Below are 288358 nucleotides of genomic sequence, written 5' to 3' on the forward strand. Positions count from 1 at the left end.
TTGAGTAGCTCCCATTTTTGTATGACAAATATAGTGTAAAGAAGTCTCTGGGGGCTTTCGAATTGAATTATCACATCACTGATACCTTCTTATTAAAGACATCTTAGATTAAGATGAAATACTATTTGATGCTGAAAGGTAGGCTGATCAACTAATTATCACACAAGTTTCCAAAGACAGTCCCAGGAAACAAATAGGGGGACCGCTTTGGAAAGATGAATACAATTATCAAACAATGAAGATTATGTCCCACTTAGGGCCTTGAGTGTTGACATTGAACAGTTGAATGTGTGCCAGAGAAATGATGTAAATTTTCTCAGACTGCCAGTTTCCTCATAGCTTACTAGGGTGCCAGTCATGGGTACAAATCCATACTGATTTCCCTATCCACATAACAAGGTAATATTGACTGTTCTACAGTTGAAAACATGGGAAAACTAATAACACATGTGGAAAGTACTCAGACTCTCTGTCCCATCTGAAAGCCAGTACCCCAATCTCCATTTGTGCCAGGCAATGTTCCTCCTCTTAAAAGCTGGTCTTCAGAAGCTCAGTTATGCTCCCAGCTTTTCAAGGTTTTCATTCAAATATAGAAAACTTCTGTTTCATTTATTACCTTTTCAAATTAATAGTAAGAATAAAAGAAACACAAATTGATCATCATTGCTCCTGTATAGGCAACAAGTTAACGCATCAGTAAGAGTCTGCATGGCCATGGTCCTGACAATGGAGTCAGTGAGATCAAGTTATTAGAAGCCAGAATCTAAGGTCAGAGTTGGTGAGAATAGAATCCTAAGTGGCATTTATTTATACAGAGACTGGGACATGAAGGAGAGAGACATCACTATAGAATAGCTACATGAGTGCTGACCGAGAATTGAAAGAGCAGTGAGGTAGGAACATCCTTGGGAGTGCAACAGAGAAGCCCTGTTCTGGGAAGGAAGCAAGGGTGAGAAGGTACAGAAGTAATAACCATGGAGACGTAGGAATGGGAGAGTTCAGGCTGCTAAGGAGACACTGGCTACATTGCTCCCAAGTGCTTCCAATTCCTAAGAATATTCTGGGTACAACACAGCAAAGGATTTGAAACGTGTAGAGGCAAAGATGAACTTTTGAGAGTTTCTAACATCCAAGGAGTGAGGTACTGTGAATTTGCTGGTTTATCTTTGTCTCCCACACAGCTTGGGTGAGATGCTACTGCAATCTCATCATCTCATCCAGGTCCTTTGGTGGCTAGCTTCCAAAGATACAAGCAGTCCATCCAGATTAGCCTGCTTCTACACACAAAGCTGAAAGAATGGAGGACTTTTTAACAATACTCTACCCTACATGCATCTGATGTCAATGTGCATCTTCAGAGAGAGAGAGAGAGATAGGGGGGGGAGGGAGAGGGAGAGGGAAGAAGGAGGAAGAGGAGGAGGAGGAAGAGGAAGAGGAGGAGGAAGAGGAGGAGGAGGAAGAGGAGGGAGACCACATTGCCTTGTACCAAATTCAAAGTGAAAGTGCTAGAGAACCAGGTGGGGTTGACTTTCCCCTTACATCATCCTGTAATCAGGTAATTTTTGAGTCAATGTGAGATCCTGTGCTAAATTCTAGTCTCACCAGAGTAAAACAAAATGAAACACAACATCATTTAGTTGGCCTTGGTGGTGCAGTTCTGTCATGCAGGCTCCCAGGAAGCTGAGGCAGGGAGGGAGACAGCAAGATACAAACCCTCCTGAAAGCAAGACCTTTCTCACAAAAACAGCTGAGCATTAAGGTGAAAGTGGGCGGGATTACCTAGCATGCACACACCCTAGGTTTAGCCCTAACTAGAGCAATTCCTAGAACAAGAAAAGTAAGCAATATGAGGGGTCTTCTAAGGAAATATCCTAAATATTCAACTCATAAGAAAAAAACCACACTTCATAAAGAGAACTTTAGAAAATCAACAGAGGCAAACACCAGAAGGAACTGAGTGTTAGTTAGCTTAGGGTTTCAAAAGCTGTCAATACAGAACAGTTGTTCTTGAAAAAGTTACATATAACATTTGACAAAGAGATTGTACACACACACACACACACACACACACACACACACACTCACCCCAAACACACATAAACACATACACCACACACACACACATACTACACCTACACACTAAGCACACACTCTATATACACACACAAATACACACTCTACACACACAAACATTCACCATACATATACACACACAAACACAGACACACCATGCACACACTCTACACACACAAACACACACACACAAATATACATAATATAAACACACAAACACACACACACAAGCATACACACACTCTACACACACACACACACATACATTCTACCCATCCCCAAAACACTACATACACAAACATGCACTCTATACATACAAACACATACTATACATATACACACACAAACACCCACACACTATACACACACTATACACACACTATACACATACACTACAAACACACAGACACATGCTACATACACACTACATACTACACACACACACACATACACACACATAGAAAAGAAAGAAAGATTCTTCACAGAATGTGCTCAGTTATACAAAGCACTAAAGGCAGTGCCTCTGAACTTGAGGATACATCAATAACAGTGAAAAGAATAAAAATACTGGATAAATGGCCACAGGCTCAGGGATTTGGGGCATACTGAGAGCTGAAATATGTGTTATCCAGGGAAGGAGAAGGCAGTGGCACTGAAAGTGTCCTTAAAGAAACAGTGTTTGAAAACTTCCAAAATTAGGTAACATGTAGATGTATGGCATCTATGGGATGAGGTCGCTCTACAGAAATTTCAAAAACACTACCACACAATCTGACCTCTTTGGGGTCAAGATCTTAAAGGGCCAGCATTTCCTACTAGTGCCACAGGTTGGGAAGCAAGCTTTTATCATTTTGGATTTTGGGGAACATTCAAGATTTAATACAGCATTCTACCCCTAGAACTCCCAAAGCTAATGCCATAGTGTGGATGCTATCTCTAAGAGTCTCCAAAGTTAGTGTTGATTAAATGTTCAAGTCCAAAGTTTATCTTCAAGGCACAAGGCAAAGCCTTAGCTCTAAACTCTTATTAATATTAAAAAAGAAATTAGACTTAGAATTAAAATTAAAAAAGAAATAAGAAATTACTTATCACCTTGTACAAAACTCAACTCCATATAGATCAAAACCAGATAAACTGAAGATGATCCAAGAGAAAGCAGGCAACAGCCTTGAACTCATTGGCACAGGAAAAGACTTTCTGAACAGAACGCCATTATCACAGGCACCAGCAGAAACAACAGAAAGACTTACGGAAACTGAAGAACTCTCTGCTTAGTGATCTCTGAGTTTGGAAAGAAGTAAAGGAAGGGATTAAAGACCTTCTAAAATTCAAAGAAAATAAAGGCATAGCATATCCAAAACATGAAGCAATCCCACTAAAGCCAAGGACAAGACAAGGCTGCCGCTGTCTCCCTATCTGTTCAATATATTACTTGATGTTCTAAGTCCAGCAATAAGACAACTAAAGGAGATCAAGGGAGTACAAATTGGAAAGGAAGGAGTTAATGTATAGCTATTTGTGGATGATATGGTAGCAATAGAAGCGACGCCAAAATGTCTGCCAGAGAGGTCCTGCAGCTGATAAACACCTTCAGCCAAAGTGACTGGATATAAAATTAAAAAAAAAAAAACAAAAAAACAAAAAACCAGCAGTCCTACTTTATCCAAATGATAAACAGGCAGAGAAAAAATTAGGGAAATAACACCCTTTTCTGTAGCCACAAATAAAATAAAATAAATTAGTGTAACTCTAACCAGCAAGTGAATGACCTTTATGACAAGAATTTCAAGTTGCTGAATAAAGAAACTGAGGGAAGAAGGTATCAGAAGATAAAAAGATATCCCATGCTCATGGAACTGTAGGATTAACATAGTGAAAATGATCACCTTACCAAAAGCAAGTTATAGATTTAATGCAATTCCCATCAGAATTTTGACACAATTCTTTACAGACACAATTCTCAGCTTCATATGGCAAAGCAAAAAAAAAAAAAAAAAAAAAAAAAAAAAAAAAAAAAAAAAAAACAAAAAAAACAAAAAAAACCACACCCAGGAGAGCTAAAACAATCCTACAATCCTGAATTATAAAGAACTTCTGGAGGTATCGCCATCCCTGACCTCAGGCTACACTGCAGAGCAATAGGAATGAAAACTCCATGGTATTTGTATAGGAACACAAAGGTTGATCAGGGGGATTGAATCGAAGACCCTGAAATAAACCTCCATACCTTTGGACATTTGATCTTTGACAAAGAAGCCAAAACCGTACAATGGAAAAGAGAAGGCATCTTCAACAAATGGTGCTTGTTTAACTGGATGCCTGCATTTAGTAGAGTACAAATAGATCCATATCTGTCACCATTCACAAAACTCAAGTAAAGAGATCAAAGACCTTAATGTAAAACCAGGTACTCTAGAGCTAATATAACGGAAAGGGGCAAATAGCCATGAACTCATTGATACAGGAGACAATTTCCTGAGCAGAACACCAATGGCTCAGGCTCTAAGACCAACAATTGAGAAATGGGACCTCATGAAACTGAAAAGCTTCTGTAAAGCAAAGGACACTGCCAATAAGACAAGCTCACATGTTGGGAAAGAATCTTCATCAGCCCACACCTGACAGATGACTAATACCTAAAATACATAAGGAAGTTAAGAAGTCAGACAGCAACTACACAAATAACCCTATCAAAAAGTGTGCTGCACAGTGAAACAGGAATTCTCAACAGAGGGATCTCAAATGGCCATGAAGTACTTAAATAAATGTCCAAAGTCCTTTGTCAACAGGGAAATAGAAATTAAAATGAATCTGAGATTCTATCTTATATTTGTCAGAATGGCTATGATTAAAAACAAAACAAAAGCAAACAAAAACAAACAAATTAAAAAAACCCTCAAGAGATAGTACATGCTGCCCGGGATGTGGAGCAAGGTGAACATTCCTCCATTGCTGGTGAGAGTGCAAACTTGTACAATCATTTTGAAAATCAATTTTGTGGTTTTTCAGAAAACTTGAAGTAGTTCTACTTCAAGGCCCAGCTATACCACTCCTGGGCATTTACCCAAAAGATGCCCCACTATACCCCAGGGGCACTTAACTAACCATGTTCATAGCAGCTTTATGCATAATAGACAGAAACTGGAAACAACCTAGATGTCCCTCAACTGAAGAATGGATAAGGAAATCGTGGTCCATCCGCACACAATGTAATACTATTCAGCCATTAAAAACAAAGACATCATGAAGGTTTCAGGCAAATGGACAGACTTGAGAATATCATCCTGAATGAGGTAACCCAGTCCCAAAAGACATTCATGGTATGCGTTCACCTTTAAGGAGATATTAGCCAATACAGGATGCCCATGCTACACTCTACAGACTCGAAGAAGCTGAACAAGAAGGAAGGCACAAGCGAGGAGGCTTGAGTCTCACTTAGAAGAGGGAATAAAATAGTCATAAGAGGCAGATGGAGGGAGGGAACTGGGTGGGAGAAGGGATGAGGAGGAAAATGTGGAGGTTCAGATCAGGTGTGGAAAGGAACAGGAGAGACGGCCAGATAGCCCTGAGAGTGAAAGGAAATCTGCAGTTTAGGAGGTAGGGAGGTGGGGATGTGGGGGGGAATCTCCAGGATGAGACAGAGACCTGGGATAAGGGAGGTGCCCAAGAATCAATAGGGGTGACCTTAGCTGTGACTCACAGCACTAGGGATATGGAACCTGAAGAAGCCACCTCCTTTATCCAAGCAGGAACCCCAGCAGAGCAATAGGGACAACAATGCACCCACAACATTTTCAGCTCAAACTTTATCCTGTGTACAAGAAATACAGGGGTGGGGCATGGAGCAGAGACTTAGGGAATGTCTAACCAACAATCAGCCCAACTTGAGACCCATCCCATGGACAAGCAACAATCCTTGAAACTATTAATGACACTGTTATGCTTGGAGACGGGAGTCTAGCATGACTGATTCTGAGAGCCTCCAGGGATGAGCTGAGTCAGGCAGATACCACAGCTAAACCGTGGATGGAGCTTGGGGATTCTCTTAGTCAGGGTTTCTATTCCTGCACAAACATCATGACCAAGAAGCAAGTTGGGGAGGAATGGGTTTACTCAGCTTACATTTCCACATTTGCTTCCACCAAAGGAAGTCAGGACTAGAACTCAAGCAGGTCAGGAAGCAGGAGCTGATGCAGAGGACATGGAGGGAAGTTACTTACTGGCTTGCTCAGCTTGCTTTCTTATGGAACCCAGGACCACCAGCCCAGGGATATCAGCCACCATTTGGTTGCTGGGAATTGAACTCAGGACCTCTGGACATCTTTCCACCCATGTGTAATTCTATTTAGATTTTACATATTTATAGAGTGCCATTAAGAATGCCCAGAAGACACAGCTAATAAGAGCTGGAACAAAAAGCTACCATTTAAAACCCGGAACTTGAGCCCTAGCTCCCCAAACCCAGGCTCCACATTGCTCTCCAGCCCGACTCTTTAGAGCTGGTTCCTACCGCTGGCCCTTTGCTTGCTCGTTTCTGTTGACCTGTTCTTATTATTTTCTATCTGGAACACGTTTCCTCCTGGCTCGTTAGCATTTCATTTTCTCTCACGAATGATCTAGTTCAGGTTTCTTCTCATACATATTCTTATATATGCAGCCAGGAACATTAAAGGGTCCCACATTTATTTCTCTCTACTCAGATGAACAAGGGCTTTTGGAAGCTGACGGGAAACAAATGTTTCATGTACATTTTTGTGATAGAACGCCTTTAAACTCACTTCAACACAAGTCCTCAAAACATTTGGGATCTTGCAGAACATGTCAGGGAGCCAATTTTGGCTCCTATGCACCGATCCAGAAAGCCCTCTGGAACTTTCCAAGTGAATAAAGAAATGTACTTACCCCTACTTGTTGACAGCCATCCACTCAAGCCCCTTTGCTTCTATGGGACCCTGGCAGGCCATTCTGGTATGTCTGTGCCACAGGTTATGAGAATTACTTGATGCTCTGTTCTCAAGTTACACTAACAGGTGAAGTGCTATTCACAGCTTGCGTGCTGTTGACATGTGAATTCTTCAGATCACAACTCATCGAGGAAAATAAATAGGACAAGCCAATCTGTCTTGGTAGTATTAAGTTTAGTGGGTTTAGAATACTTACATATAATTTTATCGCACATGCGTTTTTATTGGCCAGGGTCCTGAATATGAGCTCAGGAGAGGGACCATTTCCATCACCTGCCTGCAAGCTGTAGAGATTTCACAAATGATCAACATGTTATGCCATCTTCCCCGCCCCCTAAAATTCCTATATCTGAAGGAACTAGAAACATAGTATTTTTTTTTAAGCTATCAGGTGTACTTCTCTTTTAAAAGGATAGTTTGAAAACACCAGACAATAGTGAACCAAAGAACTCTGCAGAAGGATGCCAAGCAAGGGTTCCCAGAGCACATCCACAGCAGAGTGTTGCATCCTGCACATGCGCGTCTCCATCTGTTACCCTCCAGCCCACAGCCATGGACATCCACATGGAAGGTCCCCCTTCTTCAAATGCTCTGAGGGCTTTTTCATTTACCTATGGCTGTAAATTCCTACTAGGCACCACTGAGTATCCTTAAGGCAAGAAGAGAGTCTGTGGAAAAGACATGAACTGAATCCCATTTTTCTTCTAACAGCTTTCGACCATCTCCTCAGCTCTGAGAATGAATGGGGAGAGACACAAATGAGTCTCTTCAGCAGCTGTTTCCTGTGAGAACAATTCCACCCTGGAACTTCCTGCTGAGATCACGCGCTGTTGTCCCATCATGAGCTGTAGCCCTTTTCTCGTAACCTAACTTCTTTCACGAAATGACTGTCTTCAATGGACCTTTAGAAATGACTTAATTCTGCCACTGGCCGCTTTAAATAAGACGAACACTGGCGGTGGATCCCTCACGCCTGTTAGGTCATCCACACACAAATCATATTTTAAATAGAGACAAAGGCGAATACAGAGTGTATTCATACCAGAGAAGAATAGAGAATGCAAAGAAAATATTGTATAAAGGAGACTACAGACTCTCAAGAGGCAAGAGGAGGCCCTGGGTATCAAAATGATACAAAAAAAAAAAAGGCTGCCTTACAGTAGCATTACACAAAATTCCTGTGTCGTTTTGCTTACAATAATAAAATAAACCTTTGATTATTATAGCCAAATCATTTATAAATCTCTCATAGTGAGAGAGAAGTAGGTGATGATGAATATATCATTAGTTAAAGGAAAGTTCATTTGCAATTACCCATAAATGCTTACATATGTGATTACTGGTCAATTCACTTTGGATTCTCCTGGTTGGGCTTAGAGGCTGACGGTTCAAGGCCATTCCCACTTAAATACATATTCTTCATATAGATTTTTTTTTCTGTTTAGAAGATGCCGTTCACTGATGAGGTGAGAAACAAAATGGGTGTCCTTTCCTCTCCTGGAAAGAGTACCCAGCATCATCAGAGGTTGGTCTTGGATGTGGAGAACAAGGCACAGTCACAGTGAGATTTTCCCTCTAGACCTATCAAAAGTTTTATGGTGATTTCCTGTAATTCATACTTCTGTTCCTAATAAGGTATCTACTACCCCCCTGTCTTAGTCAGGGTTTCTATTCCTGCACAAATACCATGACCAAGAGCAAGTTGTGGAGGAAAGGGTTTATTCAGTTTACACTTCCACACTGCTGTTCATCACCAAAGGAAGTCAGGACTGGAACTCACACAGGGCAGGTACCTAGAGGCAGGAGCTGATGCAGAGGCCATGGAGGAGTGCTGCTTACTGACTTGCTTCCCCTGCCTTGTTTAGCCTGCTTTCTTATAGAACCCAGGACCACCAGACTAGGGATGGCACCACCCACAATGGGCTGGGACTTCCTCCTTTGATCACCATTTGAGAAAATACCTTACAGCTGGATCTCATGGAGGTGTTTCCTCAAGGGAGGCTCCTTTCTCAGTGATAACTCCAGCTTGTGTCAAGTTGACACACAAAATGAGCCAGTGCACCTCCTATGCAAGAGAGACAGTTAAATGGAAGGAATTCTCTCTGGAACATTCTTTCAAAACCCTCCTCAGAAGCCTGTGTAGCTCTATCCTCCTTGCTCTCTTGCTCACTAAATTATTGTGGGAGACGTGGGTAGTGAGTGTTACTGGACTCAACATTGCATGGAGATGGGAGGGTGAGCCTGGGGTAACACGCCAGCCCTCTCGGGTTGCAGAAGCTATTGTTTCAGAGGAAGCGAACTTTGCGAACTCTTTGTTAAGTGGCTTGGCCGACAAGAATTGCAGAGTGGTCTTGGTGATGGACTAAAGAGCTGCTAAAAACCCACAAAAATCAATATGACATTATTTTAAACTACAATTACCTGTTTGAAAATAGGAAATGTGGGCTGGAGAGATGGCTCAGTGGTTAAGAGCACCGACTGCTCTTCCAGAGGTCCTGAGTTCAATTCCCAGCAACCACATGGTGGCTCACAACCATCCGTAATGGGATCTGATGTCCCCTTCTGGTGTGTCTGAAGACAGCTACAGTGTACTCATATACAAAATAAATAAATAAATCTTTAAAAAAAAAAAGAAAATAGGAAATGTATAATAAAATAAAATATAATGAAAATGTTTGTGCCAATGTGACACTTAGCAAGCCTCATCTTTAATTATTCTGAGGTGCTTCTCAGGGATTTAATATACATTTGTTTTCCTAACGATATCTTAAGCCTTACAGTCTGTCTGAGGAAAAAAGTGTGTAACTATGCAGACTGTGTCACAAAACACAGCAAAGACACCAAGACATGCCCCCCCCAGCCTGAAAAGAGTCAGAGCTGATGTTTGCCTTTCATAAAGAAACTTGAAGATATGTTTTTTGCATTTTATCAAAATATCTTGGTTTTAAACAAATATAATTGAACCTATTATCATTACAAACAATGACGCCTGAACCCAAATCACCGTCTCTAAAACAGACTAGGAATATACAGATTTTTACAGTAATTACAGTAAGTTTAGCATGATTAAAAGCATTTACCAGAGGAAAAAAATATGATAAAAATGGTAAGATAAATTGTAAGGAATTACTAACTGTTCTGATAGAAAATTCTGCATTTCTTTGTAGCAAAACCTTTCACAAGCACACTGAGGTGGCAAACTGAGCATCAGACGGTACCCATGACAGACATAAAGAAAGGTTAACACTCTGGCCAGTCAATTAAATAATCACTAATCCCTTCAGAAGTAGGGATATGGACCATTAATTCTATTCACTCTTTACTTGATCTAAATGCTATCATTTGGTCTAATGTATGCTCCTCATCTCGTCGACTTTCAAAGGCCCCTTTCTCTCCATCCAGTATGTGCTGCAGCTGCGGTCCGTCCTTCTTCCCGACTCTCAACTATCAAAGCACCAGGGGGCTTTTCCTTAGACAAGAAACCAAGTGGGAAGGATGGCCTGGGAATCTGTGTGAATACTTATTTGATTCTGTCTCCTGTCGGAGCATTTTATTTTATTTTTTATGTCACACTTTAAAAGTGGTTCTTGTAGGCTTTCTCTTCACAAAATTCTCGTTTTTCTTTCTTTTTTTTTTTAAAAATAAAGGTCCTTTCAATATACACTATCAGAATTGCAAATGTGGATTAATGGAAAGTCACTCTGTCCCTTTTGAGCACCCATAACTCACCAAAGGGCTCCCTTTGGTCTGCACAGCAAGGTGAGCTGTAGAACTGTATGGCTTCCCTCCCCAGTGCTCTTCAACTTACATCTCGGGGATTTCTCTGTTCATCTGGATCGTTTGGTCCTCAATAGTTTAGCAAGTGCTTACGGATAAGAAGAAACATATTCATCTTGTCAGATTGTGGAGCACGCCGTCCTCTGAAAGGAAGCAGCCTTGACCCATCTGAAGATCCCCTGGCTTCCATTCCGCGGTGGCTTCCTCTGGGTAGCATGGTTTCTGCACATCTCATTTTTAATTTTACATTCTTTCTTTTGTTAGCCAAGCATCTCCTTCTAGCCCTTTCCCTCTCATCTTCCAAGAAGACAACTCACTTACAATTCTGTCTGTAAAGTCAATGAAAATTGCATACTTGAGACAATGGTTGGGAGCACAGAGCAACACAAGAAATCACCCAAGAGTATATGAGTGTATATTGATATTTGTGTGTTTGTTCCTTCCTTCAGCTAAGTGTTTTGCAAAAGCCCACTTGATGCAATAGCTTCGAAAGTGAACTGTAGATAGAGCTTGTGCATACTCAATTCCTTAAAGTGGTCTGATATTTCTTTTCTTCTTCTTCTTTTTTTTTTGTAAATGAAAGAATGTAGAAAGACTACCCTTTCCCAGAGAACAATGAGACCTTCTTATAAAGTCTGACATACTCTGTAGTAGCTTGCCTGCATACAGTGAGAGGCTGAGTAGGTGAGCTTTGGAAAGTGAGACAGCTATCCTGCATTATTCTTGTTAGAACAAGTTTCTTCCGTTTAGAGCCTGGGTTTAGCCACGCCTTCTTAGGATGTACACCTGGCAGATGGCTAATGCTGAACCCGGCACAGGATATGTGACTGTAGCCTGTACCTAGAGTTTTGGAATTTCAAGTCTAGCTTATGTATTTAGAGTGCAGGATCCTAGAGCCATCCACTGATGATTTAAACTGCTTCTACTATTTTTTTGATACATTCCCTCGGGGAAAGTGTTTTTCTTCTCCTCATCACTGTAATGGAAATGATAATAGATAGCATTTGCTATGTGTATGGATTAACCAGGGTCCGGGAGAGACTAGTGAAGCAATGCCAATAGAACTTGGGTCATGACAGAGACCTTCATTGCTGTCATTCTTATTGTCTAGTTTGTGCTTCCACTTGACTTTTAAAGAAAATTATTAATTTTTTTGTGTGTGAGCATTTTGGCTGCATGTGTAAATGTGCTCTCTCTCTCTCTCTCTCTCTCTCTCTCTCTCTCTCTGTGTCTGTCTGTGTGTGTGTGTGTGTGTGTGAGAGAGAGAGAGAGAGAGAGAGAGAGAGAGAGAGAGAGCCACAGAGGCAAGAAGGGCTCTGAATCTGGAGTCATGTATGGTTGTGAGCCACCAGTGGGTGCTAGGAATGAACCCTAATCCTCTTCAACAGTGGCAGGTGCTAGTAACCATTCAGCCAGATTCCATAGGCACTAGTTTGACTCCTAAATGTTTAAATAAAGGCACTGGTGTCAAATGTTTAGTCCCCACTCAGTGCCTTATTAAGAAGTAGGGAGTTTGAGGCTGGAGAAATGGCTCCGTGATTAGGAACATTTGCTTCTCCTCCAGAAGAACAGAGTTCAGTTCTCCGACATCCACATTGGGAAGCTCACACCTATAGCTCCAGAGAGTCCGATATCCTCTTTGGGTCTCCTGATAGACTCACTCACATGTGGCATACATTTATACATTTGCACATGTATATTTACATGTACAAATACATATGAATGAAAGTCACAATAAAACCTTAAAATTAGGCAGGTGAGAAGTGGGTTCTGGTGGAGGTTAGATAGCTGGAGCATTCCCTTGTAGGTGACATGGAGACTCCCTGACATTCTCCCAACTATATCTTCCTGATCACTATGTAATGAGGAACCTTCTCTGCCATATTTTTTCTTGTATACCTAGGACAGACACAGGTGTTCTTGAAGACAATGATTATTAATACTATCTCTGGTATCTTTTCTCTGAAGGTGTTTCTCTTTGGCATGGCAAAGTTTCTTGATATGCCCCATTTTGGGATATAACTGACTTTGTCCAAACTGTCTTTCAAAATGCTTGTGCTGGATTATAATGCCCCCAGCCACATTTGAACTTTTCTATCTCAACAACTTCACCAACATTGACATCGTCAAACATACTTTTTTCCCCTATGTGTGAATTTCAGTGTTCTTTTGTATTTCAGTATAAATCTATTTCACTTTTATCCTCCTCTTCTTTTAACCAATGTTGGATTCCTCTTCACTCAGTGATCAATACTTTCACATTTCCTTCTTATGCAGAATTTATAAGAGCACACATGTATCTAGAACTAAAAGGAGCTAATGGCCAAACTCATTTTCTTCTTCATAGTAATGACTTAGTTATCTTGGGTATTAAGAGTCATTGAACTCAGAACATAAAGGCCAAAGAAAGTTTGTAATATGCTGCCAGTACAAATAAAAGAGGTTTAATGAAAGCACTAGCACCACAGTGATTGGAGAAGCAGCACCACACTTGGGTCATTTTTATACGTTCTGTGACAAGTAGTCATCTTAAGAAAAGTAGATTTTGGTAACGCTGATGGGTTGTAAGTCTCTCATAACTTCTTCTCCGTAAGGATATTAAAGAACATGTGGGAAACTCTTATAGTCTTTATTACAGCCTGTTTACTTCATTGTCTACTCCTAGTTTGTCAAGATTCTATTCAAGCAGAACCCATTAAATTCTAGAGTAGGGTTTGTGATCATTTTCACAAACCTCCATCTTCAAAAAATATTTACGTTATGGTTTATAACAGTAGCAAAATTGGAGTTATGAAGGAGCAATGAAAGTGATTTTATGGTTGGGATCACTGCAACATGACGAACTGTATTAAAGTGTTGTTGCATTAAGAAGGTTGAGAACCACTGTTCTGGAGTTTAAAGGTCCATTAGTATTTCATGGAACATATATCAAGAGGATAGTTCTGAAGCTACTTCTATATCAGATATGCGAGGTTATGAAAATGTGAACGATTCTCCTCGAGGGCTGTGTATGTACTTGGAATGACTCAGGTGTACAAGGTTAGTCCTTGGAAACCCTTTGTGACACTGTTTTGAACACTCCTCTCAGTAACGAATCTTAAAGATGGGTCCACAAGAGGGATCCAGGGAGAAAGACCAACTGCTCTTCCTCCTGTCCTGGGGCTGCTGGCTGGCCACATGCTCTACTCAGCTTACCAGTTCACATGACGTCTACCTTTCATCATAGAAACCTTCTTAGAGCAGCTGGAGAGGCTGACATTTCCTAGAGAGAAAAAAAAGTGAAGCTTCCTTAGGAGACACTCGGTCTCTGCTACCAAAATCACATAAAGCTTGTTGACTTTTTCAGGGAATAAAAACGCTCTAAATTTGAACATTAAATTACTGTTATCGTTTTCAAAATAAATGACTTTGAGAAACTGTGTACTTTCAAAATACCATCTAGCCACTGTCAAAACCCCAAACACATCTTTTTGGTGCTTTGGTTGTTTTCTCTCCAGACACTTGGCATGTTTTGAAGACAGGACTGTTTTGGAAAGAATTTAAAATTGACATCACCATGCCTTGTGAAGGAGGTGAGAACTGAAAAGGAAGAGATTAATTCCAAGGAACAAGAATGTTTAGACCAGGGAAGTAAAGTCAGTCAAGAAAGAAATTCTCATTCTATGCTTTCCCCCAAAAGGAAAAACAATGTAAAACACGAATTTGGATTTAGGTGTGTGTGTGTGTGTGTGTGTGTGTGTGTGTGTGTGTGTGTGTGTGTGTACATATGAGCATGTGTCATGGAACTAGAAATACACAAGTGGGTCAATGTGGCTGTTTAGTGTCTTTTAAGCCATCCTGATCCTTTGGTGTTCATGGTATATGCCCTTCTCTCTCCTAGTTTTGTGGGCTCACCTACAAAATTCTTCCAATTTGCCCAAAAGACATTGGAAGACTTTCCCATGGCCTAACCTAGGTTCTTCCATGCCTTGCCTCTTCTGCTCTTTTCCCTATAGATACCTTCTTGTTTATTGGTGTATGCTTAGGCATAACCACCTGCTGGGGCTCCATGTCTCTTTCCCCTCCCAATACAACTACAGCGCTCACTGGGGTGCTGCCTTAAATTCTCTCCCATTTGTGATACCAAAGGTCTTCATGGCTAAAGCTTTGCAACTTATTAAGGACCTGAGTTATAGAGCCAGTTTCTTGGGACCAAAGCACACTTCCGGATCTTGCAAACCCTTTCACCTCCCAAAGATGGCTTGAAGTCTCTGTTCTTCATCCTCTGGGCAAAATGCTGGTAAAATTACCTCATAGATTTGATATGACTTTGGCCGAGTTCATTAATGGATCATATACAAGCGCCAGTCAGCTAGGACCAGTCTTTGTAGGTCAAGTTTTCCTAGGATCCAGCATCTTTTCCCCTTCAGATGCTGTTCATGGCTGGTAGCTCACCAAACTCACTAAGGTAGCGGAGCCGGCACTGCCTGGAGCCTAGTGTGTTTCCTGACTGCATTTTATGGAAATGTCTACTGAATCCCGACTTACGAGGTCTGGTACACATTATGAGCTCAAGAATAGCTGATGCATTGTAATAAAAAGGAGTACACGATCTTTTAAAACCTCAAACTCTCTCATACTTGCCTGTTCTGGCTGCGTCTGTCACTTGTGGTGGTGTGGGACTTCTGGCTTTCTCATTACTTCCTTCCCCAGCCCACTAGTTCCTTACAGCCTCATTTCTACTTCTCTGTCAGACATCTTGTTCCAGGGAACAACCTGCCCACACACATGCACACTGCTTTTCTTAACCACTGCTGCTTTGCCTCCCTCCCGTAGCCTGTCAAGTCTCCCCTACACATGTCCCTGTGCTCACTGCTTTGATGATTTCTATGGCGGACACTGCCAAACCTTTGCCTACAGTCTGATAGTTCTATGGCCTTGAGGCTTGTCTTTCTGGAACAGCTTTTGGAAAACTTCACCAGAAGTTTCAAATGCCAACGCTAAGCCCAAATCATTCCCCGGACCACTCAATCGTAGACGTCATCCAGTTTTCTGTTTTACCAGAGGAGTTATCTGTAAAGTGAGTCTTAAGATAAAAATAAAAATTGCATCAGCACTGCAGAATTCCAATTCATCTCTTGTTGAACATCTCAGTCAACAAGGCCTTGAAAACAATTTCTCCCCCTTGCTGCAGGCACTCTCGAATACAGAGGTTCCTGCTGTCTTTTCTGATACCCTGCTCCCGCTCACCTAATGCACCCAAATGATGGTGGTTAATTATGTTCTGTAATCAATTTACTATATATAGTCTTACCAACAGAACTTTGATTCTTTTTGTGACTGCAAAATAACAGTTTATCACAAAACACAAATGAGTGCTTATATATATGTGACACATCGTGATTCACTGAGACATTTTTAATTCTTTTAGCTTTATACAGAAGTCTATTATCAACTCATTGAGGGGAGGGAGGGAGGAGGAGGAGGAGGAGGAGGAGGAGAGAGAGAGAGAGAGAGAGAGAGAGAGAGAGAGAGAGAGAGAGAGAGAGAGAGAGAGACTGAGTTAGCTCAGCTACTTGGCCACTTGGCCAACATTCATTTTCATGGAGGGGGATTTCAAAGATTAACAGAGTAGTTCTCAACCTTCCTAATAAATGACCCTTTACTGTTGTGGTGACCCTGCCAACCATACAACCAAAAAATTATTTTGTTGCTACTTTATAACTGTAATTTTGCTACTGTTATGAATTGGAATGTAAATATCTGATATACAGGATACATGATATGTAACCCAAGGGTTGAGAACCACTGGAGTAAGGGAATATAGAGCACCAGAGAATATATGCTTCATCTCTGGTTAGCCTCCTAACGACAAGGACAGAAGAGGAGCTAGGGGGTCTCTTTCCAAGTTCTGTCTTAGAAAGAAGGTGGACATAAGAGGATCTCATGGAGGCTTGTAGAAATACGCACAAAGTTCTAGAAGCAGTGGCAGCCATCTTGATCCTCAGAGAACTGGAATGGTAATCACCATTTTGACATTATTTCTAGCCACATTATAGAATCTATAGTCTTCAGAATATTAAGGATACTGTTCCAAGAATTACTGTTAATGGGGGAAGTATAAAGTATTAGAACATTTGGTCATGACCGTCAAAGGATTTGAGGTTCACATGAGAATCTCTCCTCTCTCAACACATGAGTGCACACACACAGGTGCACACACAAGTGTACAAACACAATGCAATAAAAATGTGTTGTTTGACATAGAACTGTAGTTGGTTGCCTTTTTCCCTTACTACAGGAATTATATTATCCAATATAACAAGATGCACTGTGGCGACAGCCATAACTGGTGTGGCAAATCACTCTTCAACAGATAGAGACCCAGACGAGGGCAGGGGGACGAAGCTATGCATACAATATGGTAGCTTATAATTAGTACTGTCAGGGTTCAAACACATATTAAAACTTTCTGACCTGGAACCTGAGTCATTAGCCATCATCCTATAGACTTGTGCTTGGAAATGCCACATTTTCAACTTCTGAGACTAGCACAGGTGTGCCCTATTAAACTTTTCTTGGTTTATTTACACTAGAGTAAGCCTGTCTCACCCCAGACTCTTTGGATCTACCTCTGTGTGCCTGTCTTTCTACTTTCAAAACACTTGTATCCATTGGCTTTTGGCAACACTTCCAAATCCATAAATATCTCCCTCTTTCTGCATTCTAATTCTACTCACACTTAAACCTTTCTTCTTTCCTTAATTATCATGTGAACCTCATCTTACAGGATTTCTTAAAAATACAATTAAAATGGCATATACAGGTTTAGGCCAAGTTGGCCTAGATCCTAGAATCCACTCTGAGCAAAACCTCCAGGAATTCATGTTCACAGAAAGGTCTGCACTCTGGGATTCCCTCCCACTTGCTTTGACCTGATATTTTGCTTATTCTGCTATGAGATTCCTCAGAGGAGGAAACAGTAGCTTGCCTCATTAAGACTCATCATTTACAAGATGTTGAAAAATGTTGGCATTTATCCTGTTAACATAATAAATGTGAGAAAAATGACCATTTGGCAGAGATAGTCCTGTGCAAAATTCAAGCATGGTGGTGAGGAGGGCTTGTTATGTCTAAGCTGCATCGACCAGTGCTACATAGTATAATAAATATGTTTTGAAAAATAATTATTTTTTCATCGCAAATACAATTATACAATCTCTCTCTCTCTTTCATGGTAGTTGGCAGACAGAATATAATTTAATGATGGATCAAAACCAGAACTCAAAAAAATATCTATATAAATTATGTTTAGATATTTACTCAAATAAAATGTTAGAATTTTTGACCTTTTGGAAGGAAACTATTATTTCTGCTTGAGTTTTGTACATTTGATTATTTTTTAATTGCAAATGTAATCAGTTGATAATAATACAACTGTAATGTTCAACTTTATATACACCCAGTATTAAAACCAAATAAACAAAGAGAATAAGAATGTACAGTAGGAATTATAAAACTTTGGCTTATTCTTGAATGGATAGAATTGAATGTCTATTTCACATATGTGAAATTCAACTTGTTTAAGAAATTTGAACTTGACACTGAACTTCTACAAAGGTACACACACACACACACACACACACACACACACACACTTAGCCATGTACCGCCATGCACAGACTCCTATACACAGTTATACAAACACACATATACATATCCATATATAAACACATGAACATATATACATGTATATATACACAAATATGCACACAGAAATACATCTCCAGCAAATTGTATGTATATGCACATAAACACACAAGCACACACACACACACACACACACACACACACTTTGGGAATTTATATGGGGGTTGCCTGGCATTCATAATTTGATCCTAGCATTCTGAGTATATAAAAAAACTTCTGAGAACTTCAGTATCAGAGATCATTCTGTGAGAGTTCAAGACAGAAACAAGGCCTCCATATGACCACAATTGAACAAGACAAAGGAAGGATCATTGTCAAGATCACACAATGGCCAACTTCTCTTGGCCTGCCTATAAGAAGGACTATTGCTGTGTGTTCAATTACTAGTATCTTTGGTTTCCCTGCTGTCTTTTTCCTGGTGAGGAATATTATTAGAGTCTGCATTCACAGCATCAGTCACCCTTACCAGTAAGTCTCAATCCAGGATAAAAGCCCATCTCCTTAAGCTGACCAAATGCACACTGAATGCCTGCTTGGAACGCTGACCTCCTAGGATGATCCTGGTTCCTCCTCAGCTAAGCATCTACTTTCTTGACTGCTGTTCTTCTCTGGTGACCTTGGGCCTGAGGTGTTTTGACAATAAATAGAAAACAAAGCATCGCCTTACTTAAGAACAGGCTGACCATCATGGGATGCACATGGAGGTTAAATGTATATAATTCACAACCTTTCCTTCCCATCTGTACCTACAAAATGTGAGTCTTATGATGTGCTTGGGAGGAACACTTACTTTGACACAAAGCAAACTATGATGAAAGAAGTTAAGTGACCCTATGGTTAACATTTAAGATTAACAAATTCATGGTTGTTATTTTATTTTTTATTTTTCTGGCTGTTTCCCCCAAGCTTCATCTCAGTACACGATATTTGATTAGGCTCTTTTCAGCTATTTAAAAAGCAATGAAGAATGTTATTTATTTCTCTATATCTCCAATAGCCTGAAGGCTCTGGGAAGGCAATGGCCCTGAACTATGTGTTTTCATGCAGTTATTCCTCAGTGGACCTCTAAGGAACTCACTAACTAATTGACCTCATCTAGGGCATGAATCATGGAGGACATCTGTTGTTACTGGCAGGGCAAATGGAATTCTAGGGCATTTGACAATTTGTATTATATTCAAGTTCAAGAGCTCAATGGTAGCAGTGAGTTTCTGTCTCAGTACCAAGGCAGAAACGATTCAGAGCTGAGAGTTACACCATTTAACGTGGACCCATCTTCTAGTACACTCTTCACAGGCACCCCAAGGCCACCTCAAAGTTGAGATGCTCTGGAGCGATCTGAGATATTATAGCACTGCTGCCATTTTTTTTATTTTAAAAAGTGTTGAATATTTTGGTTTTAGTGAAGGATGTTTCAGAAAATCATCATGAGGAAAAGATTGACACAAAACATAATATTAACTTGCCAGTAACAAAAAAATAAACCAATTTGCAGAATTTCTAGTTTTTCTTTTAAATATTAGAACAAAAGCAAACAAACAACAAAATAAAACAGAACGACATCGAAAAACAACCTGAAGTCAAGGACTCCCAGTGTCCAGGGCACTTTACAGATTTTCTAATACATCACCATTTAAATGATGCTACCATTGTTTACAATAGACACAGCTTTTGTTAATGATACTTTTATTTGCCATCAACACTTGTAATTTGTTCTCAAATATAACTGATGATGAAATAAATTAGAAGCAATTAAATAATGCTTACTGGTATTATCAGTTGTACCCAACAGGGATTTAGAATAAATAGGAGGGTTGCTTAGATCTCAGTTCTATTTGATGATCAAATGTGCTTTTTATGGTACCTCCAGCTGCCCATAGAACTGATTCAACAAACACCTTTGTTAGATTATTATTTTGACTAGTAAACTCATTATCCACTCACTTTTAAATACATTTCACAAATACTTGAGAACTCTTGATCAGTACCAGGTAATTTGCTAGGTATCATTGGTCAAACAAACCCTGTCCTTGAGGATTAAATGTTGTAAATCACAGGAAGTAGATGTGTGATTTCAATCTCTTAAGGTGACAGCATGTGGACATTTTCTGTTGGAGAATGATGAGCTCAGAATCCAATCACTCCTGTGCCCACTACCTTCTCACAACCCCATTCACTTTCATCCAAGTCATAGTATATTGCTATTAAATGGACCTCCTGACATATAATAACACATTGTGTTCTCAGAATATGGTACTTGGACTCTACAAATTTATTCTTTATCATTTGAAGGAGATGCTACAGGAAAGACATCTTCAACCTGGGTAGTCACAGAGCTGCTGGCCTTCTGTAGGCCACTTGCAGTTGGAACAAAATGAACCTCCCCAGTGCACTGTAGCCATTTGTTCCTCTGGGAATGAATTTAATAGGTTCTGTGTCTATTGTGAGGGGACTTTCAGGGTTCATAGTCTGCTTGGGAAATTTTGTAGTTAACCAAAGCCAATATCTGCCTGACTATCAATCCATCTTCCCTAGAAATACATCTTAGGAACAGACTTGTCAAATGCTCCCTGAGATATGTCTGCAGGAATCTGTGCTCTGAGTATTTGGTGGGAATTTTCTGAAAATGTGTCTACTCATGTGAGGTCATGTGAGTGATTATAGCTTAGAGTCATCCACTCAAGAGGAAATGTGACAGAAATTTTGGGGAAGACTTGGGTTCTACTCACTTTCTAATTACTTTTCAATGATGAGGAAATGAGCACTTGAGACAGTTCTTATCTGAGTTAATATTCTCAGTCACATTTTTGGGGAAAATAGAAAACAAACCCCAAGTTACGTTCTCTCATTTTTGACTTATTCAGGAGCAGTTTTGTTAGGAATGAACATTTTTCAGAAACAGAGCTTGAGTCTTGTCATTGAAGTTTAACCTAGAGAGTGACTGGGTAGAATGATCCATTCCCATCTCTGAAGGTGAACCTGTAAACATGATCCTGCTCTCAGCTGAATCTTTCCGCTGTAAATTTATCTGGGGAGGTATCAGGGTTTTATTTCAGAAGACAATCCTTAAATACACCTGAGCACGCAATACAGAATGAGATAGTCTACTCATGGGATGAGAAGATGAACGCAGTCTTCCAGCTTGGAAATCTAGAGGTCTTAGATTTGTGCTGGAGATATAATCACGTTTTAGAGATAAGGTGCTTATGGGAATTGATATGTGAATATTTGAAAACTGGAAGCTTTGCAGAATAAGGTCACCTTATTTGTATTCTCAGGTACAAATTCATACTTTTCTGTCATGCTTTTGTTTGTTTTTGGGAAATTGCCAACTTAAAATGAAAGACTAGCTATTGATTAGATCAGGCAGTTCCAGCACCAGGAAACCTTCTATGTGGCTTAAGAAAGTTCATTCTGAGTTTAGTCATAGAGAGCAAGGTGCCACCCTGCAATCAAGTATAGAAAGACACTTACAACAGCTCCTCACACTGTCTTAGCCTGAAATAGTAAGGCCCTGGGATTTAAGGTGAAGTAAACTCAGCCTGTGAGATGAGAGGATTTTGGTAAGAAAGACTCACATTGTTAGGAACAACAGCTCATTTGCAAACTTTTGGTTACTGAAAAAATAAACCCGGGACAATAAAGTGTTCAGATTTCTACCAATGGGCACATTTGTAGCCTCCTTCAGTAACCTAAGTTTGAACAAGGATAAAATATGGTACCTTAGAATGCTCTCCATTAAATTTTGAGAAAATTTGGTTAAGTAATTAGCTTTGGACGTTATATGAATTTGTTTGCTTTTTCTTAGAGATAAGGAGAAGTCAGTACACCCTAGCAACATCAAAGATAGAGTGACCATTAGTATGGGTTTTCTAGCATCTCGGAGTCCAGACACAGGACAACTGGACACAGAGAGGAACAAGAGTAGAGGGGAGATGTCATCATCAAGACATCAAAAAACCTTTCTTTTTCATCTTCCACCCTGTTACACAACATCCCATCACTATAGAGTCTCCCAGGATGTATTTGGGAAGTAGTAGGACAGTACTGTCACCAGAACCATGCTTTTGGTTAAAAAGGAACCATATAAACCATGGAGCATCACCAGCTGTTCGACATCTATGGGTCAGGTTAAGCGGAGGTATATATTGGGTTATTTACTGAGAAGTTAGACTCAATGTCTTTCACACAATGGCTGCATGACGAAGACAGCCTTACTTTCCCAAACCTTTGCCCCTGCTTCCAATTTACATGCCCTTATAGTGACTGCCTCATGGGAGGCCACTGGTATCTTTTCTTCACAGAGTAAATTTTGGTCTAGTCACCAAAGATCTGCACCTACTACCATTATAATTTCTAGAGAATAATTATCCAAGAAACCTCAGTCAATGAAAGGGGATGGAAAAGTCCACTTCCCCTCCTCTGTCTCTTTAGAAACACCAAGAACCCCTCTTGGGTCAGTTCACAATATTAAATATATTCTGATCTGAAAATGAATTGTCTAGAATTCAACATCCTATTAGTGACAAATGAACAAAGTCAACTGTTACTGTCTGCTTGAAGTAGGTACAACTGAAGCGACTCACAAAGGAGCAAGTTGTTAAGTTATAGGAAACACCGTTGATAAGGTTATTTCTGAAAATCCTTGTTATTGCAGAAGCGCTTCAGCTAATTATGATCAGAAAAATAGCCGCTTCTTACCTCTTAAGACACAGTATCCCCTTCAAAGCAGGTTTGGCTAGGGTAGGATGTTCTACTTGACAGTGCTCTCTGAGTTGTCCCCCTGGCCCGCAGAAGACACCTACTAAGGCTTTTCCAAATTCTTAACCCATTTCTAGGAGGTTACCTCAAACATCATTGGAGATGCTTAAGCTTTAAGGACTAATCATTATTGACATATAGACAGTCCTGTGAAGAATGCCATTTTAAGCTGTTATCTGTAAATTGGATAGAAATCGAATTCTAAGTCAGAAGATGAAGATGACAACTTTGAAGACTTTAGCCTCTTGTGGGAAGGATGTGCTACAGTTCTAAGGACTCAACCCTTCTTATGTCAGGTCAGTAGTCTGGGATAGTGCACATTCTGTCCTGGGGCCGATTTCTGGTCTCCAGAATCTATGTTTCTTCTCATCTCTTGCCTCTACTACCTGGACAGATGGGATTGGAAGCTTTTGAAAAAGAAAAACTGTTTTAAGGTTGGTCAGGTAAGCATTTCTGCCTTTTGTGACATGGATAAATGTGGGAGATACTATGCTACATGAAATGGACCAGGCACGGCAAAAATTCTGCATGATTACATATATATTTGCTTTTATTTATATATGAAATATAAAAATGGTGGAACCCATAGCTATAGAGATAAAATGGTTGCCAGGGGTGGGGAGTTAAAAAACTGGGAAGATAAGATCAAATAAAACAAACTTTTGGTTATGTAGGGCATCAGAGGAGAAAAGGATTACATGGGTGGCCGAAGTGTGGTCTAAAAATACGGTGATGTGTTTTGAAAGTTTGCTAAACTATTAACCATGGATATGTTAAACCCTTACTAAATAATATCATAAACCATGTAAAGCTTAAATTTATACCACTGGAAAAAGATATTACTTAAAGCTTAGAATCTAGGATTATATTTAGACATTATAGAATGTGGGAGAGTCCTTGTAACTTGTACCTCCACATTCGTTGGCTGTTTGACAGCACTTTCACCCTTTGACCCTTTTCCTTCTGTCTGTCTCTACTCCCCCACTTGGTAGTCTGGTCTGCTCCACCACTCCTCTGACTTTCTATTATCAACATGGCACTTTTCCATTTTCCCAAATATGACATAGTAATCAGAAATTAATGAGATGAGTGCTTGGTTTGTATAGGTTTCGACACTAGTTGGATTAATACATTTTCAGAAAGAAGTGTGTATCCAACACTGTGATAGTTTCCCATACATTCAAAAACATGGACTCAACTAGTTTGAAGGTTAGAGAGGCTAAAAGATGTGGGCTTGCTCACAAGAATTTATTGTTAATATGGGAAAGACTTCAATGTATAGTGAATTCAGTAAAATTATTTTGTTCTTTTTCACAAAGCCATGAGAATCAGCAGAGGGATGGGAGCTCTTTGTTAAGCCTGACAGTTCACACATCTACATATTTATCACATGCACATCTGGGTGGAGAGCAGGTCAGGTAGAGGAGGTGTGGGCAGGACAAAAGTGGGGGAAGGTAGTGCTGGGCATTGTCTACTTCAGAGTGTAAGATCCAGGTACAGAGCTACATTCACCCAGGACAGAGGAAGACAGTATTCTTAATGCTGTATGTGGGTCTTAACCTTCCTAATGCTGTAACTTGGTAATATAGTTAGTTCTCCATGTTGTGGTGATCCCCAAACATAAAGTTATTTTAACTTTTACCCCACAACTGTATGAATTTTTACCCCATACTGATATGGATCATGATGTAAATTTCCGTGTTTGCCAATGGTCTTAGGTGACTCCTGCAAAACGTCATTCAATCCCAAAATTGTCATAACCCACAGGTTGAGAACCTCTGCTATAGACAATGTCAGGAGGTTCTGAATATATGGAACAGAAAGGAAACATGATAAGTATCCTATATTTGGAAAGAGGAAGAACTGAAGATACTTAGACCTAATAGAAGGCAATGTCAACAGTCAAAGTAAAGGGGTTGAATATCTTGATTTATAAAAACTAATATGGGAAATATCTCCCAAGGTTTATGACTAGTGAGCAAGAAGTGGTCTCATGCAGGAATGGCAATAGATTAAAGACGGTATCACAAATAAGTGTGAGAACAATGGAGTGTAGGGTGCCAAGGTTGGACTCAACTTTATCTGAGAAACAGATGAAGAAAACACATTAAGGAATAGTCGCCCCTTCTCAAAATATGGCCTAAAATATGTACCAGTTAGGAAGGCAGGTGAACTGTAGCATCCACTGACCTTTTATGTCATATCCTACCCTGCCTCAGTATCCACACTCAGTTGTGGTGATATCAGCGCACACTCAATCTACTGAAATATGGAATGTGAAAAATAAAGAGAAAGCCAATCAAAACCATCCACAGGATCCTTGTCGATAATGGAGAAGGATCATTAAGAATCCCAATGGCTGAATAGAAACAAGAGTTCCTTGCCACTTACAATGCCAGGTAAGCGTGTCCTCCACGGCGATGGACAATATGACACATTGTGAGGATCTTAGCTCGTTACCAGGCGCATCCGTTTTTATTTCGGATCTGACAAAATTTTCATTCAATGCTTGCTAAAGGTATGTGCTGACTTCAAAATTCAGAGAAATGTGAATGTGTCTATGCAACACGACTGTAAATATGTCAAATAATTCACACATTGAAACATCATGGGCTCTCTGCTGGGTAGACTTTTGCCAAGTTGATTCAAGCTAAGGTCACGTGAGAAGAGCGAATCTCAATTCAGAAAACGACTCCGTAAGATCGGCACATAGGCAAGCCTGTGGGGTATTTTCTTGATTGATGGTGAAGGTGGCAAGTCCATCCCTGTATGTTGGTGTCATTATGCAGGTGAAGGCAGGTACAGGATAGAACATGGTCTGTCATTGGTCGAGAAGGAAGGATGGGCAGGAACAAAGTCTTAGAAGCAAGAAAGAGGGGCGGGAGGAGGGGAAGCAACTGGGAGAACATGTCGGTGGGTGTCAAGATTCTTCTCTGCGCATAGTTACAGGTTGTTATGACTAGTTTTAAGGGAGGGGTGTGTACAGGATTTTGTGTTGTCTAGATGGATAAATTAGATCTTATCAATTGGATCAGAGGTTATTGTGTGGTGTGTTCATTCATGTGGCAACTTAATTGAGTTCAACAGAGTGTGTGGGGGTGGGATGCACTGGGCCCACCACAGAATTAGGATGTGTATGGCTGGCACAGTGGAAACCCACCAAGGGAGTTGTGAGTAAGAGCAGGGTGGTGTAACAGGGTGCTACCCTGGAATGGCTCGAGGACCGCCTGGGTCAGAGGGAGCCCAGGAGAGAGGGCGCATAGTGGTGTACGTAGGAACTGGTCACAACTACTGTCCACCCTTTCTATTTTTACTGCAATACATCCCATTTTGCGTGGTGCCGCCTCTGGGCAGGTAATTCTGGGTTGCATAGAAAGCAGGAGAGCAAGCAACGTGGAGCAAGCCAGTAAGGATCTCTCCTTCATGACTTCTGTCTCAGCGCCTGGCTCCAGGTTCCTGCCCTTTTTGAGTTCCTGTCTTGACTTCCCTCAGTGCTCCACTGTGATCAGGATGTGTAAGCCATAATCCCTTTCCTTTTCCGGTTGCTTTTGGTCACAGTGTTTATCACAGCCCTAGAAAGCAAGCTGAGATTTTGACCTTCCAACTAACAGTATATTTTTTCCCAACTCGGCTTTGAATTCTTGTATCAAAATCGTTGGAGTGTGTGTGTGAGGGACACTAAGATCATTGGAGGAGACCAACATCTGTACTGGGTTCAATGCCTTAGCGAAACGCATGTCCTGTACAAAAATCTTCACTGTAAATGAAAACGTTATGATCACCAAGCACCTGTCTTCAAACTGCCATGCTCAATTCAGTCCTAAGTATATTATCTGTGTTTTAAAAAATTATTTGTGTTTTATGTGTATGAGTGTTTTGCCTGCTTATGTATAAGTGTGCAAGTTACATGCAGTACCCATAGAGGATAGATGGAGGCACTGGATATTCTGAGATTGTGTTGCCTGTGCCCTGAACTGCTCGATGCCTGACCCTACCTGCTCCTGGCTGAGAGGTGAGGTGGTACAGAGTCAACAACACAGACTCTGTGAGCAGGTAAGAAACATCATCTGAGCACTGTTGCAAGCTCCTTTAATGCCCTCCACCCATGCCTCATTTGTCTCAAGAAAACATCTCCTCTAAACAGCAGTTCCCAATTGGCTGGCATTGTTTATACCAGCAATCCTTGGTCTCTCAAGCAGTCCTCAGTTAGGTCCTCCTGCAGGAGATGCTTTTGTGACTGTGCAGCCCCTGGTGTTTACATAGAGGTGGCCCCACCATTCCTGCTATGGAGTTAGGGGGTGGTTGTGAGTTGCCCCTCAGATGCTAGGAGCTGAACCTAGGTTCTCTGTAAGAGCAGTTGGTGCTTTTAACCATTGGGCCAACTCTCTTACTCCTATATACCTTTTAAATGCATGACTTTTTATAGTGAGGATAGAAAACATTTACCTTAGTGGGTAGCAAACACTAAGTGGAATAAAATTTATTGAGATAGACACAGTGTCCTTGCCTAAAATCAGACTCCATGTCTGGATTGCCATCTCTTACAGTGTTTGTTTGTTTGTTTGTTTGTTTTTAACTTTACAATGGGGGATAGGAACCATCTTTTCTTAATTGTGGGTGGGACAAATGACAAGGGACAGGCTCAGTTGGGACAGCCTGACAGAATTTCAGTCAAGGAAGATGGCTCTCTTGGAGAGCATGAAGGCCAAACAAACTAATGAGTCAATGCTCCAGGTCGCCCATTCTTGGGAGGCCCAGTCAGGGTCCAATGAACAGCAGTCAGGTCAGGGAACCATGCCTTGGGGCAGCTTGCAAACTCCTGTTGAGGTCTTTGGAGGCTTGCTTCTCCTAGGAAAATACTTACAGGGACAGATAACATTCTTCTTCATTATAGATTTCTTCTCCTAAACCTAAATCATATGATCTCATAAACCAGTAAGGTATTGGAGACTATGAAAGCTATGAGCATTCTGTCTGTGGCCATCAGTTCCTTTCTAGTACGCCCATTTTATTTTTAACAGAGAAAATTGTATTCTGCTCATTTAATGTCCTAACAGAAAGGCAGTTTCCAATATCCGCCTTCCTTCAGAGTGGCCTAGAAATGCCTTGATCTGTCACCAACCAGTGAAAGTTAATGCACAGTTTAAGTGGAATAAATCTTAAAGCTTTTAGAAGGTCTTGGAGTCATGCCCTTTCTCACTCCCTTCCCCCCATTTATATCTCTGGATTAATCAGAATTTCTGGTGAAGTTCTTTTGAAGTTATTAATTTTATTTGAGACATTGGGACAGACTCAGTGCACAGAGAAGTTTAAATGCAGACGTTTTTCCTACCCCATCAGCCAATATGATCCTGTAAATAAAGAAGCCTGCAAAAATAGCACCGAATTCAGGAAGTAGATATTGAATTTTTGTTCCAAAATGAACCTCTATGATGCATATCTTAATGAGCAGGAGATAGACATTTCTTTTTATTAAACAATTTATTGTTTCAATTAAACAAACTTGGTTTTGTTCAGTGGCATCCTTCAAGTATGGGGCAACTTTTGTCTTCTGCATCCTGCTATTTCCTGTTACTTCTTTGCAGATGGTTTGTGAGCAAACAGAAAGGTGGCTCAGATGTTCTCATCGCTCTGTTTTAATACAGGGCTGGTATCTGATCCTTTGCTCGAGTGACAAGGCTCTTGTCGTCTTTGCTTCTGTTTAACATCCTGAGACCATCCGCTGTAGCTCTCACATGTTGTTCCCTGGATCATTGCTGAACAGGGAACATGGTAGAATAGCAATGAGCTTAGGGCCAACAAGAAAAGTGATTTACTTTCTAGGGCACAGCTATAGTGTATTTCTGGATCTCAGTTAAGGGTCACTTTGAACCCATCAACAAAAAGCCATAGGTAGGCTTGATGACATACTCCTTTAATCCCAACACTTAGGGCACAGAGGTAGATGGATCTGAGTTGGTTTGAAACCAATTTGGTCTAGATAACAAGTTCTGGAGCAGCCAGGGCACCATAGTAAGACCCTCTCTTGAAAAACAAACCCCAAACAAACAAATCCAAATATAACATTCCAGTACTTATTAACTATATGCTAATGTATCTGTACAGATTAGAAATTATGAAACTGGAACCCATGAGTTAGGTGTTTATAAAACTTTGTTTTGTATCGCAGAAGCATACATGTTCCTGATGACGTGATGTCTGTAAAGCACGGTAGAGTCAAGTGCGTGGAGCCTCACAGCAGCCTATGCACTGTGTGCATCATGCTGCAGAAACGGAGGGAATCTGAGCTTAGGTCTGTGAGAAGGTAAACATGGGACAGCCCAGGTCAGCCAGTCAGTGTGTAAAGGAAACACACATCGAGGGTGGGTTAGCCAATATGAGGAAGGTGATTGAAGGTGGGGACTCAGGGTGTTTACTGTGGAAAATCCCAACAGAGAGAAGGGCAGAAAGCAAGTAAACCAGCTTCGCACCCCACCAGGAGATGCTTTGCACAGCCCCCAAGGTAATGGGTCTCCCAGGAAATCATTCCTTCATCAGGGATTTTTCTTTTCCTCTGCAACTTTCACTGACCCCAGAGACTGACCAAAGGATGTGCCCAATGGAGAACAACACAAAGCCAAGCATCTCCAGCAAATATGTCTGTGGGATGCTCCCACCTCCTCATTCCTAGGAGACAGCAGCAGCTATTCCTCATGTAGTGAGCTGCACATAAGCCATTACAGCTCCGTGCAGTCCCCCACTTTAGCAAGGTATACCAACCTTGAGCTCCAGAGACAGCCTTAACCGTTTGCTGTTGAGAACAGTGGAAGGGCACTGGAAGGGCTCTCAGCATCCCAGGTCTTCACTGAGCAATTCTTAATATTTCCTGGACTTCTTTTTCCCTATATAAGAGTGCAGGGTTAAACCGGAACACTTGAAAGTCACGTCAACAATTATTTATTATTCTATAGTTTTCTCAAACCAGAGACATTTGTGTAATAAGTATATCCCCACAATAATGTGTAATTTATGAAAGATAAAATACAATTTTAAAGTAGCCAAATAACTTAAGATGTTTCCCCTTCCAGGCCTGGTAGCCGAGGGCAGTAATTTTATCTCCTCGTGAGGCTCAGGCCTGTCCGAGCAGTAGAGTGAGTTCAAGATCACTTAAATAGGCACCTTATCTAGACCCCAAGTCATTACAAAAGAGGGGAGGACTAGGGATAGATTCCTGTGGCAGAGTACCCACTTGGCACAAATATAGCGTTGGCGTCAATCTTTAACATGAGATACAGTAAAACAATAAAACCGGAATTAATTTCTCCCCTACTTTACCCACCATCTGAACTGTGACATCTACAAAGTCCATGGTCATGAAGGTAGCCGAGCTGGCATCTTTGTCTTGCGCTTTGGTTTTGGTCCTAAGGGATAGCCATGTCCCAGTGGCTGACAATCCATACGGATCAAGAAGTGCACTTCAGGCTCCATTAAGAGCAGAACTGAGACCTTGAATTTGAAGCTCAAGACTGCACAAAAGCCTTGAAATGGGAATTTAACATTCTTAGAAAAATTGGACGCTTACTGGCCTGACCTTAAAATATATCCTCTGATTTCCATTATCCTTCAGAGAAAAATGAGTGGTAAGTCTACTCCTCACAACTTGCTCTTCTGCTCCAGCCTACAGACAACGGTTTCAGTTAATTAGCCAAATCAACCGAAAACTTAATTACACGTGTTCGTACTCAAAAGGGAGTTTGAATAATCACCATGCAGGGGTGAAGGAATGTCCACAAGAAAAGGGCAAGTGTATGACTGCCTAAAGACTGTGGAAACAGATCATTCGATATAAAAGAAAACACCATTTTTTTCTTCTCCGTGTTTCTTTCACACCAACAGTTAAGCAAAGCTTATAGGCTGAAAGAAGAGTTGAAAGATGCCCCACCTTTATGTTACTTAAACTTCAACTAGAAGCTTGATTTTTTAAACTTCAAATGTTAAATTTTATACCAAAATAGTCATTGGTTATTTTTCTCTCAATGTTCCCACATGTCTGTCATTATAGCACATGGTCTTTATAGTCAATAGTTAATAGCTAAAGACTTCTGACATGCTCAGTGTAATTTTCAACTTGATGGATTCTAGATTCATGGACTTGCCTTTTCGGAGCTTATCTTTATATGGGAGCATCCACAGCAATGGTGGGTGTGGTCACAATCTGAATGGGGATCCTAGACTCTCTAAAATGGAGAAAGTGAATCAGCAGAAAGATTTCTCTCATCAGTCTCTCTTCCCTGACTGTAGACAAACTATGATGTGGATGTTGCCTTGAGTTCCTGCCAAGAAGAACTGTACCTTCGACTGTGAACTACAATAATCCCTCACTGCATTAAATTGCTTTTGTTGGAATATTTTGTGAAAGCAACAAAAAAAAGAAATGTAAAAAACCAACAATTAAAACAAAACAACAACAAAAAAAACCAAACAAAACAATAAAAACATCCAAGAGCAACTGTCTGAAAAATCAAACCAACGCTTTCATTGTTGTTGACTGACATAACCTCAATAAAACCAAACACATGCATAATCTCTTGAAAAAATTTTATTTTCTCCTCCTACACATAGAGCTCCTCCCCCACACACTATTTCTCACACCTTTAAATCTTTTTCTTTTACCCATTTAACTCTTAAACACACTCATGCATATATATTTATATATATATATGTGTGTGTGTGTATTATATATTACATAATGTGTTTTGCATACAATCTCTTTTACCCCTCCTTACACAAACATATAGATGTGTACAATAGAACCCTTGGCTGCGTGCACTCATTCTATCTGCTAGATTTAGTAACATACATTTGTTTAGGCTTTAAGTGTTAATAAAAAGAAAACCCTAATTTTGCCAGAAAAATAAAAGATTACACATAAGCTCTTTTAAATTACTGGTTTGTTCATTCTAGAGATAAAGAAAATAATTAGAAGTTATAATTTCCCCCAAAGTTAAAGACAACAATGATTAATGCAGACTTAAGTGGAAAAACTAACTGAATTTAGTTCTCTACAATCCACATCTCATCAAATTCACCGCAGAAATAACTGAATATATCAAAGATTTTTTAATTGGATTAGTGTTGATATAATCTCTTGAGTACATTCATTTGCCGCATAAAGGCTTTCTCTGTCAGCTCAAAAGAAAACTTTGCCCTGAAAAAACATCAGATTGTGAGCACTTCACGCCTTTTCTTATTCACACGGTAGCAGGCGATTTAGATAAAGCATCACGTGGAGCATGAGAAGAGAACAAGGGCCACCTCTTTCCCTCCTTGAAGATGGAGAGAAGGAAGAGAGGGTGCCTGTAGTTCATGCCCAAAGAAATCCGTCCTGCCATCAAGAACACTCATTAAAGCTGTCCTGGGTGTATGCTTTGCAAGTGTGAATGGGTTGAGTAATGGTGGCCTTAGCAGCTACGTTTGGGTTCTGCTCTGGCCAGGAAGCTCATCTGAGTTCTGGCCAGAAGGCAAGCTATAGCCCTACATTTAAACTTTTGTATAATATACTAAAGTCTACGGGGAGGGTAAAGCTGGCATTGTTCCCACCAAGGCAAACAGCGATGGATCCAGCGATGATCCTGAGGCAGGGCTTCATCCTTAGTGACTGATAAGGTTGCTAATCCCACCTAGCATGGCCAGCTGGGAAAACTTCCGAATGTACTGTTCTCCTGTTGCTTGAAGTAGTCGAGCAGTCTCTTCTATTGTTAGTAGGCACTAAGCCTAAGTTTGAAAATATCCTCCCATAATCGTGTCCCATGCCTGAGTACATGGTCTATGCTTATGAAAACATAAAGAAAGTCTTTTCAATGGGACACCAATTTTGTCTTCGTAAACGCTCCCCTGACCCCCCCCAATACCTTATTGGTTTTCTATCCTGACATAACAAATCACTAAAAATGTAGTAAGAACTTAAAACCAGGGCTTGTTAATTTCCATAGACTCAACAGAGCACAGTCAGAGGCTTCATCAGGGTCACACACATCTGAAGTCAAGATGATGAAAGAGTGCAATCTTGCCTGCACCTGGAGGGCCTTTCCTGAGTGCATTCAGGTTATTTTCAGAGTTCAGGCTCTTTAGGTTATAGAACCAGTCATGAGCAGATGAGGCCGCAGGCAACAGATGCTGTTCTCTGGTGATAGTCATGTGTTGGTCTTATGACCCAGGAAAGATCTTTCTTTGAGATGCTCAGATTGTCAAAATATAATATACTCATTGAAGAGTGAAACAATTCAGTCCTGTTCATAGGTCTCTCATAGTCAATCAGGAGTTTTATAGGAGTGTAGACCAGGTATCAAGTAGTACTCTCAAGATCCTATGCCCTACAACCCTCTGCTAGTGAAGCCCACAGTTGCCAACTAGACTCTGTGGCTCATTTGCATCTTTACTTTAAACCAAGCCTTCTCTCGGTAGTGTCCTGTCTGTGGAGACTTGGTCTGATGTCCATGTCCATGTTGGATTCCACCATCCCTACAATTCTAATGAATGCCAAATGCTTTGGTTGGTTCTTCAGACTGCTTCTCTTGTGAGGTCTGTCTCAGCTTGTGTCATCAGTAGGAGGAAATCTGTGATTCTCCTATTTGTGTTCTTAGTGTCATTGATGAAAGAATTTAGAAGTAAACTTTGAAGGAAGCTCTAGAACAATTAGAGTTAACAGAGAAATTAATTAGGGAAATCAACAGGGTCTGAAAGCTATGACTCTATCTCACCAGCGTCTAGGAGAAGGCAGAGAGAAAAGAGGAAGAAAAAAAAATTCTCTCTTCTTGAGTTAATGTCCAAGAAAGCTAGGAAGTTTGGTAATCGATATAGGTCACCACCAGCTACACAGCAGGTAGAGTGGGGATAGAGGAGCAGTGGAACTCCAGAGACAGGAGTGGGAAAGCCCAGAGTACCAGGGAACTTACTTAGGATTTTTCTTCAAAAATAAAGGAAAGTTTTAAAGGGAAGGAAAAGGAAGAATTATAATTTTCTGAGTACTCCAAGAAAGTGGCTAGGTGGAGATTCCAGAGGGGTTTGATGGAAGAGGGAGTTCCTGAAGAACTAAATGATCTCATTAAGGGAATAATTATTCCTCCCATCTCTTTACTTTATCTCTAGAAGAATCGCATATCTTGGGGGGGATGGACTACAGGCTAGGGGATTGAGAGAGCCATCAGAATTAACTCTGCATGGAAGAGACACAATAGTATGGAGTGCTGTCATCTTTGAAGCAAATCACAATGCCATGTTTCCACTCAAGGCCAGAGATGGATTTCATCATTTTGACCAAGAGAAGTAGCTTTCTTGAAGAGAAGCTATGATATTGCCACCATTTCATACAACCCAATGAAGAAAAAGCTTTAAGTTTACTTCCCTAGTGTAAGAAAAGGGGACACAGCCTCCAAATCTGACCATGAAGAAGCTACCTAACAAAATGCTTGTGCACTAAACCTGCTGTTTCCTTTAAGTCTATTTGACACATTCCCAGGTATTGCTTGCCATTCATTACAAATGCTTGCCCAGCCCCATCCATGCCAAAACAAGTTATTCCTTCTTCCAGTCTTTCTGGCTATCCTCTGAGCCAGATATGAACAGCTATCTGTATTTACTCTTTTGGATTCTTTGCATTAGAAATATTGTGCAGTGTTGATATAATATAGAACACAAGGCACTGCTACACAGAGTCCTTTGCCTCCATTGTCTCAAATAATGGTGGACAAATTTCTTTCTAAAATACCAAAGCTCCAAAGCCCTGTGGAGTCAGTTCCATTTTCTGTTCTTGTGTTGTGCCTATGCATAGCTACCTAACACATTCTGGCCTATAAAAGTCAGGTGATCAGTGCTCGACTATCACTGTGAGATATGGCCACAGTAATTGCTTATAAATATCTACTAAATAAAAGAATAAAAGAATATCATGTTTCTTTTATTCTAACTTAAAAATGGGGCATCCCATAGCAACAGTTTAACAGAAATTGGTTTTAGAACATGATTTCTCAATCAAATAGGAATAAGACTTCGGGAAAAATTTGATGAGTGGAAGAGATATATTATTTATTCTTAAAAAAACCTACAAGCATCTAAAAATCATGTATTATGGAAATCATGTTCATATATAATAGAGTTTAGAGTTTACAAACTTTCTCTATCTTTCTCTCTATCTCTCTCTCCCTCTCTCCCCCCCTCCCCCCCTCTAGATATATATACCTAGCAATCATGTATTCTGAAATTCTACTCATTTATTTGTAGGCTGAACTAAGAAGAGTCATAGCTTTAAGTAATTTGCTCAGCCAACTCAACTAGAAAATATTCTAGATTTTCCCTATTGCATTTGTAACCCTTTTATTTCTAATGCATTCCTATATCTTCTGTGAAAATTATTAATCATTTGGCAACATTTGTCCAGACTGAAGTTTTGTCCAAATAAGACTGAACAGATAAGTGCTAGAGCTTCACCAAGGTGTGCAAAATCTCCCTCCTGTCTGTAGTAAGCCCTGTCCCCTATCCAGGGATCCAGTACCATGAATCATTCCCATTGGCCTTACCTTAGTGGCTCACAGGGCTCCCTGGCACACCTAGTGTTAGACTCTGAGTGATGCTTAAGCCTCCAGTTACTACCCAGGAGAGATGAGACCCATACTTCTCCCACCACAGGCTGTGAAGATACCTTAGAAAAACTGCAGGATTGAGAAGGTTGGTTCTCGATGTGGAGTTTCTGATTGGAACTCCTTACTTTTAGTAGCAGCCACTCAATTTGTAGTTAAAGCTTTATGAATGAAAGCTTTTCCTGGGTTTGCTCCATTTTAAGCTAGCAACTCACATGCACACATACATGTATGCATGCATGAACATACATGCACATTGCCTTTTAAACAAAAATGTGAACTCAAGGCATGTTTCCTTAAGATATAAATTCCACAATCATAGAAAACGTCTACTCAGTCTGAAGGTTTGGACTCATTGCCTGGCATATAGCAAGTCCTCCCCTATATTTGCTAGTAAAACAGGTCTATTTACTCTGTAATAATTAACACCAATCTCTGCTCTGGCTATGGCATGGTTAACTGGCAAAGACCCACACCATGTTCTTTGTAAGAACCTTTCTCCGTGACTGTTGCTGCTTCTGTTCATCCTCATTTAAACAAGTCTGCCATGAGGACACTGACTATTCTCTCCATTGACTAGTGATTCGAGATGCATACTTCGTATGTCTGAAGAGCAAACCATCAAAAATACAGTATGCCTATAGAAACACAGTGTTTACTTTATTGCAAATCTTGCTCCAGCCTCATCTGATGGGCCTAGAATTCGGAAATAGAGACTCTGTCCTTTCTTCTGAGCCTATTTGAGTTTTTTTTTTCTGGCTTTTCTGAAAAGCTGAACTCTTAACCAACCATAGCTTCCTGAGCTTTTGGCCCCATGTTAAAAGAAATGTATTTTCACAGCCTGATTCCCTACCCTTACCCCCTGACTCACATCTCCTTCTAGGGAAGGATTCTCTTTGAAGTTAGTTAGCACAGACTGATGCTCTTGAGTGACTCGAATTACCATCAAGGACAGAAAACAGAGGACTCGGCTTGCCCTGAGTCATCCAGCCACTCAGATGTAGAATCAAGAAGTCGACCTGGAATATTCCTTCCTAGCAGGCTTTCAGCTGCGTTCATTCATTAGGCAGCTCAGCCTTTCCTTTGTAAAGTTAAGCAGGATGCATACTTGACTGAAACTGAAATTATACTAAAACCCTATCCAGGAGAGCATCCAGTCTATGAATCTGCAAGTCTGTAATCGAGCGGGCAAGCGTCTTGTTAGCTGAGCAGAAGCCTATGATAGGCTCCCTTGTATACTTCTGTCTTAGGGTTTTGCTGCTCTGAACAGACATCATGACCAAGGCAACTCTTATAAGGACAACATTTAATTGGGGTTGGCTTACAGGTTCAGAGGTTCAGTCCATTATCATCCAGACAGGAACATGACAGCATCCAGGCAGGCATGGTGCAGGAGGAGCTGAGAGTTCTACATCTTCATCTGAGGGCTGCTAGCAGAAAACTGACTTCAAGGGAGCTAGGATGAGGGTCTTAAAGTCCATACCCAGTGACACACCTACTCCAACAAGGTCACACCTTCTAATAGTGCCCCTCCCTGGGCCCAGCATATACAAACCATAACAATCACCAAAAGATTAAGGAAGAAAAATGCACCAAGAATAAGACCATTATGTGGAGTAAAAATTCCCCAAATAAGATATACAGACTCATCCATACAGCTGGAAACCTCAGGATGATATTTGTTATCAGGGTTGCCTCTTTTTTGTTTCTCTGCCTGTAATTCCCTTAATCGAGGTGTTTAGCCTCTCAAATTTTCAATGTTCATGTATCCATTGCCTTCTCAGAACTATGATATCTGCTTCAGACTTCGATAGGGGAATGTGCACTTGTAGAACCAAATTCTATCAGGCCATGATGGGTGAGGGACAACCCCAACGACAGCTCTGGCGCAGGCATAAGGCCACATTGGTTCCCATCTTTGTTTTTACTCGATTTTAGATCACTAAGAAACAAAAGAAAATCTGATTGTATTGAAATCCATTTTGAAAACCAGGCTAGAAGAATAACATAACATAACAGTATTTTATCACTACTCCTGGGATTCTGGAGGACCTGGACTAAATTATGATCCCACAGCAGCTCAACAGTTCCCAATTCTACCCTTTGATTCTACCGAAACAATGATCATGGGGAATAATTAGCCTTTATATTTCCACACAGCTCTGCAAGTAAAATTTATAGTTACAACATACAGACTTCTCCAAGAAAGGAGCATTCATTTGACCTACCTGTACGTCTTGAAATATGTATTTAGCACAGCTGTTCTTTTGTATTAAACTCATCACAAAACACAGCTTTAATGTAACCCACCATTGATCTGCAGTAAGTGGAAACAAAAATCTCTCCTTAATTAGTATCATCCAATCACTTTTTCACATTTCTACCGAACACACACTGTGAACTGTTTAATGGACTATTATTTAGAAAAGTGGTAAGGGTGCACTGGAAAAAAAAAGACACGACAGAAATAAAAATTAGATGTGCCAATGAAAAATATGTTGGGAATAAGAGAATGCCAAATATCTGGTTTAGGGCTTTCTTAGGAGGCTAATGGAGAGATGAACTGTGTTCCTGTGATTTCCCAAGAGACAGAGAGAGAGAGAGAGAGAGAGAGAGAGAGAGAGAGAGAGAGAGAGAGAGAGAGATACTGAGAGACAGAGAGACAGAGACTGAGATTCATTGCCTCCAATACCCTTAACTGTCTCAAGTAAATTTACTTATTGGTACCTTTATATTCGAGTCTCCTGAAACCCACATAAATCGAGGAGAAGAAAGCACAGAACAGATGGGACTGCTTGCTCCCACATTACCACAAACACACTCTGGTGTGGTACCCTTTTCATTTTTCTCCCTCATTAACCGTGTCTTCCTCAGGATGAGCCAGGGGTCCAGATATCATCACATCCCACAAATAACAAGACTTGGCTGCTTCGGCAGCTGCCCCCTACTAGCTGCTGTGAAATAAATTCAGGAACAAAATGAGTTAAAGTAAGATTCACTCTGCTCCTTTTCCTGTGCTTTGTTAACTTGAAGGCCATCAAGGCCTATGGAGGCAATCTGTCTTTCTCTGAGGAAAGGGCTGGTTGCCACCCCCTGTATGAGTGTCCTTCCTTCAGTGTCAGCAGGGTCGAGCTCAGTGTGGGGCAGCAGAGTATCCTGGGCCCTGGCATGGTCATCCCTGAGATCTTTATCCATAGTGGAGGCTAAGCAGTAATAAAATAAAATCACATAAAGGACAGCCAGGGAGGAAGAAGGAAGAAGAAAACAAAATTAAATACAAAAACAAAACCAGAACCCCCTCAGAAAAGGGCAACCGATGCTGTCATTTCGAAGTAGTGCCAAAAACACTCCATGTTTATAAACGTTTTTGAAATTTTGTCTGTTTACTTCTGCGTTCATTTTGGCTTTCTCATAACGCATTTTGGGGTAGTGTTGTTGAAGAGACTTCCTGTTTAAGAGATCACACGTTGGCCAAGGCACATCACTTGGTTCTAAACACAAGAGCTTGTGAGGACAGTAATACTTCAGGATGCTGAAGCTCTGCTTCTGAACCAGACACTAGGGAGGAAACCCCTTTCCCCCGTTGGTTGTTGGCAATACAGGCGAGTGTGGAGATGGGCTACAGTCATTGTAGTGGTTCCTGGGCACGTTGTGTCAGACTGAGCTGCTCACACTGGCTGAAAAATCTCACTGCTAGAAACGTCCTAAGCAACAGGCTGAATGCTACTCCCCACCCCCACTGTGGGCTTCCTGTTTTTTATAAGCATGTGCTTTCCATTGCTCTTATGCCCTTGAGTGTATCGATTCTTCCTTCTCCAATCCTCTCTCCGACTACCGTTGTTATTTCTCTGAATTGGACATTCGCATGAAGATGGGCGTTGTACCCAGACTCAAGAATAGTTGAGACGGAGCAGAAAAGAACAGATCGGTGTATCTATGTCAACATAGAACATTTATGACGAAGGCAGCAGGGATGCTTCCACCAGTGACACTGTTGCTGCTGCCACAACAGCAGGGACCTCTGGGTATAACACACCTCTCAAGTCTGTAGGAGAGAGAGAGGGCCACACAGACAGGGCACTAGCACCTCACTCACTGCCCTCCTGTGTTATTTCTTTTGTTTTGAACCAGGGATGAGAGGCATAGGAGCAGACTAGAGTAACTGTCACTTCTAACATCAACACTGGAATGCAAGATTCGTCATGAGGCTTGTCCAAGTCACCTGGAGAGCCAATAAGGAATAGAGTCAGTCAAGAAATGCGGAAGTAGGGGAGGGTCCCAGAGGATCCCAGAGGATCCCAGAGGATGCCCTCACCTCCGCCATGAGAAAGTCCCACATTAGTGCTCGTATGGTGTAGTATCCAACCAGTTTAGCTTTAGATCCAGTTGACTATTACATGTGATTCAACTGGCAAAGTCTCATTCTTCAAGAGGAACATTTTTTCCCCACTGTGCAGAGGTAGAGAAGTGGGCTTTATAAGAATTAACAAGGATGGCCTTTCCTTCAGTCTCTGCTCCAAACTTTTTCTCCATATTTCCTCCTACTAATATTTTTGTTCCCCCTTCTAAGAAGGACTGAAGCATCTGCACTTTGGTCGTTCTTCTTCTTGAGCTTCATGTGATCTGTGGATTGTATCTTGGATAATCCCAGCTTTTGGGCTAATATCCACTTATGTATGAGTGCATACCGTGTGTGTTTTTTGTGATTGGGTTACCTCATTCAGGATGATATTTTCTAGTTCAATCCATTTACCTATGAATTTCATGAAGTCATTGTTTTTGATAGCTGAGTAGTACTCCATTGTGTAGATGTACCACATTTTCTGTATCCATTCCTCTGTTGAAGGGCATCTGGGTTCTTTCCAGCTTCTGGCCGTTATAAATAAGGCTGCTATGAACATAGTGGAGCATGTGTCTTTGTTATATGTTGGAGCATCACAGGAGTAGTATAGCTGTGTCCTCAGGTAGTGCAATGTCCAATTTTCTGAGGTACCTCCAGTCTGATTTCCAGAATGGTTGTACCAGCTTATAATCCTACCAACAATGGAGAAGTGTACCTCTTTCTCTACATCCTCGCCAGCATCTGTTGTCACATGATTTTTTTTTTAATCTTAGCCACTCTGATTGGTGTGGGGTAGAATCTCAGGGTTGTTTTGATTTGCATTTCCCCGATGACTAAGGATGTTGATGAGTAGGGGAAACACCCTCGTAGGAAAAGGGAGAGGGAGGATGGGATAGGGGTTTAAGGACGGGAAACTGGGGAAGAGGATAACATTTGAAATGTAAATAAAAAAATGCAGTAAAAAATAAATGAAGAAAAGGATGACACTATAAAGGAAAAAAGTTAACAAGGATGCAGTAGGAAAAACTTAATATTGAATACTAGGTTACTGTCAATGCAAGCAAGGCAGACTTCTTTATTGGGCTCAGGTAAACCTGAGCTCTTCATTTTCAGAGACAGCTGGTCTGCTTTGGGATCTGCTTCCTTCGAGGTTCCTTTTGAGGGTGCAGTATTTGGCATGAGAGACTCCCATTCGGTATTGATCCATCAGGGGTGATCATAAGAGCACAGTCCAAATCAGTGACTCCTCATACCTCTTGTTGCTACCAGGAATCAATTAGATTTGTTAAAGGGGAACAAGACATATACGTGTTACTTATTAAACTCGATTAGTTGGAACTAGAACCATCTACTGTGGCTTAGGACGTTTTTTGAAGGTCACGCATTTTTGCATTTATTGTTATGGAATATCCAGTTGAAAGGTTCCTCTTGGGGGTGGTTCCATGTGTAGCCATTATATCAGGGGTAAGAGTTCTGAGATAGTTTAGGAGATGGGGGATAATCATAGGAAGTAGGTTACTGGGTCAGGTCCTCAGGGATTCTGGTCTCAGGCTCTTTTCTATCTCTCCCTCTTTGTTCTTTTATGAGGAAAAGAACCTTCTCTTCACTGTTTCCACAGCTATGATTTTCTGCCAAGAAGAACAAAACTTAGCTCTGTGAAACTGCATCAAAGTTAACCTTCCCTTCTTGGGATGTTCTCTCAGGTGTCCTTGCCTCAGCTACATGTAGTAACTGGCATCTGTACCCTCCATTAAAACTCCATTTCTTCAATGTATAGGATTTAGTCAATTATTGGACCTTTCTATTGCAAAGAACAAATTATAGGTCTATAGGGCTCTGATAGACATCCTGCGAGGCTAGTCCATTTCCTGTTGATAAATAAAATATATGTGTGTAGCTAAACATGATTTCACACATTTAAACCGATTTCCTTTCTACAGAAGTTCCCAGGGACTTAACATTTCTCATGGGTTCAAAAGCAATTGTGTGGGTGACTGTCCTTCCTAAATTTGTGTGATCATAGAAAACTCTTCAAAGGCTGCCTTACTTGGTGAAGAGCCCCTCTACACTCTTTGCATTCACCTACCATAAGTCCTGATGTCTCATAAAATATTTTTTATTCACTTAAAAAGATATGTTCTTGTTTTCATTTATTTATGTCAGTCCCTAAGTATAGAAGGAGTCCTGGTCCTTGGAGGACCACGTTAGCCTTTACAAAGGACTTCATAGATTTGATACAGTGAATGCTTACATTGATCGAGCACTATCAGTCACCGCACACTTAAGAATGCTTGTCAGGATAAACACTGTAGATAATATATACTGTGTGCTTGGGGAAAACTTCTCTTGGACTATTCTTTAAAAACTTTAGAAGAAAGCCAGTTGGCTGTGGAAATGTAGGAACCTTTCTAGTTATGTGTTCCGAGGGTCCACATCATGACAAAAATCAGTAACCTGTTGAGTTTGTTGGAACCTCTTGCTAGAAGTGCATAATGACCATAGCAGCTCCATTGGTTATTCCAACACACAGGCTATCACAGGCTCTGAGGAATAGGCAGAAGACAGACAGTGGTGGGAAAAGCAAACTCAGAGAAGAGAATTTGTGAAACTGGAAGAGGTTCCATAGAGTAAGACTTTTAGCGCATGTCATGACATCTAAGACACATATCCTGTCTGGTGAAAGGCCATGGCATTTGCTCAGCCTGTGTCCACTAAAGCAAGTTTTCCTTGAGTTCTTAGTTATAGGATGTCCATGACTGCCAGCCATATTAAACTAGAGTTGGGATAACAGCACACAAAGCTCCTCTAAGTTATCTGATTGCTTAGAGTGGATATGTGGAAGATATTTAAAATATATTCACTTTATAGACAGCAGGATGCAGGAAAGCAACTGAAATGTTTGTCTTGTTCATCCAAGTAGCACTTTTGAAGCAATTCCTCAAGCTCTGTTTGCTGCCACCAGCATCTGTTACCTTCTTTTTCACAGCACAAAGATCTCATGCATTGTGCAGCAATGTAACTGGAAAAACCTATAGCATCCATAGGGGCTACCTAGGGAAAGGCCTGCAAGGTAGACTGCTGAGATATTCCAAAACCCCACCGGGAGTTTGGGGTACTTTAACTTATATGCAACAAAGGCACTTTAAAGAGCTTTAATTCTGCCATGGGTCTCAATGTTTTGCAATTCTGTGACGTTCTTAGAAGTTTGGTCTGGAATTTGGTGCAGGGGAGGAGGAAAATCAATTATAGATAATTTAACTATATTTTTATTCAAGTAAAACACGGAAATTTGGAGTAACACTGAAATCTACTGACACACGGTCACAAATCGAGCAGGCTAAGCCGTGCTGATTTTCATTTTACTTCCATTTAATTTTCTAATTAATCTCAGAAAACATTAATTAATTTTGTCTTTTTCACAGGCAGTCTGGCACCCTTGGGCCCGAAACATTGCAAATATTGCTGGCCTCGAGCACTAGTAATCAAAATTTCTAATTCATTTGAGCAATCCAATGTCTTGCTCCTCATTTCTCTCACTGGTATATACTTTAACATTCCTTTAACCCTTTCGTTTCGGAAAGGTTTTTATTTTGTTGTTGTTGTTGTTGTTCAAGGATAGACAAGAGAATTATATATGCTAGACAAGCATTCTATAGCTTAGTCTTGTCTACAGCTCTCTCTATTTCTTCTACTTTTGTATCTGGTCTCATTAAGTTTCCCATTTTGAATGCCCTGAGTAGCACAGGCTGGCCTCCGGTTTGAGGTGTTTCTGTCTCAGCCTCCCGTGTGTCATGAATTACAGGCATGAAACATCTTACTCAATTTTTCTCTGGACGAAGGACTAAAATTCCTCAGGTTACAGAGAAATGACAAAAGAGAAAGGACGAGAGTTGATGTCTTGATGCAGTGACCTTTGAGCTCTTTGCTGGGAAATCAATCACTGAAGTTCCAAAGGATATAAATGCAGCCATACTCTCTGCCCTTCATCCAGACATTCCCAAGGATGGCCTATTGAGCTCACTGTATAACTCTGCAATCTTAAAATCACAATGAAGTGAACGCCCTAAAAGAAATTGGTATTGTTAAAGACTAGAGAACATTAGAACTGGTGTTTACCTTTCATCTTTACCTTCTGAAGAACATGAAACTCACAGCTCTGCATTCTATCAAAAATGGAAGATAAGTGAGCAATGGAGTGAGAGTGACCTCACAGAGCCGACAGCTCAGTGTTGGAAGCCAAGAGAGATGAGCATATACGATAATGGCGGCAAAATAGAGATAATGAGTGGAAAATTGCAGGCGTGCTACTTCAAAACAGGTAGAAAGAAGTTTCAGAGACTGCTCAGATGCGAGGATCGTTCCACGAACTCTCAGAGGATCCAGGGTTAGTTCCCAACACATACACAAAGGCTCCCAACCATCAATGTCACAAGTTCTAGGGTATCCGGTGCCCAGTTCTGGTCTCTGCGGGCACTAAACACACACACAGTACACTTTTTTTTCTCTTTTTTTTTTCCAGAGCTGGGGACCGAACCCAGGGCCTTGCGCTTGCTAGGCAAGCGCTCTACCACTGAGCTAAATCTCCAACCCCCACAGTACACATTTATACATGCAGAAAAATACTCATTCAGTTTGGAAATCTAAAGTAAGTGTGCTGGGCAGGTATGTATTTTATGACAGCCATGGAAGGACTGTAATCTCATAAGGGGCTGTTCACCTAGCTGCTTCTGTACACACAAGCCATGGAGGTTATTTAGAAGAGACAGAAGTGGCCTTGCTCACCAAATATGACTGTCCACCATATTTAAATCTCTGTATAATCTTTTGATAAACAAGCTATCATGATATTAAAGAAAGTAAATACATCAAATTGTAATGCCGCTTGTATTTTTTTGACGTGAGTTATTGTTTACTTTGAGATCATGAAGATCCTTCTAAATTATTTCTTAGAATTTTGCACAAGTGCCTTTGAATATAAACTGTTAACCTCTTTTAGATTTTGTTGTGGGTTTAAGGTAAGAAACTCAGTTCACCTCCCCCGCCACCATAGCAACAACCTAACTGCAAGCTATCAAATCAGTTTGAGAGGGCATCAATGATATTGACCGAAGAACCAGAATTACTGGATTGGTGCCAAAGGACACCTTTTACATCGCAGCAACCAGAACAGTAGGAAGGCCATGAATTTTGTGTAGGTTCTATAAGCTTCAGTCATTCTTGTGGTTCATGGGTTTCACAGCTGGGTAGACCTATTAGTTGCTCTCTTCTCTTGGAACTCTGGACATTACCTCCTGAAAATGGAAGCTAGATTACAGGAAGGGGGCTTTTTGAACAGATCCAGCTTGAACCATCCAACTCCTACATATATTATGTACATTATCTGTACTAGGGTGTTACCTCCAACCTCTGAGAGGCTTCTAAGGATGAAAGAAATTGCCTATGTTGTTTTTGGAGTCATTGACACTCCTCTGACCAACCACCCAAAAGGAAGCTTCTAGTGTCTTATTAGTCATTGACCCTTGTTGCAGGGTTTTTTCAGTCTCAGTTGTATAAATTTCATGTGTGTGTGTGTGTGTGTGTGTGTGTGTGTGTGTCTGTCTGTCTGTCTGTCTGTCTGTTTATCTGTCTGTCTGTCTGTGTGTCCTCCATCCTCCCATCCTCCTGTACTGATCTCGATTCTCTTACAGTTGAAGCCCCACCATTTATTTTTCCACTTTTGTCTTCTTATCATCTGTACCCTGATATTGCTTTCTGAAGCCTCCAAAATGGTCCCTTTTTCTGTTGTCACTCCATGCTATGCTCTCCTCTGAGGATTCAGAACTAGAAACTGAAGAGAGAATGTGGTATTTCTCTTTCTGTGTCTGGGTTACCTTGATCAATGTAATATTCTCTAGTTCCAGCCATTTACCTTCCGGTTCTCTTTACAGCTGAATAGTTTTGTGCTACGCATAAGTAGCACATTTCGTTACCCATTCATCTGTTCAGGGACGTGTAGGCTGTTTTAATTGTGTAGTTCTAAGCAAATACTCTTGGAATAGGGTGTGGAGACCATTGGGCATATGCCAAGGAGTGGTATAGTTGGGTCTTATAGTAGAATTACTTTTAGTTTTTTAAGGATCTGCCATATACTGATTTCCAAAGTGGTACGCCAGTGTACGTTCCCACCAACAGTGAATGGAGTTTATACATTCTCCTCAGCCCCACCGGAATTTTCTATTGGTTGTAGTATTGAATTTAGTCATTCTGGTTGATGTGGGATGAAATCTCAGGATTGGTTTTGATTTAATTGTCTTTTATTGAATAGGGTGATGCAAACTCTTTAATATGTAATAATTCCTGGCTATTTCTTTTTCTGCTACCAAGAAATCTCCATGTAGAACTCCGGAACAGTTTTCAACTGGGCCATTTGTTTCCTTGACTATATTTAATTCTTTGTATGCTGTGGATATGAATCCTCTGTCAGATGTAGGTTGCGGGGTGTCCACCTCATTCTCTGGTTTGCTTGTTACTTCATTGTTTACTTAGCTGTAACTCTTAAATTTGTTTTTTTTTTTTTTGAGGCCTTGAATTTAAATCATTAGCCTTAAATCCTGGACAGATGGGTCCTACTCAGACAGCCCTTTCCTACCTCTATATCATGTAAAAATGCTGCCTGTATTTTCTTCTAGCTGATCTAGCATTTCCAACTTCTAACTGAGCTCTTTGATTCACTTGGAGCTAACTTTTGCACAGGGTGACAGATTAAGGTCTAACTTCATTCTTCATCCAGTTTGCCCAGCACTACTTTTCTTTGAAAGAGCTGTTTGCCTTTTTTTTTAGTGTATGTTTTTGCCATCTTTGTCAAATATCAGATGGCTGTAGTCATGTGTACTCCTGTTTGGGTCTCCTAGCTTTTTCCATTTGTCTATGTGTCTGTTTTTGTGACAGGACCATATGGTTTCTATGAATATAGCTCTATAATATACCAGAGTCTGGAGTCACATGCCTCTAGTATTACTCTCCCCCCCCCCCCCCGAGGATTACTTTGATCTCCTCTGGTATCACTTAAGCCCAGTGTTTATTTCGGCCCTTACATTTACTGATTCTTTGAATTGTTTTATATGTTTTTATTTCATTAGTCTCTTTGGTTTTTATTATTTCTCACTGACTCCTGGGTTTGAGTTTGTTTTGTTTTTATTTTTCCGATTTCTCCAGTTACATCCCTCAGTCATTTGTGTGTGCTCCTCCTGACTATAGTTTTCCCCTTAGGATTGCTTTTAATATGTCTTACAGGTTTTGTGTGTTGTGTTTTCATTCTCATTTAGAATATTTTAACTTTTTCTCTTTGAGCCATTCTTCATTTAGTAATGAGTTATTTATGCAGTCGCTAGAGGAATAAACCCAGCCCAAAGACTCTAGAAACATATAAAATGATATGTGATGAAATAAAAACATGCCTTAGAATAAAAACTGCAAAAGAAAGTACTGCAGGGGCTGGAGAGGCATTTCAATTGGTGAGGAGCACTGACTGCTCTTCTTGAGGTCCCAGGTTTTGTCAGCTCACAGCTGTCTGTAACTCCAGTTCCAGGGCATCTGGAACCCTCACACAGACATACATTCAGGCAAAACACCAATGCATATAGCATTAAAAAATCCTAAAGAAAAAGAAAATGACAGCAGTATACACATATTTTCCAATAACAACTCTAAATAGTAATGGCTTCAACTCTCCAATAGAAAAACAAAAACAAAACACAGGTTGGCTGAATGCATTTAGAAATCAAAATCTGTTGTCTACAAGAAAGTGGGCTTTAAGATAGATACTATTTTAAAGTGAAGGGTTGGAAAAATATTCCAAGCAAATCGGATCAGGAAACAAGAAAACATGACTGGATACTTTCTGATAAAATGGACTCCAAACTAATCAAAATGACAAAGAAGAACAGTTCCTTTTAATCAACGGATCTATCGATCAATAAGAAAATGTTACAATACTAAACATATATGCACCAAACTGTGTGTACCCAGTTTCCTAAAATGCCATACTGATGGAATTAAAGGCACAGACAAACACAGAGCCAACAATAGTAGGTGATCCCAACACTCTAATCTCTTCAATAGACATGTCAATTGGACAAAAATTCAACAGAAAAGTTTCATGATTAAATGGGATCTTGCATCAAAGGTCAAAGGTCAAAGGATCTTGCTGTCCACTCAAATTGTCCAAAAATATACATATTACTCAGTAGCATATGGAAGTTCTCCTAAAACAGACCACATGCTGGGTCACAGAGAAAACTTTAATAAATACACAAACAATTGGAATAATTTCATGTATCCTATATGATCATCATACAATGAATGAAATGAATGAATGAAATCTGTAGCTCTCGTCGTCTCTGGGACATTACTTTCTATGATGATTGCTCATGTTGAACTATAGATAGAAGTTGAAAGTTATCAAATGTTTCTCTGCCTATGTTGAAAAAAATATATAATTTTCCTTCTCTAATCTTTCATGGGTATAAATCAATTTTCTGGTAGTAAATCCACTCTATTCACGCAGAGCTTTTCTTTCTAAATTTGACATTATACTTTTCCTTAGTTTGTGAAATGAGGAATAGGCAATTGTATTTTCTAATATCCTGGGATATTTTTAACATTAATATGCATGTGTGAAACTGGCCTTGGATGTTTTTACTTTTCAATTAGGAACATCTGGCTCAGAATGTCTGCTTCCCTCTTTTCCTATCTTCTGGAAGCATTACAAATATGTGAGGTAGAATCTTCTGAAAAGATAATGTTCTATTGTATTTTTCAAGTGTTAGCTTTTGTACTTGAAGGAGAGAGAAAGAGAATAATTCCAGTCATGAGGTAGACTTCATTAAATTACTTTGGAATTAGCCACACTCTATTTTTCTTAGAGGTAGCTTTTAGAAGTTTTATTTTCTAGAAAATAGTTTCCTATTTTTTAAAAAATATTTCTGCTTTCATTGAGGTTATTCTTCTCTTTCTTAGCTCATTCCTACATTGAATAATTTATTCATTAAATTTGGCCATTCGTTTTCCTGTGTGTGTGTGTGTGTGTGTGTGTGTGTCCATATTCAAGCCTATTGCTTTCTCTTGAGAGTGTAACTCTACTCTAGTTATGATCCATAGATAATTATTATTTTTCCAGTCATCCTTTTGTCTTAGTTTTCTATTTCCTCTATGATTTATCATTTGACTTCTGAGTCATTCACAATCTGGTTTTCAACTTCCAGTTATGTGGACTATTTCTAATTACTTTTTCTGCTTTGGTTGTATTGAGGTTTGTCTTGTAAGGGCAAACCTTTCAGGTGACAAGACCCTTCTAATACTTTTGAAGATAGCTCATGTTCTAATAGTTTATGAATTTCTCTGCTTTTTCTATAATGCTTACCAGAATGACTTATTTTCAGTATATGTTCCTCCTAGATCCTTAGACCCTTCAGTGTTCAAGGGTTTCACATTTTTTTGCTTTATTCATCTTTCTTTCTTTCTTTCCTTCTTTCTTTCCTTCTTTCTTTCGTTCTTTCTTTCTTTCTTTCTTTCTCTCTTTCTTTCTTTCTTCCTTTCCTTCTTTCTTTCTTTTTCTTTCTTTCTTTCTTTCTTTCTTTCTTTCTTTCTTTCTTTCTTTCTTTCTTTCTTCCTTCTCTCCCTCCTTCCTTCCTTCCTCCCTCCCTTCCTTCCTTCCTTCCTTTCTTTTTTTTTTTTTAACCTATTCTGTCCTATAACAACCCATCATGTTTGGAAGGTATCTGTCAAAGTTTCTCACCAGCAAGGCAGGTGAATCCACTTTCTTGTGAAGCATGTTAGTTTCCTGTTTGCATATTTTTATTATTTTCCATGTATTAACTTAGAAATCTTCCTATTCTCTGCATAATTCCTTAGTGTGTTACTAGTACGACTTTTTTTTGTATCAATGTATATTTGTTCTGAAGCTAATATAATATTGCTAGCTTTTTGTCAGTGTATGTTTTTTGTGCCCTTTCCTTATCTTGATATCTGATTTTTTTTCTATCTTTTTCATCTAGATAAATATACCTCATAAATAGAGAACAAGTTTGTCTTTGTTTTATTTCCTCTCCTTAGTTTATTCTCTGAGAATTTTACACATATATAAAATGTATTTTGATCATATCCACCCTTGATTCCCATTTCCTGTTTTCCTTCCTTCATTTGTTTGTTTTAATTGCAATCCTAAGCTTTACCTGGTGATTGACTCCTTAATATCTGTTGTGATCAATCTCTACTTTGCAATTCTGTCAACTTACTATTTGTATCATGAGAATCCCCTCACCATTATCTTTTTCTGCTTATCATTAGAATTTGTCTTTTTTCTTTCTATTTCTTTGGAGGAAATCTCTCTATGCTCTTGGTGATCCTTGGGAGGAAATAGTAATGATTGCATCTACAGAATGAAGAGAGGCACTGTTTATGGAGCAAGGCCCCCTGGTGCCTTTTGCTATCCCTGTGACCAATGGTCACTACAGAGTTCTTGGTATATGTTATAGATGTCCAGTCTCTTCCTTTCTCGTCTACCTACTGTATTTTTCTCAGGCCTATTATAATTCAAAGCAAACCTCTTACTTTGCTGCTTCAAATCCTTTATGCATGTGAGAACGCGAATATATGGTGACTACGTTCACACACTGGATGGGCAATGGTTACTGTCACACTATTTGTAACCCAGCCAAAGCTGTGCAACACAAGCTATGGGATTTGGGCAGAATCGTTTGTTTCCCAACCTACTTTTCACTCTGCTGAAACTTCTTAGCTCAAGTCTGGAGACTAAGAGCTTTTCAAGCTTCTCATCTTTAAGGATGAGAGAACATTTTATCCACCACAGCTCTCTTGCTCTCCAGTAGAAGTGCCCCCTTCTGTAGCTGTCTCCTTCACTATCATCCAGTTTGCTCATGGTGGCTGGCAGATTTGTGTCCTCTGTCATTAATGATGGAGCTTCTAGCACAACCAAGGCACAGGGAAAGTTTGAGTGCACCCCCTTGAAAGGACGTTCAGTGGAGATGAAATTGTGTGGGGGAACGTTTCCATTTACTTAGGAGATTTACTGAGGGCTCAGACAGCTACATGAACTACATATAAGCAGATGTGTCTTTCCTTCAAACCTGAACTTCCGAAGCTGTGTACTTATTTTCGCCGTGCAAATTTAGTTTTCCTTACACATCGGATAAGTTGTTTGAAACGTAGAATTACATGTTTGTCGGCTCTATTTAATGTATGGATACAGGTGATTTTTGCGCCGTATTCAGCGTCAGTGAATATGTCTGGTGGAAGCACAAGCTAATTCCTAGGAGAGGAAAAAATAGGTAGAAGAAAACCAAGAAAGGATGCATGGTTCTTTCCCTGTGAAGTACACCCTAAAGGAGCGTTTCATGGATCTGAACAGCTTTATACAGCCATTTCCCTTCATAAAACCATCTGAGTGGCTCCGTGCCCAAACCCAAGTTCATTTGCTACCTGACTCAATTTGGCCTGCAGACGGCCCCATGATTGTTTCGCCTGCATAATGAACTTTGTTTAATATTTCCCCCAGACAGAGGGAAAGAGCCAGGCTAACTCAGCACAGTAACTCAGTTGAGAAACGCCGCAGGCACGCAGCCATTAAGAAGTTCCTCGGGAGCTTTGTGAATGGCTTAGAAAGGAAAGAGACCGAGAAAGGTTGTCTGATCCCAACACAGTACAGGAGAGCGAGCCTCCTTCTTAGCCCATTTCCTCCTTTCCTTCTACATCCTTCTCCGTGTGTCTGTTTAGTTAATCCCCCAAAAGTGCCCTTCACTGTCAGATGGTTTTTTAAGGATATGACACTGGTGAAATGATGTCAGTAGAGATTTATCTGAAATTATAACACTATTCAGAACATATAGAGTATGTCAAATACTAGCTTGTCCAAAATGTGTAAAGCGGACTTAGAGCCTTTTTTTATTATTATTCAATGCAGAGGCTTAAGCACTTTCATGAAATCATGAATATTTAGCATCGATGTGGGAGCTTCTCACTACTGCATGGAAAAGAGATTCCTCTTAGGAAATCTCAGCCCAAGTACTCAAAGGCCTTCCAGGCTCAGGAGGTAAAAGGAGTACAGATTTCTTGCCATTGACGTGGTATAAGTCATCTGGTTATCTCTTCCTTTCAGTTCTGCGTGGCAGGAGGAATCCCAGCTGTCAGATAGTGACACTCTATCTGAACTACTTCCGGGCAGACGGTGGGGGAGGTAGTGGTTTGCGCAGTGAAGGTGGCAGCCAGTGACCTCATTCTGGGCTCCTCTGTCCTGACGTTCTTTACGAGTAGGAAACAAAGTAATTTTATTTTGTGCAATCAAAGATGATGTCACCCTTAACTTTGTTTGACATGTTCCGTCTGAGAAGAAAGCTGGAGACATTAAAGTTTACTATTATACATTGGAATGGAAGCCAGGGAATTTTAATCCAGTTTTGTCTAGGCAATCCTGTGCTAACTAAATTTAACTAAATCACCCATTCTGTGTTTGAGCCACCATGGCAATAAAAGAAGGGCAGCAGTATGTTTCCACATTCCCTTGTGGAAATTGGCAAAATATATGTGCAGTGTAATTTGTACATGCAAGTGCACCCATGACTACAGCTAATTTGTGCATATGTGATTGTGGAAGGGAGCAAAGATGCTAGAGTGGAACATAAACTTCATATCAGCATACCGGGAATTCTACCTTATGTTACTGTGAGATATTTTATGGACAGTAAATATTTTCTGGACATAGGCTGAGTCAGGAGTTTTTTTTTAACATATCTTAGAACATTCCTGTATTGAATCTCTCAAAGCAATTGGGCAATAAAATCCTATTTGTTGACGTTACATTCTGTTGATACCTTAGGCTCCCATTACGTATTTTGAAGCTATAACGTATACATTTTTAGTTGTAAAATTTTATGGTAGCATCTTATTTTAATGAAACTCACGGCTGCTACTTATGTTTTTTAATGAAATGAGACAGAGGCACTCTGGAATTCTGTGGTTTCACTGAATGCATATCATCAGAGCTGGGACCGAGACCCAGGGCACACCTTCAGGAGGCCAGGTCAAAGTGTTTTCCCCTCTGAATTACTCACCTCTCCTCACAGATAGGATTAAGCTCTACCGACTGCCCACCAAGAAACTGTGTTTGCTGTCTCCTCATCTACTCTTTGTCTCAGAAATCTCTCTGTACTCATACTGAGGTCTAACATACATTAAAGCTTGGTTTTTTTCCTCACAGATGAACCCTTGTTTCTGCTGTCAGTTGATTCTTCAGGCAAATTGCCATGCCTACCCAATAGGCAAAGAATATTGGCTATTCCATAGGCAGAGAGATAAGACCCTTGGGTTCAAATGTCAACTCAAAATGAATTGAAGAATTAGACAGGTGATCTCACACTCTGAAACTACTATAAAGAACGACAAAGGCAAACAAAGACGAGAACAAGAAACATCAGTCTGGACAACGATGTCTTAGATTTAAGGATAAAAGTATGGATACAGAAAAGAGGAAGGGAGATGGGATTATAGTAAGCTAGAATGTCCCTGCACAACAGAAGAAATGACTGCCAGCATAAACAGGCAAGGCGAGACTCAGAAGAAAATATTCACAGTTAATACCTCAAGTACGTGCAGAATGCAAACTCTGCAGAGGGAAATCAGATCATTTGGAGTAATTCTAGGCCAGAAACTAAATATATAGTGCCCTACCCTTGTGATAGCTTATATTCTTTTTCAAACTAACTGGATTTAGAGTCATTTTAAGCATACAGCTTTGTGTTTGTATCTAAGGGTGTTTGTCTAGAGGCTTTATGGATGAGGGAACTCCCACCCTGAAATAGGTGACCACATTCCATGGTCTGGGATGCTAGACCAGCAGGAAAGAGGGGCCAGGGAACAGCCAATTGAATGGCAATGCTCCTTGCTTCTCTTCGATCTACCCCTTGACTCCGGACATCATCCCATGCTCTCAACGCTCATGTTCTCAGCGTGATGGGTTGTATCACTTCCCAGTCAAAGAGCCAACTTAAAGCATTTCTTCCTTAAGCAGCCTTTGCCTATCATTATTGTCAGAGAGGAGAAAAGGGTAGTAGTGTAGCCAGTTAAACAACAGCAGCACACACTTATCCTTTAAGAAACCAACTTAAAGCCTTTTTTATTTTTGAGTTCCATGAGATCACCTTTGCTTCCTGTAATTCTACCTGTATGTGTAGGATTCTACTTGTTATGTATCATCAATAGATATCGGCTTATTATTGCAGGAACATTTCTAAGGATAATTCCCTTCCCTAGTTGGAAGTTGATGTCTTTCCTGATACCACATTAAGGTTTACTTCTTCCATTCAGATCCTCATTGGAAACAATTAAGTCAAAGTGGATGTTTGTAAATGTTATTAAGTACACATCCCTCTTCGATAGTTCATCCAGTAATATGAATTATCGTTAATTAATATGAAAATCCTTGAGACACAAGCACCACCGAGAGATGAACCTGAATCACATCTGAAGCTGGACTTGACGTTCTTGGGAAATGGGTTATTCTTTTCGCATATTCCCAGGTGAAATGCTGAGGAATGGGTTGGGGAGAGTACAAAATGTATACATTCGAAGAATGCCCTCATAGCAGAGAAAACTCAGGCAGCTGAAGACCCAGGAAAATTAGCCAAGGGACCACTTGCAGGTGACGGGTGGAGAAGGGTTTCTGTTATTCATGTTGCCTGTGAGCTGTGTAGTGTGGGGCTGACAGACTTCGTCTGTCTAGAAACCTACTGTGTCCTCTTTAGTACAAAACGCTATGGGCATAATTTTCAAGGTGAAGTAAGCTTCAAAGGTGCCGCCTTTTTATTTCTCACATGACTTGTTACTCTGCCTTTGGCCAACCCATGTTGTTTTTCAGCATTTATTGCTGTTGCTCAAGGACGCAATGACCATCATCACCATCACCACCGTCATTGTCACCATCATCAATACCTAATTAACGAAGACAATTTTGAAGTTGTAATTCACTAATTTAATGACCAAGGTGGGCTTTGAAAATCACACCAGGCTATGTATAAAGGCTAGAAAGCTACCCAGATGGATATTAGTAAGAATTAAAACAAGAAATAAAATCATGCCATTTGCATCCCAACAGTAATTTTTTACAAAAATAAGAAAGCCCCTGATGCATAATTTTCTTCTAATTGTCCTTTCCTCTCTTCTGTTTCCTGCCTATAAGGGTGAACGTCTAATGATTATATTATGTAAAGTCACGGAAAGTCTAATGATTCTTTATATATAAAGTCATGGACACAAGGAAACCAATATACTTAAGACAAAAGAGATTCTGAAGAAACGAATTAGGCGTGATGCCTTCACATTCTGTTTGGCTACAATCTCCTAACACACAGACTGTGGATAATTCAAATACCCGTTCTGCTCATAGAAGCCTTGTTCTTACACCTTGATTCTGAACGGCATCATATGCTGGCTGGGAGCACTCCGAGTCTCAGGACTCTTTCTAGTGATGTGGCAGTCTACTGCAGAAAGGATAATCCCTTGGTTAACCTCAGTGGTCAGTTTGATTGGATTAAGAAACACCCGCGGGTGTTCACAGGGTGTGGCAAGTGAGTTTCAGAGCTTTTCCAGAGAAGATCAATCAAAGGAAGAGACCCACTATGAACGTGGGTGGTGCCATCCTGTGGGTCGAGGTCTATGGATAGATAAAAGGGGCAAAAGCAGAGATCAGTTGAGCATCCACGTTCTCTTTGCTCCCCGAAGCCACACAGATGAGACCAAGTCCAGTCACTGCTCGATGCTTCTCTGCTGTGACCTGTTACTGAGCGGAAATTAACCCTTCGTTCCCTACATTGCTTTTGGTTAGATTTAGGCACAGCAACAGGAAAAAGCAAAACCGTGTCTTTCCTTTGAAGGGCAGAAAGCATGTCACAAAACCGGACCCAATCGCAGCAATTTCAAACAAGAACTGAAACACAACTCTTGTTCATTTCCCTTCTTTGTTTGTCATCTCTGGTGTTTGTAGCTCAGTTTCAAACCTTCTTCATCATAATTAAATGTATGAGACACTTAGAATTTGTTGATCTTATATAAATTTTAACCATTTAATTTTCTGAAATTGAACCTTCTCTAGAATATTGATCCCCACTTGCGATTTATGTGTTGCCTTTGACCTCATTCCCTGTGTTGTGGGGAGAACTAAGTGAATAAGATGAACGTTTCAACACCGCTAGTGATGAGAGGAAGGTTAACATAGTAAACATTGTTCCACTCTCCTCAGTTTCCTCTGCGTCCCTTGCAAGTCTGAGGATTGCTTGGCCTTCTTCCCACTTCCTCTGTATATCCAGCTTGAAATGGGGCTGGGTAGGTTCTTAAGCTCTTCGTCTCCACTCCTCTGGCACTTCATGCATTTTTCATTTCCCGTTAATATTTATTCAGTACCACAATTTGGCAGGTGCCGGAGAGCCAGGAGAACCACGCATAGCTTCTTCAACTACCCACGCATGACTCAGAGGACATTGCATCAGCAGCTCTCCACTTCTCTAATACCCAGGCTCCCCACATGCTCGCAATCCACTTTCCAGCAGTCGGTCCTTCTCAAGAGAAGCTCTACTGTCTTCCCTGCAGCTTTACCATCTCCTGCGCACATCATTCACCATTAAGAACTTTTTGTTTATGCCCCCCCTCTTTTTGTTTTTACCCTCAGCGTCATTTGCGGGCTGAAAACTGAGGTCGGTAACTAGGAGAGGATTCTTTCTACGGTGACTGCAAACAAAACCCTGATCCACCACCCTGGTCCTGGCTGAAAAGAACTGTAGGAAAGGTATTGATTTGTGCTGATTCCTCTTTTATTCTAAGCTTCAAATTAATATCATGTTGTTGTCTTCCCAAACTTTCATTAGTAGATTCCTGGGCTCCTAGCTGGTTATGCCTCCATGATTAGACATAACTTCGGGGTCTGGGTGGGGGTGGGGGTGGGGTTGATCTCTGAAACCAAGCTCTCTAGATGAAGGCAGTAGAAAGAGGCAATACCTCAGCAGGCATCTGAGGTCTCCTGGTATTCTCCAGCACTCTTCAAATAGGCAAAGTGCATGCTCTGCGTGTTTTTTTGGTTTGTTTGTTTGTTTTTGTTTTCTTTTTTATCACTTTAAGGGACTTTTTTATTGAATATATATATTCAATATATATATATATCCATCCTATCCCACCCCCTCCCCTTCTTCTATAAGGGTGTTTCCCTCCCCACCCCCCCTTCTGACATTCCTCTACACTGGGGGATCCAACCTTGGCAGGACCAAGGGCTTCTCCTTCCATTGGTGCTCGACAAGGTTACCCTCTGCTACATTTGCAGTTTTTATGCTAGGGTCAGTCCATGTATAGTCTTGGGGTAGTGGTTTAGTCCCTGGGAGCTCTGGTTGGTTGGCATTGTTGTTCTTATGGGGTTGTAAGCCCCTTCAGCTCTTTCAATCCTTTCTCTAATTCCTCCAAGAGGAGTCCCATTCTCAGTTCAGTGGTTAACGGATAGCATTTGCCTCTGTATTTGATATGCTCTGGCTGTGTCTCTCAGGAGAGATCTATATCTGACTCTTTCAGCATGCACTTCTTAGCTTCATATATCTTATCTAGTTTTGGTGGCTGTATGTGTATGGGACAGATGTGGGACAGGCTCTGAATGGCTGTTCCTTCAGTCTCTGCTCTAAACTTTGCCTCCATAGTCCCTCCTATGAATATTTTTGTTCCCCTTTTAAGAAGGAGTGAAGTGGTCTTCCTTCTTCTAGAGCGTCATGTAGTCTGTGGATTGTACCTTGGGTAATTCGAGCTTTTGGGCTAATGTCCACTTATCAGTGAGTGCATACCATGTGTGTTTTTCTGTGATTGGGTTACCTCACCCAGGATGATATTTTCTAGTTCAATCCATTGGCCTATGAATTTCATGAAGTCATTGTTTTTGATAGCTGAATAGTACTTCATTGTGTAGATGTACCACATTTTCTGTATCCATTCCTCCATTGAAGGGCATCTAGGTTCTTTTCAGCTTCTGGCTATTATAAATAAGGCTGCTATGAACATAGTAGAGCATGTGCCTTTGTTATATGTTGGGGCATCTTTTGGGTATATGCACAGGAGAGGTATAGCTGGGTCCTTAGGTAGTGCAATGTCCTATTTTCTGAGGAAACTCCAGACTGATTTCCAGAGTGGTTTTACCAGTCTGCAATCCCACCAACAGTGGAGGAGTGTTCCTCTTTCTCCACATCCTTGCCAGCATCTGTTATCACCTGAGTTTTTGATCTTAGCCATTCTGACTGGTGTGAGGTAGAATCTCAGGGTTGTTTTGATTTGCATTTGAAAACCTGATGCTTTCAAGGCTTTCTGCCATGTTATAGTGAATCTTGAGCCAAAAGAAGAAAGAGGGCCAGGGTTTGGCCCTTTTTTGTTTGTTTGTTTGTTTGATTTTTTGTTTGTTTGTTTTTGCATGGTTCTAAAGTCCTACACCCTGAATGTGCTATCTTTTATGCTTCATTTAAATGTCCAGGAAAATCTTTGAGAGGAGTAGCCAGCAACTCACTAAACAACAGCTTCTGTTGGATTTACTTATGCACTTCTAAAATCTCAGTTAAATACAGATTGTGGGAAATGCCCCAGTATTAAGCGGGACCATGCTTGGTGTTTAGATAGACACAGCTTCTTCGTAAATGCTCGCCGTGGCCTGATCTGAGTCTTCTGTTGTTTTAATATCAGATGAAAATGTAGTGCCAAGCCTCTGACACAGCTTTCTCAAAGGAACAGTGAACAGAGGCTCCATTTTATGTTAAAGAAGCAAAGTCGTAAGATTAAAAAGAAACCTCAAGAAAATTATGATTAAGGAGCACAGGGAGGGGAAGGGTTTTTACGGGATGTGGAAAGTGTAGGTGTAAAAGGCAAAAGGCAGCAATGTGAGCGGGACTCGAGCCTTTTTCATAAAATACATTTTTAGATATTTCTCTGTGAGAGCTATAAAAACATTGGAAGAATGTTTACCAGGAGTGTAGATCCCACAAAGACTTTGTTTCTAAGACTAGCCAATATTCTATCTAATCACAAAATGAATATTTTTAATGCAGGGGACTATGTTCCTTTAAACAATTTTCCCTGTAAAAAATTAGGGAAGGCTGGGGAAGATTGAGATTCTCTCTTACTTTTTTTTTTAAAACAAATTGATGTCTTGTGTGTAAGTGACCTTGATTGCTATAGGGGAGAGGTCAGAAAGCTGAGAAAATTAAAGCATCAGAGGTATATTCCTTCGGAGTGAAGAGATGGGTTAATGAACACAGGGGAAAAGGGGGTTAAAAGCCAAGGGGATCAGGGTTTATAGCAATTTACAATGGAAGGAGAATCTAAACCACATTTTAGCAATAGCAAACTTATAGAGACATAATACTTTTGTAACTGGAAAGTACTTAGAGTTGCTAGTTTGATGTTTGCAGCTTTAATGTAAGTTTGATGAATTACTGGCTTTGGATGACTTAATTCAAGTTGCCCCCTATCCAGTGCCAGTTCCAGAGCCTGTCTCCAGAGGGAATCAGTGATGTTGCAGAAGGAGGTATGGTGTTCAGGACTGAAATAAGTGAAAAAGATCAGCCAGCGTACAAATGATTCAGTTAATTCTACATCACACTTCACACACACACACACACACACACACACACACACACACACACACATTTCACAAGTTGCCTACATACTTTTTTTTTGCTTGTTTGTCTGTTTGTTTCAGACAAGATCTCCCTCTGTGGTCCTGGCTGTCCTGAAACTTCCTTTGAAAACCGTGCTGCTCTCAAACTCACAGAAATCTTCCTCCCTCTGCCTCCCAAGTGCTGGTATTAAAGGCAGGCACCATCATGCTCAGCCTTGACTGTATACATTTTGAAATGAATCCACATGTTTGATTCTTTTTTTCACATTTCAACAGAAGGTTGAATGCAACATAAAGACACAGAATATATTTCTGGAAGAAAGAGGAGGGAGACGTTTTCGAAGTAGGTTAGTTCGGAACTTATAGGGACGTGTTTTGCAGACCCATGACTGTGCAGTTTCCCATCTGGTCCTGATTCGTGATCAGCAGATGCAACACATGTGACTCACCCACACAACACGTCATATTCTTGACCCAGATCATGAACATTATGAGCATAATTTGCCAAGCTCCAGTCTCTCATCCTTCCTCCAGAGGAATCTTGTATGCAGACACTGCAGTCAGCTCTTGGGGTTTCTCCTTAATCCTTAGTTTCCAGTTTGGCCAGGTAACTAGGCTTACTGTCCCAACTGAATATAGAGCTAGAGTCCTAAGGGTGTTGCATAACTGACTGGAAGTCACACCGATAAGATGTAGGAAGCTAGGTTTTGGATCTATGGGATCTAATTCCGTAGCTTACCCTGCAATCCCTGAGCCCTGCCCAGCACACATTCATCAATGTACACAGTGGGGTTGGAAGTGCAACGTGGTGCTTTGGAGCGGAGCAAATGTAAATGGCCCACCTGGGGACTGAACCCATGACCTTGGCATGATTAGCACAGGGCTAACAGATGAGTGAATACCAGAAGCATTTTATCTAGAGTTCTCTCATATGAGTTTTTTTTGACGGCAGGATATTCAAGTCAATGGGAAGCTATTAAACCTATTGAAGCACGTAACGCAGACAAAAAAGCACATCGGTCCTTTTTCCAGATTTCTCTAAGAATTCAACTTACATGTATAAACAAGTTTTCATATCTCTCTCTCTCTCTCTCTCTCTCTCTCTCCTGTGTGTGTGTGTAAACGCACTAACTGAAGACATGAAATGTGGACTTGTCACAAGCGTGCACTGATGCATGCATGTCTTTCTGTACTTAAATGATTAATATGCTAAGCATGTGGTCTGTGTGTATAATGACCAAGGCCTCACTGGTTTTGCATTTAAATGTGACTCTTCAACTTCAAATTTGTTATCCAGAAAACTCCGAATCTGGAAAGATTTGATGTATTTCAAGTAGAAATGTGTTTTGTCTAAATGGAGGGTAGTATGTTCCAAGACTCCTAGGGGATGCCTGGCTGTGCATAGCAGCCTGAAGTAGAACTAGACCACACTCAGAACAGATTTGCCCTTTGTGCTCTGTAAAGGACACTGCACAGAGGTTAGGGGAATACAAGCAAGCATCGCAGTGGCAGTCAGTCTGCTCAGCAAGAAATCCACTAAGTGACCAACCCTAGTGGCATCAAATACACAGAGTACACTGGATAAAGTGGTGACTTCAGTCTTCAGAGTGGTGAGTGGTGCAGCCTTCCAAAGTTATGGATTAATATTAATTTATTAATATTTATTAATATTAATAAATATTCCTGGGAGTCTCCAATCCATCTTTTCAGACGATAGTTAGGATTGCTGGAACTGTGGGAAGCAAAAACCTCACGTAAAAAGAGCCCACTGTGCTTTCCGGTCCTTAAGTAGATGTCACGGATCTCTGACTGATTGTGCCTGCACAACTTCTTTCAGGAGTCCTGGGTGTTTCTGCAGGACACTGGGGCGTTACTATCCCCACACTGCAAACAGAAGATGGTATTTTTTCAGCCGGTTTTGCTTCGTTCACTGATTTAAGTCGTGTTTCAATCCGGTTGAGATTGGACGTAGCAGGGTGCTGGAAACGGCAGGGAATTGCAAGTCCTTCCCCAATCGATCTGCGGTTGTTCCTAGTGAGGCTAACAGAAATGAAGCCAAGCCCTACGTCCGGGAGAAGGGGCAAGAGTCACCGTAAGTACTTCGTGATCCCACCAGGAACAGCAATCCTCTTCTCGTCGCCAAGCGTTTCTGAATCCAAGTAAGAAAAGGGAGGGGAAAAAAAATCTTAAAAGCGCCTGCCATATTCTTAGTACCATTTGCCTTGACAGGAAAAACAACAGCCTCTTGCCTCTTCAGCTTATTCCTCATCAGCGAGCTCTTCCCCAAACAAGACACCGCACATCAGCCATTTGGGATCTCTTCCATCCATGTTGTAACGCGCTCTTCCGTGCAGTTTGTACTCACTGCAGCATGTGCCGCCGCCAAGAGCAAGGCGTTGGTAATCTGGGCACCCACAGTTGTGATGAGGCATCTTCAATGCCGTCGTCCAAATCAAATATTTGGCTGTGCTTCTTCAGATGCGATATCTCATATTGTCACTGTGGTGCTGGCAGAGCGGGGAACTTGGGCATGGAGGGAAGGGCCCAAAAAGGGTGGAGGTGGGGAGGGGAGGAGGGGAGACGGGATGAGGAGGGGAGGGGGAAAGAGGCCCTGCCTGTGTCGAATCTTCCAGCCAAGCATCCTAACGTTTGATCATCTCTACAATGTTTGGACAGGAGCCAGGTATGCATAATACTCGGACAGAAGAACAGTATGCAGTGTGGGTTGGCTTTACCCCACGAGACACTCCCTAAGCTACCATTACTGGTATTTTAGCATGATTTTCTATTGTCTACTTCTCTGCTGGCATGCAAGGAAGTGTGGCATGCCTGGAGATGCTTATAATTTATTGGCCTATTTTTATTATTGTTGCTTGTTTGTTGCAAAGCCTCTGTAGCCCAGACTTGACTGGAATGCACGGTCCTTCAGGGATTCCACACACATCCCAGCTTTGGTTCTTGGGGTAAGCCTGGAAACTAAGAGAGTAAGTAACTCAGGAGCACCACTGCCTTCTTTCTACAGAAGAAATCCTAAGATCTCAAAGAGCGGAGGCAAAGAGTGGACACAATTGTTTCAATATCTCCATTGACTCCTAGTCGTTTCTCTTGGCCTTCTGCCGCTGAGGCTGCCTACTGAGAAAAAAAAAACTTTACAGATCCATGAGGAAATACGATTCTATCAGAAAGGCACTACATTGGGGGTGGGGGAGTTTTAAGATTGGAGAATCTTGCAGCTGGAGGGATGAGTCAGTAGGTCAGAGTGCTTGGTATATAAACATGAGGATCTGAGTTTGAGCCATGTATAAAGCCAGGCATGTAACACTGACATTATGGAGATGGATACAGGGAGATCTTGGGAGCTTGCTGGCTAAGCAGCCTAAGTGAAATGTGAAGCTGGTAGTTTAGTGAAGGGCATGTCTTAAAGGAATAAGGAAGAAAGCAACCGAGGGAATACTGACACCCTATTCTGGTCTCCATATGTACAACATATACACGAGCGTGCTTATGTGCGAGTGCGCGTGTGTGTGTGTGTGTGTGTGTGTGTGCGCGCACACACACCCCACTTTATTGAGATGTAGTTTTGTTTTATGTGTGTGTTCAAGTATATGAACACATGTAATCAAGTATGAATGTACACATACATGTGTCTGGGTACCTGTGGAAGCAAAAGGAGGTCAGAGCATTCCCTGGAGCTGGAGTTAACAGGCAGTTTCGAGTCATAACTTGGATTCTCTGCAAGGGCAGCAAGCACTGTTAAGTGCCAAACCATCTTTCACACCAACTCTCCCCATTCCTGACAAGAGGAAGAAAAGAATAGATCAAAGGATATCTCCAATGTCTGCCATAAAGTAAGTAGTTTTATTACTTTTGTCTTCTTTTGGTTTGGTGGAAGTTTGGTTATGCAAATATCAATTTTCCCAAGCACCATTGCGGTGTTCATTCATCTTGCTTTGCAAGCTCAGATAGAGCAGGTTAATTCACTCTCTTGGAGCAACTGTTCTATCATTACTTGGGGCTCTGTCACATGGCATTAGGTTCTGTTTTCTCACTTTAAAGTAAGTTAGAGGGCTCGCCCAGAAAACCTGAAGACTCTCTGAAGTGGAAACTTAAGGCTTCTTTGGAAAGTCAGTTGTGTCAGATGGTGTTTTGCTGAGTCAAACAAATGGAGTGTTTTCCTGAAGCAGACACAGGTGAAAGGATGTTTTGCTAAAGCAATCATGTGAAAGAAATCATGAAGGATTCTACACTAATGACACACATGTGTTGGTCAGTCTTACAATGTGTAGCTGAGCTGTTTGTCATGACTCCATGGAGAGAAATGCACTGAAAAACTTCTGGTGGTGCCCTAGTGGCTTACAGATTATAGAATGTATACAGATTACATTCTATACCTCTTTATGAACCAGAGTGGCTTTATCCTGAGTTTTGCAGGCAAAGAGATGAAACTAGAAAATATCATCGGGAGTGAGGTAACTCAGACCCAAAAGGACATGCATGGTATGTTCTCACTAATAAGTGGATATTGGTAAAAAAAAAATACAGAATACCCAAGATACAGTCCACAGAATTTGAAAAGGTCACCAAACTGAAGGGCCCAAGTGAGGACGCCTCAGTCCCATTTGGGAAGAAAGCAACCACAAGGGGGGTTGAAGGGAGGAACAGGAAAAGAAAAGGGATTGGGGGTTGGGAGGGAGGGCTGAAACCTTGAGGGTCAGCAAAAAGAATGGCAACAGGCGACCTGGGGAGGAAGGAGGTTGGAAGGACCCTCTGGAATGTACCAGAGACCTGGGAAGTAAGGGAGTCTCAGGATTCAAAGCGGGGTACCCTAGATGAAATGCCCTACAGTGGGGAGAGGGAACTTATTGAACCCACTTCCAGCAGAAATATGGGGCATCACAAGGGATGGAGTTGCTATCCCCCTGTCAAAGCTCTGACCCATAATTGTTCCTGTCTGAAAGAACTGCAGGGCTGGAAATGGAGAAGAGCCTGAGGAAAAGGAGGTCCGGCAACAGGCCCAAAGGGGGATCCAGCTCAAGGGGAGGCCCCAAGACCTGACACCATTACTGAGGCTATAGGGCTTTCACAAAAAGAGACCTATCATGATTGTCCTCCAAAAGACCCAACAAGCAGCTGAAAGAGTCAGATGCAGATATGTGCACCCAACCAATGAACAGAAGCTGCTGACCCCTCTGGTTGATTTAGGGGGAAACTGGAAGAAGCTGAGGAGGACCAAAATTTCAACCTAGACTCCCGAGATCTCTCAGACACTAGATCACCAACCAGGCAGCATAACCACCTGAGATGAGGCCTCCAACACATGTACAGCAGAGGACTCCGTGGTCTGGGTTCAGTCAGAGAAGATGCACATAACCGTCAACAGGCTAGAGGCCCCAGGAAGATGGGGTGGGTGGATGGGGACATCCTTGTGGAGATTTCGGGGGGTGGTATGGGATGTGGAACTGTCGAAGGGTGGACCAGGAGGAGAATAAAATCTGGAGTATAAAAATAAATAAATAAATAGATAAATAAATAAAATTAGAAAAAAATGGTTTTAAAAAGTCAGACCTATAGTAGTTAATTATATTATTAAAACTAAAAATTAAATTTCATAAAGGAGATAGAAAATATTCAATGGTGCACTGTATTTCTTTTACTTTTAATTTTTTATGTTTACTTGTATTAATCCAATAGCTCTCTGGGTATGAAGCTGGACGTCACGTAGCTCTGTCCTGCTTGTGGATTGTGCCCGTGATTTATCAGATAATGAAGTCTGGAAGCTTTATATGCTTTTTTTTGGATTTATTCTTTTGTAAAATAAGTCTATCTTCCTATCACTTGTAGGCAAAGCTAAAATCTTGCTTTTTAAAATAGTTCATTGACACTGTCGAATTGTTTCATCTCTATAAACTTTGAGTCTATGTTGCCATTACTACCATAAGACTTTGTGGTTGTTCAAATAGTTGATACTCATGGGGGTTTTCTGAAATGTCTGCGCTTCTTTTTCCCTTTAGATTTGTCTTGTGTTTCTGTGGTGGGAGGCTTCCTTCATCTATGAATCTTACTTCAGTGTTTCTTTGCTGATTACTCCTTCTCTGGGTTTACCAAAAACATCTCATTTCTGAAAATGTCAGTGTTTCCCCTCATGGATAAGGTGCAGACTTCCAGCTCCCTGGGGCTTTGCTCTTTCTTGTAGCACAGTGTTTCCTAGCTGCCCTGGAGACCCATGGGACAGCAGAGGGCCACCTCTACCCATCACTGCTTTAATGTTTTGATCCCTGGACCTCTCCACTGCCATCCGATTGACTGCACCTTTATGCGTTTTCTTATTTTCTGGGAATTTTAATCAGATAGTTTTGGGTATTTATTTTACTTAGAGATTTTAGATTGGAATATTCTTCATAAGTGTCAATATCTTTAAATATTCATTCTACTTTATTTTCTCATTTATTTATGGACTCTAATATGCACGTGTCAACTCACTTCCAATGTCTGTCTATCTGTCTGTCTGTCTGTCTATCTAAGTATCTGTTTATGTAATGTATGTATCTTTCTACCTGTCTATCATGTTTTTAGCTATGTATCTGTTTATTTAGCTATTATCTTGTTGTGGTTTGCCCTGGAGTTATCTGTATTTTGATGCTAATCCCACTACCCCCTTCTCCCCATTGAATTTGTAAAATGCAGGTGAGGGGCAGATACAGGATAGAAGGAGGCCTGTCATTGGAGGAGAAGGAAGGATGGGTGGGAGAGAAGTTTGAAGGAAGAGGAGGAGACTGGAATGGAAAGGATGAGAGGAGAGAGAGAGGGAGAAGCCGTGGCAGGACAATATGGTGGGTGATGTTATGATTCCACGCTGTACCTTTACAGGTGGTTACAAATGATCTTAAGGGATGGATGGTACTGGGCTTTATATGTTTAGGTTATTGTGTTGTGTGTTCTTTCATGTGTAGATTTAAGTGTAATGGAGTGTGAGGTGACTGGTCTGGGCCACCATGGAGGTGGGATGTGTTTCCACCAAGATATCTAGCAGATATCTTGGGGCACTGTGGTGTGGAACTAGCGGGATAAAAGACACCAATACTTTTTTTATTTTTTATATTTTTACAACAACATCATCTACTATCTATCAGCTTTCTAGTCTATGTATCTATATATCTATCTACCTTCTATATGTATATGTATGTATGTATGTATGTTATATGTATGTGTGTATGTATGTATGTGTGTATGTGTGTGTATGTATTATGTGTGTATGTATGTATCTTTGTGTGTATATGTATGTATGTGTGTGTATGTGTGTGTATGTATTATGTGTGTATGTATGTATCTTTGTGTGTATATGTATGTATGTGTGTATGTATGTGTGTGTATGTATTATGTGTGTATGTATTATGTGTGTATGTATGTATCTTTGTGTGTATATGTATGTATGTATGTATGTATGTGTGTATGTATGTATGCATGTGTGTATGTGTGTGTATGTATTATGTGTGTATGTATGTATCTTTGTGTGTGTATGGTGTATGTGTGTATATGTATGTATGTGTGTGTATGTGTGTGTATGTATGTATCTTTGTGTGTATATGTATGTATGTGTGTATGTATGTGTGTGTATGTATTATGTGTGTATGTATGTATCTTTGTGTGTATATGTATGTATGTATGTATGTGTGTGTGTGTATGTATGTATGCATGTGTGTACCATGTTCTTTTCATCATTTGCAACTCTGTTCACCTCTGTTCACTCTGGGAACTCCCTTCTTGGTTTTCAGCCACAGAAACATCTTCTAGTTTATGAATACTCTATCCAACTGTTTACAACTGCTCTTAAATTCAAAATGAGATCCAAAGCTTGAAAGACATCAGAATATTTTTGATCCTTCTACAATCTGACTAATCAGGGTTGTCTGTCTTCTTAGTGTCCTAATAAAGCCGTCCTTTGACCTCATCAAAATGATCCTCACCTTAGATATTGCATATGTACCTGTAGTTCTAATGTTCATGTTATATTAAACATTTTAAAGTTGATTTAAAAGTCTATTTTGAGCATATTATTCAGCTACTGCAAAATCCAAGAGTGCTATTTGTAACAATGATCGGCTTCATTTTCTTCTCTTGGGCTTCATGTATTTTCAGTAGATCTTAGACTGGCCTGACACTTTCTTTCCATGGATGGGCTAGAGACTTTTGATATGCTGTATGTGAATATTTTTTTATCTAAGGAGGCACTAAGAAGTTGCTGTAAAAAAAAAGATACAATCTTCCTATGAGCATTCAGAACCCAGAACAAGTGTCTCAGCTGATATATTTCAGTGGAGAAAAAAGTATCTTCCATTAGATACAACCTAACAGAGGCACAAGGCTTTGGGATTAAGAGGTGACTGGATTTTAGCAGTTGTATGGGGTGCAACAAAAAGGCCTTTCATCCTGGTCCACATGCAGATTGCCATGTATACAAGATGGTTCACAATGTCTATATGGATTACAATATATTTTTCCTGCATGCCCTGACCCATTTAGTCTGTCTATAACCCATCTAGAAGATGTCAAATCTGGTTCATGTGTATGTAACATTTAAACATGATGTTACATTTTCATAGAACTAAAAATGTAAAAATACACCAATCTTAATTTTAAGGTATTAACAGAAATCATAACTCATTCTTAGAAATGTTATCTGAGGAAATAATGGACTAATACAGATAGGTAACAGTACAATACCTACCTACCCATTAATTTATATATTAACATCTTTCATTGACTCAAGTAAACAATGCTAACAAGTCAGTAGGATAAAAGTGACAGTTTTGTGGGTAAAAGGCAGAAGAATCATAAAGGACAAAAGTAAGAAAATGTCCCTAGAGAGGAGTAGTTAAGACCCCAGCGCCCAGAGAAAAGACTACAGACTATTGATAAATGCTGAGAGAAAGAAAAATCAGTCTTCCCCAGAGATGGAGCCCCTAGGTGTTAATCAATATCAAGTGTTTAGCCCTAAAAAGGTATACACATGAGCAACATTAAAGGGACTTAGCAGGTTGCGTTATTCATTCGCCTGCTTGTTTGTGTCACTTATTTACATATCCATTTGTTTATGTGTACTATAATAACTTTTTAAAAAGTGCTCATGCACTCAAGAGGGAGTGAGAAAGATAAAAGAGGCTGCTGGGCAGGAAAGGGAGAGGGGGAAATGATTAAAATATAGTACACCAAAAGTTAAAAATAAATAGGACGACTACATGATTACCATTACAAATTCCTTCCTTTCCTCTCTTGTTCTTGTTATATAAGATTAACTCATATAACTCTGGCCTCAAACTCATCATCCTCTTGCCTCAGCTTCCTATGTGATATGAATACAGGCAAACAATACCATGCCTAGCTTCTTTTCTATATATTTATATATCTTTTAATTAAAGAAATTGACATACAATTTATTTTGATCATGTTCTTCTTACTCCTCCCATTTCAAACCCACCTCCCTACCCTCCTACTTTCTTGTTCTCTCTCTCTCTCTCTCTCTCTCTCTCTCTCTCTCTCTCCCCCCCTCTCCTTCTCCCTTTTACTCTCCCTCTCCTTCTCCATTTTCCTCTCCCTCTCCCTCTTCCTTTCCCTCTCCCTCTCCCTCTCCCTCTTCTTCTCCCTCTCTCAACAAAGTGAAAAAACGAACACAAAAAAACCCAATGAGACAAAATGAAAATCATGAAGTTTACTTTATTACTTTATGTTGGCCAACAATTGGTTTTGGAGTCTTCCAAACATACATAAACACACATACATACACATATACACACATACATACATATGTAGGTGTGGAGTATCACTGGGTGATGAACACATGGGCACTGGAAAAAATTTCCTGAACAAAACACCAATGGCTTATGCTCTAAGATCAAGAATCGACAAATGGGATCTCATAAAACTGCAAAGCTTCTGTAAGGCAAAGGACACTGTGGTTCAGACAAAACGGCAACCAACAGATTGGGAAAAGATCTTTACCAATCCTACAACTGATAGAGGCCTTATATCCAAAATATACAAAGAACTCAAGAAGTTAGACCGCAGGGAGACAAATAACCCTATTAAAAATGGGGTTCAGAACTAAACAAAGAATTCACAGCTGAGGAATGCTGAATGGCTGAGAAACACCTAGAGAAATGTTCAACATCTTTAGTCATAATGGAAATGCAAATCAAAACAACCCTGAGATTTCACCTCACACCAGTGAAAATGGCTAAGATCAAAAACTCAGGTGACAGCAGGTGCTGGCAAGGATGTGGAGAAAGAGGAACACCCCTCCATTGTTGGTGGGATTGCAGACTGGTAAAACCATCCTGGAAATCAGTCTGGAGGTTCCTCAGAAAATTGGACATTGAACTACCTGAGGATCCAAGCTATACCACTCTTGGGCATATACCCACAAGATGCCCCAACATATAAAAAAGACACGTGCTCCACTATGTTCATCACAGCCTTATTTATAATAGCCAGAAGCTGGAAAGAACCCAGATGCCCTTCAACAGAGGAATGGATACAGAAAATGTGGTACATCTACACAATGGAATATTACTCAGCTATCAAAAACAATGACTTTATGAAATTCATAGATGAATGGTTGGAACTGGAAAATATCATCCTGAGTGAGGTAACCCAATCACAGAAAAACACACATGGTATGCACTCATTGATATGTGGATACTAGCCCAAATGCTTGAGTTACCCTAGATGCACAGAACACATGAAACTCAAGAAGGATGACCAAAATGTGAATGTTTCACTCCTTCTTTAAAAGGGGAATAAGAATACCCTTGGCAGGGAAGAGAGAGGCAAAGATTAAAACAGAGACTGAAGGAACACCCATTCAGAGCCTGCCCCACATGTGGCCCATACATATACAGCCACCCAATTAGACAAGATGGATGAAGCAAAGAAGTGCAGGCTGACAGGGACTGGATGTAGATCTCTCCTAAGAGACACAGCCAGAATACGGCAAATACATAGGCAAATGCCAGCAACAAACCACTGAACTGAGAACGGGACCCCCATTGAAGGATTCAGAGAAAGGACTGAAAGAGCTTGAAGGAGCTCATGACCCCTTATGAACAACAATGCCAAGCAACCAGAGCTTCCAGGGCTAAGCCACTACCTAAAGACTATACATGGACTGACCCTGGACTCTGACCTCATAGGTAGCAATGAATATCCTAGTAAGAGCACCAGTGGAAGGGGAAGCCCTTGGTCCTGCCAAGACTGAACCCCCAGTGAACGTGATTGTTGGGGGGAGGGCAGCAATGTGGGGACAGTGGGGAGGGGAACACCCATAAAGAAGGGGAGGGGGGATTAGGGGGATGTTTGCCCGGAAACCGGGAAAGGGAATAACATTCGAAATGTAAATAAGAAATACTCAAGTTAATAAAAAAAACTGTTTTACACTTGCCCTTTGCAATACTGGGATTTTATCTGGCTTAAAAATCTACAGGCCGTGTATATGCTGCTATAGTCTCTGTCAGTTCAAACACACGTCAGTCCTTTTGTACCTGGAAGACAATGTTTCATGGGTGCCCTTCACCACCTCTGGCTTTTACAGTTTTTCTCTCTCCTCTTCCACACAAGTCCTTGATCTCTGAGAGGAAGCTTTTGATGAAGGCATATCATAAGACTGAGTGTTCTAAAGTATTTTATTCTCTACATATTGCCTAGTTGTGGGTCTCTGTGTTAATTAATTTCCATCTACTTCAAGAAGAAGATTATTTGATATGCATTGCTCAATACACTGGTCTACAAGTCCAGCAATATGTCATTAGGACTCATTCATATCTACAAATACAAAAGTAACTTAATGGAGTCACCATATAATGAGGGAGTCATTGCCCCAATAAGATATCTTATGCCACAAAGTTAAACCTTCATGCTAGGAATTGGTTATATCTTATTGAGTCACTGGACAAGAGGATCTCCAATAGACCTCCCATTCAAACCTCACAGGATATTGGAAAAGTTTTTGGTTACCTTCCACAATCTGATGGGAAGGCCCTATTGCTTAGGGCGACAATTATTTATATAATCAAATGTGGAGAAGTTGAGCAGGTGCCCAAGTATAAGCTTTATGCATACTGACTGGAAGATGTTCTGCCTGAAACTGGAGGAACGTTAACTATCAGTTTCACACAGCTACAAATGCTGTAACAATGTAATCCATTATGTAAACAAACTCAAAGCAAAAAAAAAAAAAAACCCACACAATCATTTCACTAGATGGTGAGACAGCATTTGACAAAATTCAACACCCCTTCATGATAAAAGTCCTGGAAATATCAGGAATTCAAGGCCCTTACCTAAACATAGTAAAAGAAATATACAGCAAACTAGTAGCTAACATTAAACTAAATGGAGAGAAACTTGAAGCAATCCCACTAAAATCAGGGATGAGACAAGGCTGCCCACTCTCTCCCTACTTATTCAATATAGTACGTGAAGTACTATCCAGAGCAATAAGACAATGAAAGGAGGTCAAAGGGATACAAATTGGAAAGGAAGAAGTTAAAATATCACTATTTGCAGATGATATGATAGTATACTTAAGTGACCCCAAAAATTCCACCAGAGAACTTTTAAGCCTGATAAACAACTTCAGCAAAGTGGCTGGGTATAAAATTAACTCAAACAAATCAGTAGCCTTCCTCTACTTAAAGCATAAGCAGCCTGAGAAAGAAATTAGGGAAATGACACCCTCCACAACATAACATAAAATACCTCAGTGTGACTCTAACCAAACAAGTGAAAGATCTGTATGACAAGAACCTCAAGTCTCTGAAGAAAGAAATTGAAGAAGACCTCAGAAGATGGAAAGACCTCCCATGCTCATGGATTCGCGGGATTAATACAGTAAAAATGGCCATTTTGCCAAAAGCAATCTACAGATTCAATGCAATCCCCATCAAAATTCCAATCCAATTCTCCATAGATTTAGAGCAGTTTGCAAATTCATTTGTAATAACAAAAAAACCCAGGATAGCAAAAACTATCTGCAATAATGAAAGAACTTCTGGGGGAATCACCATCCCTGACATCAAGCAGTATTACAGAGCAATAGTGATAAAAACTGCATGGTATTGGTACAGAGACAGACAGATAGACCAATGGAACAGAACTGAAGACCCAGAAATGAACCCACACACCTATAGTCTCTTGATCTTTGACAAAGGAGCTAAAACCATCCAATGGAAAAAAGATAGCATTTTCAAGAAATGGTGCTAGTTCAACTGAAGGTCAGCATGTAGAAGAACGAAAATCGATCCATGCTTATCACCCTGTACAAAGCTTAAGTCCAAGTGGATCAAGGACCTCCACATCAAACCAGATACACTCAAACTAATGGAAGAAAATGAGGAAGAGCCTCAAACACATGGGCAGTGGGGAAAATTTCCTGAACAAAACCGTAATGGCTTATGCTCTAAGATCAAGAATAGACAAATGGGATCTCATAAGACTGCAAAGCTTCTGTAAGGCAAAGGACACTGTTGTTAGGACAAAATGGCAACCAACAGATTGGGAAAAGATCTTTACCAATCCTCCATTTGGTAGAAGGCTAATATCCAAAATATATAGAGAGCTCAAGAAGTTAGACTCCAGAAAGCCAAATAACCTTATTAAAATGGGGTACAGAGCTAAACAAAGAATTCTCAGCTGAGGAAAATTGAATGCCTGAGAAGCACCTAAAGAAACGCTCAACATCCTTTGTCATCAGGGAAATGCAAATCAAAACAACCCTGAGATTTCACCTCACACCAGTCAGAATGGCTAAGATCAAAAACTCAGGGGACAACAGATGCTGGCAAGGATGTGGAGAAACAGGAACACTCCTCCATTGTTGGTGGGATTGCAAACTGGTACAACCACTCTGGAAATCAGTCTGGAGGTTCCTCAGAAAATTGGACATTGTCCTACCTGAGGACCCAGCTATACCTCTCCTGGGCATATATCCAAAAGATGCTCCAACATACAACAAAGACACATGTTCCACTATGTTCATAGCAGCCTTATTTATAATAGCTAGAAGGTGGAAACCCAGATGCCCTTCAACAGAGGAATGGATACAGAAAATGTGGTACATCTACACAATGAAGTACTACTCAGCTATTAAAAACAATGACTTCATGAAATTCATAGGTAAATGGATTGAACTAGAAAATATCATCCTGGCTGAGGTAACCCAATTACAGAAAAACACACATGATATGTAATCACTGATAAGTGCAAATTAGTTCAAAAGCTCAAATTACCCAAAATACAATCCACAGACCACATGAACCTCAAGAAGAAGGACGGCCAAAGTGTGGATGCTTCCCTCCTTCTTAATAGGGGGAACAAAAATATTCATAAGAGGGGTGTGGAGACAAAGTTTGGAGCAGAGATTGAAGGAATGGCCATTCACAGCCTGCCCCACATATGGCCCAGAGATATAAAGCCACCAAAACTAATGATAAAGCTAAGAAGAGCATGCTGACAGGAGCCAGATATAGATGTCTCCTGAGAGGCACAGCCAGAGCACGTGAAATATAGAGGTGAATGCTAGCAGCAAACCACTGAACTGAGAAAGAATTAGAGAAAGGAGTGAAAGAGCTTGAGGGGCTTGCAACCCCATCAGAACAAAAATGCCAACCAACCAGAGCTCCCAGGGACTAAACCACTACCCAAAGACTATACTTGGACTGACCCATGGCTCAAACTGCATATGTAGAAGAGGATGGCCTTGTTGGGCACCAATGGAAGGAAAAACCCTTGGTCCTGCCAAGGTTGGAACCCCCCCCCAGTGTAGAGGAATGTCGGAGGGGGAGCCGTGAAAGGGTGGATGGGGAGGGGAACACACTTACAGAAGAGGGAAAGGGGATGGGATAGGAAGCTTATGTCTGTTGAACTGGAAAAGGGAATGACATTTGAAATGTAAATAAAGAAATATCCAATAAAAGAAAAAAAAAGAAAGAAAATACCCTATTTCAAATAAGTGTGAAAGAAAACCCAAAGTAGTAGCTGGTCTTGATCCTATGGCTTTGTATCTGTGTCAGAATTAACTAAATCCCATGGGGCAAATATGGGCCTCAGACATATCACATGTAAGATGTCATAGGACAAATTGTTGCCTCTGGTAGGTCTGATTCTTTCATAAGTTACAAGTTTAATCCATGGCTCTTTTCAGAAACCTTGGTTAATTTTTTGAAACTTACTTTTCTACACTATACATTATTCATATTCCTGTCTGTCTTCATTTCTTTCTTTTTAAAGTGAATCGGATTGAACCAAGGCTTCACAAGGAAACACTCTCACGCTGTTCTAAATCTCTAGCCTTCATCTTTCATCCCTTTAAACTCATAGCTGTATAATTTTCCTTGAAAAGTAGATTTCAGATTGTCTTATTTCATGTATCTGTGTGTTTTCCTGTATATATGGGTGTGGTACACATTCATGCCTGGTGCCTCTAGAGTTCAGAAGAGAATGTCAGACACCCCTACTGGAGTTATCGAGGATTGTGAGCCACCATGCACTGGGAGGTAAACCATTCTCTTTTGCAAGAACAGTGAGAATTCCTAACTGCTAAACTATCTCTCTAGCCCTATTGTATGTATTTTCTTTTTTGAATAATGCTACTCATGGTATAGCCTTGAGTTTATTATATGACAGTTAAAAATAATCTTGTAAAACAAATCCTATAGCTGCTACATTTTCCCATACACAGTTTTCTAGTGCCACCAAGGATTGTCATTTAGAAATATAAGCTGAGAGGAGTTACCATTTCTTCCACGATCTACATCTTGTGTGTGGAAGCTTTGCCTTTCCTAAATGTGACGATCTTTCTATCTGCTACTTGGACATGAGATTTCAACTCTCAGCTTGTTGGCCATAGTAGTCATGTGGCTTCTTGGTGACATGGAGAGATGCCAATGAATGGGAAAAGCATTCAATGGGTATATCAATTCTCTCAAAATGACCATTTTCCCTCCACAGGCCCCCATACTGAGTTTCAGCTGGAGTCCACTTTACACGGATCCTTGAGATATTTACGTGCACTCTCTAATCTTTTTCTCATTGGTATAACAAAATAATCAAACAATAAATGACTTAACCAAGGAAAGATTAGCGTTGGCTTACAGTCTCAGAGTAGAATCAGAGCGGAACATATGACAGCACAGGACAGAGATAGGTGACCACATTGTATGTACTCCCCTTCCCCCCACTTCTCTGCAGTCTGAGAGTCAAGCCATGATATGATGACACTAATCTTTAGGGTGGCCTTTCTTTCCAAAGTTAAGTATTTACTTGGTGTACTAAGAATCAAACATTGTAATAGAAATCTTAGTACCAATTCCTGGCTCTGGATTTTCATATAACTGGGTCCTTATGGGTCTGATTTATGGGCTTTCTATTTCCTTATGCAGACTTTGTTCACATTGGATTATGGCCCACTCTGATGATCTCATCTTAACTTGATTTTATCTACAAAGATCATATTTCCAAATAAAGTCATTCATTAGTATCAAGGTAGGAACTTTAATGTATCTTCTTGAAGAGATACAGTTTAACTCATTAGAGTGTACTAACAATCCTTGACCAGGGGAAGCTCTTTGTACATATTGGCAAGCCTTTCTTATGGTACAAAATAACATGTAATCCTGAATTTGAATATTTCCCAGGACTCATGAGTAAAGTACTCTACCATGATGTTGGGCAGTGACAGCAAGCCACAGATATCATCAGTTTATTCATGAAGATAAATAACTGAAACTCCATACCATGTACCATGGTATCAACTATGACGGTAGGTAGACTAGATGTATCAAGTGCATTGGGACTTGCCACATTTCCAGCTTTTAGTAGACTTATTGAATGCCTTCATCTTCAGTGAAAACATCTCAATACTATATGCACTGTAATGGTTCAAAGTACAATATTTTGAACATTATCATGCACAGTATCTTAGGATTTCATGGCTGTGAAGAACCACTATGGCCAAGACTAGTCTTATAAATGAAATGTTTAATTTGGGATGTTTCAGAGTTTTACTCCATTATCCTCACAGTGGGAAGCATGACAGCATACAGGCTGACAGGGTACTGGAGATGGAATTGAGAGTTCTACATCTTGATCCTCAGACAGTCAAAGAGACTGTGCATCATGCTAAGCATAGGTTGATCATAGGAGACCTCCAAACCTGCCCTCATGGTGGCAACATTTTCTCAAACAAGGCCACATCTATTAATAGGGAAACTCCTTGTGGTCCAAGCATTCAAAGACCTAAGTCTCAGGGCCATCCTGATAAAACTACCAGGTAAATGATTATGGGTTAAGTAGTTGATATACTGTATGTACATTTCACAATTATAACATGAGCTTTATGTACATTTCACAATTATAACATGAGCTTTGAGCTATCTATCAGCAACTATACCAGAATCTGGATGTATAGGAAAGGATTATATAAATTCAGCCACCTATCCTGCACTCCAGGTGGCTTGCACACCCATGACTATGTCTCATAAATATTAGAGAAATAATTGTGAAAACATAATAGCAAGGGCTAGAAAGATGTCTCAGTCATTAAGAGTACTGGTTCCTCTGGCATAGGCCCTGAGTTGTACTTCCAGTACCCATGCAGTGACTCACAAGCATGCGTAACTCTAGTTCCAGAAGATTAGACCCCAGTTTTTGGCTTCTACAAGCAAGCACCAGGCACTTACATGGTATACAGATATACATGCAGACAAAGCACTCAGACACATAGAAAAGTTTATTGCTTATAAAAGCAAATAAAAGAATAAGCCCAGAATGCAAATGAGTAAAAGAAAAATTATATAAATTATGGTACACATAAATGTATCTGTGTGTATATAAATAAGAAAGAAAATGTAGTTAATAGAACACAGGGCTTGTGGTTCATCCTGAAGATGCTGGGGACCTGAGAATATGTAGCTCTTACAAGGACAAGACTGAACAATATATAAAGTAACAGTTACCACTGATTGTATCAGAAGTGAGGCTGAAAAGCAAACAAGAAAACCAGGGGATGTAGGATGCTCACTGAAAGAGAAGCAGGACAGCTACTGACTTGAGGGCAGGTATTATAGGACACAGTAAGAACAACATTTGTTGAAAATGTCCCTGTATTCCTGGATCCAGAGCTTAGCTAGTGTGTGGGTGTGGGCTAGACCAGGGCTTTAGATGTAGCAGAAATTTACACTGGTTATTTCTTTAAAAATATGTCCTGGATTCATAACAGGGGAAAAATCATAAACACTCCTACCTTATAAACTCTCAAGGTTACCGAATGGAAGGGCATTGGGGGCATATTCTAGGGACGGGCAGAGATAAGTTCTTGTGGGAGCATTCTATCACAAAAATGGCAAATAGGTGAAGGCCTCTTCCCCAGAAAAATCCACTCTGTGTGTGTGTGTGTGTGTGTGTGTGTGTGTGTGTGTGTGTGTGTGTGTGTGTTGAAGCTTAGCCAGAAATCAGGAGAGTGGTTTTCTCTCATAATCCATCACGCTTCCAGTCAGCACACAGAAGGATCAGTGATATGTATCAGGGGGTGGGGAAGAAGAAACAAACCCTCTGAGGAGCATCACCGTGGAGCATGGCGGACAAGGAATGGATAGCAGACGTTACACTATTACAATTATCTCTGGAAAATGGACCCATTTGCTAAACACGTGGAGTCATTATAAGAACTTAGTGGCTATTTTACACCGAGGATATCTATAACATGATACTTGAAACCGGTCCTATTCCTGATTACAATAACATGTTCTTCACACTGAGGGCTTTGTATCCAAAGTCATGATCACACTGAGACGTAGACATTATTTAACTCTCTATGTTATCTCCTCTTCAGCACAGTCACCTTTGGACAGGAACAAGAATTACACAGCGTATGAAGCAAAGGAAAAGAAATCCAGGATCCCAAAATTCAATCTGGTGGTCATTAGAGCCTGACCCAGATATGACACAAATGTTAAAAACGCCATACAGAAAATTTAAAATGTTGAACTTTTGGGTGAAAAAGTAGAAAAAAAAAACTGCAAGACCAGACAGGTAATGTTAGCAGAGGAGTTTGAACAAAGGAAAAAGATAGAAAAAAGTGTTAACACAAGAAACACAGTAATAGAGGGCAACTCTCTGAAAAGCTCATTGATGTAATGCATGCAGCTGTACAAAGGAGTGAACTTACCTATATGTTAGTAGATTTTGAATAGCCTGAAGCTCAGAAAGAAAAAAAAATACTAGAGACGTCAGATGGGCAGAATTCTCCTGTCAGAGCTTAAGTATCCATCCCTGTGTACAATGGACACTCACGGGGCAAGTCCCACTAAAACTTGGAACTGAGCTAAAAGGCAAGCCTTCGAATGTATGAGTGAATTTAGCTCTCTCAAAGATGTATATTGTAATGGCAGTAAGCAGACCGGGGACCATGCTTCTGCATTGTATAGGCCGGTGACAGTGATGTCTTCTGTCTCCTGATGAATGTGCTTACATTCGACAGTGTTAGAGTAAAAACTTAAGACCCAATACTATTTATCTCCCATGCAAATGTCTATTTATTTTGGGAGTTTTTCTGATGTCATAGTTCTGTGTTCTTGTGTATGACTCCTAAGGTCCTCAGAGACTCTGAAGCTCTAGTTTTCTTGTATGGTACTGAGGTAACCAATGCCTGGTAGCATCTTATAGCTTCAGTACCCACACGGGTCACTGAAAAACAAACAGCCTTAGAGGTTTGGAATTGCTAACTTTTACTCTCCTCCAGAAAGAGAGGGGGATGCTAGACATTTAAGTGATGAGCAATGGCCAAAGATCTAGTGAATTGTGTTCATGAGATGACGTAATGAGTTTCCCTTCAATCCTCCCCAAGGTAGAGTGCGGACCTCTCTAAGAGAGCAGCACATGGAGGTTCCAAGGGGGTAATGCACCTTCTTATATACTTTCCCTCAGGGCATCAACCGATAAATGTAAGAAAGCCTTTCGCTGAGCCACGTGAATAAATTAACTGAACCTGAGAGTCGTGATAATTCAATTTATAGCCAGAGGGACAGAAACACAGGTAAAGAGTGTCTGAGGCTTTTCACCAGCACTTGGGTGGTACAGCAAATTTGGTGATGGAACCCTCAGTCTACTGGATCCTGGCCTCTTTCCAGGTTGGTAACATTATCACTGAGTTGAAATAAAGGACACACAGCTTCTCGGTGGGGTGAATGTCTCACAGCTTCTATCAGCAGTGAAAATGCAGTAAGGGATACTGAGTCTGCCTCTGGTCTATTCTGTTTAAACTTACAGATCACATATGTGTAAGTTAATATTTTTTTGTGTGTGTGTCACCACAAAGAAAGAGAAGTTAGTGAGTGTATTCATTAAACTCAAAGGATTCTACTATTCTCTGTTGCAGAAAACTTGTACAATTAGAAAAACCTTAGGGGGAAAAATACTCTGTAGTGATTAAATACTAAAAACTAAGAACTTTTGTGGGGGATGGTCATGTGGTATGTGAGTGTGTGTGTGTGTGTGTGTGTGTGTGTGAAGCTATAACCAAATCTGAGGAATCTAAAAGGGCACATGCATGTTCATGGATGTTCTTATACCAAGAAAAAGACCTTAAATGATCCCGATCTCTCATATCAGATTAACGTTGAAGCTCTGTGCAAATGCACGGTAAAAGCTCTCACAGTTATAAATTACTACAGGAACCATAAGGGCACAACCCAGTGTTAAGACTGACAAACACAGTCAGATGCTCTCCGTTTAAAAATGACCACAGATTGTTGATAATTTCATTCCCATAAATTCTACAAATTAGTTGAACTAGACTCTCTTTGGAAGACACCAAGTGTCAAAGTTCCTCACCCAGGAGGAGGAGTAGATGCTGACATTTCCCTGCACTTTTACAGGATGAGATTTTTCAGGTAAAATATTGCTGGGAATGAAATCCAGGCAGACAGAGGTAGACCATACTAAATAATTAGGAAAAGAGTCACAGTTCTTGGTACTGTTACTCCAAAAGTAGGAGGAGAGAAACCACTTCCCAACTCCATTTAAAATTCATCATTATGGATGCAAATGAATCTCCAAAATATTTGAAAGTCAACTAAGCAGCAAATGAAAGTGTTAATGAACCACAACCATTCCAGGTCTATCACAGCGGCCTAAAGGTGCTGTTTTAGCTTTTTTTTTTCACTGTGAGAAAATAATCTATAGAAATGAGTGATAAAAGATTATTTTTTGGCTCACGGCTTTCCAGTCAGTGGTAGCCTGGATCCATTGTTTTGGGTGGGGTCAAAGTTGAGGCAAAAATATGATGAGAGGGAGTGACAGTGGTGTGTGTGTGTATGCGTGTGTGTGTGTATCTCTGCATGTGTGTGTATGAATGTGTGGTGTGTACATGAGTATGTGGATGTGTGTGTGTGAGTGTGTGTATATGTGTGAGTGTGTATATGCATGTGTGTATTGTGTGTATCTCTGCATATGAATGTGAGTGTATGAGTGTCTGTATGTGAGTATGTGTGTGTGTATTAGTTGATGTGTGTGTGTGTGTGTTAGTTGGGGTGTGTGTGTGTGTATGTGTGTTTGTGTGTGTGTATGTGTGTTCAAGGTTAAGATGCATGTTTCCAGACAACCCCTTCTTTTAGATATGCCCTACCTCCTAGTTTTCCCTATCTCCCAATAATTTCAAACTAGGAGTTTGAGTGAATTAATCTATCAATTATGTCACAGCCCTCATGATCCTGCCACTTGCCACAGGCCCTAACTCTGAACACTGCTTGCATTGGGACCAAGCTTCAGTAAAGGAATCTTTTGAAGACATTTCATACCCTAAGTACAGTCATGGCTTTAACATTTAAACATTTACAGAGCAATTCCCATAGCAAAGGGCTAACTAAAATCAAACAAATGAGCTCATCAACATGTATGGGAAACTCTGAACATGCTTAAACACTGATTTACACAATAACCAGTAAATTCTCAGTGTGCTGAGAATGTAGGGAGTCTCCTAAGTGTCTTAACTTTATACAGGGCATTTTCAAAAGCTTGGGCTAGGAGACCCTCCATTCCACACAGGATGCCTTTCCTAAGGACAAATATATATTCTCTATGCTACCATTGAATGTCATAATTGAAATAAATTAATAAATAAGATAAAAAAGAAAAGAGCCACACAAACATAAAAAGTTTTTTCTACCCACATGTAGAAAATTTGTTACATGCTACTACATGTAACAAATCCACACCTACAAAATGTCTCTATAACTTAGCAAACTGTAAAGATGTCCCTATAACTTACAGCAAGCTGTGAAGGATTCCATCTGGAATCTCATCATCTCCCCACAGAGCAGCAATAAGCAACTAGAATTTAAAACAAATATAACCTGTGACTGCAGTAAAAGTTAATGAAATATTTATTGTCATGGTTAAGTTTGTGTTGCTGTAACAAAATACCTGAGTATAATGCACTTGAAAGCAGAGAGGTTTATCTTGGCTTTTGGATTTTTGTCTTTCCTAAGACAGAACACCATGCCTAAGACCTGCCATCCACTCAGCAGGAAGCCTTCAGCGACTTAACTTCTTCTGCTGGGCCCTACATCTTGAAGCGAACCACCACCAGTAGGGCTGTGTGGCTGGCAACCAAGACTTTAGCATATGGGCCTTTTAGAGATATGTGAAATACAAACTCTGACACTCCAGTAAAGAAATAAGACAATATAATGCATGCAAGGTCTGTATGTGAAAAGCTATGACATGTTGGTATAAGAGATAAGATTCAAACAAAGGGGAACATACCATGCCTGGAGGTTGGGAACCCAATGGAAATGCCTTGTCACTTGATAGCGCTTAATTAATTGTTTCTATGATGTCGCTCTAAAACCGGGTTAGCACTTCAGTGCCAACTCACGCTTCGACTTAGCACAGCAGCTGTGTAGACATTTTGTTATGGATTTGATGGAAATCTAGACACACAGATCAGTGGAACAGGGCAGAAAGTTCCAAAATTGATCCAAGCTGGTACAATTAATTACATTTTCAGCAAGACAATTCAATAGAAGAGTAACATTTTCATACAGTAAAAAAGAAAATATCAACCTCAACACTTTACACAAAAGTTAATTCAAATGGATCATAGGCCTGAACAGAAATACAATGAAATATTATCTCCCTGCTCACAAAGGAGAAATGCTGCATATCAGATTTGACACAAGCTGTAAGAAAAATGCATAAATTATTATTGATCCAAATCAAATATCTTTACTCTGATACTAATAAGGATATCTGAAAAAGAAAATATCCTGTGTCTAATAATTTATAATTATAATGTTAATGTATAATTATAAATATAGTTTATAATATAATCACCCTTTAATCTGAATGTCCCACTCCTTGTTAAGGGGATATCACTGGTGGAAACATTTGGCTTGCTGTAGAAATCAGCACTCTAACTCCTATTAAGTTATTTAAAATGAACCAACAACATCTTATAGTCACACAAAATGTGGAGATGAATGGATTTTAGCTTTGTTCATGACAGCAGAATTCTAAAAATAACCCAGGTTCTCTTTCACAAATGTGGGTATGTTAGTTTCTTTCCCTGTTGATGTGATAGTACACTCTGGCGTAGCAACTTAAGGGAGAAAAGGCTTGTTTTGGGTCTCAGTCTATCACGGCAGGGAAACGGGCAGCTAGAGCTTGAAGTAACTAATAACATCACATCTGCAATCAGGACACACAGAGAGATGAATGCTAGCACTTGGCTAGCCTTCTCCATTTACAAAGCCCAAGATGACAGTCCTGCCTGCAATGGCTCAGTGGTTAAGAGCACTGGCTACTCTTCCAGAGGTCCTGAGTTCAATTCTCAGCAACCACGTGGTGGCTCACACCCATCTGTAATGGGGATCCAATGCCCTCTTCTGGTGTGTCTGAAGACAGCAACAGTGTATTCACATACATAAAATAAATAACTTAAAAAAAAAAAAGACTGGTTTTCCCCATCACTTAACATAATAAAGATAGTCTGTCATTGGTGTGTCAGGACACCTGTGTCTCTGGTGAGCCTAGATTCTGTCAAATGAACAACTGATGCATTCTGACAGCATCAAAAAGCAGCCTTTAAGCCGACTTTAAGAAATAATGTTCCTTGGCAGATTTGCAGCTTGGTCTTCATGTGGGTCCTGAACAATCGGAACTGGGCTATCCCAAAACTGTTGCCTCTATGTGGGATGTGTTCTACTAGCTGGAATGCCTTGTCTGGCCTCAGTGGGAGAGGAAGTGACTAGCTTCACTGAGACCTTGAAGTGCCAGGGTTGGGGATACTGAGGGTAGGGGGTGGGGGTGAGGGTGGGAGGGGTAAGGCACCTACTCAGAGGAAAAGAGGAAGGGAGTTGGGGGGAGGATTGTGGGAAGGGTAACCAAGGCGGGCAATGAGCAGGATATAAAGTGAATGCTCCTTAATATAGTACATAGTTTTAAATGCATTTTTCTTAATGAAGGGAGATAGATGCGAAGCCTGCATAGTCTATGGCTCCATTTATCAGGAATTTCGAAGGACACTTAATCACACGACATAACAAAAAGTAGAAATTATTAAAACCTGAGAAGTTATCAAAATGCTGGTAGAGTCGGGAATCAGCTGCCCACTGTGTGCCGTTCAAGTCATAAAAAGGTGGCAGAGAGGTGGCCCTTGATTTTCAAGATCTGAAGAAAATCCACATCCTAATGAAGAACATTGGAAAGCAGCAGAACGTGGGTTGGATCCTAGAGTAATGACAGCCAAAGGATTTAGTGGAAAATAATGATACACCAAAAGCTGTGACGTACTCACTGTTATTGTGGCAATATTAATTATTAGGTTTCAGTAGGAACTCTTATATTGTCATATAAGAAATAGCTTTTGAGACTCAGAGTGAAGATCATGAAAGATTCTTTGTGCTACTTTTGCAACTAATTTGTCATGTGAAAGTCATTTTAAAAAGCATCTGAATACATGATGTACAGTTGCCTTAGAAATAAAACTAAGAATCTGGATATATTCCTGTAGATACGTGGGGTGGAAGTAGACAGATATCCATGAGCATCTTCACATCTCTTGACTTCAAACAGTGCACCTAGAATTGTTCTCCTGCAAATAACAGCCAATAATTACCACTGTGCGTAATTTGATAAGAAGAAAATCAAATCTAATAGTTTACTTGTGGTGCAATAGCATTGTGTGCAATGCTGTGGGCTGAGGAGGACAGGATTTGATTTGAAGCTTCTAACTCCATCATTCACTGTAACTTGGCGATTTTTAAAACAATTTTTAAAACAAAGTCCTTATTTATTGGTTATGGTCACAAGAAGAGCACATGGCTCTTTTGTTTCTTCATATTTGCCCCCATACATGACCGTGCTATGAAAAACTCCAATAAATGATGCATAAACAATTCATTGGATTTGAGATTTTAATAGTAGCTACCAATGAATCATGGTATAATAATTGGAACTGAAACGAGAGAGACAAGGGTCTGGCTTGCTGAAAGGGGTGTGGCTTGCTGAAAAGAGCGTGGCTTGCTGGTGAGGACAGAGAATAGGGAAGCTTATCTCTCTCATCCTCAGAGTTGCAGAGTCACAGCTATTCAGATAAGAGCAAGAAAAAAGTAGCCCCAAGGATCAAATTGTAAGTGTTCTAGATCATTAAAACCACACCCGAGGGAAGCATGAGAGGCCTCCGTTCTCACTTCTCAGAATAAAAGGGGGTACATCAAGAACTGTAGGAGCAGTCGCACGCTCTGTGGTGGTGCTTTGCTTCACAGCGGACCCTGTAAACTCTGGGACCCACGAAATGTCATTATTTTGTGACATGGTAGTATGTATGTGCTATTTGAGTGTGCACAGAGAGGTCAGAGGAAGATGCCGACTCTTGCGCTCTATCACACTCACTCCAACTTCTTTCCATGAGACAGAGCTAAGCTGGCAGCCAGCAAGCCCCAGTGATCCTGTCTCCAACATCCATGGCACAGGAGTCAAGTGTATTTTGTGACCAACATGACTTTGGGGGCGACTACTTGGTCCTGAGGTTTATTGAGGCTTTTCACGCCCTCGGGTGTGGTTGTAATGGCCTACAACATTCAGATTTCGATCCTTGGGGCTACTTTTCTGAGGCTATTCACGTCCTCATGTGTATGAGCAAGCACTCTTCTGGAACCATCTCTGAGCTCAGAGTAGCCATTTTAGTTAGCGCAAAGTACTGAGTGATGCCCACAGAAGATGAAATAGCCCAAGGAAGAGTGTCCTTAGAAGGCCATACCTGGAATAAAGCAACGTCTAGATGTAAGAATATATTACTCTAATGTCAAGACGGTTCTAAGTGCAGAACACTCAAGATCTGTGCTGGAAGAGTGGTGGGTCGTGGTATGCTCTACTTAATGTTTACCTATCTCTCTCTCTCTGGTTTTTGTTTTTTTTTTGTTTTTTTTTTTTTTTTTTTTTTTGTTTTTTTTTGGTTCTTTTTTCGGAGCTGGGGACCGAACCCAGGGCCTTGCGCTTCCTAGGTAAGCGCTCTACCACTGAGCTAAATCCCCAGCCCCTATCTCTGTGTTTTAAATTCCTTTTTCCTCTGAACTAAGAGTATGTGAGCCTTTCTCTATTTTGTTCTTTACCAAAGGGCTCAATATTAAATATTGTCAGTAGAGGGCGCAAGAAAGGCGTCGAGGGAGGCAGAAAAGGTCAGGGTTCCTGGCTTGAGTATGCCACTCTGCTGGTTCTTCCAGTGTCCGAGACACTTTCTCTCTCTCTCTTTCTCTTTCTCTCTCTCTCTCTCTCTCTCTCTCTCTCTCTCTCTCTCTCTCTCTCTCTCTCTCTCTCTCTCTCTCTCTCTCTCTCTCTCTCTCTCTCTCTCTCTCTCTCTCTCTCATGCCTGGCTTTTGTCCTTTCCAGGGTAGGTTTCCAGCACGTCCCAACAGTCAGCAGTCTCACTACTGCCTCCCTCAGGTGGTTTTATAGAGAAAGATTTTCTAATGAGCTATTGCCCTTGAATGTTTCTTCTCCGCATGCATATCTAATGCCAAAAATGAAGACATTGTGGTTTCCTACTGACGTAGATGGTACATAGAGATGGGAAGTGAGGGTGAACGCTCATGTTGACTGACAGACGTTACATGTGATCACAATGTTCCTTTCCTGCCCATTCATAACCATGGCTATCAGGTTTCCACTTGCAAAGGTATCTTTGTGGGTAACAAAACTTCCTCCAATTAGACCATTTGGCGATAATGTGTAGCGTTTGCCCTTGAAACATTATCATTACCCAGACCACAGAAAGCATGGATGCACCGGAACTTCTAATGGGGTGGGGGGTGTCACGTAACTCGGACTTGCCTTGTGTGGTTAGCTGAAGTTGCATAACCTAAACCATGTTCTGAACATCTTAGCTTAGTTTAGTGATGCTGCTCAGAATACAGGTGGCTTCTACTTGTGACCAGATACCTGTGGGAAGGCTGAGGCTCACAGTCATGCCTGACATCTCAAGATAAGGTTCTAATTCATATGGCCAGTCTAGGAAATGATACAAGTTCAAAAATCTGAAGTATAGATTACACTGGATACACAGTGCTATCTGTGTAAAGTTATAAAAACCAAAACCTGTTCATTGCTCCTTGGGGGCCATCTCTAGAAGCATTTTTCTCCCTAACAACTCTATCCATGAAACCCAAGCATGACAATTTCTTCAGTCTCCAGCCCTTACTAGAAGTACACACCTTGAACTACCTTTGCTATGAGGCCAATGACCAGGAGCCTGTGTGATCAGTCCTGACCCTTTCTGCCACCTCAGCTCTTTGTTGCCTTATTTTCCAGGCCTCCCAACTACACACATATTTAATGTTTTCGGCCTTGCTTTGCTCTCGAACGCCTAAGGCCTGTCTGAAAAGAACCATGACCACTTTGCCATGAACTATTCTTTGACCAACAGAGGAAAACCAGGTTAGTCACATGTTTTTAGAAACAGAGTAGAGAGAGCGACGAATGAAATGAAAATACTAAGTTCTAAACAAAAGAATCAGAATAGGCAAGAAAGGTAGAGAAAACAGGTATATAAACTATGAAGCTTAGTGTGGGTTATATGATTATTAATATATCACATGCCATGATTGAACTAAAATATAGTTAGGAGAATAGCAAGGTGGAAGAAGAGAGTAACAAGAGATGGGAACCTGGGTGGGAGGCAGCAATTCCGCTGGGTATGAGGTTCCTAGAGGGAGCAATAGGGAATGGGGAGGAAGCAGGAAAAACTGTTCTCCAGCCGCCGGGAAAGAGCTGTGTTAGAGAACAGTGTCATTTAAATAGAGAAATGGGACTGGAGAGCAGGCACAATGGTGACGAGTGCCTGCTTCTTATAACTTGCAGAGGACTCATGTTCTGTTCCCAGTACACACATGGTGACTCACCATCACCAGTATCTGTCGTTTCAGGGGTCTGATGTGCTGTTCTGGGTTCCTTGGGTTATGGAAGTAGTGCACTGACCTACACATACTCATATGCACAACATAATGAATGAATGAATGAATGAATGAATGAATGAATGCTTTTAGAGAAGTAAACAGTAATAGCACACGTGCAAAGATGGTTGACTTCCCATGGTCAGTATTCAAAAACTCCTGGGTTTAATTTAGTCTGAATGAAGAGCTCCCCTGTTACCTTTACTGTTTACTGACACCCGGCAGATAATCCAAAGAGGCAGCGATTGGAGAAACAAGGCACGTCATTCTGTGTGAAAACTGTCCACGGGTGGAGTTAGATGGAGTTCGCAGAGCCCAGTTTTTGACGGACAGTGATTGAATTAAATCGTGAGTGACAACTCAATGATCTTTAGGAAGATGGATCAGGACACAGATGGCCTTATTCTGGACCTAACTGTCCAGGGATGACGACTTCCCTCTGTGTCATGACAAACTGCATGCGACCACATCTTCAGTCAGAGAGAGTCACTAGGATAGAATTCTACAGACCGTGAGTTTCCTCATTCAGCACCATTGACCATAATATATGGGATCAAAAGGAAATAAAAGGTTTTTTTAATAATCAGAATACACATCCTTCATTTGTGAAAAATGAGTGACCTTTGTCCTGGGACAGGCAGGTCTCTAGTGTCAGTCACTAAGGTGATTGTAGGATAGACAGTGCCCAGGGCATCCATGGAGTCCTGCTCTAGTGACCAGGGTAACCATGGAGTTCTGCTCTGGAGCTCAGGCATCCATGGGGTCCTGCTCTGGTGCTCAGGACAACCACGGGGTCCTGCTTTGGTGCCCAAAGTTATCCACGAGATCCTGCTCTGGAGCTCAGGGCATCCACGAGGTCCTGCTCCGGTGCCTAGGGCATCCATGGGTCCTGCTCTGTCCAGCACACAGGGCACCATGGGTCCTGCTCTGTCCAGCACACAGGGCACCATGGGTCCTGCTCTGGTTCTCAACATATCCAAGGGTCCTGCTCAGGCACGCAGGGCATCCACGGGGTCCTGCTCTGCATTGCTGATCATCGCTCCCCTAGGTGCCATATGAGCTCTCTTATTTAGAGACTAGTCACTGGGTAGACAGAGGCCACAGTTTGCCATTTTCTCCCTATTCATCTCAGGCGACTCAAAGCATTTCATTAAAATTGGTTTTAACAATCAGTGTAGTCTTCTAGACTCGGGCAGTTAGCGGTCCCTTCCATTCAGTGAATGGAACCAAACTCAGAAGAGCAGCCACCAACAGGCTCAATAAGTCTAAATCTTTGGGAAATAATCTTTCTTGATAAATGCAAGGTGATATACGTGTGGGTTGAAGCATATATGTAAATGGAGAAGGAGAAATATTTCTGATAGACATATTGCAGGAGAATTTCAGGATGCTTTTCTTACAGTATTCAAGACATCTTAAATAAGGGTTCGAGACTGTAAGTTCAGATGATTTGCATGCCTCCACCCCCACCCTCCAGCAAGGGGGGCGGGGACCTAGGGGGAAAGGAAACTCTACCAACACAAATGAGAGCTCTGAAGAGCATTCGAATTCCCAGCACACCACACCTGGTAAGAATCAGTCTACCACAGCATCATCAATCATGAGAGGCTGTCAGCTTTGACATCCGTTAAGTCTAGGCTGTGTACTTAATGACTACACGACAGCAAATGTGAACAGACACCACACATACAGGTAGGCAGTACATATATGTGTGGGTGCACGCTCGCACTTGGATATCGGGTTTTTAAAAAGTACCAGAGGAAAAACCCAGGCATGCAAAACTGTCTAATAAAACATACATGCTGTGTGCATACCTGGATATAAAGCCAGGAACCAGAGCACACATACTTACTCCGATTTAAGTAATTTGGTACAGAAAAACACTAGCTCGTTTTAAATGATTTTCCCACCCCAGATGAAGTAGAAGTAGAGACAAATTATAATATGTGAGCATCGACGAATGCGTTACCTTCCTCTGACACTCCCACCACCTTCGCTGTGGCACTGACTTACTAACAGGAATTCAGGAGTAGCTGGTGAGGCCAGCATGAGCCCTGTATTAATAATTCACCAGGTGCAAAAACATAGGATGGTAAAATCCTTGAATATTTGAAAGCCCATGTGCATTTTGGGTCTATACAACAAAACAAAAACAAACTCGGATTCTAATGTTATCATTAGCAGACTTTTAATTGATCATAGGAGAAATATTTTATTATTTCCTCTTTAACATTCTTGTGGCATACCAGTGTTCTTGAGTTTTGCTTTATTATTAATCATCATCATCATCATCATTACAGAAGAATTCTTACAGAAGAATTCTTACATATCTTACAGAAGAATTCTATGATTTGATATTTTGCCAAGTATTTGTTTTAGGGATTTATGGAGAAATAACACATTTATGAATCCAAAGCTTCTGAGTCCCTCTCCTAACCCTGTCTGGTAGCAGCCCCCTCTTTCTACCCAGGGATATGAATGTAAAAAATCAGAAGCATGAAATGCAGGAGGTCAAAGATGAAAATACAGATTTACAGATTCCAAACTTTAATGCCACCTTCATTAAAAGACCTAACACCTGTGACGAAATGTGCTGGTTATTTTTATACTCATATCAATGTTTTCTAACTTATTAGATTTTGAAACCCATTTTGGTTGGTTTTTTTTTTTTTTGTTCCTTTGCGTGTTTGTTTTTTTAAACCAACTGTGTCTAGGAATATACTAATTCAGATTCTGTAAAATATTCTCAGAATACCAAACTAATTAGATGGCAAAACTCTATCGAGTTAAAAAACAAATCAGTGGACACTCGAATGGAAATCACTCACACACACCTGCCCGCAAGCCTCTTTCTGTGTGGATGGGTAGTATTTTTCATTCCTCCACTTTCTGTCTTTGTTTTCATTTGCTAATCTTGGTTGGTGAAACCTACCATTCACTTTGCTTTGTCGGATCAGTTGTCTCGAGCAGGATCTTTCCAAGATTTAACAACAATGCTTCCAGCTGTCAACTGACCGAGTCTATGTTCTGTGATGTGTGCACACGGCTGCAGCATAGAGCAATGAGCACTCCTCCCTTGCTAACGTGCGCCCTGATTCGAAGGAATAGTTATGTGTAGCATACACAAATAATGTGATACTCTCTTATCTCTGAACACAAAATGAGAGTAGTATTTAAAATAAATGATTTGTAATGAACGGGGCAAGGGAGGGGGCTTGCCTACACACAAACCTATAGCCAGCCATGTTTAGAAGGGTTGTATTAGTTTATGTTAAAAGGAGTTGGTGAGCAATTGTGTGTTTCTGGCAGAGTGATTAGCTGTTAGAGAACCTTACTCCTCAAGAGCTAATGGCAATAAATACTATTGTCAGTAGATTAATATCTTTTTCTGAAAGTATCATTTTATTATGATTTTGCAAAGGAGCAATATCCTTAGGGAATGGCATCTGAGAGTGTAAATATTTCAGCCGCGTCATTGCACACAGGGTCCGGTTATTGCTACTGCACCCATTCATTCAAACGTCTAGTTTCTCACTAGTTTAAATTTTTTTTCTCATCACCTCTTTACTTCATCTAACGATGGCAACTCACCAGAGGAAGTCCTGCCTACCCGGAAAGAGACATCCTCCCACTTTTCTTTAAGACAACCACATGTATTGCAAGTGAAAATTTTCTCAGGGAAACTACACAGAGTAAGGAAAACGGTATGCATCTGGACCATTGCAGTGTGGTCTCAAAGGTTACCAGCGATCTTCGCTTTCCAACCACTTGTGTTTTGGGTTCCAGAATACACTCCACGCAGTGTAATAAGGGGTCCAGCCAGACTTAATGAAAAGGTTCCACGTCATTCACGTGCAGTAAGTGCGTGCCTAACCAAGGGCACAGTCAAGCCAACAACACAGATATTGTCTTTTACATTAATATCTATTCTTCTTCTTTAGCCTTCTCTGGGAGCCTCTTCAACGGACAGATGCCTGAAGGGGAGACTAAGAAATCGCTCAGCTGGCGGCTGGCACTGGCCTTGAAGAAAGCTAGTGAGGCACACTTTTGGGTCTTTCAGAGTCTCTGCACCAGCTGTCAGCAGCTGTGGGTGCTGAAGAGATCTTGTCACTTCATCCAAAGGGATTTACTTGGTCAGAAGGAAAATTTAAATACAGAGCATGCAGCTAAGAAGCCATTGAAAGGGATTGCGAGCATACGAGAACACATGTGTATGGGACACTAATACATCTGTAGGAAATTTCAGATCCCTAAAGCCTGGATTACTGGCAGGGTCAGAGTAGGGAGCCTATGCCTGGGCCTTTACCGTGAGTAAAATTAACTTTCAACTATTCGATTCAGCTTTATGGGTCTTTTATCAAGGCCATTTAAAAATGAAAAGAAAAAAAAGGAAAGAAGAAAGGAAAAGAAAGAGCCCCATCCGTTCAATGCAGAATTACACACACACACACACACACACACATATCCGTGCACCCACGCAGGCACGCACCCACGCACGCACGCAGGTCCCACCATTACAAAAATCACCCGCATGTGTATTAACTGTCTCCCCACCCCCGCCCGGGTCCATTGCAGGACTAAGGGCTCATCAGTCATGGAACCATCCCCTGATGCTGGGCAATGAGCCTGTAGGAAGCTAGCCACGTCTGCCTGGGTGACGGACCAAGTGCCACCTGGGTGCCGAGGGAGGTGAAAGAGAACCTCGGATTGAATGGCAGGAGACTGATAGGGGAAGGGTCATTTTTTTAAACAAGAAACAAAAAGCACAGTTCGAATTCAGGTACTCCAATGTTAAAATGCCGTTTTCCTTCCTCAACTGGTAACCGCTGTCACATCCTGTTCGTGCCAGCAGCAGGTGTCTTGGCCAAAGCTTGCTTTTCACAGAGAACTCGTGGAGCCTCTATCCTGTTAATTCCAGTAACACAGAAGGCCAGAAGACAGGGAATTACATGGGCAGGTAGCTCCGCATCGAAGACCGAATTTTGGCACAGGGACAGGAGAAGGCTCTTCTGGAGTGTGCTTTACATTCTTTAGCCTGCTTTAGCCTCGAGACAAGAGGCCAGATAATTACTTTTAAGAAAGAGATGTCAGAGGAGAAGACACTCTGCACTACTAATGAAAACTATCAGATGCGTTTCACAAGGGGGCCATTCATAGACGGGAAGAAAAACCCCCACTCCCAGCCGTAGAGAAGGAGAAATGAGAGCTAAATTAAAGTTGCTTCCTGCAGGTTTCGGAGAAGTTAGTCAGAAAGCCATCATTAGAAGCAAGGAGCAAAGCTGTCTCGAGTGAGACACAATCGGAAGAGTCCGCCTTTAGATGTCACTACAGCATCACGGCTTCACTTGCCAAACTTCTGAGAAGGCTCAGAGGACCGGACACTACCCCTGTATTCAGGAGACAGTCCCAGCAGTCACGCTGTTCTCCAAATTTCTTCACAGAACCTGTGTGTCCTGGCAAAGTTTATTAGGGAAGCAGCTAGACTTGGCAGCCTGAGTCCCAAACTACCACCCACAGTCACCTTTTCTCTGCTGCAGAAACAGGTCCCTAACAAGAATAGATAGCAACAGATGCAAATGAGTTGAGCCCTCCCCAGCTCAGAGGAGGAGGGAGGGAGGGAAGGGGAGGAGGAGAAGGGAAAGGAGGGAGAGAGGTGGGGGGAGGAAGGAGAGGAGGAGGAGGAGGAGGGAGAGGAGGGAGAAAGGGGAAGAGCAAGGAAAGGAGGAAGAGAAGGAGGAGGGAGGGGAGGAGGGAGAGGAGAAGAGAAGGAGAGGGACTAGGGAGAGAAGGAGAGGGGAGGAGAAAGGAAAGGAGAGAGAGAAAGAGGAGGGGGAGGAGGGAGAGGAGGGGGAGTAGGGGGAGGAGGGGGAGGAGGAGGAGGGGTTAGGAGGAGAAGTGGGAAGAGGAAGGGGGGTTACTGTGCTAGCCAAGAAGCTCCTATCTTCTTCTGTTCCCAGAGGGCCACTGTAACACATCTTTTACCCATTCTTGTTTTGGAAAGTACATTTGTTTTCTGTTTTTTTGTTGTTTGTTTTGCTTTGCTTTCCTCCTAGACAGATGAACCCTCGATGGGTAGACTCAATAGATCCATAGGCAGAGAGATAGCTAAATGGATTTCCACGTGACATATTATAGGAGGAGAGAGCGGTAGCACTCCAACACCCCTTGGGTCCAAGTGGGTACTAACTGTTAAAAATTCAGAGCAACTTCTTCCTAAGAACTAAGCCGAGAGACGTTTAACCCCCTCCTCACAGCCTTATTTCCCTACTACAAGAAGGCATGTCTCTCTGTGAGAATGTAACATTTGTGCTTACATTATTTTCCCACAGGAAGGCACAGCAAATGCTCATGGTTTAAGAGCCATGTATTCAAGGAAGTCCAACTAACTATTAAACCAAAAAAAAAAAAAAAAAAACCCACTAACTCTGATAACTGGCATCCGATCTCAAATCTGGGAAAAAAATTTAGACAAATCAAATATCCAGCAAAAACATTACCAAATGCTATATACCACGCAACCGCCTATACATTACTAATCAGTATTCATTTCCTGTCCTTAAAATAAACACAAAACAGATTTCTCCATTTTCCCTAAAATCAGTCTTTCGCAGTATCTGTCAGTTTCTCTCTCCCAATTAGTATTCCACGTTCATTTATTTTCCTCATGAGCTAATTTTTTTTAAACGTACCTTGGCATGGATATTTCATTCAATACTTGTAAATGAAAACGATAAGAGTAACCAGTGTTTCTTAAGACCCCTGGACTTGTAACTTTGTTAATGAATGGAGATAAATCAAAGACACCTTATTAATTATTGCTTGCCTGGTAGGCTAAGCATTAGCTTTTCACCTCACTGGACTGGAGAACAAGATTGCCTTTGGCCATGTCCGAGGGGCTCATTAAAGCATCCCTGGGGAATGGGAAGAAATTGCTAGTATGAGGCAGTGGTCAGTTCCTCTCCCAGAACCCCACCAGGGAAAGGAAGCTCTCACCAGGAAGAACTAACAAGGCTGCCTGTATTACACCTGTAATCAAACTGGCCTCGAAATGCCTGGAGACCCTTGTTCTGTCTTTGCAATCTGGGAGCGTATCTGAAAATGCTGAATCCAATCCATAATTGATGTGTGCACGCAATTATAATCCTCCAGATATCCTGGAAATGCTGCAGTTCCAAGCCTCAAGGAGTGGTTACTTTAGCATGCATGGCATAAACCAAGATATCTGATATAATAAAAAAGGAAACTATTTTGTTTCCTGCGTTGGCAGCAGGGAGGTAATTGAATATATGCCTGTTTTTCTTAATGAGTGTAATTATATACAGCTTTTGACAGCTAGTAGACTTGGGGATAAGCAATATTGTACCAAAAGTATATTATTTCAAGTCTTTTGTATTTCATGTATCTTTGTGTGTACACACTTCCCATTCTAGGTAAAGTGGAGTTGCTCTCCTCTGTGTAAGTAGAGTGAACCATCAGGTATGAACAGCCCTCGACAAGAGCCATGTTCTGGCACGTTCAGAAGGGTTGGGGATTGGGACTTCTAGAAATGAACTCAGAATAGCACATCTTACTCCATCCACTCACTCGTTGTATGAAAAATGTTTGTAAAACTTTCAAAATGGCAGGTCCCCCCAGATGGTTCTGCGAACGAGGCTTCTGAGTGCAGGCCTGGAGTAGTGGGTGTTCCGGTCGGAGTTCAGTCAACATTGCTTATTGATTGCTCACTGTGGGCTGAGAGCTGGGCTAGGCCAAGCTGCTGTCACAGTCTGATGTGGGGATGGAGTCGATGAAAAGGGAGTCTGGAAATGTCACGGGTATCCTTTGCTGAGAAGGACACTCTATTCTGCTCGCTGCGTTCCAGAGAACAGTAGACTAAATCCCCTGGGAAAGAGAAAGCTTCCTCCTACCATGCTGCTAGGTATGAAAAATTCTAGAGTGAGCACACCCGATGTTTCTCACAGTCAATATAGAGAACTAAAATCTGTAAGTGACATGGGGGCCCCAAGCATGGATAGAGTACCCTGTGGGCCTAGGAGTGATTCTGCTTACTCACTCCAGTCTGGATTGGCTCTCCATCTTTTTAAGTACCTCTAGTTCTTACCTCTTGTTACTGTAATGGAGGACAAGGCAGCAATATTATGCATTCAAAACAAAAACTGATACTTTCTCACTGTTGAAGTGTGCCACCGAAAAGGGAACGCACATGTTTTATTAAAATACAACTTTACTTCGTAGTGAAGTCTTAAAAATGAAAGCCAAATCCTTGAATTTAAATTAGTAAAATATCTAAAACAACCCAATTAGCTAATAAATAGCAAAGTAACCCCGAAGTTTTGTTAGTTTGTCATTTGGTGGAAGCATCTTTCCTCAAACAAACAAACAAAACTCCTAAATTTTTGTTTCAAATGAACACTTAAGGAAATAAATAAGACAAGTTATACAATAGAGTTTAGATGGGTGGAATAAATTATGCTAATATAACAAATCTTCCAGGTTATATATATTATATATTTATAAATATATTTATATATTTATATTTATACACTTATAAATATGGATATTTATTTTTTAATTGCAGGACTGAGGATGTAATCTAAGGCCACATGCTAGGCAAGCTCCCTACCAGTGAGTTATATCAGCAGTCATTTTAATCTTCTAGGCTATTCTGAAAGTTCTGAATTTAAAGCAGAAAATATTTCATAAGGTACCCCAAAAAATCCAAACAAATGAATTTATTTTTTCCCAAACAAAATCAGTCATAAAATGTGATTATATAATTTGTAGTGCTGGGAATTAAAGTCTATCAGGAATCCCAATGAAAGTCTGCGGAACATTTTAATCTCTATCACTATATATGTAATCAAATATGAGGTACATATGGTGAGTTCACTTATGGCCAGCTCACGACCTAAGTGCAAAGAAGTTCATTCTTCATTTTATTACAGACTCTGCCTTCATGTGTGATCTTCAGTGTGTTTGATTTTTAACTGAAACCTTTAAGGAAACTGGTAGTTATTTTCTAGTCTCCCGTTATTCTTACTCCAGTCTATCTATCTGTTGATGTGACTGCAAGGTTTTTATTCCTCTGGGAATAACCAGGGTCACAATATCTAAGACTGGTTTTACTACCCCCAACCACCCACCCAAGAATCAGTTTCACCCCCTTGGGGGCGACATTGTCCCTGCTGAGAATACAAGGCATATGCTAATTCCTATTTCCAGACAGGGGGCAGATATGCCTCTTGCAAGAATTCCAGTCTTTCTTATCAATACATTATTGCTAAGTGACAAGCAGCGGAAGTTTTTTAAGTGGCTTTGAAGATTCTGGGAGGGAGAGTGGTATTGAAAAGCCCGAGGAATCAGTGTGGGCTATCTTTAGCCTCCTGTCTGCTTCTTCCCTGTGAATTGTCAAGAGCAGAGCCAAGCAGTGGAGCCCCTCTGTCCTGAGCAAGGGACCTATGTTGCCACTCTATCACGCATGCTTGCTGGTGCATGTAACCTTGCCTTGGTCAGCAGCCGACCAGGCGGTGCTACACCAGGTCCCTCTGGCCAGCAAGCAGGTGAGGAGCTAGCAGAAAGAGCGTTTGATGTTGCCAGTTCTCCTTTGCCACCCAACTTTTCCCCCCTCCAAAACCTCTTAGCAAACTTCAAAGGCCTCCTTGCTTCTTGCCTTAATCCAGTGCACTGAGACCTCTAGTTCAAAGAACTTTCCTTAAACCCTCTTCTTAAACGGCAACCCAAACTTTTTTTTCCCTTTCCTTTCCACAAAGTAGCAATTACAGCTCTGTTGAGTGGCGATTGGGCTCGGCCGATCCGCTCCTGCTATTAATTAATCTTACAAAGGGGGCTCATTTCCTGGCATTCAAATTGACAAGAGACCAGAGAACAGAAAATCCTTTCAAGCAGTTCCAACTCACCGAGGGAAAGAGGTATCAGAGGAGAGAGCCCCACAGTATTTGAGGTGGAGGGCACATTTGATACTCCCTGTATATTCTGCGGATTGAGTGATTTCTGTTCACTGAGAGCTCTTTGCTAATCTTGTACCTGTAAAGCCTTAACAGAAGGCACCGTGGCTGGCTCACGAGTGCAGCTCCAATCTAACAGAAGAGATTTGCAGGAGCGGCACCCCCATCCCAGCCTCCAGAAGGCATCTTCTTCAACGTTACACTTCACTTTAAACAGAAAAATGTTCAGTTTACTCACATAGAAAAGCCCTTGGAAGAGGAGGAGATGAAGGGAGGCGCGAGAAAGCAGGAGCGCAGACAGGAGATTAAAGCTTTTTTTATTCAGTATCTCTTTCGTATTCAAATCGTGCTAAGGGCTCTGTGAAACTTAGAAGCGAGCTTGTTCAGGAGGGCTTCTAAAGTGTGTACACGGATTTCATGGGAATGGGAAAGAAGCCACAGCCTGGGAAATGAAAGACAGATAAGATGTCCCTATGTAAAAAGCCCGAGTGGTTCAATTATTCCAGCACACCATCAGGGCAAGCTTTGAAGATTTGAGAAAACGCCCCTAAATTTTAACAACAACAACAACAACAACAAAAAAAAACCCCAACCCTCATGTTGCAGGTTTTGTACCAATAAATGTTTGTATTCTCTGTGAATGAATTACTTAAACTGTAGCCCTCCACACACGTACAATGTTTCTTTTCTTTTCCTTTTTTTTTTCTTTTTGTCTTTTTCTTTTTTTTTTCTTTTTCTGGTTAGGGGGTGGGGGGCAAAGGAGAACGGTGCATTTTGTAGGAAAATAATGTCCTTTATCAAAAATGTAACAGAGAGAAAAAAAATCAGAATCGTTTGGAGGCAAAAAAAAAAAAATGATAACCCTCCCAAACCAGGTGTCTTTGATTAAAATAAAAAACACCATTGGATCCTCATCCCTCATTCAGTTTGAGTTAGCGCCAGGTGGCTGTGTTTTAAGGCAGATTCCATGCACACAGTGAGATGCTGATAGTGAGAGTCCCTCGTAGAGGAAAGGGCTCCTTCGAATAGCCACACTGGTAAGGTCAAAAAATGGTTTTGTGGAAGGGAAGCAAAGGCCTGCCGCCGCCTCTTCCTAGAAAGTGAGTAACCGAGGGCGTTGGGCATGTCTCCTAGCAAAGCCGAGAGTCCAGGGACCTCACAGGTCTCCAAAGTCAAGTTGCACTTAGCAGGGAATTCTAACCCAATTTGCAACAATGTTGGGGTTCTTTAAGGCGAAGACATCCACCTCCTCCTCGTTAAGCTACACAGCTGTCTCATTTGCTATGCAACTCCTTGGTGATCTCATATGTATTGGGACCTTGAATCAATTTCAGACCTCTTTAGGGTTTCTCTGTATTTTTTTTCTTTTTTCTTTTTTTTCGTCCTTCTCTTATGTGAATATTGACTGTTCCTCCCAGCCCCAGTCAGAAGCACAATCATGGAAAATTCATGTAACGAGTTTTCAGAAATCATTCTGAAAGAACTCTTAAAAATGCATACTGTATCCCTTAATGCTTTGTCTCAAAATAATAAAAGTCAGCTGGACCATCGCTTTCTCTATGTAGTTCAAAGAGATTAATAGAGAAGTTCTGATTTTTCTGATCAAAGTCTTCTCGTAAAACAGAAATTAAAAATTAGCTCATAGTGTACATCAGGTGTTTTCTGTGATGATGGGGGTAGGGTGGGGCTCCGGTCTAGGAAGATGGGAAAGAGCGATCTTCGGATGAAGTCAATATTGAAGGAAGTTGATTTGTGGCTCATGTCTGCACCTCATAGGTACGGACGAGTTCAAGTTTTGTTTGTACAGTTGGAATGAAGTTTTAACATTTCTTCCCCCCAAAGGCTCTGATCCACCGACTACAAAACTGACTAGCTTTTGCCTTTCTATCTTTAACTGAAAAGACAAAAAAAAAAAAAGTTCTCTCGGCAGAAGCTCGGCCACATTCATTACCCACTGTTAACTTAAAAAATAAAGGTAGCAAATTTAATTGGAAAAGGAAAACAGTAGCTTCAGGATAAAGATACCCTTGAGTAATTGGAAGCCAGGAAGTCCCTGTGGCCCATGACCCCAGCTGGGTCTAATATAATATTGAGGAGTCACTGGAGCAGGAACAGGTGGTGGCTGCAGGTGGCAGGGGGCACCCAGGCCCTCCAGACCCGTCCCAGGGTTCCTCATTCAGGATATGGACTTCGGCTTCACTGATGTTTCTGGCTGAAACCTTGGCCTTCCCGAGTGAGCCTGAGAGGAAAGGACTGGAGACCAGATGCAGAAGGATGCTGGCCGCAGGGGCAGAGGCAGGGTTACTGAAGACTTTGTGCCATGGAATCGTGGGCAGGGACTTGTCTCAAGGACATGGAGTACGCGTCAAGGGTAGTATACCTCAGGTGTAAGAGAGGGGAGACAGATCAGAATTGAAGAGGAGGGAGGGAGAAAAGCTGAGGTGAGGAGAGAGAGCAGGGGCGAAGGGAAGGCAGTGGAGCATCTCAGTATTTTATTGTTTTGCTGTAAGAGGGACACTTTGGTCTCCTTGTCATCCCCAAGGAAGCATTAAGATTGAGAGAGGGGGGAAAGGAGAAGGAAACACACACACACACACACACACAGAGAGACAGACAGACAGACAGACAGACAGAGACAGATACACACCAAGAGAAACACTGACTACAGTGCACACTTACAGAGTTAAAAAATAGACTTTGAAATTATTGAAATATGAAAATTATTTATGAGAAGTACTGTAAGGCAGAAATAGATGAAAGTATTGGGATTCCCCCTCCCACCCCGTACTTATCAAATGGTTGAAAACACAAGGAGCTGTAAAGTAAAACCTTCTTTATATGTTAATGACTAGTAAGAACGCCTTCACAAATCTGTTTTTTTTTCCTGAATGCGTTCTGTGAATATAACCACATCACCTGTGCCAAAACATTCCATTTCATTTGCCAGTCTATAATCAATATGAGGTGCCGTGCTATCAAATCCACCACAACACTTAACATCCAATACAGACATGAATGAAAGGAACGAAGAAATGGCTGGGCTGTAATCCAGTACTGCAGTAGCCACAGAGGAGAGCAATCAGAAAGTAACCTGAGAATAGGGTAATATATTTCCCCACAGAGAAATCAAGCTGTAATTAGATTGTACCGTGAGTTAAGGAATTCTCAGAATCCTTACGCATAACAATAAAATTAAGTCATTTTTAAAAACTACTTATCTAAGGCCCCCTTTTTAACTTCTGCATTTAGAGGAAATGAAGCTAATAGCGACCCCAGACCCAGGATCTTTGGACTGCGAACCCTAAGCTCCATTGCCTAGCTCTAAACTGTTTGCTTAGGTGAATTTTCAGCAACCACCCCTCTCTCTCTCTCTCTCTCTCTCTCTCTCTCTCTCTCTCTCTCTCTCTCCCACACACACACACCCACACCCACACACACACACACACACACACAGACACTCACTCACACATAACACACACATACATACTGATAAACACCCACTCACATATTCTCACACACTTATACACACTCACACGCATACATATATATACACTCACACATACATATTCACACACATACATACTCATATACACTCGCACACATACACACATATTCATATACACCCACACACATACACACATATTCATATACACTCACACACATACACACATATTCATATACACCCACACACATACACACATATTCATATACACTCACACACATACACACATATTCATATACACTCACACACATACACACATATTCATATACACTCACACACATACACACATATTCATATACACTCACACACACATATTCATATACACTCACACACATACACACATATTCATATACACTCACACACATACACACAAATTTACACACAAACACATACATACACGCACACTCACTGACACATACATATATTCACTCACACACACATACTCACACATACGTATGCACTCCTGTCTTCAGTGCAGGGCAAATAGTTTGTTCATTCAAGTTTTAAAAAATTGTCCCTGTTTAGTCTCATCTACTACACAATGTAATAAAAAACATGGGTGATATGTAATATTTAGAGTTGTAGAGGTTTCCCCATAAATACAGGAGAATTTAAATTTGAAAGAATTTTATTAAAAAATAAACTGAATACCGTTCAGAGTTCCTTTGTAAAGGAAATCCTAACCCCAAAGCCTGTGATATGGCTCAGTGCTTAGCCCAAGTCAATGACCTGAACTTGATCTCGGTAATCCACAGTTTACCTGGAGGGACTGATATTCCTGGTCCTCCTCCAACCTCAGCGTGCTTGGCAGGACATGTGTGTGCTCCATTCCCCAGACATGACATGACATGCGTGTGCTCCATGAATAAACCTAAAATGATTTTAAAGCACTAAACTAACAGTTCATTCTACCTTTGGAAATCCAGGATATAAAGTATCTCCACTTCAAGGATGGACTATGTCTTAATAAATTAATATACAATGTAATATAAAGTCTTAATTGTTCTTAGAGTACCATGGGTGTATTGTTTTTTAAAGTAAATATAAACACACACACACACACACACACACACACACACACACACACACATACACACACAGACTATACCAGAAAAATTTTTTCTGAAAAGCCTAAATTTATGTAATGTATTCTTTTTTTAAAATAAGTATCCATTAAAATGGTCAATGAGTGGTAGAAACTGTTCTGTGTAGACAGGAAAGCGATGTCCACGCTTTGGAACCAGTGAGAGTAGGAAGGCAATACTCACAGCCTGAGACCGTCACACAGAAGTTGTAGGACATTTTATCACACTGTGAACCCCACGACTGTGTTATTTACTGACAAAAGCGGTTTTTAGTTGTGGGGCTCAGCCTTAGCACGCACCTTTAGTCTCAAACCCTGAAGGTAAAGTTAGTTTGGAAAAGGAAGCACCCATGTTTGAATGCGATGTCTCACTGAGTGGCAGATGGTGTGACGAATCAGAGAGAGATTTGACTGAATAGGATAGGCCCAACTCTCCAAAGAACAGAGGAGAAAGTGAAGCTACTTAAGGGGCAGTACAGAAAGATAAGAGAGGAAGGGAGCCATTTTAATGGGACAGGGGTACAGAGACAGGTTTCGGGGAAAGGACAAGCTAGACGCAGGCGAAGACAGAACAAGCCAGAGAATGAGAAGGAGCCAGAAGATTAGAACAGATTGTCAAAGTTAGTTTGAGTCCAAGCAGAATAAAAGTCAGAGGCTGAGAGAGAAGCCAGATTGAACCAGTCAGCTTTGGGAAGGAGTTTGAGCCAGAGCAGCTGAGACGATCAGCCAGACAGAGATCAGAAAGAACTAGGAACGAGTGAGCTTATTCAGCAGTAAGTCTCAGAGGCTGAACCCATTCTAGGCCTAGATTAGATTGTACAGAGACTAGAAGCTTCCAGAACTAGGCCTAGGTTAGAAGACTAAGGCAGTAAGCCTCGGAGAAGACAATTAAAAGGGAATAAAAACTACATTTACCTACAGATGATTGTCTGTGTTCTTTGTTAATATCATATCTAAAAGGCAAAATTAGAGCATTCGGATTGGCTGAAACAAGAGTATTCCTAACATTGGATTTTTGGATTTTCATAGTGGACAGAAAAGGAACTGAAACCCTTCACAACAATCAAAGCTGGGTCTTAGACTCCCTGGCAGCCATCTCATGCTTTGCTTCGTGTTAAGGATGGGATTTGACTCAGCGTGCTGATATCCTTGTAGATATCAAACGAGTCCATTAGTATTGGAAGTGTTGCTGTAAGGTCTCTACAACACTTCGGTCCTCATGGTCAAGCCAAATGTCAGGCTGGGTGTAGGAAACCTTCCTGGAGGCAGAATAACAATGTAATGAATGGGTATCACCAGAGAAAGTGGACTGAACTTGAATGAACTCCTCTCACACCCCCTTCCAGAATGGATGTATCCGGGAAGCAGGGTTCAGATCCACACTGTTCAGATTCCCCAGAGCATCGACCATTGCCTGGGTTTAGCAAATGTTGAATAGTTATTATCTGATGATTAAAAGAAATGTTTCTGCCCACACACTCATTATACGGATATTCCTATATGAGGCTGATGTTCTTGAAGCCGAAACACTGGTTAAATGAAGACAACGCATAATGTTGTGTTTTCTTTTCTTTGTCCTCTCTGGGTAGGTTCAGTCGACTGTGGTTTAACACATGTTCATAGAGATGCTGACTTAGAGAACAGTAGCAGAGCCCTATCTAGAAATTCTTAACCCCACTCCTGGCACTGGGGCCCTTACACATCAAAAAACACTTTTCCCCCAACAAATTCTAAGCCACATGAGGCTTTAAACTGGGAGAGTTTGGGGTTTCACCTCAGATTCTAGTTTTGAATGCCCTTGATAAATCACAAAATAACCAATGTTTGAACTGTGGGAGCATGTTGCCTTTCTCATACCAAGAGAACAGCAGAGAGTAGATGTCCTCTGTGTGAGTTAGCGCCAAATTCCTCCCACAGTGGCAGCTTTTATACGCAGGTGCATGCAAAAAAATACCATGGAATCTAGGCCTGCCCCTGTGATTTAGCACTGGTGCACCACGTGCGTGTCAAATAAATGTGTTCAGAAATAGGATTTTACAGTAAGGCAGGAGGGTAGCGACTTAGAAATCTGTGAGATCAATCTGCACACAGCACATACAAGAGCAAAGTTTAGCGCATGACTTGAAAACCCACGCAAGGCTTTCAGGCTCCATTTAGGGCACACTCGTTATTTTGTAGGGCTGAAAATGAAAGATCAAGCACAATTTCCCCTGAAATTCTTACAAGATTCAGCTGAGTCACATTAAAAAAATTTTTTTAATATCAGGAAACGCAGAGAGATAACATTTTCCAACCAGTCGCTGCAGGGATGCAGTTGGTGTGTTTGTGGCCTGCGTTCCTCCTGGTTGGCTACACAAACAGGGCAGACAATAAATGTCACATAAGTGCAGACAGAAAATGTCCTTGGATCTAGGCCTGCCTTTGAGATTTGATATCAGCATATCAATTATATGCTGCACAAATTCCTTCAGAAAATAAAACCTTTCCGATATGAAATTGAATTTGGTTTCTCTGCTACATTAACCTTTTAATAATTTGCTTATTAATAATGGAATCTGTCACTTGTTAGCTGTAACTTTAAAGATAAGCTTAAATTACTTCATTTTAAAGTAAAATTTTCAATGCAAACTTTATTATGGTACTGCTTCCGGTTTGACGGTGGCCCTTTTCAAGGGGGGACCATCCAGCCTTTTTCAAGGGGAATGGTCCCTCCGTCTATTCCCCAATGTCGTTTATAAAATTTGGTTTTGGATACACCAGGACTCCCCTCACACTTGAGCATAGATGATCGTAGTTCTGGAAAAGTTAATTTGAAAGTTTAAAAGGGGGAGATGACTCAAAATACTTGCAAAAGAAAACTGCAGAGAAGAAAATGTTAAGTTATTCAACAAATTAGTACGAAGCATCGCTATGGAAACCCTTATTGTCTAAGCTCCCCGGCAGCCAACGAGGAGAGCTATGAACCCACTTACCTCCTGAGAGCCCCATCTGTCTGCTGTGTGTAGGCTCTGCTGGCCGGTGGTCTTCAGCATTTGGCTGGCCACCCTTAGTTTCTTGGTCCTTCTTTGTGCCAATAACTCTGAAGTCCACAGCTGCTCTTGGCTGCTATTGGAAACCTATGCACTGCTGGAAAGGCTATTGGAATGCTAGAATAGAACTAAGGTAAGTTTAGGAGCTTTAAGTTCAGTTTAGGCCTTAAGTTCGGTGACTCTCACTACATTTGGTGGTAACATGGTAGCACAAAGGCAGCGTTTTCACTAGGTTGCTTCCTTCGGCGCCATTACCTATTTAAAAATGTGTTTTGTCACACAGACACACATATAATGTTGTCATTTATATACTCTAACTCCAACGTTAAGTTGCAAGAGCCCCTTAGCCTAAAAACAAAACCAAAAACAAAAGAGCAAAACAAAACAAAACTCAAAACAAAACAAAGCAAAACTAAAACCTTAAACCACCCCGGAGTTTCTTTTCTGGTAAATTAAGTGCTGTGGTTTCTTTAAAGTACAAACCAACTGGCTTACTGTAAGTGCCCACTTCAGTCATGATACATAAATGTATCAGATATGCGGACTTGAAGAGATTAGGAAAAATTAAAAATGAAGATAAGGAAGAGAGAAAACGAGCTGAAGTAAGCAGATTACAACTGAGCCAAAATGAACGGATTCTCAGGGAGGAAGAAGATGTGGTTAGGGGAACGGCGCATGTTGCTGTTGCCTGGGAAGATCTGGCTCGTTCACGGCACCCACAAACACCGACATATCTGTAGAGTGGGAACCTTTCTGCCCTTTATCATTCCTTCCAGAAAGTTCAGAAAGTTCCTACGCAGGTTATTTTTAAACACAAGAGGTTTCTTTTTAACACAGAACTTGGGCAGTACAAGGCCCAAGATTGGGAAGCTCCATTGATTCAGCCTCTACTGAGACCTCGTGACCGACCACATCTTGGCCGGAGTGTATCGTGGGGGAGGGCAAGCGATCACACAGCAATACAACTTGGCCTGGGGTCTGACAATCCCGCTCAAGACTGATTGAAAGTAAGAGTTTTCAACTAGATTTCACCTTGGAAAGTTTCTATATCCGACACAGGCTACCTGGGAAACCAGCTTCCGACAAAGGACTCTCTGAAGAACAAATCACGTCATAATCCCACAATGCCTTTTGAACACGAGCCACTGCTTACGTACCAAAGGGAAGATGGGACGGACATATGTTACTCAAGTACTTAAGTCTTTCCAAAAGAAATCGAAGATTCATATGTCTTATCTCTACAGCCGGAAAGATTCAAGTTTGCACAATTCTGCTGCAAATAGACAAAATATGTTATTTATAAAGTTAGACGACTTCTCTCTCAGTGTTTGCAATTGTCTATTTATCGGTTGTCGTTCACATTATTCTTCGCCCTCTGCTGAGGAATGGGAGAGACTTGGCAGGTGGCTCTAGAGCATTGGGATGAGCAAAGAGATGAAGAAAACTTGGCCAGTTGAGTGCCAAGAACAATGCTGGACAGGCACTTGAGGCCGAGGACAGAGACAAGACCTATATTCAAAGAGAATTCAGACAAGCTTCTTGTTTATTACCCATTGAAGACGAATTCCAGGACATTGGCTTTTTTCACATTATCATTGTTGATTTTCACTTATATCAAATTAATTCCTCAGTCTCATCTTTCTGTTTCCTTTTGTAACCAAAGCTTTCAGTGAGCTACTTCAGGCAAATGTATCTATCCTAAAATTGAAACTATATTGTATTTTCTAAGGCTTCTATAATATTTTTTATCAGATGCCATGATTTAAAAATTAACAATCACATTGTCCTACATTTATAATGAACTTTTACTTGGTAATCATAAAATCTTTAAAATGCAATAAAATGTTCTAGTAAAGCAAAGGTTGGATTACATTTTTTTAAAAAATAAGACAGTTTTGGAAAAGTAAAATAACTGGAGAACATCATATTATGCAGGAAGCTACTCAGGTAATTTCAGGATATTATAGCCTGAGTCTGGAGAGGATTTCTCCTTTGCTTAGTTTCTAACAAAATCAAATAGAATCTAGACTGTAAGATTTAAAGTTATCTTGCACATTTCCCCAATATTTAAAATGTGCATTTTACTTCTTAAATAATGCATTTATTTTTGACATCTGAAATTGACTTCAATATTCTATTCAATATTTATACACCGATTTTTAAAAAGTGTACTTCCTTAAATACTTTAGGACTTCAAAGCTCCCCTAAGCAAGAAGGCACATTTTTTTTTTCCAACCTCATTAACTTAGTTGTTCTCATGTGGCTGTGCGCTTTTGGTAACTTGCATGTTGTTCAGAGATGAGCGATGTATGCAGAGCGAGTGTTGTCTGAACACTGTCGAGCATAGAACACTGAGCATTTGTCCAATGGGCTGCAATTACAGAGGCATCTGCACTGTACAAACTTGTGCAGCCCCACTGTGAAATTATGCTGTGTTCAATAGGCCTTAAAATTTCTCATTTCTCACCTGTGGGTAAGGTGTTTGGCTTGCCAAAGGCTTCGTATCACTCACTCACACTGAGGAAGTACACTATGCAAGTCTCTCTAGAATATTCTGGGCCATTTCTCCCTCAGTAACTAGCCTGTTTTCTGTCATTCATGCCTGCTAATTGTGCATTTTAGATCTAAGACCAACTCTAAAACGGAAAATTCTTTTCATTTTCTTAGACTAGAAAACGTTTAGTCCCTACCCAGAAATAATCAAAGGTTAAATGTCAACATTCAAAAATGCTTCCATTGTTTAGGATGTGAATTTCAGCAGGAGGTGCAGACGTGAATGATGTTGAAGAAACCGTCCAAGAACAGGAAACCCGGGTATAAAATACTCAGCATCTTGTTACAGTAACCATCAACGAAAGCCCTCCCACCAAGCCATTATCATGAGTAACTTTAGTCTTTCAAGTTTCATATTAATATTTTTAAACTGAGTTTTTTTTATAACCAGGAGATTTTGATTGCATGCAAAGGAAATGCCATGGTTGTTATAAATACAATTTTAAATTATCCTTTTAATTAGTCAAGAAAGTTGGGTGTTGGGGCTCTAAGTTGTTAGGATATTTAAGTAATGTGTTCAAAGCCTCGGATTCTCCCTACACATACAACCGGTGTTCCGGTTCAAACCTGTAATCAATGCACTTGGAGGCCGATAAGCTAGATCAAGGTCACCTACATAGGGAGCCCAAGGCCAGCATCTGTTAAACCTTGTCTCTACATAGATAGACTGACAGACATGTAGTCAGACAGACAGACACACACAGAGACAGAGCCATATGAGTGATGACTATAACTGGATTTTGATATCAAAAATAATTATTTAATTAAAAAAACACAATTATATCATTCAGTGCCTGGTTATAGCAAGTGGATCATGTACCCAAATCCCTCATGCCACGTCCCGGTCTGTAAGCTGCCAAGTGTGCGGTCTGATCTCGGTTACTACTCAAGCCAAGAAGTGTTCTGAAGACTTAACTTCACTGAGAGGAGGATCCGTGCCCCCCCCCCAAATTGGTTAAGAAGTGGGATAATAACGGTTGATTTTTTTTTTCTGTTCTCAACTCGTCATTATTTTCTCCACTCGGGAGGCTGTTTCTGATTCTCTGTACCTGCGAACAGGCAGCAATATGCTGCACCCCACTAGGCCACACAGCCTACACTTGGCTGCCGGTTACGACGGATGTAAATCACTAAGGAACTCCTAGACTATAACTTATATTCAATTTACTGCTACAGACACGTTTATTGGGATAGAATTTTTACAGTCTCATAATATTCTGAGAAGCTCACCATAAACTATTAACGAGAGAGGAACACTATTAATAAGGAACATCCCAGAACACTTATTCTTGGAAAGTTTTGACCCTGAGAATGAAATCAGTTAAGAAGGACCCAAGATAGTAAACATAGAGCTTTAATCTGAAGAAATACTGGGAAAGAAATGTATCAAGCTGGTGTCATCAGCACGGGAACGCAAGGTGCATTAAGGATTTTTGTGAAGCGTGAGGGCTTTTAAATATTGATACCTTCGTATTACTTTATGAAATATTTATTCTCGGCCCCCATTTCAGTGTGTTATGCTATTCCCCATCAGCTGCCACCATACTAGGGAGCTTTAGGGCTTAAAATTTTGTCTTAAAGACAACTTTTTTTTTAAACTTAGGACTAGGTCTAAAGGACTCTTTTTTTTTTTTTTTTTTTTTTTTTTTTTTTTTTTTTATTAACTTGAGTATTTCTTATATACATTTCGAGTGTTATTCCCTTTCCCGGTTTCCGGGCAAACATCCCCCTCCCCCCTCCCCTTCCTTATGGGTGTTCCCCTCCCAACCCTCCCACCATTGCCGCCCTCCCCCCATAGACTAGTTCACTGGGGGTTCAGTCTTAGCAGGACCCAGGGCTTCCCCTTCCACTGGTGCTCTTACTAGGATATTCATTGCTACCTATGGGGTCAGAGTCCAGGGTCAGTCCATGTATAGTCTTTAGGTAGTGGCTTAGTCCCTGGAAGCTCTGGTTGCTTGGCATTGTTGTACTTTTGGGGTCTCGAGCCCCTTCAAGCTCTTCCAGTTCTTTCTCTGATTCCTTCAATAGGGGACCTATTCTCAGTTCAGTGGTTTGCTGCTGGCATTCGCCTCTGTATTTGCTGTATTCTGGCTGTGTCTCTCAGGAGCGATCTACATCCGGCTCCTGTCGGTCTGCACTTCTTTGCTTCATCCATCTAGTCCAATTGGGTGGCTGTATATGTATGGGCCAAATGTGGGACAGGCTCTGAATGGGTGTTCCTTCAGTCTCTGTTTTAATCTTTGCCTCTCCCTTCCCTGCCAAGGGTATTCTTTTTCCTCATTTAAAGAAGGAGTGAAGCATTCACATTTTGATCATCCGTCTTGAGTTTCGTTTGTTCTAGGGATCTAGGGTAATTCAAGCATTTGGGCTAATAGCCACTTATCAATGAGTGCATACCATGTATGTCTTTCTGTGATTGGGTTAGTTCACTCAGGATGATATTTTCCAGTTCCAACCATTTGCCTATGAATTTCATAAACTCGTTGTTTTTGATAGCTGAGTAGTATTCCATTGTGTAGATGTACCACATTTTCTGTATCCATTCCTCTGTTGAAGGGCATCTGGGTTCTTTCCATTTTCTGGCTATTATAAATAAGGCTGCGATGAACATAGTGGAGCACGTGTCTCTTTTATATGTTGAGGCATCTTTTGGGTATATGCCCAAGAGAGGTATAGCTGGATCCTCAGGCAGTTCAATGTCCAATTTTCTGAGGAACCTCCAGACTGATTTCCAGAATGGTTTTACCAGTCTGCAATCCCACCAACAATGGAGGAGTGTTCCTCTTTCTCCACAACCTCGCCAGCATCTGCTGTCACCTGAGTTTTTGATCTTAGCCATTCTCACTGGTGTGAGGTGAAATCTCAGGGTTGTTTTGATTTGCATTTCCCTTATGACTAAAGATGTTGAACATTTCTTTAGGTGTTTCTCAGCCATTCGGCATTCCTCAGCTGTGAATTCTTTGTTTAGCTCTGAACCCCATTTTTTAATAGGGTTATTTGTTTCCCTGCGGTCTAACTTCTTGAGTTCTTTGTATATTTTGGATATAAGGCCTCTATCTGTTGTAGGGTTGGTAAAGATCTTTTCCCAATCTGTTGGTTGCCGTTTTGTCCTAACCACAGTGTCCTTTGCCTTACAGAAGCTTTGCAGTTTTATGAGATCCCATTTGTCAATTCTTGATCTTAGAGCATAAGCCATTGGTGTTTTGTTCAGGAAATTTTTTCCAGTGCCCATGTGTTCCAGATGCTTCCCTAGTTTTTCTTCTATTAGTTTGAGTGTGTCTGGTTTGATGTGGAGGTCCTTGATCCACTTCGACTTAAGCTTTGTACAGGGTGATAAGCATGGATCGATCTGCATTCTTCTACATGTTGCCCTCCAGTTGAACCAGCACCATTTGCTGAAAATGCTATCTTTTTTCCATTGGATGGTTTTGGCTCCTTTGTCAAAAATCAAGTGACCATAGGTGTGTGGGTTCATTTCTGGGTCTTCAATTCTATTCCATTGGTCTATCTGTCTGTCTCTGTACCAATACCATGCAGTTTTTATCACTATTGCTCTGTAATACTGCTTGAGTTCAGGGATAGTGATTCCCCCTGAAGTCCTTTTATTGTTGAGGATAGCTTTAGCTATCCTGGGTTTTTTGTTATTCCAGATGAATTTGCAAATTGTTCTGTCTAACTCTTTGAAGAATTGGATTGGTATTTTGATGGGGATTGCATTGAATCTGTAGATTGCTTTTGGTAAAATGGCCATTTTTACTATATTAATCCTGCCAACCAATGAGCATGGGAGATCTTTCCATCTTCTGAGGTCTTCTTCAATTTCTTTCTTCAGTGTCTTGAAGTTCTTATTGTACAGATCTTTTACTTGCTTGGTTAAAGTCACACCGAGGTACTTTATATTATTTGGGTCTATTATGAAGGGTGTCGTTTCCCTAATTTCTTTCTCGGCTTGTTTCTCTTTTGTATAGAGGAAGGCAACTGATTTATTTGAGTTAATTTTATACCCAGCCACTTTGCTGAAGTTGTTTATCAGCTTTAGTAGTTCTCTGGTGGAACTTTTGGGATCACTTAAATATACTATCATATCATCTGCAAATAGTGATATTTTGACCTCTTCTTTTCCGATCTGTATCCCTTTGATCTCCTTTTGTTGTCTGATTGCTCTGGCTAGAACTTCAAGAACTATATTGAATAAGTAGGGAGAGAGTGGGCAGCCTTGTCTAGTCCCTGATTTTAGTGGGATTGCTTCAAGTTTCTCTCCATTTAGTTTAATGTTAGCAACTGGTTTGCTGTATATGGCTTTTACTATGTTTAGGTATGGGCCTTGAATTCCTATTCTTTCCAGGACTTTTATCATGAAGGGGTGTTGAATTTTGTCAAATGCTTTCTCAGCATCTAATGAAATGATCATGTGGTTCTGTTCTTTCAGTTTGTTTATATAATGGATCACGTTGATGGTTTTCCGTATATTAAACCATCCCTGCATGCCTGGGATGAAGCCTACTTGATCATGGTGGATGATTGTTTTGATGTGCTCTTGAATTCGGTTTGCCAGAATTTTATTGAGTATTTTTGCGTCGATATTCATAAGGGAAATTGGTCTGAAGTTCTCTTTCTTTGTTGTGTCTTTGTGTGGTTTAGGTATAAGAGTAATTGTAGATTCGTAGAAGGAATTCGGTAGGGCTCCATCTGTTTCAATTTTGTGGAATAGTTTGGATAATATTGGTATGAGGTCTTCTATGAAGGTTTGATAGAATTCTGCACTAAACCCATCTGAACCTGGGCTCTTTTTGGTTGGGAGACCTTTAATGACTGCTTCTATTTCCTTAGGAGTTATGGGGTTGTTTAACTGGTTTATCTGTTCCTGATTTAACTTTGATACCTGGTATCTGTCTAGGAAATAGTCCATTTCCTGAAGATTTTCAAATTTTGTTGAATATAGGTTTTTATAGTAAGATCTGATGATTTTTTGAATTTCCTCTGAATCTGTAGTTATGTCTCCCTTTTCATTTCTGATTTTGTTAATTTGGACGCACTCTCTGTGTCCTCTCGTTAGTCTGGCTAAGGGTTTATCTATCTTGTTGATTTTCTCAAAGAACCAACTTTTGGTCCTGTTGATTCTTTCTATGGTCCTTTTTGTTTCTACTTGGTTGATTTCAGCTCTGAGTTTGATTATTTCCTGCCTTCTACTCCTCCTGGGTGTATTTGCTTCTTTTTGTTCTAGAGCTTTTAGGTGTGCTGTCAAGCTGCTGACATATGCTCTTTCCTGTTTCTTTCTGCAGGCACTCAGCGCTATGAGTTTTCCTCTTAGCACAGCTTTCATTGTGTCCCATAAGTTTGAGTATGTTGTATCTTCATTTTCATTAAATTCTAAAAAGTTTTTAATTTCTTTCTTTATTTCTTCCTTGACCAGGTTATCATTGAGTAGAACATTGTTCAATTTCCACGTATATGTGGGCATTCTTCCCTTATTGTTATTGAAGACCAGTTTTAGGCCGTGGTGGTCCGATAGCACGCATGGGATTATTTCTATCTTTCTGTACCTGTTGAGGCCCGTTTTTTGACCAATTATATGGTCAATTTTGGAGAAAGTACCATGAGGAGCTGAGAAGAAGGTATATCCTTTTGCTTTAGGATAGAATGTTCTATAAATATCCGTTAAGTCCATTTGGCTCATGACTTCTCTTAGTCTGTCGACATCACTGTTTAATTTCTGTTTCCATGATCTGTCCATTGATGAGAGTGGGGTGTTGAAATCTCCCACTATTATTGTGTGAGGTGCAATGTGTGTTTTGAGCTTTAGTAAGGTTTCTTTTACGTATGTAGGTGCCCTTGTATTTGGGGCATAGATATTTAGGATTGAGAGTTCATCTTGGTGGATTTTTCCTTTGATGAATATGAAGTGTCCTTCCTTATCTTTTTTGATGACTTTTAGTTGGAAATTGATTTTATTTGATATTAGAATGGCTACTCCAGCTTGCTTCTTCTGACCATTTGCTTGGAAAGTTGTTTTCCAGCCTTTCACTCTGAGGTAGTGTCTGTCTTTGTCTCTGAGGTGTGTTTCCTGTAGGCAGCAGAATGCAGGGTCCTCGTTGCGTATCCAGTTTGTTAATCTATGTCTTTTTATTGGGGAGTTGAGGCCATTGATATTGAGAGATATTAAGGAATAGTGATTATTGTTTCCCTTTATATTCATATTTGGATGTGAGGTTATGTTTGTGTGCTTTCATTCTCTTTGTTTTGTTGCCAAGACGATTAGTTTCTTGCTTCTTCTAGGGTATAGCTTGCCTCCTTATGTTGGGCTTTACCATTTATTATCCTTTGTAGTGCTGGATTTGTAGAAAGATATTGTGTAAATTTGGTTTTGTCATGGAATATCTTGGTTTCTCCATCTATGTTAATTGAGAGTTTTGCTGGATACAGTAACCTGGGCTGGCATTTGTGTTCTCTTAGGGTCTGTATGACATCAGTCCAGGATCTTCTGGCCTTCATAGTTTCTGGCGAGAAGTCTGGTGTGATTCTGATAGGTCTCCCTTTATATGTTACTTGACCTTTTTCCCTTACTGCTTTTAATATTCTTTCTTTATTTTGTGCGTTTGGTGTTTTGACAATTATGTGACGGGAGGTGTTTCTTTTCTGGTCCAATCTATTTGGAGTTCTGTAGGCTTCTTGTATGCCTATGGGTATCTCTTTTTTTAGGTTAGGGAAGTTTTCTTCTATGATTTTGTTGAAGATATTTACTGGTCCTTTGAGCTGGGAGTCTTCACTCTCTTCTATACCTATTATCCTTAGGTTTGATCTTCTCATTGAGTCCTGGATTTCCTGTATGTTTTGGACCAGTAGCTTTTTCCGCTTTACATTATCTTTGACAGTTGAGTCAATGATTTCTATGGAATCTTCTGCTCCTGAGATTCTCTCTTCCATCTCTTGTATTCTGTTGGTGAAGCTTGTATCTACAGCTCCTTGTCTCTTCTTTTGGTTTTCTATATCCAGGGTTGTTTCCATGTGTTCTTTCTTGATTGCTTCTATTTCCATTTTTAATTCCTTCATCTGTTTGATTGTGTTTTTTTGGAATTCTTTCAGGGATTTTTGCCATTCCTCTCTGTAGGCCTCTACTTGTTTATTAATGATTTCCTGTGTTTCCCTAAGTGTGTTCATGTCTTTCTTGAAGTCCTCCAGCATCATGATCAAATATGATTTTGAAACTAGATCTTGCTTTTCTGGTGTGTTTGGATATTCCATGTTTGTTTTGGCGGGAGAATTGGGCTCCGATGATGGCATGCAGTCTTGGTTTCTGTTGCTTGGGTTCCTGCGCTTGCCTCTCGCCATCAGATTATCTCTAGTGTTACTTTGTTCTGCTATTTCTGACAGTGGCTAGACTGACCTATAAGCCTGTGTGTCAGGAGTGCTGTAGACCTGTTTTCCTCTCTTTCAGTCAGTTATGGGGACAGTGTGTTCTGCTTTCCGGCGTGTAGTTTTTCCTCTCTACAGGTCTTCAGCTGTTCTTGTGGGCCTGTGTCTTGAGTTCACCAGGCAGCTTTCTTGCAGCAGAAAATTTGGTCTTACCTGTGGTCCCGAGGCTCAGGTTCGCTCGTGGGGTGCTGCCCAGGGGCTCTCTGCAGCGGCAGCAACCAGGAAGACCTGTGCCGCCCCTTCCGGGAGCTTCAGTGCACCAGGGTTCCAGATGGTCTTTGGCTTTTTCCTCTGGCGTCCGAGATGTGTGTGCAGGGAGCAGTCTCTTCTGGTTTCCCAGGCTTGTCTGCCTCTCTGAAGGTTTAGCTCTCCCTCCCACGGGATTTGGGTGCAGAGAACTGTTTATCCGGTCTGTTTCTTTCAGGTTCCGGCGGTGTCTCGGTCTAAAGGACTCTTAAGGCATGAACTTTTAACTGCTATTTTTCCAAGGGATTTTTTTTTCAACATTGTCTGTCCACTTTAGGAAGTGTGTCACGAGTGACACATATCACATGATGTGCAACCTTAATAAAGGTGACTCAGTTAACCTGTTAGGCTCTATCAACTGCTTAGTCAATAGATAAGCCCGATGTCAGCAGCTTGCTTATTTTTTCCCCCTCTCTTTCCATTCTGTTTATGTTGATCTTGGCAGTCCACATTCCAAGAATTCTTGGAAGCTGCTTCAACGACCCAAGATGAGGGATTGCACACCCAGGGCCTTTCTATCAGGAGATCTCAGAAACTTTATTTTATTTTATTGTTTACTGATGTCATGGTTTCGGTGAATAGGATCGTGCCCCGAATTTGCAGGTATGGAGTGTGCGGTAGGGTTTGTGTCAACATGAGTCTGCCTGCATACAAGTTTCAGGAGAGCAATTTATAGACTTCTCACAGCTACTTCCCACAAAGCACACGAGCTTGAACCATATGAAATTGTCTTTGTTTGTTTCTACTAACAAATACTATATGATTTAGGGTCTATATAAGCACTGGTCCATCTTCATGCTCCTATATGACAGAGCAAGAGAACCGAAAAATCCTGACTTTCCTTGATCAAAGCAGTCTCCCAGCCATCAATATCTGGCCATGCAGATGCCATGCAGAAAAAGTCACCGTGTTTTAATTTGCAGCAAGGGCCATGAAATGTTGTTGGTATGCAGTGAACAATTGTCTTCTTACAAGTAGAATTTATAATTAGTTTTCAGAGATAAAAGGCAGAGTGTGCATTTTCTTTCTCAAGATGTTTGCATTTGCAATTTATTTGTAAATCTATCACTTTTCTATTTTAAATTGTGTTTATGTATACGTGTGTGTGTGTGCGTGCGTGCGTGCGTGCGTGCGTGTGTGTGTGTGTGTGTGTGTGTGTGTGTGTGTGTGTGTGTATTAGTCAGGGGTCTCTGGAGGAACAGAACTTAGGACTGACTGTAAAGGGGGACTTCTTGGGATGGCTCACAGGCTGTGGTAGTTTGCCTCCCAATTGCTGTCTATCAGTAGGAGTCCAAGGACCCAGTAGTTGCTCAGTTCTTAAGGTTGGTGCCTCAGCTGGTCTTCAGGATGTGCCAGAATTCTGAGGAAGTAGGCGCTCATGTCAGTGAAGGCATGGAGTCGCTAGCGAGAGTGAGAACAAGCAGGCAAAGAGGGAGCAAGTTTCCTTCTTCCCTGTCCTTTCCATAGGTTGCCACCAGAAGGTGTGACTCAGAATAAATGTGTATCTTCCCACCTCAAAGATCTGGATTAGAAAATCGAGCTCTCCCACTTCAAGTGATTTTACTGAGGGGAAAAAACCCCACTCCTCACAGTTGTACCCAGCCATTCGGTTTAATTAATTATTCCCCCTTTTGGTAATGATTATTTATTTATTTATTTATTTATTTATTTATTTATTTATTTATTTATTTTTATCTTACTTTACATTTGACTCACTGCCCTCCTCCCGGGCACCCACACACACAATCCTTCCCCCATTCCTCCTTCTCCTCTGAGTGGGTGGAGGTCACCCTGGTATCCCCTCACCCTGACACATCAAGTCTCTTCAGGGTGAGGCGCTTCCTCTCCCACTGAGGCCAGATAAGGCAGCCCAGTATATACTTTTTGGTGGGTGATTCAGGCTCTGAGAGCCCTAAAGGTCCAGGTTAGTTGAATCTGTTGGTCTTTCTGTGGAGTTCCTATGCCCTTTGGGCTGCAATCCTTCCTCCTGTTCTTCTATAAGAGTCCCTAAGCTCCATCTACTGTTTGGCTGTGGATGTCTGTGTTTGTCTGCGTCAGCTGCTGGGTGGAGCCTCTCAGAGGACAGCCATGCTAGACCCCTGTCTTCAAGTACAGCAGAGTATAATTAATACTGTCAAGGATTGGTGCTTGCCCTTGGGATGGGTTTCAAGTTGGTTTGGTTACTGTTTGCTCATTTCTCCAGTCTCTGCTCCATCTCTCATTCCTGCGTTTCTTGAAGACAGGATAAATTTGGGGTCAAAATTTTTGTGAATGGGTTGGCTCTATTGGGGGTTCCTGCCTGGATACAGGAGGTGGCCCCTTAGGTTCCATAAACCCACTGCTGTAAATCTCAGATGAAGTCAGGGATTCTTGGAAGCCTCTCGTATCCCAGGTTACTGGTAGGTCCTCTTGATGCCCTTGAGATGAAGTGTACTGTGGGATACAGGAGGATTTGTAAGGAAGGTTTACACGCTGTGGTTCAGCTAGTAAGGCAATTGCTCTCTAAAGTGGATGGTTCAACGACACAGTATCTACTCCGTCCATGAGGCAGGATGTCTCAGCTGGTCTTCAGCACTCGCCGTAATCCTGAAAGTAAACTGTGAAGTAATGTGCTTGCCAGTGAGAACAAGAATGAGCAGGAAAGATAGCTACCTTCCTCCTTCCTTGTCCTTTGTACAGGCTATTGGCAGAAGGCGTGGTCCAGAGTAAAGGTAAATTTCCCACCTTCAAAGACCTGCATTAAGTGGCTCTTGCCACTTGGAATGATTTAATTAAGAAAAAACAAAATCCCTCCTAGGTGTGTGTAGTGTGCAGCTGCTTGGGTTTAGTTCATTCAAGAGGTAGCCAAGTTCACAAGCAAGAACGTCTTCACAGGGGTGTAATGTGGGTGGTTCTTTGTTTTAAGTAGTAAAATTTAATTGTATGTGTGCCCGATCATGCATAGGTATGAGATGGTCACTGAGAGATTCTCCTTTTAAAAGTTACTGGAGGGCACAAATTTGCCTCACTGTACATGCACCCAAACCACTTTAGTCAAGACTGGTCCTTCTCTTCTTCATAGCCAGATACACTAAACATACTTAATATGTTTAAATAGAAACTGTCTAAATTTAATCGATAAGCAAGGAAGGGAAACTCATACTACTGTTCAAGGATGGGAATGCCTGCAGCAAGATTCTGATGAGGGTTGAGGAGCTCCGAGTTTGCTGTGTGCCATATTGGGTGAAGTGTGTGCAGGTAAAGGAATTAGGGAGCCGGGTGCATTATTATGGGAGGGGATGAGTGCAACCACAAATCAACAAGGAACCTAGGGTATGAACTACCTCCAATGTGTGTCTGACTCCTCGTTATTTAAACTTCATATTCAGCTTGTGTTTTACAGATCTGTCCTCACCTTCTAGAATATTGATGCAACATGGATGAACTATTTTATTATTTTACTTTGTTCCCAGGAATATCTCCAGCATCTCAAATAGTAGACAGTTTAATATGCATTTGCACCAATAATATACACCATCTTAAGTGTTCTCTAGGATGTTTGCACATATGATAAGCTTCATAAGCTATACATTTTAAAGCATATCTAATTATGTATATTCTGTAATAATGTACAAGAGCTTAAACATGGAACATTTTCATCCAGCACAGTTTTATCGAGGCCTACCGTTTAGCACTGCCATTGATCTGAGTCCCATAGAGAGCATCAGATGCCCTGGAGATGGAACCACCTGACCTGGGTGCACAGAACTGAACTATGCTCTGCCGTAGGAACAGCAAAATCTCAACTTCTGAGCCACCTCTCTTGCCCCTCCATGCTAGAATTCCAAAATAATTGTTTATTTGTTTTTCTCATTCTTGGATCCAGACACCAAGCACTTGGGCTGAGCTCAATTTACCCCTTTGTTTTTATCTCTGCTATTTATATATGTCTTTATCGTGGTACTAGGAGTAGAGGCTAATGGCATTGTCAATGTTAGGTAGTCACTGTGCCGCTGGGTCACACCCTAGCCTCAACTTTATTAATTTCTTTGTTGTAGATACCTGAGTATGTTTCTGTCAGTGTAGACTGTGAATCCTTGTGGATGTGGGTAGATGTGCCTCTGTAGGGGCCTAGAAAAGTCAAAGGAGGAATTTGTCATCATTGTTATCTCCTCCTCCTCCCCTTCCTCCTCATCTTCCTCTTCCTCCTCCTTCTCCTACTATCTTTTCCTCTTCTCCCTCTCATCCTGCTCCTTGCCCCTCTCTTTGTCTCTGTCTCTCAGTATCTCTATCAGTGTCTGTTCTCAGTGGCTTTGTCTCTGTCACCGTCTCTCTGTCTCTTTCTTTGTCTCTGTCTCTCCTCTTTCTTCTTTCTCTGTCTGTCTGCACCACCCCCTTCTCTTTGAAATAGAGATTTTCATTGAACCTGTTACTAGACTGTTAGCAATCAAGCCTCGATGTTCTTCCTGTTTCTTTCTTCTTCGGTGCAGGTGTTACAGACACACAGAGGTGTGCCCAGTTTTACTTAGGCACTGAGTTCCAAACTCACAGCTTCATATTTGAGAAGTAAGAGCTCTTACCAGCTGAGCCCTCTCCAGCTCACAAGCCTTATAAATACAAATGAAGCATTGTTTAAGGCAATGTGTGTAACTTGTGTGTGTGTGTGTGTGTGTGTGTGTGTGTGTGTGTGAGTGTCTGGGTGAGGGTGTGCTAATATTGGGGAATTCTACTCAAAGTTTTCTACTGTCTAGGTTGCCCAAGCTTGAAAACAGAGGATCACAGAGTGAGGAAAAGCATGCGGCAAGTAATCATAAAGATGAAATTCTGAAATGGCCTTGAAAATGAGCAAAATTCCCATAAAGAGCAGTATAAATGAAAGAACAATATTAAATTGTAGTTTTCTGCAAAGTAAAAGGGACCAGAAGGGACTGTTTTATTTAGGGAGCTTCAATTTAATTAGAGGATTTGTGTTCCTCGAGTGTCCAGAACTCAAACTCAAAGTCTGATACAGACAAAGTCTACTGTGGCACAGTTTTACTAATTTTAATAAAATAAGTCCTCACTTTTGTTATTTTTTCTCACTCTTCATATTCTATATAAATGTTATCTTTTTTCCTTTAGCACTCGTCTGTCATATTCTATACACACATTGGATCTCCAAAGGGTCGTGAATTGACAACCATCAAATTTGCACAAACTGTCAATTCCAGACAAAAATATCTGTAAGGTCTCTTAACACAGAATCCATAGCATTTTGTGGCTCCGAGGAAGCTAAATTAAAGGAAGGATTGCTACAAGACTGTGATCCTGCTCCAACTGGTCTGTGTTCATCATTTCTCTATACTTTTCACTCACGGGCTGTTGAGTTTAGTGAGAAGCAGCTCCCCTCCCCTCCACCCCCAACCCCCTACAATGAGTTTACAATGCACATTCCCAGGATTTGGGGTGGGGTGCAGCACTTTAAATCCATTTTGGTCTCAGATTTGACATTAATTTTCGGCCGTATCTGCCACTTGGTAGAAGTGTGTTTCGAGACATCTGTAACTCCTTGAGCTGCATAGGGGTGGTTCTGATCCTAAGGTCCCATTCCCCAGTAGGTTCTTAAGCCATCAATAAAGAGGCCAGGGGCCCGTTGTTGACCTGAAGGAAAGAGGCAGGGTCCCCATAGGCAAGGAGAGATGGAGGGAGAAAAAGAGATTTCACCATGTTTGGGAGGGAGAAAAGGAGATATTGGCTGAGTAGCCATAGGCTGCTTGCTTCCCCAGTGAGGAGATTAGAAGTGCTACAAGCAGAGGGCAGTTTTGGGTTGCTGAAGAAGGAGAGCATAGCTGAGCAAGTGAAGTTGAGGGAAGATTTAGGGTACTGAGCTGGGAGCTAAAAGAAGGACACGAGATAGCTTAGAAGAGCCCAGCAATTGAGCCAATAAGGCAGGTCGAAAAATAAGTTAACGTGCTTGTGTGTCTTTCATCTGTAGAGCCAAGGGAACCTGGGCAGAGCTGGTAGTGCTGTTTGCCCAGAGCTTAAAGCAGGGTAGCAAAAACTACTCTCTGGGCTGCAGCCTCTGTATCTGGATCACAGATTCCACCTGGTTGACACTGATGCCTCAGAAGGAACCAGAGGGACTATTTTATTTAAGGAGGTTCAATTTAATTAAAGGATTTGTTCTCCTGGTGTGATGATTTGTATATGCTTGGGCCAGGGAGTGGCACTGTTAGGACGTGTGGCTTTGTTGGAGAAGGTGCCTGCCTCACTGTGAGTGTGGGCTTTAAGACTCTTGTCTTAGCTGCCTGGAAGCCAGTCTTCTGCTAGCAGCCTTCAGATCCAGATGTAGAACTCTCAGCTCCTCCTGCACCATGCCTGCCTGGATGCTGCCATGTTCCCACCTTGATGATAATGGACTGAACCTCTGAACCTGTAAGCCAGCCCCGATTAAATGTTGTCCTTATGAGAGTTGTCTTGGTCATGGTGTCTGTGCACATCCTTAGAACCTTAACTAAGGTACCTGGAGTGTACATAACTCAACCCAAGGTCTGGTACATGAATAAATGAATGGGATACTGAGATGCAGTCCAAACTCTTTAAACTGTAGTATTAATAGACAGACCTGACAAATGAGAGTAAAACCTATAGATGAAGAAAAACCAGAAAACATTATCCTGTTCCATGGTGACAAGAAAAAGGCTCCTGGCAAAAGGGGGCATTTGAACTAAAGATTCTGTCAATCACCTACACTGTGAGAATTGGTGACAGAACATTGTGAATAGACCAGGAAGCCTTTTACAGCTCTTGAAACTGTGTGGGGGAATGAGTTACATGGCTTACAATGGCGGGGAGGCTTCCTAGTTGCAAACTCAACATTGAATTAGAATATTATGCATGTTTTATGCTCCCCCACCCCCCACCCCCACCATGCCTTAAGACTTTCAGGTAACTTTCATGACCTCAGTCATCTGTTTGTAGAATTTGAACTCCAAGAGGTCAGGACACGGCACACTTCACAGTGCTTCACAGTCTGTAATGTCTGAGAGGCAGGGAAGAGGATGCTTCTATGGTTAAATGTTTCAGCTCCTCACTGAATAGTGCCAGTCTGTAATCTTTTGAAATAAAGGCCGAACCTCTCAAGCCCTCTGAAGACCGTTAAAAAGTGTGCCGTTCTTGCGAGGATCTGTAATCATGGCATTTTATTTTGTGACATCACAGCACACTCGGATCTATAAAGGATAGCCCACGGCAGATAAACCCTCCCAAGTCTCTCTTGTATAAGTGAATGGTTACCTGTATCTGCCATGACTTTACACACCATCAGTGCATGATAAAACACACGTTTCCTTGGCGTTCTGTGTTCAGAACCAGTGGCACTGAAAAAAATCTGCCACAGCCTTCATTTCTTTTTTCTCTTTTTTCTTTTTAGATTTTCCCATTTGAGTGCATCACAATGGATAAAGGAGGAGCAGACAGTCTGACATGCTATTTATCCAGCTATAAAATTATCATAATTAGAGAAAGTGAGATATTTTGGTATTTAAAAGAGCTTATTAGTTCTTTGAGTAATATTTATAAACAAATATTTGCATTTAAAATGTATATAATTATATGGAACATAATCGAAGAAACTAGTTTTAGGGTTGTAAATTAATGGCTATTTATAGTTGCCGCAAATTTGATAGGGATTTAGATATTAAAAAAGTATTTGCTTATGCTCTGTGTCATCCTCACTCCTGAGGGGGCATGAGGGGTATTTAAGGCTTTTCACAGATGTTCCAGAGTCAATTTATGTGGCATGTGAAGGATTGATGTCATTTGTGTGAACTATATGGAAGCTGTTGAAGATATACTCCATGCTACTTTAATAGATATGTATATATTAAATATTAATCTACATATTAAAATAAATATATTAAACACTGTGTCATTTACATATTATATAAAACATGTTACATATTAAAACAATAAATATATTACTATATAATTTTGAATTTTATATTTATATGGGAGTCATTGAAGTCGTATCCCATGCTACCTTTAATATATATTAATATACATGAAGTATTAATTTATATATTAAATAATATGTTAATAATATGTTATTTTATAATATATATAATGTATTAAAATAATATATATTACTGCATATATAATTTTGAATTGTACACTTAGACATGTTGTCTGTTTTGGGATACTTTGGGTGATGTAATGTTTCTGTTTACGTTGCATTTTTTGCTGTACACTTATCCACTCGTGGGCAGCATTTGATGAAAAGGTTGTGCATTCTCTAGCATATGTTCCCCTTCCTTCTCAGAGTCTTCACTGGGTTGGTGTGTTTTGGATCTCCTTGTCTGTTCTTTGCACTGCTGCTACACCTATGATAACTTTGTAGTAGACCTTGAAGAGAATGCTGATATCTGATTTTGCCTTATTCATTATTTTCTTTGTTGTTTCATCCCTGTCTTTCCATTGTAAACTTTAGAACTGGTTGATATGTACAGACTATTCTGCCTGGGATTGTATTTGGATTGTGTGGGATCTGTATATCAAACTGGGGACAAACCCAGTCTCATGAGTAGAGGCGACATTAAGTTTTGTTTATGTATTCTATGTTAAGGAGTGGAACTCATGGATTTTCTGCATACATTTTTTAAAAAATTCATTGATGTATATTTCAATCATTTTCTGCTTATGTTAGACTTTTTGTATCCCCTGAATATTTTTTATTGAATATATTTTTCTTTTGACTTATTTGTCTCTAAAATATTATATCCTGAATGCAGTTTCCCCTCTGTCTCCTCCCCCAAGTATCTTGCCATATGTCCCCTTTCCTTAGCATCTACTCCCCACCTTTACCTCCCATCAGAAAAGATCAGGCCTTTATGGACACCAAGAAAATATGGCATAACAACCTACAATAAGACCAGACACATATTCTCACATCAAGGCTGGATAAGGCAACTCAGAAGAAGGAAAAGGGTCTCAAAGACAGATCAAGGAGTTGAAGACATTCCTATCTCACTGCTAACAATCAGACAAGAACACTGGGCTACACACATAACAAAAACATATATGCACAGGACATAGATCAGACTTATACAGGCTCTCTGATCTCTGTGAGCCCTCTTCAGTCCCAGAAGTTGACTGTGTTCTTCCAATTAAAAAACAGGATGCAGATCTAAACAGAGAATTTCCAACAGAGGAATCTTAAATGACTGTAAAACAGTTAAAGAAATGTTCAACAGCCTTAGTCATCAGGGAAATGCAAATCAAAAGAACTTTGAGATTCCACGTTAAACTTGTCTGAATGGTTAAGAGCACCACAAGTGACAGACAGCTAATGCTGGGAACGATGTGAGGCAAGGGGAACACTCCTCCATGGCTGGTGGGAGTGCAAACTTGTACAGCCACTTTGGAAATCAACGCGTTAGTTTCTCAGAAGATTGGGAATTGACCTACCTCAAGACCCAGTCTTAGCACTCCTGGGAATACACCTAAAAGACACTCCATCCTTTCACAAGGACACTTGCTCAACTATGTCGGTACTGGCTTTATTAATACTCAGAAACTGCAAACAAACTAGTTGTCCCTCAACTGGAGAATGTATTTTCACAAAGTGATACATTTATATAATGGAGTATTACTTAGCTATTAAAAAATGGCACCATGAAATTTGCTTATTAGATTTAATGTGCTCTTTCTTTTCTGTCTTTAAGTAGAATCTTGATTTACTCACGTTTCTGTCTTTCTTGTTTCCTAACATGCACATTTAATAATTTGAAATTTTTAAGCACTGCTTTGTGGAATTTTGCCTATTCTGGTACATTGTTCTTTCATTTTCATGTGGTCTAAAGGGCTTGAAATTTCTCATGAGAAATTTTATTGATTCATTGTGTTGTTTCATAGTGTTGTATACTTTCCAAATGTTCTTACTTTTCTAACTGTATTTGTGGTATTGATTTCTAGAGTAATTCTGTTGCCATCCCAGAACATATGTTGAATTATTTCCATTACATGGAATGGTTTAAGGTGTGCTTTACATCAAGCATATCGCATACCTCAAGCTATATAGACTGAATCTCCTGTTGGTGCATGAAGTTCCTACAGGTGTCACATGGTGAAGCATGACAGCCCCGCTCAAGTTGACTTGATTCTTGATTTATTGTACCTGACATCTATGATTAAGGGATTTATCTTGGACTCTTTATCTGCAATTGTATATCTGTCCATTTTTTTGATATATTTTTGGGTATTTTGTTCATTGGTAGTGCTGGCAATGTAGGCAAGCATTTTATTGATGTCATTTCCGGCTCTTGAGAGTGCTGCTATCTATAGGCTGAACTCAAGCTCCTGATTGTTCCTCAGCTTCCCTAAGTTGTTAGATTCTAGGCACACTCTGCTCTGTCAGGTTCTTTCTTTCTGCCTGTCTTTTCTTTCTTCTATTTTTCTTTCTTCCTTTCTTTCTCCTTTCCTTGCTTTCTTCCTTTTGTTCTCAAGCATTCTGATGTTCTTGCATTATGTGTTCTTACATGTTGGGACAGTCTATCACTATGCTATGCTCCTGTTCACACAGATCTTTTTATTTTGGGCTCAGTCTCTCTCCCTTGTCATTTAAACTAAGAGAGACATCTTGGCTCTGTTTTGATCTTGTTATTATGTGTAACTGTCTCCATCTCTCGCCCTTAACCTCCCTTTCTTTACCTATAGGGGTAGTTTTATGATATCCCTGGATCCCTTTTAATGGAGATTCTCTGTACTTTAGTTGGTGTTTTTAAGCCACTCACATTTATAGTGGTAATTGGTACGTAGGGACTGACAGACAGTATGTGCAGCAGCTTCCTTTCTCCTCACTCCTTGTTTTCCATCAGTGTACCTTTGTTTTGTTTTCTACTCTTTTTTCCCTTTGCCATTTTCTAGAGCATTTTTCTTCTTTCCCCTGATATTATATAGATTGCACCTCTCTTTGAAAAATTTAGTGGTTGCTTGAGACTTTGTAACGTACATTTAAAGCTGTTCCAGCAATGTATCCACCAGAAATCACTTGTGTTATCATAGCATTTTATTTTGATTTTATTGTTTCCATCCCCATGGAGACATTACCAATGTGTTCTTGTATATGATCCACTTTTTCTTTTCGACTCTTTGGCAGTTTAAACTTATTTGGAGTTCCTGGTTTCATCATCTCAACATCCACATGAGGGTCTGGTTCTGACACTTTCTTTGTCGCCTTAGACTCTAGTAGTATTATCTCTAGTAGTATTATCTCTAGTAGTATTATCTCTAGTAGTATTATCTCTAGTAGTATTATCTCTAGTAGTATTATCTCTAGTAGTATTATCTCTAGTAGTATTATCTCTAGTAGTATTATCTCTAGTAGTATTACACTTTGTAGGAATTGTTCCTGTTGTTGAAAGGTAGACATAAGGCATAAAGAAGAAGCAAGACAAGGGGCAAGTGTTCCGTGTGAAGTCACACGTTTATCAGGTCGAGAGTTGGGTGCATCGAATGTTCTCTCATTCACTGTCTTTATTTTCTTTGCATTTCCTAATGAAATACCTTTGAAATAAAATCCGACAAGTGTTGCTCTTTAAGTTATAACTCTGAGTCACCCAGAAGATGGTTTGTGAAGTAACTTTTGAGTTATTAAGAAGGCTATGATTTGCAAGCTTAGATTAAGTCTTAGGTTTTGTACTACCTGTCTGTCTGTACTGTGAACTCTACCAATTGTTTTCTGCTATGAAGACAACTATATCCCCTCAAAACCACAGTTAAACTCTTAGCCTGTAAGAGTATCAGAATAGGTCATAAAGTTAAGACCCCTATAATAAAGTTAGTGTCCTTATACGTTGAGATGCTACACAGATTGCTGTATAAGAACACAATGAGGAGCCATCAAGAAGTCCCCACTGAAACCCAGTTGCACTGGAGCCCTGATCTTAGCTATCTTCACTAGCCTTGTGAACTGTGAGAAAATAAATGTCATATTTTATTACCAATGGGATCTCATCGCCTTAGTTAGTGTTTCCATTGCTGTGAAGGGACACCATGACCACAGCAACTCTTCTAAATGAAAAAAATTTATTGAGACTTGCTCACGACCTCTGAGGTTTAGTCCATTATCATCATGGTGAAAAGCATTGGATTGCATAGGCAGATATAGTGCTGAAGAAGGGACTGTGGGTTCTACAGATTATCCGCAGGCAGCAGAAGGAGACTGTGACCCACACTGAGCCTGGGCTTAAGCTCCCACAGTGACACACTTAGTCCAACAAGCCCTACGTCTTAATGATGGCACTTCCTATAAGCTAAGCATTCAAGCGCTTGAGTCTATGGGGGCCAGTCTTATTCAAACCACCACACTTGTATTATGAATCCAAGAACACAGTATTATTTTTAAAAAAAGTCCATTGTATAAGAATATGTACTATAAGTGAAACGCAGACTTGAAGCATTTTAGTTAATATAATCATATTTAAGGAGTTGTGGTACTTAATGATTAAGTGTAGCATGTTTTTAAGAAAAACATAGATAGCATAAAATTGGGCCAAAATTTACCTATTGATAGCAAATGTGAAATGTTATGTGAACTTGAAAATATCCTAAAATGTATAATTTTGTGATACATAGTTGAAGATTAAGTAGTTATAACACTAGACACCCTTTGCCAATTACAGGCACAGAGTGATCCGACCATGGCCTTATAAAGAAATGCCGATTGCAGCTGCTTAGCTTGTTCCTGTCACTTCCTTCCCTCCAGCTATAAGTGTTACCTGCATATATGGTGAAGCCAAGGACAATGAACGGTTTTAGGTTTGAAATGTTGCCAGACCTCTGTTGTGATTCAAACAAGTCTTTTTAAATTTATTATGATGCATTTCCGGATTTTCTTTGATGATACAAGCAAATATATACTTTTAATTCATATATATGCATATATATGCATATATCCCTAAAGTCATGTTTATCTCTAGGAAAATACCACAGTGAGTGCCGATCTCAGCTTAGACAGACCAAATCACCACAGAAGTACAGAAGCCAAGAAACACAGTGTTCGTGATATAGAACTTGTTTGCGTTTGCCCAGATACGGATGTGTAGAGAAGTGGAAGTGTGTCTCCTCAAGCCATTTCCTGGAGCATGAGAGAAAGGAAGGAGATGAAGGCTGGGATCCAGGAGGCAGACACGTTTTGCCACAGTGCGTTTTGCTTACGCACTCTGAGACTCTAAATGGATGCTGCTGCCATGGAAGCTCCAACAACCGTGGAATTATGGGAAAGCTCTTCTCAGCCGTTAGCTTTGCTGTATCCGAGACTGGTGTAGAAAGAAGCAGAGCTTTTGAAGGGTACTTTCCAGGAGATGTTTTCTCTTTTCTTGCGGCTAGCACATAGAGAGAAAAACGAAAAACAAGCAAGCAAGCCAGCCAGCCAGCCAGCCAGCCAGCCAGCCAGCCAGCCAGCCAGCCAATGATCTTCTCAGTCTCACATTAAAAGGCAGCTGGGTATGTAGCTCAGTGGTAGAGCGCTTACCTAGGAAGCGCAAGGCCCTGGGTTCGGTCCCCAGCTCCGAAAAAAAGAACCAAAAAAAAAAAAAAAAGGCAGCTGGGTAAATTGATCAGACTTGTAGCAACTTGAGACCAAGATGGCCAATGTACAGCTAGACCCACGATCTATAAGACAAGCCTCTGGTCCATCCTGATGCTCCTTAGGCAGATGAAAATGTCTGTCCCTGCATTTCTCCTCCTCATTCCACTGCAGGAAGGAAGCAGTAAGCATCTGGGTGGATGGGAAGGACAGGCTGCTGTTGTGCCTATGCATTTGTAAGCAAGTCTGGGTCCTAAATACACGGAATCGGAAGCAGGTTCCACTTCGTACAATTAATAAAGAAACAATAAACCTGAAATTGGAGAAAAACACTAGTTTATCATGAAATCCTGACAGTTGGCTAGGTATGTGCAGCTGAAAAACTATACACAGCCAGGCCCTTCCTTGTTATGTTTTCATAAGCGTTGTAAGCATTTGTTTTTATTGTGCCCAATGAACGTGTCCAGCACTGTATGTAAAGCCATTCTAACTGAGGTTAATACACAGTGTCGGCTCAGTGTGACTGGGGCTTCCTGTTGGCTTTTATGCACAGGCTTCAGTATGTTAGAAAGCAAACACCTATTATTTTAATTACTTGACTGAATGAGGCATGTTTATAAATGCTAATAATCAACATGAGTTGAACAAAAAGGAATAATGTCCCTAAAAATTAAGATTTACACTCAAATCCAACATTCACATTCTATTCTCAATATGAGTAAAAATGGGCATTGTGTCAAAATTACATTTGTGTGATTATATGAATCAAAGCCAAGGAAATATTTTATATATATATATATATATATATATATATATATATATATATATATATATATATATATATATATATATATATATTTGACCCAAAGCAAGGCTTCACACCAGGCATTTTTACACATCTCTCCGAGCCTCTGTTTTCCTACCTTGAAAGTAGGTATGTTCTCTAATAGTCTACCAGGGTCTCATGTCCTACAATGACATTCCTGCTATATTTGAGGGTTGAAAATGTATTTGTATAGTAGGAAGTGGATTAGAAAAAAGAATCAAAAGAAATCATCTTTATGCCAAGAGTAAAGTTTTTACATGTCTTAATAGCATTCAGTATAATTTTATTTCATTATGTCTACCAAACATTATCACTTTTCTTCTTTTCAGTGTGCCTACTAGAAGTGGATGTATACCACCAGAGATACACCTCACTAGAACACTGTCGGGGTTTCCACAGCAACCATTCAAATGAGCATGACTATCATCTGTTAGACAATAGCTGGTTAACTCACTTGATGCTCCTAACGACCCTAGGATTTACTGTTATTTGTCTTCTCCATTTTACTCTCTGACAGGACATAAATAAGCAGTTAAGTTTCCCCTAAGTGTACTTGGAAATTGCAGAGCCAGTCCTCAAACTGGTTCTGGAGACCATACCTCAGAGTGTTCTGTTGATATCTGTGACCTAAATATGCTTGAGTCCTAACCTATATTCTGAAATGGTAAGTTGGTAAACTTAGATAGCTGTATGTAAGGACATAGGAAAGAGATTCACTAAATAGAGTCTAATTATAATGGTGAGTGTGATTTGAAATTGGATAGAATTTACAGTATAAATAATACTTCCCTAATTCATTACTTTAAAATTATATAAATGATAAATTGCAAATTGCAGACATTCGCCTTCTTTGCAGCCGTGTGTGTGTGTGTGTGTGTGTGTGTGTGTGTGTGTGTGTGTGTATCAATGGTCAAAGTCTTAACTTTTCAGGAAGACCTCGGTGAGCAGTACCTACAGGCTACCCAGTAAAAATCAGTTTTACCATTGAAGAACTCATGGGACTAGCAACATTAACTCACAAATCTAAACATTTGCAGTACAAGCTTGGTGACACAAGGCCCTGGCAACCGCACAAAGGTGGAAGGGGAGAACAAAATGGACTCCACAAGATTGACCTCTGACAGATGTATTATGGTGCACATGGGTTCTGCCCACATTGTATACTGAAATACATAGATGAAATTCTAGTAATGAATAAAATTTAATAATTATTCATCATCATCATCACTACCATCATCATCATCATTGCCTCAGGCACTCCACATAGTTTAACGGATATCTCTGTGTTATGTTAGAAGCTATCAAAATGATCACTTGCTCTTAGTGGAAGTTTCTGGAATCTTGTGTAAATCTGCATGTAGCACAGGAGATTCTGTGATTATTTTTATCCAGTAAAATCTGTCTGAGTAGCTAGGACAGACTAAGGCCTCTGAGATTATAACATCTCGAAGAAGATGATGTGGTTCTTAAACAACATGAGGCTGTGTTTCCTACTAAGTTCGGTCATTTCTCTCCATGGTACTCAGCTCTTTTTGCCCTGGTATGTATGGATTTCTTTAGAAACCATAATAGGGGAGACCCACTCTTGGATGCAAAATAAATACAGATTTATTTACACTGAGTTAGCAGTGATTTCTTTCTGAAAGGGAACTTTTTTTCTAGCAATGTAGCAATGAATAACATGTTTAATGAAATATGCTGTTGCCCATAGAAAATATTTTACTACTGCTATAGTATAAAGTGCAATATGTATCAAGAATGTATTATGTTAGTCAAAGGACTGCTGATTAGCCTCTTTGAAGCTGAAGGTGTCGTCCTTCTTCTCTATAGAGGCTCCATTTTTAAACTGGGAGTCCTGTGGGAGTCCTGTCTATAGGTCTCACAGAGAGTGTTCAGTATTGATTTACCATATTCTTTCTTTCTTTTCTTTTTCTTTTTTCTTTTTTCTTTAGTATAGAATAGAGTTTATTCAGGGGATTTATGGGGAGGGGAGTCAAGAGGGTAGTAGGGGCAGAGATAGGGAGAGAGAGAAAAGTAGAAGAGTAAAGGCCAGTCATGAGCACGTGGAGGGGGGAGAGGAAATGGGGAGAGCAGGGACAAAAGGGGGTAAGAGAGCAAGCAATTTTCCTTATTCTTATCTGTGAGAAAGTACAGATTGTGTGAGGATATCCTTCAATCTAAAGTGAGCCTGCTGGTAAGGAATCTGAGCATGAGTGGAAAGGAAGAACAGGAACTGCCAAAGCACCCTAGTGCTGGTGGCTTCCCCTGGTAGCTTCCCCTGATGGCTTCCCCTGGTGGCTTCCCCTGATGGCTTCCCCTGATGGCTTCTCCTGGTGGCTTCCCCTGATGGCTTCCCCTGATGGCTTCTCCTGGTGGCTTCCCCTGGTGACTTTCCCTGATGGCTTCTCCTGGTGGCTTCCCCTGGTGACTTCCCCTGATGGCTTCTCCTGGTGGCTTCCCCTGATGGCTTCCCCTGGTGGCTTAGGCTGTTTTAATGCCAGTGGTCTGCTCTAGAGTCCCAGTAGAGTTTCTTGATGGTTCCCTTGGGGAAATCTCCAGAAACAAGAACACACATATCAACTGCAATGTTTTACAGTTTGAAAGAAAAACATACTCCTTGTTTTGCCTGTGACAATTGTGCCTTTTTTTTTTTTTTTTTGACTCCGAGATGTGTAGCTTTGGGTAGGATTTCTTGGGAAGTCACACAGCAACTCGTACTGCTCAAGTTTTGGCCCTCTTCCATGCACATCAATAGGGTTTGCATATTAGTATTATTTTACATTTCAAATAGAAGTGGATGAATAGAAACTATACCAAGATAAAAGGTATCATAAATCATCAGTGAGTGCCTCATATAACAAGAAAGCTAGTGCAAGATGAAAGTGAGGTGATATTTTCTCTGTGTGCCTTTCTGTCTCTGTCTCTGTCTCTGTCTCTCTCCCTCCTTCCTCTCTCTCTCTCTCTCTCTCTCTCTCTCTCTCTCTCTCTCTCTCTTTCTCTTTCCTCTTTCCTCTCTCTTTCCCTGAGAATGATGAATCTGGGAACACTAATAAATAAAGCAGATGTTCCTGCCCTTATATAAAATGGTTTCATCCTATATACTTCAAACCATCTTTAGTATAATCAAAATGCTTACTATGCTGCAAATGCTGCCTGGCTGCTGTGAAGGAGAGCATATCTCCACCCGTTCAGTGCACGGGCAATTATGTTTGAACATTTCCACTGTGTGTTTGGTTGGACACAGACACAGAGAAGTTCCAACCCTTATCACCTTCGTCTGACTGGAGTTCCTACAAGTGCTCTTGTCAGACTCCCACTTGATCCCTCCTGCTCCAGCAGTCGTTCTGTTGTTTGAGAGTGCAATACTCCAAAGTATGGAGTATAGAAAGGGAACAATAAAGACCAAAGGGGAGATGAGAGGAGGAACTGCAAAGGGGCTGAAGCAAGAGATGGAGAAGCAGTACAATTTTGCACACAGTCTTTCTAAATTATTTCAAAGGAAGCCATTGCGAGTATTGAAAGTCACACATATCATAAAAGTGTTTCTGGTCTGCAAACAGTTCTTGGGGGTAAAAGTGTTTGCTGTCAACGAAATATACCAGAAAATACAAATAGACTTTAAAAGGGTGAAGGATCATTAAAAAGGTAGTTATTCCCGTTTCATTTGTATTGATAAGAGGGAGAAAGTTCCGTGAGATCCTAAGAGTAGCTAAAGGGGATTGTGGTGTGAATACTTCATATTATATTCATTGATATACTTATTATTTTAAGTATAAACATGAGTCAGAGCTAAAGGCAATAGGAGCTGTACCTGGTTGTTTAGTGTGTTAAGTAGCCTGCTTTAAATAAAACATCTTTGATCACTCCGTGATTGGAAACAAAAGATTAAAGGGAATCCATTCATGGTCTTGTGATTTTTCAAAGAATCACTGCGTCCTTTGTTTTTAGAAGATGCGTTCATTTAGGGAAATTACAAAAGATTTCTGAACAGAACTCTATCAAACTACGGAGAGATGTGTGCCACAGAATACAAAACGATCTAGCTGAGTTCCGCACCGGCTGGAAGAGTCACGTGATCTCATTAATAATGAGAAGATATAAAACTATGATCACACGGAATTTATGCTAGCCTGAAATGCGAGAATTAATCGATGACAACTTTCACCCTTACATCTCTAAAGAGCACTTTAGAGCAAGGCCTCATTCCTTCTCCTCTTACACTGTGAGCGTGTGACGTCATGTATGCATCCTCCTACCCTGCGGCGTACCTCAGCAGCTTTCACTTAAAAATTAGGCCTCTGACTTCTTAAGGACTTCTTTACTTCTGAAGATCATTAAAGGAGAAAAACCCGATGACTTTTGCTGGCTTACGTAGAACTTTTGTCATTACATAGAACGGTGTAGTGCATCAACTCATAATTTTCTCAATGGACATTTAGGGTCCCTGGTGATTATTGTAGCAGCTCACGCTTTGAGGGGTTCTCGGTGCCACACACTGTTATATGAGCACAGAATAGGCTAGGACGCTTAATGTCATGTTGACTATTTTTCTTTTATGTTCCTGATGCAAAATAAACCATTTTTCTAAGAATCACACTGTAGCTCCCAATATTGGTCATGTTTGAATGAGTAGAAGAATCAAAGTCAGTATGGCTCCTAGGTACCAATATCCGAGGTGGGAGAAATCACAGTGATCAACAGAAAATAAGTATTCAATTGAAAAATTCAGTAGTGAGGTAATTATTAATTATTAATGCAAATAATAATTTGAATAGTTTGGTAAGGAGGTAGCCATGTGCTGCTGTCTCAACTCTCCGTGGTATTATTTTAATAGTGCTTTCTAGTGAAATTAAATGACTGGAGATGATCTTTCTTTCATTCCCATTGGCTTCCAGATTATCTGCTTCTACATTCTATTTTGTAGTAGTAAGAGCAATGAAAACCCACTGAAGGATAGCGGAGCAGGGTAGGGCATTCTCCTGAAACAGAAGTCAATTCTGTTATTTTACAATTCTTTTTTATCATAAATACTAAAAGCAAAACAGAACGACTCTCATTTACCAACTTACAAGCAAACATGAACATATTTCTCATGAAAGGATTTGGTATGACAGCAGATTCTGGTCTGCCATAGTCTGAGTGAAAGTCATTTTCTTCCTACCTCCTTGGAAAATATTTCAAAACACCCTGTGAATTTTTCCTTTACTTAGGGTGATTGGCCTAAAATGTTTTTTCAGAGTGGTGATGGCCAAAACAAAATAAAATCTTTATTTTGGCTACAAGATTTTCCTTTTTCTTAGCTTATAATCAAGTAAGTAGTTCCCAACTCATTGATAATTGAATGACTAACAGATTGGGACAGGAGCCTTACAACATTAGGCATTTCTGCAAAGCACGGATAGACAATGGTGTTTGGTGCACATGACGACCACAGACACCTGACTCTTTCTATAAATTGGATAAAGTTTTAGCATGACTTTTCTATAATTTTCTTCTGGTTCCCCTTGAAGGAGATGAAAAATGAGGGGCTATGATATACTTGTTAGATTTAAGAAAAAAAAACCATCAGAACTACAAAATCTACAAAAACAAGAAATTTCCTACTTTCACTCAGACTATAGGAGACCAGAAACTGCTAAGTCAAACCAAATCTTTTCATGAGAAATATGTTCATGTTTGCTTGTGAGTTGGTAAATGCTAAGAGTCATTCCATTTTGCTTTTAGTATTTATGATGAAAAAGAATTGTAAAACAACAGGACTGCCTTCCGTGTCAGGAGAATGCCTTACCCTGCTCGGCTATCCTCATAACTCCATTCAAATCAGTTCCACAGAGACCATCCATGATTCATCTGGTGTGGATATAAAAATGCCAGTGGCTGTCAAATTCAGTCCTTTCTCTTTAAAACTTTTCTCTGACTTTGGATAAGTCACTTTGGTTTACTAGGAAGGGAGAGAGGAAGGGAGGGAGGGTGGGGGAGAGGGAGGGAGGGCAGGAAGAGCAAGGAAGAAGAGGAGAAGGAGTAGGAGAAGAGGAAGAGGAAGAAGTCTGATCCTCATGCTGGATCACATGAGGAAAGGTCGCATATTTATGGCATTGAGGATGTTTAGTCATCATCAGATTATTGGAAATGGGCATTTTCTGGGTTGTAATTTTTTCAGCTGATTTAAGGAGAGGTTGAGATTAAAATAAACATCCAAATTACAGTGGGCATGCCAGAGTGACTTCCATGGACCCATTGGCACACTAAGCTTTCAACAAGCATGTTTCATGTTTCTTTCTTTTCTTTTCTTTTCTTCTTTAATTCTGTCAGTGCTGGAGAAGGAAACTCAGGCCTCTACCATTAAAGCACACTCAGGTCCGTTACAATTTATGGGGGTGTATTTTTAAATTTTTTGGTTGATGTGATATTATCTGTGTTTTAAAATGTTTACGGTAGGTACATGGTCCTGGGTTGTACAGAAAACCAGGCTGAACAATCCACAAGGAACAAGCCAGTCAGCAGCGGTCTCCTGCAGGTCTCTTTTTTAGTCCCTGTCTTGAGCTTCTGCCTTGTTTCCCTTGAGGATAGATACTCAAGAGCAAACTACGTTAGTCCAGATTGTATATAACAAATAAATCCTATCTTACCCACAATTCATTTTTGTTTGGTGTTTATCACAGATTGTACTAATACCTTGCAGAATCTATGTTTGAAAAGGAAGGCTACTGATTCGTTTGTGTTAATTTTACATCCAGCCACTTTGCTGATGTTGTTTATCAGCTGTAGGAGTTCTCTGGTAGAATTATTGGGGTTGCTTATGTGTACTACCATATCATCTGCAAACAGTGATACCTTGACTTCTTCCTTTCCTATTCACATCCCTTTGACCTCCTTTTGCAGTCTTATTGCTCTAGCTAAAACTTTGAATACTATATTGAATAGATACAGAGAGAATGGGTAGCCTTGTCTTGTCCCTGATTTTAGTGGGACTGATTCAAGTATCTCTCCACTTAATTTGATGTTAGCTGCTGGTTTGTTGTATATTGCTTTTATTATCTTTAGATATGGGTCTTAAATTCCTGATCGCTCCAATACTTTTAACATGAAGGAATGTTGTATTTTGTCAAATGCTTTCGCAGCATCTAATGAGAAGATCATGTGTTTTTTTCTTTGAGTTTGTTTATGTAGTGGATTTTGTTAATGGGTTTTCATATATTGAAATAACCTTGCATACCTGGGGTGAAGCCTACTTGATCATGAAGAATGATGGTTTTCATCTGCTCTTGAATTCGGTTTGTGAGAATTTTATTGAGTATTTTTTTCATCGATATTCAAAAAAGAAATTGCTCTGAAGTTCTCTTTATTTGTTGGGTCCTTGTGTGGTTTAGGTATCAGAGTAATTATGTCTTCATAGAATGAATTAGGTAGTGTTCCTTCTGTTTCTATTTTATGGAATAGTTTGAAGAGTGTATTAGGTATTCTTTGAAGGTCTGGTAGAATTCTGTACTAAAGCCATCTGGCCCTAGTGTTTGTTGTTTGTTTGTTTGTTTGTTTGTTTTTGGTTGGGAGGTTTTTAATGACTTCTATTTCCTTAGGGGATATGGCCTTACCTAAATAGTTTACCTGCTCTTGATTTAACTTTGGTATGTGGTATCTGTTTAGAAAACCATCCATTTCAACTAGATTTTCCAGTTGTGCTGAGTATATGCTTTTGTAGTAGGATCTGCTGTTTTGTGAATTTCCTCTTGCTTTGTTTCTGTCTTACAGAGAAAGCATCAAGAATCTTCCTCGAGCTGCGATGCCATGCATAGTTGTGATATTTGAATATGCTTGGCATGCAGAGTGGCTCTGCTAGGAGTTGCTGCCTTGCAGTAGATGTGGCTTTGTTGGAGTGTGTCATTTTGGGCATAGGCTTTAAGACCCTCATCTCAGATTCTTGGAAGCCAGTCTTCTCCTGTTTGTCTTCAAAACAATACCTGCCTGGATGCTGCCAAGCTCCCATTATCATTATCCTGATGATAATGGACTGAGCCTCTGAACCTGTAAGCCAGCCCCAATTAAATGTTGTCCTTATAAGAGCTGCCTTAGTCATGGTGTCTCTTCACAGCAGTAAAGCCCTAGTAAAGACAATAGTATTATGAAGTTTGTTTGTTTGTTTTACCAAGAGGGAAAATTCTATTGTATTCCTTTTCTGAGAACTGTTATGTCTGTGATGCCTGTTTGAATTTTGTTCTTTTGATTATTAATGCAATAAACTGTAAAATAGTTTTTGGAATGATGTATCAGCCTTGCACATTTGGACCCCAATGCCTTCGATAATTTTCTGTACATTTCTGATGTATTAATACACTTGGTTTGCTTTAATTTCATTACGGTTATTGTCGAGATAAAGTGTGTGATTTTCTGTTGGTGCACATTTTTATGATGTTGGCCACTTAGGCTGAATTAAAGGAAATTTTTAGGCTTCTTCCAATGTAAAGGCATTACAGTTTTTATCAATTCCTTAAACAATGTATAGAATTTCATAGGGAATTGAGCAGCCTTTTTTCTCTTGTGTTTTAACATTCATTTTTGACCAACTCACTTTACTGAAGTAAATCTGCTCATAGTTGATCTTTCTCAGTGTCTGAATCTTGGTGTCACATTTTCTAAGAAACTTGTGATCTTTCTGTAAGTTATAAAATCTGTAAGCACACAGATTTTAATAAGATTTTTAACTACTTCCCTATGGGTTCAGTGATGAGTATTTTTATTTTGATAATGCCAAGGTTTCTCCTCTTTGATTTCTTAGTTTTGGCAGAAATTTTGATATTTATTTGTTTAAATATCTGTATCTTAAAATGCCAGCTTTTGATTTTATTTCCTGTATTGTTGTCTTAAATGTAATTCCATTTATATTTATTTTAATTGGTATTATTTAATTTAACTTCCTCTGCTTTCTTATTTTCCCATAGTAAGGATCTAGATCATTAATATTAATTTTCTATCGTTTCTAAAGTACCCAGTAAACCCCTTATTTTTTGTATAAAATGTATTTTATTTTATCACCCCAAATTGCTAAACTTATTTTGTAATTGAAGTAGATATACTGAGTTTATCTTAACATTTGACAAAAGTGTATGAAATATTTTATTTATTTGAACTGTCATTGTGTCATTGATTTGTAGTTTAATTCCAGTGTGATCACAGGATGTGAGTTGTAGGGCTCTGTTATTTTGCACCTTCCCGTGTAGGCTTTGAGACTCAGGATGTGGCCTATCTTGAGTGTCCACAGGAGACTGAGATGAGAGTGAATCCTATTCCTTGAATGGAGTGTGGCACAAATGTCGATGCTGTTGCCTTGATTGATGGCACTGTTGAGGTCCAAGCTTGGTATTACTGATTATCTGCCTTCTTGAACTGTCAATTACCACAGAAAGGGTGGCAAAGTCTTCATTCAATAATGGATTTGTCTGTTTATCCCCTGGCTCCATTATTGTTTCTCCACATATTACATTTAAGATATAACACAGTTGGTATCGTCATGACTCCCTGAGATATTGCCTTATATTTTTTTATGAGTTTTGGTTCTGAATATTTTTGTCAATAAGTTACACATAATCTTTTGTAGAGGAAGTTTGGACTTGACATGCTTTTTAACTGTTAGTATGATCAGACTTTAAAATGCTCATCAAATTATGACTATCAGTGTAAATTTGAAAGCAGCATCATAAATAAAAATGTATTTAACACATCAATTCACTCAGCACACTTTAGACTACGGGTTGAGTCTGAGTGCACCTCACTTTGGAGCTGTGGGGAGAGCTCAGCTCCTATCTTTTGCCTTGGCTGGGCTTAGCTGTGGAATTGACTGGTTTTAGAATCACCTAAGTCCCCTACCCCTCAGTTTGTTTGTGAAGCTCTCCCCAATGAGAACTAACCGAGAGAAGAAAACTCACCATCAGTTTGGGCAGAGCATTTTACCAGGTAGCTCAGATCTAGAGATCTGACATGAAGCAAAGCACATGCCCTTTCTTTTATTATTTTGTCATTCTGAGCTAGTGAATCTGGGTTTCTATCCAGGGCCAGGGGCAGAACTCATATTCCATGGTTTTGACCCAAAGAAGTAGCTTTTACTTTTATGTCTCAAAAAGGACCTGCTACCTCTGTCTTTTCGTATAGTATTTTAACCCTGGGGAGACATTTATGATACATACTTTTATAGTATTATCACGAGATGGAAGATGGGGTTCAAAGCTGACCGTAAGGTAGGGGGTCTATTCTTAAATGACCTGCATGGCTCAGTAATAAACACACATCCAAGAAAGCTGAAAATATAAGATTATCAAGTCCCCTCCCAAGATTGCATAAGCACAAAACAATTGCCAAGGAGAGGAGACTCTGCAACCTATGGGACTGCCTACAGATCACATCAGAGCTCTAGGGATTACCCCTTCATGATTTCATAATGACCTATGCTGGGGCAAGTCTTCAGGGATGAGGCTGCCCTAAAGTCACATCTGTTGCTGTAAATGTCTGACTGTGGTCCCTGAATCTGTCCCCATCTGCTTCTGGAGAAAGTGTCTCAGATAAAGACAGGATAAGACACTGATGTACAAGTATACCAGATATCATTAGGAGGTCTTTGAGTTATTTATTCTTTTTCTAACAAGGAGCTTTGGTTTTACCCTAGATCCCTGTGCTATCTAGTCTCTGGTTCTTGGTTACACAAGCAGCAATGGATATGGGTCCCTACTTCTTTATTGAACCTTAGTTCAAATCAGACATTGGTTGACATACAGGTTGTCACACAGGTTCTGAGCCACCATTACCGTAGCATCTTTTGCAGCCAGGACAGGTTACAGGTCAAAGGTTTTGGGGTTGGATTGGTTCCCAACTTTACAAGTAGACACTGTAACAGTCACGGATATTTCTTTCCTATTATTTTATTAGAAATGTGTGTGTGTGTGTGTGTGTGTGTGAAACACAGATATGTGCATTTTTCTACTCCTCAATGTGATAGGGTAGCATTGGTTAAGACCAGTATTTAAATATTAAATCAATGTTTTCATATCCAAATTATAAGTATCAAATGAGTTAAGATTCCCCAAGGGATTTTACCACCTATTCTGAAGGGAGAATTAGTGCAATAATAAAATCGTTCTCTGGATACTAATCACGCCACAAGGAAAAAGATTTCAGTTTCAAGATTGTAATGGATGAACTGTGATGTCCGATCCGGACTGTCGACCAACCTAGGATACCAAACATACCTCTGACTATATATGTGAGTCAATTTTCAGAATGGTTAACTGAGGCCTCACCTTCAGTGTGGGAGCCATCTCTAGTAGTAGATGCCCATATAAAGACATCCCTTGGAAGAGCATTGTGGCCTTGCTGCACCATTTCCTTTTCCTGTGATTCTCCAATGACTTTGTTGCTCCACCTTCTTGGCCTGTCAATAAGGACTCCACACAAGTGAACTATCTGGAGAACATTCAGACGTGGATTGGGACTGCTGAGGTTTCTCAGAAGAACTGTCACTGGATCTATGTCTCCAGTGTGCAGAAAACAGCCCCTTATGGACTCTCAAGGCCTATTGTGTAAACCAATCCAGTCAATCCCCATTATGTGTATGCACATACATATGCATACACACACATGCAGGCTCACACACACAGTGAGGGAAAGTCCAATTTCAAAAATCAGAATTCAAGTTTTCCTTATCGTGCTTTTATTTTGTTTTATTCTCTCCAACAATTTATTATTTTTATTCACTTAATCTCACTGTGTACTAATATGTACCCCTATATAAAGTGAAGACTCATAAGCCGAATCATTAAAATCGGAACTCTCTGTGTTTACCTCCTGGATGGAGAGATGCAGGAGCATGAGTGTGCCCCATATTCCTTCTGATCCCAGCGTTTTATCAAGTCCATCTATGGTCCATGACCTTCCACAGGTGCTTCTCTGTTATGTCCTCTCTAGACGACAGAGAACGGAGAGATGGGTAGCAAGAACTTTCTCTCCAGGATAACATAGCTCCCATAAGATGTCTTTCCTTTCAGAGTACCATTTGCTATGGAGAAGGATATCAGCAATGAACCATGTTTCCTACTCACCTTCCACTGTCAAGGAGGAGTCTTTCTTGGTTTCCTCAGAGATAGTTTGCTAAGATTCCTAGGCATAAACTCATGAAAGTCCAAGGACGCTGTAGGACTGGGTTGTCCCCACTCTCCTGAAAATGCATATTGAGCCTCACGTGTTTGTGCAGATCACTATATCTGTGTCCTGCTAGTTTGGCTCCAGCAGCATCCAGCCACATCAATCCCAGCTATATTGTTTCTCTTTGCCTTCCTGTTTAGATCCAGGTGAGAGTTTGCAGCCAGGGCTCTACTCCAGAAAAACTTATTTTAACAAGATTTATTATATTTTATTATTTGTATTCATGTGTATATGTGTGTGGGTACCCATGTTGTCCAGAGATACGTGTTAGCTAAAGGTTACTCCTGAAGCTGGAGTTACAGATGATTGTGGGTTAAGTGATGGTGGATGCTGGGAATTGACTCAGGTCCTCTGGAAGATCAGTATATGCTCTTAATCACTAAGCCATCTCCTTGGTTCCTGAATCATTTTTAGTAGCATATTTTAATTATACAAACAAAGGGTTTGCATTATGACATTTTCATATATATATATGTATATCAGTCCCTATATATATGATATATATATCAGTCCCTATATTGTTATATATCATTCTCCCTACTCCCTCTTACCATATCCTCAACAAATCCTCCTTACTATCTCCCTATCCATGGAATTCACATATGAGGTAAAAGATATGGTACTTACTTTGGTGGGTCTGATTCAGGCACTTAACATCATGATCTCAGTTCTCTTCATTTTTCTACAAATAGCATAATTCCATTTTTATGGTTGAATTAAACTCAACTGTATAGGTAAAGCACATTTTCTTATCAATTCACCCATTGGCAGTCATCTAGACTGATGCTGTACTCTAACTAATCTGAATAATATTGTGATAAACACCATATGCAGGCAAGCTAATGTCAGCTCATTGGCTTTTTTGTCCGTATACCCCGAAGTAGTATGCCTGGCATATGGAAGTTTTCATCTTTGAGGATAATCCATCCTGATTTCTACCCTGCCCATCCTCATGGACATTGGTTGTTTGTTGTTTGACTACAGTGATTCCAATTAGATCAGGGGATTTCAATATAGGAGTTTTCTTTGTTTGATTTTGCTTCCTTTTTGTTTGTATGGATTTTTTTGTGTTTGTTTTCTGTTTTTCTTTTTCTTTTTCGAGACAGAGTCTTCCTATGTAGCTGTAAAAAGCCTTTAACTCATGGCAATCCCACTGCTGTAACTTCCAAATGCCACACAGGCATTGGCTCCCATAATCAATTTCAGCATAATTTGATGTGCACACCTCTGAGGCCTAAGTATACTTTCTCCTGTATTTATTGGACATTTGTGCTTTTTCATTAAAAAAAACCTACGTTTATATCCATTGACCAAGTATTGATTATCTTACTTACTCTATAGTTATCTAATGGTTGAGTTCTTTATATTTTCTAGGATTAATCCAAGGTGAGTGAATATTTAGAGGAACCTCTCTTCCCTTCTCTGGGCCTCTTCTCCACTTTGTAGATTATTTGATTGGCTATACAGAAGGTTCTTTTAGCTTGATGCTATCCATTGGTCAAATCTTGCACTTATCACCCAGCCTATACAGAATTCCCTTCAGAAAGTGAATGCCTAGACTCATGTTTTGAAGTGCCTGCCCCAAGTTCTTCCTGTAGTGATTTTAGTTATAAGGATGCAAATGATAACTGACTGCTAAGGTCTTTACATGGCTTTGCTAAAACAGGAAGCTTGGCCTTGTGTTCCTTTCCTTCTCAGTCTTTTTATGCCAACAAAAACTCAATCTTTCTCCTGTCCTTAGTGTGCACAATGGCTCCACCTGAACAACTTAGAGGAAGACTTGATCCAGAGTATCTTTGTTAAAACATCCTCATGTTTTGATTTCCTTAAGACAAGCACAAACCACACACCGTTCAGAAGACTTGCAATTTTGTTCAGAAGTTCTCCTTAGTGAAAGTACACACTTAATTTCTCAAAAAATGGCTATATAATAATCCATCTGCCAAAATATGTTTTTTAAGAGTAAACGAACAAATCGAACTTATAGCATAGACTAGAATGTGTAAGTAGTCCCTTAGAACATCACCAATGTTTAGTTGTGTTGTAGGGATCTGTGTGTGACTGTGTGTTCTTCTGTGTGCCTCTGTGTGTTTGTGCATGTGTGTATGTTGTAGGTGTGTGTGTATGTGTGCAAGTGTGTATGTGTAGGTGTAGGAGTGTGTGTGTTTCTCTTTGTGTGTGTTTCTCTCTCTCTCTGTGTGTGTGTATGTGTGTGTATGTGTGTGTGAGTGTGTGTGTGTGTGTGAGGGAGAGAGAGAGAGACAGAGAGAGACAGAGAGAGAGACAGAGAGAGAGACAGAGACAGAGAGAGAGACACACACACAGAGAGAGAGAGAGAGAGAGAGAGAGAGAGAGAGAGAGAGAGAGAGAGAGAGAGAGAGGAGAACATGGCACTCTCCAACCTGGTGATTCTCTTTCTTACTACATAATAGTCATTATTGTCTTCAAGACTGGTTGGATGGATTTATAAGCTTTCTTTCTGTACTAAGTGTCTAGTCTATAGATGTAGGTATTTTGTCACGTGATGCTTTTTGTCGCATGATACTTAAGTTTATATCTTAAAGTTCTATCAATAACAACATTATGAAATGCAGGAAACATCACAGAGTAAACAATAATCATCAGGTTTGTAGCACATGGTCTTACCAGCTTTCTTCTGAGGTGGAGGAGAGTGGGATTAAAAGGAAAACAATGGTCAAAAACAAGAGTCCATTAGTGTGGGGTTCTGCAATTAAAACATTTTTAGCTTCTTTCATCATTTTCTCACAATGAAGAGAAATTGTTCTGTCACTAGGACATGTGATCATAGAAAACGACCATCACATAAGCTGATCAAAGTTTGCATGGCACTGTTACCTAGTGTGTGGCTGCGCTATGAGTAGACTCAGTGACGTAATTTTGAAAGAGTTTAAGGCTCACGAACAGTTCCAAACAAAGAACTTCCCCAGAGCAAACCCTATTGCAGTGTCACAGCACAGATGCTGCCTCTGGCTTTAGTAGCGTTTTATGGGAAGAAATGCTTATCCAGGATCTTAAGTGTCCATCACGAATCTGTGTGCTCCATATGGTGTGGTAGAAATGCTGAATAAAAATAAGGAAGGAAAGGTGCTCACTAGCTGCTTTCAAGATGCTGTGCACCAATGCTGCAACAATGCCCTTGGTCAGTCATCATCGGCCTTGGTCCTCCTCTCTGCCCTCTCACCTCATGGAGCACCTACTGTAATGGTAACCACCTCAAACGGAGCTGATCCTAAGGTCTTGACAAACTCCTTACATATACTTCATAGGAACTAAGTACATCATTTGCTTCACTCTTAAATTTTAAATGATGTTCAATTGATGCAAACATTGTAGATGTTTTTATGTACAATATATTTTGAAGTGTTCATATCAACTACTTGAGATATTGGAAATTTTGGTCATTCTTGGGAATAATTATAGCCCTTAGCCATATCCTTTTTTTTAACTCTAAGCATGCCATTCCACTGTTGACTAAATAGTAGACTTCAAGAGAAGCAACTAAATCTAATTTCATTATAAGGAAAGAGAGCCACGAAACAAGGCCTTCACTGTTTCAATGTGTATCAGGTACCAGAAATTTAATATGACTGAATGAACTAATATCAGAACCATGATTGAAAAATCTTGTTTTCTAACTGAAAACTCCTTTCAGGAGTTTGCTTTACATTTCTATCCTCAATGCCTTTCTTATTAATAACATCAGAAACTTGATATAGTATTGCTCATAATAAAAAAATAATCTTTGGTTGTGGTCTCTCCATACACGGCATTGCTTAATGGTGCTCTGTGAATTCCTCTAATTTCATGATACAAATATCTCAATTTCAAAGGGAGGAGTTCAAGTTGTCTAGGTAAAAGAATTTCTGAAAACATAGTAGTGTGGTGCCTTGTATGGTTCATGATTTTTTCATTATGTTTTTTCCAGTTGGTATTTACAGAATGAGAACAAGTCATAATTTGTCAAAAAATAAAAACCAGTTGGTTATTTTAATGTCTAAGAGAAGGCTTCAGCGTAAGCGAGGTGGACAAAGGTAACATAGAACAGGCCAGACATGGTCGTCTCTCGGGTTTTATCTTTATACTCAGTTTTCTGTGATTCTCTTATGAGTAGACTTCAGCAAAGAACATCTAAAGCAAACATGAAAATGGGTTGTCATGTCTCAGTAAAAGAATCAAAACTTATTGGGGAAAAATACGATGGTTTTTCCAGAGGGAGCACTTGTAATACACCATAGAGAAACAAACAACTCAAATGCAGACTCTTGAGTGATCCACTACCTAAAATAAAGAATGATTTTCATCAAGTGAGTAATACAAAATGCTGACTTCATTTTCCTTCCAACCTGACATCCTTGATGTGAAAGAATATGGCTTTTTCTAAATAATGAATTTGGACTGCTGAGCTCAGGGGCTGATGACTAGGCCGGAAGTGTAGAGTTCCAGTCTGCTGCTACCTGCTGTGGGAACCCAGGAAGCACTTTTCAGTATCTGGGTATACATTGCCTAATTAATTAGCCATGACGTGACACTGGCCGTATAAAAACCAACAGAAGACGGGAATTTTCCAAAAAGGTAGTCAAAAACAAATTGTAACCAAGCTGGCAAAACCTTAGATAGGGTGGAGGATTAAAAGAGAGGTAAGAAAATGATCTTTCAAGAAAAGCTGAGAGTTTGGGGTAATGAAAGAAATACTCAGAACTCCACTGGTGTGAGTCAAAAGCAGCCATGGAGAAATGTATAATTTGTCATTTATAAGAAGTGATTCTAAGAATAAGATCAAACAAGGATGAGATTTTCTACAAATCACCTCGATCAGTATTCTAATCCAGTTCCTTGAGACCTAGAATGAGGTATAAAGAGACGATTTGAAGTGAAGTGTCATTGTCAAAAGCTGTGTGACACTGCTATTGCAAACACAGCTCTTGAAACATCAACATCTGAATCCTGTCTGTTTATTTTTTCTCCCCCTCCATGCCAGGCTGCCTGAACCTCTACTGGCTTCTCCAAAACAAAGGCAGATCAGCAGGCAGGACTCCAACCAAGTCCCCAGGCTTCTGCTTTAGAACCACGAGGAAGTTGAACAGACAAGCAAAATGGACACATCTCTTCTGGAAATAAGACAGACGTTTTGTAAAATGTATGGGCAAGCATGAGAGGGAGCAGGAGACACAGAGTCAAAAGTGACTTTGGGAAGATGAAAGACACAAGGACAAGAGATCATGACATAAGTGCTCCAAGGAATCAAAGCACAAGCCAAGTGCCTCCATCAACAAATTTGAGAGATACAACTGAATAAAATAACGAAACATCTTAAAAGCAAGAAAAGCATGATAAACCAATCCTCAGAAGAGTTGACTAGAAGAAAGAATCAAAATCAGTACATGAAATAATGAAATGAAAGTGAAAGGAAATGGTAGAAAGAATAAATAAAACAGAAGTTGGGTTTTCAAAACACAAACTTACCCAACAAACCCTTAGTGAAATTTCCCAAAAGAAAGACAAGAGTCAATACAATTTGAAATGAAAAGGGGCATTATAGCAGATACCCATGAACTATGGAAAATTATGAGGATATAGCTTTAAAACTTTTATTTTGCTAAATCCAGAAGCATAAAGGAAATTGATGAAATTCAATGTGTCTCTGGCATAGAAAAATTTAAGCAAAGGTGTAATAAATAATTTAAATAGATCTTGAGATTGAAGTAGTAATAAAAGTCTCCCACCTCAAGAAAGCCCAGAGCCATATGGATTCACTGAAGAATTCTATCAGAACTTCAAAGAACTATTACCAATAAGATTCAAAATATTCCATATAATAGAAAAGGTAGGAAGGATTCCAGACTCTTTTTTTATGAATTCAGTGTTACTCAAAACTCACAAAAATACTACAAACAGAAATATTACAACTAGCTATTCCTGAATACATATCAAAAATTTTTAATGAAACATTTGCAAATCAAATTGACTATCACATGATAAAATAATTTATCGAGACCAATCTGGCTTTATTTCAAAGACACTGGGATGGTTCATCATACATTAATCGATAATTGTAATTTTCCATGTAAATCAATCACATCATCTGAATAGATATTGAAAAAGTGTTTGAGAAACACAATGTCTCTCTGTGATACATGGACGGAATGCACAGACTATAAGGACTCTGTGTGGTAATACTGCAACCACTACTATACCAAATGGGGAAAATCTTCAAAGTGTTCACACTAGGTTCAGAAACAAGACAAGGGTGGGTATTCTTTACACTTCCATCCAATACGTTGGTTGAAATCTTCATGACTTCATGACTCTTGTCAGCAATATGACAGGAGAAGAAAACAGGTTAGAACAGGAGAAGTAGAAGTAAAAAGTATCTCAGTTCTCAGATGACCAAATTCTTCTCCTAAGAGACTCTAAGAATTCAAAAAACAAAAGAAAATAAAAAACAAACAAAATAACAAAAAAACATATCATAGAGCTGATAAACAGCTTCAGAAAGTCACAACATACAAAATTAAGACATACAGATCACCAGCTTTCCTACACACCAAGGACAAGCATACTGATACAGAATTCAGGGAAACAACAGCCTTCTCAATAGCTACAAAAAAGATAAAAGTATTGGGGAGTAACCCAGCAAAGGATATGAAAATCCTCTAAAATGAAAAATGTAAGACCCTCAAGAAAGTAACCGAAGAAGACACTAGAAAAAAAAGACACCTCATGCTCACTGATTTAAAAAAAAAATATCTTGTGAAAATGGTCATCCTTCCAAAAGCAATCTACAGATTCTATGTAGTTACAAACAACATTCCAACTGCATCTTAAGAGGCAAAGAAAAAATAATAATAGTCCAAAATGTTATATGTTAGCACAATACAACTAAATAAATCCCAAACAAAAGGAATACCACAGAAGGCATATCATTTCCAATTTCAAATTATTTTACAGGCACGGTTATTAGTATGATAAAATGAAAGACCCAGGCATAAGTCTACACAAATAAAACTGCTTGGTTTTTTTTATAAAGATGCCAAAAATATACAGAAGGAAAAAACGACTGCATCTAATATATATATCACTAGGAATATTGGATTTCACATGTAAAGAAAGAGAGGAAGGAAGGAAGGAAGGAAGGAGGAAAGAAAGAAGGAAAGAAGGAAAGAAAGAAGGAAGGAAGAAACACACAAACTAGCTAAAAGTGTTTAAGCTCACAGGCACAGGAATAGATTTTCTTAACTAGACTCTGATGGCACAGGAAATAAGTCCAACCACTGATGTGAGATTTCATGAAACTAAACAATTTCTGTGCAGCAGAGAAACCTGTCAGATGAATGAATAGGTGGCCCACAGAATGGGAGAAAAATCATTGCCAGCTGTTCGTCTGCCAGAGGATTAGTGTCTATACTGTGGAAACCAATAATACAACTTAAGCATTAAGGCACTAAGGAATCCAATTAAAAATGGCCTATGGAATCAAGGAGAAAAATTCCCCAAAGAAGAAATACAAATGGCTAGGAAAACCTATTTAAAATACCAACACCTTTAGCCACCAGGGAAATGCAAATTACAATTCCTATAAGAGTACATCTCACCCTAGTCAGAGCCACCACGATCAGGAATGCCATTGACAACATTTGCTGGCACAGAAGTGAGGAACGATGAATGCTTACTGACTGCTGGTGGCAGTGCTAACTAGTGTAACTAGTTTGGAGGCCAGATGGGATGTTTCTTAGAAAACTAAAATAAAACTCCCATACATCCAGCTATATCTTTATGGGATATACTAAAAGGACTTGATACCCCATGACAGACAGACTAACACATCCCTGTTCTTAGCTGCTCTAGTCACAATAGCTAGAAAATATATAATCTACCATGAAGTCTATCGACTGATGAATGGATAAGAATAATGTGATATATTTGACAGTGGAATATTACTCTGCTATAAAGAATAGTTAGATCATTAAATTGGTAGCTAAATGAATAGAGCTAGGTAAAAGTACTGAATGGGGTAACTCAGCCTCAGAAGGACAATGCCATAAGTTCTCTCTCATCAGTAGATCCTGGCTTCAAATCCTTTCCTTTGTGGGTTTAACTTGAAGCACAAGTAAAAACCAGGCGACTAGAAAGGACAGGAAGGAGGGATAGTAGGTTATAGGCAATGACAGTGGATCAGTGGGATCCCTCAGTGGGAGAGGTAGAGGAAGGAGGGAGAGGGAGAAAGACAGAGAGAGACAGAGAGACAGAGAGAATCTGAAAGCAACTAGGAATTTCCCTCCTTGATGAATAACTTGCACAATATTAAAAGGTTGTGTTATGCTGCTTGCTTTGTGCAGAGGTGACATGAATGAGCTTAACCAATGCTGTACCCTGCATGGTATGAAACTGACCTGCTAGACAAGTTGTGGAAGATTGTCCCAACACATGGGATAATTCCTGACCTTCTCCATTGATTTGAGACCTACTTGACAGGAGGGAATTTCATACCCAGTATTACAATCCTGGCCAAAAGTCCATGGATGTCAGAGTCTTTAGAATAGATGGTGCAGTTGTCCTTTTGATGAATGCTCAAGCTACCAATTGTCTATGAAATGTTAATATTTATAGACCCCCATCCCATAGACTTGGATGACAATCGGCCTTGAACAGAGCAGCTTCTGTACGCACTGTGAAGTAGTTAGTGGAAAGGCCAAGAGTAACAGACTCACTACTTAATCTTATATGAGACCTCTTTATCAAATACACTCTACTAAGCATGAACACTTAGTGTCACCTTTCTGTTTCCTACTGTGTGAACGCTTTCCTCTTCCGTTTTCACAATCCCTGAGGGGAAGTGTTCTTCGACTCTTCTATTTTATTGACCACTATTTCTAAAGCAAAGTCTCTTTTTACTCTCTCTCTATTCCCTGGATTTCATCTCTGTTTTGGTTTTCTAACATTTATCTATGCTCAGGTGTTTCATTCTTCCTCTCATTTTTATTTTTGTTTCATATCTAACTTCCTTACCTTCTGAGCTTCCTGGACCTGTTATTGATATTGAAGAGATTTTAGCCATCACTTCTTTAATATATCTTCTGCTCCAGCTCTCTTTCTTGTCCCTCTGATACATTTTCTGTCCTCTATTGCGGTTTGCAAAGTTTTGATTGGCTTATTTTGAAACCCATTGATTCTTTCAACTATATCGATTCTCTTGCATCTTTAATTTCTTACTTGGTTACATCGGGTTTGATTTTCTTTTGATTACTTCAATTCCTCTTCCGTCTCTCTGTCCCCACTCCCTGTTAATCTAGTATAACTTTCACCTTTCCCATTTGACCACTTACATTTGAATTGTACTCATTTTAAATTCATGCTTTAATATTTATGATTTATATGAGCTCGGCTTTAACATTTCCTTTGTCACTTCAGAGTCTATGATGACTTGAATTTGGGTATAGTGTTGCGCACGTTCTAGCTGATAATAGATTTAGACTACATAGGCATTCAGTCTGAACATTTGTATTTCTACATGTAGAATGTGTGCTGTGTTAAGTGTTTGTTGTAGATATATGTATGAAAGTGTCACACATATGTGCCCACTGTAGGCTTCAGGGCTTTCCTTTAAATAAGATGTTATTTAGCTCTTTGAACTCACTGGTATTTGTTGGAATGCTTTGCTAACATGGTCCGTACTGATTATAGCTCAGTCTTTCTGTGGTCATGGCAGAGGTGAGACCCACACAAGGCTTCCATCCCTTTTACAGACGCAACCTCTTACTCATTTTTCACTTCCCATGACTCTAGAGTTAATTTTGTTTGAGGCATGGTTGAGTTTATTTTTATTTCTAAAAAAGTCCCTTTTCATAAAAAAAATCCAGAAAATCCAAGGCTTGTTGAGGATCTTGTAATAGTGACTTTGTCCCCAGAGGGAATCTTCTCATGAAGTGACTCAGAATCTGGTGGTGTCTCTGGAGAAAGTCCACAGAAGCATGGGGCAGACCGACTGATAGCAGTGTTTCTCTGAAAGAGATTTCAGTTGTTGCCTACTCTTCAATAAAAGTAAAATAATAAAAAAGCAATTCAATGTGTTTGATCCCCCCACTCCTTCCCTGCCCACCATTTGTGTCCACTTTTATGTTAAAATTTAAACCTATAGGCCAATTTGTATGACCAAATTTTCTTGGCTGTTTGGTCTTCTCCTGGCTGACTCATTGGGAGTTACACTGTTAGAGAAAAATGTTCCTTCTATTTCAACAGCTACCAGTTGTCAATCGTTCCATAGCTGAGGTAGGGCTTTATGTCCAGTTTCCACTCCATTCTGGGTTCTGGCTTGGGCTTGCTCAGATTTTTTTTCATGCTGTTGCAACCACTGTGAGCATTTATATGCATCCATCCTTCATACCTAGGGATTCTGCAGTTACATTTAAGTGTTGAGTGGGCCCTGGGCAGTAGTACTACCATATATAGGAAATTTTGGGCACCATATCATTCGTAATACACCAGTCACTGCAGGCTTTAGTGTAGTAGTGATCTCTGTTTTTGCATAAGGTCAAGGAAAGTAACCTTCCAGTTTTCCAGGTCTTAATTTGAGAGGTAGAACTATTGATTGCCATCCTCTTGATATCTTATTGACGCCAAAAACAATGTTGCTATCCCATGTTTTTACCTGCTCTGTAAAGCCAGCATCGCTGTTATATTTGTGGGCCTTCCCTCACTTCCATACTGCTGTATGTCCAAGTGATGTCAGGCTGTCTTGCTCTCTTCCTCCCCTATGTTTTTCTGTGAGATTCTATGACATCACATTTTCCTCCATTTTTTCTCAACTCTTCATTTTATCTAAATTGAACATTGGATTTTTCCAGACTCTTCATATTTCTCTTATAATGTTCCTTCTTATAGTTTTAAATATTGATTGCATGAGAAAACCTCCTTGACTTAGATGACCACCGCACACTGTTTCTGTTATAGCTAGTCAAGTACATGGACTCTGGTGCATGTTATTGCTTGAACGGACTCGAATGCACTCGAGGTCAGGTCCTTGATGACTAGATTCATTATGAGCTTAGAACTCATTTCTGAACTGGAAGCATTGTCTACCTCACAGTGGCATGAGTCAGATCAAAGCTGTAGATGTGTGACCACCATGGGATATTACTGATGTTCAGCCCTCCTTAAAAAACTTTTGTATTAGTGGTTAGCTTTTCTATATATAAAATTTTCCGTATCACAGTTCAAACCATCAGTTATTTCCTCACATCTTCTCTCCGCTGTTAACTTCTTTGTTGGTTATGGTGTTCGCTGATGAGGTAGTAACCTTTTAGAGATTAATTACCAAATTCTTCTGCAAAACTCCTTAGGAGCATCCTGTTGCTCTTAAAGTCTAATCTTATTAACTCCTGCTATTTTCTACACTCGTTATATGTGGTTTATGCTCTTTGTAGCACATATCCTGGTGGTTAAAGTGTGTCTTTCTTTCTGGAGATGATTACTAGATTCAATTAATCAGGAACCAGGGTTGTTTATTCACTAGAAACTTCTTTTCTTTGCATATTGCCTCAGCGTTACATGAGAAACTTACTTATTTTCTTTCTTCCTTCCTTCCTTTAGAGTGTTTGCTGCTCTTCCAGAGGACCTGAGTTTAGTTCTCAGCACTCACTGTAGGTGGTTCACAAGCACCTATAACTCCAGCTATAGGGTATCTGACACCCTCTTCTGTTCCAAACTGCCAAGCACATACTTTCACACTCATGTAAATGCACACAAGCACACACATGCACGTGCATGTACTCACCCGAAAGCATGTACACACACACGTAGATAAAACTAATTTTAAAATCTGATAGCCATTCACTTTGACTAAAGAGGTAATCTATTGGGATGAGAGGAAAAAAAGAAAAAAATATGTTTTGGATACCATATACGTTTTTACTGCCATGGTGGTCATGGGGTGCTGGAGTGGTAGGAGAATGGGGGGAGCATAGCAGGTGAAAGTTGCAAATTCCATGCTGAGAGAAACAAATAACTGTAAATGTCACAAAGAAAATAATCAGAAGGCAAAAGCATGGCCTGCTTCCCTGCCTCACTTTCAGTCTTCTTTATGTAAGAAGAAATCACTTTTGAGGTGTTTATTTGTTTGTTGGTTTTTTTAATAAAAAGGGACAAACAATACATTTTTCCTAAAATGGCTCACATACATATTTCTTACATTTAAGAATTTCACAAACTTTTCTTAAAACTGTCCGTAACATCCTGAGATGAGATGAGGGAAATGTTGCCTTAGGTCATGTGCCACTTGGCATTAAACATAGGCCCATACCATTGGGTAAAGATATAGCCACAAAAATAACAAAATTCATTTGCTTTTTAATGGAGTAGTCCAAATGAAATTCAGAAGTCTTTAGAGACAGCCTGTGAGGATGTGTCTAGGAGCCTCAGGTTGAGAATAACTAGTTCAGATGAATAACTGGGTTGAGAATAGCATGCTTCTTCTATGGCATGGGGCACTCACATCAGGATTTTTCAAACTGTTCTGACATGTTAGGTTGCTACAGGCATTCTAAAAACAAGAAAATCTACTTAATCAAATAATGAAAAAATTGAACTGCTGGAGGGAAGTCACCATCATTTTCATAGATTATATACAGTAGAGTAAAAACCAAGTCCTGCTGCTGTGCTTGGAAAATTCAAATCTTAAACAAATGCTGGGGCCGTTTGAACATGGCCCACCCCCCAAAGTATAGAGAGTGGCCTTTAAACTATAGTGTCATTAAAACTGTTCAGAAAATGCAATGCTTAAGGCGCGTGTGTATGCATGTGTGTGTTTTGTTGGGGACAACACCCAGAAATCTCTGCATTCTCTCACTTCCAAACTGCTTTATGTCCAAGTGATGTCAGGCTGTCTTGCTGTCTTCTTCTGTCTATGCTCCCCCCATTCTCCTACCACTCCAGCACCCCATGACCACCCTGACAGTAAAAAAAATATATGGTATCCAAAACATATTTTTTTTCCTCTCATTCCAATAGATTACCTCTTTAGTCAAAGTGAATGGTTATCAGATTTTAAAATTAGTTTTATCTACGTGTGTGTATACATGCTTTCGGGTGTGTACATGCACGTGCATGTGTGTGCTTGTGTGCATTTGCATGAGTGTGAAAGTATGTGCTTGGCAGTTTGGAGCAGAAGAGGGTGTCAGATACCCTATAGCTGGAGTTATAGGTGTGTGTGCATTAGGAAAACCTTTCCCTAACTGGACTTTGAAATCTCATTGTGTTGACTTGTGTGCTGAGGGTCTAGTAGAAGAAATGATGTATCCAGTGTTTGTGCATCTTTTAGTGGTCTTGTGATTATAGATACCTTTGTTTGTTTAGTGCAAGACACCAGTCAACAGGCAATTATTTCTTTGCATTGATGCAGTTTAGGAACCATCGATAGTGGGAGTATAAAAGAGTATAAAACTGATACTATGTGACATATTTCTTTAGACATTGAATTCTTTTGAAGAACAGTGTGGGCTACTAACCCTTGAAATATCTTGTTAGTCCTGCTTTCTCTTCCAATAAACAATGATCACCAAAGTTGTCCTGATAAATGTAAACACTGGTAAGGTTTTATTTTGACATGAAATTAATACATTGACATATTTCTTATAAAAATACTTCAATGAACAGGGTAAAACCAAGAGAAGCTACTTATGACAAAATTGAGGTTTAATAACTACATTTTTTATTAAAACAGCAAGTACACATTTTTAAGCACTGATCACTAAGCATGCCAAACCAGCAAGTAAGCAGGTGAGGGAGCATACATGCGAACAAGAACAGCTGATAAATTTTTCAGAGGGCAGATGCATATAGAGAATGTTTACCAGTTATTAAACTGTAGATAAACAAGATCTTCCTTGTGGGTGCTCATCCTGGGTCACAATTGGCATTTGCTCAGACTAAAGGTGTCTTTATCTCCTAATGCTGTTAAAAATGGAAAACACTGGAGTTATATTAGTTCGAAAACTAATATAATCAGTGTTTTAAGGTTATGACAGATAAATAAGGAAGTGAACAAATTGACGTTCTTTATTTTCTATCTGAATTCGTCTGTTTGAGCATTTTCTCTTCCTAGATTTCATATACATGCACAGCTATAAATCCATATAGACACAGATGCTAACCAGCAATTTGCAATAACTCCAATTAAGTTATAAGAACACTGTATCTGTGGGTATTATTGTGCAGTTATTTATATCATGGGGTTTGTAAAAGGTTCTACTAAGTAATGAAATGTTAGGTGGCTTGTCTGATTCAAACATCCAAACTTTAAAAGAAGCATATTCATTAGTACATATAAAGCATTTTCTCCAGAGCACAGCTGTGCAATTTGATTCTGTTGAAACCTCCTCCCACTTGCCAAAATATTTAGACGCACAGACATATAGATGGAGAATCATAATGGGGAAGGAGGAAACAGACAATGTGCAACAGATAAATTCTAGTTGCCACAACCTAGTCCTGTGGTTTTTAATCCCTTTAAATCTGGTGTCTTTGAGGCATCCTGCAACAGAAGCAGCCACTAGAATACCCAGAGCTGAGGTACACACACTGCTGCAAATGTTTTATGCCCTGTCTTCCTCTAATGGCTCTCCAGCTTTGTGAATAGAAATATTGCACACAATCCATCCTGCATCAGCTTTACCAGAAGATCAGAGTTCTTCCCCAATCTTACCATTCTCAGCCATCCTAGGGGTTCCTCTATGCCACAGGAAACAGGATTCTGATCAAAGGTCACTGGTGTCAATAGCATTTACTTAGCAGGTGCATGGAAAATGACTTTGATTTAATGACTTTGAGACATCCCTGCTGTCACCCTATTGCAGGGGTGGCGAGGCTGGCAGACACATCACTGATGTTATAGACAGACTCTCTTGGTAAGGATGTGTAGAGTTATGAGGCAAAGTCCAGAAGAGCTCCTGGTGTTAATGCTCCATGCACCTGCCCCAGTTGCATTTTCTTTTGTGAGGTATTACTAAGTATGACTTTGACTTAAGCTTCATTATCATTCCCCTGGGCATACCAGCCAAGCACGGCTCTCCGGCATAATTGAAGTGAGTTTCTTAATCAAGAAGTGCCCACCATGCCATTGGTTCAACCTTGCTCTTTGAAACCGCATTCTCTACCTCTTGGCCCCGAGTAGGTATTTGTTATTACACATATGATATCAATGTGTACAAGATCAAAATTAGTCTGTTTGTAGTTGCCAGTGTTGTACTCTACATTTTAAAATAAGTTGATATTTTTCTGTCAATGTTGTAGGCATTCTCTTATTGAGCCAAAGTTTCTACAAATGGTTTCAAAAGTTTTTAAAAAAATTAAGAGGCTTAAAATAAAACAAAATAAAAGGGAAGTATCAATCAACAACAACATAGAAGCCCACTGCTACAGCTGTCAGGGCTGCAGTGATACTCTAAGAGTTCTCAGGTTTGTAGTCAAGAATTGTCACCTTATCTGTCTGTAAGCTCTTCAGACATCCATTTCCCTCCAAGTGACCGACTTCTTTAGGTGGTCTAAATTGACAGCAAAACAACATTAATGGTTATGCCTTGCTGCCCAATCATGGATTGGCAAGAACACAGACTGAAGCATACACGTCAAATCCTAGTCAGTCTGAGTCTACAAGGTATGCCTACCGAGGTGGGTAAGAGAATAATGGCAAGAATTCTCATGTATATGCCTTAGTTACATACCCAAGTGTCATGGTTTGTATATACTTGGCCCAAGGAGTGGTATTATTAGAAAATGTAGCCTTGTTGGAGTAGGTGTGGCCTTGTTGGAGTGGGTGTGACCCTGTTGGAGTGGGTGTGGCCTTGTTGGTGTGGGTGTGGCCTTGTTGGAGAAGGTGTGTCACTGTGGTTGTGGTCTATAATACCCTCATCCTAGCTGCCTGGAAGTCAATATTCTGCTAGCAGCCTTCAGATGAAGATGTAGAACTCTCAGCTCCTCCTGCACCATGCCTGGCTGAATGCTGCCATGTTTCTGCCTTGAAGATAATGGACTGAACCTCTGAACCTGTAAGCCAGCCCCAATTAAATGTTGTCCTTATAAGAGTTGCCTTGCTTGTGGCATCTGTTCCCAGCAGTAAAACTCTAAGACACCAAGTACCAATCATTTCTTGAAAACGGTTAAATTCCCCCATGGTGCGTGTTCAGATGCAGTCATGGTGGCATACATTTAGATAATGGGCAAAGGTGAGCATGGTCTCTGTTCTTTGCTGTTTTAGGATTAATAGTAATTAGGTGTTGAGTTTTATGAGTTTGGAACCATAGGATTTTATGTAGGTTGATTTGAGGGTGGGTTAGTCAACACTTCATGTTCTAAAATGAGTTGCATGGTGAGATCTCTGAGTATAATGCTTACTTTATGTAAATGATAACTTGGGAAGAAATAGCATTTGATGGTTAATGTTGATTGATAACTTGATGAGATTTGGAATTGCCATGCAACTCAGAGTATGCCTGTGGTGGAGTTTCCATAGTATGTCAGCAGAGGTGGAAAAACTCACCCTAAAGAGGGTGGCATCATTCTAGCATTGGGTTCTTTAGATTGAATGAGGAGAAGGTGAACTAAGCATCAAAATCTCCCTTCCTCTGTCTCTCCCTCCCTCCCTTTCACTCCTTCTTTTCCTCTCTCCTTCTATTCTTCCCTCTTTTTCCCTAACTATGGATACAACTTGGCTAGTGGTTTCAGATTCCTGATGCCCTACCTTCTCAGCATTAGGGACGGTGCCACTCACACTGTGAGACAAAATAAACCTTTTTTGTTCTTAAGTTGCTTTTGTCACGTAGTTTGTCATAGCTACAAAAAAGTAGCTACAACAAATACTTTTTCTGGCCTAACAACCCATTACATTAATATTACTATTTCTCTGTAGTAAATTAACCAAGCTAGTAACTGAAGCAAGAGGAGTTTATCTCACTCTATTTTATTGGTTAGGACTTGGCCTGTGGTTTATGGGAAGGCTGTAACTCCGGTTTCATCCTAAGAGGCCATTGAGATGTCAGTGATGTCTGCAGCTGTGAAGGCTTAGATACTGATCTGTTTGCTCTGCAGAAGATGGATTCTTACTGTATGGCCGTGTCCATAAGTCTGCCCATGAGCTAATGATTTAGTTGCTGCCTTCTGAGAGAGAGGACCAAAAGCAAATAGCTGCATTGTCTTTCATAGCCCAGCTCTGAGGTAACACGTAATCATCATCACCATGTTCTCTTGGTCACATGACAAACCTGTGTTTATTGTGAGAGGTGACCACTTATCTGTTTTATGAGATCAAGTATGTTTACTGGTGAGGGTGGACTTGGACTCACAGCTCTGCCTCTATCTTCACTGCTGGGATTGTAGGTACAGCCCATTTCTGACAGCTAATAATAAATTGGAAGTCTTTATTGTTTTTGTTTATTTAACTTTAAGTCAACAAGTTAAAAATGAAGATTTTGATGGTAGCCATTCTAGCTGGCTTCTGATCTTATGCTGAATGGAATTTAAATCAGCCTACACTTGTTACTGCACATCCATCGCTATTGGAATACAACTCACAGTAGGTCATGGGGTCAGTCAATGTTTCTGGTGACAGAGAAATGACTAAGGGGCAATGTGGCATATGTAAACTGGAGTGTTAGCCAACTGTAAAAAAGAGTTGATTATGTCATATGTGGGTAAGTAAAAATAACTGGGTATCATTGTACCAAAATGAACCAAAAATCAGACAAATACTGTATGTTGTCTCTCACATGCAGGAGCTTGGATTACAGTAAAAAAGACACAAATTGGAAGATTTGTAGGGATGTTTGGAAAGAGAAAGGTAATCAACAGCTGGACAGATAAGGCAGGGGGGATGGGAGATGGGAGATTTACAAGTACATGATATGTATGCATGTAAACATTTCAATAAAAGACACTGCTTTATGTTTTCCAAAGTGAATATGTATACACTTGAAAAAAGAAGGTAAGGGAAGCCTTTTGTTATTGCTGATGTTGTTGTTTATAAAGTAAAAAGGGTTTAAGTAATGGGTTTAGTGGTTTGAACCTGAAAATCAGAAGCTTGAAAGTCCATGTCAGTTGGGGATTTAGCTCAGTGGTAGAGCGCTTGCCTAGCAAGCACAAGGCCCTGAGTTCGGTCCCCAGCTCCGAAAAAAAAAAAAAAAAGAAAGTCCATGTCAAAGTAGTTTACAGAGATAAAATCTGTCTCATAAAAGGTGTACATTAAATAAAGTCTCATTTTTTCATATGGAGTGATGTTTCTTTGATATAAGATATTTTCTCCTTTATATTTCTTTTAAACATATTTTATTGATTTAAATTTTTATGATGTATAGTGTCATTGTGAATGAATGCCATGCGTATGCAGCTGAATTCAGAGGCCAGAAGAGGCTGTTGAATCACTTGATCTCCTGGAACTGGAGTTATATGTGGCTGTGGGTTGTGAGCCTGACATGGGCGCTAGAAACTGAGCTTGTGTCCCCGAAGTCCCAGAAAACAAAAGTTACAAAACTGGTTGCTTCTGTCAATCTCTTTCCCAGAATGATATCCATATCTTCTAGGACCTTCTTAATCCTGGCTTCATGCTGTCTGGTGAAGTGCAAGCCATCTATACTCCATTGGATGACAAGTTTTATGAAACGGAGAAGCCTGGATTGTACTGAAGCTAATTCCATGAGATAAAGCCAGATGTGGTGGTGGCACATGCTTGTCAAACCAGTTTTAGGCAAGCTGAGGTAGGAGGCACCGTGAAGGTTAGAGGTTAACCTGGAGTAAACAGAAAGATCGGGTTAAGAACCAAGGACAAACGTCAAAATAAAACCCTCAAAATTCTCCAGAAGAGAAAAGAATCTTCCGCAAAACATTCACAGTGAAGCCCTTTTCTCTTTGGGTTCAGCTGAGAAGTCTCCAGGGCTGCTCCCTAGAGCTCTCTAAGCCCTGGATTGATTAAGAAGCTCGTGCACTTTAAAGAAAGCTTTCCGCCTCTGCAGAGAGCTTGCTCCTTATCCTGGGGGTCAATGTTTGGATGTTTTATGAATTGTCAGAAGCAGCGTGGGTGTTGTCTTAGATTTACTCCATGCTCACCAAGTCTCCTAGTCTGCCCATGCATCTCTATAACAACACAACTGCTCAAATGGATGCAAATTTCTCATTCTCCACTTTCCTACAAAAGGGGGCGGGGTAAACTTTTGGAGATAGTGTACTAAGACAGACTGGGTCTCACCCTGTAACCAAGGCAATTCTTATGCCCGTGTGGCAGTCCTGTCTCAGCCTCCTCAAAGCTGAGTTGATAGGCATGAGCCGCCATTCCCTGCTATCGTGACTTCTGGAGAAGCAGGCAATCACACTCTTGTGTTCATTTTCCCATGTGCTGTGTCTTTTCTCCCTTTTTGTAGCAATCTGCATGTCCTTTCATATTCTAACCACTGCTAGCTCATTCTAGCAGATCTTCAGAGGGAATGGCCTGTTTCTCATTATCGCCACAAGGTAAGTTCACTAAGCTTTCAGCCACTGTGTGACAGACATCCCTTTCCCTTCAGCTGCTATGCCTCACCAGCAACGCAGAAAATGTCCTTCATCCTACTACCAACCTATTCAAGATCTTCTCTAAGGCTGAATGCTTTCTCTCTGTTCCTCAACTAATGTAAATATTAACGTATGTGGAGGCATATATGTGTGTGTGTGCATGTGTATGTGTATGTGTGTGTAGTTAGGCATGTGTATATGTGTATAGATATAGATGTATGTGCTTTTGTGCATGTATGTACGTGTGTGTGTGTTTCTGCATATATGTGTATATGTATGTGTATATGTAGCATATATGTGTTTATATATGTATGTGTATATGTGTATATGTATATGTGTTTATATATATGTATGTGTATGTGTATATGTATATATGTATGTGTATATGTGCATATGTATGTGTGTATGTATATGTATTTATGTGTATACATGTATGTATATGTATGTATTTATATGTATACATGTATGTATGTGTATATATGTATGTGTATATGTGTATGTGTATGTATGTATATGTATGTGTTTATATATGTGTATATGTGTGTATGTGTTTATGTATATACATATATGTATATGTATATGTGTGTATAAATGTGTGTGCATTTGTGAGTGTATGTATATGTATGTGCTTATGTGTATATGTATATACACATATATATGTATACGTATACATATATATGGTGTATGTATATGTATCTGTATGTGTGTATATGTATATATATCTGTATGTGTGTATATGTATATATGTAGGTGTATATGTGTGTGCATGTGTGTATCTTTATGTGTATATGTGTATATGTATATATATGTGTGTGTGCACATGTGTATATGTATATATGTGTATATATGTATATGTATGTGTATGTATGTGTGTGTATATATATGTGTGTATGTGTATACATGTGTGCACATGTGGCTGTGTTCTGTATCCATCTTGGATGGAAGAAGGATTTCTTTCCTTACTTGAAGAGGCATCTGTAAAACAACAAACAGAAACAAAATATGAGGAAAGCTAAGTGAGACCAGAGAAGAGCATACATACTTAATTAAATACGAGTTTTGCTTGACATGCTAACTTTCAGGGTTGGCGCCTCAAAGAAATAAGCTGCCTTGTGTTTTTTTATGCCTAGGCTTACAGAATTATGATTGAAGCAAAGGGTCTAAAAGCTGAAATCTGGAGAGTAGCAAGCAGTTCAGATTCATGGTTACTCCAAACACTGGGCTCCAAGCAGATTGTCAGCTCACATTGGTGGGGGGGCATACCAAAGGAAGCTACTTACCATGCATTATTGATTGTTCCGATGTCTGGCCCATTCACTATAGCATCAATACAGAGAGATACAGGCTTCCTCCTTGGATCAGCACATGACTACATTGTGTATTATCACTTCCAAAGCTGCTCCTTTCCCTGCAAATGGAAGACGGTGTTTCCTATGGCTTTCACATGGCCTTCTTGTTTCATTTCCAGTTATGTTAATTACTGAATGTTTAAGCAATATGGGAAAGCAGACCAAGAAACACTGACATTCCCTGTTACTCAGAAAGAAACACCTTCAGTGCTTATATTTCCCAGAGAGTGCTGGCTTCCGTTACCCGAATAACCAGAAGAGAACAAAATTGGAATCCTGAAGTATTCAGTACATGCTTATTCATCCTGGACAATTTATAGGAAGGCTTTTTTTTAATAAGAAAATAATGTTGGGGGCTGGGGATTTAGCTCAGTGGTAGAGCGCTTACCTAGGAAGCGCAAGGCCCTGGGTTCGGTCCCCAGCTCCGAAAAAAAAAAAGAACCAAAAGAAAATAATGTTAATGTCTCTTGTCTTTGTTCTGTAAATGTTTATCTAGCCTGTGCATCATCCTGTGTTTCCCCCAGATGAAGTAGTCTATTCAGTCACATGCCTGTGTGCAGTCTACTGCCCATTACTGTGTTTGTGCCTGTAGATTACATTCCCTCTTAGATCACCTGCATGATTGTTAGTACTAATGTACTAGGCACATACAAGTGTTAAAAAAATCCTAGCTAGCTTTTATCTCCTGTCATTAAGTTGGTGTGTGTGTGTGTATGTGTGTGTATGTGTGTGTGTGCATATGTGCTTAATTTGATTTTATTACTTGGTTGAATTTCATCTTCAAATAACATTCTTTATTTTTCCCAGAAGGGATTATTGGTGTCACTTTGGTCCTTTTGAACTAGAAGAAACCTTCATCTGATTATAAAATTCTTGAGACACCCTCTCCTTCAGATCTTCATTGACATTGATCTACTGTCGGCAGGAATTTAGCCTCTTTGTGGAGGTGCCTTGGCTGAGAAAATGTTGGGCTGTTTAGGTGGATTTGTTTCTCTACTTAATTGCTCATAGTTCAGCTAGGTAATTAAGTGACTTCAGCAGAATTGACTTCACTAGTTGTTTATTTGTTTGTTTTTTTCCTTTGCTGCAAAGGAAGCTCTCCTGGGACCTAGAAAGTCACACTGTGAATTCAGAAGGCGTCTCGTCTGGGAATGCAGAGTAGCGACCTTAAGCTGTATTCACCACAGGCAAGGACTTTCTTCCTGTACACTGAGACTTGCTCACCTGCGGTCTGTCACTGCGGTCTTCACAGAGGACAGTTTATTTCATTTAATTGTATAGAACATACTCAAATCTGTTCCCAACCTCTTGATCTAATCAACTTTATTGAAAAACTCCTTTTACCTCTATAATGGTATTAGTTTTCCTTGTTAATCCCTTCTAATTTCTGAGTCCACTTTTCTCTTACTCTGACATAATTTACGTGAATAAAATGAACTACTTAAGCTTATTGTTTTTCCTGTTTTATTTTGTTTTTACACAGGGTCTCTCTGTATTGCTCAGGATACCCCTGAAATCTGGGCTCAAGCAGTCCTCCTCGTTCAGCCACCCTAGCGGGTAAGTCTGCAGCCATGTACCAGTTGGTGATTTTAAAGGATATACGGTGTTCCCATTGTGACATATAGAAAAAGATATTGACCTGTTTTCTACACTGGAAATCCTTATACATGCCTTCACAGGTAAGTGCCTTCCTCACTTCAAGACCCGGGCCGCCAGAGGGGTTCTGCTGGGTCGGTGAAGTGTCATGTGCACGGAATAAAGAGTGTTAACCTGAGTCTTTTGGACTAGCACATGGCCTGGACAGTAGATGCATACTGCTTTCTTCTTCTTCTTCTTTTTGAAGTAGTGGTCTGCTTCTCTTTAGTGTTGAATAATATTCCAATAAGTGAAGTAACAGTTGTCGGTGGATTCATAATTATCTGGTTATTTATTTTGGAGCAGGGTCTTGCCTTCAAACTTTTTATCCTCCAAGGTAGTGGGATTACCAAGCCCAGCTTAGTATAGTGTTCTTAAAAAAAAGGCTTTCAAGTCACTATCAGTTTCCCCTTAATTAATCATGCATTTAGTGCCTGGCTAAGAAATGTTCACCTCCATCAGAATCAGAAGCAGCTTTTCCTTGTGTTATCTTCCAAAGATTTATACTTTTTGTTTTTTTAATATTAGAGCTACATTGCAACTATATTAGACCTACTGCACATTAGAACTTGAAAGGATTACTTAAAAGATGCTCTTTTCCTTTATTACTTGGGTGTGAATATCCAACTGTTTCTGGAGCTTACATTGAAATAAGTTTCTTCCCTCCCCACTGTACCGTCCAATTCCTTTCCCAGTCAGTGAACTTCACTGTCCTCACATTGTGCTTGGGTTTCTGGTCTGTGACTCTTACAGTTTTGTCTCTGTTTTTGTTGTTGTTTAAACACACCACCATCTGGCTTTACCATTATGGACATGTAAGCACGTTGGCTTGGTCATTTTCAGTCATCTAGCTAGCCTATGTCTCCTCAATGTTCCTAACAAACTGAGACTAATGTGTCAGTTTCTAAAATTCCCAAGATTGTGTTTGGATGGAGTCAGCTTGTGGACCAGGACGGAACAACCGAATGTTTTACTGACACGAGCCTCTTGGCTGTCAACGTGGTACATGACTCAGGGTAGAACACGGCATAGAACATACAATGCAGCATACAACATGGTATACAACACAGCATAGAACATACAATATGGTACACAGCACAACACAGGACCTAACACAGAAGACAGCATAGAACATCCAACACAGCATACAACATGGCATAGAACATACAATGTGGTACACAGCATGACATAGATCACAACACACAGTGCGGTGCACAGCCTGGCACATAACAAACTTTCAGCATCCATTATGGCACACAGCACGGCATAGCATGTAACGAACAGTGTGGCATCCAGCATAGCATCACAGCATCAACACAGCACCAATCATTGCACATAATACAGCTCACATCACAAAACACCTTGGTTGCCAATCTCTTCCTTGGCTTCTTCCTCTCTTTGTACTTCCCACCCAGTCCCACGCGTATTTTGACTGGTTTATGTGTCAGTATTTTACTTCCTGCTCTCTTGATACTCTAATTCTTTTTCAGTTTCTAAACTTCTTAATGCTGCTGTTAGAAATTCAGTCAGATCTTATATATTTAGCGTGTGATTAGAGTCTCTTGCCAAGTCTGCTTATTAGAGTTACTTGGTAGATTGCTTTTAGATTATTTGACATTTTCTACATATACACAATAAAGTCATCTGTCAGTACAGCTATAATCATATGCTTAGCCACCTCTTTTGAGAACCCGTTTAACAAAGCAAACAACTTTAACACTGTGAAATCCACAGATGAAGGAAACATATGTTAGAATTGGGTTTTGTTTCTTTGTTTTAGTTTATTGGTTTATTTCTCGTTGTTGTCATGTGCATGCATGGGTATGTGTGCTGCCGTGCATGTAGCAGTTACAGGACAACATGGTGCTTCTCTTCTATCCTATGGGCCATGGGTATTGAACCTAGGTCATCAGGTTGGCAGCAAGTCTAAGAGGTTTGGTCAGTCCCAAGCCTTTTTTTTAAATAAATACAGTACAGTACAGAGTGTATGTTTTGGGAGACATTCAGAAAGTACAAAATGCAACATGTTCTGGGTCTTGAAGGTATCCAAAATTTGTCATCTTTAGCAAAGGGTGCTGTATGTGCAGAAAGTGCTTACAGTCTGCTCACATCCTAGAGCCAGCAATATTGCCTAGATTAGCTCGGCCATCAATCTTTGTATTTATTTTATCAGATAAACATAATTGGATCAATGGCTTGCATCCAGTCAATTTGAAAATTGCCCCTGTTTTATTCCTGTCTACTTTGGTTTTTCGGAATATTCAAATTCCTCATCTGCAGTTACTTGATATGTTTTCTTGCTTTGCCCGAAATGTGACATTTGTACCAAATTTGTCTGATGTAATTATAATAGTACAGGTAAGATGATAGTTTAGATGAATCCTTGAAGACTTACCAAGGTAGGAAGATGCAGATGTCTCTTTGATTTCTTCTCTGTACTAAATTGGAGACTCTGGAGATGATTACTATTTAGCGTAAAGATTTGTTCGCTCTGTCAAAGCCGTCTCTCTTAATCTGGAAAACATTCACAAGTCTCATCTGACATGCAAACACCAAGGAGCAACTTAAATGATGGTAAATTCTCCCATTTGAAAGGGAGATGGGAAACTATTCGTTTTTATTGGTCCGAGACTTCCACAATGGTAGCGATTGTATCACAGGGGTGTTGGGTGAACGGTAAGGTGTTATCTACTGCATGGTACCTTGGTGAAGACTAACAATAAATACTTGCATTGCATTCTAGATGGAATTTTGAAAACCATCTCCTACAAATAGTGTGTGTCGCGAGTCACCCAATTGCACCTACCAGTAAAATTCTGATGCAGGATTAGAAAGTCAATCGTGAGAGTTCGTGATCTTGTACACTGTATGTCTTTACTATTGCTAGGAGGAGAGACAACTCGAGTGTGGGTTGGCTTTGGGGGTGAATTAATATTTTCTGAGAAGAGGAAGGATGCTGCTCAGTCATGTCAGTTCTCTGTGAAGCGATTTAAGAACATTTTTATGTACCTTCTGAATACAGAACGCGTAACACTGACTACACCTAAGAGACTTGCCTGAAAAAAAAATGGCAGTTTTGTTAATATATTAGTTTATTCAAATGCCTCTACTAAAAAATTGCATTTTAATGGCAATTATATGACCAGCTTTATTCTTGCACCATTGGGAATGTAATTGAGACAAATCGCTACAAACATGTTTGTAGTGAAAATGTCAACTCAGCATTATGCGCCTCTATTTTTCTGCAATCTCGAAATCCATCGGTAAGTGGAATCATCTGTGTTTCAAGAGCGAGGCAATGGGCAGAGAGAGATGGGGAGGAATGGTTTCTGAGAAGATCAACTCCAGACTTAACATGAATCATCAATTTAAGGTTTTAAAGATTCATGAGGAAATCAGTGATTCTAAATGTGCTTTAGGAAAAAATACCTCCTTAAATGATATTAATGGCAAGATGAATGCAGCAAGGTGAACCACACTGATAATATTAAATTACCCCAAGAGGTTCCCACTCAGAATCCCAACACAGAAGTCTGCTTGCCGACTGCCCTCGCTTTCCCCATTGGCTTACTTGAGGGCCGTCCTTCTTGAAGCTCCCTTTTTAATCATCAGATCCCGACCTTACAGTTTTCGGTGACTACTTTCCTTCAGGCTGTCTTTGCTCCTGTCAAGTTAGGATTTCCAGGGAATTATACTTCTTTGAAATGCATATTCCAAGCTTGAGATGCTGGCATATGTACACGGTAGAGTAATTGTGGAGGCCAAATGTTTAATTACACATGACAGCTGGAGCTGTAGGAGTCCGAGGCTTGCTTGAAAACAACTTATGCCCCATGATGCCTTAAGAGAAGGAGCACAGTTTTACAAACACACACACACACACACACACACACACACACACACACACAGAGTCACACCATACACACACTCACAGTCACACCATACACACACACACATATGCACGCGCACACACACAGTCACATCATGCACACACACACATACATCTCACTTCCACATATTATCCACCAGTCCTTTTTGCCTAAAGTATTATTAATTGAAGAATGAATATCAGTAATTCACCTATTCACACTGGAATATATTTAAGTAAATACTGTTTTCATGAAGTTTAACAGAAAGCCTTATGGAAAAGGCTGCAGGAGAAAATCAGCATTTGGTTCATCAAACAATATATGTGTATAGGCAAACACAAAGGTATCAAAAAATAAAGATATAATTTACAGCGTCCTGTTACCAAATGGCTATTAATATTTTTTAAAGAAATGGATTAATTAGAAAGCTCAATGGTTCCTATTTATCTTCTCTGATGTCATTAAAATGTGCCCACCTATTGGCAGTTTATAAACACTGTCCCTTACATTTTTTTCCTGTGGCAGTGAGGGAGCAGGCATTAGAAATATAATCATAACACGTAGGCTACGTGCATTATAATTAACTTTGTTTTATATGCATTCACATGAGAGATACTGCCCCGCTGCAATCTTTGGAGAATCAACAGATGACAGTGGGACACTAGGATGGGTGCAGCTTTCCTAGTGATGGGTCTTAAAATCTTCCACCTCCTAGGGCAGCTGTCCGGACTTTAGAGGCTTACGGTACCCACATAGCCAATCTCAAGGCTGCGAGCTACTGAGCCAATGTGACCAGACTGGATAAGGCTGGAATCTTGAAGGCCAAAATTCCCTGTGCATCCAAGCTAGGATGCTTTCAGGATTTGTTTCTGCTCATCTTTATTGAAGTAGACTATTACGTTGTATGTACGTGCTCTGATAACGAATTTACCTGGTCAAAAAGGTGTGGTGCTTAATTGTGCCTCAGTAGCAATGCCTCACCATCCCTAAAGGACAAGGTGAATGTGGTGACTTCAATCCTGGGTCCAGAGATGATGAGGACGAGGGTGTGTGCAGTTGCTTCTCCATAGCATAGGAGTGGGCAGAATGGAGAGTTTTAGTAAATCTAGCAGAAAGACTCAATTCAGACATGGTTTAAGTTATCTATGGCTAGAAAACAAAGTAAAACATGTGCAGAATAGTGTCTTGAGTAATATTGGCAAGTAAAGCTAATATAACTGGATATACTTTCCCCTGCCTTAATTGGATATATTTATATATAATATAATGTATATTTACATGTGTATGTCTGTATTTCACAGATGAATAAACACATGCCAAAAAGGCTATGAGCTCCTGAGCCAATGTGACCATAAAGGATATAGCTGGAATACACACACACACACACACACACACACACACACACACACACACACACACATTCTAGAAAAAAATACATCTAGAAATTTGCAGAAGCCCGAATGTCTACGGATCCTTATTTGAAGCTGTACCTATACCTCAGCTTCGGTGGGCCTAAGAGATCGTATCACTTTGTCTTCCACCTGTTCTGCTTGATCAGTTCTGCTTGCTGTGTCACACCAAGCACAGCTTTAAAAATGAAAAAACCCTGCTATGTATGTCATTAAGATGCTTTTATTCAAAAAATGTTATACGATATAATTTTATCACACCCTTTCCCTCCCTAATGTCTCCTATATTCTTGACACCTTTCCACTCACCCAATTTCATGGTCTCTCTCTCTCTCTCTCTCTCTCTCTCTCTCTCTCTCTCTTCTCTCTCTCTCTCTCTCTCTCTCTCAAAAAGAAAAACAAACAAATGACAATGAAAACAAACAACAATAAAATCACTAAGACATAAAACAAAACAAAACAGAAAAGCACACAGAAAGCATAGGATCATTTTACATTGGCCAATGTCTCCTGGACGTGAAGCCTGCCCGTGAGGCTTTGGTTGTTATATCAAGTGACCCTCTATTGGAGAAGAATTGATTTTTCTCCTGCCAGCAAGTACCGATTGAGGATAGCTTCTTGCTTACAGGTGGAACTTTGTGTCCACTTCTGCCTCAGTGCTAGGGCTTTGTCTGTTTTAAATCCACATGTGACATCTACGTGTTCTCCCAGTCTCTGTGAGTTCACCTATATATCATTCCTGCTGTGTCTGGGGGTGTCCCCTTGGAGTCATCCACCCCCTGGGTCCTTTACAGGTCCTTTACAGTCCTTCTGTCTCCTCTTCTGTGTAGGTCTCTGAACATTTACAGAAAGGGTTTTAGGAAGATGTTACATTGGGGCTGAGTCCTTCAAAGCTTCTGTCTCTGCATATTGTCCAGTTATGGATCTCTGTGCTAATTAGCATCTACTGCAGGGAGTGGCTTCTCCGATGAGGGCTGAGGGATTTGTGAGCCTGAACATACGCCCTTTGGAGTCAATGTATTACTATGTTCCTTAGTGTGACAATGTGGTAGGTTTTCCCCTAGGGCCTTTGGTGTATCTAGTCTCAAATTTGGGGCCACTTGTAGCAATACTGGGTTCTGAGAAGGCGAAAAAACAACAGCTTTATCAATTTTTGAGGAGCACACATTCAATTCTGCTGAAATCAGAAGGACGTGGAGTTGGGCAGTGGGAACCCATGGGTAACAGCTCTGGATAGCACAGAAAAGACATTTTCTGTAGTGACTTAGTAATTGAATAAAAGCAATTGACAGCCTGGCACTGTCTGCACCATACTTGGCAATCACCGTTTGGCACCAATAGAGAGCTCACCTACAAAATTGAGCATCTATTTAATTTTAAAACAGTAGGAAAACTATGACATTTATCTTCTTGCCAACTCTAAAATATAAAAATGTAAAATCACTTCAAATAGTTGTGTATAATTTTTAAATGCATCCGATTTATGCCATGGTATTGGGGGCCAACTGGTGGCTTTATGTTTATGATTAATTTCTTTTGTTTTCAAGTGGAAATTTGTCTTAAGATACTCAAGTCTATCAAAGATATACCTTTGCTTTTTTTTAATATTATATTTCAGAAATAATTAACAGGAGATTAATTCTGGGTAAAATATGGCTTAATTTTATCATACCCTTCAGGTGAGGTCACATTTATTTGTCTTTTGTATGCATGAAGATTCATTTATTGTAGTTCTCTGTGTGTTGCCTGGGGGGTACCCAGCAAGGAGTCATATACGAGAATCAAAAATGTTTCATAACATAACCTTTTCATGATAAAAATTTTTAATGAAAGAAATTTAAGTTTAGGAAAGCTTTATTTCCAAAATGGGAGAAACTGTTATTTCTGATTATCTAGAATCAAGCCATAAACACCCACTACAAAATCTCATTTGTTTAAACTCATGATACAACAACAACAACAACAACAACGACAACAAAAAGAGAAAACAGCAAAATGTCACTAGCCAGAGCCAGGTTGGTAGAGCATCCTAGAGAGGAAGAACCATTCTGAAGATCTGAGCTAAACCTTTTCACATAGCAGTGAGCTACCATGTCAGGTTGTGCGGTTTGTAGTTCATTATTGAGAGCCACTTGGGACATAGCTAGTGAGTCTCTCAGCTTTACTCAACCAGTCAAAGTAGTTTAAATCAATATCTCCACCCTAAATTTGTATTGTTAATGTATACGGGAGATCTAACTAAACAGAAGAATCAGACAGATCAGAGGGTCTCACCCACCAAACTCTCCATTAGACCGTGTCTGTATACCAGCAGTCTAGTGTATCCTAACACCGTAAATGCCTCATAACATATAACTGTATTTATTGCTAAAACTAGAACACCGAATTTTTAGTTAGTGTAGTGAGTGCTTGAGTATGTTAACATAAAACTGATTTTAATTTGCATTGGGGCATGTAAAATAAAGTGGCTCTTAATGCACTTTTAAGTAAAATCTTAAAATTCAGGCACTAAAGTTTAACATCCACTATTGGTATTTGAGAACAACTTAATGTGTGTACATCAAATTTACATCATAGAAAAATACAGTCACATAATAGACAATTTACTTGAAGATGATTAAGCTTCTAGTCCTTAAAATAGAACAAAGACCACACGATGTTAGTGGTGGTCTTTAGTCAAGTAGAAAAAATTTGCCAGGAATAAAAAGGATATTTATTGACCCTTTTTCTTGTTTTCAGTGCTTCCTTGAAAATAATTTGAGAGAAAAGTGTTACCTATGGGAAAGGAGTCTGAGGTAGTCACAGTATCTTGTAATGCAACTGAACTGGCAGCATAAAAATGACTTTGGGATTCAGAAAAAGTGTGGTGGGATTTTTGGAGTTCGGAAGCTTGGTCAAGGCTAGAAATTATGCAAGTGGCTTGAACTTGATTTGCACAGTTGTAAAACCACAATGGGACCCCAATATTTTCCTATTAGTGAGCAATATTTTTTGTTCTTGTCTTTTGTTCCTTGATATAGACTTGGTATTCCTCAGAATGATCAGAAGAGAAGGGAGACCATGAGAGGAGAATAAAGAAGCTTTATGGATGGTGGGGAGGAAGGGGAGGGGTGGGGAGAGATGACATAGAGATGAGAAGGGGAATACAGGGTGAGGAACAAGGAAAAGAGTGGAGGGAACAGGAGGGCAAGAGGGAGGGAGGTTCACATTGACCATAAGGAGGAGAGGGTCCATGAAAAAGCCATAGGCAGAAACACCTGAGGCAGAGAGAGCTAGAACAATATTAAACTACAAGTATCATGGGGATGGGAGGTAGCCAGCTTAGCATAGGGGGTTAAGGTAGATCATTTAGCTGCCCAGTTATTGAGGTGAGAGGACTGAGTTAGCCAGAGTGAAAACTGACAGTTTGGGAGGCTAGACCTATGCTTCTGTTTCCCAGAAAGGAGAACCTGGATCCAAGGAAACTGTGGTCAGCCAACCACAGTCACAGGCAACCAATCCGAGGATACCTTGTCATTGGGCCTGAAGTGAGAACAAGCAGCTAACATGAGAAAGCGATCCCCCCAGGAGGTCTCCAGAGCCTAACCAATGGTAGAATCAGTCAGACCCCTAGCGATAGAGCTAACCAATCAAAGTGTCTTCATTAGGGTTTTATTGCTATGAACAGACACCATGATCAATGCAAGTTTTATAAAGGACAACATTTAATTGGGGCTGGCTTAACAGGTTCAGAGGTTCAATCCATTATCATCAAGGTGGGAGCAAGGCAGCATCCAGGCAGACATGGTGCAGGAGGAGCTGAGTTCTACATCTTCATCTGAAAGAAGCCAGGAACAGACTGAGCATCCTCAGGCAGCTAGGAGGAGGGTCTCCAAGCCCACCCCCACAGTGACACCCTTCCTCCAACAAGGCCACACCTTCTAATAGTGCCAGGCCCTGGACCAAACATATGCAAACCAGCACACAAGGTAACTGGGTACAAACCCCTCCTGAAATTCCCCTAACAATAAAAACTGGGCCTGTGAGCCTACTCGGGGTCTCCATCCCCAAAGGGAGAGATCTCTGCCTGCAGGAAATTCTGCTGAATCAATGCTCTTTGCTTTTGCATACTCTTTGAGTCTGGGGTATTATTCTTCAGCAAATCACAGACCCTAACATAGATGCGCCTTGAAATAAATCTTGGTTTCTCTGTGTGGCTATTGGGGACTAACAAAGGTAAATAAATACAGCTACCAGATCAATCCACTGTATACTTTTATATCACAATAATTCATGTTATATCAACTGGAAAGGCCATGAGCGACTTGCTATCTTCCATGTTAACATTAAAGAAGAAAAGATGACCGTGGCCATTTCTTAATACATCTTTTGTTTGTTTTTTTTACCCAGTTCTGGTCTGATGCTTCTGTTTGTTTTTTTTTTTTTTTTAAGATTTATTCATTTATCATATATAAGTACACTGTTGCTGTCTTCAGACACACCAGAAGAGGGCATCAGATCTCACTACAGATGGTTGTGAGCCACCATGTGGTTGCTTGGATTTGAACTCAGGACCTCTGGAAGAGCACTCAGTGCTCTTAACCGCTGAGCCATCCCTCCAGCCCCCTTCTTAATACATCTTGAGGGTCCTTCTACAGGTTTTCCTTCACGGCTTCCTTTAGTCTGAAGAGAGAGATGCACACAATCTCCCAGCTACTGATCCTTCTCTTCCTGAGAACTTCAGGCTTTACCAGAAGTAGTCCCCACTTAGGTTCAAATGTTTGGGAGTACACATCCTTACAGTCATTTGTGTGACTGCGACATCTCCTGCCCTGCAGGGCGGCAGAAGTATCCTTACCCTCCGGAGTGTGCCTGTCTGAGTGTTCCAACACACCACAGCCTTCCAAAGACTTAAAAGCATGAGAGCTGCAAACCTACAGGTCCCTTTACTCAGGGCCTTGTTAGGAGAATGCATCGTATGAACATTTAATTTGTTTAACACAGTGTTCGAAAAGTAACCGCTCCAAGTTGAAATGAGGTCTGGTGACACCACAGGCACATACAGAACAGAAGAGCCAAACTCCCCATACACAGCACCAGCTACTGGCGAATTATGTTTAATTCCAACACTGACATTGATAATTGGCAGAATTTCCAGCTACGTAGTGACAGGATATGAAGGTGCGTGGATAGATTGATAAATGTCCCATTGGGCAGATACAGTGACTCAGCTGCAATTCAAGATTTGGGAGGCAAAGACAGGAGGGCTCCTGTTCAAGGCCGTCCTGATTTATAATAACTAATTCTTCCTCAAATAACCAAGCAAAGATATAAACAGTATTGCACAAAAGAGATGGTTCAAGGGAGGCTTAAAGGCATTAACATCTCTGTCACTCCTAATCTGAGAGTCAAACATTGCATAACAGAAGCAGTCGTTCCATGAGTCATTAAAACCTACCTACAACATTTCCATGTACTCCAGAAAAACAAACAAACCAAACAACAACAACAACAACAACAACAACAACAGCAACAACAACAAAACTCCAGTGATTTACTGATTTTAGGAAACTTCTCAGAGATGTTGAAATATTGACTGAAAAAAATGCACACCTTAGAAATTAGAGTTGGTGACTGGAGAGATGGTTTCGCTGTCACATGCACTGGCTACAAAAGCAGGTCTCAGCTTCCTTATGTAGGCTTGGCAACAGCTCTAACCCCAGTTCCAGGAGATCTAAGCCATCTTCTGGTCTCCTGGAAAGCTGCATGGCCACGGTTTAGACATGTCTGCAGACAAAACAGTTCTATACATGAAACAAAAGTAAAAATAAATAAAAAGAGGAAGGGAAGTGGAATCCAGAACTAAAACTAAAAAAAAATATGTCCATTTTCTCAATCCCACATCATTAAATATTTAAGTGTTGTATAATATCTTAGCAAGAGGCATGAGTAATTATTGCCATGTAGGCCAACAAGCATTCAGTTCACTCCCAGTGGAGTCGGGCATAGCACTTCTACTTCTTTCCTAAGGGCTGGCTAACTTACCTGAAGATGACATCAGTGTGATTTTCTCCACATCAACTCTTCATCATTTTCTCCCCTGAGTTTAAGCTTTCCTTTGGATTTATTTATTTGTTTTTGTTTTTATTTTTTATTTTTTATTTTTTTTGGAGCTGAGGACTGAACCCAGGGCCTTGAGCTTGCTAGGCAAGAGCTCTACCACTGAGCTAAATCCCCAACTCCTATTTATTTTTTTAATACAAAGACATGGTGATACCTGTCTTTAATCGCAGCTCCCTTTGAGGCTAAGACAAGAGACTGGCAAATTCAAGGCCAGCCTTAGTTATAAATAGAGCCTGAGGCAACCTGAGAAACTGATCAAAACCTTGTCCCAAAATAAAACAGCAAAAATAAAAAGTTGGGGGTAAGGCTCTGGGATAGATGTTTGCCTATCAAGGTCTTAAACTTGAGTTTAAGGAAACATGTTGTTAGGAAAGAAAGATTTAACCAGGTATGTATGCGTGTGGTCTTTAAGGCCTCCAGACACTTTTAACTCAAACTTTATTATAAAAGCCTTGCAAATTTTGCTTTTCATTTGCAAGACATTTTAAAAGTTAGTGTGCGGGGCTGATTGTTCATTTTGTAAGCTGACATGCTCATAAGTCCTTACATGGGTCTTCCTCGGGACCAGAAACCCTGGTTTGCATCCAGCCTTCGTCTCACACTATTGTGTAGATAGTAGAAAGTAGCTATTACTACTACTAGGACAGAAATAACACAGAAACATGCATCCTAAGTCAGTGCAATAACAAGGACCAAACCAAGACCTCCATGCCTATCAGTAAGAAAGAGAATGTGAAAATGGAAAATTTCCAAATATTAAATGTCATGTGATTGGCATCAGATCTCCTCTGAAACTGTTTCCTTCAGTATAGGAATAGATACCTTATATTTAATTTTCCTTTCTTGAAAAATAAAGTATGTGTCTCCTTAGGGACCATCATTAATGTTTTTTAGACTGGGCGTACACAGATTTCACAAATGTCTTTGAAACCATACAAGACAGAGGAAGACATTTTATCTTGAGATATTAGTGTTAGTTCATGCATGGAGGATTCTGCGCTTCTGAGCAGGACCAACACAGCTTTGGCTTCTGTTTTATTAGCCTGAGAAATCCATTTCTTGACCTATGGCCGAGTGCAACAGACCCGTGTTTAAGTAAAAGCACAGGAAATGACAGGGAGACAAGGCTGAGACACCTGTCTAGATCACTGTTGACCCATCATGCTTAACTAATTTCTCCCTGACCTCTGACCCAGATCTCCACAGCTCCATGGGGATTTGTATCTTTCGTCCAACAGCCCCCACACCTGCAACCGATTAATGAAACAAAAGTCAACTTTGTTATCTGATGAACCGAACTCCCCAAGTTAGCAGAGACAATTGTTTTATTACTATATTGACAAATCGTCCTATTAACAACTAGCTACTAGCAAAAAAAAAATCAATTAAAATCTTGGCTGAGAAATTCAAATATAGTTGAATACATAAAAATGGGAATTAAATAGTGAGCTAATAGTCTTTTTTTTCATAACATAGTTCATCAAATGGTAGCAGACACATCAAAGCTAGGAATAAAACTAAGTTGAAAATAAGTTGTAACAGGACATATGGAGCTGCCCGGTGTTTAATTTCATTTTATTTTGTGCCGATGTGCTCCTCCGCACCTGTATGCGCATCAATACTACATGTGCTATTTCTCCAGCCTCGTGGCTAAATAGCTCACTGTTCCTGACATTCGATAAATAATCCTGCATAAATTTGCCGGGTGGTGTGAGGATACGTCCTTGTTGGAAACCTCTTTTGTCATTTTTTTTATGGACTCTCTGTATTTACTTCTGTCCCTGACTTTAATCGCCACATATAATACAATTGGGTATCCTCTATCAAGAGATACATTAACAACCACTGAACTGAGCTTTGAAGTTTACTTTGGAAAATAATAATCAGGGGGAAAATCCCGAATAGAGACAAAGGAGTCTTAAAGGCAAAAACTGCACTTCTACCAAACTATATTCCTCATAAAGGCATTAAAGCCATCTAAAAGCCTGCAAGTGACGCTTTGAAGGGCGAGGGGAATTAGTTTCCATAGTAGTCACTTATGGATTACTCTGGAAACACGTAACTTACGAATTTGAAGGAGAAGAAAGTAATTATTTTACCCACGAGTGTGAGTCAGTCTTTAATAAAGTCAGTATCTCCTCTCCCTGAGTGAGTGCTGGTAGCCACAGAAAGCAAACATTTGCCTGAGTGAAGCTGGGTCTCTGTCATTCACGGAAGGGACGAGGTTTTTGCCTTGATGCCATCAGTTAGCTCTGAAGAGAGAATACTGACAATCAGCTATTTTATCTATTGTGAATCATACAGTATTTAACATAATAGTGAAAAATACCTCATTGAAAAATCATTTTTTAATCCCATTTCTATTTATTACCAAGAAATGAGATTGATGGGAATAATATGTTATATCTGCATGAACAGGGTTTGGGCTATTTTAGCCCACATCTTTACATATATTTTTGTCCTTTGACGTCTTGGTAACATTCAACTCCCTTAAGGCTTTGATTTGAAATCCCTTGAAACTAAAGGTGTGAAATATTTCTAAACACACTTGTTTAAATATCTGTAACATAATATTTCGTGCCTTATCTATTCAGTTCTCTTTTCTATTTGCAAAATAAAATTACGTGTATTATTTTTTGACTGAATTGTAAACTATGGAGGTAAATCTTTTATTAAACATTGAGTGTCAACAGTCTCCATTGTTACATGAGTTTCTGTTTTCTTTTTTTGAGGCAGGAAATAATTTATTTGAAAAAAACCTTTTTTATCATATAGTTCAATGTGTTAGTTTTCATGATTTTCTCCTTCCCTAACTCCTACCATATTCTCTCTACTTCCCTGCACACCCACATTTATGTTCTTTATCTCTTGTAACAAAACAAAAAGGTAAAAGGAAACTTCAAACACACACACACACACACACACACACACACACACACACACACACACCCAAGCAAACAGGTAAAGAGCCAGAAAGACTGAAAAGGTAGAATCAAAGTGAAATGAAGCAAAGTTACCACTGAGTTCACTTTGTGTTGACCAATGACTTATTGGCACAAGCCTGCCTTCAGGTGTAACCTATATACCCAATGGTACTAGAGTAGAAAGAATGCATTTCCCCTTTGGCCAAAGGTATCACTTGACAATAGTTTCTTGGTTAAGGCTATGTCTTCTTCTCCACTTTCCCTCCTCGTGATGGAACCCCTTCTGGCTTGAAGCTGTTGTGCACCCTACCACAGCCTCTATGAGTGGATATGTGTGCCTCACTAGTCTATTAGTGGTGGTAATGTAGCTTGATGCTCCAGTTTTCTATGTGTTAACTCATACCATTGGAAATGAAAGCTTTTGACTTTTCCTCCCCCTCTACCTTGATGCTTTTGCTACCCTTCCTTACTGTAACGCTAGCTGTGCTGTGCAGAAGAGAATTGGCTTCCTTGTATTGTTCCCAATCCTTGATGGAAGACTTGCAATTTTTCAGCAATGAGCATGATGCTGGCTGTAGAGTGGTGATACGCAGTGCAGCCCGTCTTGTGTTGAAGCATATTCCTTCCCTAGGACGGGCACTTTCTTCTAAGGTTGGTAAATTGTCAAACTCCTTGTATGCTTCTATGCAGTGACAATACCATCCTATGCTTACTCTGCTGGTCTAGAATATCACATTTACTGATTTGCATGACTTTCGTGATTTATGATAATTTCAATGTATTGTTGAGTTTAGTTTTGTAATATTTTGCTGAAGTTGGTTGCTCCTGAGTTTACCAGGCATGCTGTTCTATGATTTTTCTTTTCTTCCTCTTTCCTCATCTAGACTTTGTTTCAGTGTCATACAACATTATAAAGGGAGTTTTGAATTATTCTTTCTTGATATGCTTGTGTAGAAAATTTATGAATTGTTTGCATTAAATTGGGTACAGTGGTGCACATCTGTAACAGTACCTATTCCAGGTACTGAGGCAGGAAGATAGTGAGTTTGATTTTATGTGTTGAGACCCGATATTATATTTTTAAATGTTAAAAAAAGGTGTGTTTTCTTTTCCAATTGTTAGTAGATGGTACCAATGTAGTCTATATGTTCTTGGATCTTAATCGATGGGAGATTTTGAATTATTGATTCAACTTATAACTCATATTGTTTTATTCGTATTTCCTGTCTTTGTGATGTGGAAGTGATGTGCTACAATGTATCTAAAAAGTTATCTATGTATCTGAGATGATCAGGTCGGTTGTTTGTCTCCTGTTCTTAGTAGTAGCTATGGTCCTTTGATTTGTACAGTATTGGATTATAACAACTTTCTTTTCTGATGTCATTTATTTTGGATACTTTTTAAAGCATAAGTGTGTATCATCTTGTATTGATTTTTAAAACACCTAACAAACATTGTGTTTTCTTCTTCTTCTTCTTCTTCTTCTTCTTCTTCTTCTTCTTCTTCTTCTTCTTCTTCTTCTTCTTCTTCTTCTTCTTCCTCCTCCTCTCCTTCCTCCTCCTCCTCCTTCTCCTCCCCCTTCCATCTCTTATTTCTGTTTTGCTTTTCTGAGGCAGGGCCTGTCTGTGTAGCCTTGGCTGTCCTGGAACTCAGTATGTAGACCACGCTGGCCTTGCACTCACAGAGGTCTGCCTGTCCCTGCCTCCTGAGTGCTGGGATTAAATGTGTGAGTCACTAAGACCAGCTATTTTTCTTTTTGTTCATGTTTCATTCATTGCTGCTCTGATTTTGATATTTTCTTTCTTTTGCTATTTCAGGGCTTAGCTCACTGACTTTTTGTTTCTTGTCCCATGACACCAAGTGGCCACCTTCCTTCTCTTTAGTGTTCATGGTTTTTTTTTTTTTTTTTTGGTAGAAACTTCCCTTTTAAAATTCCCCTTTAGAATTACACCATGTTAAAAACAGCCTGTTGTATTCCCATTTTCTTTGTCTTAAGACAATCAACAAATTTAATTTTTATTCCTTCTTTGACCCATTTTATTCTTCAGAGTACGGTATTGGTATTTCATTAATAGCATTTCACTTTGCTTTTCAATTTCTTACTTGTGATTAAGTTCAGCTTTCATACCATTGTAGTTAAAAGTTGTTGGTATATTTGTCTCTTTTTATGCTCAGATCACAAGGTTCCCAGAGACCACCAGAGACCACCAAGAGTCCAATTCAGATGCAAAAGCAAAGAATCTTTATTCAAGCTCTGACCCTTCAACCTCTCCAGCGCAATGGAAGGTGTGGAAAGTGCTGAGCTGGTACAAGTCTTGCCTATTTATCATGGTTGCAGGATGGGGGACTTCCAACTTAGAAGTTATATGATTGGTTGACATTTGCTCGGCACATTTCTATTGGCTAGTGATGATTTCAGCTTGGTATGAACAATGGTTGCTAGCTTAATCAGTCTACTTTAAGACATTAGATACTTTCCTCTTAAGTACTGATTGGTTGTTGCTATGAGTGGAGTGGTTATTTGCCCAGGGGAATTGTGATTGTTGCCAGGGTGACATAGTTCTTGGAACAACTTTTTTTTTCCTTTTTCTAGTAGCTGAGTTTATTCAGAGGGCAAGTTAATCATAAAATGGAATCTGAAAGCAAACTGGGGTTTGCAATGTTAAGCTGGGCCCTTCACTCTTTTTTCTGGTTTCTGACTTAAAATTTATTATGTTGGCTGTATTAGATAGATCCGTGTTACTAATACAAATGCCTGTAATAATCAACTTACAAGAAAGAAAGGTTTATTTCCATTTTAGAGAGTCATTTCTGCTACTCAAGTCTTTTGGTTAGACAGCATGTCATATTTGGGAGCAGTGGAAGGGTGAATTGCTCTCCTCACGAGAGAGAACAGTGCCAAGAGAAGGAAGCCAAGAGAAAGAGCAAAGGACTGGATAGGCTACTTCAAGGTTATGCCCTCAATAGCTTAACTGCCTTCCATTTGAGTCCACCTTTTAAGGATTCCACCACTTTCTACTAGTGGCATCCTAGAGCCCAAGCCTTTTATACACAGGCATTCAAAAGCCACTTAAGACCCAAGGCTGTTGTTTGAATATGCCTCTGATCTCAGACTTTGAAAAAGAAACTTGGCTGCTTTCTGGCTAGCCTCTCATTTTTCTACTGTGGGAAAGACCAGAGCTATCACAGTCTCTCTCGACACCCTGTTTGCTTGCATGAGTGAGGATCCAGATAAAGAAAACCAGTCCTCTCCTGCTCAGCAGGTTTTCCCCAGATTGATAGCACCATCTAAAGTATTGCAAATTCCGGCTCTACCCTTAGGCTGGAAAATGTTCCCCTTCGGTGATTTTCCATGTTCGGACACGTGCTATGAAATGATGCTAGAGTGATCCTAGTCTGTCAGCATGCATTTGTCAGTCTTGTCCAATTTGAATTAATAATTAATTTAGCATTAATCGGTTATTAACTGTGATTAATTAATTGTAATTAATAGTTTATTTTTGTAAGATAAAATAATAAACTCTCATGGGTCCCTTCTTACCATTTTTTAAAATTCCACTGAATTCAGAATATCACAGACAATTTCTCCTCTGAAAGGTGTGGGTGCATATCTTCCTAATGTTCACTACAAGCCAAGCCAAACCATGTCATTTTTTTATAACTAAATCTATTTAAACATTTGATAGTTTCATCTTTTAATGTAACATCGCAGTGCTCCATTTGTTTATGGAATCATGGGATTTGGACTCACTAAGAATTAAGTTCCAATACCCTAGAATACATTATGAAACAGAAGCAATAAAGATAATATGAGATAAATCTCCCAAAACTCTGCTCAAGCCTGGGGAGTTTGCAATTTGTAGCATAAAACTAAATTAGTGTATTATATTCTTTCCTTCTGAAATAGGTACAGCATTTGGAGGCTCTGAATTGTAGGGGCGATTCACTACATCACATTACATACGCTGGTAGGGTGGTCCTACAAGTCACTGATTCTAAGCAGGGCTCAAGGTAAGAAAAGTTCACTTATTTATCTTTAAGACTTATTTGCACATTTTATGCTAACGGTTTTTATCTGTGTGTACCTCTGCACACTAGAAGAGGGCATTGGATCCTCTGAGACTAGAGTTATAGACTGTTGGGAGCTATCACGTGGGTCCTGGAAACTGAACTCAGGACCTCTGGGAGAGAAGCCAGGTCCTAACCATTGAGCCATCTCTCCAGCCTACTTCACTCTTTTCATTCACCTGTTTCTAGTATTCCAATGATCCAATATTCAGTAGGGACCTGATTTTTTTTTTGAAGAAAAACACAATACAAACAAAACCATGAAATCACATCCACTTTGGAAAAGTTTATAGACGATGACTCCCAGACATTGCTAAGGCCACCTGGTGGATCTGAGTTGCAAAATTCGACAAAACTCACACTATGCCACAGGTCTCATGTGGGAGGCTTATTAAAAGAGAGCGGTGTTTCTTGCTCTTGCTCTCTTGCTCTTCCTCTCTTCCCCCTTTGTCCCTTCTTTCCCCATTCCCCTCCCCCTTCTCTCCAAGTGCTTATGGCCAGCCCCTACTCTACTCCTCTCCTTCTCTATTCTTCTCTACTCTCCCTTGTCTGTCCTTTCATTAAAGCTCTCCACATGGAAAAAAAAGGGGGGGGGAGTAGTGGGGCACAGAGGCTGCCTCTGTGTGGAGGAAGGGAAGAAGGGATGTGGGAAGGAAAAGCATGGCCTTTTAGGCAGGGGTGGGGAGTGTGGGGAGAGGGTGGAGTGTGCGTGTGTGTGTGTGGGGGGGTCAGGGTGATGCATGCATAGGAGGACATGTAACAGGAGTCAACAAGGGAATGTGTCACCTCTAGGCAGCTAGTGATAACCTGTCCTTTAGTATCAGGCCCCTTGGGTTTATCATGGAGGGGCCTGATGATCCTACTGTCACCTGGTTCCTTGGGCTGGCCATGGAGGTGCCTGACTGCCAGCACTTATGTGGCCATGTACTTTGAGAACTCATATGCTGTAGGTTTTCTTTATGAGTTAATCTTTGCTCACTCGTTGAGTTCAGTGGTTGATATCCAATCCACTCTACATTAACATCCATATTCAAATAGAAGTGGCACGTACCGGATGGCACACAAGCAATTGCTGTGAGCCCAAGTGAATTTACCCGGAATGGTATTTGGCATTATTAAAAACCATCTTCACTCAAACCCACATAAACGGCCACATAAAACCTTCTGGTTCCATACCCCCTTCTCTCGCCACCCCTGAAAGCGTTGTTTAAGAAAGAAAAAAATGTGTGGAGATGATGGTGTATGTGTGCGCACAGGTGTGTGTGTGTGTGTGTATGTGTGTATGTGTGTGTGTGTGTGTGTGTGTGTGTGTGTATGTTGTGTACATTAAGTTGGGTTATTGACGTATTCAAACCATAATTGAAGAGACTTCTCATGAAGATAGAGAAAATTATCCACAGCTGGTAGAGAAATGTTTCCTGTAGGACTCTGCCACCTGATGTATCTTGCCTATAGTCCTACATTTCAGCTGCGGTTTCCTGCATCGGGGCCGTGTTCTTATGTAGGCACTTAAGCATTAAGTCATGTATGGCAAGGGTCTTATGGAGAGCTAATCACAACAGAGGGCTGCTGGGGAAGAGGAAGTCAGTGTCCCCAGGAGTGTGGGCAGAAGCTCATGCTCCAGTGCCAGTGGACAGTTTTACAGGTGTGTACGAGCCCAAGTAAAGCAGAACTAAAGGACAGGAAGGGCATCCTGGGGAAGGAGTGGATTTGGTGGGAAGTGGGGATTGCTGGGAATGTAAGGAGAATGGGAGAGAGTTGAGGGGTGTGTGTTAACAATGTATTAAGTACCTGTATGAAACTGTCAGAGAATAAACGACTTCCTCTGTGAAGGACAGATACTGTGAGTATGGTTGTGTGTCCACAGTGTGGACAGCCTCTGGTCTACAACTACCCATGAACACTGGTGACTTCTCTCCCTTTACAGACAGAGTCAGCAAGAGAAGCGGCAGACAGGCATTTCTGGATGCTTCTTCTGAGTCTCCACGTTACCAATAATAAAAAGTGTTGACTTTTAGTAGAGTTTCTGATGGTGACTTTATGTCAGCTTCATCAGAAGAATTGTGCCCCCAGTATCTCATAAAAACTAGTTCAGATGTTGCTGTGAAGGAAGGTTTTTGTTAGAAGTGATTAGTACATGTACCAGGAGTTTTTACTGAAGCAGATCCGAGTCTCATCCCATCAAAGGGAGGCCATGAGAAGAAAGGCTGGGCTTTCCAGAGAAGATGGAATGGTGTTGTGTCCCTATAACTCTTTATATGTCCAGTCTACTGGCCTGACCCGCGAATGTCAGAGCAATTACCTATTCAAAGCTTGCACTTTGTAGCATGTCCTGCATCCCTATTGCTTTTAGACTTCCTAGCCCCTTAGATTGCACAGCTCAGGCAGTAGTTGGGAATATGGTGTGTATTAGGAAGGCTTGTGAATTGAAGTCTTATTTGCAGGCTGAAGAGCTCTCTTAGGAAGTGCGAAGATACAAATTGCTCTGCCATAATTAGTAGACTGGAGGCTAGTGGCATCGGGCTGCTGGACTGCTGTAAAGAATAATATAGAGTCCAGTCAGAGGAAGTAGGTCATTGGATTTGAGTCCCTGGGGTCTACATTTTGCCCTGACCCTTTCTGTATACTTTAATTCCTACCTCCCACACTAGACACATCTAATCCCTGTCCTTCCCAACTTGATAGAGGGAAACCTCTGAAAGTGTGAGCAAAAGAACTCTTTCCTTCCTTAAGATGTTCTGCCAGGCATTTTATCACAGTGGACGGAACTTGGATTAACTTGAAACACTGGGTTTCTTAAATACTTCTTCTATATACAAACTTAATGGCATTTTTTTTCCTAGAGAACTCCAACTAGGTATAGATTTTGTTGTTAAGGATTCTCACAGAGGAACAGAATCCTCAGGGATAGATTTCTGAATTGATTCAATGAATTCCTGATTGACTGCCCCATCTGATAAGACATGAGACACAGAGGACTCCAGAAGCAAAGGGGGTTAACAGTGCAGGATACTATATGGTAGAGAGAAATGCAGAACTGCCTCAGATGTTCCTACTCATATACTTAGAAGGGGCCTCCTTTGAGTGAATATGAATTTGATACCTTGTAATGTTTTTCAAACTAATAAGCTTAATGCTGAGCTGATAATCCTGCCACATCAGCTCCATGAGTGGAAGGGAAGGATACGTGTAATACTTCAAATTTCCATCTCCAGGGCCTTGAAAATCACATAACATTCTCCGTGTCTGAACAATACCCTTATCCCTAAGAGTCGCAGCACTTGGGCTGTGAAAACTACAGCCAGGGTTCTAACCCTGAAAGTAGCTGGGTTATCCATAATTTGGACAACCAGCTTGGCAGATATCCAGGGGAGGGGGATAAATGGCATTGTTTGAGAAAGGAACATCATATACACTGGGATTAGGACAACACAGAAAACTCTAATGAGGCTGTGAGCATTGGGCTCCTCAATTCTGAGATGTTTCTGAAAATAAAAACAACCTTGGTCTTACCTAAGAAAACACCTAGCTTCTCTGATATGGTTGCTGGTAAAGTCAACTCCATTCTCTTCAGGACCCATTGCACAAGTATTCTGTTTTTAGACTCTAGCCTGAGAAGCCTACCGAGCTTTCTGTCTGAGTGATACCTTCTTTTCTGGATTTTTTTCTCTGACAATTCTAGTCAACTTGTATGGCTTCCCGATGTCTAACTTGTGTCTTTTCAAGCTATGGAGTGTTCTGAGGTCTATACTATCTTTGTCTGAAGATGAGCCAGTCACCTTCCCTGCTATGTTTTCCTATTCCCAGCCAGTCCTTGCTTCTGCCCATGGCAAGTGACCGAAATGTTATTCCATGGATTGTGCCTATGTCCTAACCTTTATTCTTTAGATAATAAATTTATTTATTATGCTACAGATAAACAAGGATTGCTTTTTCAGTGTGAGTATGACCTACGCCGCTTTTGAAGTCTGCTTACTCTTTTTTTCCCCATTGTTGATTCATTTAATTCACTTTACATCCCGATGGCTGTCCCCAGCCCCCACAGTTCTTCCTGGTGCCCTCCTCACACAGTCCCTCCCCTTCTCCCCCTCTCCTTCTCTGTGACAAGGTGGAGTCACCTCCTCATCCCTCCCCCATTCCCTCACCATCCTGGCACATCGCATCCCATCTCGGCCAAGCTAGACTTACTTCTCTCACTGAGGACAGACAGGCAGCTTAGTTAGAGGAATGGGATCTGCAGTCAGACAGCAGCTTTAGGGACAGGCCCTGCTCCAGTGGTTGGGGACTCACACGAAGGGAAATCAGTTACTGTTACTTCTTCCTGAGCAGAAGAATAGCTTTGCTGTTATAACAGATCCCATTCTTGTCAGTGCGATTTTTCTTCATAGGAATACTTAGAACAGTGCACAAACCATTGATTCTGTAAAAATTAAACCATGAGTTTCAAGAGCCCTATTCCCTCATCTCAAGTAGTAATGAAGTAACCCTGCCCAATATCATAATTCAGAGCTGTTATTTCTTTCTTTGCCCTCATAGCATTGTTTTTTCCAAGTCTCTCCTCCCTGTGCTATATATGTTCATAATATACACATAGGAATGTGGCGCGTGTGTGTGATTTTCAGAAAGAAAGGAGATTTATGTCACACAGGGATATCTCTTCACTGAATTTCCTTTTGTCAAATTATTACTAATTTTCTCACTAATGTGAAATGCAAAGCAAGATTGTGTGTGAATACCTTTCAAACAGAACAGCACGCTCACCATACCACCCCTCATTGTTTGCTTTGATTATATACATTAGCAAATTTCATGGGAAAGGTACCCAAGGCTTCACTCTAAGTGGCTCTTATTGTTTCTGAATATAGTCTCGAATGTAATGTTATCGCAATATTTGTGAGACATTAAAATCGAATGCTCTCAAGAGAAATGTAAGATAAATTCCTTTCTCCCATGTGAAATAATGGTAGCTTAAATAAAATCCCTGTCTGTAGAATCTGAAAGAATAAAGTACCAAAAAAATTCCCCCAAACCTTACGTTATGATAAATGACTAATTATGCTATTTGTATGTGTATGAATGTGTGTGAATGTATACATATGTGTCAGTAAACATGTATATACCTACATAAAAAGATATAGAAGGAAATGTATTATACATTTTAAATAATTACAAATCCTTACTCGAAATACTTTAGGAAAGCTGGGATTACAGAACTCAGTCCTTGTGCAGTGTGATACATTTTCCTTGTATAAGTGACATTAACCAATAAATATCTGTTTAGAACATGTGTCTTAGTCAGGGTTTCTATTCCTGCACAAACATCATGACCAAGAAGCAAGTTGGAGAGGAAAGGGTTTATTCAGCTTACACATTCACATTGCTGTTCATCACCAAAGAAAGTCAGGACTGGAACACCCAGGGCAGGAAGCAGGAGCTAATGGAGAGGCCATGGAGAGATGTTACTTACTGACTTGCTTCCCCTGGCTTGCTCGGCTTGCTCTCTTATAGAACCCAGGACCACCAGCCCATGGATGGCACCACCCACAATGGACTGGGTCCTCCCACCTTGATCACCAGTTGACAAAATTTCTGACAGCTGAGTCTCATGGAGGCATTTCCTCAACTGTCAATTGAGACTCCTTTCTTTGTGATAACTTTGGCTTGTGTCAAGTTGACACATAAAACCAGCCAGTACAAACATGTATAATATTTTAGTTTTAAAATAATTGTTAAAGAGCTAGGGGGTTGGTTCAGTGAATCAGGGATTTGCTGCACATGTAGAGGACTAGAGTTTGGGTGTCTATCATTACTGGAAATTGCTAGAAGCCATAGGACCTACTTGCATTTCCAGTGCTTGGGAGCTCCCAAGGGCAGGCTGGCCAGCTCTCCTAGCTGAATTGGTGACAGCTGGGCTTCCCAAGAGGCATTGCCTTAGTAAATAAAACAGAGAATGAATGGTAAAGACTGGAAGAAAAAAAGATCTGACCTTCACATGCATGTGCACACATGTGCACTCATACAGCTGTAACACACACACACACACACACACACACACACACACAGACACGTGTACCATATACAGAAAAGATATTCAGAAATTCTTACATATTTAAAAAAAACACCCAACGGTTGTATTTGCAAGGAACCATTCACAGATGTCATTTGCTTGTCTTGCATTTTTCAAATAAATTTAACTGAAAATTTAATCTTATTCAACAAACTTATTCTCTTAGTTTTATCATCAAGTGTCTTTAAGCCTTTGATTTTTTTACTTCCATTAAAATAGTGTATGCTTGCTGGACATTTTCAATTGCAAATACTTTCTTCATAACAATAATTAATTTGTTTATTTTTCCACTGGCAAGGGACGGTATCTTTAAGTTTTGAGTTTGTATGTCAAGTTCATTCACCATCACCTTCATGCCTGAAACAGTCCAGCTCGTTGTTTATAATGAGCATCACCGTAGGCGCAGAGGACTTGTAAGAATCCAGCCTCTTCTGCACATGGGATGCTCAAGCAAATACAGACTTGAGATTACTTTGAGGGAAGACCACAGGATGACCACGGGACATGGTAAATAGACTCTGTACCTAGCACTTGCTGTCTGGAGGATACAGATCATAATTCTGAACACAGCAGAGGAAATTTACGAAGCAGTTACCCCTGGCTGCACCTCTAGCCCATTCTGCTTCCTCTTTCCTGTGTTGTTTATCTGTAGCCAAACACGGATGCTTCGCCACTAGTAATGGTAGCATAGCAGGATGCTCCAAGCTTAAGGTGAAATAACGCACCATGTTTTTGATTGAATGTGCATTTGGTGCACCAATCCTACGCATCTTGCTGGTTAGTGGCGTCGCATGCTTGATTTATTTTGTTTTAGACTCGCAATTGAGTGGCTGACAGAGTCTGCAGCTCACTGCCATTGCCCAGTATCTTAGGACACTACTCCATTTCTATCGCTAGCTCATTATTGAGTATTGCATTGTTTGGAGTACAGGTTTTATCAAAAAATCTTTTTTGCTCTAGCATAAAATATGTAAGTCGAACTATCTTAACATGGCACTTGCACGTGCTTTAAGCTTTTGGAACATGCCCGACTCTCTGCTGAGGAAGTTTTCCCGGTCCTGTGCCCTACACATATCACCCCACTTGGCTTGCTGGCCCTAGATATGCACAATTTCCTAATAGAGCATTTTACACAGGATTAATTCATTCTGGCTTTGCCTGGCTAGGTTCCCAGTTTTCAGCGTGCAGAAAGCCCACACTTAGCATGGGAGAGGAAAGGTCCAGCAGCTGGAATATCCATCTCCGCTGACCTCTGTCTAAGTCCTCGGAGACTTATCATCTCTAGGCCTGGCAGCTTTGTCAGCATCCTTCCAAAAGAGAACAGGCATCAGTGATGGAAATACGTGTTTCTTTCTGTAACAAGTGCCGAGCTATGATGTGGACTCAAGGGACCTTCGTTACTAATCTTAGAGTCCTTTTTCCTTCTTTTTTTGCAATCATTGAGCTAACTGTTTCTCCATCTAATTGAGATGAAAAAGTCCCAGCTGAAAGCCTCAGAGGGGTTTTCTGTCCTCTGCCCATTGCCTGTGTAATCATCTCAGAGTCACGAAAGCGTATGCATTGGAGCCTTAGCCTCGCGCGCCTGTCGGCAGGTGCAGCAAAGAGCAGGTTATGCCTGTGGTTGCATGGTTTTCGGTGAAAGCACACAAATGGGAAGCGTGTCCTGGCTTCACCAGCAGGGGCTAAGCTATTCGTAAGAGTGTTTAAGTCTTTAACTGAAACCACTTCACTTATGGCTGGAGTCCTTCCTGGTTTTCTCTTTGTTCTGAATTCTCATTTGAAAGGAGTGTTAGCTTCCTGCTACTACTAAAACACCCGGGCACCCAAAAGCGATGGATCTCATTCTATAAGTTCTGGCCTACGTGATAAGCTGTTACTTCCAGTATTCTGAATGGGAAGTAATAGGAGAGCAGCGAGAGAGAGAGCAAGGGAGAGCACAAGAGCGCGCGCGCGCGCGCACGAGAGAGAGAGAGAGAGAGAGAGAGAGAGAGAGAGAGAGAGAGATACTGAGAGAGCGAGAGCGAGAGAGGGAGGGAGGGCGGGATGGAGAGAGGCTGGCACGAGAACATCCCTAACCAGGGCATACCCTAGGGGCTAACTTCTCCCTACTTGTCCTCACTTCTTAAAAGCTCTACCATCTTCCAATAGTAAAATGGGTGAGAACCACAGCTTTAATATATAAGCTGTGAAACAACACTCAAGAGCTAAGCATGAGGAAGAAGACAGATCACAGGCATTCACTGCAGTTTGTCTCCTGTTCCCTGGGCTGTGTGACTGTGCTCAAATCTTCAATCCTCATCCCTACTGTAATGGCTCCTCTCCCAACAGCAAAATCTTTTTATTCCCCCTCTTACTCATCCTCGGAGTGTGTGCTTTTCAACTAGACAGCTTCACGTAGCCTTTTTTCTTCACAGTTAAACTGTCTTCATTGGGACGTCATCTCTTCTCATCCCTGTGTCTTCTAGCAGCTCAGTTTTCTTAAGTGCAGTCAAGCTTTCCCATGGCTCCTGGAAAGAGTCCGTGGAGAGACCCTGTCTTAGTGAGGGTTTTACTGCTATGAACAGACACCATGGCAAAGGCAAACCTTATAAAGGACAACATTCAATTGAGGCTGGCTTCTACTCCATCTGAAGGCTGCTAGTGGAGATTGGCTTCCAGGAAGATAGGAATAGGGTATTAAAGCCCATGCCCACAGGGACACACCTACACTAGCAGGCCCGCACCTACCCCAAAAAGACCACACTTCCAAATAGTGCCACTTCCTGGACCAAGCACATTCAAACAATCACAGACCTCCACACCCTGAAGCACCAAGGCTCTGAGTGCTGTGGTGTGGGAAAAAGAACTGTTTTTGGGGTAGCAGTGTATATATGGGAATCTCATTCAGGAACATGAGCTTTTATTTCTTTGCCTAAATATTCCTTGTGCCCTGGACCACCCATTGACTGACTTGCCCTTGGGGGTTGGAGGTGAGTTGGCATGGAATTAAACTGCAAAGACTTCAGGGGCAGGTGAGAAATATCACAAGCTCTGCTGAACACTGTTGCAAGTTCCTTTAATACCCTCTACCTGAGCCCCATTGCTTCCAAGGAAGCATCTATTCTAAACAGCAGTTCCCCATTGGCTGGCATTGTTGGTGTCAGCAATCTTCGTTCTCCCAGGCAGTCTTCAATTAGGTCCTCCTGCAGGAGATCTTTGTGACTGCATGGCGCCCGGTGTTTATGCACAGGTGGCCCTGCCATTTCTCCTTCACCTTGTCTTTGGAAGAAGCAATGTGCTGCAATGAGTCAGAGATGTCCTCCAGCCTGGAAAGGTGACCATGGCCAGCACGACAATATCTGAAAAATGACTATGCTACATAATTGTCTAAAACTGATCATACAATAAAATACTACCCACATTTTTATAAGATATTTCTCCATATTTATTGCTAATTTATCTTGCAAACAATGATTCATATTGCTTTCATATAACATTGTTTGGTATTACTGTTACCTTGTTTTGAATGAAACTAGAATAATGAATACACATGAAATTTAATACCTTATTTTGGCTCTGTGTAAGATCATTTCTTAAATTGGGTCACAAAGAAAAAATAAAGAACATAATGATTTCTCAGACATTCTCAACACTAACTTTAGGACACAATGAAATCACTTCCCCTTCTACCCAATCATTTGAAATATTTTTTTTATAATACGTTTTACAATTTTGACAAATGTGAAAGTATTAAAAAAGGGGGAGGAGAGAAAATCCACTGTCAGAAATACAATTTATTTTACTAGCCATAAAAATATAAAAAATATAGTTTTTAAGGGATTTGTCATTTTTAATTACACTAGAAATCCAAAAGACACATTCAAGTATAGAAGTGACAAAGAGTTAGTGGCAGGCTGATTGCAGAAGAAATAAGTTCATTTCAAAGTGTTGGTGGCTTAAAAGAAAGCAGTAATAGTGCTCAGGGGCCCTCACATGAAATACCTTCTGAAATTACTTGGTTTGCTTCTGAAATATTTCCCACATCCTTATGTGTCTAATTACATTTTGTCCCCAAGGACAATTATTTAAGGGGCATCCATTATAAGAAATAGGATAGATCTGATACTGTGTCCCCAACTTTTACTGAAGAACTTAGGTTATGTTTTGAAACAATGTGTTATTTATTGCCCTCTTTGTATCCAATATGTGCAACTCGGTATCTGTTATGGTATTTGAACTTGAGATTCCTTGCACATCCTTATGCATTGTTGCCCATTCTAATGTGTGCCACTCATATGGCCTTGTCCTATACAAGTCGGACAGAATTCAATTTCCCTTAACATACAATAAGGGTGTGTATGTCCTGGTAAACCCATCAAAAGCAGGATCTATTATAAATTTAAAAAATGCATCCACTGCATCTGGCGTAATGAATGTCACAGCTTACCAATGGTGCAGAGTAGGTTATGGGGAATTTTCCTCAGTGGAGGAGTGACTGGTTCTTCAACTCACTGTCCTGGCAAGCATCCAGAGTGTGATAATGTGTAGTGTTATGCCAAAGAAAGTCCAAAACACAAAGTCCAAGCATTATTTCTCCTATATATTCTCTTATATCACTGAAAAGTGTGTGTGGGGGGGGGTTTGTGGGAGTGTTCAAGCTGAAGGAACTTCCTGAGAATGCTGTTCTATCATCTACTGTGGCCAACACTTAAGAGCATAGGGAATTGGACTCAACAACTGAAACACTCTCCCCATGGCTGACTGCTTAATACCAAGAGCACAATGTGATGAATGAAACCATCACAGAGCTCTCCTGTGGCTCTCACCAGACGCGATAAGAGGGCATGGGTGGTGATGGCTGAAAAAACATATTTTGCAATCCCTGGAGGAAGCATTTGTAAAGGTCCTTGATTAATTTGTTCTATGTATCAACACATCCAAACATTGTGTTTCAGAGATGGACAGTGGCTTGGACAGTCCTGAATAAAGTGGTGGCAGCTGTGAATGAAGGAGATGCGGGGCAGCCTCAGGACAAGGAGGCTTGTGAAACCCAGAAGAGTTACTCTGTTGCTACTTGTGAGATTCAGGAGGAATTACTGTGTTGTTACTTGTGAAATCCAGAAGGAATTCCGTTGTTGCTACTGATGAGATACACGTTACTCTGTTGCTACTCTTAAATCCAGAAGGAGTTACTCTGTTGCTATTTCAGGTCCTTACACAAAGGAGCATTCCAGGATTAAAACTTTTATAAACCTGTATTTCTAACCCACAACAACATTCAAACCTAAAAATGAGCCACAAGCCATCAGGCAGATTCTTAATTTTCCTTCTGCTCATTTATCTTGGTTCTGTGTGCTTCTTAATTTAAATATTATGAACACTGAACGAAATACTAAATGGTTATTTTTTAAATTGTAATACAATGGGACTCTGCAAACAGACTCTGATGTGTGTGTTTTTGTGTGCCTGTGTGTCTATCTTTAAGTGTAATATTACAAAATGTATTTTAAAATATATTTGTTTTCTACACCATATTGTCAAGTAATACATTAATTTCACATTTATTGATATAAAATCTCTTCTTAGAAACATGTCATTCTAAAATTGGTAGTGTGTTTGTGTGTGTGCGTGTATGTGTGTGCTATGAGTGTGTCTGTAGACAGAGAAAGATTGATAAAAAAGGGTAAAATGCAGCTTTCAGAGGGGCTTTGAGGCACCACCATCCAAGTTGAGGCTCACCTTATCTCTTGCTACCTCTATCTCTAGTCTCTCCTGGCTCTGCTTTATCTCCCCCTCCCACCCTGCCACAGTGCCCTTTATAAAATGCAAATTTGGCCTTGTTTGTCCGGTGCGGTGCTCAAGGTCTTTCAGGGTGAAACAGCACTTGCTCAGCAGGCCTCCAGCCTTAGAGCAGTCACCCTGCTTCCCCGGGCTTCTCTCTGGCCTGACCTGACTCTCAGATTGGCAGAACACTGTTAACCCCAAGCCCTTGCCTCTAGTATCCTCTGCCTGTCCATTGTCCTCCATCTCATTCTGTATTGAAGTCACTTCATCTTGTGACTCGAAAGGCATCTGCCTCACAGTCCCCTAACATGTCCAGAGACAATTCACTTCTGGGCAAAGCCCTTTGAGATATGTTAGAGTTAAGTAAGTCAAATGAAATTTAAACCTAACATCCTCGTGGTCTGAAATGCAGAACATGCTTTTAATTTTTTTTTAAAGGCTGATTTAAATGCTTAAAAAGTAAGTCTCAGAAAAAATAATTAACTAGCTTAAATAAGTAGGCTGAATGAATGCTGAGGGGAAAACACATAGGAGTCTTCTAAAATGGTTTTCTTTGCATAAGCAGTCCGCTATACAGTTTATTTTCGTTTTCATCTTGGGAATTTTTACTGTTATCTTCGACCTTTGGACTCTTACATCCCATATCTGTGCTTTTAAAAAGACCAATTAGGAAAAGATGTACAGATTGAGTTTTTGTCCATATTAGTATTTACCGGATGATTAAAGTTTCTTGAGGAACTATATTTGGTTCTGAGATATGGAAATGCTTTCATGATCTCTCTTAGCAATACTTATATTGAAGGAGATGGAAAAATCTGTCTTTCCAAAGAGTTGTTTATTTCAGTCCTCATTGCTGGAGTGACTGTAGTAGAGAGTGAGGCATGAGGGGTAGAGGGATGGTGTAGGAGTTAAGAGAACTTGCAGCTTTTACAGAGAATCAGAGTTCAGTTCCCAGCATGCACATGTGAGGTTACAGTCATCTGTAATTCAGTTCCAAGAGGTTTGATGCTCTTTTCTGACTGCCTCAGGTACTAGGCATTTAATATATTATATATATCATAACTACTGCACCATCCTTCTACCCCTCATGCCCCACTTTCTATTACAGTCACCCTAGCAATGAGGACGTAAATAAACACTCTTTGGAAAGACAGATGTGTGTGTGTGTGTGTGTGTGTGTGTGTGTGTAAAATTCAGTGTGTGTGTGTTAGTGGTGGTGGTGGTTTGGCTTGGTATCCTTTGTCTTTTGTGGTGTTTTGTTTGTTTTCATGTTTTGGAGAAAGAGAGGAGAGAGCAATAAAAAGTCTGGTAGGTAGAAAGATGGGTACGATCTAGGAGAAGTTTTGAAAGGCAAAGGAATACGATCAAAATATATTATATGAAAATATTTTAAACCCAATTAAAAAATATGTAGAGCCATGTAAAGAAAGGAGATCACAGCCCCCATGAATAGAATGGAGTCAGGAGCTTAACAAAACATCCATCCCTATGGTACTTGTTCATTACTTTTCCATGTGAAGATATTGTAACAACTTAATCTCCATGAACTAAAACTTGGACTCTTAGCTGGCATTGAATCTGCTGACACCCTAGTGCTGCCTGGCTTGGAACAAGTGTACAGTGGAGAAGAGATAAGGCAGAAGGGAACAGGTCTAGGAGAAAATAGTAGCAGAATCTTGCCATCCTCTGAAAAGGTACGAGGTCTTAGAGAAGGGAAAGCCATTTGTGTGACATGGACTTGTTATTTTACTAGAACGTCCAAAAGTCTCTCCCATGTTGTCTAGGCAGAAGAATGTCACTTCCACTAGACAGTCTCTTGGCCTTAAGAACACCTGATTGTAGTCTAAGGCCAGGAGGCCCAACATGCCAGAAACCTCCTGAAATCGAACTTCAACACTCAATCTTTCATTTTAGAAACAACTTGTCTAGAAGGTCTAAGCTCCGAGAGAGAGAGAGAGAGAGAGAGAGAGAGAGACAGAGAGAGAGAGAGAGAGAGAGAGAGAGAGACAGAGAGAGAGAGAGAGAATTCCCCTGTGTGTGTGAAGATTGTTACTTATTTGTTACAAAGACATTGGTCTGAAATTGGAAGAGTGACAACGCTTTTGGAAATATGCTTTCTTCCCTTTCTGGTTTTACTTAGTCCATGAGAATGAAAGGATGTCTTCGCTTCACCTGAGCATCTCATTCTCCCTGTAAATATTCTCCCTTCACAAAATAAGTGAATTATAATTTAAAATGCGGCTGCGAAGCAGCCCAGGGTCAGGTGCTGACACAGTTGGGCAGGGGCCTGGGGCAGTGCTGACGCTGAACTTCCTGATAACACTGTCACCTGATGTATTCGTTGACATTGACAGCGACAGAAGGGCAGCTTGGGTATATCAGAGAGAGTGTTGATGATAAAACACAACAATAGCACACCCAGGAGTTGAGGAAACGACTCAAAACACAGACCTGGGAGTTGTGCATTCTGACCCATTCAAATTATTGCCATGGCGATGGGAGCCATCATGCACAGGAAGGTGAGGGACAAATTGAAGATGGCATGACATTCACCTTGCCTGCCCCTAAAATTCCAGCAAAGGGAATCAGCAGGCTGTGGTTCACAACATATTAAAGATATTATATTGAAGAGGATTTGCTCTTAGCACCAAGGGAATGTCCTGAAATTAGTGCCTGCTAGCAAGGTCTTGGGGCTCAAGAAAGAAGGGAAATGGACAACTGCACTGGGGTCATAAACAAGGCTTCTGTATTTAATGAGTATTGATTATTTTGAGCCTGGGCAAGTCTGAACAGCTAAAATATGTAGATTTTAGATTTTAAAGCTCATAAGGAAGAAACATTAGTTTTGAGTTGCTTCCTAATTCTATATAATGTAGTGTACAAAGGAGCAGGGGGTAGAAATATTTCAAAGGACAAAAGCAATTCTTACTCAGTTTTCATTTTTAAAAAATATGGTAATTGCAAATTACTTTTAAAAGCATCGATTGCCTAGTATTCTATATCAGTCTTCTTGGAGGGAATGATAGCAAAGATGTCTCCCTGTCTTAGCATTAAGGGCTTTAATATAAGATTTGTTTTATTCAAGTTTACATTAAATGCTTTGATTGGCCTACATTTACTTCTACTTGGTTAAAGTCCCATGATTATAAAAATTACTTAAGAAGCAGCTGATAATTGGTTAGATGTATTAAAACAACCAGCAGGGAATGAAACTTTTTAATTGGGTAATAGTTGATTCCCTTGAAAGTGAAGAGTCTTAGTTAGGGTTTTACTGCTATGAACAGACACCATGACCAAGGCAACTTATAATGGACAACATTTAATTGGGACTGGCTTACAGGTTCAGAGGTTCAGTCCATTGTATCGAGGTGGGAGCACAGCAGCATCTAGGCAGACACTGTGCAGGAGGAGTTGAGAATTTCTACATCTTCATCTAAAGGCTGCTAGCAGAATACTGGCTTCCAGGCAGCTAGGACTAGGATATTAAAGCCCATGTCCATAGTGACATACCTACTCCAACAAAGCTACACCTATTCCAACAAGGCCATTCCATCAAATAGTGCCACTCCCTGGGCCATGCACACACAAACCATCATAGCAAGCATGTGGGTTTTGCTGGGTAGATGGTTACTCACCAATACTTAAAGCAGGCCTGCAAAATCATCACCAGTGTCTCCATGAAAAAAAGTCCATCAGTGATATAAAACAACAATGAAACTGTGATCTCTCTCTCTCTCTCTCTCTCTCTCTCTCTCTCTCTCTCTCTCTCTCTCTCTCTCTCTCTCCCTCTCTCTCTCCTGGCAAGAGACAGGAAACTTCATAACAACCTGGGGAGTTTTGTGTCCTTGTTTTTTGATTTTCTTCAGACTACATTTTTTTTCTGTCACTGCCCTGTTCCACTGCATAGATCCTCAAGTTTGCAAGAGAGGATGTGCCCTCCTTCATGCTAATGCCCCAACATAGTTCAAGCATCCAGAGAACTGTCCACTCTTCAATTACCCTCCAGTCACATCTACTTTCCCTAGATAGGCACACACATACATGCAGAATTCACTCCCACAGGCTCCCAACACACAGAGGAAAAACAAACAACAAACAAACAAACAAACAAACAAACAAACAAACAGGAACCTTATGCATTAAAGGAAGTTGGGTTGACTTTAGAAGGAGAGACGCTTGGTCTGACGTCACATTACCATCCCCATTGCACTGGCAGTAAAAAGATTAGGAGTATTTAGCTCTAGAGTGTACAAGGATGACTGTGATTTGATTTTGCTCATTTAAATTCCTGGAGGAGAAGAGTAACATGTGTGTCTGTAATTATAAGAAACACTCATGCTTCGTATTCTTACTCTCCACCGTGGTAGAGGAAGAGAACTGCTAAGCTGAGTTTACTCGCCCCTTTGTCTGAATTATTAACTTCTTGCCCCTGTGTATCAGGTTTTCTTTTGCAGTTGGAATTCAATATCTCCAGTTCTCCTCAGGTCAATAATGATCTCCATAACCATCTTGGCCTCTTGTCACCACATGGTCAAATTTTATGTGGTTGATACAGACCGAATTAGGAGGAGCATGTGATCTAGAAACTTCCATGAAACGAGGGCAAGAACTGAGGTCTCATGTAAAAACAAGTTATCAAGTTCCCATGAGCAATTCTCTCTCTCTCTCTGTCTCTGTCGATCTATCTATCTATCTATCTATCTATCTATCTATCTATCTATCTATCTATCTATCTATTATTTATCAATCTCTCCATCTCTTCCTCCCCCTTCCTCTCCCTCCCTCCCTCCCTCCTTCTTTCCCTTCCTTCTTTCTTCCTTTGTCTCCTTCCTGTGCTGGAGATCAAACAAGTAAGTGCTCTACCTCTGAGTCACATCCCAAACCTAAACATTCTTACTTCTTTATTCCTCCCATAAACTAGTTGTGTGGCAGAAGACACCCTGATTTTCCTCTGAGGATCAATCATTAACCTTTAGAATTTAGGGTACTAGAAGATAGGTACCACATATAATTTAAAGCTATTAACTGCATGTATTCGACGTGAGAGTCTTTGATCCTATCTGGAACAGATTTCCTTCAATTGTGCTAAAAGCATCAAGGGGTTTAACTTTCCCCTTTCCTTTAAGGCAGGTGTCCTAGCCAAAAAGAAAAAAAAAAAAGGAAAAAAAAACCACCTTAACAGCACTGATTGGTTGCAATCAGGAATGCTGCTTGTTTTAACCTTATTCTGGAGGTCTCAAGGAAAATCATCTGATGATAAACACAGTGTCAACTTTGCCATTTTCTGACACTAATTTGTAGGGAAAGGAGATAAAAAATAAACTAGAGAAACAGGAACCATAAGACTTAAAGCATGGAAATCCTTAGTATTTTGGAAACCTGTAAAGCAATTCCAAGTGTGCTTTTCTGGGAATGGACTGGCTAACAGGCTTTAAGTGTTTATTTAAGAAACGCCATAAATATAAGGACTGAAGTCACCAAAATAAGAGAGAATTTCTACCAAGGCTGTCCTAATGAGCAAAAGTTAATTCATACCAACTTTCACATACGCCTTTGTGGGCAGTTGGCCAGGCCCAGAACATTATCTGTTTGACTCACTGGGTCCCTGCCGCTAATGGAATCTAGCTCCTTGTTTGCTGTTGCCATGGTGATGTGATATTCTCAGGCATGTCATGTTCACAGATCAGTAGCAGCAGCAGGCTTGCAGACACACAGCAGCTCTCGGTCTTTGACCATGCCCAGGAATTCACTAATGCAGCCAGCTGCCAGGAAGGAAGTGGACTCTGGATAGGAACACCCGGCTGGGGGAGAGGACCCTGCCTTCTCCCTTTGTCCTTGTGGGGCCATTGTCATTAAAATAACCTTGAGTCTCCATGAATTCACTCATTCACAAACACTGTCAAAGAAGGTACAAGAGTTCAAGAGAATCCCGAGGGTCAAAAGGAGGACTAGTTCTAAATCTGTGCCCATTGAACCTGGAAATGACATCCTCTGCTGTTAGACATAATCTTATTCTTACCATAGCAAATCAAATCGTGCTGACTGGCACCAATGTCCAGGCAATTCAGCACCATGAAAGGTTACTGGGAGCAAAGGGGTCATATCCTTTGTGGCACCACTCTGAGAAATAGACACAGACATGTGTGGGAATATTCTACAAAGAATGGATTCCTCCCACAGTGAAAAGCAAGCCCCGCCAGCCCTCTATAAAGGGAGAGGGCATTCCATGCCAGGCTTATTTTTGTGTTTCCAGCCAAAGTTACAAGTACGGAGTTTCCGAGTTCTAAAATGTTTGAAGGAAGTCACAGATATTGTGTGAGATTTCTAATTTGCAGATAAGAGGTGACAAGGAGTAAGACAACATGAATTTTCTGAAAAGTTTTTTTTCTTTGCCCTTTGGAAAGATACTTCTATTAAATTATGCATAATTTTCACGAGGTGTGAAATTTGCTAGCAAATCGAGCAAATTTAAGAGCATGTGTGTAAATGTTTGTCAGTATTGTCCAATGCAGGATCGGAGGCTAATTGTAACAATTCAGCTTCCCTAGGGTCAGGCCTCTCTCTCTCTCTCTCTCTCTCTCTCTCTCTCTCTCTCTCTCTCTCTCTCTCTGTGCTGGGGCTTCGGCTCCTGCCTCAGAATGTGGAAATTGGGAACACCAACACCTCACTGGACTGAATGGTCAGTCCATGAGAAGTTTGTGGACATAGAGAGTCAGGTCAAAAACAGAATGCAAAACAAAAATTTCCATGAAGAGATTAGTCCTGTGTTCACATTCTCTGAACATGTGGCAGGGTGGAGAAGAAGGCAGGCACAAGTGAGAGTATTATCTTTTTCATATGCCTGTTTGCTATGTAATCCAAAATTTTGTCTTTCTTCTTACCTCTCCATCTTTCTCCCCATTTCTCTATGTCTTTCTCTATGTGTCTCTGTCTGTCTCTCCCTCTGTCTATCTGTCTCTCTCATCATCTCTCAGTCTGTTTGTCTGTATGAGTGACTGTCTATCTGTCTATCCCCCCCTCTGCTTACCTGTCTGTTTCTGTCTGTCTGTCTTCCTGTCTCTGTCTGTCTCTCTGCATGTTTCCATCTCTGTCTCTTACTCCCTCCCTTCCTTTCCTTCTCCCTTCCTAAATGGTGGGAGAATTTTTCAGAAAGACCTCACTCGATCCCAGGCATTTTCTGTCACTTATGACTGAAGGAACATTGTGGACACATGAAAATTACAACAGCCAAGAGACAGTAAGCTGAATGTGAATCTTGCCTGACAGAGTCCCACAGGTTCATTCTATTAAAAAGGGTGTGGTGGTGTTAGGACAATAAATGTGCTCATAACTTGGTTGTGGATACTGTTCTATTTCACTGGAGCCAGCCACACAAGATTTAGAGCACATATTAATACAAATATAGATTGAGATTGTTGGAAACAGGAACGAGAAAGGGAAGAAAAGAAAAAGGAAAGGAGACAGGAAGAAAGGAGAGGAAAGGAGGTTGAGGAAGGAAAGGAAGAGGAGAAAGGGGATGGGGAGAGAGAATGAGGGAATAAAGAGGGAAGGAAGGAGGGAGGGAAGGAGGGAAAGAAGGAAGGAAAGAAGGAAGTATAATAGGAAGGAAGGAAAGGGAAGGAAGGAGAAGGAGAAGGAAGGGAAAGGGAAAGGAAGGAAAGAAGAAAGGAAGGAAAGAAGGAAGAAAAGAAAGAAGGAAAGCAAAAAGGAAGGGAGGAAGGAAGGTAGGCAGGCAAACTATGTCTTTATCTAGTGGGTTCTCTCTCAGCTTGTACTGAGTATGTCTTATCAGGTACTCTAAGACCTACTCCCTCATACTCAGGGTTGCAGTCGGGATGGACATGTACTTTCACAACTGCTCGCAGCCAGTCTCAACCCAATTCCTGACTAGAGCACAAAAATCATAGGTCACAACAGGAAGTAAGTGAAAGTGGTGGCTTACCAGGGTAAAAGTTTCTAAAAACATGTTCAGGAGAGATAGGCAGGTGATAAGGAAGAAGAGTTTCAAAGATGACTGGAGGCTCCTAGAGCCCTGTGTGTGCTTCACTGTCTGCCTCAGGGTGGGATTATTGTGATTTCCACATGGTTCCTTCAAAGCATCGAAGCAGGAATAGGTGCCTCGCTCTGCTCCCGGGGCCGGGTGAAATGAGTAAAACACAAGGCGCTGATCCCGCTTACAATAGAATCACTTACATGTGATTCTCTCTTACCTCTCAGGTCTCAGAGCAAATCAATGCAGTATTTTCCATTCCAAGAGGCTTGGGAATGGAACTCTGTGGCTGTTTCATGTTTTCTAACCTGTTCTGTTTATATACATGGACATGCATTTAGCTGTCTCAACGATCTATTCGCAGCGGACGATGAGTTGTTGGAACACATGCTCATGGTTTTTATGAAAAGGTTTAGAGTTTGACATGGCAGTACCCGTTAACATCTGTGTGGCGAGGGCATTGTTCTTAACCCATTTCTGGGGTTCAAATCAATTTCCCACTGCAACAGTCATTTTTTAAAAAGTTGTCAAAATAATCATCCCCTGATAACATCTCTACCAGGAGCATTTATCCTTTCATATAAATTAGTATAAGCCACCTGGTGGCCTCTCCTCACAGAGTGCCATTACAGGAAGGATACTGCTGAGAGATACATGGTGAGCTTCCCCAGAAGGAGAGAAAGAAGCCATTACAGCAACAAAGTATCACGTTACAGACTAGAGGAAGGTAATGGGGGTTTTTTCAACTTCAATTCAGCTAGTTTATTGTCTCAGGACTTTGTTTTTTCAGTCTCCCTTATAAATATTTCTTTATATTCATTCAGTGGCAATGTATCTGTGTTCACTTTCATCTAACACTGGCTGCAAAGTGACCTTCACTTGACCCAGCCCATTAATTTAAAAATGCCTACAGCTAGAACTGAATATGGAGGAGACTCTAGAAGTAGACAGTTCCAAACTGCAGGAATGGGTGGGTTGTGCATGAGCAACTGTATTAGTTTTTTTTTCCCCCCAAGGAATGCTAATCTCTTCTTGGAAATTGCAAAACAAAATACAAAGTTAAATAAGCAGACACAATGATAGTAAAATAACAGATAACAAGATATCTAATCTTTAAATATGAGATCTGAGTATGTTCTCCATGTTTTCTGTTTGCATGTACAATGTACATGCCTCTTAAATAAAGTTATTATTCCTAGAATACTCTAGAGCAGTTGTTCTCAACCTGTGAGAAGAGACCCCTTTGGGAAACCTTTAAGTATAAAAATATTTACATTATAATTTATAACAGTAGCAAAATTACAGTTGTGAGGTAGCAACAAAAATAATTCTATGACGGGGGTAATCATGGCATAAGGAACTATATTAAAGGATTGCAGCATTACAAAGGCTGAGAGCCACTGATCTAGATCCTATTGTGTGTGTGTGTGTGTGTGTGTGTGTATTTTAATTTATCCTTCTCTTACGTGTTGTCCAAGAAAATCCATTCAAGAAACAAAAATTTCCCCTAAGTAATCTGTGTTCTCTTGAAAAGCTGAGTAAACATTTACATGTTTTTTATATCTTATAATTCATATTAACAATATATCTATAAAGACACAAATTTTCCTAACTCCTATCCTAATACTTGGTTGTTTGTATTTTTTGACTCTTTCAACTGTCTTAGAGAAACTTGATGATGCCCCAAAGCTGAGTCAGTGACTTGAAACTGAACACAACTCCATTTTTTCCACATTTTTTAAAGCACAGAGAACTAGAGCTAGCGTGAATCTTGTCCAACCTGGTGACAGTCCTTTCCAATGATATGAGCTGAGAAAGCAGTTGTACACACTTCCAAGGTGTAAGTGCTTTGATCATTGTTATTTTTTTTGAATTTGAAAAGCACCCATCCCACAGGCTTGTACTCGGATATTTCAAGTTCTGCGCATGGTTCTAGTTTGGAAGGGTGTTGACCTCTTTGGAAGAGAGGTCTGTCTGCCAGAACTAAGTCACTAGAAGTAGCCTTTGAAGGTTACATTTTAGGTTTTGTTTTTTGCTATGCTAAACACTGGTTGCTCAGAGACCCAGGTGATGCTATGCCCCTTTATTCTCCAAGTTATTTCTGATTGGTGAATAAATATGCCAACAGCCAATAGCTGGACAGAAGATACATAGGTGGGGTTTAGGATTTCTGGGCTTGGGGGTCAGAAAAAAAATCACAAGGGAAACAGAGAAGAAGGTGGAGAGAGCAGAAAACCACCATGGGATAAGAATCTTAAAACAATGGCTTTCTGGGTTGGTTGGTTAGAGTGAAAATCAGCTTAAACAAAACACGGAGGATTATATAATGGCTGGGAAATAGAAATAATAGCATACAGGATAGATATCTGTCCAGCTCCTGTGCTTATTAAGGCTTATTATAAATAAAGGTTGTGTGCATTCTTTATCCAGGAACTAAGTGGTCGAAGGTGGGGTAGAAACCCTAGATTGGGATTAAATATTCCTAGAACAGGCCTCAATGCTAGAACTGAAATCTGTCCCCACTGCTTCCAAGTCTGCTGTGAGCAAACACCACCAATTCCTACTGCCAAAGGCTGAAGCACCCTGGCATGCATTTCCTACTGTGAGAAGAAAAAGCACTCTGAAAACATGAGCCCAACATCTCTCAAGTTGTTTTTTATCATTATCTTGGTTATACCAATGCTAAGTTAAGTAATACCAAATTAAAAAAATGGGAAGCGAATCATCATTATATATCTTTAAATATATCAATTTAACATGGCTATGTGGTATAAAGCCCTGTGTTAAAAGCTTGGGAGAGTGGTGTTTCAGAGTTCAAAGATGTGAACTGAAGAGTTGGCTGCAAGCAGAACATGGGACTTTCTGCTGGAAGTGCAGAGGATGGAGTGCTAACTGGAATGCAGACCAAAAAATGCCTGATCATGAGACTTCGGATAAAACAAATTCTTCACTAGCCATTGGATCAGTCAGTGGTCATTTGCATTGCATCATGGACAAAAATCTTTACAATGTACCTCTGTTCTAAAAGTTTTATTAATACAGAATTCAAAGGTGGTGGACTAATAAATTAACAGAGAAAACTTGGAAGACAGTAGAGCGTTCACATTATGGTACGGCCACTGGTCACAGTTTTTAGCCAGGTTTACCGTGAGAATTAGAATACTAAACCAGAATAGAAGTACTAAAAAAAAGTGTCATTTGACAAGAGAGGAAATCCAAGTGAAGTTACAGAGAAAACAACTTTTGTGACCACTACTGCTAAAGAGATCAATGTCCTTATAAAAAAGCCAAATATTTTGCAGTGGGATAAAAGAAAAGTGCACGGAAGACATTTCAGAAAGTAGTAAGGCCCACAAATCGAATGTTCCAAGGTATGGCCATTCGAAATATGTCTACAAGACTTGTCTTTACAAGATGGAGCCCCCAGGGCCATTCTCTTCACATGGGACCACACAGGAAAGTGTTTGTCCATGTTAGGTAACCCAGACACTTGCAGTTTCTCAAGCCATGTCTCACAGGAGCCAGGCAACTTTTTGAGTTGGTAACAGGGCCTGTTATTGACCACATATTGACAGATTTGAAGGCAAGCAGAATACAAGAGAGATAGTCTCATGGGTGCTTGTACCAAGATGTTTAGGGAAAGCCTTCAGGACAGCAATATGTGGTAGGGTGAGATTCACTTTGAGGCAATGTGGGAAGCTATAAAAATGAATTCTAAGTTGTAATAGAGGTCTCCTAGTTATTGAAGAGGTGAACGGAAGATGAAAGCAACAGGTACAGCCTGCTCAAAGAAGAGATCTACCTGTAGAGACTGGCCAACTCTTATAGCTCACACTTTGACACCATGTGCCATGGAAGTTAGACATGAAAATGTAGGGTACCAGGTTTTCCTTGTTGATTTTTTTAATGACTTAAATTTAACATTTTTGTTACATTTGTATTTTTCCATTTACGCTGAGTATGTCTGCTTGTTTATTCTGTATACTGAAAATATGATGCAATTTTGCCTTTTCTTTGTAACAGTTCATACCTAAGACACTGCCTTGAGTCCTGGAACCCTGTTGTAACTATTAAGACTTTCGTTGAGAGTTCCTGAGGTTAGACTAGCCTTATGCTTTTTACTGAGAGCTAGTCATAGGACCTTGGCTTTTAGAGACAAAATGTTACAGTTCTCTTTTGAAATTTCCTCATAAGCTTGTGTTTAGGGAGTCTGTGGTAGGCAAGGACTATTGAGAGGAAGGGAGTTCCTAGGGTTAGTCCATTGAAAATTACAGTTCGTTCCCTTTCACCCATGACAGTGCCACCTCTCTTTGCTAGTCCAAGGTGTTGTGAAGAGCCACCATAATTCAGTTCAGCTGCTGTGGGCTCGGCTGCTCTGCTGATTTAATGAGCCAGAACCTTTAGCGAAAATAATCGCCTCTGTCTTCAGTTGGGTCTGTCATAGATTCGATCTCAGTGACGGAACATAACCAATGCATCTACTTTCCACTGCTCTCATCTACTTCTCTGAATGCTGACGCCATTTTGTCATTAAAATCTCTATTCAAAATAGCCACGAACCTCTTGCTAGATTGAGTGTAAAATTTGCTCTCACTGAGTTTTGTTTAAGTACTCGGTCCCCAGATCTTGCCACTATTACAAAGGTTGGGTAGTTTTGTGGTAGATGGGAGGCATGGCTGGCAGAGGTGGACCACTCAGGTGGTGAGGGTTATAGCCCGATCCTGCTTATGGGACGCCCTCGCCACTCTACTTCTCCCACCACAATGGCCAGCCATGGGCATCCGTGCCACAGACTGAGATACTCCAATCCCATGTTTACCCTTCCCAAATATTTCTTGTTCCTGTGAATTGCTTCTATAATCAATAATAATGTGACAATATAGTCACTAACACCACCTATGAAATATATATATATATGTATTTATAGATACATATACATACACATATAATACACACACACACACACACACACACACACACACACACACACGATATGATTTTCCAAGCTCCATACCAATTACCCATGGTCCAGACCCAGCAGCATGTCATTGATATTTACAATGAGTAAGCAACACAATTATGTGTTATCCCACATTGAAGGAGCCACAAGATGTGAGATTCAGGGATAAAGGGTGCTATAAAAGGAGATACAGGTATGAACACACCAAGTTTGCCTACTGGGGATAAAACTCTAATGAGACTTGATTCTATTATAGCTTCTTCAAATTCAAATCTCCCATCAGTCCCACAGGTTCAACACATTTGTCCATCTGTTTATCACCTCTCTGTTTGATGTTCTGAGCAAGTCCCCATTGCCTGCAGCACCTGCCCAGTGATAGAGTTTGAAGGACAGTGGACCCCAAAATGGGAAATGACAGAAAGATTCATTGATCTATAAACCATAGGAAATGCTGAAAACTGTGCCTTACTCTTAGTTGTTTATAAAACTTGTTACATTTACAGAGCTGCATTGACTCATGATGAATGTTTGTAGCAGGGCTGCCTACACAGATTCAAGATGAAGGTCTATTGGCCTTCTGCTCACATCCCTAGAAGGTCGTTCTTCAGCCACACTGAAGATCCTCTGGCCACTGGAGCAGCCAGGTCCCACTGTCAACGTTTTTTCAAAGTGTTTTTTTAACTCTGGAATACTCTGATTCCACTTGTTTTTGTACTTCCTACCTAAAGATAATCTCAGTTGGAATAGGCATCAACTAGGTTTTTCGGACATGGTGTTGAGACTTAAGATCTATCACCAATTGGCTTCGTGGCCTTATCTGGATCCCTCGCCGTTTTAATCTACATAAGAAAAGTTATAACAGCATCTGCCTCATGGAATCACCTGGAAGATCAAACTGAACTTAAAGCAGAGCCCTGTACATAGTAGGTACTCGAAGAGTGTCATAATGCTATACGTACTGTGGATACAGTACCTATCTCTTTAAGTGTCTACATTCTCTGCCAAATACATTTTTCTTGGAGATAAGGGCTGCATGTTAATATTTCCTACTCCTGGGTGTCTAGGACATAATAGGCAATCCACAGAGTCCTAGTAATAAATTTATCTAATAAAATCATTCTAATTAAAACCAAATCAAATATATTAACCATATGATTCAGGTAAACTTACAGTCTGTCATCCTGCTATAACATCTCTTGGCTACCAGCCCCACTGACAATTTAGCCACTAATTTCCAGTTTGCTCCTGTTAACCAACAGCACAGGGCATGCTGAACCCAGAAGAGAGTATTTCAGAATGGTGACATACATCTGAAAACACCGATGGCTTCACTAGGTTCCTGAGGCAACTCAGCAAGAATAGGTGTGGGGGCATTTCCTCTTACATCTTTGGTCTGTAAAAGTGTATGGTTCTGTGACTGACAATCCAACCCAGAGCAGATTAAGAATCCGAGGGGGGAGGGATCCACATCCTTTAATTTAAAGAGAAGCTACGATCAGTAAAGATTGTCTCTCACTTGATTGCTTCGTTGTGACAAGTATGTTCTCAAAATAAAATGAAAAAAGCAAAATAGCTATTTCAGTCTATTACAGTTCTCTTTTACACACACACACACACACACACACACACACACACACACACACCTCACATACACACTTGTAAAGGCATCCTATTAAATTGCCACTAGGACACAACAACCCAACATGCAGTTTTATTTCACCATTTCAAAGAAGATATGGAAAGTTAAAACAGAGTTAAAATTTTTCCCCTTTCTCAGTTTATTTATAGGATAGGATACTGAATTGTGGCTGGAGTGTGAATCGTCCTCTCCAGTAAAGAGCTTGTGAGTTAAAATTGAAAGGAAAGCCATGGCACTCTGAAGAGATGCATTAGAGGCCATTTATGTCAACTTTTGGCAGACAGTCTTGCAGTTTTCCACCCCTGTCTTGAACAATCTGATTGGGGTTGAATTAAAAATAAGGAACAGACTGATCTGCCAGAGGAAATTCCAAGACACAGCTAGCACAGGATACTAGCTGGACACTGCAGCGTCTGGCCGTGTCTTTTGTGAGGAATCAAAGGGAAAAGAAGCAGAACCAAAGCTGTGAGAATCTATACGTGGCTGAGGAGAGAAGAGCGAATGAATTTAAAAGTACAAACAAGGCCGATGCTCATAAAGAGGCTATCGATATTAAGGAGAAAATTTGGAAACCATACTAGAACAGAAGGAGAGGGGCAGGGAGAAACAGATGTTCTCCATCAAATATTCAACAGTATAAAAATACAAACACAAACGAAACATGGTCATTTGAAAAGAGAGAAGTGTCCAGTGTCCCTCCTGAGAAAGAAGCCTAGGGACATGCTCACCACAAGTTCCGCTTCCAGGACAATTAGAGGTCACAGCAACTGTGATCCCAGGGCATTCGGGTTATATCTTGAGCCAACAACAGAAACTGGTATTATTCCCATAATGTTGGTTTTACACATATGCAGAATATCAAGGCGATAGTTTTATGAAAACTTGTGTCAAGATCGAATGATAAATAAATAAGTAAATAAATAAAGCCCTCGAGGCTAGGCAATGTTTGGAATCCACTGCATGGGGCTACTGAAGAATCTATGCATGAGTATGTTAAGAGGAAGGCTAAGCTCATGGAGTTATGATGGAGACCCCAGGTTGGTAAACATTGCAGGAAGATTGCATGTGTATACAGGAAACTACAGGTACCTAGTAAAACTAGAGATAGGCCATGTGTGCTGTAAGTAGCAAAGAGGTGGGAAGGGCTGCTGAAATACACTGCTAGCCATATGATGCTGTCAATGCTGGATAGGGTTTGCAGGAGTAAATGTTTGTTTGTTGTTGTGGCCCAGTCTTTGTTGCTCTCCTTCAACCTCTTCATTGGTTTGGAAATGTTGACTTTGCATCATGAATCGTGAACCCAGATACGTTTTCACCTCATGAGAACTTTCAGCTAAGAGGTTGCATTGAATCTCGGAAGAGATCTTTTTGAGCACCGTTGTTCACTGTTGAGGCTTTAGAGTTCTTGAAGTTGGACTGCCTTCACATTTGGCAATCTGAGATGGCCATGAGCCTTTCAAGGTGCGGTATAATATCACAGTTTGAAAGTGAAACATCCCTACCCCAGACAACTTAACTTGGTCTTCAGATGGTGACAGCTTCTTGAGAGGTTTTAGAAATGTTGGCCCTGCGGCTTCTCTGATAGATATAGTAGGGATAACATTTGTGGCTACTATGCCCTCCAGTTGTGATATAGAATTTGGCTTCCTAATCCTTTAGGTGTGTGTCCTGGCACCTTCTTTTGTTGCCAGAAATTCTCTTGCATACCCTTCAGCATGACAGACTACAGGCTTTAAAAGAGTAAACTAAACCTTGCCCCTACAAGTCACTCCTGTCATGCATTCAGTCACAGGAATTAGATAGCTAACAAGCTATCATCATGTGAACTAAGGTAGAGTTCACACCAGGATTCTGAAAGCGATCATATTGCTAATGAAAATATTCCACATATATACAATGAAGGAATACCATGGGATAGCTGCGTCCGCCATTGTGTTCACAGCAGGTACAACTGACAACTACTCCAATACTTCAAGAAGTAATTTTAAAGAACATAACAGGAAATAATGCAATATAATTTTTAAATGAAAGTAATTATTCTTATATTATTGTGTGAATTCGATTCACTTTAATTAAAACATTCCAAGCATATTTCTTTAACAACTCTCTAGGATTTATTACTTTTTAAACTCTCAATACAGATACGTAAATATTAATGTATCATACGTGTGCTACAATGTTCGTTAATGTAAACATTTCTGATACATGACTGAGAGTATCATAAACCTTAATCAATGCAGTTCTCATAACTACCCTCTCATTGCTTGACATCATTGGTCTGAAAGTGGAGTTGTGGATTATTTAAATAATTTCAACCCAAGGCAACTTTAGGAAATGGAGGATGGAAAGGATTGCAGGAAAAGTCAACATGAAGCCAGACGTGTTAGATAATACACCCTACCCTTTTCTCACTGGCTATATTGTTGCCTTTAAACAGATTTGATTAGGACTTGAACTTTGTTGACAGACACCTGAAAGTGCTCCTCAGTGGGCATTGCTTCTGTTCTGTACCATTTATGAGCTTCCATCATCCTTCAGCTTTTCAGCAATTATCTAACTGCTTATATAATTATATAACTTATTTTTATTATTCTGCTCAACCTCTATGCTTTTGTTTTTGATCCTTCTTAAACTTCAAGTATCATTTTCTACCTTGTATGGATCCCCTCTGTTTTTCCCCTCTAAGCATCCCATCTTGATAAACTGACCCATGCACACATGTTGACCTCATAGCCTAAAGGGACCACACCTCTTCACTGATTTTCCTGCTATCGAGTCATCTTTCATAATGGCATTTTCCAAGTCAAGGTAGGAAAGGCTCACAGGAAACACAAGAGTCACTGTTACAGATTTTGTTCTGTATAATATCTAGCATACTTTGAAATCAATTCCTGCTGAACTTGCACACTACTTTTACAATGAATATCTTCTCTCCTTCCATATATGAAGATCTGACACTGCACAGTTTATGTCTTTGCTTTCATGTCGGGCTTAAATTTGCTCAGTTTTAATTGAGAGTATTCAATCCTAAAAATACATAATGTTGTTTTCAATCACCTCATTTCTGACAGTCTATAAATAACATAAATACCATAAAGCCATGCATACTTAAAGTGAGACTCACAAGAAAAGAAACTGTGTCCTTGTCTATTAAAGCATGAGTTTTGAAGCACAACATTTGAAGTTTACTATTTATAGTGACCACGATTATGACAGCTTATTAGATATTTATTCAAGATTTCCAATAAGAAATAATATAATTTAGACTGAGAGTATCCCCATATTCTTTTGAGGTATAAATGAAACATTCAACATCTCAGAAAGCAGGCTACCTTGTTCTAAATAAGAGGATAAATCTGTTGGGCTGGTTAAAGCCACCATGTCTGTGGGAGATGCCCAGGGTTACGTCATTTGTTTGTGCAGTCATGTGACCCATCACCTGAGCACTGCAAACAAGTACTAGCCTATTGGTTCATTGGCTTGATTCAGCTCAAAGTCCAGCAGCTTACTTCTAATCTTCCTTCTTTATATCTGAGTATAACTTATCATCATGAGCCATAGAGCTTAACCAGATGCAACCATCATAATTTTCCACTCAGCTCCTGGAAATCAGTGAGTTTTAATCAAGCAGATGGCAGTGGGGTGCAGTGGAGTGATAGAACACGTGAGAATTATGCAATGGATTGACTTGCTGTGACTCACTAGAGGCCTGTGCGGCAACTAGGTGGCACCAGGAGAACGCAGCAGTGTAGCAGTTGCCGATTTATCTCCACTCAAATCATCCCAGTGGCAGCAGCGCGGTGGTGCACATTCCTCTCTTTCCCCTCTACTGGTCCCAATGTTCTGGATTCCCAAATGAAACACACATACACACACACACACACACACACACACACACACACACACACACACACACACACACACAGCTCAATGGTTGGGTAACTTTCAAACTTCCAAATGGCTAACACCTCCCCTCCAATATTCCTGAGTTACTACTTACTTAAATCTGTATTCCACATTGTTACTTTAGACCCAGTCAGGGGGTCCCTGGAGTCCACTTTTCCAAGGCTCTTACATGATTGCTGTGGTCTTTCTTCTGCACCTCTCAGGCATGGTCTTAACCAGGCAGTTCTATCCTCTCCTGTCTCTGTGTCTCTGTGTATGTCTCTCTCTCTCTCTCTCTCTCTCTCTCTCTCTCTCTCTCTCTCTTCCTTGCCTGGGGAATCCTAAGAGCCTTGCCTCCATCTCCCTGCCCATCCATTGGCCACTAGCAACTTTATTTATCAATCAAACCCAACTGGGGTCAGGGTCCCTCAGTATCTTACATGCAGAAATGCAGATTCCCTTGAAATTTTGGGGACCAAATTAACATAAGTAGCAGTAGACTGAATCCACAACACATCAGAGTGGCCATCTGCAGTTGGCCAGCATGCCTTCTTCTTCACCTGGTACTTCCAATCATTCTCAACACTTCTTAGTGTTCCTGCAGTCTACTCTGCATTGCCTCGGTTTTCCAGAGTCCTGACTAGTTTTATTATTGAGCAGATCATGTGGAACCGCTCTTGTCAGGGCCCTAGAACCTTAGCCAACTTACTCCATGCTCTTCTCTTTGGAAGCAGCCACAGTTGACAACCTTCATGGATTTCTCATAACCAGTGTGTTGATCTTGATTGATGGCTTCATGGAAGCCAGATGACAGGCAAGTCGCACAGCTTCATGTTTAGAGTAAAATGTCTGACAAAAGAGTGAAGCACTGAGTGCTCTTGGTCCTTTCCTACCCTTTCAGGAATGATGCATCTTCTAGACAAAGGAATAAAAATGCTTCCTAGACACAGGATAAGAGGTTCTGATGCTCTTGGGTGAGCCTCTGCTTCAACCTACTCCAGAAGTCCTAGGCAGACCATGACTCCTCACCCTCTCTCCTGTCTTTTGAAAGTATACTCTGTGAGACTATTTTTGTTTCCTAGATTAGAAAATTATTTACCAAGATATATTTAAATGTGTGAGCCTTGTGCCTGGCAACTACAAACTTTATCACTGAATCAAATCAAAAGGTGACAACATCAATTTGACTTCCTAGGGTCTTAGCTGTCCTTGGCTCTGGACAAGTTTCTTGCCTCTTCTCTTAGGGTTCTTTGCTCTAAGTTCCCCACCAGCTCGTCTGCTCATGGTTATCTCTATGGTTCCCCCCAAAGCTGTCTCTGCCCAGACACATTCCCCAGATCTACCACACTGCCCCAGCTTAACAACTGGAAACTTACAATCTCTTTGGATGGCCTCCAGTTATTCCAAGGAAGTTATTTTGATCACCATTTTAACAATTCTTAGTCATCTTATTGCTGTTTTGACACTGAGGTCTCATGTAGCCCAAATCATCTTCGATCTCACTGTGGGAAGATGACCTTGGACTCCTAGGTCTCTTTTCTGTTATTCTTGTGTTAGGTCATATTTTAAATTGGAAATGGTATCATTTATTGTCACTTCATATTAAGAATAAGATACTCAATGTTCAGATCCAGACACTGCAAGAGTCATATTCCCCTGAGAGCTCATCTCAAGCATAAGCACCACACTACGTACACAGAGTGCACCATTGCACACAGTGTCTCTTCTGTTAGAGACCGGATTGGCTCTCTCCTCCAAAATTCATAAACTAGAACCCTAACCTTTGCTATGATCCTCAAAACACAAAGTTTAGGAATGGAAGAAAGATTAATGCTGGAAGAAATCTCTGGTGTGCAAATACACTAAACATGGTTAAAGTGATGGCACTTTAGGCTCCAAAAAGTTTGATCACAGCTTCATAATCCTAATCACTGAGAAATCAAATATCTAGACATAGGACCTCTGAAATGATAATTAAGGTTAAATGAAGTTGTAATGGAGAGGCTCTGATCCAATGGCACTAGGGTCCTTATAAAAAGAGAAGACACATCAGTGATATAGAGGAGCAGAATGTGGGTTAGGGGATAGTGGGGAGAACACCATTTGCAAGTCAAGAAGAGAGAACTCAGAAGAAACCAGATACACTAGTACTATTATATTGCACTTCAGCCAGAACAATAATGGGACAATAAGTTGAAAAAAGTGAACAGCAGCCTTACCTGCCTAAAACAACTTACATATGAACTGAAAAACGCGTTACTAAGAGGGGCAAGAGATCAATGGTTCAGAGCAACTGTGGCTTTTGCAGAGGACCCAAATTTGGTTCCCAACACTTACAGGATCGCTCACAACAATCCATAACTTCAGATTTAGGAAACGGGATGCCTTCTTCTGAACTCACTGTTCACCAGGTACACATGTGTTGTACAGACATAAATGCAAAGGCAAAACACATAGTCAAATAATTAAATTGGAAAATACATAAAAGGAAAGGAAGAACAAGAGAGAGAGAGAGAGAGAGAGAGAGAGAGAGAGAGAGAGAGAATTTACTAAGACTTCGAGGACTTTGAAGTGTGGTTTAACTGATATTTTTACAGTGACAGTCTTTTATCACTTGAGTGTTGTGCTGAGTGTACCACACACACACACACACACACACACACACACACACACACACACACAGAGAGAGAGAGAGAGAGAGAGAGAGAGGAATCTCTCTTGACTTTTTCCCCCCTAATGAATACTAGCTCTTTATTTTCCTCCAACACACTGTCTCATAATCTCCTTATTTGTAAACAAATTACTACCTAAATTAAAATATATGCCCTCTAGAACTTTTTCAGGAAATTAATAGATATCACTTGGTTATAAATATGTGAGCTTTATTGAAACGGGTCTTATTGTCAAATTACTTGCTTTAAATGAGCCTTACTACAAAAAACAAAACAAAAAAAAAAAAACAAAAACAAAAAAGCAGCATGGATATTGCTTCAAATGTACCACAAGATACAAATTATCAAAGATTAGATTATCTTTATGTTTCAGCCAAATGAGGTTATCTTTGAAACAAAACAAGAGAGGTGATGCAACAGAGATAAAGGGGTCAGCTCTTTAAAAGGATGTGCAAATTTTAGGACTTAATGTTTTCTTGGTCAGGGAGAGGTTTCGTGTAAATTTAACCAATAGTACAAAGACTTGCAAAGGGATTAAGATAGTAAAATGCTCTCAGGTCCTCTACACCTCAAATCTTCCAATGCCAACACAGGTCTTCTTGCCCCAATTATTCATCGTACATTTAAACTTTCACAGAATGGATTAGAGGTGGGCGTGGGTTCTGAGTACACTCTCATCATCCGTGGTGTAGACAGTGCATTTCTCTGGAAAACATATGTGCCTACCTGTGCTCATATCCCTTCTTCCCTTCTTAAATGTGTATTCTGTAGCTTTTGTTTTTTTTTTTTTTGTTTTTGTTTTTTAATATAACAGCCTCAATGATGTGAAGCACTTTGGAAAGCAGGGTAGGGACTATTCAATTTGATAAATGCCGCCAGGCCAAATAGCTTTCTGAGACAATCACATTTAGTAATGACAAAGCTGGATTCCTTTTCAAATAATAAAAAAAAAGAAAAAGAAAAAATGCAGAGATAAAATAAAAAGAAAAATCCATGTATCTTCATTATTTCAGCTGACCCCAGAGAAAATGAACTTAAGGTAATATTTTATCCACAATGGTATCCTTGCTGGTGTGTGTGTTACCCTTTCTTGGTATTACAAAATGTCCCAGTGTTGACATACGTACATTGATTTTAATAGGCATTCTCTGCAGTGCAATATGAATATCGCCGGCAAGTGTATAATACAATTTTCTACCCCTGAAACACTATAGAAAACAGCACATTTTATACTGACATATGCCCCATCAATAATAGAGTTTTTATATCTTATTTGTAGCTATTGATCTCAACAGCATAATGAAAAATTGATTGCAGTGAAGTGCACCATTTCTTAAGTATAAATTTCAATGTCAAATTATTTTTATCTATGCTTCCCAATTATACATGGAACTTGTACATTTATACATGTTTGCTTCCACAAAACTCTACCAACAATAAATTAGGGATGACAGAAATCTACAGTCAATACAAACCAGGTTTCTCTCACTAAAAGAGGATTCCAAAATTAAATATGGTAGTTTCATTTCTTTATTATAAAAGGAATTAATGTCTCTGTATACAGTACCATCTTTTTATGCAATTTAAAGATTTGAAATGAGGTCTTAAATCTATCGGGGAATACAAATATACACACATGGGGAAAGGACCATGTACCCAGAAGCCCATGCTCTCATTTGTTAGCCCACAGTTCACTATAAAAAAAAGGTGCCTCTATTTTGTTATCTCTTGAGACCTTATTATTTTAGAGGGAACAATCTGCTAGGACGTGCTATAGGTATAAGGTCTCTTAAAAATAATAGGGAAATCATATCTCCTCATCAGTGGTGAGCTCCAGGTTTGGTATCACAGACAAGCCATGCATTCAACCAGAAATACACAAACCCTAGCGAGACAGAAAGAGCGAAGGACCCGAGGAGGAAAAGACATTTCATATATCGATTCGTTCTTTCGGTATTATCATGTATCAAAACCAATACTTAACATGGTTTCATTTCTTCCCCCTCCATGATATCTAGAAACAAGCAATGTGATGAAAGGTATTAATCTCAAAGATGAAAACACTATTCATAAACGTAGTGTGCAGTCAGTAGAAGGACTCTCTCTGCATTAATATGGATGCAGCAGTGTTAGGGGCTGACGACAGTTAACGGACCCAGGATGCACAACTGACAGACAACACCAGTCACACTCATGGATGGTAGGTGGGAAATTATTTTATCTTTCCGAAAATTCTATAGTGAAGGGTTTGCTCCATCGGATCAGCACCCAACTATTTAGTAGTGATTTTTTTTGGTGACTTTTAAAGAGATACCTAGCCTCTGAGTGTGCACGAGCATGCGTGCACACACACACACACACACACACACACACACGCACACACACGCTCGCACGCATGCACATGCATAATAAAAGTAAGCTTTAAGAAATTCATATTAAAAAACAAACGTATTAAGTTCTTGCCTTTATACCATAAAATACACCTGTGCAAATCACACAATTTAATTTTATTTGTATAATCAAAGGTTTATTCAAATAAAACCACGGTACAATTTGTGAACATATTGGCCACACCTATAATTCATGCTGTATTTATTCCCAGTTATTACTTCTCTGAGTCTCCAAAAATTCTGAAGCATTTTCTGTGTCTATGGATTTGCCTGATCTGGTTGTTTAATGGGCTCCTAGGATCTGTGATGTTTTCTCCCGGAAATGTTTTTAAAGTCCATCTCTCTTGTATATACACCATTCATTCCTCGTTATGGAAAGGTGGCATTCCAGTGTGCACATACACTCTATCTGGCTGGCTTGTTCCTGAGTTGCTTTATTGCTCACATATCTAAGCTGTAAAAAAGAATTCTGCCTCTATCAGTAGGGCGTACATTTTTATGTGGTGTATTTCCCGAGTACATGTCTGGGGATGGAGGTGGTGGACCTATTGTATTCTATGTATATTATTTTGAGAAACAGCAACTTGGAAGGGATCTGACTGGCGCCATCCTTGACAACATTTACATGCTCTGTCCTTTCACTAGCAAACATGCTAGTCTACATGACGTAGTATATCGTGATTTTTTTTTAATTGACCTTTTTCTAGCAGTGTGATGTACGATACAGAGCATTCTGTCATGTTCTTGGTGACTATTTGCATATACTCGATGGTTAAAGAGAAGTCTGTCCAAAGCCTTTTCCAATTGTAAATGGTACTCTTCGCTCTCAGAGTGTAGAATTACACAACGTAACAGGTTGTCTTCTCAGAACATCTAACCGGAAGCATGATATACAGATGCACTAATAATATTACATTTTAACCTCAGCTGTGTTTTCTAATGTCTCCCATCGGATGTCCTACCACTCACAGTACAGCCAAAGAAGTAGGGCAAGACACCCCTGCTGAGCTGAGTCTTCCTGAAGCAGTGGCTCCCAGCAGGACTCAGATGACACAGAGAAGCAAGGCTATGCAGATACAGCCTGAGTTCCTGTTGTACTCTTCCAATTTTCAATTTACTTAGCAAAAGCTTTGGAAAACTGTCAAGTGTCAAAGTCTGTAGCATGTCAGCAAAAAAAAAAAAAAGTCTGGCAAAGGGTATGAGTAAAATGGGTAGTGGATAAAAATGTGTGTATTAAAAACAAGACTCTTGAGAGGGAGGCTGAAGGCTATGGCAACCGAGCCTGAGAAAAGTAGCAGATTTGACTGAGGGGAGTCATGATTGTAACACTTTGCTATTGACAGATGGGGGCCCAGAAGGTAGCTTGGAGTCAAAACAGAGCACCAAACACGGGGATAACTTGTGAAAGAGTAGATGAGATCAGATACTTGTTCATAAAAAAAATACTTTAGAGGACCCTCTATGTACAGGTTCCTCAGCCAGGAGAGTGCAAAGCAACCGTTATTTTGAATCTCTTCATTTTCGGTTGGTAACACTGAAAGTCCAGTTGAGAATGGCGCCATTTTATTGCATAATTGTGCATTATATTCTGGAAAAAATTCTGGAGAGAAATGATGTTGTAACCACATCATTTCTAAATGATTCAAAAACTCGTCTTTACTCAGCGTTCATTCACCCCACAATTCTTTAATGACTTGTCTTACAGCTCTGCAACTTCACTAAATGCTGGTAGGAGAACATTAGTTAATCATCCCCATCAGTACTGTAACTGAGTAAAGAGAACAACAGACAAAATAATTACAAATGGAAAAATCACACGTCCCAGTGATTAATCACATGTCCCAGTGGCAAACCATGGTTGCTTTCTGAGGTCAAGAGAGGATAGATACTGGTAAACTGTGGGTCTGGTTGATTATTTAAAGGGACTATGTCAAACTCCCTGCAGGAATTAAGAAGAATGTCTTGCTTAGAAGGGCAATGCATGTGTCTCTTTAAGATACCCTATCCTCTGTGCAGGAAGCTCAACCTGTACACGATGAGACTCCGTAGGGAGTACAAGGAGGGGGAAACTACACTGTGTTGTAATCACTATGGCTCCTTCAACTTCCATGATCTCAAAAGGAAAGCTATCTGACCCTCAAGCCAAATGCGGAGTTCTCAGCCCTGTGTTTGTCACCTAGCAGATGCGCTGACTTTAGTAAGTTATTAAATCTCCCTGTACTATTGTTTGAAAGAAGTGTGTGAAATAGCTCCCCGATGGTAAGGGCGTGCGTATTGGATATTCATAAACACATAGAGATGTTAGGGTATGATCTAAATACACAGAAAGTTCTCTCCTTCAAGATCGAGTACCTCTGTTGAAAACTGTTCCAGAAACGAGAGTTGTTGTGGCATGTCTGCTGGAGGGGAGGAGGGGGGTAGGGTGTGGCTCAGAAAGTGTATCTTATGGTCTTTTATTACATTTCTGGCAAGGAAGAAAATTTGCCACTCTTAACCTTAGGAAGAGGGCATCTGTGTTTGCCTGGAGCGATTGCCAAGTGACATTTGTAGAGGAGCTGTTTCCTGTCTTTCATTTCCCCCAAAAATGTCTTGACAGCCTATTCAACGGTTCATCATTGTGCTTCACTTTCTTTAGGAAGCTGGTGTTTATTTAGGACTGTCTTCACTACTTATCTGGGTACTGTTTAATTTTCTTCATCAGATTGCAAACGCTGTGAGCCCAGTATTGTCCGGGTTATAGTTCAGGGGTAAGTGAGCATGCGCGGTACATTGTAGGTAAGTAATATATATTTATAAATGAATAGATGCCCCAAATATGCTAGTGTTGTAAGTGCAAGGCTTCTAGGGCCCACCTTCAGGATGAGAAGGGCATAGTAAACATTCTCTGTTTAAGACTGAGTCAGGAAAAGCTGGCCTGACCGTACTGTCCCTGGAGACAAGCTGTCACCATCGCAGAGTTTAATACACTACTCAACGAACACCATATCGGTTCCTTGTTGTTTGCTCCTGAATAGAATCACATAACATCTGGTCTCACAGAGATGCGAGCTATGTTACACGGCAACAACGTACAGCTCAGATGTTTCGACTCTGTGAGGATCAGCTCGACAATGCCCCTCTCCTTCTGTGTGAATGATATGCTTAGCGCTAAAGGCACTTTGTTGAAAATTGACTTCTCTAACTCAATGACCGAGTTCATGTTGGCATTCAAGCATCCAAATGTTTTCCTAGATTTCTCTTCAGAAAAAAAAAAGATAAAGCAAACATGTCAAAACAAGGTACTTTCTATACCACTCAGAACAGAAAACACTGAAATAAACACCCTTCTGGATCTTTAAATGGCCTAAGACGTTTTATTATCATTAGGTTTAAGCACACTGAAAATCCTAGTGGCTTCTTCCCATAGATGGAGTTCTCATGTTGTCATGCTTATAAAAAGAGATCAGCAGTTAAGCAACAAGTGTTGGTCTAACAACTTCAAATCTACTTGGGTACATAGGAGGCAGGGGCTATTGTAATTTCTTTGGTGTGGCAATAGTGTCAAGTCAAATGTAATATCAGGTACTTAAGATACCTAGTAGCATAGTATAGCTGGATTTTTTAAAAATTTCATTATACAATGGGTTCTCTGAAGCATTACATGATAATGTGGATTTTCTTCAGTGCTAGGAATTGAATGTGGACCAGATAAGTGTTCTATCTCTTTTTGATGTGTCCCATTTCCTTTACTGACTAAATATATTCCCCTAATTACTAGTGTCCATTTTTTATTATACTTTGTTTAGTCGCAGTTATCTCTAGATGTTTACAATTTGCCGGAATTGGACAACGATTGATAACTTGAAAATTAGCATGTTTGGCCACGCCTAGAATAGGGGCATTTTGTCTTCTGATTTGTCTGTAAGAGAACTGGATAACTTCTTGAGATTGCATACATTTTTCCCTCTTTACACTGCATGTGTGGATTGTGTATATATGCATGGACATGTGTGTCTATATCTATGAATGCATGTGCCTGTGTGTTTGTGTGTGCATTCATATATGTGTGTGCAGATGTATGCTATGTATGCACAATTATGTGTGCGTATGTGTGCCCCTGTGTCTATGCAGGTGTATGTGCATATGTGTGTATTTATGTGTGTTCATCTCCATGTTTTAGGCATGCACACATGTGGGTATGTCATGTTAGTTGCATAATGTAGGGTCTTTTGTGTGCGAGGTATGCACTTGAGCTCTGTCTTCGTCACCAAGCTTCTTGATTTCATTTTCTTTACGAGTGTCTGCCCTGGAACTCAGATAACTATCAGTGACAACCTTTCTTATAGGACAAATGGAAATATGCAGCATGCTTGATAGACACCCTTTTGGATCTACTTTTTCTTTGCTAAACTAGAGATTTCTTTTGCTTCCTACTACTGTACAGCCTACCACTATTTAACAGAACTGTTAATGTTATCATTGCATTTTGGTGCTTTGGGCTAACTTCTTTCAATATTCCAGCATGCATTATGTAGGAGTTGGTGAAGCCCCACCTCTAACTGAGGAAAATGTCAGCAGTCAAAGACAATGGGTGGAAGGAGAGTTAGTTTTCTTCTGTGCCGAATCCCCTAGGGGCTTGCCCATGATCCAGTCAATAGACATATATGGAGAACACTCAGTGGATTCTCAGCCACCTTCCAGAAGTGATTGGGAAAATGGTGAGTCTGGGACCTTGAATAATATAAAACAAGTTCGTCTCTAAGCTGCTTTCCAAAGGACCCAAATTCTTCAGCATAACGTAGGCTAGGAGTTGTTTCAGATTAAACATAGGAGACTTGGATTGAAGTTCAGTTGGCTCCTTTAGATCGGGGACTCTTCTGGGTTTTCAACTGCTGGTGAGCATTGCAATTCTCCCAGAAGGAAAGTTTCTACAGATCTTGAAGCATTTGTCAATCCGACTTATCAACAGAGCACTTCCTCTAAGGCTGTTCTGTGGAACTGTGTTCACACTGTGACACGTTAGCCAACAGTTTTCTTACTATGTCAAATTTCCATAGTGCTTGCTTTCCTGTTCCTCAGGAACATGTTGTTATCTCTGCCTAGTGCTGCACACAGTGATGCCTGAGAGAATTTTCCAGTTGGTTTCATTACCAGGCAAAGCAGCACGCTTTAACGACTCCATTCTGCCTCCTCTTACAGATGTTTTACTCCATGTAAAACCACGTGCAGTGGTGTGCCAGGCATGTTTGACACTTGAAACGGACCAGTTTCTTAACATTTTTCTCTTCCATGAACAAAATGTTACCAGATGTTTTTTGCTGCCAGCTTTAACTTGGAAATTAATAGTAACTCACTAAACATAACAAAATTCAATCTTGAAGACATTCTCATTCAGTGATTTGTCTGTGTAGAGACTAAAACCATCACACCCAGAAAAGTCTACTACAGTCTGTGTGCCCTATCTTTCTGTCACTCCCTGTCTCTGTGTCTCTGTGTCTCTGTCTCTCTTTCTCATACACGTGTAAACTCAAACACACATATACACAAGTGCATGCACATATATGCACATAAACACATACACAAATACACAAATACATACATACACACATATATGCATATACACACAAACACACACATACCCACATATACATACATATACACACATATACATATATACACATACATGCATACACAGACATATACACACACAGACCTCACATTTTTCTTTTCCATTTATCTGTTTATAGAGTTCTTGTCTGATTCCACAGTCTGGTTGCTATGGACTGTGCCAGATCTAACATAGATGCACATTTATCTCTATGAACTTTCCTCTCTTCTCAATTTAATGTGTTGACTTGAATTATTTATAAAAAAAAAACTTTAGAAGTTTACTAAGCTTAAAAATAAACATGGGGGGGAAGCTCTCACGGCTTGGTAGACAGATGGTGCTTGACCATATTAGGACCCACAAATTGAGCTGGAGAGCAAATTTCATTCAGTACTACTCAACTCTCACACTGTTCTGCATGTTCCTGGAGCTAGGAGCAGAAGCAATTCCCTCACTGTTCTGATGACTTCCTCAAGACTTTCTACCTGCCTAAGAACCAGTACAGGAGAAGATGATCACGTGACTGCGAAGACGGGTGGGAGGATGAGGTGCATACAGATCTGTTACATAAATACATTCCAGTGAGCAGTAAATTGAATGTCTGAATGGTAAGATTGCGGGTGGACCACACACTAACGGTGGTTGTTAAATGCCAGGAAATGGTCAGCTATTTTCCTGTTCTTTAACCTTCTAAAAATCCCACTTTCCTTGTTTTCTCCTAGACTGGAGTCCTCCAACTTTTTGGGCTAATCAAGTACTGCCCAACCCTTAGTATTCAGATAAATTCCCTCCTTGTTTCTTCAGATTCTAGTATCCCTGTACCAAATGGTTGGCTAGTTGTCAAAACTTAAAACTTCAAGAAATGTTATGTTAAATTTACTCTTAGTTCCATTATTTAAAATTATAATGTCTAAAAAAGTCTAAAAAGAAATCTCAGGCTACAGAAGTCTAGAATGTCATATATGCACACACACACATACACACCACACACACACACACACACACACACACACACACACTCCTGCTGGTTCACAAGGCATTCTCCAAGAGGCTCTGGGAAACTCTGGGATCAATTAATTCATAATATCCTTAAGGCACTTGCTCTATCTTAACATCAGTGGGAAGATATATATTTTTTGCCATATTTCAAGCAAATGCTACTTATTACAACAGACCTGCACACATTCACTTTTAATTAACCCAAACACTAAGCGTGCTTCCAAATATAAACCAATGTTTTTCACCCTGTTGACTATTTTTTTGTTTTGAAATATATTAGCTATTTTTTGAAAGTTACTCTATAAATGAAATGTGTCGTGGCTGTGTTATTATTCCAAGTGAATTAATGATTACATTTAAAAAACCTTAGCCTTAATTTTCAAGGTTTTACAAGACATGGTAGGATCCATATGTGCAAAATCTCTTCCAAGTTTCCAGTGATTTTTAAGAATCAGAGGGAATGCGCAGAACTTATACTGAGAACAAGGGACGGGCAATGTTTGTCCTAGATCATTGGAGTATTGTTGCCTCTCTTAGGTGAGGAAACTCGATCTAGCATGAGCCAAAGGTAGGTGGGTTGAAATTTAGTTTTCCTCTCAGTTGCACCTTCCTGCTATCGAGCCCCAAATCCCCTATAGTGGCCCCTGGAATCCAAAGCTCAGGGAAGACTGTAAAGGCAGGGTGTGGAGAGCAAGCAAAAGTCAGCCACCCTGTGTTTCTGGTCCTGATACATTTTATTTACTAGTGGTTTATCACACATCGGAGTGGTGTTCTCATGGGAGCAGGGGGGCTATCTGAAAAAGAAATATAAACAAGAAGGAGGGCAAAGAACTTGTTACAGGGTTTGCCTTCTTGGGAAGAGAATGTATCTCTGCTTGGAACCCCGAAATCTTGCTCCCTCAAAGCTTCTGCACGGACTGTTTCTTAGCAGTTGTGTGCACTGCTCTTTCCTAAATTCCCGAGTTAGCAGAGGACATTCACGGTCTCTGTCACTACCCACTTGTCCACAGACAGAACAGTATCCGGGCTGCTTCCCCTAAGGCTGATTTTTCTTAGGGATACCCGAAGCACCTTTATCCATTCCAACGAATTAAATTATCCACTTTAACTATTACTCACTCACTTGCAGGAAACAGAGCTGTCTCTCTCCGATGATGTTTATCACCTTTTAACTATTCCCTTGACCTTATTTCTCCCAACCCATTCATCTAATTTCTTTTTCCACTTTCACTTTCCCCAGATTCCAATGTAGTAATTTAGAGGGAGATGAATGGAAGGCTGGACTCCAATCTCGCAGTTATTTGAACTTGAGTATTTTTCCACCTCTCCATGCCTCAAGTATTTGATTTGTAAAATTGTTTTAATAACACCCAAATTTTCATATCTCATAGAAAATCCGAGGGCATAAAAGATTAGAGAGTATATAAAGCTACTTTAGATAATAGCAGTGTACTGGTAAATAGGCTGTGTGCATAATGTTATTCTTCTGCAGCACTACTCAGACACTTCCTCCTGACCTCTATTCTGCCAGCCTCACTCTTCCAAGCTGTACTTCTTTGTTGGCATAGGTAAAATCCCCATTCACTTATTCAATAAGCTTTTAGTTTGTTGACAACAATGAGCCAATAATGTTCTTGTTGGGGGGTGGGGAGAGAGAGAGAGAGAGAGAGAGAGAGAGAGAGAGAGAGAGAGAGAGAGCACTGTAGACAAGGATGTTGTAGCTTTCCTAACCATGGTAAATCTGTACATTTTAGTCCTTAAAGCCAACAGCAGCAGGATGCTGTCAGCCCGGGTAGACTGTAGACTGCTAAATCAACATCTCCTATGTGGTATTTGCCAATGATAACCAACAGGGCTCCCTTCCTTCCTGAAAGTCCCTGATGAACACTCTCCCCCTAGGAAAGTGTGAGGACTTCATGAAATCATCAAACCAATCTTGTACCTCTGATTAATACGATTCGATGTCTCCAAAACCCAATGCTTATGGGATATAGCAATTCTTCTGACTGAACCAGAGCTATCTACAATATTATGTAAATTGGAAGGTCTGTGACATCCTTCCTTGTGACCTCAACAGAGAGGGAAACAAATGCTAGGGGAGCAGAAGAATTATATGACGTAACAGCCTAGAATACCATGGGGCAGTGAATGGGAGCTGGAGTTACAGCTCAGTGATGAAGCTTTTTCCCCATGGGCAAGAGACCCTGGATCGAATCCCCAGAACTACAACAAGCTGTATCCTATTCTGGATTAGTATGGAACCGCTTCTTACATGAGTTCACATTGTACCTTAGGGTTAAAGCAACAGAAAAAGGAATAGGTTTCAAAAACATGTAAAACTGAGACATGGCAAGACATGATATTTTATATTCATAGCAAACTTAACAAAAAAATAAAAATAACAACAAAAAATCAGCGGTACTTTCAATATCGAGACAGACCTATCATGTTTTGAAGGACCACATATACTATTAAATTTTTATTCTATTAACCATAGAAAAACTAATGGAAGAATTAAAAGGAAAAGCAGGCGGGAACATTTCTATTTTAAGAAAGGGACTGCTCAAGTACAGAGGAGTCACAATGAAAAGAAGTGGGTGATGGAAAATGAGAACACAAAAATTTCATGAAAAAACAGTAGAGAAGGAATATGAGGGACGGATTTGAGAGGCGACCTTAAGGTAGAATTTATTTTTAAAATGTGACCTTCAGCTCGGCACAAATAGGAAGTCAATCAGAGTGATGTGTCAAGAATATTCTTTAGATGACTACATAAAATTCATATCAAAGAAAAAACCCGAAAAAAAAAAAAACCAAATAGACTGAAAATCAGAATGAGATTTGTGACCAGGAAGGTACGGAGGAAGACATTCGGTTCCATTTGGGGCATTTTAGGTTTGAGGTATCCTCTGTGGTAAATAGCGTACTCTATAGAATGACGAGCAGCAGATCCCACTGAAGTAAATAAAGGTACTGAAAGTGAGTTCGGAGAGAACTGTATCGCGACCCTATAGGAATACCGGGTTTACAATTAGATGCAAAAACGATCGCCCTGTGGGGTCTTCCAGAGTTCAAAAAGATTGTCTGGAATATTAATTAAAAGTATGCCACCAGGTAGACAAGGTAACATGCTTTTCAAACGGTAGCCCACAAGGACCCAGGCAGGGGCTCCCGGGTAGCCTGAGCAACACAGCGAATCTCAAAAACCCAAGGGCTAAAGATGAAGGTTAGCCATAAGGTGATTACCTAAGGCTCTGGATGCTATCCCTGGTGCCACGGCAGAAGAGGTGTTATTCTGATGATTTATTCATGGTTTTAACTTGCCTTCCTTCTCCTTTGCCAAGTGTATTAGCTTGTTGTTTTATGACTGGTTTTATATGTGTTTGTGTGGATATTGTTTGTGTGCGAGTCGGCGTGCAGATTCCAGCAGAGTTCAGAGGCACCGGAGCTGGAGCTGAGGCAGCTCGGAACCACGAGATGAAGGAGTTGGGAAATGAAGTCCATCCAACCCCCTACAAAAGCACTGCCTGCCCTTAACCTCCAAGACTCTTCTCCAGCTCCTTCTCACAGTTTAAAAATCACCGAAAGCGTAAGTCATGAAAAGTCAGTCTCAAATGTGTGTTTCGTTCACTTTTGAATGTTTTATAATTAAGGATAGATTCTTTAAGAAAAAATTGCATCTCAACAAACCTCCTCCTATCTTTCTGCCCCTGAATAATATTCACGGAATTGTACCAAAAGGACATACGCGCCCATAGTTCTTAATTAGATGAAAAGCTATTTTATAAGAAAAATGGGAAGAAATCATTGGTATCAGGTTCCCTTGAGCATCTGAGATAACTATCTCTCAGGATGAGGTTCCCGAACTGAGTGACTAAAGTAATTCAATCTGAAGGAGAAGACAATGCTGCTGCTGTTCAGCGTTTCGGCGACATCAACTCGAAGGTTCTGCAGGGATGGGTCACATGACTAGCAGCCCAGGCCACTTCCTTCCCTTTTCTTTCATTTGAAAGTTTGGGGTTTACCCATCTCTGCTTGGGGCCTCTGGTTATTTTGATGGAGCCAGTTTGATGCCATTAGACAGGAAAAGGTGCTCTTGAGCCAAATGACACAAGTGTGTGTGTGTCCTGGCATTAACTTTAATGTGCACCTGGGTCTCAAAAAGGGAAAACAGAAACCCAAGTTCCTTTCTTTGCCCTTTGGGATTCAACCCTAACACCATTTTGTTTAAATATCATAGTTTCAGTTTCATCAAAGTCAAATGTGTTTATGTGAAATTGCACACCAGATGTTCATGGCCATGGATGTTGTGGAGTATTTCATCGCCAAGGTGACCCTGTGGATTTCACAATTATGAACCAAAGCCAGGGTGTTTATATAAGGCTCCAACCATGGAGACTATATAAAAAATGGAAATTTAGTTATAAGGGCACTATGGTCCCATATATATGATCGTTTTAAGCAATTGGGGCCTATAAGCATTGAAAACTTGATTAGGGAAAATTATTTATTCATTATTTAGAAGATTTGTATGGTTGTGTTTAATTAATTATTATCATCAGTGTGATGTAGCCTTGAAGTATGATAAAGAAACAGATTCACTGAATGTTAGGCACAGTTTTATTGCAGCTGGATTATCAACTTTATTACATAACAACCACATTTGCACTTTTATTTTATTTTAACATAGACTGATAACTCCTACTACTGGGTTTCTGAATCTAGTCAGTCCTGGCTGAGTTCTTAAACTGCTCTATCAAGTTCCCAGACTTGTTATTTCTATACCTTTGTGTGACTGAATGAGTAATTAGTCAAATGAAGTCAGTTGAATATACTAGTCAATTTATTATCGCTGGAACAAAATTTTGGAAGCTGCATTCTTTGCAATGAAAAGACTTTTACCCAGCTCACAGTTTGGAGATTGACTGTACCCAATACTGTATTGTTGGCTCTGGAATGATCTCTCTGGTTTTCATCACATGAACAAAGCCATCATGCTAGAAACATATACAAATGGGAAAATAACTTAGGAAGCTAGAAAGTCCACAGACCAGGGAAGGGGCTGTTTTATGCTGTGCAATAACTGAGAGGACCAACAGAACCTGTGAGAACTACATAAATCTTTCCTGAAAGCAATGTCCAAATGTTCTAATTACATTCTTATGAGCCCCACCTTCAACACAGGCCCACAGGAACTGAGAGTCTAACACAAGAACCTTGGGAGACCAACCACATCTAACCTGGGAGACCAACCATATCTAACCTGGGAGACCAACCATATCTAACCTGGGAGACCAACCACATCTAACCTGGGAGACCAACCACATCTAACCTGGGAGACCAACCAGATCTAACCTGGGAGACCAACCAGATCTAACCTGGGAGACCAACCACATCTAACCTGGGAGACCAACCACATCTAACCTGGGAGACCAACCACATCTAACCTGGGAGACCAACCACATCTAACCTGGGAGACCAACCAGATCTAACCTGGGCGACCAACCAGATCTAACCTGGGAGACCAACCATATCTAACCTGGGAGACCAACCAGATCTAACCTGGGAGACCAACCACATCTAACCTGGGAGACCAACCACATCTAACCTGGGAGACCAACCACATCTAACCTGGGAGACCAACCACATCTAACCTGGGAGACCAACCACATCTAACCTGGGAGACCAACCACATCTAACCTGGGAGACCAACCAGATCTAACCTGGGAGACCAACCAGATCTAACCTGGGGGACCAACCAGATCTAACCTGGGAGACCAACCATATCTAACCTGGGAGACCAACCAGATCTAACCTGGGAGACCAACCACATCTAACCTGGGAGACCAACCACATCTAACCTGGGAGACCAACCAGATCTAACCTGGGAGACCAACCACATCTAACCTGGGAGACCAACCATATCTAACCTGCGAGACCAACCAGATCTAACGTGGGAGACCAACCACATCTAACCTGGGAGACCAACCAGATCTAACCTGTAGTATTGGATCTTCACGTGGAATGAATGGAAGCAGAACAGCTGATACTTCTCACAAATGTCAGCCGCCATGCAAAAGAACATTATTTTGTTTTTTATAATGGAGGAGTACAGTTGACTGGACAAGCAGGCCAGACATATGGATCCAACACGCCTACCACCTCCTTCTAGTAGAACTTTCTGAAATGCTACTGTAGACAAAGCAGATGTCACAATGAGTGAATAATCTGTCAGCAGCTAAAGCAAATGTATGATGGCCCACAATGAATTAACCTGTGTCCCCAGAGAGCCGCCTCGAGATGGGCAACTGAAATACGACATATTTAATGCTCTAACTCTCCTGCTTAACCTCCAGCCTCCTGAATCACAGACTGGGAAGGATGGGATCGACAAAACCAACAGGCTCAGGATGGAGTCTGATGCATGTTAAGGTTGGAAGACTTGAATTTGCATGAAGCTATATCAATACAGCTACTTTGATTCCTTGGGAAGACACCAAATAAGGAATTTATAAATACCAGTGTTATTACTTTACATTTACTTGTCTAAATCTGCATAGATTAACACTTATATCATTTCAACATACTCTTTTCTCTATGACCTGATATGGTGGTTTGAGTATCCCTAATCCAGGAACTGGCACTATTTGGCAATGTGGCTGTGTTGGAGTAGGTGTGTCACTGTGGGCGTGGCCTTTAAGACCCTCCTCCTAGCTGCCTGGCAGCCAGTCTTCTCCTAGCAGCCTTCAGAACTCTCAGCTTCTCCTGCATCATGCCTGTCTGGATGCTGCCATGCTCACACTATGATGATAATGGACTGAACCTCTGTACGTGTAAACCATCCCCAGCTAAACTTTGTCCTTATAAAAGTTGTCTTGGTCATGGTGTCTGTTCACAACAATAAACCCTAACAAAGATCGAAGTTGGTGCCTGGGACTCCAGTATCATTGTGCTAGGCCTGACCATGCCTTGGTTTGGAAGAATGTGGATTTTGGGAAGCGGAGGAATGCTTTAAGTGGGGCTTAATGGGCTATCCTAGTAGGAATGCGGAAGACATTGCTGCTGAGACTGATTCAACCTGCGCAGACCTGGCCAAGGAGGCTTCAGTGGAGAAGAAACTTAGTAGGTGGCCTAGAGACTGTTTTTCTGGTGATTTAGTGAAGAATTGGGTTTCTTTTTCCCCTTGTCTGAAGAGTCTACCTGAGGCTAAAATAAAGAGATTTATATTAATTGCATTGATAAAGAAAGTCTCAAAAGAGCCCAGCAGGGACCTTGTTCTCTGGTTAAGTCTCATGAAGAACATTTTGAACAAGCATAGCAAGCTTAGAAAGGAAATATATAAAATGTATCGTTCGAGTATTAAAGCAGATCCAGGAAGTGAAATGGAGCCGAATCCTGTGTTCTAGGCGATAGTAGATTAAGTGAGTAGGACTTTGAGGCAAGATCCTACCCAGCTAAGTTTATATCCAGGCATGGTGGAATACCCTTTTAATCCCAGGAGATAAAGCCAAGCAGATCTCTGAGCTCGAAGCCAGCCTGGGTCAGAGCAAGTCCTAGGTGAAGAAAAACTTAAGTCCAGACATGGTGGCACACACTTGTAATCCCATGAGACAGGCATGCATACAGATCTCTGAGTTCAAAGTCAATCTACAAAGCAAGTTCCAGGACAGCAAGCTTAGGCAGAGAATAAATTGATTGAAAACAGAAAGCTGGTGATAATATAATTGATCAAGGGGGCCATATTAAGCCTAAGCAAACAGCAGTACTCAACAGCTTCACCCATTTGGCTCTGGCTTTAGAGGCAAGAGAAGAAAACTACTGGGACAATTAGATGGTTAACTAGAGTTAAGAAATTAGTGGTGATAAAGAAGAGACCAACATTACTGAGGTGAAATCTTCTGGGAAGTGTTTTCTGAGAGCAAAAAGAGGCAGTGTTTCAGAGATAGCCAGTGTTATACCTCATGCTGCAGCTGTCTTTTGGTAATGTTTAAGAGTCACCAAGGTGTTACTGGGTTTGAAGGCATGAAAGGGCCATGAAGAGCAGCTGAGACTTGGCACTGTGAGAAGCCACAGAAAGCCATTGGTGAAGGTGCAAGTGAAGGCCCAGAACTGCAGGGGTCATGCAAAGCAGTTGAGGTTTGGCCCCATAAAGGGAGCCCATGAGAGGTTATTGGTGAAGCCTGGCTGCAGTGAGAATCCCTACCATGTACGAGATGCCAGGAACATTGGATGACCACCAGGAACAGCAGCCACAATGAAGTAAAGTCAACCAGAGCCCAGAGTGCAACAGAAGGCAGAGCTAAAATGACCTAAGCCTTCTGGAGAAGGCCAGAAGATTGTGTTGGATTTCAGACATTAAACAAGAAGCTGTGAAGCTGAAGTAGACTTGGAGACCAAGATGTTAGGGACGTCAGAGCCATGGGACACCTGCCAAGGGAAGCTGCTGACAGGGCGAGGAACCAGCCCAGGAGAAAGAAATTTGTTGCAGTCAACAAAGATAAAAAAGGAATAGGGGATCTGAAGAGCGCTTTGACATCAGACATGGAGATGCAGAGTTTGGAGTTTGCCCAGCTGGTTTCCTGTCTTGCTTTGAGGATTACGGTTAAGCGATTGGATGAATCTCAGAGGAGACTTTGAACTTTAGACTTTTAACATTGTTGAGACTGCTGGACTATGGGGTCTTTTGAAGTTGGACTAAATGTATTTTGCATTATTTTATGTTTAGATATGCTCACCATAGACTCATGTGTTTGTACAAGCCAATGGAGGCCAGAGAGTGGAATGTGGTGGTTTGAGGATGCATACCCTGGGGAATAGCACTATTTGGAAATGTGGCCTTGTTGGAGTAGGTGTGCCACTGTGGGTGAAGGCTTTAAGACACTCCTCCTAGCTGCCTGGAAGCCAGTCTTCCCCTAGCTGCCTTCAGATGAAGATGTAGAACTCCCCAGCTCCTCCTGCACCATGCCTGCCTGAATACTGCTGTGTTCCTACCTTGATGATAATGGACTGAACCTCTCAACCTGTAAGCCAGCTCCAATTAAATGCTGACCTTATAAGAGTTTTTGCCTTGGCCATGGTGTCTGCTCACAGCAATAAAACCCTAACCAAGTCACCCGAGGACACACACTCCTTTGAATAACTCTTCAGTTAGCAACAATTTAGAATCCCAAAAGTTAGGCTGCCTTAAGGGAGTTTCTGATGACTATAGCTGATTACTATAGACTGAGTAGCTTATATATAATGCCATTTTATGTAGTATAGGAGTGTAATGCTTCAAAAGTGTTTCATATGCTGACATACTAAGCAATGGCCTCTTCTGTAGCCTTAAATCAGATATTGCCATCTTGGTTCAACATTGTATTAGAACAATCAACCCTGTTTTAGTCTGTTTTCCTTACTGGGATGAAATGCCTAAGGCTGGGAAATATATAATGAACACAGGGTTAAATATTTGAAGGTTCTTGAGGGAATCAATTACAAGTATCTGATGAGGACCTCTTCCTGCAACCTGAGGCAGAGGACCTCACATGAGGCAGAGGACCTGACATGGGGAGCCTTGGTCTTTGTCTCCTCAGAAAGCCACAGATGCCATCAGAACACTGTCCCCCTGAACATTTGAATTTGAGAATTAAATCCCCAGTACAAGTCTTTTAGGATGATACCTTTAAATCAGGGACAAGGTGGTGGTTCAAAGAACTCTCATCTACCTTAAATGATTGGAATTTCTCTAAACGTTGAATGTAATGTAAAGTCACCTGACATTTTTTTTAAGAATTCTAAATCCAGACCAAACCACTGATGTATGAGATTCCATGATATCATGTTTCCCCCCACATGATTTCTGTGTGTAGTTAAGCCTAAGACAAAACATTGACCCTAAATAAGTCATATATCAGGGTGTTGGGTTTGAACTATGATCTGTATTTAAGAATTTATAGGATGTTGGTGAGAGTCTTATGCCTTTCAAAAAACAGTTGTTCTCACAGTAGACAGAGATAAAACTTTCCATATACATCACTATCCTCAAGACACCAGGAAGGGTTTCATAGTCCTGGAAGCAATTCCAGGGCTCAGTAGGAACTTTGCAGAGAATAGGCCTTTCAGTCAAATGTGGACACGCTGAGTCTGGAAGGCCATCTACACAGACATTGTCAAAGGAATTTTTGAAGCAAGAAAGAATTAGCACCAGATGAACCTCTGGTTCTTCTGAGTCTGAGACTCTTGGCTATTTTGCTTTTTACTACTTTGCCGGTTCAGCAAAAAAGAAATAGAAAGTAGCATTGAAGTCATCTAGCCGAATCAATTAGCTTTGAAAAATTACCCACAAATCTATTTCTATTTTATCTGAATTCTGTTATTTTATATAAACCTCTTTACACATGTCTACTTGGGATTTGGAAAATATCCACGATTAATCTTGTCAATATGCTTTCTCGATGTTTAATACTAAAATAGCATGGTGGCTCAGTGAAAGCAATGGTAAATTAATATTAAAATTTGTATCACATTACCAACAATTCTATGTAGTCCAGAATCCCACATCCAACTGTCTATATTCCTCCCTTAACTCAACTGGATGACACAGCCAAATCTGACTTTGATCACCACGAACTGTTACTGCTCCCCTCTTCTCTTCCTCACCAGGAGCTGAGCATCCACAGTAGTTTTTTGTACCCTTCGATGATCTGTCAATCCTGGTCGGGCTTGGTTGCACATCTTGCTTTGGAGGTTAGACCTTAGGAAAATAATCGTACTATGTTTGAGAAGGGATCAGGGAGGAATATCACTCCCTCAAGAGTCCCACTTCCTATGAGGAAAGGTAGGCTCCAGTTAGTGCCATTCCATTCAGCTCAGGCACAAGGCACAGTCGTCAGAGGAAGAATGCCTGTGCTCCTGGCAGTAATCACTGTGTAAGCTTTCCAGGTTTCTTCTATCTCTATGTGAATGTATGTGTCTAACGACACTTGGAAAATGTGAACGACTGTATCCTCATGATGGTGTGTAGCCTTTTATTTGCTTAGTCTTTTCTACCATTTCTCTTTCTCGACTCTCATCCCGACTTCCATGGAGGATGCTATGAAAAATGTCTGCTATGCTCTCCCTTTGACCACACCCAGGGGGAAATCTTCAGATCTCATAGCTAACCAGTTGGTTGGCACAAGAGGAACTGAAGGATGGTTCTCAGTTCCTGCTGGTGCTGCTCCATTTTCAGTGTGTTCATTGGGCTTGTTGGTTATCTTCAGTTACAGTAAATGCCTTTCATTAGAACAGGATCTCCCTTGACATGATGGCTTCTCCATCGTTGACTCATTAGCTCACTGAACTGTACCCCATGCAGATCCTTTAATGGTTCTTATCACCCAGAGACACAAGCGGACCATAAGGTAGAACTGAGATGGCATTAGAGTTAATTTCTAGTATTCATGGTCCAGGAGAAGAGTTATCCTTAGTACCAAGCCACTTTACCCACGTGATATCTGACTAGCTCATGTCTGGAGGAGCTAAGGTGCATAAACTACTTATTTCATACATATGTAGTGATGTTTCATGTCAAACTTATTCATATATGTATATGTGAATATATTCGTTCCTCTTTATACACAAAAGCGACAGATGGCATAGTATACACACTTTAAGATCTCTTGGTTTTCACATTTACATATACCCTGTGAACAACTCCATATATGTGCATGAAGATTACTTGTCTCTGTGTTAAAACTACATGATAATTCTCTCTGCCATTCTCTATTGATGGGTATTTGATCCCATATTTTCGTTAACAGAACCGTCAAATTTAACAAACGTGTTGTGTTGTGTCTCATGTTCATTCTGTTTTATTTCTGAAGATGCTCTCTGTGGATTGATTCCAAAAGAAGGACTGCTCAACCCATCAGGTATCTGTATAACGCTGTTAGGTGTCAGGTTTGCCCAGGCTATACATTTTGTATTTTCTCTGGCAGCATAACAGACACAAGAGTTCTCTGTAGCATCATTAGCCAAGTAGGTCTCCCTGCTGGCACCTGTCAGTGTGGGCATATTTTTTGTCATCGGGGGCCAAATGGAGTGTGAATCCAGGGTTCAAGTTCAGTGGGCATTAATTTTGCTTTAAGCAATCTTTGCGTGTCTTTACTTTCTTCTTATTAGCTTTTAAAGTTCTCGTAATAGAGTAAGGATATCAGTCATCCCTTCTGTTAGTGTATCTCCTCACCATTTGATTTTGCATTGAGCAAAGGGCATGTAAAAAGGGGTGCGACTGGTCCTAGGTGCACTCTGTCTTGCAGTGCAGTCTTCGTCAGATGGCATGCCACTCTCGGTCTGTCTCGCAATCCCTTCACCACTTAAGTTACACTTCTTCATCTTTCCTGTCTCCTCACATGTTTTGGGGAGTGGCCTCATAACCTCCCGTCTTCGTGGGTTTGGTAAAACTCTCAAGCAAAGGAGTCCAGTTTTGCATCTTTGCTGTTCGTTATATTTTTATCCCTTGTGTGCACACTGATCACACTCTTCTTTTGTCTAGTAACATGTTTTTGGGAAAAGCTATCTTCTTGACTTAGGTTTTCCAATGAGCTGAATGTATGCTAAAGGCACGTTTACATGAAACAGCATCTCTTATACTTTCTGGAAATTTCATTTTCTTAAAAATAGGACTTGTCCCTCCACAGTTCTTATACAAAAAGAATTTTTTTGTTCAGTCCTTCCCTGTGTTGATTAAGGTTGCTCTCCATTAAATTGATTCATTGATCTTTCAAATAACCAGCACCTGCTCGAATTCACTAGCTCCCTGGTATCTCAACAGCTTCTCAATAATTCCTCCATCTTTAGCTTCCTGATGGTCATTCTTGCCTTACCTTTGCTCACATCCCATTATTTCAAGTTGAAGTTCACTCTATTTGTAAGTGACGCTCTGCTCTGGATGTATTAGAGTGATGCCTGTTTCTGAGCTCTAGGGGTTCGTAGACTTCCTTGGTCCTAAAATTGTTTACTAGGGAATTTATATTTATTTATTTACTTACTTATTTGCTTTCTTGCTTGTTTGTCTTCCTGCGGGATAGGCCTGGAAAAAAGAAAAGGCAGATATCTAATTTTCATGCAAAAACCATAAATCTGTCTGCCAAATTAAAGATGGGTCTTACTTTTAAAGCTGATGCTTTGAAAAGCAAGTAAAACCAGTTTTGGGGCTGCAGTTTTCCCACAGAGAAAACTCTGGGATGTAGCCTTTTCTGAAGGTACTGTCTGTGAGGGAGATCCTGAAGGGAGGGCAGAGATCTTAGATCCTAATGAGAAGACAATTTGTAAAGCTTAGGAAGATTTCCAACGTAGTTGACTAAATTTCTTGCAACATGTGACTCAGAGACAAAACTTAATTTCTGTTTTTTATAGCAGTCATCTTTAGAGAAAAAGATGCCTTATATGAAAAGAAAGAGGGGGTTGGAGAGAATAAACCTGACACAGAATAGGAAGAGTTCATTAAATATGGTTTCCTTGTCCTCAATGTCTTGGAACATGGATAATCCAATTACAAGTATACAGAACGTTATCGGTTGCTTCCAGAAAGGAGTTTTCCATAAAAACACGTACAATAGCACTAGTTAAAACAGTAATGAGGACCACAAGCAGAAGAAGAACATGAAAAGAAGCCATGAGGAAAAGGTTATGTTGCCCACAGGTCCAGAATGGGGCCTGATTTGTATGGACAAACAATTCCAATTTTGCCAACCCCATATACGTCTAATGTGAGCCATGTTGCCAATACCATAATCTGAACATAGTAAGAGAAATAAATATGTGTGAATGTAGACTAGATGTGGAGTTAGCCCAGAACACAGTAGTGCAGATGGCTTAGCTCCTGCAGATTGTAACTATATTTAAAGCAGACATGGGAGATGGGAGGCAGAATTTAAATTTCCCAGGAGTTCCGAGGGTGAAGGCATTCCTTGGCTTCCTTTTACCTCATAGTTGTTCTTCAGGACCCTTATGCTAGCTGCCAACATGAATGACTGACGGGTCTCAAAGGAAAAGTATTGAAAGATAAGTTGTTACCCCATAGTAGGTAACATAGACTTCACTCTAACTGTTGTTACCACATAGCAGGACTTCACTCTAACTGTCCCAATTGGGTGACTCTCTGATTCCTGGGGAGGGGAGTGTGGGTGTTTTGGTGGGCACACATCCACTCTATAGCAAGGATGCTTTACCAGGTGGTCAGGGCTGGGACTTACCACGTGTGAAAATGGTGTCATGGAAGGCCACATCACAGAGCCCATGTTCTCCATTTGCATCGAAAATCGAACATGTTTAAAGGGGAGCAGTTATCAGATGCAGCGAATTTGAAACGCAGATCACTGTGAACCAGCAGCAGAGGAGGAGCAGTGTTGCGGGCACCTCAAAAAGATCGAGTACCCGGAGAACAGGTGCAATTACACCATGGCAGTGAAGGTGGGAGCTTTGAAACCCAGAACACAGTGGTCCGACAGAGAAGATTTAAACCCACAGAGAGAATGGCCACCAGACAACCAAAGTCTGAGGCCACATGAGTGAGTTGAACATCCCAAACATTTTCCAGGATCCTCCATTACAGCAACCAGTGCCGACCTACAAGCCCTGCAGAAGAGCTGTGTTCATTTTTCCGAGGTGGGCTCTGCTGAGGAACAGAATATTAGCATTATGGTAGCCAGCCCTTGGAAACAGAATGCAGACTCTCTCCAGCAGGTCTGTAACAATACCGAGATGGACCCAATGGTGGAAGCGTCAGGAAACCATCATGCAGTCACATGGACCCGCGGGGGATACAAAGGTCTGTGCTGAAGGTCAAATGCATTCAATGACATCTGTGTCTGACTTGCTGACTCTGTGATTCTCGGTTGACAACTAAAAGTGACGGAGTCTAATCAAATTGATGCTGCTTCACTGTACACCCAGGTGGAGGAGATCTCCTTCTCTCGTATTTGAAAGCCACGAGGAAGTTCCCCATCAGCAAATCCCTACCCCTGTATCTCCCTCCTGGCTTTGCTTCTTGCTGCCACTTGTATATTTTTTTCCTTCTTGGATTCTCCACCTCTTCCTCCTCCTCTTCTTCCTATTCCTCCCTCTCCTCCTCTTCCTCCTTCTCTTCCTCCTCTTCCACCTCCTCTTCCTCCTCCTCTTCCTCCTCTTCCTCCTCTTCCTCTTCTTCCTCCTCCTCCTCCTCCTCCCTCTCCTTTTTCTGTTTCTCCTTCCACTTCTCCTCTCTTTTAAAATGTGCAGACTTTCCTGATAGGGTTAGCTGGGACACCATTATTACTGTGAAAATCATAAGCAGGCTCTATCTGCATTCAGAAATTGCCAAGGGAAGTAAAGCAGCAATTCCTGCTCATCCAGATGTTGGCCAAATACAAACAGACTCAGAACTCCCTTCACCCTGTAAAACACTCCAAAGCACAGCTTACAATCAAACTAAGACGAGCCAGCAGTAATGAGCTGAACAATGAAACCTCATTACCACAGCATGCAGGTCAAGATTCAGCTACGTTATGTGCTTTTCATTGAAATGCAGAATCTATCTCAAAATTTCCCAAGGTCAGTATCCCCTCCCCTCTCCCTCCCTTCCTCACTGCTTCCTTCCTTCCTTCCTGCCTTCCTTCTGTCCTTCCTTCCTTCCTTCCTTCCTTCCTCCTTTGCTTTTTGAAAGGGTTAGCTCTGGTTTGAGATAAATATGTTTGTTTTTCCTGCATAATAACTCCTAGCTTAGAGGAAAAGTTAGTATTGTTAAGGCAAAGGAATAATATCTCTCTGTGGTGTGGTAGTGTGTTCCTTTCTTTCCTTTTTTTTTTTCTTTTTTTTTTTTTTTGACCCATCTGGTTTGTCAGAAAAGTCTCCTACCTCTGATATTTATACAATATCATGCAAATGTCAAAATCTGAATGTCATCTTCAAAGACCCTTTTATGTCAGGCAACCCCTTTATAGGAAAAAAATAAACAATTTTATGTATGCATGCTTGATGCCAGTCCAATTAATAAAAGCCTTTTTTGCTATGCTTGGCTACAAGCAAGTTTCTCTTTTGAAAATGAACAGAGGGGGGATGAGATAAAAGGTCTGTATTGTTTCCTTGCAAATTTTACAGTTTCATTTTTAATTTGTGTTTGGATGTGAGGATCTTGGTGCAGATGGTGTGATAGTCCACAGTATGTTCTGAGAACCTGAAATGATAACAAAGATATGCAAATCGAGAGGGTGCTTTGGACGAGAGCCAAGATATCCCATTCCACAATAGTCGAAAACAAACCGATGTGCCCAGCAAACTATGCGGAGTGCCACTAGGAGATGTAACAGTGCCAAAACAAATTATATTAATGACCTTAGCAGTTTGCTCAGTTCTATTGGCCAGCTTAATGTGTCTGCACTGGCACTTCATTTACTGTGCAAAACAACTTTTGGGGGGGGGGGAGCCAATGGAACCAAAAAAACATGATAAATTTAATTCAATTTCATCTTCATAATTAGAAAAAAATATTGTAGGATTTTATTTTATTTTTTTGGCACCTGGAAAATGTGTATGATACTCAGTATACCAAGAATGCTAGTATTTAAAGTTTAATAAAAATGTCACAAACATGATTTTAAGGAAAAAAAATTTAGTTTATTTTCTGTAAATGGAGCATATCCACAAGAATGCAGAGTTTACTACTTAAATAGCATTGAGATTACTTGAAAGGGGAATTTAGTTAAGATGACTGAAATAAAATGATTTCAAAATGTTCATTATAACTAAGCCTATTTTGAAATGGCAATGTTTTCCAGGTGTAAAATACACTGTTGCAGAGGAAGGCAAGTAATATGACAGAGGGACAAGAAAAATCTCTGCTAAAAACAGTAAAATCTAAAAGAGTCTAATTTGTAATGTGATATGTCCCACTATTAGTATTTTTAGAATTATTTATCATATTTTCTTATAAATTAAGGTAGACCTTGATCAGAAAAAGTCATAATTCATGTTATATTTATATCATATTTGAGATAACCAGACTAATTGTTATCACACTTATGTTCTATATAAAAACTTTCATAAATTAGGGTGATAATTTTTTTAACTTTAGGTCCTACTAAAAGTTTAATTCAAGGATGACGAAAAATAATTAGCTAAAAGTTATTTAAATACGTACACATTTTTAAAACATAAATATCTTACAAACTAACGTCAGATTCAAGGTGTTTATTTCTTTAGTGAGTCACAAGACTCTTCATTAAGGAAACAAACAACCAAAGCCTGTGCTGTTACACGCTCCACAGCCAGTGGAATGTTTCCAAAAGAAACCCGCCACGCGCCTGTCTTCCCCAGCTTTGGCACCATAATCGATATGTGAACGGTTTATGGCTCTGATTCATTCAAGCCCGGAAAACCCACGTTAGAAGGACTTAAAAAATGGAAGCGCCACTTGTTGCTCAGAAGTTAATCTATCTGATGCAAAAATCCGCGTGAGCAGGTAGAAAGGAAGTTCCCGGGAAGGGCTAGGAGACTGGCACTTTACCTTTCTCAGCCTACCAGTGCCCAGTACTGGATGTGACTGAAGCACAGAGAAGGTCATTCTCCTAGAACTAGCCACGTAATTACGTGTACTTCCCCAAATTAGAAGCCCATAAACTGGGCTTATTTCTGTCAAAGAATTCTTAGATTTTTATCACCGCCCTTTCTTTAGTAATTTCTTTTTTTTATTTTCATTACAGATTATACATAATTTGAAATTTTCCAAATGTGAAATGACAAGAGATGGCGGTGATGATTGTTGTTTAATAAGCTGAAAAATATGAGGCATATGTCAATCGCTATGGCTTTTTTTTTTTTTTTTTTTTGATACTGATTCAAGGTTAACTGGGCATTGACAAAATACACAAGTGTGAAAATTCCCTGTTAATCAAGCAGAAAGCAACAGGTTACAGTGAAATCTAGGAGGGTTTTTTGTTTGTTTGTTTTTGGTGTTTTTTTTTTTCCTAGCTCCAAGCTCCGAGCTGGGGGACGGGCTAAGTAATTAGACAGCACTGTATCTATTAAACTCTTCTTCATAAGGACACTTCTGTAAGGAAGCTCTTTTGATGTGTGTTAGGCACATACGAGGAAAAACCCTTCTCTTCAACAAATACCAGTTTTTATTAGTTATTTAATCAAAGTTACGCCAAAATATAGGTTCTCTGATGAGGCCCCAGGTGACCCTTGGTTTGAGGAGTGCGGATGCGCTAAAAAGAAGATCTTGGAGCTGTCCATCAATTTCTGAGGCACACGGAGAGCCCAAGCAGGAAGGAGATGTAGTCTCAGTCTTCATGCATAATACATACCAAATAGGTGCAGCGGTATGTAAAGTGAATTTTAATTGGTTATAATTGTCATTTCATTTAGTAAAGTATTGTCTGGAGACCGGGATATCAATTAGCACTCTGTGGACTCTGTTACTTATGGAAATAGCCATATAGAGAGAAATGTGCTCAAGCACTGGATGTACTTTAATTAAGAAAGTGGTACAATAATTTAAAGACCTTTAAAGTATCAATTAATGGCTACAGAGGTAACATATGAGTATAAACTGGGCGAAGTAAAAATAAAAAAAGTGTATCTGCTTTAAATGAATTTTTTTTTAAAAGTGTGTTCTTGATCCCCACCCTAACCCCCAGCATTTACTTGATATCTTCTAAGAAAAATCTGCAGGAATACACACACACACACACACACACACACACACACACACACACACACACACATAGACACAGAGAGAGAGAGAGAGACAGAGACAGAGACAGAGACAGAGAGAACACAACAGAGACAGAGACAGACAGAGATTCCACAGTGGTAAATCATTTATTCATTAATTTCCAGACTAATACATGTACATTTATTGAAAAGAGAGAGAGAGACAGAGAGACAGAGAGACAGAGAGACAGAGAGACAGAGAGACAGAGACAGAGATAAACACAGAGAGATCCTATAGTGGTAAATTTTTTTCTTCATTATTTTACTGTACCGATATATGTGTATTTAGTGAAAGGAGAGGGAAAGAGAGAGAGAGAGAGAGAGACAGAGAGAGAGAGAGAGAGAGAACAATAACATTAAGTCCAGAGTCCCTCAAGAAGATCTCTTTCAGACGTCCTTCATTTCCTCAGAATTAATAGACGTCCAGGCATCAATAAGGTAGAAGAAAAGATGATTGATGTATTTCGTTTTATTATTAAATTGTTGGTAACCAAGGCAGCTTTTCTTTTTTTTCACCCGTGGGGATGAAGAGGGACCTGTCCCTTTTTAACCACTTGCTCTGAATGACTTTTATGCCCAATATCAGTGAGAAGAGAGGATGAATGTCACCTCTCTCCTCTGCTACTCCTCCTGCTGGTGCCTACTCCCTCCTTTGATTGACAGCTACTAATAACCTTCCCGCCCTAAGTGCCATGGAGACACTTTATTAGGACAAACAGCCAAGGAAATCTAGGACTGGAGCCAAGTCTGCAGTGAGTTATTATCGGGCTTGTATTTATCTCAGCTTTGTAATTTTTTTCAGTGATATGCAAATCCCGAAATAGATCTTCTGCTGTTGAAGGACAGGTCCCTCTGTTAATTGATCCACTGAGATTCACTCTCCCTCTTTCAGCTTGCAACCAGGGAAACGTGCTACATGAAAGACGCCCAGAGCCATGCACAGGACACAGGAATTCTCCACACAAACCTTCCCCGCCCGGGAGCAACTTCCACGCTGAAAATAAATTTTTGTTCATAAAGACACCTCCCCTCTCAACAGTATCTGCCCGGCAGATCAAAGGGATTTGTTTATTTGTTTACTAGTTGTGTCAAAAAAAAAAAAAGAAAAGAAAACACTTCTAAATTATAACAAATGTGATTTCAGATGGGATTTGCATTTTTCCTCCTGAAACACACAGAGTTTGCATAGATTGCAAATATATTAAAACTAATTCAGCGAGAACCAACATTTTTTAGAAGGAAATAAATGTGGCACAGATCATGAAGTAGAAAATTTGCTTTTCCTCAGAACATCTCCTTCTTTGCACATTAAAAAAACATGCTCGCATACCTAGAATGTCCCAGCCTTTGGACAGCTGACATTTGTCACTTGCATCGTCTCCCCCCCTCTCTGTCTCGTCTCTGTCTCTGTCTCTGTCTCCCACCCCGCCCCCATGTGTGAGAGAGAGTGTGAGTGAGTGTGTATGCACACATTGCTCAGGAAACTCATGGGTAGGCCATTGAAACCCATGGTAATAACAATGATATATCTGTCCCATAATTCAAAGCACTTGAAAGCAGTATTGGAGCAAAGACAAATAAAAATGTGAGCTAAATAACTAAACACTGATTAGCATTCTATATAAAAATCTACATAGGATTGAAAAGATCACGGGCATAGAATTGGAGAGCCTTGATTTTGAGACTACCCAACACAAACTACTCCTTTCAAGTCCAGTGTCTCCCCTAATAGATCAGTGATTAATAAGGATATTTCTCTGTTGGTTGGATCATGCCTTCCCTGGACAAGAAATAAAAATTTTGTGGAGATTGATTAGTAAACTATCATCTGGAACAAGAAATAAAAACAATTTGAAATTGCCTACTGTCATTTTATACTATAATGTAGGGTTTTCTTCTAAAGTGTGTGTAGTAGTCAGGGTTCGGTAGAGTCACAGAACCTACAGAATGTATATGTTAAGGGAATTTGTTGTGATGACTTAGAGTCTGTCATCCAACTAACCCAGCAATGGTCAGCTGTGAATGGAAGTCCAAGAATCTAGTAGTCGCTCAGTCCCATGAGACTAGTTGTTTCTGCTGCTCTTCTGTAGAAGTAGGTTCCAACAGATGTGCTGGCAAGTAAATGCAAGCAGGTGAGGAAGAGAGCATCTTCCTTCTTCCAATGTCCTTATGTAGAGCTCTAACAGAAGGTGTGACTCAGATTAAAGGTGGATCTGGGACTTGCTTTGTCCCAGGCTGACCTTGAAATCAGAGATCTCCTAGCTTCCGTCTCCTGTGATTAAAGGCGTGTACTACCTTGCCTGGGCGCCTAATCTTTTCATGGCCACTGTGCCTCAAGATCTCCATGCCAAGATCCAGGTCAGAAACTTGTGTCTTCCAGCCCCAAGATCTGGATCACAGGTGAGCCCTCTAATTCTAGATTGTAGTTCATTCCAGATATAGTCAAGTTGACAACCAAGAAGAGTCATCGCAGTGTGGCCCATTAAATCTGAGAACAGACTGTATACCAAAGGATTCATATATCATGATACGTTAAATAACTTAAGAAGTTTGTCAAAGCATATTCTCTATAACCAAGAATATAAATTTCTATATGGGACACTTCTATGAGGCATTATATAAGCATACCCTTTAAATCTTTTATCAATTTTCCATAACATGGGAAGTAGTTAATGTGCCCAGATATTCAACTGCTTACCTAAGAGCTGTCTTTCACTCTACACTGGGGCCCAAGGCAAATCAAATAACTCCATGAACTCTGTTCACAGTCCAGGACATACTCTCAGGGTCCACTTCCATCCCTGTCGATGTGTTATATCCTGGAGAAGACATTCTCAAGGTGGCAGGCCAGTTGTTTTCACTGCCAGGTTCTATTTGATGACACCTAGGCCATGCCCAGTAGCCAGAACCAGAAGGTCTGTCATCTTTCCAGGTATCTGAGATAGTCAATTGGAAGAGTGAAACACACTCTTGTTGGGTAACAGTTTTAGAGAATCCCATCATCATCGTCTGCTGCTGCTGCTGGGAGAAACTGCTCACCATGTTGCAAGAACATGACAGAGTACATATTTCTGTCACGGCAGGAAGCATGAGAGTGAGAGAGGAAGGGGCATCCCATGATCCTTTTCCAGACAAGCCCTTGGTTAAAGATCATTTCACCTCTGATGGCAATATGCTAGGGACCACGTCTTCGTAGAGATAGCTAGAGGGACACTTAGGCTTCAAACTGTAGCAGAGTCCTACTTGAATCTGTGAAGTACCAGACACTGCTAACCACCCTATAATACCAAGCACCCCACAATACAAAAATGCTTTTCCAGCTTAGTCTGTGCTTTCTTCTGTCTTTAAGAAACTGATCAATTCTGTAGAATAAGAAAACACAAATGTTTGTTTCAAGGCAATGTGTACTTTAATGCTTGAGAAAGCCATGCTTTTCAAAAAAAAAAAAAACATTCCATAGACATGAGACTTTAGAGTGCATCACAAATAAACACAGGGAAAAAATGTTTTCTCTGCATCTAGAGATCACAGCACAAGTCCTGAGAGTACTAGTCTTGGTTTACAGCTCCATTCAAAAGTCATTCCTTAGCCCTCATGTGCACTACACATTAATAATTCCACCCCTCAGAAATACTGAGTTGGAAAAGAGATACACTCTGCTGTGTGACTGCCATGTGCTTCAGAAACTAGAAATATTCATAGAGCTATCCCTGCCCTCCCGCATCTCTCTGCAAGCAATCTACCACTGAACCATGCCTTCGCTTACCTGATTCCTTTTTATTTGGGGACCTTGAGCTCACTCTGTGCTGCAGGACTGAAGCTTGGCATCTGTCTGCCTCAGTCCCCTCAGTAGTTAGAGATTATAAAACTGCACCACAGCCTAGCTTCGAAGGGTTGCTTCTACAGTGCATTTGAGAATTTCTAGGTGCAGCAAGCAGAAGATACTGTATTGTATTTTATTTTCATTCCTTAGATTCTTGTTTGTATTCTAATGAGAGACCGATAGGGGGTAGGGTGTGTATCTGGACAAGAGGGGATGTGGGAGGAACTGGGAGCTTAGTTGGAGGACAGACAACAATCGGAACATATTGTATGAAACACATGTTTTTTTTAATAAAAGAAAAGAAATTGCAATAATAAAATTGTCTCTATTAGATAAGTATAAATTAGTTGTTTACTAAAATAGTATCTTTGAGAAATTATGTGTATCAATAACAAAGATCTTTTAAGAATACTCAAATCCCCCACATTGTTGTTCTACTAAGGGAAGTTAAAAATCACTGAACTAGAGATTCAACAAAAGTCAAGTGAACTGTTTTCAGACATCCTTTGTTCCCCAGGTGACGCTGACCAATATGGTTTATATGATATTGATTATATTCTCATCAGCTGTCCAGATACTAACTCATTACAGAAAATATGAACATAGCAGAAGTATGACTATCCGATGACTGACAACCTAAAATGGAACATAGTTCAGCCCCTTTGGGGGCTCACCTATAAACATGGGTTTCCGGTTTTTAGCATGGTATAGATCAACTACATCCTTAGCATGTGATATTCTTTAATAGCTTCCAGTATGAAAAATAGGATGCTGCATATGCTGTTAGAGAGACATTTACTATGCAAGATTAAATGTCCTACATTTAGTAATTTAAACGTGACAAGTGCATATTAAATTCCTAATACATTCTGGGCTACAATGTATCACGTGGGGTTTATAAAGAACAGCCTGTGTGGGCAACTCATGTTAAAAATGGCTCATCCTGAACTGGAGTGATGACTCAATAGGTATGAGTACTTGCTGACCGTGCAAGAGGACTTGAGCTCGAGTTCCCAGAACACAAGTCAGAACTGAGTATGGTCATTCCCTCAACCACTGTGGTGGTAGTTGTATGCGTGTGTGTGCATGTGTGTGTGTGTGTGGTTATCTACTTGCATGTGTTCATGCATATGTATGTACATATGTGTGCATGTCCATATGTATGCACATATCTGTGAAAGTATGTGGGTTTGTGACTGTGTGTGTGGTATTTTTTGTGTGTGTGTGTATGTGTGTGTGTGAGAGAGAGAGAGATAGGGAAGGAGGTGGAAACATGAGACTCATTGGACTTCTTTTCACCAGTTTTATTTGCACCAGGTTCAGTGAGAGACACTATCTCAAGGGAATGAAGTAGAAAGGGACAGCAGGACACCAGATGTTCTTTGGCATTCATGCATGTGTAAAAGGGAAAACAGAGGACACACACATATACATTTACCACACATGTATAGAGGATGAAATACACACACACACACACACACACACACACACACACACACACACACACAATTTAATCTCCACAACTCACTGAATCCTTGTTCTGGCTTTACCAAGTTGTATTAGTGGATAATTGTTCAACCTTGAAAATATGAAAATTGAAAATAAATTATTGAACAAAATCATGATATGACACAGAAGGCTGTTATGAGCATGTAGGGTACATTCAATGTCCCGAGAAATGTCTAGCGTGTAGTGGGAACATAATTAAATGTTGCAACATTATAGAAAGCGCTCAGCTGAATTCCTGCTCTTGCTCTACCCTGCAGGCATTAACCACAAGTGGATGAATTTTTATAACTCTGAGTATAAGGCAGAAGGCATGTCTGGCGGCCTTTGGACCATCATTCTTTAGTAAATTCTGACATTTTTCAATGATCGTAGAATTAACAGATGCTTTGTCGTCACCTTTTCCCCTATGAGATGCGGGCGAAAAGTCTCAGTCCACTTCCTTCTCAGACGACATGTCTCTTCCTTGACAAGGTGTTCATCTGTTTTCAAGGAGTGGCCACTAGGACTTCTGAGATTATTCTCTATACAAAAACTATTCGGTATAAGGTAAAACCAAAATAAGAAAAACAGCATGACCCGAGAAGCAGAAATAAGATGGCTGAGTGGTCAAGAGCACAATTGGTCTTGCAGAACACGAGAGTTTAGGTCCCAGTGGCTGCAATAGAAGGCTCATAACTGTGTGCAACCCCAGGTACAGAGGATGCACAGTGTCTCCTGGCCTCCACGGGCAGCTGAGTACCTGTGCACCTCATAGATGCATGCACGCACGCACTCGTGCACAATGGGAACAGAAAATATTTTCTTAAAGATAGTTTGCTGCTTCTGTTTAGTAAGAAGCAAAATGGCTAAAGATCCCTATGAGAATGGATTGTAAAGGGTGCAGCTGAGAGAGGAAGTGTGTGTCTGTGTGTGTGTGCATGTGTGTGTGTGTGTCTCTGTGTGTATGTGTGTGTATGTGTGTGTGTGTGTGTGTGTCTGTATGTGTGTATGTGTGTGTGTGTATTGCTTGTAGGTATATCTGTGCACTGTATGCCTGCAGTGTCTTCAGAAGCCAGAAGAGGGTGTTAGAATCCCCGAGACTTAGATTACGGGTAGTTGTGAGCTGCTCTGCAGGTTGAGAACGGAACCTGGGTCCACGGGACGGACAGTCAGTGCTTCCGTCTGTCGAGCTATCTCCCCAGCTCTATAATAACACATTGTTAAAGACAAATAATTCTCAGTGTGATGACCTAAAAAAATAAGATAAGTCTTTGAGAAGTAAAAACAAAATGTTGTCAGGTTCTAAACTGACGAAGGTATCAAGGACATTGCCATACCTGAACATCCTATTAAAAAACAAACAGAAAAGACATGCGTGAAATGGTACTCTGTGTGTGTGTGTGTGTGTGTGTGTGTGTGTGTGTCTGTTATGTCAGTTACAAGGTTACCTTCACCTCTCCTCATTTTTGGTAAGAAAGAGAATGTTTCAGATTCTTATTGTGGGTGATAGCTAGCTAAATATAGCTAAATCAAACTCTCTTTTTAAATAACACATTAGATAAGATATAAATTCTTTGCACTTGTATTAGATGCTCTGCCGACAGGGGTGTTGGTTCAAGATCATTGATAGGCCGTTCATCACAGTGGCGACCATAACACCTTAGAAAACCAGATACCACCATTTTGCTGTTGAACCTTTCATGACACTATTCTTAACCAATTAATTTATTGAACAGTGAAATGACTGGTTATCCAAGAATCCAAACATAATAATGCCATGCCAAACCCCATTGTGGAAAGCATGGGATAGAAGCTGAACATGTTTGGCAATGAAACCATATGTGAGCTAGAATAGAAGCATGTGACTCAACTCTGAACCTTCCCATTCCTTCAGGGTCTCAGCCTAGGTGAGTGAGGCTCCGATACTGAGGATTCTAATGCTACAGCTTCTCAAACAATACTGTACCGCGGAACTTTCTCGCACCCCTTGGGAGATTCTGTAGTCACTGGTCATATCCAGTGTACGGGTTCAGTAAACCAAGAATCCTGACAGCTGCTATAGTCTGGAGATTCTGCAGGGCACTGCGGTCAGTGGTTCCTCCGGGGTTCTCGGTTTGGGCCCCCAATCTCCACTTGCTCACACTCACTAATATTCCAGCACAGTTGAGCTTGCGTTCGTCTTCTTTACTCCCCTGTTCAACTCTATTTCAGAAACACTGTAAATTCACTTTAAACCCAGACCATGCTCATTTTCCCCTTCTCATCACACCACGTTTTATTCATCAAGTACACACCAAGTTCAAAGGTCATCCCCAGGACTCCTCCATTAAGTGACATGTGGTTGTTTCCAGTATGCTGGTTTTCCTAGCATAGTACACAGGACTCTTTCCCTGTGCTTACATGAATTCTAACCATTTGCCTCACACAACACCATTAATCAGCTCTCCCTGTGTGTGTCCTAGAATGACCAGGGAGCATATTTCATTATAATGGTATGTTGCTGTTGTTTGTGTTTTTTCTACTCCAGTGTCTGCTTTTAAAGGGGTCTCGACAAAACTTAGTTGAGAAAATGAATGGAGAGAAGTTTGCTACATTTTCTTCCTCAAGCATTTGAGCTTCAGAGATTCCCAGGAGCTTATATCTTAGATCTCTGCTAAATCGTGTTTTCTGAACTGTAGCATTCATTATCATGCTGAGAGAGATTTACGAAGCACTTGCTTGGAAAGCATCAACAGCCCTTAAATTAACCTCAGGACAATTACCATATATATATATATGTGTGTGTGTGTGTGTGTGTGTGTGTGTGTGAGAGAGAGAGAGAGAGAGAGAGAGACAGAGAGACAGAGAGACAGAGAGACAGAGAGACAGAGAGAGATGTATATTATGTATCTATATATATTGTATATCCCTTTATGGAAAAAATATATATGAGAGACATATATATTATATTATATTTTACATATATTTGTATATGCACTTTCTATCTTATCATTTGTATAGCAAATTTAGTGTCTGCCTACAGAAATGCTCATGCCTGTACTCGTACAAAATATAATTACATACCAATAAATAGATCTATATACATTTGTATAGAATTTTACAAATCATCTTGAAGATCACCAGACTTAGTTCTATCTCACCTTTATCTAGAAAAACACGTTTAATTTCCAAGATGGGTAAGTCCTTTCCTACAAGTTTTCATGTATTAAAAACATTGAGAATTTCAGTAATTTTTTAGTATAATCTTAACATCTCTTTTTTGCACATAATGGTTTCCCTCAAGTTTTGGTAATTGGTTACATTTTAAGGCACACACATTAAGGCTTCTAGTACTTGAGAAGACGCCTGTAGGCACCACTGCATGGTGCTAGCCACAACTTTAAACAGGCAGGTAGCACAGCGAACGGTTCAGAGTGCTTTAAGCTGAACGCTGCAATCAATTCTGGATTTCATGCTGCTGCTGAGGCTTGGCTAAAATTTCAATCTTCCAGGCATGGTGTGCAGGAATCTTTGTGGCTTCCTACATCAGTGAGAGTGACAGTTGCATCCAGTCAAGTCTTCACAGCCTCTTCCGGTGGGCCACATGCTCTGAAGGAGGCACAAATTGTGGAAGAGTTCTATACTCCGAGAGAAATGTCTCCTCTACACATGCGAATCAGCCATGCTCACTGGACTCAGTAAGAAAGCAGAAAGCACAGCCTGATGTTCCAACAGGAGGAAACCCACCTTCTTCACCTGTACATAGCAATACAGACAGACTGCTGGGAGATTTTGCTCTCATATTTGCCTCTATGCTCTGTGCTTTCTGTGTATTCAATGTAGAGTGGTTTGGAGTGTTTGCCGTATTACAATGAGAGAAAACGAGTCTGTGTAAGAAATCAGAGATTCTTCTAACGTGCTAGGACACAGACACATGGATAAACCTGTCGTGGCATCTTACCTGGTCAGGAGGAGGATGCTGCGGTCCAACTCTTCTAGCGGTGTGGCGCTGTGGTGTGTGCTGCAGAGGTTGCCGAGGTGAGACTGAAATGCTGGTGGGTGTCAGGAAAGCCCCGAATCTGGAGGGCATGACTGCTGAAGAGCGCTTCAGACCACATCTTGTGCTGAATGAATCCTCGGGACTCTGAATGTCTGAGAAACCAAATCAGAATCTGCACATAAGCCAGGCAGTGGAATAAGACAATGGGGCGGTAACACTGCCATAAGATTTCAATGAAAAGGGGGAAAATAGAAGATTTCTGATTTTCTCCAAAGCCCGCTTCGGTCATCTGTTCTCTGAACTCCTGTCTTCTTTTGCTTGAGAACCTTTGTGATTATAGAAGATGCATTTCTGATAACTTAATAACTACCAATAATTTTGATAATTTGTTTTCCCCTTTTGGAAGATGCCTAAAGATGTCACATCTGTAAAGGATACTTTCTCACATAAAGAAACATTTTCACACAGGACAAAGCCCTGGTTTTATGTAGAGTACCATTACCCAAGAAAACAATGATTTTTGAAGACCCAAACTGTTTAGAACATCATTGCCCTGGTAAATAACCACTTCAAAAATATCCCACCTACATAACTAAAGTATGCAACTAATATATCAAGGACTCATATTTATTTTATAATTGGGATTTGAGAGATTTACCTTACACAGAAAAAAAAACCCAAAACAAAACAGTACACACTCATAGTCTTTCAAAAGATTAAATATAGATAAATGTAAAAACATAAGTTAAAGTGAATCAAGTATTTTGGCTAATAATTTGTTAAGGGAAATCAGAATATTCATTGTGAAATGTCATCCAGTAAAATGGTTGCTAAGAATATAGAAAAAAAAACCCAGTCAAAACTACACATGGAACAAAACAATAACAACCGAAATGAAACAAAACCAAGATTGAAGTGTATGTGAAGAATGTCTTATCTGTGAGAACAAAACTAAAAACAAATGTACAGAAACCTCGATCATGAACTTCTAATCTAACTGAGGTACGTGATGCCCAACTGAAAGACAACCTCAGCAAATAAAGACATGCTGTCTAAAATATGAAAGCAGGAGTATTTGCTTCTACTCAAATTCATAAATTCCACAGCCAAAGAGTCCGAGACTTTCTATTTGTAAGTCTCAGGATAGGGGCTAAGAAATGGCTTACACATAAGAGCACTGACTTATCCTGCAGAAAATATGTTCAGTTCCCAGCACTTACATGGCAGCTAAGGATCAGATGCAACTCCAGTTCCAAGGCATCTGCCGCCCTCTTCTGGCCTCCAGAGGCACTGGGCATGCATGGATTATGGAGAATATTTACAGGCGAAAGACCCTCATAGTAAAATAAGAAATAAAAATAGAAGTCTGAGATACAGATCAACAACACAGCTCCAGTTAAGGACAAAGAGTTGACAGAACCATCATGATTTTAGATTTCTCGATGGGCATTGCATGCATTGAGGAAAGAAAATACAATATTGTCTTTTGGCATTTAGAACTGAGACATGGTTGTTGTCCTTCGAATAATTTGGTCCCTCAGAATTCTGTGTTAAAATAGAAGCCCCTCAATGTAGTATTAAGGTATACGCCGAGGGGGGTGTGTGAGTGATTATAAGACTCTTCTCACAAGTGGAGTTAGCAGCTTACAAAGAGGTGACCCTTCCTCTACTCTTCTTTCACACTGGAAAAATGCCCGCTCTTTATACATGGCCTAGCACACAGGATTATTTTGTGATTGTTCACAATGACAGAGATTAAGGATAATGATTGCAGAAATATCTTCCAGACGTGAAAATGTACTTCAGAGTCTCCATAGATAAAACAAATGGATCTCAGCTATTTCTTTTTTAGTAAATGATTCTACAGCTTTCTTCTAGTTGTTGTTGGTTTGATTTTATTTATTTGCTTGTTTATTTATTTGTTTTGGAAGACAGGGTTTCACTGTGCAGCTTTGCCTGGTTGATAACTAGATATGTAGATCACAATGACCCCAAACTGATAGAAATCTACCTGTCCTTGCCTCCTAAGTTCTGGTACTAAAAGTATGTGTCACCATACCTGCATACTTAAAAAGGAAAATTTTCTCTAGGATACAGAATGGCTTCACATTTTAAAAAAGTCAAATATGATAGACCCGATTCATAGATGTAATACAAAGTTGTATAGCAGCCATTAACACTCAGCACAGAAGGATACCGCTATGGGGCGAAACTTCCAAAGAGGTGAGCGCTGGGAAAATTCTCGTAGTGTAGGAGTTCCCAAGTGTTGCGTGTCTAGGAGGATTACACTATGAGCGCTTTCTATTGATTACAGAGGCACATCGACCCACTTGCAAAAGGGAGTCTGAGCATGACAAGATAAATATCACTAAGCAATGAATAGGTAATGAAATCATATGTTTAGACATGTAGACAATAGAATATTACTCTGTAAGGAAAATGAAGTTATTAGATGTCTGAGTGAGGTAACCCAGACCCACCCAAAACACAAGTATGCGTTCTTTCCTATGTGGATGGCATCATTTAAGCTTTTGATATGTTTGCTATAATCTGAATAAACACAGGGTTTAGGTGCCTAGTGGAGGAGGAAGGGGATCTCCCAAGGAAGGAGGAAGAATATAGTGTTAAGGGGACATTAAACGGAAAGTGGCACAGAAGGGTTGAACAGGGAGGAGAATGGGAGAGATGAATAAATAGGAAATATAGAGAACGGGTATCATTAAAGGCCATTTGAAGAACTATATAGAAACCTATTACAACACCTTCCAAAACTATATAAAAGGAAACCAATTGGAGTACTGACCAGTACATGTGGTCCTAAGGGCTACTCTGTACCCTACAGGATCAAAAGGAAGGGTTATCATCAATATCATTCAGATAACAAACCCTGTGACCTACAACAGTGATCTGCCAGCAAGATATACCAACGTGATACTGGCACTAATGCTATGGGTGTAACCAACCAAACAGCCACTTTTTTTTAAATTGTACCTAAGGCCCACTCTATGAGATGGAGCCCATATCTGGCACTGCTTATGTGACTAAGAACTAAAAGTATACTGGTCACAGGTCCAGGGAGATACATACTGCTAGTATTCTGCTAAAGGAACAAAGAAATATAATGAGTCCTGTTAACAGATTTCTTTAACCATAGATGAGAGCCGTGCTCAACCAGCATTGGATAGACTCTTTGGTACACTAGGTAGGAACTGACACAGTGACTCACACCTGGACAATATGCAGACAGTGAGAGAACACGAAGTCCTAACTGGAATGCCTCAATCAGCATGTCCCTCAAGGCTCAGGGCCCTATGTATAAAATGAGGCGTACCTTGTGCAAGGGTCAAAGGTGATAGGTGACTCAACAGGAATAGGATCTTCCAAACCCCACAAAAGGATGCATGTGTACACATACAGAGACTGTAGTGGCATGCATAAGACCTTCACAGGTTCAAGCCAGATGGATCACAGAACAGAAAAAGTGGAAAACCAGGTCTCATTCCTAAAAAAAAAAGTTATCTGCAACTGATACCTGTTGGCAAAGAGAAAAGCAGTTTCTTCAATGAAGTGTCAATGAATATAGAAACTGTACTCCAGGGTAAGTCCCATGCCTAAAATGACTTGGCCAATATATATACTCAGTGGGGTGTTTCTCTCTCTCTCTCTCTCTCTCTCTCTCTCTCTCTCTCTCTCTCTCTCTCTCTCTCTCTCTCTGTGTGTGTGTGTGTGTGTGTGTGTGTGTGAATTCTTGTTTCGTTTTGCCATTTTTTTTGTCTTAATGGTCTTTTGCCTGATTGATTTTTTTTGCCTTTCATTTTGTGGTCTCTGTTGCTGTTTCTTGCTTTTATTTATGCTTTTATTTCTTGGTTTTGCTTTTTAGAGGGAAAGAGAAATTGAGGGATCAGAAGGATCTGGGAGACATTGTAAGAGAGCAAAACTCAATTAAAATATAGAATGTGAGTGAGGTAACCCAGTCACAAAAGAACACACACGATATGCACTCACTGACAAATGGATATTAGCCCAAAAGCTCAGATTACCCAAGATACCAAGGTACAATTCACAGACCATATGAAGCTCAAGAAGAAGGAAGACCAAAATGTGTTTGTTCTAGTCCTTCTTAAAATGGGGAACAAAATACTCATGGGGGGTAGAGGGTAGAAGGGACTTGGTAGGAAAAGAGGAGAGTGAGGGGGAAAGGGGGACAGGATCAGGTATGGGCGGAGACAGAGATGATATACAGAGGGTCAGAATTTTTTTTAGTACAGAATAGAGTTTATTCATGGTATAGGGAGGGGAGTTAAGAGGGTAGAAGGGTCGGGGGGGGGATAGAGGCCAGCTATGAGCACTCAGGGAGAGAGGGGGGAAGAAAAGAGCAAGAGAGCAAGAGATAGTAAGAACTGAGGGTCAGAAATTTGAACATAGATGTATAGCAATGGGAGGTGGGGAACTGGAGGTAGCCACCAGCAAGTCCCAGATGCCAGGAAAGCAAGAGGCTCCAAAGACCCAACAAGGATGAGATTAGCTGAAATACCCAACCAAGGTGAGAGAGAACCTGTAGAGACCATATCCAGAGGTTAGGCAAGGCCAAAGTCGGGGGATGGGGCCACCTACTCATCTCCAAATTTTTAACCCAGAATTGAACCTGATAAATACAGAGGCGAAAGGTCACAGCCAATCATTGGAATGAGCACAGAGACCCTAATGGAGATGCTAGAGAAAGGACTGAAGTAGCTGAAGAGGTTTGCAATCCCATAGGAAGAACAACAATATCAATCAACCAGAACCCCCTAGAGCTCCCAGGGACTAAACCACCAACCAAAGAGTACACATGGACACATGGTAGAGAAGGACCCATGGCTCCAGCCAGATATGTAGCAGAGGATGGCATTGTCTGGCATCAGTGAGAGGAGAGGCCCTTGGTTCTGTGAAGGATCAGTTCCCCAATGTAGGGGAATGCCAGGGCGGTGAGGTGGAAGTGGGTGGGTAGGTGGGAAAGTACACTCATAGAAGCAGGGAGAGGGGAGGAGAGGGGAAAGGGGGTTTCTGGAGGGGAAACTGGGATAGGGAATAACATCTGAAGTGTAAACAAATAAAATGTACAATAAAAGATATAAAAAATTCCTGATAAAATGGAAGACAAAAAAAGTTTTTGAAAAAAAATATAGAATATGAAAACATTTTCTATAAAAGAGGCTTGCTACTCTAGAAATAAAGAAGATCCATTGAATCAATGTACAAGGGAGAAAAGTGGCAGAAAAACTGTCCTCTACTTCGCCGGGCCACTGAGTCATTTATTTCCCCCTTAGATAGCTTGCCTCTAAGCTTCCAAAGGAGCGCTAGTTTCCTGATGGATTTTATTGGCTTCCCTCTCTTCCTTGGGTTATTTCACCAATTTCCACCCAGTTTTTCCCCAGAAATAACCCCTTGAAAATGCCTCTAGGAGAAATTAAACATATTAAGGAAATAAGTTCCATTGACTATGTACAGAAAACAACCGAAGATTTTAAACTTCACAATAGTCCCTTAAGATACTTTTTGTTAAAGGCCACGTTTGCATTTAAACAGATATTCGAATACTGTATCTGCTGCTTGAGAACTGGCAGTCCCACAGTATTAGAAAGTTCTGCCCAACTAGTGGCACGCATGTAAAATGATTTTAAACGATTTCACGTGCTGGCCATTTTTATTTATTTTCCTCCATTTTGAAGATTTTTAATTTGTTTCACTGAAATCCAAGCGGCTCTGTAGCGAGTAGAGTGTTACTGCTGGAATGAGGGCACTCCTTGGGACTTCGTTGGTAGGCTCAGAACTGCAGAGGATTCCTGAGAAAGGAATCCAACGGTTCTGATTGCTGCGGACTTCCAGTGGGTAACATTCTACACGCTAAGCTGGGAACAAGAAAATGTGACAGACAGAAAGATCCTTTAAGAGCTGAGACATGAGAACAATGCTTGTCAGTTTTCCTTGGTGGATGAAACTGGAGTGAAATCTTTAGATCCTGAAAGAAAAAAAAAATTTCCAAGCCTGGGTGATAGACCCTACTGCCTAAGGGCACTTCCCTGGGCCACTGAAGACTCCCACCCCCAACCCCCAACACATGCTCCAGAAAAGGTAGTTTTATCCCTAGACAAAGCTCCCAGAATTCAGTGAAACCCGTTTGAGTATCAGATGGCATGTCACAATGCCGTGAAGTCTTTTCTTAGCCAGCTGATAATGAGTTTCCCTCGCTGTTATTACCTGAGCCCCAAAATGCACATAAAAGTACACTGTCAATTAGCATTTGGATCAAAATGTGTGCCCTACATAGTTTCATGGAGACAGTCCTACTGAGCCCAAATGTCCACTAATATATTTCAGCTCTCTATTACAAAGAAGGCATAATGTTCAATTAAGGGCAGATCATCCCCCAGGACCTACAAAAACACGAGACCTCTGAATATTACTATTACTTCTGTGATATCCTTTGATCCACTGTCCTTGAGTGTACATTCATGTTGTCCGGAATAAGCAGGAATGTGTGAAAGCTTGGTGCAAGTCTCCTGACTTTAACGCAGAGATGCTAGGCTTACTGAATAGCTTGCTCTCATGCCTTCCAACTCTTTCCTCATGAAAACAGGGCATTCTGTTGTCTAAAATCAAAGGGCACATTCAGTTACGTTGTTCTTTTCCTACCAGCATCTTACATTGGGATGAAACTTCATAAAAGAAAAAGTCAAAGTAAGACTAGGGTTTATCTGATCATGAAAGATACAATAAACAGGAAAAGTAAAAATGTAAACAAATGCTTTTTTTCCCCCTGGGGGGCCTATAGATTCTTCCTCTGTATCTGCACATCCAAGAAGAGGAGTTATTCTAAGGCACATAAAGAGAAAGGAGTGGGTCAGGATTAAAAATTACTGGTCTGTGTTTTTAATTTAATACATGGGCATCTTAATTACTTCTCTATTCCTATGCCAAACACCATGACCAAGACAGCTTATAAAAGCAAACATTTAATTTGAGGGCTCATTGTTCCAGAGGGCTAAAATGCATTACTATCATGGCAGAGAGCCTGGGAGGAGGCAGGCAGGCATAAAGATCTAACAGTAGCTTACATCACACCCACAAGCACAAGGCAAAGAGAGTTCTAGCAGTGACACACCTTGAACAGACCCATGACCCCTAATCCTATCAAAGCAGTTCTACTGATTTGGGACCGAACATTCAAATATGAGCTCATGGTAGGCATTCTCACTCATGCCACCACAAAATGCCTGAGTGTATGTCTGTGTTCCACATGTGTTCTTGGGGCCCAAGGAGGCCAGAAGAGGGCATCAGATCCTCCTGGAACTGGAGTTACAGACATTATATGATTTCTGGGAACTAAAACCAGGCCTTCTGTCTTCCAGAGCATCCAGGGGGTAGGGAGGGAGCAAATATCTTAACTGCTAAACCATCTCTCTAACCCCATTGACTTCTACTGTGTGAAAAGCCTAGAAGTTATTACATATTCAGTCTGACAAAGTAGCTGGGCTAAGATTTGTTCTAACTAATTTAGAGCTCTCAAGTGGGAAAAAAAATCCCTAACAACAATGGGAGTGGGGCGAACAAGGAAACATTAATTTGGGGAAAGTGGGAGAGGTGGCAAGAACTATCTTTGAAAGGACAATCTGGAATTCTAGTTTGTCACATAAATGTTCCCTTACAGGACACTGTGGGGGAGCCATTGGCTTCTAAGCGGACATGCTTTTACAAATCCTGGCTGTTTCTTCTGAATAGGAGGAGGGTGGTATGGCCACTGAGGGATGGCAGACTGCTGGATAATGTTTCTCTACCAGGATGGATTTATTTTACAGGTGAATAAACAGAAATCAAGACGTCTGTCTGTCTGGATCATTTGTAGGCAGGAAATCTTCTGAGGCTCCTAACAGATTTTCTCATGACCTTACATATTTCTGAGGTGATAGCCCCGTGATAAAAATGAGAACCTACTCTAAATATTTTAAGATGCACGTGAACTGGTGAGGGAACTTGTCCTTGTCAGAAGAATGCAAACCATTTGCATAGCAACTCTCCGGATCTTGGAGAATACTTGTGTTTTGTTGACGCTTCTGCAGTCTGCTTTTCTGAATCTTGGGTAAGGGCGAGCAGCCTTGTGGCCGACTTCAATTGCCAACATCTGCCTCCCTTACTTCTGCTTCTTATTTTTCTAATATCCTTTATGAATGGAGCTTTAATCGAGGGCACCATTTTAAACTTTGCATCCTATTCAAGATTTTATTTTATTTTATTTTTAATATGAATCTAAATCTCCTTTCACTCTGTCTACTCTCTGGCAAGTAGGCATTTTGCAGAATGTAATTATCAGGAGGACCAATGCTATTCTTTATTTAGCACAATTTACCTATTGCCGAGCCTGGCATACCGTTCTACAAAGCACAATCATCATAATGGCTACATAGACCCTCTCAGCCAGCTCTATTTTTACATATGATTCATTTTAATTTCAGAGTGACAAAAGGGATTATGTCTCTATTGGAATGTCTCGAGTAAGCCCTACAGCAGGGGAGCTGTGATGTCATTTATGCTATGAAAAGCCTGCTTTTCATCTATTATGAACTCAGACTAAAATATAAATATAATATACTAAAGTTGTTTTTGGTAGAAAACTGGTCATAGGGTTTCTTTTCTCTCCGTTAACAATCTGGGCATGTTTTCCCAGGCAATTCTTATTCCACAAGTAAAACCCAGACTTTAGATTTCACATTGGAAACTGACTTAAAACCATCACTCCGGCTCCCTGCCGATCTCTGCCAAGCATTTGTTAGAGCACGGGTAAGTCTTCTATGCTCTCATGTCTTTTATTTGTGTCACACACAAAAAAAATTGTTAAATTCAGATTCTAAATATAAATTACTGCATTCAATTTCAAGAGGGGATTTTTCCATGGTTCTATTGAAACTGTTTCCAATTATCTTCCAAATTTAAGTACTTAAAACAGATTAATATGGTGAATGGTAGAAGCATACAAATATTAGTTTTAAGGGTGTGACCCAAGAATTAACTTGCTGTGAGTTTTTTTAAAGATTGTTTTACACACACACACACACACATATATATATGTGTGTGTGTGTGTGTGTGTGTGTGTGTGTGTGTGTGTGTGCACATGTGTGCACATACTCAGAGGACCAGAGGCATCAGCTTCCCTGAGCTAGAGTTACAGGTGATTGTATGCCACCTCGCATGAGCACTAGGAACAGTTCTATGCAAAAAAGAATGCACTGTTAGCCCCTGAACTATCTCTTTAGCCCTGTGGGATGAGACTTAAATTGCTGGAGAAATGAAACTATGGTTTGGGGTTCTGAACCCATTATGGGGTGTCCGTGAAATGAGTGCTTTTCCCTCCTGTCTTATATTCCAACATTTGCTTTTTAAGGAGTTATGCCAACTAGAATAGAAATAGATGAAATTGCATAGAGTTAATATGAAATATAAACTTTAGTTGTTAGGAACTAAAAGGATGAGTAAAAGAATGTTGACCTGCTACATAAATATTTTCAAAAGAACACTGGGCGGGTACGCTTTTTCATAAAACTAAAGTTTTTATCTAGATGAATCAACGTCCAGCTATGGAGAGAGATACATGATGTTATAAATTATATATATATATATATATATATATATATATATATGTATATATATATATATATATATGTATATATATATGTATGTATTACTGTATGTAGCGACATTCTCCTATATTTGAGGATTCTGTGATTGGTCAGTGGATTATGGTTTCCACCAGATTTTCATTTAGCTGATCCCATTACCAAGTCCTGAGATAAGAATTGTTGGAACACTGCTGACTTCTGCAGATCATTTCCACCTCTACTGTGAGGCATTGGGATAACGGAAACACTAAGTTTTCACTTGATCATCCATTTTGCTTTAATTACCTGAATTTTATTAAAATTAATTTAGGAGCCGAACAAGACTTTCCAGCCACTATTCTGGAATCTTCATTTCTCTCAGAAACAATGGTCAGGAAGGATTTTAACATATCCTTTAACACATGTGTGCATATGGGTGTGCCTGTGCATGTGTGTACATGAGTTCAATCTCTGCAGAGGCCAGAAGAGGGCAGGAGGTCCCTGGAAAATGGAGTTGCAGCAACTATGATCAATTTAAAGTCGGGGCTGGGAATCAAAATTGGGTCTTTCTCTAAGAGCTTAGCTATGTTCTTGTCCACTGAGTCATCTCTCCAGCCCTTACTTTTCCATATTTTTAATTGTCCTTGTAAAGGAATGTTATAGCTGTCCATTATGCAACGTGGGATATTACATTTAATTCTATTAAATAAACGAGTTAAAAATAAAGAACAAATTCATACAAGGCAATGATGTAAGGACACACAAAACACTTTTTTTTTTTTTTTTTTGGTCTTCTTGCCTCAGAACTCCCTGGCAACTTTACTCTTGCTCTTTTCTAGGTAACTTTTACAAATATTCCACACAAAAGGAAAGGTCTAGTCATATGTAATTATTACCCACAGAGTTCTTATCTTCCTGGTAGAAAAGTCCCAGTAAAGTATAACATGTTAATTAGTGTCAATTATAAGCCTTTCTCTTAGAAGAGTGGATTTTGTCATTTAAACAATGAAATCTCCCTAGTTTTTGGCAGTTCCCTGTAGAAGTGTCAGGTTTGGCGCCCAGCACTTCCAGGAAGTGAATCAAAAGATGCAGGTAAACATGCAGGATGTGCATTGAAGAGCTGAGTTGCCTTGAACTCTGTGACAGTTCATCGGAAGGCAGTCTTTGACGATCCAAGCGCAAATCACTCTGCTTTGTTTATGAGGGAAAACCACGGATTGGCTATTTCTCTCCTCAAAATGAAGGAGAATCAAAGCTTGTGCTAACATGGAGTTTGCTCTTTGTAATTCATTTCCTGTTACTTTGTTACACACAGAGCACTGTAAGCAGTGTAGTGTTCAGACTGTCCATCCACAGAACTCGGAATGCTATTGCTTGAAGAAAGGAAGAGCAAAGATGGGTTTCAGAGTGAAACATTTTCTGGTAACAAGAAAGGGAAGCAACTTACGTTCACTTCCAACCAATGAGGGGGTAAAGCTTACTCATGAATCTTATAACTCCAACCTTGCAATGCTTATTTGAAGGGTTCCTTTCAATAAATGTGACTATATAAGGTATCCTGATACACAGACACACAGACACACACACACACACACACACACACACACACACACACACACACGTTATACGATAGACTTCCAGGTAAGGAAATCCTGCACTTTATTTCTTCCATTGGAATTAACAGAAAAAAAATCTAGATAAGCTTTTGAAAGGACATATTGATAATCTTACACTTAGTGATGTTTTTGCTAACCCCATCAAATACAATTGAGAATGAAGGTTCTTCTTGAACACTGTGAACATTTGAGTTAGATGAAGAATTTAAAAACAAAACATAAATAACATCAATATAAGTATGTACATAAGTATGTGAGTAATGAGAATGTATCACAAACAATACTCAAATATTCTAAATACATATGAACCCAGGTACATGCATATGTTCCTACTCCTAAAGGCCAACCTGTCTGGATAGCTCTTTGAGCTCAGCATGAAATGACAAACTTCCTTTCTCAGCAGGACTACCTGTGTCCCCTGACCTCATCCAGAGAGTGTCTCCAATCACAGGCGCCTGAGCTTATCTGGAGAATGACCCTGAATAGAGCTTCCTGCCAGTGCTGCATGGTTCAGCACTTAAGTCCCACTCTCTTCTTCTATAGGATAATTAGGTACTGTTATGACCAATCAGCTCTTCCTGCCACCAACCTCCAAAGCCCAAAGCATGTGCACACACACACACACACACACACACACACACACACACACACACACACACACACACATCTCCCTGTATCCTAATCAATGAGGAGGAGCTGTCTCACTGCAGCTGTCTCTCCAGTGTCCTCTGTCATACTCATAGTTGTCCTAACCCTGATAGCTACTTCTGCCCTCATGGGCCATTGGCCAACGATTCCTGAAAAAAGGGAGACCCACGTGTATATAAATATAGAAATATAATTTATAGCCAAACAACATCAAAATGGGAACTTAATGATACAAAATGCTATAGGATATTGACCGAAAAAACCAAACCAAAACAAAAAAAAATCCACAAAAAAAACAGACTGTAAAACAACATCCCAACTTAATATGCATCATGATACAAATTAAGAAAACATAGGCAGTGTTTAAGTGGATCCTGATTGTACGACTCTTCATAGAGATATTTAATAAATGGGTTAGGACTTTTCCTTCTATGGTTTATTCAATATTTCTCCATTGTGCTTTTCCTGTTAATTTAATTTTTACCTAATTTTACTTGTTTTATATTAATCAGACTGACCTTAAACTACCTAAGGTTCAAGAAATCCTCCTGCCTCAGGGTCTGGAACAACTACAGGTGGCACTAGAGTTAGAGGCCTTCTTGTTCTTATTGTAACTTTCATTACTCTGACTTGTTTCTTTTTTTTTCCCATATGCTGGACTTTGGGGAACAGAGAGGGAAAATTAATGTTTAAGGCATGTAAAAATATAAAATTTCAAAACGTAGCTAAAATCACAACTGATCACCTTTTTTGAACAGATGTGAGGTCCTCTTCTGTAGAATCGAGCTCCACGGTGGAGACTATGAACATTCCGCTGGCCTTTTGGGCAGCTGACGTTTTCCTGACACAACCAGTGATTAAAGCTACATACCACATTGTATGAAGCTAGAGTTAGAGTTTATTGGTTAAATATTCCATCTCTTATTGACTTTTTTCTTATTTCCAATATGGGCTCTGTACTAGATATTTGAATTAAAATCTGTTCCCTATGTAAAATCTGTGTGTTTGTCTCAGAAGTGTTATTTGTTATATACAAACTTTTACTTTTTTTGAAATATTAAATTCTTTACGGTTTTTATTCGTTATAATTTTTTATTTTAGTGTGACTTTTATTATATGAGTTCTTTGCATCTCCTCCTTGTATATCAGCCACAGTAAATACTGTTAGGCCCACTCTCTTCTATCTCCCTCCCATCCCCATCCCCTGCCCCTCTTCTCCACATTGTAATCTTGTTAATGACTCAGGAACTTCACAGGGCCAAGCAACCAAAGGTTTAGGACTGTCTATGTGAGATGGGTAAGCTCACTATATGGAAGACAAATGGAGTTAATGCCTTCCTATGCTCCAGCATCTTCCAGTAATGGATAGTACAGCAAGGAAGAATGGGCTTCTAGGAACCATTCCTAGTTTTGTGCCAGCCCAAAGGAGGCAAGCTCAGCTGCTATGTGATCATGATTTCGAGGGCTACCTGATGCTCGAAAGATCACATTTTGTAGCTTTTTTGCCTTATCTTTTGGTTCTAAAGCCCTTTGTTCTCTCTACCAAGAGGCTCTCTGAGCCTAATAGGGGTATAAATGTTCTATTTGGGGCTGAACATTCAACTCACTCTCCATAGTTCAACACTTAAGAGCTGCCACAGTCTCTGTATCAAGTGCCACTGACTGTAATAGAAGGCACTGTGCATCCATATCATGGCTATACAACATCAAATTTCACACTACAGTTTAAGACCCTCAGCCAACAGTTTTTGTCTGGGTTTAGAGTATCCAGTATGACTTCCCTCCTGTTGAGTAGGACTGAGCATTAACCAGAGTCTTGTTGGTTACCCCTAAAATATTTATGCTACTATTACAGTAGTTGGTACATCTTACCAAGTAGGTTAGGATTATAGTTTATGGGGTTTCCTACTGGCTAAGACTAGTAGTAAGTTTTCTGGCCAAGCAGTCTGCATAGCTCTTCTGAAAGTAGGATAGCTAGGTAGTAGACACTATCTTTCTAACGCAGCTCTGGTTTTATTTTTCTCTACATCTTGCAATAAGCATGTATGTCATCTTCAGCAATAGGATCTTACCACAGGTTTAGTGGGAAATCAAATTGAATGGACAGACTTGTGTTGTTTTGGGGTCCTCTGGGGGATCCCATGGCTAATAAGTCTGGCACTGGGAGCTTGGTTTAATAACCCCCAAATTTTAAGACAGCGTTATCAAACCTTGCAAGTGATCTCCCTTCTGACTTTTTGTGAATTTATACTTTTTAACTGGGTTACAAAGTGCAGATCTCCTCTTGGAGATCCAACAAACTTTTGTTTAATTACTGCCTTAACAGCCTGCTTGTTTCCTCTGTCCCCCACCTCCATCGCTATTTAAATGCTTCTGATCATAGTATTAACCACCTTTATTTTAATATTGGTTAAAGGTGTGTGTGTGTGTGTGTGTGTGTGTGTGTGTGTGTGTATGTGGTGTTGCTTTGAAATGAATGGCAACCATATGCTTGTATGCTTGAGTACTTGATGCCCAGTTAGTAGAAGTGTTTGGGAATAATTAGGAAGTTTGGCCTTGTTTGAAGAGGTCTGTTTCTTGGATGTTTGAGATCACTTGCCCATTCCCATTGAGTCCTCTTTGCCTCTGTGGTTTTGTCTTGAGGGTTAAGCTCTTACCTACTGCTCTAGTTCCATGTCTGCTGCCTGCTGCCATGCTCCCCCTGAAACTGAAAGCCTTCAGTAGACTTGGTTTTCTACAAGTTGACTTTGTCATGATGTCCTATCAAAGCAATAGGTAAAAACTAAGACACTACGTGTATCTGCATGCTCAAGCAGGCTATAAAAGGGTATTAGGTTACGACCAGTTATGAGCCTCTCCTATGGCTACTGGGAGCTGATCCAGCCCTGTTCAAGAGTAACCATTACCCTCAGACTCTCTTAACTGCTGAGTTATCTCTCTAGCCCCACCATATTTCTTTAACTAACTCTCTTAAAGCATCCTGTAACCCAATCACCTCTTTCTTATTAGGTGGCCTCTATAGGTAGTCTAGGTCAAACACAGAAATCTAATTTGAAGGTAGAGCCCTCATATGCTAAGGACCATAAAGTATTCATCTTTCCTTTTGAGACAGGGTCTTTGAGTAGCTAGACTTGCCTCAGTCTCTTGAGTGCCAGTAACATCATTTTACCCATTTTCCTTTCTGTAAGGATTAGTGCAACTTTAGCTTATGAATGCCTAGATTCTGGGAGGGATATATATATTCTTCTAGAACAGAAAAACTTAAATATTTTCTATAAAGAATTTGTGTGCATTTTAAAGTAAGGGAATCTTAACATCTTAACTTTATGCTTCAGGATACCATCATGATATAAGATTTTTTAAATTAAAGATTAAATAGTCAGGGATATAGAGTCCTTGCAGACTGCTCTGAGAAGCTCAGTCACATTTGTGAGTTCAAGCTTCCGGTGCAGGAGCCTGGGACATTTTCTTATGGGTAGAGAGCCTCTTTAATTTCCTTCAACTATGCTTTATCACTTTTTTTGAATTAGAAATCATGTGTATTTGTTTATAAATTTTGTTTATAAATTTATTTTTATTTTATGTTTAATGTAACTAAGGGGAACAGGTTTATTTTCACTTTTGAATTCTTCATTGGTGAAGTGCATATTTGTTATTATTTTATGCTGATTGTACTTGTGAGTTCTAATAGCATTTGAAGGAATGTTAAAGATGTTTTACATAAATAGTTCTATTTGAGAGGTTTATTCCTTTTCTTGCATGATTTCTAATCATGAAACTATAGTCTCTATCAAATAAAAGTGGCATCATATTTGTCTTATGGTTGACTTTCAGGGAAATACTTGATTGTTTTCCTAATTTACTGATATTAGCTATGGGTTTTCTTTATAGATGTCATTTATTACATTAAAGACATTTTTTTATTCTATAGTCTTAATATTTCTATCAATATGCTTTTATAATTTATTGCTATTATGTGGTCATCTACAACTAAGTAAATACTCTATGCTCTATGTAACGGGAAGCAATAATCACTATTCCTTAATATCTCTCAACATCAATGGCCTTAACTCCCCAATAAAAAGACATAGATTAACAAACTGGATATGCAACGAGGACCCTGCATTCTGCTGCCTACAGGAAACACACCTCAGCGACAAAGACAGACATTACCTCAGAGTGAAAGGCTGGAAAACAATTTTCCAAGCAAATGGTCAGAAGAAGCAAGCTGGAGTAGCCATTCTAATATCAAATAAAATCAATTTTCAACCAAAAGTCATCAAAAAAGATAAGGAAGGACACTTCATATTCATCAAAGGAAAAATCCACCAAGATGAACTCTCAATCCTAAATATCTATGCCCCAAATACAAGGGCACCTACATACGTAAAAGAAACCTTACTAAAGCTCAAAACACACATTGCACCTCACACAATAATAGTGGGAGATTTCAACACCCCACTCTCATCAATGGACAGATCATGGAAACAGAAATTAAACAGTGATGTTGACAGACTAAGAGAAGTCATGAGCCAAATGGACTTAACGGATATTTATAGAACATTCTATCCTAAAGCAAAAGGATATACCTTCTTCTCAGCTCCTTATGGTACTTTCTCCAAAATTGACCATATAATTGGTCAAAAAACGGGCCTCAACAGGTACAGAAAGATAGAAATAATCCCATGCGTGCTATCGGACCACCACGGCCTAAAACTGGTCTTCAATAACAATCAAGGAAGAATGCCCACATATACTTGGAAATTGAATAATGCTCTACTCAATGATAACCTGGTCAAGGAAGAAATAAAGAAAGAAATTAAAAACTTTTTAGAATTTAATGAAAATGAAGGTACAACATACCCAAACTTATGGGACACAATGAAAGCTGTGCTAAGAGGAAAACTCATAGCGCTGAGTGCCTGCAGAAAGAAACAGGAAAGAGCATATGTCAGCAGCTTGACAGCACACCTAAAAGCTCTAGAACAAAAAGAAGCAAATACACCCAGGAGGAGTAGAAGGCAGGAAATAATCAAACTCAGAGCTGAAATCAACCAAGTAGAAACAAAAAGGACCATAGAAAGAATCAACAGAACCAAAAGTTGGTTCTTTGAGAAAATCAACAAGATAGATAAACCCTTAGCCAGACTAATGAGAGGACACAGAGAGTGTGTCCAAATTAACAAAATCAGAAATGAAAAGGGAGACATAACAACAGATTCAGAGGAAATTCAAAAAATCATCAGATCTTACTATAAAAACCTATATTCAACAAAACTTGAAAATCTTCAGGAAATGTTTTCATTTTCTTTTTGAGAATTTATTTCTCCTTTTATTAAAAGCAGATTTTCTCATATATTAGTTTCACTGCCTGTAATCTTCCCAGTTCCTTTCCACCTCCCTCTCCTATCTGGATCTAGTTGTTGTTTGCCTCTCATTGAGAAAAATGGACTTCTAAGAGATAATAGTGAAACAAACTGAAATATAATAAGATAAAACAAAAAAAATTAAAAAAACGTAATAGTGAAGTTAGACAAAGCAAATCAACTGAAGAAAAAGAGCCCAAGGAAAAGTATATGCACTCACACGTGCGCGCATGCACACGCGCACACACACACACACATAAATTAATCAATGTGAATTAATACTACTGCTATCAGTCATCAAGGCATAAAATTTAAATCGTTGTGGTAGAGAGGAGGATGTGTTTAACTTGTTTTTTAAACAATATGAGATTGCACAGTGTCATTTAGAACATGGTTCCACGATAAACATTTACATTCTAGGTCCTAGCGATCAAAAGCTTAGAGACATAGACCGGAGACAGGACTAGACATGTTTTCGGTAACACCTCTTTGGGAAGTCCTATAGTTGCCAAGTCTGAACACAACTGTCATCCACAGGAAGGATGAATGATCAGGTTACAGTGCTACTGCTCTTTAAGTATTCTGCAGAAATAAGGAAGAACTGACTTTAACACACATGCATGTTCAAAATTAAACATCTCATGTCCACGTATGACAACCTATGCAAATGCATGACATCTAGCAAACATGGTAGAGTGGTCTCCACATGACGCTGACTAAAGAACAGCTTACATGGGAGAATGTGGTGTGTATTTCCATCTGCAAGAAGTTGCAGAGTATAGACTGTGGCGGCTCTCTCTAGAGCAACTGACACTTACACAGCGAGCCTGTTGCGTTTTCCTGGTGCTATAGAAATGTACTCTACGCTTACTTGGCTGGCCTTCAACAGCTATGCGTTGCAGCCAATGTTATCACACGTCGCATATGGCTTGCGAACACTCCATTGAATACGAATTGTATCTCTGCTAACAAAGATGATATTAATGCATAGGAATGGGGGGGGACTTTATTAGAAGGCTAAAACTGTCACAATGTGAGGATTAAAACACACTTTGGGTTCTGTTTCCCTTCTAGGGAAGTGGAGGAGTTTTTAATGACATCTAAGCAGCTGGGTCATTCAGTAGATCATCCAACAAATATTTGGCAGGCAGTTTGTTTCCTGACCCTGTAACCCAGATAATCCCTCTGATACATCGTGAGTGCTGGAGCATTTTCTTTTAGGTGAGCTAATATCTCTGTAATTTATCTTTTCATTACTATTTTAAAAACACTTAATACGTTTATTCTTAAGCTTAACTCTCAACAGCATCAGAACACCCTAAAATTCACCTCCTTTAGTGAATAATTTGTGGGTTTTTTTTTCTTTTGGAGCTGAGGACCGAACCCAGGGCCTTGCGCTTGCTAGGGAAGCACTCTACCACTGAGCTAAATCCCCAACCCCAATTTGTGGCTTCTTTAACATCAATATTTCCTCTTTTACCCACATTTCTATTTTCCCCTAATCTCTTGCTTTTCTTATCTTTAATTTTTAACCCTAATTTTTATTTTCTCTTGGACCATTGTCACTTCATTCCCTATTGCTTTCTCACTATCTTTATAACTGTGTATTCCTGAACCATTTTTACCTATTTCATAGAAAATAGGTACAGAGCCATAGGTATGAGGATAGATAGATAGGTACATAGATAGATAGATAGATGATAGGTAGATAGACAGACAGATACATAGATGGATGGATGGATAGACAGACAGACCGATACATAGATGGATGGATGGATAGACAGACAGACCGATACATAGATGGATGGATGGATAGACAGACAGACAGATACATAGATGGATGGATGGATAGACAGACAGATACATAGATGGATGGATGGATAGACAGACAGATACATAGATGGATAGACAGACAGACAGACAGACAGATAGGTGATAGTGAGCAGATTCTTACAGTCATAGAAATACACTAACATGAGCCTAATCTTTTTTTCAAGAGTAGTTTTATATCACCAATAAAAGTTTTAAAACACTGCTTTAAAATATGTTCTGTTTAGCGTAAGCAACAGAACCATCTCCCTCAGCCTGTCATTCAGCGCTTTCCCTCTGGTTATTTTAGTTGATGGATGTGAGTCTAGTTCAGACTAGAAGACAGAATATATGATTCATCCTGAGTCTGAAACCCCCATTTGAATGACAGTTTATTTACATTAGCATTCCTAATTACTTAATGACCAATCAGATATGGTTCATTGCTGGTAAGTGTAGAAACATGTTGTTTGAAGGATGTAGTTTAATTAGTATACTCCTAAAACATGTCCCTCATGACCATTGGATGTAATCATTATTTTATGTATTTAACTGTGAAATCCATATTTACTCAGCAGGCTAGAGAGCAGCCTTTCAGCTCCCAAAGCTGTTTAATAGAGCATAGTTATGTTTTTAAGGCAGACTGCCAAGACTAAGAAACTGATTATTAAAATGACTTCAGTAAAGTCATTCTTATACCTAAATATTAACAACGTATATAAAACAAAGCAAAGAATAATAAACACACAGTCAATATAATTATGTCCATAACAGGACAGAGAAGAGTTTACACCTGTTGAGAATATTCAGACATTTTAAAAGATGTATTTATTTTTAAATTATGTGTACATGTATGATTGTATACACATGTCTGTACAGGTGGCCAGGGAGTCCAGAAGGGGGTGCTGAACTCCCTGGAACTGGAAATACAGATGCTCATGAGCTGCCTGATATGGACAACGGGACTCTCACTGAGCTCCTCTGCAGGATCAGCAAGTGCCCCTAACCACCGGGCCATCTCTCCGGCCCCTGTTTGGACTTGTGGAGCCTGTAAGGTCAAAAGGTAACTTGTGGATCCATTATATGGGCCTCACTGATCAGACTGAGTTCTGCATGCTTGATGTTAAGAACCTTGGCTTGCAGTGACATCTCTCTGACTCCATTTCCCATGATTTTAATCAGAATATGAGCCATACACTTTCTGAAACAATAGTGTTAACCCCTAGCATCTATTTTATGTTCGTCTATTTGTTCATAACTCAGAGATTGAGAATAACATTCTTTTCCCTTGACAGATATTTTGACACCAGGCCCATGGCCACAGCCTGATGTGGGTGACACACCATATGACTGTCTCCCATTGGAAGTGCTAACACAGTGATCTCATGGACAAATACTTGATTCTACATGGGGTTCCCTGTCATTTATAGTAGTGTCAATATGGCTCAGGATTTATGATAATGTGATAAGCATTCTTTCATTCTTTGTTAAATTTTTTTTTTTTTACAAATTCTATACATTTCAAGTGTGTATGGTGCTTTTAATGTGTGGAGATCAGAGGTCAGGTTGTGTGATTAAGTTTCTCTCTCCACCCTGTGGGTGATGGGAATTGAACTCAGGTCATCAGACTTGACAGCAGTGTTCTCTGCCCTCTATACAATCTTGCTGGCCTATAGCAAATATTTTCATCATCATTTTACATGCTTGGAATTTTTATATAACCATATTAAAGTTAGATATTCTTATAATTCATGTATTACAATTGAGGAAACTGAGACACTGATAAGTTAATTTTCTGTTCCAGAGTCATATACAGATAATGACAGGTAGAACCCAGAGTTAATAAATCTCAGTAGAAATTACAAATATATTTCTTTGAATTAAGAAATAAAATTAATACCACAGTGGGCTTGAAAACCCTCCTTTTCCCATCCCAGAAATAACTAATATAATATTTAAATTCAATTAAAATAAATATAAATGATTTCTGTACTTAGTAAACAGTAAATTCGTGTTTGGCTTTTCTTCATGTTGCCATGATTTGGTGTTTACTGGTGGAGATGCGACTGTCCTTCCAACAGCCACTTTCTAAGAATATGTCAAGAACAAACATTTTGCTTGAATAAGACTGACATGGAGCTGTCAAGGACATATGGAGATCACGTTTAGAACCCCAAGTCTGCCTTGCTAAAAATCCCACAGTCCTGCCAATCAATACCCAGCCATATGCAGAGGCAAAAAGTAGAGGAGAATTCATAATTTCTAGGATTAAGAAAGAATATATTTGAAGATCTAAAGTTTTAAAAAATTAAGCATAATTAATCCCACAGCACGGGTCTCTATGAAGAGTCACATTATACAGAAGGCAGCCTGTAGCAATCTCGATGTCTTACCTTGATGTCTTACATACCATTCCTATATGGCAGACTTGGGTCACTTGTTCGTATAACCCACAAGGCGGAGCCAATAGTAGGATAGGATGCTGTGTGAGCAGTAATCACCGGAGGATAGTGAAACTCTCTAGTAGGGGAACAACTGCTGAGGCAAAGTGTTCTGAGGCCGAAGAAGTCTTAACCCTTTCCTCCCCAGAGAACTGACCTATATTATTTTTCAAAAAAAAAAAAATCCATTGCAGAGTAACTTTTAACATTTTGCTTCACAAAATTCCTGACATGGAACAGAGATTCAAAAACTTCTAGGTGTAGTAATTTACTTCAATAGCTAAAAATGTCAGTGGAAAATTGAAAAGGCCCCTTGGTGTCCGCCAGATTAAGTTAAACCAAGCGATAGCTATAGAAACATGAGTCAGTCATTTAAATATTCTGATCATCAGCCACATCTTCTGATGGGCAACAAAGTGACCTGATGTTGGGAGATGAGATTCAGAATTCCTTCTGCCAATTCAAACCAATCCGTTTTGATAAAAGGTAGAAACGCCAGGTTTTGTCAATGATTTTCACTCAGCAACAGACTCAGCGAGAGCCAATGGAAACCAAAATCAGAGACCTGTAGCTCTCATCAGCGCCTCCCAGGATGCGATGCCCTGACCACTGATTGCACACACACGTGTCAACACGGTACGCACATGGTAGGCTCAGCGGTGTTAGCAAAGCCTCCCTCCCTGCTGACTATGGACCTGGGGAATTCTATGGCATCTGCAGATAAAGCAGGTGATCTTTCATGGAAAGACAATTTGCAAGGCTCAGACTGTAGTATCCTGATATCCCAGAGTTAAAGCTTCTCAGCACATTCCAGCCCGTGTTGTCCACATTCACAACAGCAACCGTAAATCTTAATGCAGTCAGGGTTCACCTTACAACACTGAGCCTCAGACCACTCTTGTCTTACTGTCCTCAACAGGTTACAAATCTTCCAGAAACACACTCATTCCTTTTGTGTTTCTATGGCTTATAGAAGGGGGAGGGGGGTGTAGATTCTTAAACTCCTGGATCACACTATAAAAATTCTAATTTATTCAAGTTACAGTGTGCCCAAAAATCTTCATGTAAATGAGCATTTAGGGTATTTCTGACTCAGTGGGTTCTTGGCTACATTACAAGAAGTGGGATCCTAGTGTAATTAAGAATTTTGCTAAAGATCAGTTAGGAGAACAATATAATCACTTTATACCCACGAAAAACAGAGAGATGAATTTAGTTTCAATGCCTTTACTTTGTAAAGAGGACGGAAAAGCCTTGAGACATTCAGTCATAATTAGTTTGGACCAGGGAGATAACTCCCTGGGAAAAGGACTTGCTACACCAATCAACACCTGAGTTCCACCCCAGAACCCGTGGTGGAGGGATGAATCACTTCTTAAAGTTGTCCTCTGACCCAACATAAATGAGCCTGAATTCATTTTCTGTCTCTGTCTCTCTGTCTCTGTCTCTCTCTGTCTCTGTCTCTCTCTGTCTCTGTCTCTCTCTGTCTCTGTCTCTCTCTGTCTCTGTCTCTCTCTGTCTCTGTCTCTCTGTCTCTGTCTCTTTCTGTCTCTGTTTCTCTTCGTGTCTCTGTCTCTGTCTCTCTCTGTCACACACACACACACACACACACACACACACACACACACACACACCCATCCTACACAGGCACACACACTGCCCAGAACCATGCATACATGTTAAAAGTAAAAGTATTAAAGCTTAAATTAATAGCTAACATCCATACTTCATAAAGAGACCGTATTACTTATTTTCCAGGGGCTGTGGTAAAATGCTATGAGCCAGAGCAATTTACGAAAATAAGAGTTTATTTCGATGTAAGGTTCAGCAGGGTTAGAGGCCGTGGAGACTGGAACAGCAAGGCAGCGGCAGACGGCAGCCACAGTGGAGGGGACTGGGAGCTGAGACCAACATCTTGAAGTGAAAGTGCAAAACAAAGTCAGTGAACTTGAAGTTACTCAAGACATTTTACTCTCAAGGCCTTCCCAACTCTGTTCCAGTGGCATACTTCTTACGTAAAGCCCCACCCTGAGCCCTGCCTCTCCCCCAACTCATCCCTCCTCCTCACCACTGTCTCACCACACACGTCCACACACCCCCACAACCCAGTCCCTGTCCCCTGTTCCCGTGGCATACATCCTTCAGCAAGGCCACGACAAGCTTCCCTTGTACCCCTGACCATTGACCCCACCTCCGGGACATACAGCAAGGCCACAAGCCTCCCTTGCACCCAGGCAACCCCGCACCCCAGCCCTATGGCATCCTTCCTTCAGGAAGACCTCAGCTCTTCAACTTCCCAAACAGCACCCATAACTGGAATCAAGTGTTCAGACGCCTGAGACCACGCGCACAATTTTTTTTTTAAATTTAGACAGCTGTGCAGCCACTGCTAAATGTTCTGCTTTTATTATTTGATTACTATGTAATAATCATATTATTATCTCTATCACACAGATGATAGAACCAGACATTAACGAGCATGTATGCGTTTCTTTAAGTCAGGCGATCAGTTTGAGTACAGACATCAGACTGTCCAGTAAATGCACTACACCGACAGTAATAACAAGGAAAATGAACGGTAATCACACACCAAGGACATCACTTACTAAGCACTGCTAGCTAAATCTTGTCGTGGGTTAATAATTTCACTTTGAGAATATTGTTCTTGTGGTATTTATGTAGAAATTGAGGCTTGGAGATGAGACATTATCTGCTCCAGTCCTATATATTTCCATGTAAGAAGCATGGCTCCAACTTGAAGCTCACGTCCTTCCTGGTTACAGCGAGGACTTTGACGGTTCCTGCTCCTTCTCCCTGTCTGCTTTCCATGGGCTCAGAACACTAAATGCATAGAGTAGGTCTTATTTATTTTTTATCTTATGTGTAAGGATACTTGCCTGCATGTGTGCATGAGCATCATATATGTACTCTGTGCCTACAGAAGCTAGAATGGGACTCTGGATCCCCTATAATGTAAGTTAATTATAGTTGTGAGTCCTGATATGGCTGCTGGGAACCAAATGTGAGTCCTCTTCAGAAGGGATCCGTCCCCTTAACCACTTAGCCATCCATCTCTCTAGCCCATATTCGCTACTCGTAATTGCATGGAAGAGATATTGGTTGAAAATAACCCAGACTGATAAAGAACTTACTCCGAGAATATGGAGGAAAACAAACACACAGTTAATAAATAACTGCGTAGCCCATGAGGGACAGCCTGCTTGGGGGATAGCCAGCAGTCACATCTCCACCAGTTAGGAGGTATATAAATGAGCTACCATTGCAAATGCATGCGGAACAGAAGATTCAGAGTTCTAAGCTGGAAGGGGGAAGGAAGAGGAATGAGGCAACCGACTCTATCTTACCTGCAAAGGTGTAGGAAGAGACTTTATCTGTCCCCATACTTACAGCTCAATATTCAAGTCAAGAAGTTGATTTGCTCTGGGAGCCCAGTGGGAACAGACACGCAGAAACAATTGCACACATGGAAATGTTTCAAGCATCCAACTTGTGCTTTTGGGATATGCTGATATAGTAAGGATGCTTTCAGTCTAGCCAAATGTGGTAGGCTATCATGGGTGATATATAGATTGGATATAGTAACAGCATGATGCTTATAAACCCCGAAACCACTTGGCTTCCCAAAAATGGTAAGTTAAGATGAAATATTCAAAAGTTGAAATTCAGATGACTTTTGCCCATTTGTGTAATTGCTTCACTTCTTTGAGAAAGAAAGTACCAGAGCTAAGACAGGGCATGGTTCCCCTTGAAGCTAATTCAATTGTTCCAATCAGTTTTTCTGAGACAGGAATGAGGCCATGTGGTGGGAGGATCTGGAATCCAAAGAGGGAAAATAATTTATCTTTGCCTTCAGAGTATTTGGACTACAAACCATGATACTTAGTCACTGTCTTTAGAAAAAGAAGAAAGACGTGGGAGGGGGGAGAGAAGAGAGAGAAGAAGAAGCTTTATTTAGACTGCTTACTAGTGTTAAGTACACATGTTTTCAGTGAACAATTTGATGTGCTTTGGTAGAGACACAACCATATAGGTCAGAAAATCTCCTATGTCCAGTCTCCACTTTACCAGGAGTTATTTGTAAGGTACCTTATGGCTCTATGCCTCATTCCTGGCTGTAGCAGCCATCAGCTTTTTGTCCCTCAGATGTATTATGTTTTCAGTTTCCTTGTAGATTGTGTCATGGTATCCCAAGACTCTGCTTTGTTAGAATTGCTTAACTTAGCATGAATTCTAAACCACTCATTTTCTTCTATCAATACCCGATTGCTTTTTTATCCTAAGGAGAATGTCAACATATAGGCAGGGCCCAATTGATGTATCTGTTGATCACCTCATGTCACCTCATGCACATTGTACCTGTTGTCATGTTTAACTATTAATGGAGCTTCTGGGAATGTTTGGGTGTTTCTGTGAGCACATGTGTGTGTGCAAGTGTGTTTGTGAGGTACATAGTATACATATGTATATGTGTATGCACATGTGTATATAAATATACATACACATATGTATTTTGTTGTGTGTACATTTTTATGAGTATATGCTCATGTACAAAAGTATGTATATATATGTGTGTGTGTCTGTATGTGTACATATGCATGACTATATGTTTATGTACATGAGTATACATCTATGTGTATGTATTTGTGTGTATGCACATTCATGAGTATGTTCATATACATAAATATGCATGTATATATGTGTGTGCATGTACATAAGAACACATATATGTATATATACACATGTACCTATATGCATGTGTGTATATGTGCAAATGCATCAGTGTATTGCCATGAGTATATATATATACATATATGTATATATCTATGTGTGTATGTGAATTAGTATGTTTATGTAAATGATGTACATATGTATGTGTGTGTATACACATGAGTATACATATATATGTATGTGTGAATGTATAGGAGTATATATATGTTCATGTGTATGACTGTATGTTTATGTACACATATATATGTATCTGTGTGCATGCACATGCATGAGTATGTTCATGTACATAAGTATGCATATATATGTATGTATGTGTGTGGATATACATAAGTACATATATATGTATATTTTTATATACATATATAATGCACATGAGTATATATGCACACACATATATATACATATACATGAATTTATGTATGTGTGCAGATGTATGAGTATATGTTCATCTATATGAGTATACATACATGTGCATGCATGTGCATGCTTCTACATGAGTGTATGTATATCCATATTAGTATACACCCACATGTATGTATATGTATGTGAATGTATATGAGTGTTTATATATATATACACACACACACGTGTGTGTGTGTGTGTGTGTGTGTGTGTGTGTGTGTGTGTGTGTGTGGTGTTTCAGAAGTGTCTTTTGTGAACTTCAGTCTAATATGGGATGTCCAGAATACTGGATGAGAATTTATTTCTGGAAGAGAATAGATTTGAAGTAGCACACTCAGTGATAAAGGCCACTTCAGCATTGTGCGTGGGCACCCTCGGGCCGTGGAAAGCTTAATTAAGTGAGCAACTTGGAGGGAAGGTGACTGACTGGCTTTCTTCTCTTGAGGTAAAATAACTCTGTGCCTTTTACCCCACTGCCAACTACATTGTCTTGGGTTTGTTGCAGTTGTCCTGTTCATGTGAGTTGTTGCAGTTGTCCTGTTCATGTGAGTTATTTATGAATGTTAGATACCAGCCAAATTGCTCTCTAATCATTTCTTGAAATACTGTTTCTCCTTCAGTGAATCACCTTTTTAGGTTTTGTAAAAATAGTGTTAGTTCTTACTGTAGTTTTATAGATGAAGTCCCTAAAGCATTCCATTGAACTGTGTGTCTATTTTTATTTCTTGTCACTATAAATTAGACTTAATTAGCCTGTTACATAATAAGTTTTGAAATTAGGAAGACTGATTCTTCTACATTTTTTCCCGATTGCTGAAATTATTTTAGCTTTCCCAAATGCATTGCCTTTTCATGAAAATTAGTATAAAAATAAAAAAAAAAACAAACGCTTGTCTCTAGTTCCAAAAGTTCTTCATAGATTTTTTTTAAGAATAGCAATTGACCTTTATTTGAGGTTTGAGAGAATATACATCTTTGCTGGGCTGAATCCGTCAAACTGTAAACACATTTCTATCTTATTATGCAGGTGATCTGTTTGTGTATGAAGTTTTCAGCATGGATATGTTATGCATGGTTCACTAAGTTTGTATATGTGTTACAGATCTGAATAATTTTTAATGCAATTTTAATTTATTTTCTATTTTCATCTTGATAATATACACAATAAATTGATTTTCAATGTATTTTTTCAATCTATTCTGTCAACTAAATGAACTCTGTCAATAATTTGAGGTAATATGCAGATGCATGAGGATTGTATCACAAAACATCAGTTCACAGGCAAATTCTGGAAATTTATTTCTTAAGGATTTTTTTTATTTTTACTTTTATTTATAACCTACACATGTTTTGTCTGCAATTCTTGTTGAACATTGCTTAGAAGTTTTGCTACTATGATAAACAAATGTAAAAAGAATAGACTTATATTTCCCTTTGTACATATTAACAGAGTCAAGTTTTTATTCCTGTGGTTATCACCAGCTGCTTTAAGCTGGATTTTCAGTGAAAATAAAAGAAAAACTTAAAACTGGAGAATTTGTGAAAGTTACAGTTTTTCCAGGAAAGGAACGTGAACATGACTAAAGTTTGAGAGCAAGGATGTGGTTGTGTAAAGTGACTGGGGCTGCTCTGGAGATGTACCCATAAGAAAGAAGACACAGAATTCACATTGACTCATTGGGAGAGGCCTTGGCAGAGTTCAAGAATTGCTGCAGCCCTTCAGCCTCGAAAATTGAAAACTCATTGGGAAGACATCCCCTTTAAAGGGTTTATATATTTGTGGGGACAAATAATCCAGAGCTAGCAAAGCAGGAATATAACTCCATATATTTGAAAACAGACTAGTCTACATAGTAAGAAAGATAATGCAGGGTTACACAGTGAGGCTCCATCTCAAACTGCACACATGCAGGTACATGAACACACATGCACATGCACATGCATGCACATGTATGCATGCATGAAGCATGGGAGGAAAAGCTTTAAGTGTGTTCACACAGTGTCTCCCTGACTTCAAGAACAATTTCATATTGAACAGATTTAACTTAAAATTAAACAAATCAGCATGAAGGACTTTTCAATGCTCTACCATTTTCTGCTACTTTACTGTGGAAGTTTTTAATCTAAGTGCTTGTTCAGCAACTAAGAAAGTAGGAATTCTGAAAGCCTTTATGCTTGGGTATGGCCAGGGTAAAATCAAATATTTTAAAATGTATGCACTTTGTAAAGCCAATCCATTCTTAGAGACAATGCACATTTGTGGTCAGAGAAACCTGAATGTAAAAACAAAAGCCAAACAAAAAATCTACTCATATGCCTATTTCATATAGTTACACTTTTGGGTACTCTATAGCAGTAAAAATAAACTTAAAAGGATATTTTTATGAATACACATGAATCAAACGAATGTAATATTGAGTACCATAAACAAATGGTATATTGGAATTGATTGGGGAAACAAATTTATGGTTCTATAAAATTTAAACATATGAAAAATACCTTGGTTTCCTGAAATAAAATTGAAATGAAGTTACTGAATGGCGGATAATGTTACTCTTGGAAGCAGTACATTATCAAGCCGAAAGTCTAGTAACAGATGAGTGGTATTCTGTGTTAAGCTGCTGTTTGGGGTGGGATGTCCGATAGACCCCCCATCTCAATAAATGGTATTGTCATTGATCTGAGTACTAAACAAGAGCTTGATCATTGGCCTGTCCCATGATACTACAAAACTCAGCTGTGGAAAGTGGAGAGAACTGGGCTGGCCCAGCTACTTCCTCCCTGCTGACTGGTTCTCATTGTGCCAGAAAATGCCATGTAGACTGGTGGGAGATGAAAGTTCTCAACAGCCTTACCCATGTGTGAAGCTCACAGGTCACAATCATAACTGGTATATCAAACTACGCTCGCAGATACGTTAGCATGTGAATGACTGGGGTTATGAACTGCTTCCTTATTGGAGCAAATGCCTACTCCCGCAGGCAGGAACTCAAGCCTCATACTGTATAAGCCAAGGACCCATGACTGCTAAGGCCATTGACTCCAAGGAGCATGGTATATTTTTAAGTCAGGCATACTATTAGATTGTCTAATAAATATGTCAATACTCAGATTAGTGCAACTCTCAGTCTTCATTAGAGAAGCTTCTTTGTGCGAAGTTTGGTTGTTCATAAAGAAATTCACAGCTTTGCAAAATTCAGAGAATAACTGCTTTTTGGGTACTCAATCATAAATGTGATATCAATATCATAAGCCCTCCCTCCTAATGGTCAAGAAAGGTTATGGATGTGAGATTGCAAGAACAAGAGGTTAGGGATGGCTGCTGTCAAACAATGACTTCTGCACATCCTAGGGACTACACTCATACGCACACACATCAGTTGTGATAACTTTGCCTAAGACCGGGATAAGATCAAAGCAAGCCATAGTCCAATATATACAGGGGCAGTGACACATGAAACTTCATGCCTAGGTGAGGAGCCATTGATAGATGATGGCTGCTGGGGGATTTTCCTAAAGTTTGTAGACTCTGTTAGGTTGACAATACATGTCTCAGTTAGGGTTTTACTGCTGTGAAAGACACCATGACCAAGGCAGCTCTTATAAGGTCAACATTTAATTGTGGCTGGCTTACAGGTTCATCAAGTACATTCAGTATCATCAAGGCAGGAACATGGCAGCATCGAGGCAGGCATGGTGCAGAAGGAGCTGAGGGTTCTACATTTCATCTGAAGGCTGCTAGCAGAATACTGACTTCCAGGCAACTAAGATGAGGGTCTCAAAGCCACACCCACAGTGACACACCTACTCCAACAGGGCCACACCTTCTAAGACTGCCACTCACTGGGCTAAGCCTATGCAAACCATCACAGTACCTCAGTGGTTTGCTCCTTTTCCATCCACACACAGTGGTATACCTTGGCTCCGTGTGCTATAAAAAGTGAATAAAAAAAAAAGAAAACATTAACTTGGGAATGTAATGTGAAGGAGGGACCCAGTAGAATCTGGAAGGAGGCGAATACCATGGAAATGAATTGTGTGCGTGTATGAAAGGTTCGGTGAATAAATAAAAATACTTTAAGATATTTTATAATGTCAGTGATATATACCTACTCCATTAAGTGGTGGGAAGGGAAAACCTACTCCTGAGGACTTTCACTGGAAAGCAGGGACGTTGGTAGTAATGAAGTATGTAATTTTTGTCATTATAACAATGTTATTTTTGTGTTTATTTTAGTAACAGAAAAGTTCTAGCCTACTTCTAAAAGCACGTGTGTTCCTATAGGTCATGTTGCACTCAATAATACAAATTTACTTTCTATTCCCGGTGCTCTGCTATTCCTCCTCACGTTCTTTCTTCCCACTCCCACCAGTGGTATTTTTCTAGTTCCTTTGATCTTACAGGTGCTCCAACTTAACACACAGATCCAAGCTTTTGATGCTAGCATGCAGATAGAGTGAGAGCACGAGATGTTTTCCTTGCTGTTTCTGAATTGCTTCACTCACTAGGATGTTTTCCAGTTCCATGGATTTAATTGCAAATTTATTTATTTATTTTTTTACAGCTGAGTATAATTCCATCGCATACGAGTACCACATTTTCATTATCCATTAATTTATTGATGGGCATTTAGGATGCTTCTATAGTCTTATTACTGTAAACAATTCAGAAGTTATGTGTGTGAGACTATCTTGGTGGTAGGATATATATTCCTTCAGTTATATGTGCTTCTGGGGTATAGCTGGGTTAAATGATGTCCAACTTGTTTTAAGTGTCAGCCAAAAGTGATATGAAGGGGAAGGAAGTTTGGGTGTGGAGAAGGTTGGGTCAGTAGAAAGAGGAGGGAGAAAACTAACAATAAACCTACTAGTTTATAGGCTTCATAAATATTCACATGTGCACACATATATTCATACAAGATAATTTAATTAGAATTGCTTTATGGCTGGTATAATGTTCGCCCCAGAAGACATAGGTTGTCTCATACAATAGCCAGTGCCAGGCAAAGGACACTCCCCTGTAAGTTGTTTTCTGCAGACCCCTAACACAAGGCAGGTGGCTGCCACTACTTTTTCTTGTCCACAAGAACTTGATGGTGAGATCATGTTGTGAGGACACCACATACATGGTTATACAACATGAAGAAATCAAGTAGGTACTAGCTAGAAAGCTTCCTCCCAGGTAGGTTGCTTTCTTAGTACTAGAATGTACTATAGGCTGCTGGGGAGGAAAATAAATCACAGTCTTACCCAGCTATGAGTCCAGTGAACTACAAAGATGACCAGGTTGGCAAGCTATTTCCATGGGTGTAATAGCAGTGTGAATTTTATAGGGACAACCAACTCTTTTCTGCTTGGACTTAAGACCCACTCCATAGGAGAAAACATATACCATTGTATATGACACTGCAAATCTGGCCAAGAACTTATAGTTGAGGAACCCCCAGAAGTAAACCCACTGTGATTATTTTGCTAAATATATATAGGATCATGCTTTTCTATTAGTTTATGTCACCATGACTATAGATTGTTGCTAATGCCTGTTCTGGTCAGGCAAACATCTTTTTGAAGTCCACGGCTGTTAATGCAGAAAATTGACAACTTATCAAAGTACGGAGAATACATGTCAGTGTGGTCTTTAACAACAGATGAGATGTCTACGCCCCCTCTACCCAAGATTCAAGGATCATGGTGGGAGACAGACAGAAAACTGTAAGAAATACAAGTTAGGGAACAGTGAAACTCAAGAGTATTCTGGACAAGACATGATTGCTGCCCTGGTGAACTTGAGGTAGCCATGGTTGCTTGCGTGAGACTTGCACAAGGCAGAACCACTCACCATTTCATATGATGTGGGGAGGAGCTCACAGGACCCCATCTGAAACTTAGTAGCTATTGTCCATTGATGTCTACCTTGGAGGAGAGAAAACTTCCTTTACAGATGTTGTGATGGTTTGAGTAAGTTTGTCTTCAATAGACTCATATGCTAGGCCCATAGGGAGTAGAATTGCTGGAGTAGGTATGGCCCTGTTGTAGGCTTTGAGGTTTCTTAAGCTCAAGTTATGCCCAGTGAAGCAATCTCCTCCTGTGAGCCTTCAAGTCAAGATGTAAATCTCCGTCTCCTCCAGCACCTGCCTGCCTGCTGCTGCCATGTGAATGCTATGAAGATAACGGCCTAAACCTCTGAAACCTTAAACCAGTCCTAATTAAATGTTTCCCTTTAATGTTACCCTCACAGCTCTAAAACCCTAAGACAGATGTGGTTCCTGATAGTCTGACCATGCTCCAGTGGATAACCCAAAACCCACGAATGTATGTGCAGCCCAAATTGAGCTCAGTAGATTGTTATTTTTTAAATAAAAGTAAAGTTGAGTGGAGTAGAGAGGGGAGCATAGATCTTGGAATCGTTAGTGGGGAAGAAATGAGGAAAATATGATCAAGGTACACTGAGTGCAATTAGCAAAGAATTGACAAAACATCTTATTAAAATTTCACTTTTAAAGGTGATAGGTCCAAGAGTGAAAGGTACATCCAATATTCACTTTTTATACATGTACATTCATTCTAGCTCCTGTGCTTTATGTGTGTGATTTCTGATATTGTAGAGAATTATAAAATCACCTGCTGAAGATCACCAAATGTAGGAACTTACAGATCTCAATCTCAGAAACTGAGTTTATTAGGATTAAGAGGCAGATATTATTTGGGTTGTGTTTCTCATATTTCCATTTTTAACTACTGCTTTGGTATGTTCTATGCTACTAGCTCCTTTTTCAAAGCCCGTCTAACCATGCTGGACTTCCTATTTCTAACTCTGTATTTTCTCTATTTCTCTTGAGGGCTTTCCTAGTTTCATGTCTGTTGTTATGATAAAATATCCTACCAAAATGCAACTCAAGGAAGAGGGATTGTTTTATGTTACATTTTAAAATTGTGGTCCCCTTTGCTTTTGTGTGAAAGTCCCAGCAGCAAAGTTTGAAGCCATGTTGCACACAAAGTCAAAAGTAGAGAGCAATAAATATGAGCATGCTCACTTACCTGCTGGAGTTCAGCTCAATTTCTCTAATTTTATATACTATTCAGTTCCATGGGTAAGGGATAGTCATTGATACTGGGCTGCTCTTCCCAAATTGATTTACTTAATTGTGACAACACTCCTAGTTTATATATGCATGGCAATCCATAATCCCTCATTGAAACTCCTTCCTAAGTTGCAACAGCTTGACAATAAAAGATTGTTATCCTAATGATGTAGTAAATTACCCTTAATATTACAACTGATTACAGACTTATCAAGGTCAGTAAGAAGCACTGTATTTGTAATATGATGGCTCTCCAAATCACAGTGCCCTAGGTTCCCCAGTTGGCAGTATGGGAATGCTGTGAAACTTTGAATGAATAGGACTAGTACGAGGTCCTTAGATTAAAAGGTAGATATATAGTGAGAACCCAGTCTCTCTTTTTCTCTTTCTGTATTCAAATGTGGCTATTTGTCTGATGTCCACTGTCCTTTGCTTCTACCAGTTGACTTCAGGTCCTCAGCAGAATCCAGCCTATGAAGAAATCCCAAGAATCTCAGGACATGGAGATTCATCGGCTGTCAATGCTTACAAAATTAATAGCCTGCATTATTCCATTATGGTTTAAAATGCTAACCATTAGGCTTCATTTTTGGGATCCTAGAGTTCAGCTCAGGCATTAGGTTTCTAACCATGGATAAAGTGGAGCTTATGAAAATATCTTTGCTTAATGACACTTGTCCTAGATTTCTTAGGACTTTACTCTTAATCATGCATTCAGTTGTCAATGACTTTTAAAAACCGTTATGTCCCAGTTGCCTTGAAGAAAATAGTAGTCTGAAAAACAGAGTGCTGTGAGAGAAACTTAATTATTACCTCCTCACCTCAGCAAGAGACAAAACATCACTTCTTTTCTCAGTCATTGTGTGTAAAGCTAACAGTAAGGACTACAGTGAGCATCGAAGAAAAACACTCCTGGGCTATTTCAGGCATGAGAGCGCCCCCTGTGCAAGCAGAAAGACCAGAGTTCAATCCCCAGAACTCACATTTAGAAGTTCCCAGCATCGGG

General features: G+C 40.2%; 4 long non-coding RNA genes across 13 annotated transcripts; 3 read left to right on the forward strand and 1 right to left on the reverse strand.

Moving 5' to 3' along the window:
- Positions 1 to 28735: 28735 nt before the first annotated feature.
- On the reverse strand, positions 28736 to 105967 carry LOC100910304 (uncharacterized). The gene is made up of 3 exons (NR_131082.1): positions 105921 to 105967; positions 30024 to 30145; positions 28736 to 29020 (listed from the first exon to the last, which is right to left on the reverse strand). It is a non-coding gene; the product is annotated as an uncharacterized LOC100910304 (long non-coding RNA).
- Positions 56722 to 84158, forward strand: LOC134480365 (uncharacterized). Of its 6 annotated transcripts, none has more exons than XR_010054773.1 (3): positions 56722 to 62668; positions 62790 to 76434; positions 76587 to 84158. It is a non-coding gene; the product is annotated as an uncharacterized LOC134480365 (long non-coding RNA). The 6 variants fall into 6 exon arrangements; XR_010054772.1 differs by having other exon boundaries at positions 56722 to 62060; positions 62159 to 76434; positions 76587 to 84153; XR_010054771.1 differs by having other exon boundaries at positions 56722 to 61993; positions 62131 to 76434; positions 76587 to 84152.
- Positions 105875 to 132528, forward strand: LOC134480366 (uncharacterized). Of its 4 annotated transcripts, XR_010054778.1 has the most exons (3): positions 105875 to 106110; positions 129125 to 129650; positions 130888 to 132528. It is a non-coding gene; the product is annotated as an uncharacterized LOC134480366 (long non-coding RNA). The 4 variants fall into 4 exon arrangements; XR_010054776.1 differs by lacking the exon at positions 130888 to 132528 and having other exon boundaries at positions 128828 to 130062; XR_010054777.1 differs by lacking the exon at positions 130888 to 132528 and having other exon boundaries at positions 129125 to 130062.
- Positions 132529 to 181207: 48679 nt separating this feature from the next.
- On the forward strand, positions 181208 to 195142 carry LOC108352024 (uncharacterized). Of its 2 annotated transcripts, none has more exons than XR_005489118.2 (3): positions 181208 to 181886; positions 183488 to 183591; positions 194650 to 195142. It is a non-coding gene; the product is annotated as an uncharacterized LOC108352024 (long non-coding RNA). The 2 variants fall into 2 exon arrangements; XR_001839988.3 differs by having other exon boundaries at positions 181208 to 181866.
- The last annotated feature ends 93216 nt before the right edge of the window (positions 195143 to 288358 follow it).

This window comes from Rattus norvegicus, chromosome 9, assembly GCF_036323735.1.
Source record: "Rattus norvegicus strain BN/NHsdMcwi chromosome 9, GRCr8, whole genome shotgun sequence".
NCBI classification, from domain to species: Eukaryota; Metazoa; Chordata; class Mammalia; order Rodentia; family Muridae; genus Rattus; species Rattus norvegicus.